The sequence below is a fragment of the Phocoena sinus genome, chromosome 5, assembly GCF_008692025.1.
Source record: "Phocoena sinus isolate mPhoSin1 chromosome 5, mPhoSin1.pri, whole genome shotgun sequence".
NCBI lineage: Eukaryota > Metazoa > Chordata > Mammalia > Artiodactyla > Phocoenidae > Phocoena > Phocoena sinus.
Window position 1 is genome coordinate 92833883 of NC_045767.1, and position 249242 is coordinate 93083124.

General features: G+C 40.8%; 6 protein-coding genes and 1 pseudogene across 11 annotated transcripts; all 7 read right to left on the reverse strand.

Moving 5' to 3' along the window:
* Positions 1–618: 618 nt before the first annotated feature.
* Positions 619–65048, reverse strand: PPEF2 (protein phosphatase with EF-hand domain 2). Of its 2 annotated transcripts, XM_032632618.1 has the most exons (22): positions 64949–65048; positions 64611–64825; positions 64222–64276; positions 58708–58905; positions 37752–37756; positions 31648–31785; positions 26972–27099; positions 26763–26820; positions 25499–25674; positions 24614–24742; positions 23855–23969; positions 22759–22805; positions 21918–22084; positions 21415–21451; positions 21172–21321; positions 11275–11661; positions 10100–10285; positions 8839–8981; positions 5648–5754; positions 4543–4706; positions 3491–3578; positions 619–1122 (listed from the first exon to the last, which is right to left on the reverse strand). In XM_032632618.1, the coding sequence occupies exons 6-22, from the start codon at positions 31700–31702 to the stop codon at positions 920–922; spliced, it is 2340 nt and encodes a 779-aa protein (XP_032488509.1). In that variant the 5' UTR covers positions 31703–31785; positions 37752–37756; positions 58708–58905; positions 64222–64276; positions 64611–64825; positions 64949–65048; the 3' UTR covers positions 619–919. The 2 variants fall into 2 exon arrangements, with proteins under 2 accessions (XP_032488509.1, XP_032488510.1); XM_032632619.1 differs by lacking the exons at positions 37752–37756; positions 58708–58905; positions 64222–64276; positions 64611–64825; positions 64949–65048 and adding an exon at positions 48139–48391.
* Positions 65049–65155: 107 nt separating this feature from the next.
* NAAA (N-acylethanolamine acid amidase) lies at positions 65156–94981 on the reverse strand. 4 transcript variants are annotated; one of them, XM_032632621.1, is made up of 11 exons: positions 94490–94981; positions 93680–93844; positions 90839–90965; positions 87607–87697; positions 83133–83209; positions 80752–80924; positions 80531–80593; positions 79714–79780; positions 78354–78382; positions 74533–74641; positions 65156–65365 (listed from the first exon to the last, which is right to left on the reverse strand). In XM_032632621.1, exons 1-10 carry the CDS (start codon positions 94681–94683, stop codon positions 74566–74568), a joined length of 1062 nt encoding a protein of 353 aa, XP_032488512.1. In that variant the 5' UTR covers positions 94684–94981; the 3' UTR covers positions 65156–65365; positions 74533–74565. The 4 variants fall into 4 exon arrangements, with proteins under 4 accessions (XP_032488512.1, XP_032488511.1, XP_032488513.1 ...); XM_032632620.1 differs by having other exon boundaries at positions 65156–65362; positions 94490–94882; XM_032632622.1 differs by lacking the exon at positions 65156–65365 and adding an exon at positions 73828–73902 and having other exon boundaries at positions 94490–94971.
* Positions 94982–99262: 4281 nt separating this feature from the next.
* LOC116754590 lies at positions 99263–99771 on the reverse strand (annotated as a pseudogene).
* Positions 99772–103531: 3760 nt separating this feature from the next.
* On the reverse strand, positions 103532–128770 carry SDAD1 (SDA1 domain containing 1). Its single transcript, XM_032633365.1, has 22 exons — positions 128522–128770; positions 126158–126262; positions 125595–125693; positions 123501–123611; positions 121459–121530; positions 121273–121373; positions 120200–120257; positions 119593–119667; positions 118326–118427; positions 117028–117097; positions 115917–116020; positions 114002–114059; positions 112818–112876; positions 112126–112202; positions 110780–110877; positions 110597–110673; positions 109664–109793; positions 108084–108178; positions 107802–107992; positions 107610–107694; positions 106246–106407; positions 103532–104426 (listed from the first exon to the last, which is right to left on the reverse strand). The coding sequence occupies exons 1-22, from the start codon at positions 128609–128611 to the stop codon at positions 104379–104381; spliced, it is 2067 nt and encodes a 688-aa protein (XP_032489256.1). The 5' UTR covers positions 128612–128770; the 3' UTR covers positions 103532–104378.
* Positions 128771–143068: 14298 nt separating this feature from the next.
* Positions 143069–147132, reverse strand: CXCL9 (C-X-C motif chemokine ligand 9). The gene is made up of 4 exons (XM_032633189.1): positions 147021–147132; positions 145787–145913; positions 144436–144520; positions 143069–143200 (listed from the first exon to the last, which is right to left on the reverse strand). The coding sequence occupies exons 1-4, from the start codon at positions 147082–147084 to the stop codon at positions 143096–143098; spliced, it is 381 nt and encodes a 126-aa protein (XP_032489080.1). The 5' UTR covers positions 147085–147132; the 3' UTR covers positions 143069–143095.
* A 29061-nt stretch (positions 147133–176193) lies between these two features.
* On the reverse strand, positions 176194–178114 carry CXCL10 (C-X-C motif chemokine ligand 10). The gene is made up of 4 exons (XM_032633087.1): positions 178011–178114; positions 177370–177496; positions 177050–177139; positions 176194–176605 (listed from the first exon to the last, which is right to left on the reverse strand). The coding sequence occupies exons 1-4, from the start codon at positions 178069–178071 to the stop codon at positions 176572–176574; spliced, it is 312 nt and encodes a 103-aa protein (XP_032488978.1). The 5' UTR covers positions 178072–178114; the 3' UTR covers positions 176194–176571.
* An 18172-nt stretch (positions 178115–196286) lies between these two features.
* CXCL11 (C-X-C motif chemokine ligand 11) lies at positions 196287–197532 on the reverse strand. Of its 2 annotated transcripts, none has more exons than XM_032633579.1 (4): positions 197457–197532; positions 196734–196860; positions 196553–196625; positions 196287–196328 (listed from the first exon to the last, which is right to left on the reverse strand). In XM_032633579.1, exons 1-4 carry the CDS (start codon positions 197515–197517, stop codon positions 196287–196289), a joined length of 303 nt encoding a protein of 100 aa, XP_032489470.1. In that variant the 5' UTR covers positions 197518–197532. The 2 variants fall into 2 exon arrangements, with proteins under 2 accessions (XP_032489470.1, XP_032489469.1); XM_032633578.1 differs by having other exon boundaries at positions 196313–196324; positions 197457–197517.
* Between the last annotated feature and the right edge of the window lie 51710 nt (positions 197533–249242).

Here is a 249242-nt window from a genome sequence, read left to right on the forward strand (position 1 = left end):
TGAATTCATTGATCAGTTCCAGTAGGTTTTGTGTGGAGTCTTTAGGGTTTTCTATATATGGTATCATGTCATCTGCATATGATGACAATTTTACCTCTTCCCTTCCAATTTGGATACCTTTTATTTCTTTTCTGATTGCTTTGGCTATGACTTCCAATACTATGTTGAACAGAAGTGTTGAGAGTGGGCATCCTTGTCTCGTTCCAGATATTCACGGTAAGTCTTCCAGCTTTTCACCATTGAGTATTATATTGGCTGTGGGTTTGTCATAAATAGCTTTTATTATGTTGAGATATGTTCCTTCTATATCCATTTTGGTAAGAGTTTTTATCATGAATGAATGTCGAATTTTGTCAGATGCTTCTTCTGTATGTATTGAGATGATTATGTGGTTTTCGTCTTTTCTTTTGTTGATGTGGTGTATCACACTGATTTGCGTATGTTGAACCAAACTTGTGAACTTGGGATGAATCCCACTTGGTCGTGGTGTATGATCTTGTTTACGCGTTGCTGGATTCAGTTTGATAATTTTTTTTGATACTTTTTGCATCTATATTCATCAAAGATATCAGCCTGTAATTTTCTTTTTTGGTGGTATCTTTGTCTGGTTTTGGTATCAGGATGATGGTGGCTTCATAGCATGTTCATAGCTCCTCTTGAATCTTTTGGAAGAGTTTGAGAAAGGTTGGTAAAAGTTCTTCGTATGTTTGGTAGAATTCACCTGAATACACAGGTGATTCTGATGCATACTGGTAGGCAAATTCTCAGCATAAAGTTCCACAAAGCTATGGAGAATAAGGGAGATATTCCCACAATGAGCTCAGCATTGCTTACAAGGCACCTTGGACGATGGGGACCAGACTGGCCTTAGTGTATTATCTGGGCTGCTGCAGTCACTGTTATTAGTGTTTGTGGCTTGTCAGCAATCTGATGCATAACCCTTTGAGCAGGATTGCTCCACAAGGCGGAAGGCCTCCAGGAACTCGTTGATGTCAATGTGGCCATCTTTGTTGAAGTCAATGCTCCGGGCAAGGTCACAGATGCAGTCGTCTGTGACATCAATGTTCATATGAGAGCTGAACAGCTTCCAAGTCTGCCTGAACTCGTCCAGTGAAATGAACCCTTACCAGAGAAAGCAAGTCACTTTAGCGAGTCAGTCTAGTTTTCAGTGCTCATTTCCTCTGACATTCTTGCAAGGATACCTGCTTCCTGCTGTTAAACAAAGGCACCCAAGGCCTAGTATCCACTTAAAACTCCCAAGAGGATAGCACTGAACCACTTAATCAGTGGTTCTGAGAGGGAAGCAATAGTGTTCCTCTCCTTATAGGGACATTTAGAAATGTTTTGAGACATTTTTGATTGTCATGACTGGGGTGGGGGTAGGGTGTTACTGCATCTAGTAGGTAAAGGCCAGGGATGTTACTAAACACCCTAAAATGTACAGGATGTGCACCAAAACAAAGAATTACTCAAGCCAAGATGTAAGTAATGCCACTGCTGAGAAACCCTGCATTAAATCATCCTAAACATATGCTAATTTAATCTGCTTGTAAAAAGGTTTTGGACCTATACATCTAAGGTCAGTTGACTTTTTTTTTTTTCCCTTTTTTTGGGCTGCACCACGTTGCTTGTGGGATCTTAGTTCCCTAGCCAGGGAGCAAACCCATGCCCTCCTCAGTGAAAGCATGGAGTTCTAACCACTGGACAGCCAGGGAATTCCCTCAGTTGACTATTTACAAGGGTTCCAAGACCATTCAACAGGTAAAGGATAATTTTTTCAACAGATGGTAGGGGACAACTGGATATCCACAGTCAAAAAATGAAGCTAGACCCCTACCTTGCACTGCAAACAAAAATTAACTCAAAATGGATCAAAGACCCAACTGTAAGAGCTAAAACTGTAAAACTCTTGGATGAATACATAGGTGTTAAGTCCTTATGATCTTCAGTTACTAGTTTTTCTTAGATATGACACCAAAAACACAATAAAAGAAAAAATAAATTGGACTTTTTTTAAATTACAAACTTTTGTGCATCATAAAACACTACCAAAAAGGTGAAGAGATAACCCATAAAGTCAGAGAAAATATTTGCAAACCATATATCTGATAATGGCCTAATATCCAGAATATATACAAAGAACTCTTACAACTCAACAATAAAAAGAAAACCCAATTAAAAGATGGGCTAAGGATTTGAAGAGACATTTCTTCAAAGGAGATATACAAAGTTCCAATAAGCACATGAAAAGATGCTCAATATTATTAGTTATTAAGGAAATTCAAATCAAAACCATAATGAGATATTTCACACCCAGTAGGATGGCTGTAAAAAAATTTTTTTTAATGGAGGATAACAAGTGTTGGTGAGAATGTGGAGAAATTGGAACCCTCTTACAATGTCAGTAGGAGTGTAAAATGGTATAGCCACTGTGAAAAAACAGTTTGACAGTTCCCCCAAAAGTGAAACATCGTTTTACCATATGGTCCAGCAATTGCACTCCTGGGAATACATCCAAGAGAACTGAAAACATATGTTCACACACAAAGTTGTATATGAATGTTCATAACAGCCAAAAAGTGGAAAAAAATCCAAATGTCTATCAACTGATGAATGGATAAACAAAATGTGATATAGCCATACAATGGAATATTATCCAGCTATAAAAAGAAATAAACTGATACGTGCTACAACGTGGGTGAACCTTGAAAACATGCTAAATGAAAGAAGCCAGACACCAAAGGCCATGTATCATACACATCTATTTATATGAAATGTCCATAACAGGCAAATACATAGAGACAGAAAGCAGATTAATGGTTGCCAGGGACTGGTGGAGAAGGAACAGGGGATGGGGAGTGACTGCTAATCGGTATAGGTTTCTTTTTAGGGTGACGAAAACGTTCCAAAATTAGATAGCGATAATAGTTACACAAGCTTGTGAATACACTGAAAGAGCACGGAACTGCACGTTATAAATGGGTAAATTATATGGTATGTGAATTGTATCTCAAAAAAAGTAATAATATTTGAAAAGGCCTTTGGAACAATGAGGAAACAGGTGAGGGTATACAGGACCTCCCTGGACATTTTTTTGCAACTCCTTGTGAATCTATAATTATTTAAAAATTTAAAATTTTGAAAAATAAGACTTTGGGAGTAAGATTGCAAAAGCCTTTCTGTTCTAGACACTCTTCATTCCTTTGTGGCTACTTTGATAGAAGGGATAAGGGATATCATAACTATTACAATTCTTCCTATAAGAAGTTCTCATTCAGTTTGTCTTCATTCTTCTCTGCCCAACCCCTCTTCTGTAGGGACAGCTCATGTTGCTCAAATACTACCCTAGTTTCTGCCCATTTATAAGCACTGCCACTAATTTTGCTCCAAAAGCGCTTGAGTAGAAAGGTAAATAATCAGGGAGGAGACTGAAAGGTGGGAGGTAAAATACTTGCTGTGTCAGAAATGGCGGGATAACGAGCGCCTTTACCTGAATGATCACTGTCTATGATCCTAAAAATGGTCTCCAGGTTGGATCGGTTCCGATACAGTGCTTCCAGCAAACTTGATTGTATATTCTGCAAGAAAAAACTCATTTTCCTTCTATCTTTTATGTTTAGGCTTCTCCTAATAGATAATTAACACACAAGCAATCCTGACAATAAGACTCTTGAAAGAACCTGAAGATATTTTATGATCCCTCCACTCCAGCCCCCTTCAGCCTACTAAATAATCTGATGCTTTAAGAAGTACCTAGTCCATGATGAAAATGTTCTAAAATTGACCATGGTGATGGTTGCACATATCTGCAAATATATTAAAAACCATTGAACACTTTAAATGGGTGAACTGCATGATATTTGAATTATATTGCAATAAAGCTGTTTGTTTTAAAAAGTACATAGCCCAAGGCCTCACATACATTACACATAAGCATTTACCGAACAAATACCGTTTTTTTGTTTTTGTTTTTGTTTTTTTTTGTACGCGGGCCTCTCACTGCTGTGGCCTCTCCCGCTGCGGAGCACAGGCTCCGGATGCGCAGGCTCAGTGGCCATGGCTCATGGGCCCAGCCGCTCTGCGGCACGTGGGATCTTCCCGGACCGGGGCACGAACCCGTGTCCTCTGCATCGGCAGGCGGACTCTCAACCACTGCGCCACCAGGGAAGCCCACAAATACCTTTTCAAATAGGGGAAGCAGCATCATGACAAGGAAATCAGTCAGACCTGGGTTTGAGTTCTAGTTCTATAACTTAGAAACTCTATTATCCTAGGCAGGTTATCTAACCCTTGTGACCAGTGTTCTCTTGGGTATGTTGGTGCTGATTATACCTACCTCTTGGAGGTGGTTTTGAGGATAAACCGAGGCAATATGTGTAGGTCACTTAACACAAAGTCTGACACATAGAAACTCAACGAATAGTTGTTTCCATTCATCTTCCTTTTGGGGTTCTCAATATTTGGATGTTTATGATTCAAAGTTCTCCATAAGGGGCTTCACGGTCCACAGTATGCCTTCATCCACCATTTTCACACCCTTACCTCATGGCTGAATTGTTCTTTGGCCAAGTTTTTCAGCCAGGACTTGTACTCCAGCTTGTTATCTGTCAAGCTGCTCACCAGCTGTGGCCTCAGCATCCGCCATGGCAGTCCTAGATGCAACACAGACTCCACGGCTGCTGCCCAGTCACTCAGGGTGATTAGACCTATAGGAAAGAGCTAACTTGTTGACTCATCACCTACAAATCTTTTATCCTGACATTCTTCTTACTATCAGTAGATAATAGAAGTAATGAGTACTGTCACTGTTTTTCTTGGTTATGGTAGAGTTGGCTGGAAGGTAGGGTTGCCAGATAAAATACAGGATGCCCAGTAGATCTGATTTTCAGACAGACTATAAGTATGTCCCAAATATTGCATGGGACATACTTATATTTAAAAACTATTTGTTGTCTATAATTCAAACGTAATTAGGCATTCTGTTTTTATTTGCCAAATATATTTGGCAATACTACTGGAAGTCACACAAGACTCTTGTAAATAATATCATAAAACACTATATATATATATATATATATATATATATACACACACACACAATACATATACACAGACACACACACATGTATACATAGCATTGGTTATTTCTATGTGTACGAAAAGATAGTGCTATGATTTTATGACTGTTACTGCTATTTTTTAATAGGGCTACATTGTAGTCAGTGTCCATTAGACATTCCACTGGGTTGAGAAAAGACAAAATTTCCAGCTTGGATAATAGAACGAGGAACAGACAAGCACACACTGAACAGTGAGAAACCGAATCATTGATCTTTTGTTAGTCTTGGACCCACCCTGGTAACCTGTCCCCCTGTTTCTTTTTGCTTAGTGCTGGCCTTGTCACCCTTCCCTGGACTCCATTTCTTTTCACCAACTTTGTTTATATTTAGCTAAGTTCAAGTTCTTCTAAAAGCTTAGAATTTATGAATTTAGGAACGATAACTAGGATGTTAAGTTGAATAAGGGAGGACGTCTTCAAAAAAGTCTTCTGGTCATTTAAACAAATATTTATTTGCTAATTACCTGAAGCAGAGGGTTTTTTGGCCAGCTGCCCTCCTCTATGAATATTTCACTTGAGTAGTCTTACCAGTCTTATCTTTATCACGCTTCTTAAATTCAACAAGAAGATCTGAGGAATGGGCAAATAACTTTTCACGTAGGGCTCTCAGAGCCGACTCCCCAACTCTGCTAATCCTGGGACAGGAGATGAAAAGGAACATTTTAAAAATTAGTATAGAATAAATAGTCTTGGATTTTTACTAAGTTTCTCCTTTCTCTTTCTTAATGTCTCAACCTTCAAAGAGCTCGTCTCTTTTTTCTCCCCAATGCTCTCCTGCTTTGCCCTGCTGTGCACAGATAGGATCTGTCTGGGGAATGCTGCTGTCCTTCCCAGTGTAGGACAGTGGTTAGAGCAGAAGTTCTAGAGAAACACCACCTTTGTGGTAAAGTTATCTAATTATACTGTACCTCTTTTTCTCCATCTGCAAGATAGTGACAAAAATGGTACCTAACTCACAGGATTATTGTGAAGATTAAATAAGTAAATTCATGTAAAGCACTTAGAAGAAAGCCCGGCACATAGAAAGCACTCATCAAATGGTATCTGTTATCATAATCATATGCTTTCCTTGAAATTTATTATTACATTAAACAGTCACAAGGCAGGATTTATGAATAACAAGGTATCACTAAGTTAGTTTTCTTATGCTTACTGGGTCAACAGAGTAATGCTGGGCATGGTACTTGGCCTAAAATGTGTTCAATAAATATCTGTAGTTGAATAAACAAGAATATAAAAAGAGATAAAAGGTAAATATGTACTTTGTCCTATGTCATTGAGGAAGCAGCCATTCTATAAATGATGACCAGATAACCTATCTTTTCAAGTGCTAAAAGTAAAAAAAAAGGCCAAAACACAAACCAAAAAACCCCATTTTAATCATGTTTGATGCAAGTCTTCCTTGAAATTTAAGGTACTTAGCATAATGGTCTCCATAAACCCTCAGAAAAGTATGAGCTGCCTAAAATTCATCTCAGATTTCATGGGTATGTGAGCGTATGTGCTTTTACTGGTGAGTTTGTTGTCTTATCAGAGGCTAAAAGAAGTATGGGACCCCCTAAAAGTTTAAGAACCACTGGTTTGAAAAGCATTTAAACTATTTCTGGTAAACTGTGCTCATGGATGGTTATCATGCAGGGATGGAGTATAGCAATGGCCTTGAGAGCTGCCTGGATGCACAAGGCTCTCTGTCCCTACGTCAAGCAGCGCATATTGAGCTCCGCATGGATCATCTGATTAATCCTCCAACACCCACTGAGGTAGGTACAACTATTATGCCTATCACAGTGTAAGTAACTAGCCCGAGGTCCCATAGCTAGTAAGGGGTAGGGCCAGAAATCAATCTTGACAAGTGGACTCCAGGCTGGCTAAACTATTATCATGAGACATGGGTTTAAACCAAAAATAAATGGATTCTGAATGAGGGTTCCTCTAGGAAAAACACTTGATCTTGAGTTGATGGACACTGAGACATCCATTATGGTTGTCAGAGACATTTTCCTCTTTACTTCTTAGTTCTCTATTGTGGTCCAAACAGTTGAAATTGTTAGACAAGTGACTTCTGCATAAATTCGGGGATGTTGTACTTGCTTTAATGCAATCAGTTAATATTTTTAAAAGGTGAGTGTTCTTTAATTATGGTATTAAAACATGTTATTTATAGGGTTCCCCACAGTGATTCCTTTTGCGGTGGGAACATCTGAATCACATGGAATCATGGTATTCCAGGTTCCTGGGGCTCACCCCTGGAGATTCTAATTTGGGAGGGATGGGATGAGGCTCCAATAAATGATTTTTTATAAAGCTCCAGAGGATTCTGTAGCACAGTAGGTTTCACTATCAGTTGGTGAGCTTAAATTTTCACATAATACTTCTTTTTGAATGATGCTGGCTCCGATTGTGTAAAACTTGAGTGTTCAGTAACTCTTGAGTATTTAATAACTCGAGTGATTTAAAATAATGCACTTTTATGGCACTCATACAAGGCAGATATTAAATATTCCTGTATTCTTTTCCCACTAGATTTATGCTGACTTTAAAAAAAATAACATTATTTCACTTAAAAAAATTTTATTTATTTTTGCCTGTGTTGGGTCTCTGTTGCTGCGCACGGACTTTCTCTAGTTGCAGCGAGTGGGGGCCACTCTTCGTTGCGGTGCGCAGGCTTCTCATTGCGGTGGCTTCTCTTGTTGCGGAGCACGGGCTCTAGGCGCGCAGGCTCCAGCAGTTGTGGTGCGTGGGCTCAGTAGTTGTGGCACACGGGCTTAGTTGCTCTGCGGCATGTGGGATCTTCCCAGACCAGGGATTGAACCCATGTCCCCTGCATTGGCAGGCGGATTCTTAACCGCTGTGCCGCCGGGGAAGTCCCTATGCTGACTTTGTTTTGATTTCTAATTTAGTTTGGCTGATAATTAAAGAAGCTTGTTCAGCAGCACTGCAACTGTATCTTTCAGCAGCGTATATACTCCGGGGCCAGCTTCTCAGTGGGCAACAGCACTGCAGAGTTGTTAAGTATGTGGGTTCTGAAATACGACTGTCTGGGTCAAGGCTTACTTTCACCACTTACTAGCTGTGTGGCCAATGGCCACTGATTTAACCTCTGTTCCTTAATGATCTCATCTATAAAACTGAAATTAGTAATGCTGTGTATTTTATAAGCTCATTGTGAAACAATATATAAATTCTTTACAATAACACTTAGTGTATAGTAAGCTCTCAACTAAGATTAGAACTCAGAATCATCTCAACAGAAACCATTTAAGTAATATTATATGCTCTCTTCCCAGGAAGAAAGGAGCATTGTTAACAAATGTGTGCACTGAAATCTATCTGCTAAATCCCTAGATAGTGAAAGAACCTTTGTCTGTGGTTGACCGCGTAACACAAACGCTTTAAGGATGAACGAAAAAGGAAGAGTGACCCTGGAAAGATTTAGTGGCCTGGTATATGTATTTCACCCAAGACATACCCACGGAGAATAATTTCTGCAGGAAGCAAATTTGTCCCTTCCATTAATGACGGGTAGGTGGAGATTTTAGAGTATATGGAGGAGAAAGAAGAGGCCCTGTTGTAATGTCTATTCGAGGTCCTACTGCTGACACAGCTAAATTTTGAACTCTGACTTAGAATTTGGATAAATGTAATGACATTTGCACTTCAAAGTTTCCACAAACACTATAATTCTGTCTTTCTGAAAATCACTCATTGAAAAGTCTTGCCTTTGCCTCATGGTAAGCGTGTGGGTTGCCTTGTTAGCTTGAAATTGCACAATGTGTGGGCTCAAGGCCGGCCCTAGTTTGACATAGGCTCCTCTGTTACTGCCGACTTCGTAGTAGTTGGAGGCAGAAAAGATGGTTAACACCTAAATGAAAAAACAGGAAAGAGACGAGCATTCAGGTTCACTGAAGAACTCTTCACCCTCAACCCTACAGGGCCCAACCCAATTTCAGGGGTGGCTGTTCCTTCTTGATCTCGTCTATGTTTTTTTTTATTATTTTTTTTATCATCAATGCTAGTAGGGCAGGAGTTATGACTCAAGTAATAAAAACTTGAATTCTGATAGGACATCCACAACATGTTTTCTTCACATTTTTATCCCAATCAAAAATAGCAGGGGTCATAGAAAACACTTCATTTGGTTCGACTCAGAGGCAAGCTAGGTCTGATTAACTGGGATGCCCACGACAACTAGCAGGCAGATCAGTTATTAAAGGTGGTGCGAAGCCTCACAGCAGGGTTTCCTTTGGAGTGTTGGGCCTGCTGAGATGTTCTGTGAAAAAAATTTCCATTGTCAAGACAATGGGAAATGCTAGACACTGTTATCTCTTCTTGGAGATTTACAATGAATAGAGGAAATTAAAGGCTCTCAGAAGTCCTGCGATAAAGAAACTTATACAACTGTTTAACATTCCTGTTAAACATTTCTTACATTAGTTGATGTCAAACTTTTCCTCAGCGTGGAAACCTGTAATTCTCCTGTAGAGTTGGTATTTCTGGGCATTAGGCTAAGCAAACATTGTAGGATTTGGAGATGCCCAAAGGTTTAGACAGGATGTTAATTATGCTCTTAGGAGACAAAACAATCCTGAATGCCTGCCTGGGGCTCAGTGCAGAGATCCTGTTACCCTATAGTGTAGTTTGAGGCCTGGGACAGTAAGCAATGTGACAAAGAATAGAGATGTGGCTGGGAAAACACTGGGCCATATTTCCATCCATGAAATGGGACCATATCTGCCCCTCACTTTCCTCTCAGGGTATTGGTAAGTGGTGGCCTCAATCAAACGTGGGGTTTTAAAGAGGCTACAAAAGTCAAGGATAAATGACTGTAAAGGACCTAGTTACTTTGGGCAAGTGGATAGCAAGTGGACAACGACTGCGAGGCACAGCTGATAGTGAAGAGCTGAGAGCCTTAGCTTATCCATGTCTTGGAAGGGCAAAATGGACCGGACCACTCTTGCGCGATGGCAGAGGCCTGCCCACCTTGCGGCTGTGGCAGAACTCATAGCCCTCGGGCTTGCACTCGTGCGAGCGGATCAGGAATTGCAGATTGTATTTCTGTAGCAACCGTTCTGTCACGTTAGGCCCAAAATAACAGCCACCTCCTCGAATGGTGTTGGCCTTGCAGCCCTCCTGAGCCATGGGGTCACTCCACAGTATATCCACCACCTAGAGAGAAAAGGCATATTTTGCAAAAGGAGAGACTCGCCTTTTAAAGTTTCAGTTCTAAGTCGATGTTGAGGTCCAGATCGATAACTCAGGGAGAATGTAACCCAGACTCACCATCTCTCTCTTGGAGGTTTGTAGCCTCAGAGTCACCTGCGATTCCTCCCCTTTCTCACCACCCTCCATCCAATCCATCAGCAATTCTGAATTCTCTCCTTTTCTTTATTGAATGAGGCATAAGAAGCTGCCATTTTTCGTGGGTCGAAAATGGTTGAACACCAATGAGTTCAGGTAGTCCTATTAGCACTACTACACAAGATCACCAGCAGCAGAACCTCCCACCTGGATTACAGGTCTCCCTGCCAAGGTCTTGGCCTGGGGAAGTAGCCCCCATTCGGCTGCCAGAGTCATCTATTTCGGCAAGCACTGTGCGCGCCTACTCAATGTCCGTTCTCCTCCTTCCTAGCTGATAGAACTCTTCCTGGGGTGTTTGGCATGGCAATGTGCCTGGCTAAATACTTGCTTTCGCACTCTCCCTTGCAGCTAGGGGTGGCCATGGGATGCAGTTCTGAAGATTTTGGAAAAGCCTTTAGTTGCCTGAAAACGGAAGACAGAAGCAGCCGATGTAGCCCTTCCGGCCTTGAGCCACAGCAGCCAACTGATAGATGTCAGATATATATAAAATAGCATCCCATAAATTGTGGCTGACCTTCTCAGCCCAGTGATGCTAGGTCCCTAAACCAAGTTCACTCAGACGATACAGCCCACCTACTACATCTTCCCATCCTTTATAAAACTCCAAAGTATGAGTCATTAGGCAAATACCAATAGCCTTCTGGGGTGTTCTAACCCCAGGGAGGGAGAGAAAGAGGGGCGAAAAAACACCCCACTCTGAATTTACATGCAAGGAGGAGATTCGTTCGGTTTTTCTGAAATCCTTGCTCCTTCCCGAAGGCAGCCAAACTGCAGTGGGCAGCGCCGGCCACACCCACCTGCCTCCACTCCTCCTGAGTGGGCTCCCGCCGCCCCTCAGCTTCCGGGTCCGCTTCGGATGCCAAGGGCAAGGGTTCCTCCTTCTCCTTGATCTCTGGGAAGCCCGCTTGCTGCCGACACTTCTCCAGCTCCAGGTCCACGGAGTGCCGCACCCAATGGGAGAGCTCCTTGGGGTCCAGGGGGACCCTGCAGGGGACGCTGGAGGAGCGCCCGGCTCTGTGGGCCTTCTGGGTGCTGGGGCAGAGGGGCGAGGTGGGGAGAGAGTGGCTTTGGGGGAGGAACCACGGGGAGGGTGTCCCGGCAGAGCTCGTCTGGTTGGCTTTTCCCTTCTCCTCCGCCTGTTTCTTATCCTCCTTTCTCGTTTTGCATCTCATGGTGGAAACAATCTAAAAATGTCCAGAGAAGATAACAGATGCTTCAGTGAAATGGTTGGTGCCTCTCACTGTTGTGGCCTCTCCCGTTGCGGGGCACAGGCTCCGGACGCGCAGGCTCAGCGGCCATGGCTCACGGGCCCAGCCGCTCCGCGGCATGTGGGATCTTCCCGGACCAGGGCACGAACCCGCGTCCCCTGCATCGGCAGGCGGACTCCCAACCACTGCGCCACCAGGGAAGCCCCCGTTCGTCCTTTTTGAGCAGCACTTTGGCATCAAGTCAGTGCTCCCCACATTGGGCTCCACGGATTGTCCCGCAGTGACAAGGTCAACAGAGGACTAGGAGTAAGCCCTTTAGAAGCTTTTATAGCAATTGGATAGGGCTGTCATTCAAGCACGTGATCACTGGGCTTATATTTTTTGTTTGTATTTCAGTTTTCTAGTCATTCACATTTATTGTATTTTACAAAAGTATCGATCTGTGACAAATTAGACATTTATGAAACCTGGTCCTCCACCACAGATCATTGGAAAATGCTAACCTAGGTCATTGTTTCTAGGAACCTAGTGATTTTTAGACAAGGATGGGAAAGGGCACCTCTCAGGAAGGACAGCCCTTATCGACTTTCGTGTTGTTCCACAGACGCAAAAACAAAGGAGAAGGAATGCAGCCTATGGCTGAGAAATGTTGGAATGGGAAAAACTTGATGCTTACTGTGGGAGAGACAGCACTTACTGGGAGTTTACAGGAAGTGCTATCTTGTCTGCTGAGGAAGGACAAGGGAGGGGAAGGAAGGACCTCTTTTCAGCCTGGACCTAATCGGGAAGATACTCTTCTTGCCAAAGGGACTGAGTGTGGTCCCTCTCACTGCCTCAGAGTCATTATGGTACTGGGACCAAGCCAACAATGTAGAGGATACAAGCAGGAAGAATTCTGATCATGAGAAAGAGAGGGCTCAGGCCACAGAGCAGAGCTGGGGCATCCAGCCAAAGGGAGAGAGCAGCCATTCCCGGGATGCCTGAGTGCCACCGTGAAGACTGAGGGCCACAGTGTTCCACAAGGGCATCAAGATAAAGGTCTGGTTCACAAGAGGAATTCTGTGCAAGTGTGTAATCAAGGAGCAAGAACTTTCTGCAAATAGGTCTAAGGGCAGATGTACAAGAAAGCCACGTCCTGGTGTAGACTGACTGTGGGCGGGAACAAAGACGGACACTCAGAGTGGCTCGGCGGTAACTGACTGACGTTTGAAGAGGGATCCAGATGGAAGAGAACAGAACAGAGGTTCTTCTCTAACGTTGGACAAGCGCTAATTACTTCCTAGGCAGTTCCAGCCCTGGGCGTAGAGAGGGAAAGTCCACAAAATGTGAGTGGACTCATAACCACCTCCTTCTCTCCTCAACTGTCTTCTTGCCAACTCACAGCCGAGGGCCAGTCCATCAGTCCCGCCCTTACGATCCTCAGGTAACTTTATAAGGATGTTATCTGCTTCAAGAGGCATCCCTAGGACTTCCCTGGTGGCGCAGTGGTTAAGAATCCACCTGCCAATGCGGGGGACACGGGTTCAATCCCTCGCCCGGGAAGATCCCACATGCCGCGGAGCAACTAAGCCCGTGCGCCACAACTACTGAGCCTGCGCTCTAGAGCCCGCGAGCCACAACTACTGAGCCTGCGCGCCTAGAGCCCGTGCTCTGCAACAAGAGAAGTCACGACAATGAGAAGACCGTGCACCACAATGAAGAGTAGCCCCCGCTCGCCGCAACTAGAGAAAGTTCCCGCACAGCAATGAAGACCCAACGCAGCCAAAAATAAATAAATAAAATAAATTTATTTTAGAAAGAGGCACCCCTAACTTTTATTCTTAAGGGGAGTAATAGTTTTAATATGTATTGAGCCTTTTCCAAATAGGTGCTATCCTTGGCCCTTTATAGGAATTCATTGATTAGGGCTCACACCCCTATGAGATGTCATCTTCATAGTTTTGCATGAAGTCATTGATTAGCCCTCACCTCCCTGTGAGACAGCATCCTTACTTATAGTACAGGTGAGAAAACTGAGGCATAGAGATACTAAGACTGTACCAGGACTGAATCCAGATATCTGACTCCAGAGCCCCTGCTTCTCCAATTTTCTGAAACTGTGGGTGATCATTAGTTAAATCCATTCCACCTATAACCTGCCTTCGCTAATCAAGGTTGTTTTAATTGTTGCTACAGAAGACTTGAGTGTCCTCCAAGCAGTACACAGCCTAAATAAGACGCTTGCCTGTGTTGTTTTCCGGGAACTTGGAATCAGCTGTGTCTAGTTCGGGCTGAGCTGATTAAGACTGGAGGGGACCACTGACCCTTCAACTAGGCATGCACTGGGGTATTATTAGTGCCCTTTTGAAGGTGGAGAGGCCTGTGTAGCCTGGTTACACCTGCCCAGAACCATGATTACTGCACCTTTTTCTAATCACCTTTCCCCACACTCCTCACACCTCAGATGCCCTGCTGCTTTCTCCTATAAATACATTGAGCACCTTGCCTTCAGGGAGGCAGATTTGAGATTTGTTCTCCCTTTCCTCACTTGGCTGCCTTGTCAATAAACCCTCTCTTTGTTGTAAACCTCAGTGTCTCAGCATTTTGGCTGCTATGCTAGGGCAAAAGGAACCTAGTTTGCTAACAAATATGGCAAACCAGCCAGGAGGTAAGTCCAGATGGACCTTTTGGCTGTGGTTGGTTGGCCCCTTGCAGTATTGAGAGCCTGTGGGTGAGTCCAAGCGGCTCCCTTGCCCGTTTTTTCCAGGGACCATCCTCTGGGTTTCCCTGGTGAGGTGCTGCTGACCTTCAGTGCTTAGTTTTGCAGCAAGGAGACAGTTTTGGGGATTTGGGGTTGGAAGACGTCTTTGGGTGAGTAACCTTGTTAAAGAAATGCACCTGTGCCTAGATTGTTTGGCAATTCTGACCACCATACCCGGGTTAAAGGCCCGGGGCTCTGGTTTTTGGTTTTGTTTTGGTCTTGTTTTGTCCATGTCCACCTATGGCTGATTGTCTTAAGTTGCTAAGGATTGGCAATTGGGGATTCAACTTCTTGGTGACTGTATCAAGGACGCTTGGAAAAATTTCACTGCTGCGACCACCTGGAAGCAAAGCCTCTTCAAAAGGGGAAATATTAATTCAGTTCCCCCTTGCAGCCCTCTAGGCAACATTCTCCAAAATTGGGAGACTTTCAGTTATAAATTCATGGAAAAGGTTTTTCGTTTTTATGGGGGTTTTTTTGGTAACACTGCATGGCCACAATATCCTTAAGATCCTGGAGCAAAACGGTCTGAGTGGATCCTTGAATTACAATTTTGCAACTAGATTTTGTAAATGGGAAGAAAAATAAGGTGAAATAATTTATGTATGGTCTTCTATGTTATTGTATCAGAATATTGATATGTTATTGTAAGATTATGGTCCAACAGGAAGGGAAGACAAAGAAACCTGTTTTGCTTGATTCTAATGAAAAGGAAGATGACTTGCTATTAATTCAGTCGAACGCCGCTTCGACTGCTCCTCCCCCACCCTTATATGATGGTGCTGCTGTTCTTTCATTGCCAGCGCCTGAGTCACAGACTCAGGTTCATCCCCACCCCTACCTCCCCACCCCCATTAGATCCAGAAATAGGAACGGTCTTCCCCTCTCATACTGCGTACTGATCAGGGTACTGTTTGGCCAGGGAGCTACCCAAGCTCAGGTGGGGCAATATCTGTTAAGGTAAGTCCCGGTTGTGGGTGTGAATGCTGAGACCGGGCAGCCAATGGGACTGATCTGGGTCCACTCCCCCTTTTCAGCTTTAGATGTATTTAATCAGAAGAGTTTGCCAACTTTAGAGAGATGACCCAAAGGGAATGGAAAATCTTTTTTCATCGATTTTTGCAACTCACGGCCCAACCTGGGCAGACGTTCAAAATGTGTTAAATACCTTCCTCATTTCAGAAGAACTGGACAACTAGAATGGTGCTGGATAAAGCTAGGGAGGAGGCATATTGGCTTCATACTGAAACCCCTGGCAACCGGGTACGGGCTGCAGCAAGGGTAGCTGTACCAACAGTGGATCCTAATTGGGATGTGAATGCTGGGGATAGGCCAAAACTTGAACGTTACTGAGATTCCATTCTTCATTGCGAAGAGGGGTACCAAAACAACTTTTATTGGCCAGAGCACCCCCAATATACAGAAGAAACTGCAAAAGGTGGAAGGGGCTTTAGGGATGCCTAAGTCTCAGCTTGTTGAAATTGCCTTTTTTTAATGGCAGAGACCAGGTTCGGGAGAAAAGGGAACAACAGAGACGGAAACGACAGTCCATTCTGCTGGCGGCTGCCTTAACACAGGCAAGAGCTGGATCAATTCAAGGACCCACACAAGGGACTCAGCGCAAGTTAGGCGGCCCCAAGCTTCCACTCGAATGGAGCACCCCATAGTGGGACCCCTCCAGTGACACTGGAAAAGAGTGTCCCATCCTAAATAAGACTCTTGGAGAAGGTAAACAACAAGTGGCACACCAGATGCCCGAACTGAGAATGAGTGACCAAGAATGATGGGACCCAGGGTTTCCTTTAAATCCTGTCAAAATCCATCAATATCTCTCCTACAGCGTCCCCAGTGATGATGAGGGTGGGAAATCAACTTTCAGGTTTTCTGACCAATTTGGGGCCACTCACTTGGCTTTTAAATACCCAGCTTTCTAAACTTGCTTCTGAGACTGTGTTTTAGTAACTGGGGTGTCTGGAGAAATCTTGAAAAAGTCTTTTCTCTTGCTGCTAGACTGCCAGATGGGGAAAACCCATCTGAAGTATAGCTTTCTATACATGCCTGAATACCCCGTTCTCCTGGGATGAGATTTACCAACTAAATTTACTGCCAAGGTTACCTTTGCACCTGGACGAATGGGTATTAAAGTATCACCAGAACAGGCTTGCGCACTGCAGGCTTTATTGCTCTGACCTTAAAGAGGACAGCTCAGCTAGCAACGATTCTGGATGAGATACTGCAGGAAGTGTGTCTGGAGGTATGGGCAGATGGGAGGCCAGGGAGAGCAACGATGGCTAAGCCTAGACAGGTTAGACTTCACTCTGGGGCAAAAGTTCCAAACTTAAAGCAGTAATTGTTAAAGGAGCAGGCAACGTGTGGAATGCAACCCCTGTTACTGGCCCTCCTTGAACATGATTTAATACGCCCATGCCGTCACCTAATAATACTCCAATTTTATTGGTCCAGAAACCAGGCACAGATGAATATCGGTTTGTGCACAGCTTAAAAGCAATTAATCAAATCGTAGAAGATATTCATCCAGTAGTCCCTAACCCATGTATTCTGCTCACTACTTTGTCCGGAGATTTTTGTTGGTTTACTGCATTAGAGTTGAAGGAGTCCCTTTTTTTCTGTATACCCATGAGTTTTGAATCCCAAGAGTCGTTAGCTTTTGAATAGTAAGATCTAGATACAAAAGTTAACAGTACCATTGGATAGTACTTCTTCAGGGATTTAAAAATTCCCCCAGAAGGGACTTCCCTGGCGGTCCAGTGGTTAAGACTCCATGCTTCCACTGCAGGGGGCGCGGGTTTGATCCCTGGTCGGGGAACTAAGATCCAAAAAAAAAAAAAAAAAATTCCCCCACAATATTTGGAGAAATCCTGGCAAAAGATCTGAGGGACCCTCAGCTAACTGAGGGAGCCTTGATGCAGTATGGGGATAATATTCTGATTGCTAGTAAGACAAAGGACACCTCAGACCAGGATACGGTTTTGACTTTGAATTTTTGGTTGAACGAGGCTATAATGTGTCCAAGAAAAAGGCACACATTTTCTGCCCTCTGTCAAGTATTTGGGTTTTGAACTCTCACAAGTGCAGAGAGACTTGCCCCCTGACAGAGGAAGCTCTAGTCAGGGTTGCCGTTCCCACTGCCGAGAGACAACTGCAGGGATTCCTAGGAATGGCTGGGTTCTGCCTCATTTGGACCCCCAACTTTGGACTCATTGCAAAACCCCTTTAGGAAGCTCTTAAAGGAGGAGACAGTGGATCTCAAGACTGGACTAGGGAAATGCCATAAGGCATTCCAGTTTATCAAAGAAAAACTGCTAACGGCCCTGGCTTTAGGTCTTCCAGATAACATCAGAAAGCCCTCTGACTTATTTGTTCATGAGAGACAAGGAATCAGCCTTGGAATCCTGACTGACTCGGAAACTGGGCAGCATAAGGAGGCCTGTTGCATATTTCTCAAAGCAGTTAGATGCAGTTACTAAGGGATAGCCAGTTTGTCTTTGGGCTATAGCAGCTACCTGTGATCTTTTATGAGAAGCAGAGAAATTTACACTAAAACAACCTACCACTGTGCATACCCTTCACTGTGCACTTCTCCTCCTAGAACAGAAGGGAGGATATTGGTTAACTTCAGGAAGATGAGGAAAATATCAGGCTATATTATTGGGTAATCCTAATGTTACTCTGAAAGCAGTCTCCACCTTGAATCCTGCCACTTTGTTCCCAACTAATATTGAAGAGCCTATTCAGATAATTGCACAGGGCTATTCCAGCCATCTAGACCTGATGGACCAACCACTGGAGGACCCACTCCTTGAGATGTTCACGGATGGAAGCAGCTTTATGGACCAGGAACAATGCAAAGCTGGGTGTGCAGTGGTAACTCATCCCAAAGACACTGGAAGCAGAAGCCCTTCCCCCACGTACCTCCTCACAAAAGGTGGAACTTATAGCCCTGATGAGAGCCCCCCCATACAGGTAAAGGTAAGAGAGTAACTATTTTCACTGATTCTAAAATATACTTTCTTGGTGGTCCATGCTGGGGCCATTTGGAGAGAGAGAGGATGTGAACTGCAGGGAAGAAGGAAATTGGTATAAATAGACTTTTATACCAAATAAATTTTAACCTTATTAGAAGCTGTCATGGAGCCAAAAGAATGAATGTCCACTGTCGAGGACATCAGAAATCAGATTGTCTGACTGCTCAAGGGAATAATCTAGCAGATCAAGCAGCAAAGCTAGCAGCCAGGACTAAAACAGCCTAGATCCCCAATGTTGGCCCTGATCCCCTGATGTGGATCTGACAAGATGCTATCCAAAGTATTTTCCTGAAGACTTAAGGCCAATGAATGGGGATCTGATTGGAGTCCTGGCCATTCTCAGGATCCTGACTCTAGGAAGGGTGGGTTTATAACAGACATAGCGAGATCCTTGTACCTGAATGCCTTATGGAAGATGTAATACGTTATACACACCAGAGTACCCACTGTGGGAGAGATGCCACCCTCTAGTGGATTTAGAAATTCCTTACAGGACCAAACATGCAAAGGACAATTCAAAAGGTGATACAGAAATGCATGGCATGTGCTAAAAATAATCCTAAAACTGGGCCACTGCCATTAATCAAAGGAGTTCGGACTCCAGGTACTGGACTGGGAGAAGATCTTCACTGTGATGCCAAGAGCCACTGGAAACCTTAGGTGCTTATTAGTATTTGTGGACACTTTCACTGGTTGGGTAGAAGCATTTCCTTGCTGGTCTGAAAAAGCCTGAGGTTGTTAAAGCTCTCCTAAAAGAAATAATTCCTAGGTTTGGGTTACCTGTGTTCATTCAGAGTGACAATGGAGGGGCCTTTATAGCAAGAATAACTCAAAAAGTATCTAGAGTCTTCTTAAACCTTTGTTGGAAAGTACATGCTTCTTGGTGACCCCAATCTACTTGCAAACCGGAAAAGCGGAATCATACTCTTTTGTGATGAGGAATGATGAGGAAAAGAGGAATCATGTAACTAAACTTGGTCAGATGAATTTAACCTGGGATAAAGCCTCACCAGTTGCCCTGCTTTGAGTGAAGGTAGACCCTACAAGCAGGCTCCAGTTCAGCCAACTATGAAATGTCGTATGAGAGACCCTGCCATTGTTCCAGAAATGGTTTGAGATCCAGAAGGAGTTCAAATTAAGGAACGTAGATAATGTAAGGTGTGTAGAATCACTGGCAGCTACTCTAACTGCTCTATATAAGTTTGCTTCTAGCAGGTTAATGTTTCCTGCAGATGTTCACCTGTGCCACTTTTGTCCTAGAGACTGGGTCCTGCTGAAATCTTGGAAGAATAAACATCCAGGAGGCCATCTCCATCCTTGCTGGACTGGACCTTATGAGGTGCTATTCATGACCCACTCCCTGGTGAAGTTGAAGGGATTAAGCCAGGGATCCCATCACACTCAAGTTAAGCTGGTCCCACAGAGATCAATGGAGCCCACCACATCCTGCCTACAGGAATGTATTGACACTACATTCTGACCAATGGGATGAGAGCAGAAGAGATGTATGCAACGTCTTCATTATGTCTTTAAAGGGTAGGATATTCTTCTTCCCTTCATTCTTCTATTGTATTGCCTGGAACACAGACGTGGTGGCAAGCTGTGCAGGTGAGTGCACGGGGATGACACGCTAAGGATGGCAGGGAACAAGACCTAAGAATCCTTGGTCCCTGGACAATCTAGTAAACAAAGGTGCCATACCAGCCAAGAAGTGCATGTTCCCAGATTCAAACCCAGGTTTCATAAATGAAACGCTCTTTCATTTAGGTCTCATAAAATACTTTTATACCGATTAGAGTTGCCCAAAGTAGACTGGCTTGTGTGTAATGACTTCTCTGTCTTTGGAACTGCTCAGGCTACTGTTGTCAAGGATGTCATAGCTGGGATTCCTGTGTGGATGGGCAGTGGAGGAGAGAGGCTACAGGAAGATACCATTCAAGTGTAAGAGTCTATGATTAAAAGGAAACAGAACCTTTGCTTTTTTTTGGCCACACCGTGCAGCTTGTGGGATCTCAGTTCCCAGACCAGGGATTGAACCCGGGCCATAGCAGTGAAGGCACCGAATCCTAACCACTAGACCACTAGGGAACTCCCTAGAATCTTTGCTTTCTAGTTTTCCACTTCCAAAATGAAACAGAAAATCGAGACCTATTCATATTGCAGTATAATGTACTCTGTCTTTCATTCTCACCCTCCCCCTGCTGGTTATTGTAAGTTCCTTTAAGGCAAGTACCATCTCTGGTTATTTTTGTATTTCTGCTAGCACTTCCCTTGCATAGAGTAAGCAATTAAAACATGGTTGTTGAGTTTAACTGCAATTGATCTTCATCTTTGTATCTGCCAATAGCATCCCTGCATGTAGTAGGCCCTCAATATACCTTTGAGTTTAACTGAAGATGATCTGAAGTATTTAGGAAATGGAGGCACATCAGGTGGAGTGATCGAGGGGTAGTGATTAGAATTACCTAGATCAGGAATGGCAAACATGGCACTAGCTGCCTCGCCCTACTGTCATGTCCACGGCAAACATTAATTGATCACAGCACGCCTGCACCAGCTGTGGGTTCCCAATCCTCCGTTCAAAGATTTAATGGCTTTATTAGTCAACTGGAGTCAGCATGGAGTCAAGATGACGTTTATGTTGGCAGTGACACCTGGCATTATAGTGAAATCTGCATTATTTTAGCACTCAGTGAGTACCTTGTGCCTGTCTAGTTTAGCCAAGAACTCCAAGTCAGTCATGTCTGACACTCCACCATGAAGAATCAGGACTTTCTCATCAACCAGCGTGGCCAGCGGAAGCCAGCAGAACACATCTTGCAGTAGTTTTAGTATTTTCTTGCCATGTGTCTAAAAAAATGACATTAATATGATATTAAGTTTCAGATAATTTACTCAACTTATCTGAACTACGAGAAGCTTTTGCTTTTAAAGGCAGCGTACCTTATATTTATGCATCACTTCCTTTGTGAAACCATATCTAGAGTTAGAAGCAGAAACAGATTTTAGATTTAGTGATATTAGTTATAGCATGCTTGCATTTTTAATAAAAATGCATACGCTAGAGGCATCTACTTAAATATATGGAAAAGACACTGAGAAGTAATTGCCCAAATGTTTAAAATCATACCATTATCTGTGGGTAGAGATGTGGGATATTTTCATTTTCTTATCTATATTTTCTACTTTTTCTACAGTGAACCCTTATTGTTTATATGATAAAGTGTATGGCTATGTGAAAACAAATGTAATGGTTTTATCAGAACAGTAGGATATTGTATAAATTTTTAAAAAATCTTTTAAAATGTTATATATTGTGTATTCCACTTTATAAGATTGGAAAACTACTTGAAAAAGGCATCTAACAAATAAGAAAAGCTCTGGCAAAATAACTTTACAATCACAACAAGTAAGGATCAAATCCCCAGTCACGTTTTTCTTTGTACCGTAAGTTCACCATATGGTCCTCATGGTTTCCTCGGTTGAGATGGAACTCTTTTGGGTAAACCAACATGAAGGCAAAAAGAACCATCAGGATCTCTACTGAATCCTTCCCTCGATCCACAAAGTCGCCGTTGAACACATAGGCCCGCTCTGGTGACGGGAGGCCGTTCTTCCCAGTAAGGGGAGAAGTCCGAGAAGAGGCAGTGGAAGGAAGGGAATAGGAAATTGGGTCAAGCCAGTGTGCATTTGACAGTCATATCAGGCCTGAAAGCCAATTCTGTGCTGTCTGGCTCTCTTCCAAACATGAAATGTCAGTAAAAGATGGGAATATTGGAAACATTTTGTATTGGTCTCATATTTCCTTTCTAGCCAGGCTGAGGTTATGACATGCTCATCGAAATAAATGCGTTATCCAAAGCATTTCTCAGGATTTAACGAGACAATACATCAGAAACTGCTTTGTGTTAATTACATTAATAGGATATTTATATAGCTTGTTATATGCTCTGTATTTGATAACTAAAAATAGATATGAAAATAGCTTTTGGTTGCTTTGATAATAAACAATTTCTCTATTTAGAAATTGACTTTCTTTTTTCCCAATAATGATTCCTTCTCTTTATTAACCTTAGATTTTATATTTTTTAAACAGTTTACAAAAATACACTAGAATATAATGCAGTGATGACTTTTACATTACACATTTGCTACATAGTAGCAAATATTTTTCTAAAATATTTTAAAATCCAAGTAATAACTTAAGCATTTCTTTAATGGAGACCGTATTTGAACTTCTAAATTAAACCTCAGAGCAAGACAGGAACATAATTTGAGCGTTCATACCTTATAAAATATAAAGATTAAGTCATCCAACTGGCCGTGTAAATCTCCTAACAAAGACAGAAAAACGTCAGTTTTGATTGGTCTTCACCATTGTTTCTAATTTTTTATTATAAAAAGGAAAACACCCAGTGTATACCTACAACTAATACAGTATTATGTCAGTTATATCTCAATTTAAATAAAAGGAAAATACCCAGGAACGCCTGAAAAACTTATGCTTACTCATTTTTCCATATATAAGATAGGGATAAATATTAACTTCCCTAGTTGCAGGGATAGTTAATATTGAAAGCAGAAAGCACGATATTTCTCCTGTGCGATTACCATGAACAGTGAATGACTTACATTTTCACTGAAGCAAAAATGGGGCAGAATACTGCAGGGTTGAAAACCTGGATGAGAACTAGAGAGATTTTTGCCCCACCTAAAGCAAGAAGCTGCTACTCACGGGTGTTACAAGATTTTAAGAAGTTGGAAATCTGGATTTTAATATGAAATCCTCCAATTTTCAAATGTTGGAAGCTAATGTTAGAAATTTAAGAACATTCTGAGGCAGACAAGACATACTGCAGGCTGCCCGTTTACAATCCCTGGTGTATCACCGTCTCCCCTAAGTTCAAGTGCGGGGCATCAGTCTACAATGGTTATTAAAACATCACTGAAAACATAAGGAGATGGAGAAGATTGTCAGCAATAGGATTTCTCTCTGGAAGCTGAATAAATGTGGATGGAAGGAATAATTTGCTAGGCATTTAGGCCTTTTCGAGTCCAGTAAGTAAGTAAACCGTCTTCTAACAAGGGAAGGTCTGGGTATTTGCTAGGATTTTGTTCTGAATGGAGAGGAGGAATTTGGGGCCAAATCTGAATCTCTGGGAAAAAACAAAGCAGAGGCTGGGCCCTCTCACCCCACAGTTCTCCTTCATGGCACCACCCCTACCTTAAATAACTGTGGAGTAAATATGTAAATGTAATCAGTGTGAAGGCGTGAACCCGGCCTGCCCGAGTGGCCATCGGGTCCCCTCCAGCCCTCCTGCCCCTCCTTGATCACAGGCAGAGTTTTCTGGTTCGTGAAAAGCCGTTTCTGACTGGCTCTTACCACATACTGTGATTTCCTCGCTGTAACAAGTGGAGACCCGGTTGATGTTTGGTAGTTGTACCAGATGTTTCCTGGCTTCATACAAAAGATTCAAGACATAGCGAGCATGGAGCCTCTACTAGGAGGAAGAGGAGGGATGGGACAAAACAACACATACTTGTGAGGGAAGATGGGCCTCACCTTTACTGCTTAATGACCCCAAGACCACAAAAGTGACCCCAGTAAACTGCTCCTGGGACCCTCCCTATGCACAGATGCTTTCCTTCTCACCCATCTGTGCCCTTGTTTGTGCTTTGCATCATCCCCCAAATACTGAACTGATGTCCTCTTTCCTACCTACTCTATGTAACCCCTGCTTGCCTTGAGCTTGGGAGAAACACAGGATTGTCTCAGCAAAGTATGAATAAGTGCATGTATATCGATGGTATCGGTGATCCTGACATTACTGGGAAAATCGTCCCAGCTCTTCCTGCAATGAATAATCTTCATATGAAAAAGGGGAAGGATTGGAATCTGTCATCAGAGCCAGAATCTGACCACTTCTCACCAGTTCCACCTCTACCACCCGGGTTTCAAGCCACTGTCATCTTTCGCCTAGACTATTGCAGTAGCCTCTTGCCTGGCCTCCCTGCTTCAGCCCTTGCTCCCAGTACTCTATTCGGCAAACAGAATGATTATATTAAAGGGAAAGCTGGATTATATCATTCCTGCGCTCATTGTCTCCCCCTCTCTTTCAGAATGTAAGTCCACCCTACTCACCTCTCTGTCTCCATCTTCTAATAGCTGTTCCCTGGTTCCCTCCTCTCCAGCCACAATGGCCTTCCTTGATGTCCCCCGAGCAGTCCAGGCAAGGTCCTGCCTCAGGGCCTTTCCATTTGTTCCCTCTGCCTAGAACGCATTCCCCAGACGTCCACATAGCACCCTCTCTCCCCACCTTTGACCTTTGCTCAGAAATCACCTTTTCAGTGACACCTTCCCAGACCACCCTGTAAAATTGCTATCTCTGCCACCTAGAACTTAGTTTATGCTTTGACATAGCTCCGTCACCTACTATATTAATATATCACTATTACTCATTTTTTTTTTTTTTTTGCGTTACGCGGGCCTCTCACTGTCGTGGCCTCTCCCGTTGCGGAGCACAGGCTCCGGACGCGCAGGCTCAGCGGCCATGGCTCACGGGCCCAGCCCCTCCGCGGCATGTGGGATCTTCCCGGACCGGGGCACGAACCCGTGTCCCCTGCATCGGCAGGCGGACTCTCAACCACTGCGCCACCAGGGAAGCCCTCATTTGTTTTTTATTATCTGTCTCCCCACTAAAAATCTCAGCCCCATGAGGGCAGAGATTTGCGTCTGTCTTGCTCACTGTTCAGTGCCTAGAAGGGTAGCTGCACATAGCAGCACTCAGCAATCACCTGTGGGATGAATGAACAGAGAGATTACCTGATGGGGAGGAGGGGTTTTCAATCCATAACAACTGGCTGATCAATCACAGGTCCTGGCTAAGAAAAGGGCAAGCGGATCTCTCTGACGGATCCCTGACACAAACACCCTAAATCCAGGGCCATTCCTTCTGCACTGCGTCTGCTCTACTTCTACACATCCCGTGGAATTGGTGGTGACCCAGGTCCCCCGGGGGGAGCTTACTTGTTTCACTCTGAAAGCTTCCACCAGAGCAGTTGCATGGTCGGGAAGGAGCGGGAAGGAGAGGCGTGGCCCTGTGTAACTGTCTGGTACCTCGATGGATTCATAGTCCCTGCAATTCTCCATCTCGGAGTCCTGGGGGGATCTCTCTTCAGTGAACATGCGGTTCAGGAAGTCCCCTAGTCAGGACAGAAAGGGTGGGCCGGCTTATGATCAGACCTGCAGGCACGGGCAATATAGAATTCATTCCCTGGACCATACTTGAAGTGGGTCCTGGCCAGTCTGGCTTCGGCTCCAACACAGGAGAGGAGAAAGTAAAGGGCAAAGTGATGACAAATTAGAATGGGCGGGACATGACGTTGTTATGTCAATTCCATTCTACTTTTTTTTTTTTTTTTTTTTTTTTTTTTGCGGTACGCGGGCCTCTCACTGTTGCGGCCTCTCCCGTTGCAGAGCACAGGCTCCGGACGCGCAGGCTCAGCGGCCATGGCTCACGGGCCCAGCCGCTCCGCGGCATGTGGGACCTTCCCGGACCGGGGCACAAACCCACGTCCCCTGCATCGGCAGGCGGACTCTCAACCACTGCGCCACCAGGGAAGCCCTCCATTCTACTTTTATTTTAAAAGATTGCCTTAGAAAGTACAGACATTTACAGGCCTAGGTTGGTAAACAGGAGGAAAGTGAAAACTGCGGTGGAAAAAAAGTTCACGGGCATTTCTGGTGTACTTAGGGAGTGTGGCAGATGCCTCAGACTTTCAGGCAATTCATTTCCAAATGCTGCCCCTGCATCTCTGCCTGAGGGCTTTGTCCCTGGATCTGCAGAGAGCCCTGCATGGCAGGCCAGACCTGCGTGAACAACCCTTCCCGTCCGCCCCTCCCAGCAACCTTCTACCAATGACTCTCGGGCATTGAGACTCCAGTTCCCTCTGCCTTCAGACGGCATACTTCCCAGGCTGCGTTTTGCACTATTTCCCAGGTACACTGCAGGTTTAGTAACCCACCCTTTTTTGCCTGCCTCCCCTTTCCTGAATCCCTTCCCCACTCCCTCCCCACCTCCCAGTGTTTCCTGTATTTACCAAATAAACTCCTTGCACCCAAACTTTTGTCTCCAGGTGTGCCTCTAGGAGAACCATTTATTTGTCAGCCTCCTCGCTCATTCCCTGGCTGTCACCAGATTCACATTTCCCCTCCCTGTGCATCCCACACCTCACCCCGATGTCTTTGACCCTGAGACAGGAGGACCGGCCATGTGGCCGTTCATACTCACTCTCGTTGTGATTGTTGGGGGTGAAGTGATCCACAAGGTAGCTGAAGAAATTGTGGAGCTGCAGAAAAACCCAAGAAGATGTGGCTTTAGAGATAGGAAGAAAACCCAGGAGTGGTCCAGATCAGCTGCACCTTCTAGGCACCTGGGCCTTGCTGTGTGGGGCCTGGAAGGCAGACCTGGAGGTGGCCCCATCCCCCATCCCATCGCACCTTGACCTGGTCTTGCTGCCCAGCATACTCTATAGACTGGAAGATGCTCCAGGTGCAGTGCCGCCTCATCTCCAGGCGGGCCATGTAGCGCCGGTACCATCTCTGGATCAGGACCGCTGCCTTGAAGGCTGTGACACAGACGGAGAAGCAAGCCTGTGAGGTGGGACTCCCTGGGCCTGCAGGGGGACTTGGGGGGGTGCCTCTCCCACTGTCACATGGGGACAAGATGGTAGGGAAAGCACTATATTTTGCCACCAGTAGGAAGGATTTGCCTCACTGCTGGCCGGGGTGCTTTTTCCCCATTCCCGCCCCCATCCCTCCTCCATTCTTACCTATTACTTATACTAAAATCACTGGAGGACTATTGGAATTCCCACTTTTTGATGAAAACATTTATATGTGTAGAGATGCAAAGGTTGGATTCTGAGAAAGAGATGTAAACTGGGGAGGTTGCAAGGTTGCAGCATCCTTGAAGAGTAGGATGATGGAGATACTACTCAGCCATAAAAAAAGAATGAAATTTTGCCACGCGCAGGAACATGGATGGACTTGGAGGGCATTATGCTCAGTGAAGTGAGTCAGAGAAAGGCAGATACTGTATGATATCACTTATATGTGGAACCTAAAAAATATCAATACAACAAACTAGTGAATATAACAAAAAAGAAGCAGACTCACAGATAGAGCAAACTAGTGGTTACCAAGTGGGAAAAGGGAAGGGGGGAGGGGCAATATAGAGGAAGGGGAGTAAGAGGTACAAACTATTATGTATAAAGTAAGCTACAGGGATATAGTGTACAACATGGGAAATATAGGCAATAGTTTATAATAACTGTAAATGGAAAGTAATCTTCAAAAATTGTGTTAAAAAACATTCAAATGCAAAAAAAAAAAAAAATAAAGGATGGGATGATGCAGGGGTCAGCGGGTGGGGAGGACATTTTGATACTGCAACAATAGACAGGATGTCAGGAGTCTGGTTCTGGGCCTGGAACTGCCCTGACCAGCGATGTGGCCTCAGGCAAGTCAACTTTCTGGGCCTCAGTGTCCTCATCTGGAGAAAGAGATGAACTAGATGATAACTGGGGAGAAGAAACACACACACAAATTACTACATACTATCATGTCAGGTGGTGGTCAGTGCTTGATATCCCCAAATTCCTTCTATCCCTGTGGCTTTGTGTCCCCATCACAATACACCCAAGACTGTGCTGACTATCCAATCCGAAGGGCAGCCTTTGCTTCTCCTTTTGCCAGGACCTGTGCTGGGTGATCGTGTACTGCAGGATGGCATGAGTAGGTTGAATTCTTCCTATGAGCTCTAGAACCTGCAGTCATGTACTGCTGCCAGAGAAGAGGACAGCTGTCCACGTGAGTAACTAGATTCTCCTTAAGCTCCTGGGCCTGAATGTGCCACCAGGGATGAATGGAGCCTTTGTGGATAAAGCTGGATTGCAAAGGAAACCCAGCAGGTTCGCTCAGGTCAACCTTGTGAACAGTAGACAGATTGATTTAATACATCTAGCTTGCATTAGAGAGCTAATGGAATTCCTACTGATGTCCCTAAGAGGAGATGAGATACAATAGTGAATGGGAAAAGAGAACTTGAGAGAAATTTAAGCAAAGCTGAATTTGGTTTTCTGTGAGGAAAAAATGTCATACACTAAGGATGTCCCAAAGGCACCCACGAAATAAGAAGTGATGAGGATTGAATTCTGTAAATCTCCATTCAGAGTAGTGAATGAAACGCCCAGAGTGAGCGGTACTCAGCTAAAGTAACAAGTCATGGGAAACACAGACATCTGCACCTCACCCTAGACCGACAGCATCAGAGTCTCTACAGGGAACCCAGGAATCTGTAGGTTTAACAAGCTCCATGAATGATCCTGACTTGTGCTAAAGGGCAGGCATCATTGAGGAATATGATGACCATCAAGTTTCTGTGAAAATGTTGTTTGCTAACACCTTGCCTCAAGCATTTTAAGGTAAATGCTGCCAACTAGACATACTATCCTCAGTACCTCTTCGGCTGCTCAGGGTAGGCAGACCAGGCAGGCAGTGCCTCTGTTTCTCCCTTTTATTCTCCCTCCCAATCCTCTGTCTAGGGCCTGTGTTCCATTGACAAGGGTGCTGTGAGGTTGTAGCATAGTTTAAGGACCTCTACCCAATCCTCCCTTCCCATCAGTGCAATACTACATGCTTGGGCTCCTCTTCCTCAGCCTTGAGCAGACTAAATCCTATGGCAAAAGTTACAAATACACCTGGCTGTTAAAATTCCACACTAAGGACAAGGCAACCATGTGGGGAGACAGAGGCCAAGGTGAAGAGCCGTCCTGGAAGCAGAACCTCCAGCCCCAGCTGCCCTGAGGATCATAGACAAGCCATCTAGCTGGGCCCTTTGCACATTCCTGACCCACAAAATCATAAGCAGAATAAAATGATTGTCTTAAGCCACTCAGTTTTGGGGTCGCTTGTTACACAGCACCAGATAATTGGAATGGGAATTGTATAAATGTTTTATAAAATTATAAAGCAAATTTAAATCAAAATTAAAAAAAAATATCAATCTCTAAAAAGCAAAAGTCAAACAAGTGAATCTAATCTTGTACAAGTTAGTGGCATAACCACACAGAAAGGAGTTCTTTCAAATGATTTGAAAATTCAGTAAGTTGTATATGCCTAGTGGATGTACTCAAAGGACAAAAAGAACTACAAAGAAATCTTAAAGAGTTTTCAGTAATCATATCATTATAATAGTATTGTTATTATTTTTCAGAAACTTTTTTATATACTATAGGACAAAGTAAATAATACCACATCAGTATCATTAGGGAAAAAAGGTTTTTTTAAAAGAGAAAGGAGATATAGATATAATATCATATCAAAGTTAAGTAAAAATATTGTGATCCTAAATATAAACTGGTCATTAAAATAATACATATTTTCTGGATCTGGTCACTGAAAAGGTGTAGAAAATAATGACCAACCTGGTAGCGAACACCCCAAGCTCTGGAGAAATAGCTATTTCTGGTCTGGAGCCAAAAATATGCAAGATGAGCCTGGGACCTATTGCCAAACTAGAAAGGAAGCCATGAGCTTATAAAGTTGCTTAGGCTTATATAAACAAGGTGCTGTCACTATTTCCCTTGCTTCTTCCTTCATCTCTGGTTGCCTCTCCTCGGCCTCTTTCGTTGGCTCATCCTCTTCGACCGATGCTTAATAAGTACTGGAGTCCCTCATGGCTCTGTCCTAGGCCCTGGTCTCCGACCTGACTTTACTGTCACTCTAGGCTACTTCAGTGACTCCCATGGCTTCAACAATCACCCGTACTCTGATGCCTTCCAAATGCATGTATCTCCACCAACGTCTCCAAAATCCAGATCTGAATATGCAACTACCTACTCAGCACATCCACCTGCATGTTGCATGGGCATCTCAAACCTAGCGTGTATGAACTACTCAGCACCTTCCTTCTACTCGAGCTTGGTTCTTCTCCATTATCTTTATGTCAGAAATTGGCATTATCGTCTGCCCATGTTTGCTAGCTAGAAACCTGGAGGTCATTCTTGATCCATCCTTTTCCCCAACCCCACACATGTAATCAGGTGGATCCTATCAATTCCACCTCCTGAATATTGTTGGAATTCACCCTCTTCTCTCCATCTCTACTGCCACCAACTCTGGACCAAGGCATTATCATCTCCTGCTTAGATGACTTTAGTAGCTTCTAAATTGTTCTTCCGGGCTTCCCTGGTGGCCCAGTAGTTAAGAATCCACCTGCCAACGTAGGGGACACGGTTCGAGCCCTAGTCCGAGAAGATCCCACATGCCATGGAGCAGCTAAGACTGTGCGCCACAACTCTGAGCCCATGTGCTGCAACTACTGAGCCCGTGCGCCTAGAGCCCATGCTCCGCAACAAGAGAAGCCACCACGATGAGAAGCCCGCACACCACAACGAAGAGTAGCCCCCGCTCGCCACAACTAGAGAAAGCCCGCGTGCAGCAACAAAGATCCAACGCAGCCAAAATAAATTAATTTATTTTTTAAAAATAATAAATAAATAAATAAATTTTCTTCCTTCTACTCTTACCACCACCATCCAGCCTGTCTCAATCCCTTCTTCATGGAAGCCAGAAGGGTATTTTATGTATGTAAATCTTATTCTAGAACTCCCTGTTTTGAATTCTTCAGTGGTTCTTCTTGTCTTTAGGATAAAGTTTAAAATCCTACAAGCTCCTGAGTGACGTGGGCTCTGCACACCTCAGCAGCCTCATGCCATGTCACCCTCCATCTTGTTCACTTCAGACCACTCAGTTCCTTGAATATGTCTCTCTCCTTGCTACTTCACGACCTTTGTACCCTCTACCTAGAACGCTCTTTCATCCCCTTTTCGCCCAATCTTATTTCATTCAGTTGTAAAGGTGTAGCTTGGGATAAACCCCAATGGACAACACTGACTCCTTGAGTAAATTTTAATTCTATTAAATATAGTTCATCAAGTCCTAAGACATTCAGCTGAGTATCCTAGTGGTCATGTTATAAGGAGGAGAAGCCTATTTTCAAGAGTTAGCATGAGGAGAAATGTAACGATTTCCTGCCCACCCTGAGAAGCCCCTCCCTATGCAACGTAGGCTTCGGGGTACCCACAGTTAGTCTGAAGGTGGGAAGCACATACCTTTCTCTGCATTCTGGAAAGCAAAATGATGTTGGGTTGAGGTGCCGCTTCCCATAGCGTAAGTGTAATATTTCTGCAGGACGCAGATAGCAGGTCCAAGGGAGAGTGAATTGTTTGTTGACAAAAGGAAGAAGGAACCTGCAATAGGGAGATTTGGGCAGAATATTAGTTCAGGTAGACCAAATTATCTATGAACCTTGTCTCCCACATCATAAAAAAAAATGTGAGGCTATCATGTGATAGCACCCTCCCCCCACCTCCCCGGCCTCAGTGCATGAGATATTCCTCCCCTATGTTTCCTCCATGTGTCATCTCGTCTCTCCCCTATGTTTTCAACCTTCCTACTAGATTTTCTTCAGACTAAAAACATACCGAAGTCTCTTCTCAGAGCATTTCATCATCATCATCGTCCTTTGACCTCCTATATCCCTCAAGCTATAACCCAACTTCTCTTTTCTCCTCGTCCAGATTTCTCTGGAGCAGATCACTTATATTCTCCTTAATTCCTCTTAACACCATGTTTTTCATCCTCACTATTGACCAAACCTTTTCATGGTGATGTCTCCAATGCGTTCATCTTTTCAGCCCGGACCTTGTCAGAACAGCAAGGCCATCATGTCATAAGCCATGCCTTGGTTTAAATTCTACCCCTTGGCTTTCCACGATGCCACACTCCTATCTCTTGTTGACACAACATTAATCAGTCAATCTAAGAAAGAGTTGGAAAATTTTACTTGAGCCAAATTTGAGGATTTATAACCCAGGAAGAGCGTCTCAGAAAGCTCTGAGCGTCTCAGAAAGCTCTGAGAACTGTTCTGCTGGTTAGAAATCAAGGCATGGTTATATAAGTTTCTTCTGAGAGAGCTATACAGCAAATGATGTATTACCGTTTACACAATCCAGATATGCAAGTACAAAGTGGCGGGTCATGTGACCCCTTACAAGATCAAGAAGGAATGTCATCTTCAAGCAATTGTCTTGTTGGTGCTGGGAGAATGTTGTCTTTATGGCTGAGCAGGTATTCCTGCCAATGGGGGAGGTCTGGTCGGATACACAGTGCACAGTAGAGGGGAGAGAGGAGGCCAAAGGGCAGAGAAATTTTTTTATGTTTAAATTCTTCTTGTTTTGCCATAAAATATGAATTTTATTTCATACTGTTTCTTTATTCTCTCTCCTTCCTGAGCTCATTTTTCTCTATCCACCCCTTAAATGTCGATTTGATTTGCATTCTAGTCTCAAATGTCTGCTCTCCTCACTCTGTATATGCTTCTTTTTTTTTTCTTTTTTTTGCGGTACACGGGGCCTCTCACTGTTGTGGCCTCTCCCGTTGCGGAGCACAGGCTCCGGACGTGCAGGCTCAGTGGCCACGGCTCACGGGCCCAGCCGCTCCGCGGCATGTGGGATCCTCCCGGACCGGGGCACGAACCCGCGTCCCCTGCATCGGCAGGCGGACTCTCAACCACTGTGCCACCAGGGAAGCCCTCTGTATATGCTTCTTAAATAACTGAGTCAACTCACACTTTCAGCTATCACTTCCTCCCTCTTAAATCTCCATCTCCATTTCAGACTGACTAAACTTCAGCCTCACACACCCAGCTTCCTGCTGAACTTTGGGGTGCCTCAGACTCCATGTAACGCAAATAGAACTCATCTTCCCAAAAGCCTCCTCCTCCAGCCTCATCTCTCTTTTCTCCTTTCTTCGACTCTACTTCTTGACCACCATGACTTCTGGGCTTTTGCTCTTACCTGGAATGTCCTAGCCCACGCTTGACTAACTTTACTCATTCCTTAAGGCTCACTTCAGGCCTCGCCTTCCTTAAAGAAGCCAGTTCAACATGCCCCTCCTCTGAGCTCCTGAATATCCCAGTCACATCTCTGATGAAATAAAATTTACATTTCAAGGCAGGACAAGAAAAATGAAACACAAAATTCTCTCTGTGTTTGTTTGGGCCTCTTCCTTCCCTCCCTAATGTGTAGTATGCATCTGTATTACACATTAACCAGACCTCCTCAAAGATGGGGGTGCCTGCTGAAGCATAAAGATGCGTTTTTTTTTCTTTCTTCTTATGCTAGCAATGTGATTTCTTAGAAGAACAGTGCTCTTTCCCAGCTCTGTAGGGGGTCATGGCGACTTGCTGCTCACTTTGCTCATGCTTACCTGGACTATGTATCCTCGATGAACTTTATGTCAAATACCAGTGTGTCATTTTGATGTACAATTCTTTGTCTCCAAAATGTATATGACTGTGCCATTGACGCCTAACAAGTGGAACAGTTCTTAGAGCTTTCTGAGAAGCTGCTTCCTAGGTTACAATCCTGTTTGGCTCAAATAAAGTTCCCTTTATTTTTCTTCTTAACTTGATAGTTAACTGAATTTTCCTCGTCATTTTCTTGGGGTAGCCAACAGGATATCAGAGACACCCCCCAGAGGACACCTGGAGTCTACCCCAAACCAGTGCTTGGTACCAGCATGGGCCGTTTGAGCCCCATCAACTTCTTAGTATGCCTCAGGTGCCTGATATCCAGACACCATTGCTTTAAATGACGTCCTGAATTTTATTCAAGCCGTTTCTCTTGGGACTTGGAGTCCTAAGGGGATACTGGTATATTTCCTATTTCCTAGGCAGGGGCCTAAGGGGAAATTCCTAGGCAGACACCTAGGAGGAACTTTGAAGTGAACTGGATTGCCCATCTTTTTCTAAAATTTGGCTTATATTGGAAAGATTAGGTATATATGGTCTGAACAAACTGTTGCTGGTGAAATGAGAGACTGAGACTGCTGAGCTCTGAAGAAAAGGGACTTCGCTCCTTCCGGCCATAATGTGTCCTCAGGTGACTGAGAACCTAGCGGAAGTGTCTGAGAATCAATCCTCATGCCATGCAGTGGTCCTACAGGGGATCCCAGTACAATCATTAAGTAAATTCTGCTCCCCAGGGGACACTATAAGGCTGATCACCTAGTGCTCTGGGCACCCATGGCAGTTTTAGACTGCTGGAGGGAGAGACTCAGACATGTAAGAGAGTCGAACAGACCCAAGGGTAACTCCTTGGGAAGCTAGACTCAGAAGCAGCACACATTCGATCCATCACACTGACCTCAGAAAGTTGTTCGGATCATATCTGAGTTAGGGTACCAAATGAATAATGGAAAACGGTGCCTCAAAGGCTGAACAGCTCCCGTATGTGCACCCACTCCTGGAACCCCGGCTGGCTTCATGTACAATGGAAACAAAGCCAATGCTTGCAAGCACTTTAATCTTAACTCTTAAATGGCCAGGATAGAACTCTTTTGACGTTCCAAAACTGTAGAGAAAGCCAGTTTGATAAAACATCTTCGCAAAATTCTGACCCTGAGAGAACAGAAGTATTCCTAGGAGAAAGTTATAACTCTTATCATGTCTTGAAATGTAAACATAGCCCATATCGCCTGAGACTACAGCCTTGGCTCAATTAATAGAACTTAAAACTGAAAGGGGGAAAAAAAGGAGAGGGGAGCTTTCTAAAACTCAAGCAAGAAAACTATGAGATCTCTGTCTGTGTCTATCTGGATGTATGTATGTCTGGGTGTATGTTATAAAAACAATATAACCCTACCTCTGGATGGTGTTATCAAAATTAATTTGTAAAAGAGCTCCATTTAACTGACTTAAAAGCAAGTGCTTACAAATCAAATATTTCTAAATGTAACTTAAACTAACACAAATTTTTACAGAATCACGTGATCTAGGATTAATCTTTACTGAAATAAAAAGAAAGCTTAAACTGATGGTTTAATTAATATAGACATGTCTTTAGAGTCATCAACATTAAGTAGAATACTGTTATTGTACCTAGGTTTACTGAAATTCAGTAAGTTCATTTATCTAGGTTATAAAATTTGTTAACAAGAAAATTAATGATCTGATGATATTTTCATAGGTAATGAAATAAATGGGATAAAAGGTTTTGGTTAAACTATTTAAGAACAATTATGTTTTATGGTATGCCTACCTAAAAACAGTTTCTCCAGATTTCTGGCAACTTGAAACCTTAGAGCTTTGATAAGTTAAATGATGGAAATTCGTTGAATGTCTAGATCATTTTTTTTCCTCTAGACCATTTTTAATAAGATAAAATGCTGAAACATTAATTGCTAAAGGAGTCTATGTTTACCTACTTTTGACTTCTTACTACAGTGAAACTAAATATGTATGAGAAATTAATAAATATTTTGTGCTTTATTGAAAGATTATACTTTGAAATGGCATATATTTCTAGAAATTTATTCTAAAATGGGAACCTTGAGAAAAGAGTTTTATGCATGGTCAAGAGTATCTTAGAAGATAAACCCACGCACATATGGACACCTTATCTTTGATAAAGGAGGCAGGAATGTACAGTGGAGAAAGGACAGCCTCTTCAATAAATGGTGCTGGGAAAACTGGACAGGTACATGTAAAAGTATGAGATTAGATCACTCCCTAACACCATACACAAAAATAAGCTCAAAATGGATTAAAGACCTAAATGTAAGGCCAGAAACTATCAAACTCTTAGAAGAAAACATAGGAAGAACACTCTATGACATAAATCACAGCAAGATCCTTTCTGACCCACCTCCTAGAGTAATGGAAATAAAAACAAAAATAAACAAATGGGACCTAATGAAACTTCAAAGCTTTTGCACAGCAAAGGAAACCATAACCAAGACCAAAAGACAACCCTCAGAATGGGAGAAAACATTTGCAAATGAAGCAACTGACAAAGGATTAATCTCCAAAATTTACAAGCAGCTCATGCAGCTCAATAACAAAAATACAAACAACCCCATCCAAAAATGGGCAGAAGACCTAAATAGACATTTCTCCAAAGAAGATATACAGAATGCCAACAAACACATGAAAGAATGCTCAACATCATTAATCATTAGAGAAATGCAAATCAAAACTACAATGAGATATCATCTCACACCAGTCAGAATGGCCATCATCAAAAAATCAAGAAACAATAAATGCTGGAGAGGGTGTGGAGAAAAGGGGACACTCTTGCACTGCTGGTGGGAATGTGAATTGGTTCAGCCACTGTGGAGAACAGTATGGAGGTTCCTTAAAAAACTACAAATAGAATTACCATATGACCCAGCAATCCCACTACTTGGCATATACCCTGAGAAAACCAAAATTCAAAGAGAGTCATGTACCAAAATGTTCATTGCAGCTCTATTTACAATAGCCAGGACATGGAAACAACCTAAGCGCCCATCATCGGATGAATGGATAAAGAAGATGTGGCACATATACACAATGGAATATTACTCAGCCTTAAAAAGAAATGAAATTGAGCTATTTGTAATGAGATGGATAGACCTAGAATCTGTCATACAGAGTGAAGTAAGTCAGAAAGAAAAAGACAAATACCGTATGCTAACACATATATATGGAATTTAAGGGAAAAAAATGTCATGAAGAACCTAGGGGTAAGATAGGAATAAAGACGCAGACCTACTGGAGAACGGACTTAAGGATATGGGGAGGGGGAAGGGTGAGTTTTGACAGGGCGAGAGAGAGTCATGGACATATACACACTAACAAACGTAGTAAGGTAGATAGCTGGGGGGAAGCAGCCGCAAGGCACAGGGATATTAGCTCGGTGCTTTGTGACAGCCTGGAAGGGTGGGATGGGGAGAGTGGGAGGGAGGGAGACGCAAGAGGGAAGACATATGGGAACATATGTATATGTATAGCTGATTCACTTTGTTGTAAATCAGAAACTAACACACCATTGTAAAGCAATTATACCCCAATAAAGATTTTAAAAAAAAAAAAAAAAAAAAAAAAAGAGTATCTTAGAGAAACTTCCCTGGTGGAGCAGTGGTTAAGAATCCGCCTGCCAATGCAGGGGACATGGGTTCGATCCTTGGTCCGGGAAGATCCCACATGCCGCAGAGCAACTAAGCCCATGTGCTACAACTACTGAGCCTGCACTCTAGAGCCTGCAAGCCACAACTACTGAGCCCGCATGCCACAACTTCTGAAGCCCGCATGCCTAGAGCCCGTGCTCTGCAACAAGAGAAGCCACCGCAATGAGAAGCCCGTACACCGCAACGAAGAGGAAGCCCCACTCACCTCAACTAGAGAAAGCCAGCACGCAGCAACGAAGAATCAATGCAGCCAAAAAAAAGAAGAAAAAGACTGTCTTAGATTAGATTGAATTTGATTAAATAAGTGAATTTTAATATTAAGTGTGAAAATGTGTAAAACTAGAATTTGATTTTTTTCTCTAAGTTTTCTTTGAAATGTTAATTTGCTTTTAATAACAGATTGTGAAGTTTCTTTACCAGTAACTTTCTGCACTTGCCTTTATAATCGTTTACTGTCACTTTGGTTAAGTGAATAAATACTGTTTCACAGTGACTTATGATCCTACTTGGCCAAACATTTAAAACCTTTTGATACCTTTGACAAACTTTCTCATATCAAATTCTAAATGAAGTTCTTTTGACCTCTAGCTAACTTTGGGGTACTACAGAGGGCCCCTGAACATCTCAAAGAGAGATATTAAAATAATCAGGCTTATTTGGTCTGTTAAATTACATGGGAAACATTATCAAATGAGTAATGATAAACCTTCTTAAGTTATAGTCTATGGGTAAACGTTATTAATATAAATGTTCTAGAAATGATATGAAGTTTCTAAAATTTGAAATGTCCATAATTCTAGTCATTATCTTAAAATTTCATACCTCACAGAAATAGCCCAATTTCCTTGACAACTGCATTGTAATCAGGTCTTTAACCATGCTTTTAAGTCTTCTGTCACTTATAGATAGCTACTGTCTTACTCTGACCCTTTTACAAAAATACTTGTAAATGACTTGCTTTTATGCTCCAAAACTAAATTAGACTCGGTAGCAAAAGGACTTCTACATTGTATGTGGGCCCTTTCAGCAAGGGCTCTCTTATGTAAGGCTACTGAAGAAATAGTATTGGGGTCTCCTTTTACTATTTATGTCCCACACTCAGTTGAGGCTCTTCTAAACTCTCACTACATTTAGCACTATTCTGTATGCCAACTAACTTCTTAAGAGGCACTGTTGCTTTCTGCACCTAATACTATCTTGGTTCTATGTAATAACCTTAACCCTGCAACTCTGCTTCCAGCACTACAGGAAGAAAACAACCAAACTGCACACTGTGAAGAGATTATCTTTTTGCTCCCAGGAATGACTTACAGGAAACTCCTATTGATAAGGCTAGTCTATTTGATTTACAGATGGGTCCTCCTTAAGGGATGAATATTACCGAGCTGGATATGCAATAACATCCACAGTGGACACAACTGAAAGTTCTTATTTACCAGAAACAACGTCAGCAAAATAAGCTGACCTAACTGCCTTAACCCAAGCTTGCCAACTAGCCAAAGACCAGATAACAAAATTTTACACCGACAGTTGCTTTGCTTTCGGAGTGGCACACAATTTTGGAATGCTATGGAAACGATGAGGTTTTTAACCTCTTCGAGACAACCTATTTAAAAAATGGGGGAATTCCCTGGCGGGCCAGTGGTTAGAACTTAGTGCTTTCACTGCCAGGGGCTGGGGTTCAATCCCTGGTCGGGGAACTAAGATCCTGCAAGCTGCGAGGTGCAGCCAAAAAAAAAAAAAAAAAAAAAAAAAAAAAGGAAAACAGGTTGCAGAGTTGTTCATTGTTATGCAATTGCCTAAACAGTTAGCAATTATTAAAACACCAGGACATTCCAAATCTGACACTGTGGAAGCGAAAGGAAATCAGCCTGTTGATGCTGCAGCCAAAGAGGCAGCTTGAAACACTAATCTTGCCCAGCCTTGAGAATGTCCACTGCTCTCCATTAACCCTGCTGAAATAAAAGATTTCTTTCTACAGGCTCAGGAAACCACAGCTAAAGAAAAGAAGCAGACACTGGAACAAAAAAGGGGAATTTTGACCCCACAACACAAATATGGTATAGACCTGATTAAAAAGCAAACCAGAAAAACCTTATAGTGTCTATTGACGCACAACTGCCATTACTCCCGCATGTACGTTAGTTACCTCTTGGGCATCTGAGAAAATGGTTTTATAGAGAAAACAATATTTTTGGAAACTTTCACCCATGGTGGTTCAAAAGAAATATATTACATTATTGACAGGGTCTTATTGAGACATTTTAAAACACTGGTAACTAGCTCCTTTTACAGCAAGCTTCTAGGAGATGAAAACCTTAAGGATCGTGGAATACTACCTAAAGGTTTTGTTTATTGGAAAGGACATCAAATAAAAGATTCTTTGCAGCCATGATGGCAAGAACCTTGTCAAGTATTATTAACTGATCCATGTACAGCCAAACCGAAAGACATTAATTCATGGATTCACATCTTTATTTTATTTATTTATTTTGGGACTTGCCATGTGGCTTGTGGGACCTTAGTTCTCCGACCAGGGATCAAACCTGGGCCGCAGCAGTGAAAGTGCCGACTGCTAACCACTGGACCGCCAGGGAAGTGCCCCACATCTCTCATTTTTAAAGAGGCCCCTCCAAACTTGCACAAGCCTCTTAGATAGCCTCATCCACCAGAAGGCAGACAGGAGAAGCAAGAAGAACTACAATCCTGCAGCCTGTGGAACAAAAACCACATTCAAAGAAAGATAGACAAGATGAAAAGGCAGAGGGCTACGTACCAGATGAAGGAACAATATAAAACCCCACAAAAACAACTAAATGAAATGGAGACAGGCAACCTTCCAGAAAAAGAATTCATAATAATGATAGTGAAGATGATCCAGGACCTCGGAAAAAGAATGGAGGCAAAGATTGAGAAGATGCAATAAATGTTTAACAAAGACCTAGAAGAATTAAAGAACAAACAGACATGAACAATACAATCACTGAAATGAAAAACACACTAGAAGGAATCAATAGCAGAATAACTGAGGCAGAAGAACGGATAAGTGACCTGGAAGACAGAATGGTGGAATTCACTGCTGCGGAACAGAATAAAGAAAAAAGAATGAAAAGAAATGAAGACAGCATAAGAGACCTCTGGGACAACATTAAACACGACAACATTCGCATTATAGGGGTCCCAGAAGGAGAAGAGACAGAGAAAGGACCAGAGAAAACATTTGAAGATATTATGGTCAAAAACTTCCCTAACATGGGAAAGGAAATAGCCACACAAGTCCAGGAAGCACAGAGAGTCCCATACAGGATAAACGCAAGGAGAAACACGCCGAGACACATAATAATCAAACTGGCAAAAATTAAAGACAAAGAAAAATTATTGAAAGCAGCAAGGGAAAAACAACAAATAACATACAAGGGAACTCCCATAAGGTTAACAGCTGATATCTCAGCAGAAACTCTACAAGCCAGAAGTGAGTGGCATGACATATTTAAAGTGATGAAAGGGAAGAACCTACAACCAAGATTACTCTACCCAGCAAGGATCTCATTCAGATTCGATGGAGAAATTAAGTTTTACAGACAAGCAAAAACTAAGAGAATTCAGCACCACCAAAGCAGCTCTACAACAAATGCTAAAGGAACTTCTCTAAGTAGGAAACACAAGAGAAGAAGAGGACCTACAAAAACAAACCCCAAACAATTAAGAAAATGGTCATAGGAACATACATATCGATAATTACCTTAAATGTTAATGGATTAAATGCTCCAACCAAAAGACACAGGCTTGCTGAATGGAAACAAAAACAAGACCCATACATATATATGCTGTCTACAAGAGACCCACTTCAGACCTAGGGACACATACAGACTGAAAGTGACGGAATGGAAAAAGATATCCCATGCAAATGGAAATCAAAAGAAAGCTGGAGGAGCAATACTCATATCAGATAAATTAGATTTTAAAATAAAGAATGTTACAAGAGACAAGGAAGGACACTACATAATGATCAAGGAATCAATCCAAGAAGATGATATAACAATTATAAATATATATGCACCCAACACAGAAGCACCTCAATACATAAGGCAACTGCTAACAGTTATAAAAGAAGAAATTGACAGTAACACAATAATAGTGGGGGACTTTAAAACCTCACTTACACCAATGGACAGATCATCCAAACAGAAAATTAATAAGGAAACAGAAGCATCAAATGACACAATAGACCAGATAGATTTAATTGATATTTATAGGACATTCCATCACAAAACAGAAGATTACACTTTCTTCTCAAGGGCGCATGGAATATTCTCCAGGATAGATCATATCTTGGGTCACAAATCAAGCCTCAGTAAATTTAAGAAAATTGAAATCATATCAAGCATCTTTTCTGACCACAACGCTATGAGATTAGAAATGAATTACAGGGAAAAAACGTAAAAAACACAAACACATGGAGGCTAAACAACACATTACTTAATAACCAAGAGATCACTGAAGAAATCACAGAGGAAATCAAAAAATACCTAAAGACAAATGACAATGAAAACACGATGATCCAAAACCTACGGGATGCAGCAAAAGCAGTTCTAAGAGGGAAGTTTATAGCTATACAAGCCTACCTCAAGAAACAAGAAAAATCTCAAATAAACAATCTAACCTTACATCTAAAGCAACTAGAGAAAGAAGAACAAGCAAAACCCAAAGTTAGCAGAAGGAAAGAAATCATAAAGATCAGAGCAGAAATAAATGAAATAGAAACAAAGAAAACAATAGCAAAGATCAATAAAACTAAAGGCTGGCTCTTTGAGAAGATAAACAAAATTGATAAACCATGAGCCAGACTCATGAAGAAAAAGAGGGACAGGACTCAAGTCAATATAATTAAAAATGGAAAAGGGGAAGTTACAAAAGACACCACAGAAATACAAAGCATCCTAAGAGACTAGTACAAGCAACTCTATGCCAATAAAATGGACAACCTGGAAGAAATGGGCAAATTCTCAGAAAGGTATAACCTTCCAACCTGAACAAGGAAGAAATAGAAAATATGAATAGACCAATCACAAGTAATGAAATTGAAACTGTGATTAAAAATCTTCCAACAAACAGAAGTCCAGGACCAGATGGCTTCACAGGGGAATTCTATCAAATATCTAGAGAAGAGATAACACCCATCCTTCTCAAACTCTTTCAAAAAATTGCAGAGGAAGGAACACTCCCAAACTCACTCTATAAGGCCACCATCACCCTGATACCAAAACCAGACAAAGATACTACAAAAAAAGAAAATTACAGACCAATATCACTGATGAATATAGATGCAAAAATCCTCAACAAAATACTAGCAAACAGAATCCAACAACACATTAAAAGGATCACACACCACATGATCGAGTGGGATTTATCCCAGGAGTGCAAGGATTTTTCAATATACACAAATCAATCAATGTGGTACACCATATTAACAAATTGAAGAAGGAAAACCATATGATCATCTCAATAGATGCAGAAAAAGCTTCTGACAAAATTCAACACCCATTTATGATAAAAACTCTCCAGAAAGTGGGCATAGAGGGACCCTAGCTCAACATAATAAAGGCCATATATGACAAACCCACAGCAAACATCATTCTCAATGGTGAAAAACTGAAAGCATTTCCTCAAAGATCAGGAACAAGACAAGGATGTCCACTCTCACCACTGTTATTCAACATAGTTTTGGAAGTCCTAGCCATGGTAATCAGAGAAGAAAAAGAAATAAAAGGAATACAAATTGGAAAAGAAGAAGGAAAACTGTCACTGTTTGCAGATGACATGATACTATACATAGAGAATCCTAAAGATGCCACCAGAAAGCTACTAGAGCTACTCAATGAATGTGGTAAAGTTGCAGGATACAAAATTAATGCACAGAAATCTCTTGCATCCCTACACAGTAATGATGAAATATCTGAAAGAGAAATTAAGGAAACTCTCCCATTTACCACTGCAACAAAAAGAACAAAATACCTAGGAATAAACCTACCTAGGGAGACAAAAGACCTGTATGCAGAAAACTATAAGACACTGATGAAAGAAATTAAAGATGATACCAACAGATGGAGAGATACACCATGTTCTTGGATTGGAAGAATCAATATTGTGAAAATGGCTATTCTACCCAAAGCAATCTACAGATTCAATGCAATCCCTATCAAATTACCAATGGCCTTTTTTATAGAACTAGAACAAAAAATCTTAATATTTCTATGGAGACACAAAAGACTCTGAATAGCCAAAGCAGTCTTGAGGGAAAAAAGCAGAGCTGGAGGAATCAGACTCCCTGATTTCAGACTATATTACAAAGCTACAGTAATCAAGACAATATGGTACTGGCACAAAAACAGAAACATAGATCAATGGAACAAGATAGAAAGCCCAGAGATAAACCCAGGCACCTATGGTCAGCTAATCTATGACAAAGGAGGCAAGGATATACAATGGGGAAAAGACAGTCTCTTCAATAAGTGGTGCTGGGAAAACTGGACAGCTACATGTAAAAGAATGGAATTAGAACACTCCCTAACACCATGCAGAAAAATAAACTCAAAATGGATTAGAGGCCTAAATGTAAGACCAGACACTATCAAACTCTTAGAGGAAAACATAGGAAGGACACTCTTTGACATAAATCACAGTAAGATCTTCTTTGATCCACCTCCTAGAGCAATGGAGATAAAAACAAAAATAAACAAATGGGACCTAATAAAGCTTCAAAGCTTTTGCACAGCAAAGGAAACCATAAGCAAGATGAAAGACAACCCTCAGAATGGAGAAAGTATTTGCAAACGAATCAACGGACAAAGGATTAATCTCCAATATATATAAACAGCTCATGCAGCTCAATATTGAAAAAACAAACAGCCAAATCCAAAAATAGGTAGAAGACCTAAATAGACATTTCTCCAAAGAATATATACAGGTGGCCAAGAAGCACATGAAAAGCTGCTCAACATGACTAATTATTAGAGAAATGCAAATCAAAACTACAATGAGGTATCACCTCACAGCAGTTAGAATGGGCATCATCAGAAAATCTACAAACAACAAATGCTGGAGAGGGTGTGGAGAAAAGGGAACCCTCTTGCACTGTTGGTGGGAATGTAAATTGATAAAGCCACTATGAAGAAGAGTATGGCGATTCCTTAAAACACTAAAAATAGTATTACCATATGACCCAGCAATCCCGCTACCGGTCATATACCCTGAGAAACCATAATTCAAAAAGACACATGTACCCCAGTGTTCATTGCAGCACTATTTACAATAGCTAGGTCATGGAAGCAACATAAATGCCCATCGACAGACGGACATATACAATACATGACATATACGACAGATGGGTATATACAATGGACTATTACTCAGCCATAAAAAGGAACTAAATTGGGTCATTTTTTGAGACATGCATGGATCTAGAGACTGTCATACAGGTGAAGTAAGTCAGAAAGAGAAAAACAAATATTGTATATTAACGCATATATGTGGAGCCTAAAAAAATGGTACAGATGAACCGGTTTGCAGGGCAGAAACTGAGACACAGATGTAGAGAACAAATGTATGGACACCAAGGGGGGAAAGCCGCCGGGTGGTGGTGGTGTAAAAAAAAAAATTAAAAAGTAAATAAATAAATAAAATAAAAAGGCCCCTCCACCTAAATGGACTTTGGGCCCTGTTTCTCGCACCTGACTTCAACTAACTGATTCAAGCATCACCAAGTTAGGACAGAAGAATAAGAAAACAGTAGCAGACAGCTAACCCAAGAGTCTGGACCAGACCTGTTAGACCCATCCTACTAGTTCAACTGTAGTATTTACAAAATATCTATCTCTCTATCAAAATTTAAAGTTATTCGTTTTACTTCTAGCTATCCTTTGCCCCAGTGTTGAAGACCGAAGGAAAATTCTGTAGTAAGTTGTCACAAAGTATAGTGACTGGAGGCAATTTAACCGATTGTTGGATCTGTCATCAAATTCCTTGGTCAATAAAAGGCATCAGCCATAATTCTTGACACTGAATTTTCAGATGTTCCTCTAAAGTTTCCTGTCAGCATATACCTCCATGTTTGTTTACTACATTTGATAAATGTACTCAATTCTGAAGTTTCTGTAATGGGAAAGTGATGTTGGAAAAACAAATGGCTCGATTTTTAAAACTGCTTTGCAAGGGGAAACTGGTTCTATAATCCAGACTGAACGTTGGGCTTTCATACCAGATTAGCCCGCTAATATATCTATCTAATGAGTCACATATAAAATCAGATTTCTGCATTGAACAATCCCCTTTCTAGTCTAAATGAAACTCTGGGTAAATGGTTAAGCCCTGGGGATTCATGGCTTAAATCTTTGCTTCTGACTTTGCTACTGTTGTTGGCTATATTGACTGTGCTCTGTGTGATTAAGAGTAACAATCTCTTGTGCCTCTCAATGTATATTTAAAACTCCAACTAGAATAATGATGTCTAAATGACTTGAAACTATTGATGATATCTATAATTCAATATAAAACAATGGGTATGCATAATGCATAAACAGGGTAAATTGACATAAGTACTACTGGACAATCTAGAATTGACTATCAGTCCTTGCCAAGCATTCTATTAGTCATTTTGATGTACGATCCTTTGTCTCCATAATGTATATGACTGTACCTTCCACTTTTAAGAGGCGGAACAGTTCTCAGAGTTTTCTGAGAGTCTGCTTCCTGGGTTATAATCCTCAGTTTGGCTCAAATAAAATTCCCTTTTTTTCCTCTTGATAGTTCATTGAATTTTTGTCAACATTTTCATCACTGAAATACCATATTCTAGTTTTCAATTTTGTATCTCTCTACTATTAGACTGTGAGTTCCTTGAGAGCAAAGACTGTGTGTGAGCAAATTCATCATTTTATCTCCAGGACTTAGCACAGTACCTGACACGGAGTGGAGATTCATTAAATAGTAATTGAATAAACTTTATGCTGGATTTATTTTTACACAACATAGACGAATCTTTCTCTAGCTCTTCTTCAGGAAGCACTGTGAGATGTACTAACTAAACATCAAGAGTGGATTCCACATCTATATTTTTTCCCCTCCTTTACCCCATTCTCCTTCCTCTTTTTTTTTTTTTTTTTTTTGCGGTACATGGGCCTCTCACTGTTGTGGCCTCTCCCATTGCAGAGCACAGGCTCTGGACGCACAGGCTCAGCGGCCATGGCTCACGGGCGCAGCCGCTCCGCGGCATGTGGGATCCTCCCGGACCGGGGCACAAACCCGCGTCCCCTGCATCGGCAGGTGGACTCTCAACCACTGCGCCACCAGGGAAGCCCCTCCTTCCTCTATTTTTGAAGGTTATTGTATTGGGGATTGTCAAAGAGTTGTTATCTTTTCCCTTGCAAATCAAAATGAAAGGCTCACCTTGCTTATCTTGGTTTAACATAATAAAGAAATAATCGAAGAAAAAAGCACCATTATCTTTTTTTTTTTTTTTTTCTTTCTTTTTTTTTTTTTTTTAATCCACAAAATGGTTCCCAGATATAAGGGATGTTGTGGAAGCAGAATCTGAGTATGGGGTAAAGTGAGAAGCCATCATGACCAAACCAAGCAAACTTCCCCTAGATACCTGCAGTTTTAGAGACGGAAGGGAATTCAGCAATGACTGAGTCCACCAATGACTCACAACCTGCTTTGATCATTGGTAACTTGCCTATAGAGCCGTGCTATATATTAAAGTGTTTGGGTTTTGGAAGTGCACAGAATAGAAAGAAGTAAAATAATTCTCAGGGCAAAACCTGAAAAAGTAAAAACTGCATAAGATCAAAAATGAAAAATGGGGGCTTCCCTGGTGGCGCAGTGGTTGAGAATCTGCCTGCCGATGCAGAGGACACGGGTTCGAGCCCTGGTCTGGGAGGATCCCACATGCCGCGGAGCAACTAGGCCCGTGAGCCACAACTACTGAGCCTGCGCACCTGGAGCCTGTGCTCCGCAACAAGAGAGGCTGCGTGCACCGCGATGAAGAGTGGCCCCCGCTCGCTGCAACTAGAGAAAGCCCTCGCACAGAAATGAAGACCCAACACAGCCAAGAATAAATAAATTTTTAAAAAAAGACTATCTCCTATTAAAAAAAAATGAAACATGAGTTTGATATGTCCTCAGCGCCTTTTGGTAATGACTAACTGCTTCTCTAGCTGGTGATTCCCCAGCTGAGCCATCTTCTCTGGTAACTGGCACATTTACACTGCATGGGTGAGAGTCCTTGTCCTTCTAGGATTTGACTTAGTATCATCCATATATGACATTATCTTTTTTTTTTTTTTAATGTAGGTAATTGTTTATCTGCCCAGTAAGTGAACCCAAGAAATGCAAGATTCATCATCCAGGACTCGAAGACCTCGAAACACACACAGCAAAGAGCCTCCCTTGGTAAATGGATGAGATAACAAAGGGGCCCGTCTCTTACTCTGTCCCCAGGCCAAACCTATATCTATTTCCTGGGTGAAACATAAGTTTGTTGCCCTCATGGTCTCAGCTATTTCTGTACTTCAGGCTAGAAAGAAAGCTCTTACCTTCTTTGTTATGTGTTTACTACGAGCCACAACGAGGCAGAAACCTCTTTAACACACAGGTGTGATCCCCATCTTGTCTTCAGAGTTGGCCGAGGGATGCCGGGCTGATCTGATTTCTTCCAGAACTAGAGGCCGATAAATTAGGTGCCGGCCTAGTCCGGCATACCTTCCCCGAGAAAGCCAGTGAGGATATCCACAGCCCTGGCCAAGCATTCAGGGCTCCTTGCTTTCAGGCAGCAGGCAGCTCTGACCTCAGTCAGATCAGGCCTGTGAGGAGGATTTGAAGAGGGAGGTTGCTCACTTGGGGTGTGTCCCTCACACCCAGGCCCAACCCCTGAAGACTGTTTCTCTGCTGCTCACTCCTGCCCCCTCCCCACTTCTAAGTCTTCTTACTCTCCTGGATTAGAAGGCTATGTTTCTCAAGCCACATCTGAGAAGGCTGAGCTCCTTAACCTAGAAACAGAAGAGTGCTGACAAGACAGATGGGCCTGGGGGCTCCAGAGATGGCTCCAGAGCCCAAGGGGTCCCAGCTGGAGCCACGCAGGAGGCCAAGGCATTCTTCCTTGTGGCTGTCTTTTCTCTGTTTGCAAAACTTGATTGAAACATTTTGCCTTTTCTTGCTTTTTCCTACTATGGGCACTTTTTCCTTAGGTTACAACCTAAACAATTACTATATGAAAATAGTAATCACTATTCCCAGAAAATTTACTTTTTCAATAAATCTAAGATGCTTATGTGTGTGCTGGGAGGTACTAAATATTCCATGGGAATTTGCAAAAAAAGTTATACTGTTTACTTATGTGTATTTAGTAGGTCAAGCTTGTTAATTATGTTGTTCAAATCCTCTTTATCCTTATTTATCCTTCCTGATCTGCTCATCTTTGAAAGAAATGTTTTAAAGATTTCTATGATAAGTACAGGTTTAGCAATTTGTATTTCTGAATCTTTGCATTATACATTTTGATGCTATACAATTAAATATTAGATTGAACCATTTGACACTGACATTGGAAATTATATAATACATTAAGGTTTATGGCTATTTTCGTGGTAGAAGGTGACCTATCAAAATAAAATATCACTCTGCTCTTTTAAATCCTTTTTGCCTTGAATTCTCTTATGTCTGGTATTTTCACATAGGCTCACTTTTTGTTAGTGGTTAACAGCTAAGATACTGATATCTTCCCCAAATTGACTAAAAGTTAAAAGACTGATAAAATCCTGTATTATTGAGAGTATGAGAAAAACAGCCCGTTCCATTACACTACTGGTGGAATGTAAATTGTTTTACTTTTTTGGAATTAAACTAGATTAAACTTTAACTGAGATTTATTATATTATGTATTTAATTTATTAAATTACAAATCTGTAACATGTAAACCCTTTGGTCCAGAAATCCCACTTTTAAGTATTTTATAAAACTATACAACCATACAAAAAGCAGTAAGGGGCTTCCCTGGTGGCGCAGTGGTTGAGAGTCCGCCTGCCGACGCAGGGGACACGGGTTCGTGCCCCGGTCCGGGAAGATCCCACATGCCGTGGAGCAACTAAGCCCATGAGCCACAACTACTGAGCCTGCCCTCTAGAGCCTGCAAGCCACAACTACTGAAGCCCACACGCCTACAGCCCATGCTCTGCAACAAGAGAAGCCACGACGATGAGAAGTCCGCACACTGAAACGAAGAGTAGCTCCCGCTCGCCGCAACTAGAGAAAGCCCGTGCGCAGCAACGAAGACACAACACAGCCAAATGTAATAAATTAAAAAAATAAATAAATGAAATAAAATAAAATGGAGTCGGGAAATCATGAAGGAAGAGCTCTCACCCCTCCTATCAACTTACACAGCCAGCAGAAAGATTTCCACATTCCTCAGTAACAGCAAACTGCCAACCACTTGAAACCAATGTCAAACCACCACAAGCCCAAACTCTCATTCTCCTCCAATGGACTTCTGTTCAAAACAACACTCCCCAATTTCCTCCCAGATTCTAATAAAAGCTAACCTCCACTTTGTCTCCTTGGACTTGCTTATGGTTCACCATACTTTGCTGGTGCCAAATTGCAATTCTTCTGCTATTCCCAAATAAACTCATCTTTGCTTAATAAGAACCGCTGTTTCAGGTTGACATTATATGGTGTCAAAGCAACTGTAACTCCTGAGGAACTAACAATCCTTGGAACTGTGTGTAGTACCCACTCGAGCCCCTGTAATCTCTGCTTCTGTTAGGGAACCACTGACTGAAACCACCCGCCCTGGCCAGGCACCATAGTAACCACTTGCATGAGTTATTTTAAACAGGAGGTCCTGGTAAGGAATGCAAAACCAACAAGCTACCACCAACTGGAAGAATCCAGAAAAGGCCAAAAGGAGAGAGGAGAATCCAGTCCATATGTTCTATCAACCTCCCAGAATCCTTCTCACTGTAATCCATCTTTGCTGAGTGATGCGCATCCCACCAAGAAGGACCCTGAGTCAGAGTGATTGGCCAGAGACAACCCAGAAACTAACCCCATTCCCATAAAACCCAAGACTGTGAGCCACGTGGCAGAGTTCTCCTGGGTTCCCTTACCCTGCTGCTCACCACCCAGGCACCCCTTCCCCATAGTCTCTTGCTTTGTCAGCATGTGTGTCTCCTCAAACAATTCATTTCTGAGTGTTAGACAAGGACCTGCTCTCGTGCCCTGGAAGGGGTTCCCCTTCCCGCAACACTTCCATGAGTCATCTTCTTCCTTTCAGCTAAGTAAGTCTGCTCTTGGATTTGAGCTCCCTCCTTTTGGTCCAGCCCTCCAACTTTATTTAGGGTGCTTTCATAAAGGCATCATCCTCTTTGATGAATACTCAATTTTCTTCTACAATGTCTCTGTTTTGAGCTATGGGATCCCAGTCCTCTAAAGACTCTTAGGATGGTTCTCTTTCTGGGATCCTGGCCAGTTTTATGTTTAAAAACTACAGTCCCTGCTCCTGCTCATTTTTCTTTAACATCTTTATTGGAGTATAATTGCTTTACAGTGTTGTTAGTTTCTGCTGTATAACAAAGTGAATCAGCTATACATATACATATATCCCCAAATCCTCTCCCTCTTGCATCTCCCTCCCACACTCCCTCTCCTAACCCTCTAGGTGGTCACAAAGCACCGAGCTGATCTCCCTGTGCCATGCAGCTACTTCCCACTATCTATCTATTTTACATTTGGTAGTGTATATACGTCAGTGATACTCTCTCACTTCGTCCGAGCTTACCCTTCCCCCCTCCCCGTGTCCTCAAGTCGATTCTCTACAACTGTGTCTTTATTCCTCGCCTGCTCCTAGGTTCATTAGAACCTTTTTTTTTTTTTTTTTAGATTCCATATGTATGGGTTAGCATACGGTATTTGTTTTTCTCTGACTTACTTCACTCTGTATGACAGATTCTACAAATAATTGTGTTTCTTTTCATGGCTAATATTCCATTGTATATATGTGCCACATCTTCTTTATCCATTCATGTGTCAATGGACACTTAGGTGGCTTCCATGTCCTGGCTATTGTAAATAGAGCTGCAATGAACACTGTAGTACATGACTCTTTCTAAATATGGTTTTCTCAGGGTATATGCCCAGTAGTGAGATTGCTGGCTCATATGGTAGTTCTATTTTTAATTTTTTAAGGAACCTCCATACTGTTCTCCATAGTGACTGTACCAATTTACACTCCCTCCAACACTGCAAGAGGGTTCCCTTTTCTCCACACCCTCTCCAGCATTTATTTTTTGTAGATTTTTTGATGATGGCCATTCTGACTGGTGTGAGGTGATACCTCATTGTAGTTTTGATTTGCATTTCTCTAATGATTGGTGATGTTGAGCATCTTTTCATGTGTTTGTTGGCCATCTGTATATCTTCTTTGGAGAAATATCTGTTTAGGTCTTCTGTCCATTTTTGGATTGAGTTGTATGTTTTTTTGATATTGAGCTGCATGAGCTGCTTGTATATTTTGGAGATTAATCCTTTGTCAGTTGCTTCCTTTGCAAATATTTTCTCCCATTCTGAGGGTTGTCTTTTCGTCTTTATGGTTTCCTTTGCTGTGCAAAAGCTTTTAAGTTTCATTAGGTCCCATTTGTTTATTTTTGTTTTTATTTCTATTTCTCTGGGAGGTGGGTCAAAAAGGATCTCGCTGTGATTTATGTCATAGAGTATTCGGCCTATGTTTTCCTCTAAGAGTTTTATAGTGTCTGGCCTTACATTTAAGTCTTTAATCCATTTTGAGTTTATTTTTGTTTATGGTGTCAGGGAGTGTTCTACTTTCATTCTTTTATATGTAGCTGTCCAGTTTTCCCAGAACCACTTATTGAACAGGCTATCTTTTCTCCATTGTATATTTTTGCCTCCTTTATCAAAGATAAGGTGACCAGGGCTTCCCTGGTGGCGCAGTGGTTGAGAGTCCGCCTGCCGAAGCAGGGGACGCGGGTTCATGCCCCGGTCCGGGAGGATCCCACATGCCACGGAGCGGCTGGGCCCGTGAGCCATGGCCGCTGGGCCTGCGCGTCCGGAGCCTGTGCTCCGCAGCGGGAGAGGCCACAGCAGTGAGAGGCCCGCGTACCGCAAAAAAAAAAAAAAAAAAAGATAAGGTGACCATATGTGCATGGGTTTATCTCTGGGCTTTCTATCCTGTTCCATTGATCTATCTTTCTGTTTTTGTGCCAGTACCATATTGTCTTGATTACTGTAGCTCTGTAGTATAGTCTGAGGTCTGGGAGTCTGATTCCTCCAGCTCCATTTTTCTTTCTCAAGATTGTTTGGCTATTCGGGGTCTTTTCTGTTTCCATACAGATTGTGAATTTTTTTGTTCTAGTTCTGGGAAAAACGCCTTTGGTAGTTTCATAGGGATTGCATTGAATCTGTAGATGGCTTTGGATAGTATAGTCATTTTCACAATGTTGATTCTTCCAATCCAAGAACATGGTATATCTTTCCATCTGTTTGTAACATCTTTGATTTCTTTCATCAGTGTCTTATAGTTTTCTGCATACAGGTTTTTTGTCTCCTTAGGTAGGTTTATTCCTAGGTATGTTAATTTTTTGTTGCAATGGTAAATGGGAGTGTTTCCTTAATTTCACTTTCAGATTTTTCATCATTAGTGTATAGGAATGCAAGAGATTTCTGTACATTAATTTTGTATCCTGCTACTTTACCAAATTCATTGATTAGCTCTAGTAATTTTCTGGTAGCATCTTTAGGATTCTGTATGTATAGTATCATGTCATCTGCAAACAGTGACAGTTTTCCTTCTTTTCTGATTTGGATTCCTTTTTATTTCTTTTTCTTCTCTGATTGCTGTGGCTAAAACTTCCAAAACTATGTTGAATAATAGTGGTGAGACTGGGCACGCTTGTCTTGTTCCTGATCTTAGAGGAAGTGGTTTCAGTTTTTCACTACTGAGGACGATGTTGGCTGTGGGTTTGTCATATATGTCCTTTATTATGTTGAGGTAGGTTCCCCCTATGCCTACTTTCTGGAGAGTTTTATCATAAATGGGTGTTGAATTTTGTTGAAAGCTTTTTCTGCATCTATTGAGATGATCATATGGTTTTTCTCCATGTTTTTCTCAATTTGTTAATATGGTTTATCGCATTGATTGATTTGCATATATTGAAGAATCCTTGCATCCCTGGGATAAACCCCACTTGATCATGGTGTATGACCCTTTAATGTGCTGTTGGATTCTGTTTGCTACTATTTTGTTGAGGATTTTTGCATCTATCTTCATCAGTGATATTGGTCTGCAGTTTTCCTTCTTTGTGACATCTTTGTCTTTGGTATCAGGCTGATGGTGGCCTCATAGAATGAGTTTGGGAGTCTTCCCCCCTCTGCTCTATTTTGGAAGAGTTTGAGAAGGATAAGTGTTAGATCTTCTCTAAATGTTTGATAGAATTCGCCTGTGAAGCCATCTGGTCCTGTAATTTTGTTTGTTGGAAGATCTTAATCAGAGTTTCAATTTCAGTGCTTGTGATTGGTCTGTTTATATCTTCTATTTCTTCCTGGTTCAGTCTTGGAAGGTTGTGCTTTCCTAAGAATTTGTCCATTTCTTCCAGGTTGTCTATTTTATTGGCATATAGTTGCTTGCAGTAATCTCTCATGATCCTTTGTATTTCTGCAGTGTCAGTTGTTACTTCTCCTTTTTCATTTCTAATTTTGTTGATTTGAGCCTCTTCCCTTTTTTTCTTGGTGAGTTTGGCTAATGGTTTATCAATTTTGCGTATCTTCTCAAAGAACCAGCTTTTAGTTTTATTGATCTTTGCTATTGTTTCCTTCATTTCTTTTTCATTTATTTCTGATCTGATCTTTATGATTTCTTTCCCTCTGCTAACTTTGGGGTTTTTTTGTTCTTCTTTCTCTAACTGCTGTATGTGTAAGTTTAGGTTGTTTATTTGAGATGTTTCTTGTTTCTTGAGGTAGGACTGTATTGCTATAAACTTCTTAGAACTGCTTGTGCTGCATCCCATAGGTTTTGGGTCATCGTGTTTTCACGATGCCATTTGTTTCTAGGCATTTTTTAATTTCCTCTTTCATTTTTTCAGTGACCTCTTGGTTATTTAGTAGTGTATTGTATAGCCTCCATGTGTTTGTATTTTTTACAGATTTTTTCCTGTAATTGATATCTATTCTCATAGCATTGTGGCTGGAAAAGATACTTTTTCAATTTTCTTAAATTTACCAAGGCTTGATTTGTGACCCAAGATATGATCTATCCTGGAGAATGTTCCATGAGCACTTGAGAAGACAGTGTATTCTGTTGTTTTTGGATGGAATGTCCTAAAAATATCAATTAAGTCCATCTTGTTTAATGTGTCATTTAAAACTTGTGTTTCCTTATTTATATTCATTTTGGATGATCTGTCCATTGGTGCAAGTGGGGTGTTAAAGTCCCCTACTATTATTGTGTTACTGTCAATTTCCCCTTTTATGGCTGTTAGCATTTGCCTTATGTATTGAGGTGCTCCTATGCTGGGTGCATAAATATTTCAAATTATTATATCTTCTTCTTGGAATGCTCCCTTGATCATTATGTAGTGTCCTTCTTTGTCTCTTGTGATCATCTTTATTTTAAAGTCTATTTTGTCTGATATGAGAATGGCTACTCCAGCTTTCTTTTGATTTCCATTTGCATGGAATCTTTTTCCATCCCCTCACTTTCAGTCTGTATGTGTCCCTAGGTATGAAGTGGGTCTCTTGTGACAGCATATGTACAGGTCTTGTTTTTGTATCCATTCCGTCAGTTAGGTCTTTTTTTTTTTTTTTTCCTCCGAGTTATGTCTTTTGGTTGGAGCATTTAATCCATTTACATTTAAGATAATTATCAATATGTATGTTCTTATTACTATTTTCTTAATTGTGTTGGGTTTGTTTTTGTAGCTCTTTTCCTTCTCTTGTGTTTCCTGCCTAGAGAAGTTCCTTTAGCATTTGTTGTAAAGCCGTTTTGGTGGTGCTGAATTCTCTTAACTTTTGCTTATCTGTAAAGGTTTTAATTTCTCCATTGAATCTGAACGAGATCCTTGCTGGATAATCTTGGTATTAGGTTTTTGCCTTTGATCACTTTAAATATGTCCTGCCACTCCCTTCTGGCTTGCAGAGTTTCTGCTGAAAACTCAGCTGTTAACCTTATGGGGATTCCCTTGTATGTTATTTGTTGCTTTTCCCTTGCTGCTTTTAATATTTTTTCTTTGTATTTAATTTTTGATAGTTTGATTAATATGTGTCTCAGCATGTTTCTCTTTGGGTTTAACCTGTGTAGTACTCTCTGTGCTTCTTGGACTTGATTGACTATTTCCTTTCCCATGTTAGGTAAGTTTTCAACTATAATCTCTTCAAATATTTTCTCAGGCCCTTTCTTTTTCTCTTCTTCTTCTGGGACCCCTATAATTCTAATGTTGGTGTGTTTAATGTTGTCCCAGAGGTCTCTGAGACTGTCTTCAATTCTTTTCATTCTTTTTTCTTTATTATGCTCCCTGGCCATTATTTCCACCATTTTATCTTCCAGCTCACTTATCCATTCTTCTGCCTCAGTTATTCTGTTATTGATTCCTTCTAGAGTATTTTTAATTTCAGTAATTGTGTGGTTCATCACTGTTTGTTTGCTCTTTAGTTCTTCTAGATCCTTGTTAAATGTTTCTTGTATTTTCTCCATTCTGTTTCCGAAATTTTGGATCGTCTATACTATCCTTACTCTGAATTCTTTTTCAGGTAGATTGCCTATTTCTTTTTCATTTATTTGGTCTTGTAGGTTTTTATCTTGCTCCTTCATCTGTAACATACTTTTTTTGTCGTTTTTTTTTTTTTTTTTGATGGGTGGTGCTGTATTCCTGTCTTACTGGTTGTTTGGCCTGAGACGTCCAGCACTGGAGTCTGCAGGCAGTTGGATACAACTGTGTCTTGGTGCTGAGATGAGCATCTCTGGGAGGCCTCACTCTGATTGATATTCCCTGGGATTTGAGGTTCTCTGTTAGTCCAGCCTTTTGGACTTGGAGCTCCCACCACAGGAGCTCAGTCCCAACATCTGGCCTGGCAACCAAGATGCCGCAAGCTCCGTGAAGTTGTTAAAAAAAAAAAAAAAGGGAAGAAAGCAAGAAAAACAGGGTGGCTTCCCTGGTGGCGCAGTGGTTAAGAATCCGCCGGCCATGCAGAGGACACGGGTTCGAGCCCTGGTCCGGGAAGATCCCACATGCCATGGAGCAACTAAGCCCGTGCACCACAACTACTGAGCCTGCGCTCTAGAGCCTGTGAGCCACAACTACTGAGCCCAAGTGCCACAACTACTGAGCCCAAGTGCCACAACTACTGAGCCTGTGTGCTGCAACTACTGAAGCCTGCATGCCTAGAGCCCGTGCTCCGCAACAGGAGAAGCCACCGCAATGAGAAGCCCGCACACAACAAAGAGTAGCTCCCCCCCACCGCAAGTAGAGAAAGCCCGCGCACAGCAACGAAGACCCAATGCAGCCAAAAATAAATAAATAAAATTTTTTTAAAAAGAGAAAAAAAGGAGCAGTACAAAGAATAAAGAACAAAATAAAATTAGAAAGATAAAAAATATACTAGGAAAAATGGAACAGTAAATGAAACAACTGCAACAAGGTAAAATAAAACCGCATCAGAGAAAAGAAAAAAAAGGGGGGGAGGCGGGGGCAACAAGCCAAAAGGAGAGATCCCTAACAAAATATAAAGAATAAAATAAAATTAGAAAAATACAAGATTTATTAGGAAAAATAAAAATATAAAAGAATCAACAACAATGAATCAACAAGGTAAAACAGAACCCCAATTTAAAAGAGGAAAAAAGAAAAGAAAAAAAAAAGAGCCTTGGCTATGGGGGTGGAACTTAGGTAGGGCTGGGGTTTAGGGTGGGGCGGGACATAGGCGGGTGGGGGGGTGACCTTCAAGCATGGGGGGGCAGGGGGCCTCTGCTTAGGATCTGTGTGGAAGGGGAGAGGCAGCATGGGGAAAGGAGGGCCTCTGGAGTGTGGAGTTCCAGAGTTTGGAGGTAGGGCCCTGGGTGAGGGTGTGTGGGTGGGGTTTAGGCCCAGCTGGTTGGAGGGGGTCTCAGAGGGGTCTCCAAGTATACAGGTAGGGCCCTGGGTGGGGGTGTAGGGGCAGAGCTTGGGCTCTGCACAGCAGGAGGGAGGCTCCGAGGGCAGAGGGTTCGGCCCCGGAGCCCAACAGGCTCCCCGGTGCCTAAGTAGACAGGGAACGCACTAGCCCTGTTCCCTTCCATTCCTTTGCACTCCTCCCCCACCGTCTCCCCCAGGGTCTCCTCCGTCTCCGCTGGACCCCTAACCGTGGGTGGGTCCCACTGGGTATAGGAACTCCTCCCCTCCCCCAGCCACCCCTCAGGGGTGCCGGTCCTGGAGGTCCAGCCTTTACTTTTGCTCCCCCTTCCCCCCCTCCCACTCCCTCAGGACCCGTGCTGCTGGAGGGGGCCTAGGTGGGCAGAGGATCAGGCCTGGGACTCAACAGGTTCCTGAGGGTCCAAGTGGGCAGGGGAAACCTGGCCACACTCCCCCTTTGACCCTCTGCCCTCCCAATGGTTCCCCAATTTCCCCCTTCGGGTGTGGGACCTCTTCCCCTCCCCCAGCCACCCCTCAGGGGCACCAGTCCTGTCCCACCTCCACTTCTCCTCCCCTCTCACTCCCCCCATACCCCACGTCCTACTCAGTCCCTGGGGGTTCCTCCCGTCACCTTAGGTGTCCGTGGTCCCCCACCAGTGCCTCGTAGGTGCCCTAGTTGTGAGGAGACGCGAATTCCGCATCCTCCTAGTACGCCATCTTGACCCTCATGCTCATTTTTAACTAAATGGAAGAGCCTAACCAAAGATCGTTTAGAACTTCAGTGGCCATCGTGGGGAACTTCTGACCTCCCCAAACCTGTTTTTCTTGGAACTAAAACAGAAGACCATGGTTCTAAAGCACAACAAAGTGAATGGGATGCCTATTCTGCAGAAGTTTTTAGTGTCGGTTTGCTATTACATGATGAACAGTAACACAAATTTTAATATCTGTCCTGATTTAAAGGTTTAAGTTAGAATTGTATTTGCATACCTTCAAGGGGGTCCACTGCCGATTTCCACAGTGGGTCGTGATCTCTGCAGTGTTCTTTCTGCCATCGCATCAGAAGCTTGGCCCCAGGGCTTTTACACAGAAGAGCAGCTATGAGAGGTTCAGCTGGTATGATGGAGTAGGCCTTTCTGCAGATGGTCTGGAAATCTCCAGCTGGTGGCCCTCTATTTTGAGTTTTGGCTAACAACCATAGGAGTTTTGTTTTTTATAAATTTATTTATTAAAAAAAAAAAGAACAACAAAACAAGGTACCTCAAGGCTTCCAAGTGCAATCAAGACTCTAAGGCTGCCTCTTTACAGAATACTACTTATGATTGAGGCAAATAAAAAATTAAAAGAATGTAAAAAAGCATCAGAGGCCTCTTCTCCCTTTTCACTTCCTGTGCTAACTTCTCCTTTTCCTACTGTGCCTGTTCTTTCCTCTTTGTACCCTCCTCTTTTTCATTTCAACCCTATCATTGAACTTCCCTTGTTCTCTGAACCTCTCCCTACTTCCTCCTCATCTCAACCCATTAAAACCTGCTCCTTTAAAAATCAAACCCTCCTAGGATCCTAATGCTAAGCTCCTAATTTTCTATGTTCCCTGAACTAAGACTGAACTACAAACCACAGTCAAAGGTTTTCCTAAAGTTACTGAAGCTCCTCATAAATTCACTGAGGAATTTAATGTAATTGTCCAGACTTTTCAACCTGGTTTCTCAGACTTAATATCAACTAGTCCACATGCTTTTCGGCAAAGGTGGAACCCAACAATGGATGAAGACTGCTAATTGGTCACGTCTTGAAAAATCTCTAGAATAACAAATGGGAGATTAACCTCCTGCTTTATTTTGTGACCAGGCTCAGGCAATTGCTAAGGGACTCCACTTAGCAATCCTTAGAGCTTTCCTGAAAGCTGCTGATTGGAACAAAATTCAGGCCTGCATTTAAAAACCCAATGAGGTCCCATTTGTTTGTTTTTATTTTCATTACCCTAGGAGGTGGGTCAAAAAAGATCTTGCTGCAATTTATGTCAAAGAGTGTTCTGCCTATGTTTTCCTCTAAGAGTTTTATAATGTCTGGCCTTATATTCAGATCTTTAATCCATTTTGAGCTTATTTTTGTGTATGATATTATGGAGAGTTCTAGTGTCATTCTTTTACATGAAGCTGTCCAGTTTTCCCAGCACCATTTATTGAAGAGGCTGTCTTTTCTCCACTGTATATTCTTCCCTCCTTTGTCATAGATTAGGTGACCATAGGTGCGTGGGTTTATCTCTAAATGTCCATCAACAGAGGAATGGAGGGACTTCCCTGATGGCACAGTGGTTAAGGATCCACTTGCCAAGGCAGGGAACACAGGTTCAATCCCTGGTCCAGGAAGATCCCACATGCCGCGGAGCAGCTAAGCCCATGTGCCACAACTACTAAGCATGCATAGAGCCCAAAAGCCACAAGTACTGAGCCTGAGCACTACAACTACTGAAGCCTGTGCACCTAGAGCCTGTGCTCCACAACAAGAGAAGCCACCACAATGAGAAGCCCGCGCACCACGACGAAGAGTAGTCCCCACTCACCACAACTAGAGAAAGTCCACGTGCAGCAATGAAGACCCAACACAGCTAAAAATATAAATTAAAAAAACAACAACAGAGGAAAGGATAAAGGAGATGTGGTACATATATACAATGGAATATTACTCAGCCATAAAAAGGAACAAATTGGGTCATTTGTAGAGATGTGGATGGATTTAGAGATTGTTATACAGAGTGAAGTCAGAAAGTGAAAAACAAATATTGTATATTAATGCGTATGTGTGGAATCTAGAAAAGTGGTATAGATGATCCTACTTGCAAAGCAGAAATAGAGACACAGACGTAGAGAACAAATGTTTGGATACCAAGGGGAAAAAGAGGGGGGTGGGAGGAACTGGGAGATTGGGTTGACACATACACACAATTGATACTATGCATAAAATAGATAACTAATGAGAACATACTGTATAGCACAGGGAATCTACTTAATGCACTGTGCTGACCTGAATGGGAAGGAAGTCCAAAAGGGAGGGGATATATGTATATGTATGGCTGATTCATTTTGCTGTACGGTAGAAACTAACACAACATTGTAAAGAAACTATACTCCAATAAAAATTTAAAACAAAAATGAACCCATGCATGATTATTATAGTCTACTCCAGATTATTTTTAAGGAAAATTCTGGTCTCCCCATGGATGTTGAATCCACATGGGTGGCCTTTAACTCTATGTTCACTAATGAGCTAAACTGAGACCTCTCTCTTTTGGCAAAGAGAATTAGAATAAGATGGGAAATTATGTGCTTAATAGACGTGGTTAATTTAGCAAACTGGCTAACCCACACCCACAAAAAGTACTAGGTATAAAATAAGCTACAAGGATATATTGTACAACATGGGGAATATAGCCAGTATTTTATAATAACTATAAATGGCCTATAACCTTTAAAAATTGTGAATCACTATGTTATACACCTAAAACATATACAACGTGTAAATCAACTATAACTTAATTAAAAAATAAAGTGGTGGCCAAAAAAAAAAACACCCAAATTGTTCCCTCAAAGCCTTTCCCCAGAATTAATCAATACCCTACAAATAAAGAGTGCTTACAGGGAATCAGACCAATCACAGAGGATTATAAAGCCCAGGGGGTTATAATCCCTTGTATCAGTCCCTGCAATATCCTTATTTCACCTACCAGGAAACCCAATGGCTGCAGACAGATTTGTCCAAGACCTCCATACTGTAAACAATATTGTTATCCGTCTTCACCTTGCTGTTCCCAACCCTCATACCTTATCAGCTCCCATCCCTACTGAAAGTAAGCTTCTCACCGTGATTGCTTTGTGTAGTGCCTTCTTTAGCATCCCTGTGGATAAGGTCCATCAATATCTCTTTGCCTTTACTTGGGAAGGACAACAATACATCTGAACAGTAATGCCCCAGGGTTTAAGTAAAAGTCCTTCTTGTTTCTCACAAACCCTAAAAGCTTATTTAGACGATGTAAAATCTCCTAGAGGTTCTAAACTATTACAACATGTAGATGATTTGCTTCTCTGCTCCCCTTCCCAGGCCTCCTCATGGGAAGACAGCATCCATCTGCTAAAGCTTTTAGCCTCAAAGAGACATAGGGTCTCTAAGGAGAAGCTACAGTTTGTTCAAACTCAAGTTTTCTTTTTAGGACATCTGATTTCAGAACAAGGACTACACATAGATCCAGAAAGGCTCCATGGCATCCTGAATTTCCTAAAGCCCCAAACTAAATGCCAATTACGAGGCTTTCTTGGGTTAGCTGGCTATTATCATAACAGGGTTTCATATTTTTCTCTCATGGTTCAGCCCCTATATATATCCTGTTGAAAAACACTAAGCCTGATCCTATTATTTGGGAAGATCAGGATGATCTAGGTTTTAAAATCCTGAAGGAAAGCTTAATGAATCTCTCTGCCCTTGGACACTAATTATCAACTCCCCCTTTTCCTCTAGGTCTATGAAAAGGAAGAAAATGCCCTCAGGGTGCTTATTTAGAAACACAGAGATCACCATCACCAATAGGGTACCACAGTCAGCAGCTGGACCCTGTGGCCCAAGGATACCCCCTTGCCTCTGAACCATTCCTGCCACTGCCCTTTTAGTAAAGGCCAACCAAGAAATACTCATGGGTTCCTCTCTGACCATCTTTGTTCCTCATGCTACTGAAAGCCCTTCTGAATTCCAACCATATCCAACATCTTTCAGCAAGACATCTTACTCCCTATGAAATGCTCCTGTTGACTGCACCCCATATCACCCTTGCTCACTGTAATATCCCTAACCTTGCCACCCTTCTTCCCTCCTCTATGGACGAAACTCCTCATGACTAACTCTGACAGACCATCTCTTGACTCCCTATTACAGCCTGCAAGAAACCCCTTTAACAAATGTTGATTCTTCATGGTTTACTGATGGTTCTTGTTTAAAAGATGAAAATGGTGAATATTGTGCTGGATATGCAACTGCAACTTCTTTGGAAGTTATCAAGGCAGCACCTTTGCCTTTGGCTACCTCAGCACAACAGGCTGAATGATACGCTCTTACTCAAGCCTATAGTTCAGCCATGGGCAAAACTGCAAATATTCATATAGACAGTAGAAACACTTTTGGAGTAGCTCATAACTTTGGAATGTTATGGAAGCAGAGAGATTTCCTTACGTCCTCCTTATGCCTAATGGGGATAAAACTTAAAATGGCCCATATATTCAAGATTTATTAGATGCCATACCAGCCACTCTGGCTATTATTAAAGTTCTGGGCATTCTAAACTTGACTCCCTGGAAGCTAAAGAGAACCACCTCACTGATATCTCCACTAAAAATGCTACTCTGGGCTTCCCTGGTGGCGCAGTGGTTGAGAATCCGCCTGCCAATGCAGGGGACACGGGTTTGAGCCCTGGTCTGGGAAGATCCCACATGCCGCGGAGCAACTAAGCCCGTGCACCACAACTACTGAGCCTGCGTTCTAGAGCCCGCGAGCCACAACTACTGAGCCCAAGTGCCACAACTACTGAAGCCCGCGTGCCTGGAGCCTGTGCTCCGAAACAGGAGAAGCCACCGCGGTAAGAAGCCCACACACCGCAATGAAGAGCAGCCCCCGCTCGCTGAAACCAGAGAATAGCCTGCGCACAGCAACAGAGACTCAACGGAGCCAAAAATAAAATTCTTTTTAAAAAGCCATTAAAAAAAAATTATCCCTACCCAGTGAACCCCAGCTCTAACTTCATGGTGACTGGGGAATTCACTTCACCAGCCAGGTGCTTGGACAAGTCTGTGCTGTCTGGCCAGTTCTACAACACTTTCCCTGTGCTTACCAGCCAAAATCCCCAGGGCCAGTTGAACACACGAATGGCACCGTTAACAGTGTATTGGCAAAATTTGTAGAGACTCTTCAAACACCCTAGCCAAAGTCACTGCCACTGGTCCTTCTAAATCTTAGGTTTATCTACCCTTTTTGCAACCCATAAACTCTCACACTTTGAGATAATCAGAGGATTCTCAATGCTGCTAGCTCCTGCTTCTTTTGATCTACAGCTAATAAGAGTATATACTTGAATATTTTAAAGACTTAATTGTTTCTGTTGAAAATAACCATGACTTAGTAGAACAATCTTTTCACAGAATGCTCCTGGGAGACAAAGGTCTTCAGCATCATCACTTACAACCTACAGATTTCGTCTCCTGGAATAGACATCTTCAAAGACATCCCTCTAACCTTGCTGGAAGGGCCCTTACCAACTGTCCGCGTACTGCCAAGATCCAGGAAACAGACTCTCAGATCATGTATCACATCTAAAGAAAGCACCAAACCCTGACTGGACCTGTGTACCAACTGATGACCTAAAAGTAAAGGTTTCCAGGAATTGAAACAGATGACAGATAAAGGAGACAGCTTTCCCAAGATGACCAGACCAGGCCTGTATACCTTTTCCCCATTGTTTCTTACCTTATTCCCCCCTTTCTTTCTTGGAAAGACAATGATCTTCCCTGCACTTCTGAATCTGTTTGCAACAGAGGGAAACATCTGATGGTTGGGTTTGCCACCAGAAACTCAAATCTGTACACAACAGCAGTAACTCTCTAGTCCATCCTGTGACCAATTTTTCATTTGTCCCTAACGCCACTGCTAGTTTCATTCCATTTCCCCTCAATGTTAACTCCAGAGTGAAACTTCTGTCAACATCCCTCCCGACACCGTTTCATCCTGAACACCCCCACTGACTGTAGCAATGATGGTACCACTCCCGATACACTTAAAATTACGCTACTACAATCACCCCACTCACGCCCTTACTTTCATAGTCTTTGTCCGCAAAACACCTTAAACCCAATTACCCTGTGCCATCACGTTAGAGAATGGACTTCTCGGCTTGGAGGAATCCTCTGCGAAGGCTCTCAAAACATCACTGACTCCCGGTTGACAAATGCCAATAGCTCCATTCCCACAAATTCACCAATAAACAACGCCACTTCAGCTGGAGTCCTCTGTGCTCATCCGGTTTCATCTTCGTTTGTGAACGAGGGCATCATCCCTGGGGGCTTATAAATGTCTGGATAGTTGGCGAATGGGAGGACAATTCTCATTAGGATATCTAGTTGTTCCACTATCCATTCATAACCGATCTGAAACCAATCTCTGGGCCAACCCCTTAAACCCACTTCAAAGAACCTACTGTTAACTGCCCAACAGGGTCCATGACTCTGGGTCTGTCTCCTTGGCAGATCTTTCCTCCTTTCCTGGTTTGGAGTACACATCAATGAGCACATGATTAGAAATCTATCCATTACCCTAGGTTACACAGCTGATTCCACCCCTAAAGTCACAGCTACCCAATAACAGGCTTAGATTCCGTCAACTTTAGTAATAGAAGAGCCAGTTATTTCGCCAGCAAAAGCAAGTTTATTTGGAAAAAGCCACAGGAAGGAGGAGTTTGCTTTCATAGGGAAAAGAGGGAGTTGGGATGGACTGTAATAATGAAAGAGTTCACTGGAGGAGGCTAGGGGTCCAAAGTATGGAGGCTTCTCATTGGTTGGGCAGCTACAGTCTGATTGGCTGGGCTGTCATCAGACGGCGAGTTTTCTTCTTCCTGCTGGATAGTAGAGTAGGCAACACCTTCCTGTCTGAGATACAGGGCATATCTCTTCCCGTTTGGAGTAATCGATGATGACCTCCCCCTACAGGTCTTCCTCCGCTCCAATTTTAGCTGAGGTTTCTTTAATTAATTCCACAATTCCTTAGCTAAGGTGGTATTAGACAAATTGCCCTTAGCTAACTCCTAGCAGAACAAGGTAGTATATGCTGGCAGCAAGAACAACTTGTTGCACATGGATAATTTTCTTTGGGGAAGGAGAAACTCAATTACATAAAATCAGGGAACAAGTACACTGATTACAAGTTTCAACTGATTCCCCCATGGTCCTTCAATCTTTAGGACAATTATACAAACTGGATTTGTCATATTACTTTTAATTTTGACTTGTATAATCATTTTAAAACTTTGTACCGGAGGAGAGGGGATTAAGAGTGCTGCTTAAAGGAGCTCCAGAGACGGTTGCGAGCCGCGGCTATCAGCACGGACCCCAGAGACAGGCATGAGATGCCAGGGCTGCTGCTGCCACCACCAAGAAGACTGCGTGTGAGCACGGGTCACTATTCACACCTCCCCTCCCGGGAGCCTGTGCAGCCCGCCGCTGCCAGGGTCCCGGGATCCAGGGACAACTTCCCTGGGAGAACGCATGGTGCGCCTCCGGGTGGTGCAACGTCCTGCCTTTCTCTGCCACCGCAGGCTTGCCCCGCATCTGTACCCCTCCCTCCCCCCAGCCTGAGTGAGCCAGAGCCCCCGAAGCAGCTGCTCCTTTAACCCAGTCCTGTCTGAGCGAAGAAGAGACGCCCTCAGGCGACCTACACGCAGAGGCGGGGCCAAATCCAAAGTTGAGCCCCGGGAGCTGTGCGAACAAAGAAGAGAAAGGGAAATCTCTCCCAGCCTCAGGAGCAGCGGATTAAAGCTCCACAATCAACTTGCTGTACCCTGCATCGGTGGAATACCTGAATAGACAACCAATCATCCCAAATTGAGGAGGTGGGCTTTGAGAGCAAGATTTATGATTTTTTCCCCTTTTTCTCTTTTTGTGAGTGTGTGTGTGTATGTGTATGCTTCTGTGTGAGATTTTGTCTGCATAGCTTTGCTTTCACCATTTGTCCTAGGGTTCTGTCCATCCTTTTTTTTTTTTACTTTTTAAAAAAATTTTTTTCTTAATAATTATTTTTTATTCTTTATTTTAATAACTTTATTTTATTTTACCTTACTTTATTTTTTTATCCTTCCTTTCTTTCTTTTTCTTTCCCTCCCTTCCTTCCTTCCTTCCTCCCTCCCTCCCCTCCTTTCTTTCTTTCTACTTTTTCTCCCTTTTATTCTGAGCCATGTGGATGAAAGGCTCTTGATGCCGCAGCCAGGAGTCAGGGCTCTGCCTCTGAGGTGGGAGAGCCAACTTCAGGACACTGGTCCACAAGAGACCTCCCAGCTCCATGTAATATGAAATGGCAAAAATTTCCCAGAGATCTCCATCTTAACACCAACACCCAGCTTCACTCAATGACCAGCAAGCTACAGTGCTAGACACCCTATGCCAAACAACTAGCAAGACAGAAACACAACCCCACCCATTAGCAGAGAGGCTGCCAAAAATCATCATAAGGCCACAGACACCCCAAAACACATCACTAGACATGGACCTGCCCACCAGAAAGACAAGATCCAGCCTCATCCACCAGAACACGGGCACTACTACCCTCCACCACGAAGCCTACACAACTGAATGAACCAACTTTAGCCACTGGGGACAGACACCAAGAACAACGGGAACTACGAACCTGCAGTCTGCAAAAAGGAGACCCCAAACACAGTAAGATAAGCAAAATGAGAAGACAGAAAAACACACAGCAGATGAAGGAGCAAGATAAAAACCCACCAGACCTAACAAATGAAGAGGAAATAGGCACTCTACCTGAAAAGGAATTCAGAATAACGACATTAAAGATAATCCAAAATCTTGGAAATAGAATAGAGAAAATGCAAGAAACATTCAACAAGGACCTAGAAGAACTAAAGATGAAACAAATAATGATGAACAACACAATAAATCAAATTAAAAATACTCTAGAAGGGAGCAATAGCAGAATAACTGAGGCAGAAGAATGGATAAGTGACCTGGAAGATAAAATAGTGGAAACAACTACTGCAGAGCAGAATAAAGAAAAAAGAATGAAAACAATTGAGGACAGTCTCAGAGACCTCTGGGACAATATTAAATGCACCAACATTCGAATTATAGGGGTCCCAGAAGAAGAAGAGAAAAAGAAAGGGACTGAGAAAATATCTGAAGAGATTATAGTGGAAAACTTCCCTAAGATGGGAAAGGAAAGAGTTAATCAAGTTCAGGAAGCACAGAGAGTCCCATACAGGATAAATCCAAGGAGAAACATGCCAAGACAAATATTAAACTGTCAAAAATTAAATACAAATAAAACATATTAAAAGCAGCAAGGGAAAAATAACAAATAACACACAAGGGAATCCCCATAAGGTTAACAGCTAATCTTTGAGCAGAAACTCTGCAAGCCAGAAGGGAGTGGCAGGACATATATAAAGTGATGAAGGAGAAATACCTACAACCAAGATTACTCTACCCAGCAAGGATCTCATTCAGATTTGGTGGAGAAATTAAAACCTTTACAGACAAGCAAAAGCTGAGCGAGTTCAGCACCACCAAACCAGCTTTACAACAAATGCTAAAGGAACTTCTCTAGGCAAGAAACACAGGAGAAGGAAAAGACCTACAATAACAAGCCCAGAACAATGAAGAAAATGGGAATAGGAACATACATATCAATAATTACCTTAAATGTAAATGGATTAAATGCTCCCACCAAAAGACACAGACTGGCTGAATGGATACAAAAACAAGACCAATATATATGCTGTCTACAAGAAACCCACTTCAGATCTAGGGACGTATACAGACTGAAAGTGAGGAAATGGAAAAAGATATCCCATGCAAATGGAAATCAAAAGAAAGCTGGAGTAGCAATTCTCACATCAGACAAAATAGACTTTAAAATAAAGACTATTACAAGAGACAAAGAAGGACACTACATACTGATCAAGGGATCGATCCAAGAAGAAGATATAACAATTGTAAACATTTATGCACCCAACATAGGAGCACCTCAATACATAAGACAAATACTAACAGCCATAAAAGGGGAAACTGACAGTAACACATTCATAGTAGGGGACTCTAACACCCCACTTTCACCAATGGACAGATCATCCAAAATGAATATAATAAGGAAACACAAGCTTTAAATGATACATTAAACAAGATGGACTTAATTGATATTTATAGGACATTCCATCCAAAAACAACAGAATACACATTTTTCTCAAGTGCTCATGGAACATTCTCCAGGATAGATCATATCTTGGGTCACAAATCAAGCCTTGGTAAATTTAAGAAAACTGAACTTGTATCAAGTATCTTTTCTGACCACAACGCTATGAGACTAGATATCAATTACAGGAAAAGATCTGTAAGAAATACAAACACATGGGGGCTAAACAATATACTACTTAATAACGAAGTGATCACTGAAGAAATCAGAGAGGAAATCAAAAAATACCTAGAAACAAATGACAATGGAGACACGACGACCCAAAACCTATGGGATGCAGCAAAAGCAGTTCTAAGAGGGAAATTTGTAGCAATACAATCCTACCTTAAGAAACAGGAAACATCTCAAATAAACAACCTAACCTTGCACCTAAAGCAATTAGAGAAAGAAGAACAAAAAAACCCCCAAAGTTAGCAGAAGGAAAGAAATCATAAAGATCAGATCAGAAATCAATGAAAAAGAAATGAAGGAAATGATAGCAAAGATCAATACAACTAAAAGCTGGTTCTTTGAGAAGATAAGCAAAATTGATAAACCATTAGCCAGACTCATCAGGAACAAAAGGGAGAAGACTCAAATCAATAGAATTAGAAATGAAAAAGGAGAAGTAACAACTGACACTGCAGAAATACAAAAGATCATGAGAGATTACTACAAGCAACTCTATGCCAATAAAATGGACAATCTGGAAGAAATGGACAAATTCTTAGAAATGCACAGCCAAGACTGAATCAGGAAGAACCAGAAAATATGAACAGACCAATCACAAGCACTGAAATTGAAACCGTGATTAAAAATCTTCCAACAGGGCTTCCCTGGTGGCGCAGTGGTTGGGAGTCTGCCTGCCAATGCAGGGGACACGGGTTCACGCCCCAGCCTGGGAAGATCCCACATGCCGCGGAGCAGCTGGGCCCGTGAGCCATGGCTTCTGAGCCTGCGCGTCCGTGTGCTCCGCAACGGGAGAGGCCACAGCAGTGAGAGGCCCGCATACCAAAAAAAAAAAAAAAACTTCCAACCAACAAAAGCCCAGAACCAGATGGCTTCACAGGTGAAATCTAACAAACTTTTAGAGAAGAGCTAACACCTAACCTTCTCAAACTCTTCCAAAATATAGCACAGGGAGGAACACTCTCAAACTCATTCTACGAGGCCACCATCACCCTGATACCAAAACCAGACAAAGATGTCACAAAGAAAGAAAACTACAGGCCAATATCACTGATGAACATAGATGCAAAAATCCTCAACAAAATACTAGCAAACAGAATCCAACAGCACATTAAAAGGATCACACACCATGATCAATCAAGTGGGATTTATCCCAGGGATGCAAGGATTCTTCAATATACGCAAATCAATCAACGTGATACACCATATTAACAAACTGAAGGAGAAAAGCCATATGATCATCTCAATAGATGCAGAGATAGCTTTCGACAAAATTCAACACCCATTTATGATAAAAACCCTGCAGAAAGTAGGTACAGAGGGAACTTTCCTCAACATAATAAAGGCCATATATGACAAACCCACAGCCAACATCGTCCTCAATGGTGAAAAACTGAAACCACTTCCACTAAGATCAGGAACAAGACAAGGTTGTCCACTCTCACCACTCTTATTCAACATAGTTTTGGAAGTTTTAGCCACAGCAATCAGAGAACAAATGGAAATAAAAGGAATCCAAATCGGAAAAGAAGAAGTAAAGCTGTCACTGTTTGCAGATGACATGACACTATACATAGAGAATCCTAAAGATACAAAATTAATGCACAGAAATCTCTGGCATTCATATACACTAATGATGAAAAATTTGAAAGTGAAATTAAGAAAACAGTCCCATTTACCATTGCAACAAAAAGAATAAAATATCTAGGAATAAACCTACCTAAGGAGACAAAAGATCTGTATGCGAAAAATTATAAGACACTGATGAAAGAAATTAAAGATGATACAAATAGATAGAGAGATATACCATGTTCTTGGATTGGAAGAATCAACATTGTGAAAATGACTCTACTACCCAAAGCAATCTACAGATTCAATGCAATCCCTATCAAACTACCACTGGCATTTTTCACAGAACTAGAACAAAAAATTTCACAATTTTTATGGAAACACAAAAGACCCCGAATAGCCAAAGCAATCTTGAGAACGAAAAATGGAGCTGGAGGAATCAGGCTCCCTGACTTCAGACTATACTACAGAACTACAGTAATCAAGACAGTACGGTACTGGCACAAAAACAGAAATATAGATCAATGGAACAGGACAGAAAGGCCAGAGATAAACCCACGCACATATGGTCACCTTATCTTTGATAAAGCAGGCAGGAATGTACATTGGAGAAAGGACAGCCTCTTCAATAAGTGGTGCTTGGAAAACTGGACAGGTACATATAAAAGTATGAGATTAGAACACTCCCTAACACCATACACAAAAATAAGCTCAAAATGGATTAAAGACCTAAATGTAAGGCCAGAAACTATCAAACTCTTAGAGGAAAACATAGGCAGAACACTCTGACATAAATCACAGCAAGATCCTTTTTGACCCACCTCCTAGAGAAATGGAAATAAAAACAAACAAATGGGACCTAATGAAACTTCAAAACTTTTGCACAGCAAAGGAAACCATAAACAAGACAAAAAGACAACCCTCAGAATGGGAGAAAATATTTGCAAATGAAGCAACAGACAAAGGATTAATCTCCAAAATTTACAAGCAGCTCATGCAGCTCAATATCAAAAAAAAAAAAAAAAACCCAATCCAAAAATGGGCAGAAGACCTAAATAGACACTTCTCCAACGAAGATATACAGACTGCCAACAAACACGTGAAAGAATGCTCAACATCACTAATCATTAGAGAAATGCAAATCAGAACTACAATGAGATATCATCTCACACCAGTCAGAATGGCCATCATCAAAAAATCTAGAAACAATAAATGCTGGAGAGGGTGTGGAGAAAAGGGAACACTCTTGCGCTGCTGGTGGGAATGTGAATTGGTACAGCCACTATGGAGAACAGTATGGAGGTTCCTTAAAAAACTACAAATAGAACTACCATATGACCCAGCAATCCCACTACTGGGCATATACCCTGAGAAAACCATAATTCAAAAAGAGTCATGTACCAAAATGTTCATTGCAGCTCTATTTACAATAGCCAGGACATGGAAGCAACCTAAGTGTCCATCATCGGATGAATGGATAAAGAAGATATGGCACATATATACAATGGAATATTACTCAGCCATAAAAAGAAACGAAATTGAGTTATTTGTAGTGAGGTGGATGGACCTAGAGTCTGTCATACAGAGTGAAGTAAGTCAGAAAGAGAAAGACAAATACCGTATGCTAAAACATATATACGGAATCTAAGAAAAAAAATGTCATGAAGAACCTAGGGGTAAGAGGGGAATAAAGACACAGACCTACTAGAGAATGGACTTGAAGATATGGGGAGGGGGAAGGGTAAGCTGTGACAAAGTGAGAGAGTGGCATGGACATATATACACTACCAAACGCAAAACAGATAGCTAGCGGGAAGCAGCCGCGTAGCACAGGGAGATCAGCTCGGTGCTTTGTGACCACCTAGAGGGGTGGGATAGGAAGGGTGGGAGGGAGGGAGATTCAAGAGGGAAGAGATATGGGAACATATGTATAACTGATTCACTTTGTTGTAAAGCGGAAACACACCATTGTAAAGCAATTATACTCCAATAAAGATGTAAAAAGAAAAAAAAAAAGAAAAAAAACCTTTGTACCTGTTGCCTGTCAAACATCTGCAGAAATGATGCACCGAACAGTATTATGTCAGCTCAGTGCTTTGAGATGATCTCCAAGGCTTAGAACCTCGATAAGACATAATTTAAGAATGGGAGATGCCTGAGAGCTCCTCCTTGTACCTTCCGTGTTGCTCAAATGTGGCCCTGCGGTTTCCAAATGCTACTTGCTCTTTCTCCCCAACATAACTCCCAGGAAAGGTCCTTCCCAGCAATGAGGGCCACAAAAATATTTCAACCAAAAGGAAAAAAAAACCAACCTGATGCTGCATCAGTTATGCTTTCAGAGAAAGATCTTGATCAAAAAGGAGAAATGTGAAAATGGATAAAGCATACTTGATTTTAAATGGAGTGGGAAAGCCACGAAAGGAGAGTTCTTCCCCTTGGATTCAACTTACACAGCCAGCAGGAAGAAAGAGTTTTGTTTGTTTGTTACTAGAGCAATGCTGTTTATTTACTTTAAATTTTTTTAAAATTTATTTTGTATTTTTTTTACATCTTTATTGGAGTATAACTGCTTTACAATGGTGTGTTAGTTTCTGCTTTATAATAAAGTGAATCAGTTATACATATACATATGTTCCCATATCTCTTCCCTCTTGCATCTCCCTCCCTCCCACCCTCCCTAACCCACCCCTCTAGGTGGTCACAAAGCACTGAGTTGATCTCCCTGTGCTATGCGGCTTCTTCCCACTAGTTATCTGTTTTACGTTTGCATTTCTCAGTAACAGCAAACGGACCATCACTTGCAACCAATGTGAAACTGCAACAACCCTGAACTCTTGTTCTCCTCTAATGAACTTTTGTTCAAAACAACACTCCCCGGTTTCCTCCCAGATTCCAATAAAAGCTAACCTTCCCTTTATTCCTCAGATTTGCCTATGGTTCGCCACGGTTTGCTTGTCCCGAATTGTAATTCGTCTGCTATTCCCGCTGCTAAACTCATCTTTGCTTAATAATAACTGTTGTTAATTTTATTTAAGTTTGGCAGACTCTTCCAGAAGCACTTCATAGTGAACAAAGAGGTCTTGCCCGCTCATTTCTTTATAAACTCAGGTATGACAAAATAGCTGTTAAGTAATGGTGAGAAGCTGGGAATAAAGCCCGAGGATATGGCTCGCCCTCTGAGACCGATTGATTATATTTGAGTTGTTAAAGCCAGAACAGAAGCAGCTGAGAGACGGCCAAGGCAAGCCCTGAAGGAAGGTGAATGAGGACAGCTACCACCCCACTTTACCACAACACGCTCCAAACTCATCCTCCTGCCCCCACTTCACAATGTTGAAAAGTTTAATGAGGAGAGAGCCTGTATCGGTCATAAAATATAATCTTTTCACTTTATTTTTTAAAGTGCAGCTCTTCAAAAATTTCATTCAAAAAGATCATCTGTAAGGGGAAAAAAAGCGCTTAATTTAACACTGATTTTAAACATCCCCGTAAGTGAATGAACAAAACCTCAGGCTAGGTTTATAAACTCCAGGAGATCCCTGCAATAGGAAAAGGTGGCCTGTCAATAGGTGGCTGCCAAGATGATTTGATTTCAGGGACAGCAGAAGGGACTCCTGCTTTTTTCCTCATGTCTTTCCTCTCACCTGTGGCCTCACTGATGCCTGAAATAAATTTTGAGTGTCCTGGGTCCTTCAGTGTCTGTCTGATCCTGCAAAGGAGCTGGGCCTGCCTCACTGTGACTTTGGAGATACATAAGTCTTACCAGATATTTGCCCCTCTGCGTAAGTGAAGAGGTAACGCTTTGCCCTGAAAGCTGGTTTTAATCAGGGGCAAAGCGCACTGAGCACCAGAAGACTAGCTTTCATACGAACAATTCAAAATAAATACTTAAGAGTGACATTAACATGACACAAATAACCACCATACACTCAATGCCTGTCAGAAAATATTATGTATGTATAAATGTTAAGGATGCTACTATCTTCTAGGAGAAATACCAGCCTATATGTCCTCCTTCCCCCATCCCTAACCGCTGCCCTCCCCCACAAAAAAAAAACTTTAGCAAACCTTCATAGCATAGGTGAATTCGCTCTTCTGCTTTTAACTCGGGTTTCTGATCCTAGTCATGTACTTGTCTGGGCTGGCAGCACTCATTACCGTAGTATAAACTGTGTAGCTGAAAATGAGAGGAATTTAAACATATACATCACTTTCTCTAATATTCCAAAGAGGGGAAGAAAAATCCCTAGCTCTTTTCCTAACACTTGGGACCCAGGACAAGAATACAGATAGAGACCCACATATGTCAGGCTATTTAAAAGTTATAATTCAAGCAACCACACTAAGTGTTCTTTCCTATTTTGACAACACTGTGGAAGGCCAAGTTCAAAATTCTCAGACTCCCCAGAGTTCCACACTGTGGCAATGAGGGAGAGCTGGCCTTGGCCTGCGGCCCTGCTCTGTCTACCCCACAAATGGCACATGTGTGGACGCTCATCTAGGCTTCATGCACCACCCCCAGCAAACAGCCATCCCTTGGCCACCACCAGGCACAGGACGTCCATGAAGGCTGCACACCGCCACCAGGAGAACACCACCCAGGGAAGTGGACCACGCAGGCCCTGGAAATGGCTTGGGCGCTGTTCAGGACGAGAATTCCAGGGTTCTGGGTACTTGGGCCAGACTCTGAGTGGATTCCTTATATCATGGGAGAGTCAGAGGAAGGCCAGAGTGGGGCCCCGAAAGCTCAGGGATCAAGACAGGGGGTCCACTGGCCCAGATCTAAGGATGAAAAGTACAATGTCACTTACTCAACATCCTGCAAAGCAAGAGACCCAAATAACTTGTGTGCATGCACATACACACTGAGGCTCCTACCCTTCACTCCCTTCGACTACCGTTTGCCCCAGACACCAGCTGGGATGCCTGCTCAAAGCACTGGGAGCGGGGCAGTTTAGGAATAGGCACTGGCACCCCACAGCTGAATCAAACACTGGGCTGAAGACAGCACTATGAGAACATGCAAAGCTTGTCAAGGGGAACGAAGGTTCCCTGAACAGGACCTCGGCTGCTTATTTACTTTAGTCATCATTCTTTTTTAAATTTTTAAAAAAATTTTATTATTTTTGGCTGCGTTGGGTCTTCGTTGCCGCGGGTGGGCTTTCTGTAGTTGCGGCGAGCGTGGGCTACTCTTCGTTGCCAGCTTCTCATTGCGGTGGCTTCTCTTGTTGTGAAGCATGGGCTCTAGGTGTGCGGGCTTCAGTAGTTGTGGCTCGCAGGCTCTAGAGTGCAGGCTCAGTATTTGTGGTGCAGGGGTTTAGTTGCTCCGTGGCATGTGGGATCTTCCTGGACCAGGGCTCAAACCCGTGTCCCTTGCATTGGCAGGCGGATTCTTAACCACTGCACCACCAGGGAAGCCCTTTAGTCATAATTCTGTTCTCCATCACTGTTTTAATACTGTCTCTGCTTATAGCCACAGCAGAGGATGGAGCTCCGCTGCAGGGAACTGTAATTTTGTAGCACAGCACAAGGGGGCAGCATACAGACGCTTGCTTCTGTTCAGACATTCCTAAATATTAGCCTCACACACTGAACAGACGTAGCTGATGGTAATCTTTACATGTAAAAGGCCTGAGAGTCAGGGATCTCTGTTATTTCTGGTTCACTGGTGCTAATCATTTAAATGTAGATCCTGTTGGGTTTTCAATTACACAATAATGAAAAATGCTTCTTGGTAAACTGTTTATAACTTCTGACAATTCTATTTCGACAAAACATTTGCAATTTAAACATTCATAGCCTTTAACTCAGTAATCCTACTTCTGTGAATTCAGCCAAGGAAAATAATAAAAAAAAACAGGGGGGAAATGTACAAATATATTTATTTCAGAGTTTTAATAGAGGAAAAACGAACAACTGGAGAATGTTTAATCCAATTATACTACATTCGATTGGTTATGATGCAGCTATTTAAAATGATAAGGGCTGTTCACAGCATGGAAAATGCTTTATTAAAACAAATATTAAAAAACTATTTGCTTATACTATTAATCTTTAAATGAAATATTTATCATTTATATAACTATTTAAAAAACTATAAGAACACAAAAATAGGTTAACTTTTTTTTTTTTTTTTTTTTTTTTGCGGTATGCGGGCCTCTCACTGTTATGGCCTCTCCCGTTGCGGAACACAGGCTCCGGACGCGCAGGCTCAGCGGCCATGGCTCACGGGCCCAGCCGCTCCGCAGCATGTGGGATCTTCCCGTACCGGGGCACGAACCCGCGTCCCCTGCATCGGCAGGCGGACTCTCAACCACCGTGCCACCAGGGAAGCCCTAATTATTTTTTAAATGATTATTAAAAAGGCAAAATTGTGCCCATCTGGAAAGGGTAATGGTGAGTTGGAGCTAACTCCTAAGGCTGTTGAGAGTCAATGGTTAAATATGCAGGAAGTTTATGAGCCAACTGTAAGCTTGAAATAGGCCAGGGTGAGTATTTACACCAAGGAAATCAATAAATGCTACAAATCAGGAGAGTCTTTTGTTTTTGCTCTCTCTGCCCTCAAAGAACTAGTTCACTAGCATAGTGCTAGGTATCATTTGTGACCCAACTAGCTCATTTGTTAGAGTGGGAAAATACTGATTTGCTTTTCTGTAGAAGATTGTTTTAGCTGTTAGAATATCGTTTATGGAATTAATTTTTTAGCGATAATCTTTTTATCTGGACATACTTAAAAAAAATTCAAAGAGATATATTCCTATTACAGTGCAAAGTGAACAGAGTAACACCAGTTTTGAAAATGTCATTGTACGTAAGGAATCTTAGAGCACCCAAATATACAAAAGGTAATCTAGAGGCCGTCAGGAAAACTACTGTTTTATATTTGTGTGAAAGAGGATCATTTCAAAGAAAAAAAATCAATTGGGTATTTGAAACTAAAAATCCCTTTACAAGTTTTATCCATATTAGGCTATCTCTTGAAGAATACCATTTTTGATATTCTTGCCTTGAAGAAAGAAGTAAGGATGATGAGAAAGTAGGAAATGCTGGGTTTTGGAATTTATGGAGGTAAGAGAAGGAGATAAGACTCTGTGATGACTTGCTACCTCTTCTATTTTAGGCCCTACCTCACTGAGCTGGTCGTGGGCACACAGAAGGCAATCAGGCAACACCTTGAGGGGTATGAGGCCACGAAGTGCGGGCTCTTGGCCTATTCAGCCGTGCTGTGATGGTGACGGCGGACCTTCAGAGCTTCCTGTACAAGTTTGGTGGGGTCTGCGTCTCAAGTTTAACTAACCGCTTCCTATGGCAGTGGCAGTGGCAGCCCGGCCCAGCGGTTCATCTCAAAAAAAAGGAGGTGGGTAAAATCCCAGGCTGTAGACCCAAGAAGCCATTGCTCACAGAATGCTACTATCAAGGACACAGGCTAAAAGAGAAACATTAACTTAGGCATTGAGTCAGCTGTGAAACGAGCACAGGGGTAGCAGAAACTCCCCGGGAAGATAAAGGAAAGCCAAAGGTATCTAAAGCTTAGTACTAACAGTGAAATTAGGGAGCTCCCAAGCAGCGAAGGTGGTCCCCAGCTAGCAGACGGATTTAGGATGAGCATGTCATGCCCTCCTCCTTCCAGATCACTCTATCCTCCTTACCTTTGTTTTTCTCCATGGACTCCTCACCTGACTTTTGCTACATTTGTTTATCTGTCCCTCCCTGCCAGTAGAATGCTCGTCCCAGGAGAGCAAAGAGTCTGTTTTGTCACGGCTGGCGCCACAGCACCTAGAAAACCTGCTCTGTGGGAGCCCTCAGATCCCTGCTGAGCCAAAGAGTGCAGGGGAGAGTCTACTGTGCCAGAGTGATGTATGAACAGACGTGCTTAACATGTCACTTACTTGTTATAAACCGGAAACACTGACAAAACCTGCAGAGGAGAAATCATATTAAAAATGATTAGAAATTTGAAAAGGTTCATGCACCCCTATGTTCATAGCAACACTATTCACAATAGCCAAGATACGGAAGCAACCTAAGTGTCCATCAACAGATGAATGGATAAAGAAGATGAGAAGATGTGGTGTACGTATACAAGGGAATATTACTCAGCCACAAAAAAAGAATGAAATTTTGCCATTTACACAACATGGATGGACTTGGAGGGCAATACGCTTAGTGAAGTAAGTCAGACAGAAAGACAAATGCTGTATGCTATCACTTATATGTGGAATCTAAAAAACAATACAAATGAATGTGTATAGCAAACAGAAACAGACTCACAGATACAGAGAACAAACTAGTGGGAGAGAAAGAGGAGGGGAGGGGCAAATTAGGGGTATGGAATTAAGAGATACAAACTACTATGTATAGGGACTTCCCCGGTGGTGTAGTGGTTAAGAATCTGCCTGCCACTGCAGGGGACACGGGTTCAAACCCCGGTCCGGGAAGATCCCACATGCCACAGAGCAACTAAACCCATGCACCACAACTACTAAGCCTGCGCTCTAGAGCCTGTGAGCCACAACTACTGAGCCTGAGTGCCACAACTACTGAAGCCCATGTGCCCTAGAGCCTGTGCTCTGCAACAACAGAAGCCACTGCGATGAGAAGCCCGCGCACCACAACGAAGAGTAGCCCCCACTCGCCGCAACTAGAGAAAGCCCGTGCACAGCAACAAAGACCCAATGCAGCTGAAAAAAAACCCAAACCAAAACTACTATGTATAAAATTAGCTACAAATATATTATATGGTACAACACAGGAAATACAGCCAATATCTTATAATAATTATAAATGGAATATAACCTTTAAAAATTGTAAATCACTATGTTGTACACCTGAAATTTATGTAATGTTGTATGCCAACTATACCTCAATAAAATAATAATAATAAATAAAAGACTATTAAAAGGTAAGAGAAATACATGCAGAATATCAATAGGAATAAACCACTGAACTCTTTGGTGTATCTTGGGGTGACAGAGTTAGACTTTTGAAACCTTTTTTTTCTTTTAAACAAATGAACACATTACAACTATGCTTTTTTTTTTTAACATGCAGAAAAACTCAGGTGAAGATGACACTTTAACCTAAATGGTTACAAGTTCAGAAAATGTTTTCCTTTTAAATGTTTTCAACCAGGTAAAACTTCTACTTTAATATTGCTTGATTTCAGAAGAATTTTTTTTTTTTTTAAATCACTATTGAGAAAGACACCAAACATCCTGGGTAAAAGCTGGACATCGTGACACAAGTTACCTGAAAAAGCGTCTCCAGGCTGAGGTTTGCCTGGCCCGTGGCATTAAGAGCTTTGATGGCAGGTGTTCTGTAAGGACAATGGTCAAAGGTCACTTGGTACTTCAGGAAACTCCGTATCCCACAAGCTCTCATTTTGGGAGGCTCAATGCAAGGCCTAGCCTCATTATCTCCCTTTCCCCCAAACAGATTCTGGCCCCCATGCATGTTTGCTACCTTGTCTCAAACCCCCATGGTGGAATTAATTCAACCCCGTCTGCTCAAGGAAGCCAGGATGATGAAAATGTCTTCTGTGAATTGAATAGTTGCCACCGAACACACGGGTCAGTAAAGCCAAGGAAAAATACATAACTACTTGCCTTCTGGGGACGCACTGACTTATAATTATAGAATTTTCAAAATTAGAAGAGAAATTAAAGCCCCCTCAAAGTTTATTTATTTAAGTGCAGGGAAATGTTTTCCTTCCCAAAAAGTCTTACATAGGAAACCATGAACCTTGTTCCACCCTTTCCTTTTACAGATGGGTGAACAGAGGCCCAAGAGGCCACCCAGTGAGTCATCAGCAGAGCTAGTGGTGGAATCTAGAACTCCTGACCCTGAGGCCAGAACCAACCTTGTCTTCCCAACACCCAGCCACCTGCCAAGAAGCTCCTTGCCATGCTCTCCACCACATACCACACTCTCCCAACCTGGCCAAGGGCTAAGGTACATTTTCTGGGAGGGGACAGCACCTATAGTCCTCTCCAGTTCCCGTAGCAAGAGGGGCACATTCTCCTGACAGCAAGAAAACACTGCAAACCAGAAAGTGTTTAGAGACTACCTTCGGTCATCTCTCTTAGGCACTGGCTTCCAATGGTCATAATTTGTCTCAACCCGGAACCACCTGCAACACAGCACATCATCTTGTCTTAGCCAAGGTCATTTGGGACATAGCTAAAGAAAAAGTATAGAAAAATAAAAAAATACCTCTAGTTTCACCAATTAAAGGAAAAAAAAAAAGATTACTGATACAAAATGACCAGAGCCTTTAATTCTACTCACGCTCCATTTAAAGGATCTAGAGGCCATATGTCTGCTGGGCCATCTCTGTTCCTTGTGATGACCACTCCCTCCTGGGGGAATGTACCACCAACGATGTAATAAACATCAGCCATAAGGGGAGTCTTGGCCAATTCGTAAACAGCTGCTTCAAAGTTTTCTGATTCACTCAGGGTCTGAACAAAAAAAAAACCAAACAAACCTGCATGAGGATCATCATATGTGGCAGTTATCCACACCAACTGATGGACAGCTGGTCCAAAGCACATTCTCCTGCCCTATTAAGCCATGGCTATAATCTTGAACTGCTCTGACTGCATTCTCTTGTCATCAGGGCTCCTGAGAGGGAAGAAGCCTCGATGGAAAGCCAACAGCAGCAGGGTTTTTCTCACAAAAGAAGAGAACTTTGACAAGTTCTCTTTGGTGAGAGACCCGGCTTACCAAACACAGCCTGCATGATTTTGAGGCAGATCACCCTTGCAAAGATCTCCCCATGTTTCTTCATTCATTTGTTCTTTTAGCAGATATTTCCTGAATGCCTGTTATGTGCCAGGCACTGTGCTGCTGTGGGAACAGAGCCGTGAATTTGATGGACCCAGTCCTTGCTCTCCCCAAAGATGAAAGTCAAGCCAACAGGCAATAGTGACACAATGTGATAAGTGTCAACACAGGAGAAGGAGATGCTGTGGAAGTCACAGCAGGGGACCCATCCTTACCCAGGCCATTGAGAAGGTCCCTCAGGGAGGTATCGCGTGAGCTGAGGTCGGAGAGTCAAACAGAAGTCAGACCAGAGAAAACGGCGGTTGTGGGGTTGGGAGTGGGCGTGGGGAAGAGAGTTGTAGCTCAATGGGATAGACTGGCAAAGGGCTGGACATGAAAGACGGCGTGCTGCATTAGAACATCGTGCTGAACTGGGCTTCATCAACACTTCCATAGGTCTGCAGCATGGATGATTAAGGGGATCACTTTCCAAATATTCAGCTTCAAAAAAAAAAAAAAAGACTGAGGGCTTTCCTGGTGGCGCAGTGGTTGAGAATCTGCCTGCGAATGCAGGGGACAAGGGTTCGAGCCCTGGTCTGGGAAGATCCCACATGCCGCGGAGCAACTAAGCCCGTGAGCCACAATTACTGAGCCTGCACTCTAGAGTCCACGAGCCACAACTATTGAGCCCTGTGCTGCAACTACTGAAGCCCATGCGCCTAGAGCCCGTGCTCCGCAACAAGACAAGCCACCACGATGAGAAGTCCGTGCACCGCAACGAAGAGTAGCCCCCCGCTCGTCGCAACTAGAGAGAGCCCGTACGCAGCAACGAAGACCCAACACAGCCAAAAGTAAATAAATAAAAAAATTTATATAAGAAAAAAGTTTAGGAGAATTTCAAGTCCACAGGGGCTTGATCATTTACAGCAGGACAAGGAAGGGCCAAAAAGGCTAAACCCGGGCAGGGCCAGATCCTTTCACCAGAGATGTGCTCCTGAAAATGTGCTTTCTGTGGTCAGATTACAAGTTATATGTGGCCTGGAACCCTGCTAATAGCAAACCTAAAGCTGATGTTCCTTTTGTTGTGTGTAGAGCTACCTTCTAACGCATTTGTTTTGCTAATTCAGATACTTGCAAATGGAGATTAAGATATCTGCAACTGGAGATTCTAAAAGGAGGGCACATCTCTATCTGCAGAAAAACATATGTCTTTTATCTCAATTAGCTATTGTGGAAAACTCTAGCCTATGACAAAGATTCTGTTCTTGACCGAACTCTATCCAGGCTCCTGGAGCCCTCTTCTCAACTATGCCTTAACCTCAGCCTATAAAGGCTTGGACAAACACTATCACAGCTTCTGACAGCTCAAGGCCACGTTCTTACGATGACTGTAGCCCCCTTATAGTGCCTGCCTGAAAAAACTCAAGGCTTCCCAAAGACTTTACAGCTAATACCTGAAGATAGGGCCCCTATGTCGCAGTCTCTGCGGGAGGGTAGGAGGCTGACTTACTTCACATGGACAACTCCCTCCTTTCTACTTTTGCTAATTTTTCACTTCTGTGACTCTACTGTGCTCCCCTCACCCCCTCCCCATTCCCTCATTCTCCCTTTAAAATACTCAGTCAAGTAGAAGTTAAGTTCCATTCACGCTGGACACTTTTCCCTATTGCAATATTGTACTACTGATAAAAATCTGTCCTTAACACTTTAGCTAGTGTCCCACTTTATCTTTGGTACTTATTATCAAAAAAGGTGACAGGCATTTTGTAAACCTTTAAATGCTTATTCTTGTCAGGAGCTTCTTACATTAGAAACAACATTGTTAAATGACACAGCATCACAACATGAACGCAGTTTAGAACATGACGTTAGGGTGAGGTGGGCTCGACAAGAAAAATACTCACAGTGCGGATAAGCCAGCTGACCGGTGAGTGTCTCTGAAAAAGGGCAGCAATCATATTCTCCCACCACGAGCCTTTATCTGCCAAGGATGGAACAATAAGTATATGCTCGAGTTGCTGCCCCAGAGCCACGTTTTAAAATTCCTAAATCTTGTTTCTTTCCCATAGTACAAGTTGATGTGGGAGAAATGGTGGTGGATGAAGAGTGATTTTATTAGCAACCAATTTTCAAAGATGAAGCCCAAATTGTATGGCAACATATAAACATGTATATGTATATGTGTGAGTGTGTATGTGTGTATATATGTATTTCATATGTGTGTATGTGTGGGTGTGTATATATAGTCTTTTACCTGGAAACAATAATTATGTTAAAGGAAATCATTCTATTATATTACTTCATGCAAAATGAAATTATGTAGCTAATAAGAAAAGTGACTCAACGGTATTTGGAAGGGCTTCCCTGGTGGTGCAGTGGTTAAGAATCCGCCTGCCCATGCAGGGGACACAGGTTTGAGTCCTGGTCCGGGAAGATCCCACCTGCAGTGGAGCAACTAAGCCTGTGCGCCACAACTACTGGGCCTGCGCTAGAGCCCGTGAGCCACAACTGCTGAACCCTGTGCGCCTAGAGCCTGTGCACTGCAACGAAGAGTAGCCTCCGCTCGCCACAACTAGAGAAAGCCCGGGCACAGCAACAAAGACCCAAATCAGCCAAAAATAAAAAAAAAAAATTTATTAAAAAACACAGTATTTGGGGGCTTCCCTGGTGGCGCAGTGGTTGAGAGTCCGTCTGCCGATGCAGGGGACACAGGTTCGTGCCCCGGGCCGGGAAGATCCCACATGCCACGGAGCGACTGGGCCCGTGAGCCATGGCTGCTGAGCCTGTGCGTCCAGAGCCTGTGCTCCGCAACGGGAGAGGCCACAACAGTGAGAGGCCCACTTACCGAAAAAAAAAAAAAAAAAAAAAAAAAAAAAAACACAGTATTTGGAAGACTGTAGAGCACATATATATTTCAGAACTTTAAGTAAGATTTGGGCTCATTTATTTATTTATTTTTTGCGGTACACGGGCCTCTCACTGTTGTGGCCTCTCCCGTTGAGGGGCACAGGCTACGGACGTCCACGCCCAGCGGCCATGGCTCACGGGCCCAGCCGCTCCGCGGCATGTGGGATCTTCCCGGACCGGGGCATGAACCCGTGTCCCCTGCATCGGCAGGCGGACTCTCAACCACTGCGCCACCAGGGAAGCCCCTATTTTTTTAATGCTTTTTAACATCTTTAAAATTATCTGTAGGGGATTTATTTCCAAAGAAAATTTTTCATTCAAGGAATAAGCATTTCATTCAAGAAATAAGCATCTACTAGCCGCCATATCCAGACTTGGTCCAGACCCTTGGAATTTAACAGTAACCAGAAGAAACTAGTGTACCATTAAATAACAAGGTTTTGATAACCATAATAAAGTAAAACAAGAATGTAATCATGAGTGACAAGAGAGGACTCCTCTGAGAGGAGAGTAAGGATAGCCCCTCTGAGTTGTGGACATCTAGCTAAGGCGGGCAGAGCATTCCAGACAGAAGGCATAAGTGTCAAGCCTAAGGCAGGGACAAGCTTGGCAGCTGTCAAGAAACGAAAGAACGCCAGTGAGGTCCAGGTGGAGTGAGGGAGAAGGAGAAGCATAAAATGAGGTGCTGGAGGTGATCACGTAGAGTTTTGAGGTCAGAGTCAGGGCTCTGGATTTGTCACGTGAAATAAAAAGTCAGGGACTTCCCTGATGGTCCAGTGGTTGAGAATCCGCCTTGCAATGCGGGAGACACCAGTTTGATCCCTGGTCGGGGACCTAAGATCCCACATGCTGTGGGGGAACTAAGCCCGTGCGCTGCAACTACTGAGCCCATGCATCACAATTAGAGAGGAGCCCACGCACTGCAACAAAAGATCCCGTGTGCCTCAACTACGCAGCCAATAAATAAATATATATTTTTTTTAAAAAAGAAGAAGAAATGGCAAGTCATGGTAGGTTTTAAGCAAGGGAACAACCTGATCATGCAGCTGCAGGGTGGAGAAAGTACAGGAGGGTGAGAACAGTAGTGGGGAGATCAGATGGACAGCTAGGCAGCAACACAGGTGTGATAGCCTAGCAGGGAAGGTGGAGAGAACGGACAGGCAGAGTCTCTTTTTGGTGGTAGAGCTGACAAAACTTAGGGACCGAGGGGTCAAAGAATTCTCCTGGTAGCAACTGGTTGAGGAGAAGTGCCATTCCCTGAGACATGGAAAATTAGGAGAGGTGGAGGAGGTTACTAAGGGCAGGAAAAGGGGAAAAGAAAAGAGCAAGAGATGTGCTTGAACATGTTAAGTTTGGGATGCCTAGGAGACATCAACGTGGAGATGCTGAGCAGGTAGTTGGACACTTCAATCTGGGGCTCAGAAGAGGACCAGCCCAGCGATGTGACAACGATGACAAATACGTCTATGGCCCTTGCTCTGTGCCAGGCATTGCTCTAGATACCTTACACACATGAACTCATTTCATCCCACAGTGGTTATTATCGTCTCTGTTTTTCAGATGAAGAAACTGAAGCACAGAAAGGTTAAGCACCTTGGTCATGATCGCCAGCTAGCAAGTGAGAGCACCAAGGTATAAACCCAGGCAGCCTGGTTCTGGGGTCTGAGATCTTATCTGCAGGTGGTTAGGTCTCCCACACTCTATGCCACTTGTTAGTCCTCCTCCTTTTCTTATCCTTATTCATATACTAAAGGCACTGTTGGCCCTCTCCATAATATCCAGAAACTTAATTGAGGATCTTAATTATTGCTATTAAAGAAGAGATGTTATCTTATTGTTCAGACATTTTAACTCAGTCTTCGCAGACTAAAGATATAACTAGTTTTCATTAGCTTAAGGTTTAAAGAATTTTTTTTAAGAAATTTGACAGTATTGGGCTTCCCTGGTGGCGCAGTGGTTGAGAGTCCGCCTGCCGGTGCAGGGGACACGGGTTCGTGCCCCCGTCCGGGAAGATCCCACGTGCCGCGGAGCGGCTGCGCCCGTGAGCCATGGCCGCTGAGCCCGCGCATCCGGAGCCTGTGCTCCGCAACGGGAGAGGCCACAACAGTGAGAGGCCCGAGTAACTCAAAAAAAAAAAAAAAAAAAGAAATTTGACAGTATTTAATTAAATGTGTATGTAAAAGAATAACTCAGTGACTTTTAAACTGCTCATACCATAGCTATCAGTTAAATAATTCTGTTTACACATGTTTACAGTCATTCTCTGTAAAACTTCAGGAACGGTCATGCTGTGGTCTGGGTACCATGGTTGAGAATTAGTCTCACTCATAGCTGACATTTGAGAAAATGATGAAGAAATAACATGAGGATAAAGAACTGAGTCCCTTGGACAATGATATATCCTTAACCAGCATCTTCCTGGTCCAGCCTATGTAAAAAGATAAGAATACATCAAAGGAAACAACAAGTTGATCAGGGGTTCATCAGATGACCGACACTATAAGAGACTCCATGTACCTGTCTTTCTCCTTTATTCAGTTGCAATTCCTGAAGACAGAGACCAGAGCTGGCTTATCTCAGGGTTTCCCACATATTGGGAAACTGAGTGGTGTCCCCTGAGATTTAGGGGATGGCAGTGGGGTTATTTAATAGAGCAACCAGGCAAGGACCCAGGAGATCAATTTGAGAACCATCTCTCCCATCAACCAGCTGTCCTTTTATCTTGCAGCCTTAGTTTCCTCCTTTGCATAATGATGTAGTTAATAATATCAACCCAGCCTATCCAATAGGACTGTTGGAGGGTCTAATGAGAAAACTTAGGAGTAAGTGCACAGAAAACCTTAAAGTGTTTTACTTGTGTAATGCCACCATATATCCTCTGATTACTGCAATAGCTTCCAGTCTTCTGCTTCCATCTTAACCCAACATGATCTAGTCTCTACAAAGCAGCCAATGATAGTTAAGAATATAAAGGTAAAACAGATCTGTTCACTCCCTGGCCTAAACTCTTCCGAGGGCTTCCATTTGGCTTAAAACCCAAACTCCCCCTCATGACCCTGCACCACGGCCTCAGCCTTCCTCTCTGTCTCTACTGTCACTCCCCACCTACTCCATCCTGTAACCACATTACACAGTCTTTTGTTTCTGGAATGCACCAGGGATGGTCCTCCCCTAGCTTCTGCACACCTGGATCATGTGGGTCAGGCCTTCCCTGACCTTATACCTGCAGTACCTGCTGCACGCCCTCCTTCATTCTCTATCACATCTTCCTGTTTTACTTTCTTGGTAGCATTTATCACTAGCTGAAATAATCTTCATTGCTTACTTGCACGCTGCCCACCTTCCCCCACTAGAATGGAAGCATGTAGCGTGGAAGGTGTTCCATATGTTCTGTTGGGTGAGTGAATGAAGTACTTGGATAAAACTGAACAGGGATAGGGCTAAAAGTGCTTGGGAGTTTGTTTTGATTACCTCGTTCGTCGCCAGAAACAGTAAACTTGTGTGGACTCTGACCGGTCCATAATCCTACATAGCCAATAAAGGTGGTTCCTGTGAATGCAATCTGAAATCAAGAGATAAGGCATCATCTCAACACTCCAACCAAATGTACATTGAAATCACCTGTTTTGTCCCACCATTTCATGAATTTTTTTTTTCTTACAAGTTCCAACATAATAGAAAGAAACTCTGAAATAGCCTTCTAGAAGATTTAACTTTGGGGGTCCATGGATAGAAGTCAGTGGATCTGTGACCTCAGATGGAAAAAAAAAAAAAGGTACATCTTTATTTTCACTAGCCTCTAACTGAAATTTTACTCCCTCTGTAAGTGCCTGTGACTCAAGTATTTTCACATACATAATGGCATCATACCTATGTTGATATGGTATACATACATATCTTGAAATATCATTCATACTTACCACTACTCTGAATTTATGGTAGTTTCTAGACCCACTGCTAAGTTTTACCAGTTAATGTGTTAAGAAAAAGTATAATATTGAAATGGCTGTATTTCAACATAACTGGTTTCTTTGCAATCTCATAACTTTATTTTATGTATTTATGAAACATTATTTTGAGAAGGGATCAATAAGCTTCATCAAAGGGCTCCTCGCAGAAAAAAGAAGCTCCATCCTAGAAGTAGCAAATGGGCTTCCATTTAAAAACTTATGTTGACTCATTATAAGAGATTAATATCATGCATCTTACAAGCTCTGTGAAGTAAGGGGAAACAAGTGAGACTGTCTGTCAGTAATAATCAAATTTAAATTTTAAATATTAAAAAATTCTTTTACATACATCTTTCATTTAATCCTCATAATTATTCCATGAGTTGTAGGGATCACACCCACTTTTTTTTTTCTTTCTTTCTTTTTTTTTGCTTTGCTCCCACTTTAAATGAAGGAAATGAACTCTAATGATTACAAGACACCACTATATCCCTGAGGAGAAAAACAAACTCTATCAGTTATTTCAGATACCAGACACCCAGCTCACATGGTTCAGTAAAGATGAACTAATACTTTTGTATTTTGAGAAATGAACGGGCCTAGCTTACCTTTTTCCTAGAAAGCTGAATTTTAAGTCAGTAACTTTTCATTTAATTGTTTATTTCTACCTCGTCTGGTTGTAAAATAAAGCGGCTAAATTACAAGGGGAAAATGCAATGGTCTTAATTTTATAAATGACCTCTTCCCCGAGACTCAGTGAGGGTCTTCCATGAATTCTTGCCATTTCCATTCATGGCAGTAAAACAGAAATAAGTCTACCCCACTACTAAAGCCCTTATAAAACATAACTATAGGGGAAAAAGTAATCACACAGTCACTTCATTCACATGGCACACCAACCCTCACATCAGCGTTACTCTTGAAGAGCCAGCAAATTAAAGTTACAAAAATCAAAATCCCTGGTAGCTTCCAAGATATTTTATAACACGTAACTACAAATAATTATATTATTTGACTTAAATATATAATTATTTTGACTTAAATATATAATATTTAATATAAATTATAAATATATTTATAATATAAATATATATTTGTATATATAAATATATAAATTATAAATATTATATTTATAATATAAATATATAATAATTTGACTTAAGCCTGCCTCGCAGAGCTATCGTGAAGATCAAAGGAGGTCCTGTATCTGAAAATACTTTTAAAACTATGAACACCAGATAAGAATAAGGGCTTCATTATTGGATGAATAACCTGTTCTTTTTTTTTTTTTTTGAATAACCTGTTCTTAATTTAGCAAAGCAATTATTAGCCAGGAGCCCTCAGCAGAAAGACAATACCCACGTGTAAACTGTTAAATTCGGTAATAATAGCCTAAGCACTGAGATAAGCCACACCAATAGACCATTTCCCACGAGAGCTCCAGGAGCAACAGAAACAAATGAAGCAACACCTGTTAGTTAGGGTGAGTCTAGAGGGAACAGGTGAAATTATTTTTATTGCATTTAACCTTTTGTCGATTTTTAAGAATTTTTGCTCATTGTAGAATAATGGAGAAAAGCATAAAGTAGTAAAAATAATTATTGTCCCCTATTATTATTCAGTAATAATTACGAACATTTTAGCAGATGTCCTTTCAGAACTTATTTTCATGGATATTCTGTCATTGCTACCACTTAAAACCATTTTTGAAGTAAATCTTCAACTACAAATTAAATTGGTAATAATGGTGAAGTAAAGGAATGAAATTGAGAAAGTAGAAACTTTCACCTTAAATATTTCTGTACCGTTTTATGAGAAAGTTTTTGTTTGTAAAAGCAGACGACCATCTGAGTATTTCGTAAATGAGTTTCTAGTATTTGTGACTCAACCCCTAAATGCAAAGAACAAACTAAATAAAGTCCTTAAACAGTGTCCCCCCAAAGCCAAGATCTGACTTTTGCATTCTCTGTTCTGTTTCATGCAATGACATGCTTTGTGTACACAATGAACATTGATTACTGCTATCTCTCTAGATATTTACACAGAAATGTAACAGTACATACTAGGTTGTACGTTTAAAGGAACTATGATGAAAATAAAACGATGTATATGTATAATTTCTTAAAGATCAAAAATAAGAGTAAAAAAAATAAGAGTAGTGTGGGTCAATTATACTTTTAGAGTGAAGGACTATTTATTATTTGGCCACTATTTATCAAGCATCTACCATATGCTTTGCATAGATAACTTCATTTAACCTTTATAACTATCTCCATAAAGTAGTTATTAACCTCTCTGGGCTGTAATCTGCAAAATGGGTTTAAGTAATTTCCCAAGTTCACAAAGGAAGTGACAGAAGCAAACTTCAAAGCCAGGACTGTCAGATCCCCAAATTAGGTGTTCCTAGACATTTACACTACCCAGCCCCTCTATTCTAGAAGCAGCCTGAACGTGGGAAAGCAAAGGAAAGAGCTGATTTAGCATCATAAATGGAGACCGATCATACGCCCATAGAAATTTCCCTAGGGAAAAGTGATTGACCTCTGTAAGTAGATTCTCAACAATAATAAATGACCCCTGCTTCTACAAGCATAATTGATGTAAATCTCTCTTGTGGTTTTGTTTTTCCAGGAGGGTGACGTTTTTTGTATCTTAAATTGAAAACACAGTTAAGCTGCAGACCATCCAAGTGACGGCTAACTTGGGTTAGCAAGTCTCTCTGATTTCTGAATCTTACACTGTACAGATTATACCTGCCCATTCTTTATGAACTGCACATCCACTGTCAACTTGCGTAAGAAATTTCCAAAAGAGTAATCCAGATTCCGGCCATGATAAATGTTGCCTTTGGAGTCCTGAGCCACAATACTAGTGCAGAATCTGGGAAAAGGGAAAAATTCAACATAAGTGAACAAGAAAAAGGAAATGAGTTTTTCATTTTAAAAATAAGTCCTCGGGCTTCCCTGGTGGCGTAGTGGTTGAGAGTCCGCATGCCAATGCAGGGGACATGGGTTCATGCCCTGGTCCGGGAAGATCCCACATGCCGCGGAACGGCTGGGCCCGTGAGCCATGGCCGCTGAGACTGCGCGTCCAGAGCCTGTGCTCCGCAACGGGAGAGGACACAACAGTGAGAGGCCCGCGTACCGCAAAAAAAATAAATAAATAAAAATAAGTCCTCAAAGTAAAAGTTTTCTTCCTTATAACAGACACATATGCTATATAATCCCTGTGGATCATAATTCAAGATGAAAAAGACAACTGGACACAACAGCGTTCGTTCAGTGTTACTAGACCTCTGCCCTCAGCACACAGGACATTGAAAACATACTGAATGCGAATTTCATCCTAAATCTAAATCTGAAACGGACTCATTCTGGGCTCAGAGAGTTCATTGAACTTTGCTTAGTCCTCTGCTTGGCAGTATGTAGTCTATTTAATACACCATTCAAGGCTGGCTCAAGCTCAACTCTCTCTTCTCTGGATTTCTCAGAGCAAACACCATGGCCGCTAACTATTTTGCTCCACAAATTGTTTCACTTTGTCTCCTTGGAAAAAGGGTGAACTATTTAGGAGCTTGCCACTTTTCCTGTCCCCCTTAAAGCTCCCTGGAGAGAGCTAATAAGAGAAAAGGATCTTTTAAGAACTCCCAGCCAGAGAGATATATTTTGAGGAAAAGACGAAGAGGTTTGTTAAGAGGTCTAAAGGTCCATATTCTGTGAATATGTAATGTTATGTAAAAAGTACTTGAATATACCATGTCCAATTCTGGGACAGGGGAAAGATATGTATACACACACACACACACACACACACACACACACACACACACACACGAAATATCCTGAAGGATGGATAGTCATTTCTGAGTAACAGGATTGTGGTTAATTTTCTTTATACTTTTCTGTATTTACTAATTTTCTATGATTACATATTGTCTTTATAATTAAGAGAAAACAAATGTTACCTCCTTTTCTGTTCGTTTAAAAAAGGAAGCTTGGTCACGTTTTAATTTTTTCCAAGGTCTCTGATTTTCAAAGAGTTTACGTCAAGAAGCAAACTGATCAAACGCTGGAAGTAGCTAAAGCAAAGTCTGTAGACTCTCAAAGGTGATTTTTCAAAATTGGAGAGACAACAATTCTTTCATGTCATGCCCAAATGTTTTGGTGTGAGGTGGCCCACAGCACAGGGAACAACTAGGGAGCCAGGCTCTGCTTTGGGAGATGCACTGCACAGTGCTGGGGACATGTGCTTTTAGCAGCAACTCTGACCACTCACCATGCATCTGACTTTCAGCAAATTGTCCCCTCCGAGGCTTGGTTTCCACATCACAAAAGGCAATACAATCTCCAGTGCCTCATACCCGGTAGGCTCAATAAAGCGTCGCTAGTCTTACTTAATCTGATTCAAAAAGCCTTATACCAGAAATGAGGACAAAACATTTCCTTTGTTAATGCTAGTGGAGTCTGATGGTGCTTTTTCTTGCCAGGCGATTCAGTATATACCTTAATACCAAATCCAAAAGTTAGAATGTTTTTTTACTAGAATTTTTGCTGCAGTTGATTTGAATACAGTGACTCCAACAAAGGAAGAGGAAAATGAAAATAAATTGATTTTTTCACTGAGAAAACCACACGTCAGAATAGGAAAAAGATGGGGGTAGGAGACGAAGAATGGCAAAATTAACTTAGGTCAATTGAAGGGCCCTTTAATACATCTGTGTCTTAAAACATTTCCCTGAAGAGGAAGGCAGTCACAGTGCTTCTTAACCTACTCTACCTAGATGTTCTGGGAAGATGGCAGCAGGCAGTAAAGTTTCATTATCCACAGGAAAAAAAATTTTTTTAAACATCTTTCAGCAGGGAGAAGCTATTAAGCATCTACAAGATGTTACTAATGAGTCTGGTCTGGTGGCAAAACAGTAAGTCCTGAAGACAGAAACCAAGTCAAATCTCTCTTAATTCCAGGACCTGTTACTGAGCCAACAGAGGCTCTCCCCGCACTTTGCCTGGGATCAACCACACACTCCGTATTGCTTTCCCCTGTGTGTGCCACAGCTGATCATGTCCACTCCGGGTACCATATACTGGCTTGCCCCTACTAGCCAGAACAGTGTAGCCTGTGACCCCAGCACTGGAGGCAACAGGCTGAGAAAGAGGAATCATGATCACTAGCCATGATGAACAGGGAAAGTTAAATGCAGTGTGACAAATGAATGCTGGGACAGCCCCCTGCATTATAAGGCTGGGCAGTCATTGGATTAACTTGAGTGGGATTATTCCAAGACTTTCCTGGGAAAGTCCATGTCGAGCAGAGTTTCAAAAGTGGGATGCTACCTGGATTGGTGAAGGGAGAAAAGGGGACTTCAGGTAGAGGAACAGTTCAGTGTTGAGGTCAGAGAAGCTGCTTTCCTTCTCGAAGCTTATAATCTGCTGCTCAGTTTTACCCAGAGAAGCAAAGAGGAAGCACTGAAGGTTTCTGGGCAGCCCGGTCACCACCCTGCTTTTATTACACTGAAGACATGTCTCCTCCCACTCAGATGTGGCAGGAATCCGAGTCAAGTCTCAAATTAATCCGCGCTAGTGCGGGGCACTCACGCTGTGGACTCGTAGGCCAGGTTAAGGAGGATGCAGTCGGCCAGGGTGAAGTTCAGAGCGTCGCACTGGCCGCGGATCTCGTCGGTGAAGGGCTGGGGCAGGAAGAGCTCCAGCTCCCAGACCGCCTTTCGGATCAATGCGAGGACCCACTTGGGGACAGTATCCCTAGAAATGAAGAACCACGACAGTGTCTGATCTGCTCAGAGGTTCGGAGGGGTGCGTGTGTGTGTACTGGGGGAGAGGGTACCTAAAGCTCATCCTTAGGGGTGAGTTCTAGGTGCCTCGCTTACCCAGAGAGCTCACAGTCCAGGTCCAGCCGGCATCACCCAAAACGCAGCGTCCCGAAGAGAAAAGAACACTCCGAGAGAGGGAAGTAGGGCGACGGAGAGTGGTCCCCAAAGGGGTGGGCCTGGGAGCCCATGAGGCCTGCTAGGGGTGCGGGGCTGCGTCCCCTACTCGGTAGCTGAGCAGCCAGCCGGGGCGACAGCCCGGGCGACAACCCGCGCGCCACCCTTATCCAGAATGGTTGGTGGACTGGCGTGCCACTGGAGACACCGAACTTGAAAGTCAAACCAGCTGCGCGGGATCATCCCCAGCCCCGGCGCTGCCTGGGGCACTAGCAAATGCCAGCTCTGGTCCCCGCCAGCCCCGCACACGCCAGACGCCCGGGGTGAGCGGCATGGGGTGGAGGGCAAGGCTGTCCGAGAGGGAGGGGAGGATCACAGATCTCAGTTTGACTTACGTTGGGCAGCAAGCGTCCGGGCTTTGCCGCTCTCCGATCCCCGCTCGCTCCCCCTGTCCTGCACTCACCCGATGATACGCGCCATAGAGGCGCGCAAGAAGTCGCGGTCGAAGTGCTGCAACACTGGCAGCCAGCGCAGCTCGGGGGCCGCGTCCAGGCTCACGTTGAAGAGTGGCGGGGCGGAGGACGAGGCGGCGGCCGACGCCCCGGCCAACAGCAGCAGAGCCAGCGACATGAGCGCACTCGGACCGGCGGCTCTCATAACTCGGTCGGCCTCAATTGGACCGCTGCCCGCACCCTGGTGAAGCTCTGGAGGACGAGGAGGAGGAGGCGGAGCCTCGGCGGAGCCGGGAGGGCTGGAGGCGGAGCCCGCCTGCCGCTTGGCCCGGCTAGTCACGCGGGACCCGGAATGGTGAGGGGAGCCGCCTCCCCAAGTCCAGTATCTGCGCTTCTCGCCCCAGTGCCTCCGTGCCGCGCCCCCGCCCCCGGCCAAGGGTGCCGCCCTGCTCCAGGTCCCCCGAGGGCGCTAAATGCGGCCGCTAGCTTCTAGCCTCCCAGTCTCCGCCCCATCCCACCCACGTGGTCGGAGAGAGCGTAATCTGCGGCCTGGAGGGCATTTACGGAAATGGTTTTCAGCGGCCAAGAGGGAGCCAGCAGAGTCCTATTGCGGTAGGAAGGGCCTTCCCACCCCCCGCCTCATTTGCTCTTAATTTAAGTTCTTCAAAGGTTTAAGTGGATTTTATAAGGAGGAGAGCTTTTTTAGTTCAGCAGTCCCACTTCTTTTCAGTTACTTTAAAAAAGCTAAAAAGGTAGCTAACATTTATGTGCAAAGTGTTTTGCCCACTGTCTCATTTGACCATCAAAACAAGCCAGAAGATAGGTTCTCCTGACTCATCCCTGTTTTCCTGATGAGGAGTGTTATGTAATTTGCCCGAGGTCACATCGCTGGTGAGCTAGCCTCAAAGCCAGACTGTCAGAATCCAAATTCCACCTTCACAATCATTAACCTCAAGCAGCCTCACCTTTTCGCGTTCCCAGTTTGGGAGACAAAAGGTGTTAGGCTCAGGAAAATCACCAGACTTAATAAGGGTGGAACATTCTTTAATGGTTAGCACGGTCGTCCGTAGGTAGAGTAAGTGTGTAGGGGAAACTTGGAAAGTTCGCTTTTTTCAGCCCCCTCCCCCAGTTAGAATACACCATCACTACCTCGGGTTTTTTCCCATTTTTTAAATTGAAGTATAGTTGATTTATAATGTGTTAATTTATGCTGTACAGCAAAGTGATTCAGTTATACACGTATACATATCCTTTTTTATATTCCTTTCCATTATGGTTTATCACAGGATATTGAATATAGTTCCCTGTGCTATATGGTAGGACCTTGTTTTTTATCCATCCTGTATATAATAGTTTGCATCTGCTGATCCCAAACTCCCAATCCATCCTTCCTGCACCCTCCTCCTCCTGGCAACCACAAATCTGTTCTCTAGTTCTGTTTCGTAGATAGGTTCATTTGTGTTATATTTTAGATTCCACTGACTTTTCCCATTTTTGTGGCTTACATGTCACTGGGCTAAAGTTTCAAGCCCCCGTTCCCATTTCTTCCTGGTCTTTCTGTAAAATTTAAGACCCAGGTGTTAATTTGCTCATTTGCAAAGCCTGAGTAACAGCAGTTGCAAGACCACCAAATAAGGAATACCCTGCGCCCTCCCAGATTCACCACACCCCTTTCCCTTCTTCCCCTATAAAATCTTGCCCAACCCTCGCCCAGGTAAGACTTCTCTGGCCCCTTTCTCTCGGACCAGTGAACCTCGCCCGGGAGCCCTCCCTAATAAAGCTCACTTGAAGCTTTCCTCTGTTTCGCGGTGCCGTTTGTTAAGATCCGACCTTACAAATATAATTTCATATAATCTATTCCTATATTATTAAAAAGTTATACATATGTTATAGGACAGTTTAAAACAAAGATTAAAGGGAGATCTGGAATTACAAAACTATGAGCCCTCTCCCTTCTGCTGCTTCTATGCTGTGGAGATTTCAGAGATACTATACACTGATTTCATGGTTTATTTATGGAACTGAATCTACAGTTTAAAAAATACTTCTGTGGAGCGTGCAAGAAGGTAGATGATATATCAGAAACATGGGATATAATGTTTTTATAGCTGGCATCTCACTTTGTTCAGTTTGAAAGTAGTGTGAGGACTTCCCTGGTCGTCCAGTGGTTGAGTCTCCGCGCTCCCAATACAGAGGGCCCAGGTTCAATCCCTGATCAGGAAACTAGATCCTGCATGCCACAACTAAGGCCCGGCACAGCCAAATAAATAAATAAAATTAAAAAAAAAAAAGTAGTATGGTAGTTTAAAAATAGATCTACATATTCTTCAATACGCTTCCCTTCCAGTGGTGGAGCCTAATTCCACTCCTCTTGACTGTGGGTTACATTTAGTGACTTGCTTCTAACATGTAGAATATAGCCAAAGAAGTAATGGTGTCTGACTTCCAAGATTAGGTCACAAAAGACATTTTGGACTCCTTGCATTCTCTCTTGGATTGCTCACCCTGAAGGAAGCCAGCTGTCATGTTCTGAGGACACTAAAGAAGTCTTATGAAAAGGTCCCTAACTTGAGGAACTGAGACCTTCTACCAAGAACTGGAGAGGAACTGAGACTTCTTACTAACAGTCGTATGAATAAGCCGTTTGGGGAGTGGATACTCTAGCCCCAGCTAAGCCACCTGAAATTCCTGACCCACAGAAACTGTGAAATGATGTTCATTGCTTTAAGCCACTAAATTTTGTGGTGTTTTGTTATGCAGCAATAGATAACTAATACAGATCTGGGTAATGCAAGTGGAGTGATACCAAATACCTAGAACCGTGGGTGTGGCTTTGGAACTGGGAAGCTAGAGGGAAGATAGTTTGGTGATTTCTTACAAAACTTAACATACTTTTACCATATGATTTAGCAATCATTCTCTTTGGTATTTACCCAAAAGAGTTGAAAACTCAGGCCCACACAAAAACTTGCACATGGATATTTATAGCAGGATTTTTAAATGGCAAAAAAAGTGAAAAAACCTAACTGCTCTTCGGTAGGGTAATGATAAATTGTGGATTTATGGATAAATAATGGAAAACTATTACAACAGTTAAATGATAGAATCTTCATTTATCCAGAATCTAATGTTGAGTTATAGTCAGCAAAAGGATATATACAATGATACTATATATGTAAAATTTTAAGATAATGATACTTTTATTACACACACACACATACATATACATGCACAAATATAGTAAAAAAAAAAAAAAACTAAAGGAATAATAGGCATCAACTGCAAAATAGTAGATATCCCTGAGAAAGGGAGACAATGGCTGAGTGGGGCTTCAGTTATACTCTTAACATTCTATTTCTTTAAAACAAACCAAAAAAGGTAAAAATTAATATTGAATAAATCTAGGAAATGGATATGTTTCGTTATTTTCTATATGTTTAAAAATATCACAATTAAAATGGTAAAAGAGGAAGATTCAAGTATCCTTAAAGTAAGTTGTGAAGTATCATAATTTGTTCTTAGTTTTCACGTCCTCCTTTTATACTTCCTCTCCTGTAACACTTTGCACAATTAGGTTCCCACGTCATCTTAATTTTCCTTTACCCCTTAGCCAAATTCCCTCTTAAAGCACTCCTGGATCTGATCTTACTATCTAAATAATAGGAATACTAGGTATACCAAAATTGGATCTTGCTGTAAGAATGGAACTAGAGGTGTTTTATATTTAAAAAAAAAAAAAAAAAAAGGGGCCATTGGCACTCCTGATTCTCAGGCCTTCAGATTTGGACTGAATTACACCACTGGCTTCCCCAGTTCTCCACCTTGCAGACAGCTGATTGCAGGATTTCTCGGCCTCTATAATCTCCTGAACCAATTCCTATGATAAAATCTCCTCATATGCATAGGATATATGAGATATATATCTCTCCTATTGGTTCTGTTTCTCTGGAGAACCCTAATACATGCTTAATACATAGAGAAAAGAAAACCCAGTCAGCTATATTCACACCACACTATTTTCATATTGCATATTATATTACAAAATTGTAAGTTGTAAGAAGCACCATTATTTTATGTATCTTAAAGAGAAACTTGCTGACATTTAAACTACAACACAATGCTTTCTTATTAGAATTTTAAAATGTGTATGTATTGAAAGAATTCTAAGTCTTTTGTCACAGACATTTAAAAATAAAATACCTGCTCTTGTACATGTTTGAGGAAGCAAAACAAATTGGTTAACATATTGCACAAGCTTCTTTGCATTCAAAATCAGACTCTTGTGAGTCTGACTTGGCTGGCATCCTAGAAAAATTTTAAGACACATCCCAATTTCATGAATTAAAAATGTGAAAAATGTTTGTCTTAAAATCACGTTACACTGATACTTTGCTTTTGAAAATAATGGCATAGTATTTTTCACATTGCTGTAGTGTTCATACCTTATTATTTTTTTTTTTTGGCATTTCAAAACTGGCTTTATTTATTTATTTATTTATTATTTTTTTAAAACTGGCTTTAAATACTCATCAGGGTGCCATGCAAAGGGTCTGGGGTGAGAGCTTGTTACATATGAATGGGGGCTGGGGTGCCTAAGAGAGAAGGGACCCATCCATCAGGGCAGCTAGGGTGCTCCACCCCAAACCTGGGATAAGGCAACAGAGTAGAGGCCCTCTCCGGAGGGTCCCAGGACCAACTGGGAGCCAGCCCTCCCTTTGAGGTAGATCATCAGGGAGGGAACCGAGGAGGAGCTCCCACGGTGGTGGTGACAGGAGGTCACTTCCTCAGTGGTATTGCTCATAGCTGGGGTAGCCTGGGGCCGGGGTACCCTCCTTAGGGGGCAGCTGGCTGGGGTCCTCCAGGAATGGGGGTGCAGTGCGGAACTGCTGCAAGTGAGGACGATGCCAACATCCTCGATGAGGGCCAACAGAATGCCTCCCATTATTGCCGAGCCCACCGTGGCCAATGGGCCACTGCAGGCAGCCAGCACAGCCCCGGTCAATGCTCCACTGGTGATGGAGTTCCAGGGATCTTCCTTGCCCCGCAGCCGCACCAGACCGCAGTCGATGGTGGAGAACAGGCTCCCCCGCACCGCGAAGCTACCTCCAATCTGAGGGGCTCGGATCCTCACAGCATTGACACTGCCTCTCATTCAGTGCCGAATTCCGACAGGGGCATTGCGGAAGCCCTTAATGGCCTGGAAGACTCCACCGCCGATTACACCCATAGTGAAGGCTCCACCGCAGTCATCCACAACTCACCATGGGCAAGGCTCCCAAGCGTACTCCTCCATGGCGCCCTATATCTTATTTTTAAAATAACTCTATCAAAGTGCTTAATGGCTGGATATTCCATCCGAAGTTTCTTAACTAGTCCCATATTTTGATATATTTTCTTGCACCCATTTTTGCTGCTATAAATTATGTTGCAATGGATATTTCCCCACAATTAGCTTGTGGTAGACATTGCTGGTTGCCTACCCCAAATCTACTGAATACCTCCCTCTCTTCATTGTGAACAGAAGCCCAGTTCTGTTGGGGTTGTTACAGTCCATTTAAGCTGAGGGGGTGAACAATCCTGTTTCCTGCTTTCACGGCTTCCACTGTTGGTAGCGTAGCCATATAACCCAATTCTGGCTAATGAGACTTAAGGGAAGGCTGTTGCAGGGATCCTGGAAAAGCTTTTTGCTTTCCTAGTAAAAGGGATACATGTGACAATGCCCCTTCTTGTTGCCTTAAACTTAGAAGAAATGTCTATGAAGGTAAGGTAGTATCAGCTCCATTGTACAGACAAGGAGACCTGGGCACAGAAATGTTGAGTAACTTGCCTGTGGTCATACAGCTGTCAGTCGGCATTCAAATCTTAGTGTGTGGCTCCAACACACTAAGAATGACAAAGCAGAAAAGGAGCCCAAGATCTCGAAGGCATCACTGAGCAGCTGAACCCAGGCCAGCAACTGTTTACCTCCAGACTTATGTGAGACTCCAATGTGGTTAGACTATTTTTATTTATTGGCTGCATCAGGGCTTAGTTGCAGCACCTGGGATCTTCGAGTCATGTGGGATCTTTCATTGCAGCGAGTGGGCTCTTTGTTGTGGCGCGCGGGCTTCTTTCTAGTTGTGGCCTGCAGGTTTTTCTCTCTCTAGTTGTGGCGTGCGGGTTCCAGGGCATGTGGACTCTGTAGTTTGCGGCACGAGGGCTCTCTAGTCGAGGTGCGCGAGCTCAGTTGTGGCGCAAGGGCTTAGCTGCCCTGCGGCACGTGGGAACCTAGTTCCCCGACCAGGGATCGAACCTCTGCATTGGAAGGTGGATTCTTTACCACTGGACTGCCAGGGAAGCCCCAGACTATTTTTAGATATACTCTGTTACTTGCAGCAGAAACAGACCCAAACACATCTTTTGAGCTGCCATATTTTGGACCATTTTCTTTGATTAGACTCTCAAAGTGGGTTTGAGTCAAATATTATGACTATTTTTAAAGGCTCTTGGTACACAGCACTAATTATTTTCCCTAAGAATTGTACTAACTCAGCACTCTCTAAGCACTGGGTATTGCTGACTAGAGTCAGAGGGTGTCCGACTAAGGATGACTAGCACCATCAATAAACCAGTGGAAGAAGGTGAGACTATAACTCCTCTGGAGTATTTTCAAATCAATCCTTGCCTTGCTTTTAAGGTGCATTCCTCTTGTGGTTTAAAAAAAAAAAATTCATGAGTCTTAAGATACATTATTCCCCAGCCTCAAATAAGTTATTTTGTTTCTTACACAATAACACAAATCAAAACACAGGTACTGTAAAAGACTGAGAAAACAAACTAGAAAGAAAAAAAACCCTCACATGTGATCTCAATACCAAAGAAAATCACTTTACTATTTGGTGGCTTTCTTCTTGGGCTTTTATTACTCCCCATTTTCTTACAAGTGTAATTGGATTACACTATAAGTATTTTTATATTTTGTTCTTTTATAATAAGCATTTCCTATTGTAAATATTTTAATGGTTGCATAATATTCCATCATATGGATAAATCATAGTTTATTCAACCATTTCTGGATTAACAAAACAACAAAAACAGAATCTGCAGAAGGAAGTAAAGTTACCACCTCAGGTATGTGCTATATACAAATATATGGTATTTAAATAGTACAGAATTAGCTATGCTCTCAGTTTTTGTTTTTTTCTTTTGCGGTGCGCGGGCCTCTCACTGCTGTGGCCTCTCCCGTTGCAAAGCACAGGCTCCGGACGCGCAGGCTCAGCGGCCATGGCTCACGGGCCTAGCTGCTCTGCGGCATGTGGGATCCTCCCGGACCGGGGCACGAACCCGTGTCCCCCGCCTCGGCAGGCGGACTTTCAACCACTGTGCCACCAGGGAAGCCCTAGATATCTAATCTTTGATGAGAAATTTACTGAATGCTTTCTTTGTGGAAAATACCATGCTAAGAGCTTATAAACGTTAGTTGTCAAAATTCTCAAAACAATCAATGAGGTAGGTGGTATTTTATTTATTTATTTTTATTTTTGGCTGCGTTGGGTCTTCGTTGCTGTGCGCAGGCTTTCTCTAGTTGTGGCGAGCAGGGGCTAGTCTTCGTTGTGGTGCACGGGCTTACTCATTGTGGTGGCTTCTCTTGTTGCAGAGCATGGGCTTTAGGTGCGGGCTTCAGTAGTTTCGGCACATGGGCTCAGTTGTTGTGGCTTGCGGGCTCCAGAGCTCAGGCTCAGTAGTTGTGGTGCACGGGCTTAGTTGCTCCGTGGCATGTGGGATCTTCCCGGACCAGGGCTCGAACCTGTGTCTCCTGCATTGGCAGGCGGATTCTTAACCACTGCGCCACCAGGGAAGCCCTAGGTGGTATTTTATTTACAGAGAGAAGACAGACAGGAGTTATATCAGGTATTCAAATATTTGTTGAGCACCTACATACTGGGCACTGAACTAGCATCAAACAGCATAGAAGTCTGCCTTCTGTGGAGCTTATTTTCTAGAAGAACTTGGTAAGATCACATATATATCAGTATTCTAGATTTACACATTACTTTATATATATTATGAGTTTGGACAATGTGAATTCATCCCTGAAATGGACCCATTCTCAGTGTTGACAAAAATTTGAGACTAAAAAACTGAAGTTCAAACCCTGGTGACTTCTTCAATGTAAAAGTCACCCTGAAGGTTACTCTGCCTTTGCTGGCAGCATCCTTGTGAGGATCTGACCTCCAAATTTAGAGTAAACAGAAAGTAATCTCAAGAGAAGACTTATAAAATAATAAAAGGAACCTACCACAGGATTAAGGAAGTAGAAGTTAAGGCTATAGCTTTTAAAGCCAGATACCTAGCTTCCATGTAAACCTCAGTTAAGAGTAGTAGAAGAACAGAAGTCAGAACACAGAATGGACTGGGCTCTTGGCAGCTAAGTGGGGTGGGAAAGTCTAGGGGAAGGATGGAAGTTCCAGGCATCATCACAATCCACACAGCTGGATATTTTGAATTTTTTAGCTGGCCATTTTGAATTTTATTTACTTCTCTCTGGAGCTAGACACATAAGGAGACGCCCAGTTCAAAAATTCAAAGAGAGAAGAGAGGAGTTTCAGGTCTGAAACGTTCACACGTGCATCGGACACTTCCTGTGAATCGCTGAAGCTGCTGGGGGTTGACTGAGGGCTCCTCTCACTAGGCCAGTGCAATTTAATCAGTAAACCGCAAGGTCTTCATAACTAATCCCCAGTGGTATGGAGCGTCTTAGGAAAAGTCACAAAGTTTCATTCAAATAAAACTGAAGTTGAACTGAGAAAGTGAACAGAAGACGCTGGAAAAGGAGTAAGAAAAGTGGTTTTAGAAGCTGCTGAGCGGGCAGAAAATTGCCTTTTCCTCTAGCTTGAAGCAATTTCCCCAACTACCACACTACCTAAGAAATCTGAGACAAAGGGCACCAAACTATTTCCAAACGCAACAACTTGCAAACAGCTGACCACGGCTCTCGTGCGGCGACCCCTGAAATCTACTCAAGCACACCTAGTGAAGGGAGACAACACACACCACTCAGCACACAAAGTACCTATTTGACATTAGAAACCTTTTATTGAGTGAGACATGGCAAACGGTGGGATGAACATATTACAGGGTGAAGGAAGGCTGAGGAAACTCTAATTTCTTTTTCCTCTATGGAAGAATGAGCAGCCCAGATGATGAACTGAGGCCACTCCAAGATTACTATTTATACGTAAGGCAATGTAAAAAGCAAGGTTTTAACCAAAAAGCCAGTATCTGGCATTAAAAAAAAAATTACATCTTTTGGATGGATGGACTAAAAAAGCTATATTGTCTACCCAAAATCTGTACAGCAGGGACCTGTTTTCGGCAGGTAAGCCTATTTACAAGTAAGATCCTCTTACTCTTGTAACATTGTCCTGTTTTAAGAGAATATATAACTCCCATCCCCTGCAGAGTTAGTCCATAAGGCTCTGTGACCCCATAGAAGCATGAACCTATCTCTACTAGAGAACTATTTATACAACACTGTAAATACACAGATACATACTTGCCCCTCGCCCCATCCTACAAATAGGCTATAAATACCTTGAGTGAGGAGTTGTGGCTCATTCAATTTTATATCTTCAGTGACAATTAATAGGCACTCTCTCTCTCTCTCTCTATATATATATATATATTTTTTTTCATGAACACTAGATGAAAATGATTTTACAACACCATTACTGTTTACATTTTAAACATTCCCACCCCTACCCATCTCTAAAATAAGAACACCAGAAGCTACCAAGTTTACTGTGGGTTTCACAATATAGTGCTTTTGGACTTTTTAATGTAAACATTCTAAATGTACTAGTTTTCAGAGTAATGACACGAATTTAGCATTCGCCCTGGAATGGAAAACTTGCTTGGAAGTTACTTCATTCTTTTTCTCTTTTTCAAGAGAGCATCTCGTAACGCCAGCTGGAAGATTAAAAAAAAAAAAAATGTAAATATGGTCTACAGAAAAAGACCACAGGACCAATGTTCACAGCAAACCTATGAACGTCCTTATAAAGTCTTACAGTTCCCAAAAGAAAACAACAGAATATTAAATGAAAGATTAAGAATAAACCCAAATTATAAAAAGAAGATAACCAAGGTCAATGTATACATCTTAAGTGTGCGATGGATATGATTCCATTAATTCCCACGCAACCACCACTCTCTGAGTCCTAGAAACTTTAAAGCATTTTTGGGGGTGGAAGTTGCCTGGCTCTAATCAAGCTTTTTGAATTTTATGACTTTAAGTTACTGACTCCTTGCCTTTAGCTCAGATCTGGGTCTTGGTATGTCTTTGTAGATATGCAGAGTAACTGGGACGCTTATGGTAGAAAAAAAAAAAAAATCAACCAGTGCATTTTAACCTAATTTGCGTGGCTAAGAAGGTATTTCTCAGATTCAGCTATCTACGTCTTATTTTCTCATTTGTAAAGTCGGTTTAATCACAGTACCTGTTCATATTGTTCACATGAACTATAGCACATATCCAGTGAACCAACTTCCTCTTACAAAATTCTTCAATCTTTGAGAGAAGTATTTTATCTTGAAAGAGGTACTGACAGGAACAAAGCAAGGCTTCTCTATCATGCCAAAAAAAAGCATGCTAAAGAGTAGAGGAAGTAGGGGCTGGGGGAACACCCCTAGATAACATGTAGCAAGGTCACAAAAACCTCAAAACGAAGCAAGGCCTGCCAACTGGATGGTCATTACTTCCTCGACCCAAAAATCTTATAAAGGGCAGGGGAAGGATAAACTAATGAATTCAATCAATTCAACCGTGCATTTAAATTGGCAAAATTCAGACTATTTAATGGCACCTTTCCTTTCACCTAAACTTTCAACAAATTCTAATCAAAATTACTGCCACTTTACTACTTACATAACATTGTTGAAGAGCTTAGAACTAGAATGATTAAATAAACAGTTAGTCATACTGACTTGGTTCCCACACCTATGGAGCCCTGCCCTGGAGAGCTGGCTGTCACATTCAGGCCTGGCAGGCTCATCCTTGGCTTGCAATTTAGGAACGCTGGTTCAGAATGTGGCACTATTTTTCCCTTGACCTGACTTCCTAGAGATTCTTCCTAGTACATTTAGATATACACTCTGGTACATTGGCAGTAGAGGAGGATATAAAAACGTAAATTTGTTTTACTACAATGAATTATGAAATAAGCAAGCCAACAGAGCAGCACAGGACTACCCATCAAAGACGGAAAATGGATAAAACACAATTCCAAAGGTCTGTAAACATAATGGCTTTGCAGAAGGGTACACAGAGAAAGGATCATGCCAACAACAGAACTGTTAAGTTTGTACTGCTTTCCTGAAACTGTTACTGAGATATTACCACATATAATTTTTGCTTTTTGGAAAAAAGTACCATATAATAAACACTCAAAAATTATTATTCAGTTAATTTCGATATATTTCACAGATGCAATATCAAGAGAATTTTAGCATAGGAATGGACCTCAGAGCTCATCTAATTTAAACTCCTTTATTTATAGAGGAGGAAAATCGCCTCCCCTTTGGTCACACAGCTGAATCTCAACAAAGTCAGGTCTAGGATTTACAAGCCCTGACCACTTTCCACCTCTCCATGCTCTCCAATAATGCACCCCATTAATCCTAAGACACACATAATACAAGGTTTTAGAAGGCACAACTCCACTCAAATGTAGAGAAGTCTTAGAACAACAATATCACTCTACCCAGTCAAGCTTCAAGTTGAGCTCACCTGCTTTTCTCGGAAGGAACGCTTATTTTTTGACCGGACGTTATGACTATACCGCATCATCATGAAGTTCTTCTGTTTTTTCTTCTCCTTATTCGTGGAACTGGAAAATGGATTCATCTTGGTTTTTCTCCTCACAAATTCTTTTCGGTCTGTTTTTCCAGCCTATCAGCACACACACACACAAATACCACTGCAGGAGTTATCTCATCAACATACACATCTCCTCTGTGCCAGCTCCACTGGATGCCAAGGACACTAAGGTGGAGGGAACACACAGTCACTGCTCCCCAGAGACTCAGTTCAGTCCAGGGGAAGAAATGACCATGATGTGTTGTAACTGGGCAAGGGGAGCTCAGTGGAAGAAAAGGTTTCTTAGAGGCCAGAGGAGCCTATGAGAGAGGGAGACCCTGTGAGCTGTTTTTTGCAGGATGAAGGCCTTCCTGGTGAGGAAAGGAGGGAAGGAGGGAAGAGTAGAGCATTTCAGGTAGGAATAGTATATGCAAAGTTGCGGTGGAGAAAGAACATGGGTTTTCAAACTTATCTAAACAAGTGTCAGTACAAATGGAATAGAGGGTAATGTGGAGGCCATTTGGAATGGCGTCTGAAACAAGTCAAGGTAGAGAAAATGAAGCTGGAAAGGTAGGCAGGTTGCAGTCGCAAACAGCCACAGGACTTGCCTGAGGCAGCTCTAACTGTCTCTGGCTTTTCTTTAATGACTAAACATTCCCCTGCTTTTCTCATAGCTCTGGTAAATGTACTGAGCCTCCCTGAGACCGTGAACATATAACTGTGCCTTTCTGTGCTCTACAGCTTGTCTTAGACGGTGGTTACATATGTGGCTATCAGGTTGTTAAAACTCATCTAACCGAACACCTCTTATCTGTGCCTTTTATTCTATGTTAATTATACTTTTATTTAAAACATTAAAATAAAATACTGCAGGGACTTCCCTGGTGGCGCAGTGGTTAAGAATCCGCCTGCCAACGCAGGGGACACGGGCTCAATCCCTGGTCCGGGAAGATCCCACATGCCGCGGAGCAACTAAGCTGCTGCGCCACACAACTGCTGAGCCTGCGCTCTAGAGCCCGGGAGCTACAACTACTGAGCCCACGCACCGCAACTGCTAAAGCCCGCGCGCCTAGAGCCCGTGCTCCACAACAAGAGAAGCCACCGCCATGGGAAGCCCACGCATCTCAACGCAGAGTAGCCCCTGCTCGCCGCAACTAGAGAAAGCCTGCGTGCAGCAACGAAGACCCAATGCAGCCAAAAAAACCCTGCAGTTCTGTGCCTATACAAGTTCTGAGTCATATTTCACTTTATCTGCTTTCTGTTTAAACAACTAGGCAATGACATGCCCCACTCACCATTGCAGTTGCTAGTCTTGTCTCCTTGTCAGACTTTGGCTTTTTATGAAGGCGTTCAATGTCCCGAAGAGAAAGTAACTCACCCCTGGGGTGAAGGAAAAAATGTAATATGTAACAAGGATGGAATTCCTTTTCCTAATACTTTCATAATCGCGTGAGCTGACTGAAGACCTGGTGTACACACTGTCTTACCTGGGCTCCTCATCACTGTCTGTTTCGATGTATTTCCTCTTTTGGGCTTTCCCAGGGGCAGCGTCGAGTTCTTTCCTCATTTGGGCCATTCTGATTTTCTGGAAGTCTTCCTGACTTAACACTCGGCTAGTGCTGACGGCCGCGGCTTTGGCTTTCCGCTCCTCCAAGGGCATGCTGTTCAGCTTCTCAGACTTGAAAGGACACAACACAGGCTTAAACGGCTATTAGCTCCAGTGAGGGCGTAGCCCCTCAACACTGAGAAAAGGACATTTTAGGACTCACGATTTCTTTCTGTTCTTCATCGGAAGAATGGTGCACGTCAACCCATTCGCCATCAGAAACTGCCTCGTCACTGAGACTCGTGTTTTCCCACTCATCTGTGTGAAAAGGAGCACCCCATTAGCACCCACTTTATGTTGAGTGTTCATGGTACACTGAGATAAATCAAGCAAAAGAAAACTTAGGTAATGAACCTCAAATAGATGCTCACCAAGAACTGAGCAATATTACTGTTAAATAAACCACATCAATTTAATTAAGTCAAGGAACGGAGAACAACCACTGATCTATTATCCACCATGAGCCAAAACTTTACAATCTTTCTCTAACCCTCGTGACTCAACAAAAGAGGAATAGAGTCCAGAGTTAAGTAACCTGCCCCAGGCCACACTGCTAGAAATGCAGCCTACACTGAAATTAGGAAAATCATATATGACTCTAGAGCCTACATTCTTTCCACCCAACTAGCCATGTCCACCAGAACTGTACGTGTACATTTACAGTGGCCACATACAAGTTATTTAACTTGTCTAAGCACATTTATACGTTTGAGAAATTAGTTAGAAACAAGTCATTCAGAGAACCAAGGCAGAAACTTTTGGTTGTATAAGAACCTTGTAGACACCTCAGTAAAGAGGTATCAGAGTTCCTAACGGAGCCACCACAGTAAGCTTTCAAAATGAAGGATACCTGCAGTCTCTCAGCAGATGCCCATGTTCTGTAAGACAGTGTCCCAGCTCTTAGGCATGGCCTACACAGCCACTCACGTGAGGCCCCACCTCTATCTCTAGTCTCATCGCCTTCTGTGCATCACCTTGTATCCTACATTCTAATAGTCTCCTAAACCCTTCAGTACTTTGCTCACAGTTTGCCTAGCAAGTCTCCACTATACTACCATTGCTCACTAATCATTCCAAATACGGCTCATGGGTCACCATTTCCTTGAAGCCTTTGTTGAACCTCTGAGGTGGACCTGACCTCTCTTCAACCCTTCTACCCCACTCCAATCATAAATCCTGTTGATGATTTATTAGCTGTTTATGAAAGACCCTCAAGGACAAGAACCATATCACTCATCTTGGCTTTGACAGTGGCTGGCTCATAGCTAGTGCTTACGAAAGTTTTGTTGAAATAATGAAGGGATGAACAGGAAGAAGAAAGGACCCTAGCAACCAATGCAGTAAATGCTAACCCTGGAAATGAGAATGGAGTTCCTCAAGCATTCTTTGACCAGTTCAACAAGCATCCTCCTTCAACAGGAGGATTGCTATAGACTAATCTTCATTATTTTTTTCTAGGCAACAAAAGAAACCCATTATCTTTCCCAAGTGCCAAACAGCATGCCCTTGATAAGGGGCAGCCAATCTGAAGGACATGAAAAGGCATTTCCTACACCAGAATGTAAATTGTCTCAGAGCAGGACCATGCCCATTTGACCTTCAGTGCCCGTAACAGGGTGTGGCACACAGTCATTACCAGGAAGCATCTGCTGAATGAATGTCCAAACAATATAAAGATTTCAAGATCAATACAGATATAGCAGGAGTGATTTTGTCCTGAATAATGGTGAAACAAAAATGAACCTCCATCATCTTCAGCATTTTTTTCTTCTTTTTCAACTTCCAGAACTTCTGCTCCTGGAATGTAACCTTTGGCATCTAGTTCTCCATATTCTTGCACTCTTGCTTCTATGGAGGCCTCTGTAGGCTTACCCTAAAGGAAAGGAAGTAGTTTTTAATGAGGTGCTTAAACTGCAAAACATTATTCATGAAAAGGATTCTCCAGGATTATGAATTGAGAGGGAGAATCACAAAAAATGGAAGCAATCGAATGACAAAAACAGTCCACCAATGTCTTGGGTCAAAGTAAATCCCCCAGCCAGAACTTTGCCCACTGTTTTCTTGCTTTCTTCTTCTTCTTCTTCTTTTTTTTTTTTTGCGATACGCAGGCCTCTCACTGTTGTGGCCTCTCCCGTTGCAGAGCACAGGCTCCGGACGCGCAGGCTCAGCGGCCATGGCTCACGGGCCCAGCCGCTCCGCGGCATGTGGGACCTTCCTGGACCGGGGCACGAACCCGTGTCCCCTGCATCGGCAGGCGGACTCTCAACCACTGTGCCATCAGGGAAGCCCCTTCTTGCTTTCTTCTGATCCACCTCAGGAAACGTCAATTAAGTCTTGAGATCTCTCCTTCTGTTACATACATGCATCTTTCTTTGTCCCAACTTGAAGGAGGTAGTATCTGGTTAGGGAACAGCCTGTTCAATGCTGCCATCAGTTGCTGACTTCAAACAGTCTAACAGGTCTGTAAGAGTCATTCATCCTCAAACAGCATATACCAACTATAAAACAGTTAAGCAAAAGTATTCAACCAATTTTATTCTGAGCTTAAAGAATAAAACTACATGTATCACCAATACTCCTAATGGAAGCATCAGAAATACTCAAACTCAAATTGTAGGAAATTACCCTCACTTTCTGAGACCAAATCCTTGATCAACATATGTATGCTTCACCTACCCGGAATTTCTTTTGTAACATCTGAGGATTCAGTGTTCGGAAGAGCTGAATCAAAGTTCTAGCAGACATCATCACATCTGGAAAATAATACCTTTAATTAGAAACTTCAGAGCAAAGAGTCTATTGAGGTAAAAACGAACTACTCTGTACTCTTTGATCTACTGAGAATAACACACCACTTACTCTTATCTTTGTGTGTTTTATACTGAGCCAGGTCTTGGAGAAGTTCTTCAGTCATGGCTAGAGGACATCGAGCTGTTATCTCTTTTATAGCATTGATTCTAAAAGAAGGAAAAAAATAAATTAAAACAAACAAACAAACAAAAACCCCCCAGCAGTTTCATGTGGTTCAACCTAAGAATATTTTCTAAAAAGACTAAATCAAAAGGAACGTAAGTTGGGTTTTATAGGTCTTAGGTCTTTAAAACTGCAGCATGGTAGAGTGTGAGGGTGGGGAGCCTCAGAGGGCTTTGATTCCAGACAGTTTACTGCCATTTCCTCTATTAGAAGAATAAGAAACAGTGTCATCTCTGTAAAATACAGGCATACCTCAGAGATATTGCAGGTTTGGTTCCAGACCACTGCAATAAAGTGAGTCACACATATCTTTTGGTTTCCTAGTACATACGAAAGTTATGTTTAACTATACTGTAGTCTATTAAGTGTACAATAGCATTATGTCTCAAAAAGTACGTAACTTAATTAAAAATCCTTTATTGCTAAAAATGTAACCTTCATCTGAGCCTTCAGTGAGGCATAATCCTTTTGCTGGTGGAGAGTTTGAAATATTGTGAGAATTACCAAAATGTTACAGAAGCATGAAGTGAGCCAATGCTGCTGCAAAAATGTCACCGATAGACTTGCTCCACACAAAGTTGCCACAAACCTTCAATTTGTAAAAAAAACGCAGTAACTGTGAAGAGCAATATAGCAAAGGGCAATAAAAGGAAGTGTGCCTGTATATGACAGCAGCATTTATTTGCCAATTCTAGGGGAGATAGTACTAGGTCAAATGAGGAAAAGTTAAAGGTCTTTAGGGCTGTTATCCCAGCAATATTTTCCAAGGGAGATACAAAGCAGCTGTTCAGCATACTGCTTAGTTATTAGGACAGATGAGTCGTCCTTAAATTAGTGCTCACACTCATTAAGTGCTTTTGAATTAATAAAAAGGGCCATTGAACTGCCTTGGGATTAAAAAATGATTCCATAACGAATCATTTGTTCCAGCGAAGATAGGAATTCAGGGTAGAAGACAGAAGAAAAACATTTAGATTACCACACAAGCATTCATTTGAAAGAGGGAAAGCTAGTTAAAAAACAAAATGTTGATTAGAAGGGCAAATATCTTTTCTCTGGCTCAAAATTCTGACCAATAAATTAAAAATAGCAAGCCTGCTGAGAAGACTGAAGTGTACTTTAAACTGTTTTTGCAGAGAGCACATTATAGATGAAATTTTACATCCTGGTAATGGAAAGCAAACCCAGTGCGTTACGACCGTACCCACTGCCTACAGCCACATTCTACATACCCTACTGTCATGACCTCTCCAGAGTTCTTGTCGGTTACAAAATTGTTGGCCACAGTCATGAGTAATGACTGCATGATCTGAACGGGAGGGAGAGAAAGGATATGAGTGCTGGTAAAACGTCTACACCTACTCAAACGCTTGACGATGAAGGGACCATAAACTATTACAGTGGAAAAAGAGCCCTCCACCTTCGGTTTGGGAGTTGGAAGGATCAAGACTGACTGAGGAAGACTGAGAAAAACATTCCACTCTGGGTTTCAGCCTTCTTCTTAGCTATCCTCAGATTAAATTTGGCTCGCCTTTAATATTAGTTCTCAACATGGATTAAAAATTGCTTTGACCCACGATCCTCCAACACTATTTGAATCAAAGAAAGAAATGATCAGTTTTGAATAATAATCACTATAAATTCACTGATATTCTTGCCCTCCCCAGCATAAAATTTGGCAATTAAACAAAACCAGAATTCTCAACAACTTGTCCAAAATAAACTTTACTTTCTACAGTAAAATGTTTTTACTTCTATGAGTAAACTGCTATGGATATCTCCTTAAGAGCTAGTGTCTCTTCTACTCAGTTTCAATAAGGCAGGGAGGACGGTAATCCCTGTGGGAAAAGCCACCATGATACACTTAGTGGCAGGGCTACGTATGCACTAGATCCTGACAGAAGGAAAGTTTAAGAGTTCTCACCTCTGGGGGTACTAAGTGATGAGATGCCTGTGCAGCAAACAGAAGGATCTTCGTTACTTCTAAAAAGGTCAGAGATGGGAAAGGCCACAGTCAGTTTATTGCCCTGCCCTCAGGAGCACGGCAAACATGGCCAGCACGCGCTGGCCGTAATGCTACTGCTGCTTCCTCTGCCCCAGCACCCAACCCCAACATCTGCACAGCTCACTGCCCCGCTTCCTCCTGGCCCTGCTTAACTGCTGCCTTATCAAAGTGATTTCCTGACCACATAATCTAGACAGAACCCACCCCAGCACTCCCTACTGTCCTCACCTGCTTCCTTTTTCCTCAAAATACTTCCCGTCACCTGGACATATTACACACAGCACTCTGTGGATCTTCCTCTAGAATGTAAGCTCTATGAAGGTGAGGATGTTACTTTGTGTTCACTGGTGTCTAATGCAGTGCTCAGACTAGAAGTCGCTCAATCAATGAGTAAGTACAAACACATATATACGCACACATATATACGCACACTCTCCCTTTAAAGGGGCAGTATGGATAAAGAACAAGGCCTCTGGCAAAACAAAGGAGTGGGGTGAAGCCTAACCAGCCACTGTTTGCTGAGTGATCTTGGTCTTTTTTTCTTTTTTCTTTCTACACCTCTCAGGATTGAAGTGAGGACTGAAAGAGACGACTGTATGTAAAGTACTTAGCACAGTGCTTGGCTCACGTTGAATGTTCAATAAATGTTCATTTCTTTCCTACCCTGGTTCAAGTTCAAAGGCAAGAACAACCATCTCTTCCTTCCTGCTTTCACGTTGCTTTTAATTAAGAATATAAACGAGGGCAATGAAAGCAGTAAGTTAAACCCTGGTATCTATAATGAAGTTACAATAAATAGTCAGAATTCTTTTTTAGAATTTTTCACATGAGTATTTATAGTATTACAAAAAGACATGCTTTGAGAAACCAACATTTTGTTTTGGTGTTTTCCCCCCCCTCAAATAATTATTTCTTAAAGTTGATGAGCAGAACGATTACCTCTTGGCAGAATCTGGAAAGAAAACATACAGGTTTCTCTCCTTGTCTCTGAAGCAGAACACCCTTCACTCCTAACTCTTGTCTTTAGTATTAATTCCAGAACAAAAGACTCTGGACGGTTAACCCCAAGGCCACTAAAGGAACACGGCAAGTGGAAGCCTTACCTCTTTGGTGGGGCTGCAGAAACCTCTGCACAAAGGGGTAGAAGTTGAAGAGAAAAAGCTGTGGGAAGAAGAATGCACTGACTTTAATATATCTCTGGCTGAGCTGTGGAGTTTCATCTCTCCATGATGCAATTATATCACCAAGCTCAGCTAACTGGGAATCATTTTTTTACTTTCTTTTTTTCTCAATGGCATTCATGCTACAGGATGATTCAATGTGCTGTATTAACCAAAGAAAGGAAGGCCTTGTTGCTATCCTATTATGTCAAGGAAGAAGGAAGTGTACACAGAATAAACCAGGGGGTGAAAAGGCAGTCAAAAAGCAACTTTCTTCTACTTTTTTTTTTTTTTTTTTTTTTTGTGGTACACGGGCCTCTCACTGTTGTGGCCTCTCCCATTGCGGGGCACAGGCTCCGGACGCACAGGCTCAGCGGCCATGGCTCACGGGCCCAGCCGCTCCGCGGCATGTGGGATCCTCCCGGACCGGGGCACGAACCCGTGTCCCCTGCATCGGCAGGCGGACTCTCAACCACTGCGCCACCAGGGAAGCTCCTCTTCTACTTTTAAATTGGTGTGGCTGCAGAATCAATTTTTTAGTCTTCAAAGATAATAGTAACTCAAATCTGAATAGTGCCTAGTGTAATCTGATCACCAAAAAACCCACAGTCTAGTTTTGTTATGGGATGCCAGTCCAGCCACACTGGAGGAATTACTCTGAGCTCCATATTTTAGACAGAAACCACTAACACTCTGGAGTCTACCTAGATAAAGGAGACAAGGATCCAGTTATTAAAGCAATTGTAATCTTTAACTTCAAGGAGAGAAACTCTGGAGATGGCCTAGTCTTTTTCAAAGATCATCACGTGAGAATAAATTTTTTTCTATTTTAGCCACAGAGCAAAACCAGGACCAGAGAAGTAAAAGGGAAGACTTGGGTTCAATACAGAGATGGGTGTTCAACTGTAGCCAGATGTGAAACTCCAGTATCATTTCCATCAAACCATGCTTGAATTAAGAATCACTTCTGCTTTTCCACTGAGCTCAGATTCAGGTGTGACTTGAAATTATTGCACAAATGTAACAAGAATTGACCTGGTAATCCTGCTTTAGAACTGCAGCCCATGTAGAAAAAGCAATTTATTCACCAAAATATTAAGTTTTCCTTAGAGAAATGGAACAAGTGCATTTGTTCATTTTTAACTGGATATAGGTCTATACTGTTTGATTTTCCATGAAGGAGCCTGTTTTACTTCTTGTTTTTTTCTTGAAGAAAGCAACACATTCAGTGATGATCAGAACAGCACTAGTTATAAGAGCAAAACTATAGAGAACAACCTCAATGGTCATTTCTTCATGGGCTGAATTTCTGGGAATCCTTCCTTTTCTACAATGGCAGTTAGTCTGAGTATGTGTGAGGTTTCCATATGTATACACAGTCTATACACATTATACCACCAAGGAGCTCTTGCAGTCTAATTTAATATAAAGTGAATGACCAGAGAATTCAGCTTTGCAAACATGATCCTCCTGCTAGAGTGGGCTGGAAGTCAGGAAAGCTATGAAGGGGTAAACTGTGAAATGTAATAACAGTTGATAGAAATATGCGGGCTCTGTTGGCTCAGGAAAATGTATAAGTGAAACATAGATACAATAAAATAAAAAGTAGAAAGACAGAACAAAAATAGTCTGTCCATAAACTGAATACATGTACAATTCAACATCCATACGAAGTGATAAGAAAACCAAGTGACAAAAACAGCTATTTTCAGAGTGAAAGATTTTATCCCTTTGTAAACTGTATGGGTTTAAATGGTTTGGGAGGGTAAACTTAAGCCACTGCTCTACCTTAGTGCCCTTTTACCAAGGAAAATTCTACTTCTAATGTCCATCAAGAGAAACATAATGTAATTCAAACCTCATGGATTCCCACCAATCTGGAGATGAGGTTCATGAGCATCATCTTCACTTCAAACCTCTCCTTAGAGCTCTCTAGCTGCTTCAGTAGTTTTTCCGCAAAATCTAGAGAGGAGAACATCAGAGAAGTATACTGTGGGCCCATCGTCTATACGACATAATCTGGCAGGCGTAGAGAAAAGCAGTCGTGTGATCACTGACTCTGGCATGGCTGTGCCTGAAATCACCCTGCAGAACCAGGACGGTAAACACAGCGGCATGACCGACGGTGAAAAGACTCACACACGGGCAAATGTACCTTCAGTGGTGCCCAAAGTTAAGTCTTAAGGATTTCCAAGATTTTTAGCATCAACATGTTGAGTTACTGTTGACAGATGCTCCACTTATAGTTCTCTGGGGCCCTGCTTCTCAAAGTGTGGTCTGCAGACCACCAGCAGCTGTCCACCTAATATAGCTTGTTAGAAATGCTGAACTGCAGGCCCCACCCCCGGACCTACTGAATCAGACAGAATCTGTACTTTAACAGGATCCCAAGGTGATCAGTACGTGCCTTAAAGTCTGAGAAACACGGACCTAGAGGAAGCGTCAGCAAACTAAAACTAAAATACAGAGAGCATTTAAAAGCCCCACTGCCCAGCCATACCCCATATCACCTAATCGGTCTCTGGGAATAACAGGACCCGAGTACCAGTATAGTTTTATAAATTCCCCAAGTGATTCCAATGTGCACTCTAGTTTGAGAACTAGTGTTCTAGAACAGGGTTTCCCAAACTTTTGGTTTCCACATACCAGTTAAAAAAAAAAAGGGACTAATAAAAGATTGTCAATTTTTCATTTGGTCAAGCACAATGTCTTATAGTACAAGTACTGTGTTATTAAAGACATGAATTGCAAAGAGAGCTATTCCTCTATATTTTTCTTATTTTGCTGTGGACTGGGAATCACTGCTTTGGAATAGAATTCTCTAGGCTACAAGCAATAGGTAACAACTAAGCATTTACTGATTGTCTCTTAAGTGCCAAGGATTTTATATTCCCTGGTAACCTTGAAGGTAGGAATCTAAATAGGCAGATAACGCCAACAAGGAACTTGGGAGGTCATAATTATAGTACCTTGGGGATCATGAATCAAGTGAATAGCTGAAAAGTTAAACACCTCCGGTTTTTTCTTCTTCTTTTGTTTCTGAAAGAAAGGGAGAGGAAAACATTTACATTCTGAATTACAGTGGAAAGGCCCTTGGGATTAAATGTGCTAATGTGCTAAAGGCTGTTATCAAGTCCATTACACCATTTATATTTATTTATTTTCCTTATTTTTTTTTTGGCTGCATCGGGTCTTAGTTGCAGTACACTGGATCTTTTGTTTAGGCATGCGGGATCTTTTCGTTATGGCATGCAGTCTTCTCGGGTTTCTCTCTAGTTGTGGCACGTGGGTTTTCTCTCTCTAGTTGTGGTGCATGGGCTCCAGAGTATGTGGGCTCTGTAGTTTGCAGCACACGGGCTCTCTCATTGAGGCATGCGAGCTCAATCGTTGTGGCATGCAGACTTAGTTGCCTCGTGGCATGTGGGATCTTAGTTCCCCAACCAGCAACTGAACCCATGTCTCCTGCATTGGAAGGTGGATTCTTTACCACTGGACCACCAGGGAAGTCCCCATCACACTAATTAAAAAGAAAAAAAAAAAATCTTTGTTCCAAAAACCTTTCTTGCAACTAGAAGAACTAAAGGTGGTTTTTAAGATTAAATCTTGGGGACTTCCCTGGTGGCGCAGTGGTTAAGAATCTGCCTGCCAATGCAGGGGACACGGGTTCGATCCCTGGTCTGGGAAGATCCCACATGCCTCAGAGCAACTAAGCCCGTGTGCCACAACTACTGAGCCCGCACACCACAACTACTGAAGCCTGTGTGCCCAGAGCCCGTGCTCCACAACAAGAGAAGCCACTGCAACGAGAAGCCTGCGCACTGCAACGAAGAGTAGCGCCCGCTCGCCGCAATGAGAGAAAGCCTGGGCACAGCAATTAAGACCCAATGCAGCCAAAAAGTCCTAGCTATTAGCACCTGTGAGACTTAAAGAGATTTGGAAATATGAACATTAAAAAACACACAAGGACCAAATTAATGACTTTCAAATAATTATTACAAAACAAAATGTACTTCATTTGCATACTCTTCTGAGAAGACATCGTGATCAAAACAAATGAATTTAATCAAATTAATTTATTCAAGCCACAGATCTTGCTAGAGCTGAAAACATTTATTCATCTAAAAAATCAGTGCTTAAAAAGTCATCACACATTTCTAAGTCTTTCAAAATGCTATTTTCTCTATTCCAAATGCTTAAAAGCTTTTCTAAAGAACACATATTCTGCATTCTAATGATTCTTATCTCATTTCCCAGGTACAAGTCTCACCTTGAGGACTTTCATAGCTTTTTCCAACTTTTTCTTGTTTTTGGAGCTTTTCTTCCCTGTGGCATACTGCACTAGCAGGTCTCTTGCTGTTGGTCCTTCATCCTGAAGAATAAACTACTTTGTAAAACTATAAACAAGGAAAATCTGCATAGAAGCAAGGAATAACCCTTTTAATCACTTCTTTGTACTTATACTCTTTGCATGCAGCTATGAAAAATAAACACAACTTTAAAAATTCAATAAAAAACAAATTTGCCCATCTGCAGGAACAGGCTCATACAAAGATTTTCACTGCAACACTGACTTTTGTTTTTATTTTGCTTTTAGTTTTTATTGAAGTGTTAATATACAGAGAGAATGCAACTTTGTTTTTATTTGAAAAAGGAAACTGGAAACAAATATTTATCAATAGGGAAATACTTAAACTATAGTACATCCATATTCTGAAATATTATGTGGAGGTTAAAAGAATGAGGTAGATCTATATGTACTCGTAGAAGAATATCTAAATGCACTGGTACATCTATATATGTCATCACAAAGGAAGCAGGTTGCAAAATAATACATATATTATTTATATGTTTTAAAAACAGACCACACACATAAGACAATACGTATACACATCCACACAGAAATGCATGGGAAATGAAATGGTTACCTATGAAGAAGGAACTGGGAAGTGGAAATAAGAAAGGATCAAGATAACTTTTATCTATAGTATTTGAAATTTTATACAGTAAGAATGTATTGTTCATACATTATTTACTAAAGTAATAACAAAAGGTGTTATCCCATATTCCAGTACTCTTGTTACCAAAATGCTAAAATGGGAAGGGAATTTCTTTTTAAAATTAATAAAAAATATTTTTTAATAAAGAAAATTTCATGACATCATAAATCCTGATTCTTCCTTTTAAAGGTGCTGTACTACCCTTCTCCCTTTCTCCACTCTAAACTTCCATGATGTCAACACTCAACCTCAAAAATATATTGGCAGTAATTTTTATTCTAAGTTCATATGATGAGATATAGATATAGCTTTAGCCCCAGGAACAAGGTTGAATGAATCTAAGTTTTATTAGTTACTTAACCAATCTTTCTGAATGTAAGTGACAAGTTCTAAATAGAATAAAATCTCAGCATGGCAGAACTCAATAAAGGATAAAGGTAGCGTCTAAGTTTCTTTCCAACTTTTACAATCTGTACTGAAAACAATAATAAAATCTGCTAAACTGTAAAGTTCAGAAGTATCTATGGTTAAACTAACCTCAGATTCTGAGTCACTATCCTGTTTCTCCTCTTCATCTTTTCCAAGGAAGAATGTCAAAGCAGCAACTAATATCTAAAGACCAATTCAAAGTCAATTACTCATCCCAGCTTACAACAAAGAATAAATACTTTTGTCTATATTTTACACATGCATATGAACTAGGATCTGAAGAAAAAAAAACAAAGAATGGTAGGATTTGGGCTCATCTGTCTCAGCCCGGCTCTACACAGTTGTTATCCTTCAAGTAGAAAGTCAGGAACTTCTACATCCCCCCACAAGAAAAGTGATATAGCCCCTCTAACAGAAAGTCAAACATGTCCTTAAATTTCTTTCAGCTGTGCCTGAGTCCAATAAAAGAGCAGGCAGTCAAGAATTACAGAGGAAAACAAGATAAACGCTAAGGCTATCGTTTAATACCAAGCATTTTTAAAACTCATAATTTTGCGTGACTCCTCTAAAGCGCAGATAAACCAGGGAAGCAGCCTAAGCACGAGCAGCACGTCCGCACACCACCTCTTCCTCGCACACCCATCTCCTTCACCCTCTAGCTGGAGAAGCGGGCTACTCACAGACAGTGCCTTCACGCAGCCATACACGTGCTCACCTTGGTGACCTTAGAGAAACATGCCGTGGTGATCACATTGACAGTTTTGGCATCATTCCTGGGGGAAGACAGTTCTCTCAGAGTCTCTCTAAATGCACTCTCTCAGAGTGCATTTAGATACAGAGAGAATACAGTCGAATTTTCATTCGACTGTATTTGACAGCACAGACAATGGCACAAAATAAATAAATATTTCTGACATGTTAAAATTCATAGTTTGTAATATTTCAAAAAGTCACGGGTTGCTAAATAGTCAACTACAGGCAAACATTTAATTCAATTTTAGCCCAGTCTTGTGTCAGAAAATTATGCAGCCATTCAGACGTATTTTTTGAAGAATTTTTCATGACATAAAACCTACTCAAGATAACTGCGGGCGGAATAAAAAACCAATAAGAAACTACAATACAGCAAAATTCCAACCATACTTTAAAATTCACATTAAAGAAAAGACAGGAGGAAATAGTATAAAATATTAACTGATTATCTCTAGGGGGTGGGACTATCAATAATTAAAAAAAAAAACTTTCTAGCTTCTCCAAATCTTCTGCTGCAACGAATATTACTTTTATATTAAAAAAAAATTAGTGAATAAGAAAAGCAAAAGACATGAGTTGGGACACTGTACCAACAAGCCAAAGTTTAGGAAACATGATAATTTAAGTATATAAGGTAAATGGATTTGAAAATCTTCAGAGAGGCAGAGTAGAAAGAGCCCGAATTTCAGTCAGACAGATCGGGTTTGAATTTCAGTTCTGCCTTTTACTAGCTACTAAACTTAAACTTATGAACCTATGGGTTTCATTACCTATAAGGTGGGAATAATCCCAAATAAGCTACATTACACTGTTCTGAAGGTTGAATGAGGTAAGGCATAGTGCAAGTGCTCAAGAAATGGTAGTCAATATTTTTATTAGTCATTTGGATTGCCTCCATAGTTTTACTTCCAACCTAATCTATGGCAGAGATATATTAAAGGGCTCAAAATCAAGAAAAATATTTGTGTATGTGTTCTGTGGTAATTACAAATGAATAAAAGACGATTTCGAAAGAGACAGGTACATAGATGTTACCAGATGTTTCTTCTGTAGAGTTCAATCATCACATCCAAAGATATCTTGGCTGCAGTTGCATTGCTATCTCTTAACATGGTATACATGAAATTCTGCAATACCTGAAGGAAAAGAGGAGAAAGAAGACTTAAGCTGCACGATACTGTAGTACAATGCCGCAAACATGGAAAACAAAAGGGTACTTACTACATTCACTTTATTGTTCTTGTGTTTCGCATTTATATTCTTGATATCAGTCACAATATGAGTATATAAAGTCTGAGGAAAAGAAACAAAAACATATACACATTAACCAACATTTCTAACCTTGCCTAATTTGGAGAGAAATATAAATGTACTGGAGGATTTAATTTTGCCCACTTTTCATTCTATCACAAAAGAGACCAAAAACAAATAAAACAAACAAAAAAAAGCAGGTAAAGCAAAATGAAAGTTACCCTCAAAAGGTTAAATATGAAGTTATATGACCCAACATTTCCACTCCTAGCTATATATCCAAAAGAAATGAAAATAAATTTCCAACTAATGTTCAAATATTCATAGCTGCATTATTCATAACAGCCAGAAAGTGAAAACAACCCAAATGTCCATTAATTGATGAGTGGATAAACAAAATATGGTATAACCAGACAATGAAATGTTATTTGGCAACAAAAAGTAATGAATACTTACATATGCTACAACATGAATGAACTTTGAAAACATTAAGTGTTTTCACTTAATTTTCACTTTCACTAAGTGAAAGAAGCCAGTCACAAAACAATTACATATTATATGATTCCATTTACACGAACTATCCCGAGTAGGCAAATCTATAGAGACCAGAAGTACATTGGTGCTTGCCTAGGGCTGGGACAGATGGGAAAATGGAAAGTAACTGCTGATGGGAATGGGGTTTCTTTTGGGGGTGCTATAAGTGTTCTAAAACTGACTGTGGTGATGGTTGCAAAACTCTGTGACTACACTAAAAACCCCTGAATTGTGCATTTAAATGGATGCACTGTATGTGAATTACATCTCAATACATTTGCTTTTTTTGTTTTGTTTTGTTTTGTTTTTACAAAGGAAAGTCGGGGCTTCCCTGGTGGCGCAGTGGTTAAGAATCCGCCTGCCAATGCAGGGGACACGGGTTCGAGCCCTGGTCTGCGAAAATCACACATGCCACGGAGCAACTAAGCCCATGTGCCACAACTACTGAGCCTGCGTTCTAGAGCCCCCGAGCCACAACTACTGAGCCTGTGTGCCACAACTACTGAAGCCCGTGTGCCCTAGAGCCCATGCTCCCCAACAAGAGAAGCCACTGCAATGAGAAGCCCAAGCACCACAACAAAGAGTAGCCCCCGCTCGCCACAACTAGAGAAAGCCCACACGCAGCAATGAAGACCCAACGCAGCCAAAAATAAATTTTAAAAAATAAAAAAAAAATAAAAAATAAATTAAAAAAATAAAAAGGAAAGTCCAAGCCCCTAACTGCATGTAAGACAATACTGGGATTTTTACAAATATCAATGGTACCCAAAATATGCTCCCCTGGATCACTTTTATTCACAAGTTAGTCCAAGAAGTATAACGGCTAAAATCAAATGGTTGCAGTCTCTTAATGTTTTGAAAAAAAAAAAAAAAAAAAAATTTTTTTTTAAGTTAATGTATGTACACTTTAGTTTCTGTTTCTTAAAATTCTTTCATAAATCTTCAACTTCTGGTCTTACTTATACAAGCAAACACAAAGTCACACAGAAATATTAATAACAAAAATAGTCAGTTTTGGGGGGAAGAGGCTGGGAGTGGTTACAGCCACGAGTGTCCAGTCCATGCTCTGATTTAGCTGGTCAGTACAGCAGAGCGGAAAAGGGCTTGGGTTCTGGAGCCAGGTTCCCTGGGTTTATGTTCCTGCCTCACCACTCAGAAGCTGTGTGACCCTGGGAACATCACTCTCTCTCTCTGTGCCTCGGCCTTTTCATCTATAAAATAACAACAATAACCCCTATCTCATGGCACTTTGTGAGTAAACGAATACGTAAAATGCTCTGAAAATGGTAACCTAGCAAAAAGTAAACAATAAATGTTAGCTATCACCATTATATTGCATGCACACAACGGTCAATTTTTTTCCTATCAAAATTATTCTTAGCTGTATCCAATAGTATGAAGCATCAAGAGACTCCAAATGCTATACGTTTCATGTCACTGCAAGGAAGAATGAGATATGGAGTGATTTTGCTCTTTACCTTTCGAAGAAGCTTATCGTGGCAACGCAGAAGTTCAAAGAAGAGTTCTAGCAAACTGGATGGATTGATGAGATTCTTATTTCTCAGCAAAATCAAAGCTTTGCAAAATGTCTCAGGAAGGAAAAAGAAACATACTATAAGATAATGATAAAGCTAGGATGAGAAAATGGAGCAAGTATATCCCAAAAGCACTTAACGTCTTCTACTAACTAGGCATTATTCTAGGCATGGGAACAGAACAGTCAGTCTCTGCCCTCATGAAGCTTACACTGGGGGTGGAGCAGAAGAGGGGACAGGCAAGCAAGTAAGCATATCAACAGGTATAACTCATATAGGAAGGAAATAAAACAGGGTAATATCATTGATACATAGTGACTGCAGGAAGGCTCCTTTACACAGGAGGTCAAGGAAGTGTCAACATAGAAAAACGCAGTGATCAGTAAATCCACAGAGATAAGAAAGGTGGGTTACAATAACATAACACACTAAATTGGGATAATCAAACTGAATTTGTGACCTTACAAGGCATTCTTTTGAAATACAGTTTGTAGTAAGAACGGCCCAACGGTAGTTGTAGCACCCTTGCTTACCACCAACTTTCACAAGTACACTCTAAAGAGGAATGCTAATTATACAGACTCAATCCCTTGCTTCCTAGCAACGTCCTAATTATTTTTAAAAACCCACTAATCATCATAAAACACTATAAAGAAATATACAGACATTTACTTATTTAATAATGCCTGCAGACCAATCTGGTTGGGTACTGTTAGCACACAAAACTTAAAGAAGACCTAATTACTTGGAAAGACACTAAGTCTCCACACTCAAAATCTCCAATCTGTACGGCCCACAAGGACTTGACCTAAGTCTTGACCTACAGGTAAGTCTTCTGTAATGGTTCAAGTTTGAAGCCTATTAGGCTGTGCTGCCAGGTCCCATGTCCCAACTGAGAGTTAATCAGAGACTCCAACCTTGGCTTGTCTGAGATGGTATTCTTTTTTTTTTGGCCAGAACAAATTAAGATAATCCTAGAAATGTATAAAAATTGAAGTATTACAGAAAGCCTGGGAAAATGCAAGAATAAGAAACAAAGTTGAATCTACAGACTTAGCATTTTTATAAGTTTTGGTAAAGGATATTAGTATATTTTGATCATAATATTTGTGTAAGTTCTACCAGCTGTAAAGGTGTTTGAAAAGCTGATATATAAGATTTGAAAATGCCTCTGGTTGGGTTCCCTAGAAGCAGAACCCAATTTATTACAGAGGTCTGCCCAGGGTGTGCTCTCTTCTAGAAGGGAAGTAAAAGAAGCAGGATAGGGCAGAGAAAAGCTGGGCAAGGATGTGTCCTTGGCTGGAGACTAGCTTTAGTCTGATTACAGAGAAGCCCTGGAGCACAAACTGCAACACAAAGTTGGACCTTGGGAAGGGCTGGGCTTTTGAACCTCTGGGTTAGTCAGATACCACCTGTGGGCTGGGAAGGCCACTTCCCAGGTGCTAGGGCTCCCATTTAGCTGAAGACAGTGCTCCAGAGAAAGGGCAGCTGGGGGCCATTAGCAGCCAACATTCCCCACGGGTGGGGGAAATGGGAGCACTAGCCTGGTAAAGGGGATCCCAGACAGGACCCAATGTCAATCACTAAGGTAACAATGTTTAAATGCTCAAACTGGCCAATTAATAGACAAATGTCTAAACTAAGCTTTATAAAAACTATAGTTTATAATTAGGATTCTTCATGCATTTGAGATTTGAATGACTAGAAGGAATCACCTAATCAAAAAAGGGGAAAGAGCATCTTGGCAGGGTTAGCATACTGGGAGAACTGAGAGGTCAGAGACAGGAGTGCAGCAGAAAAGTAAATGAGGTCAAAAACACAGGAAGGAAGCAAATCATGTAGGGACTTACAGGCTAAGTTAATAAGTTTGAGTTTTATTCTGTGTAAATGAGAAGCCACAGAAGGATTTTAAGGTATGGGTGACACACTGATTTACATTTTAGAAAGATGTTTAGATGACAGGCTGTTCTCCTTTAAACATATATTATACGAACACGGGAACACAGCACAATTTATCAATCCAACTACTGGTCCTACCATTCGGAGATCTGGATCCAAGACAGTGTGGTTGTAGGACAGAAGATCTTTCAGCTCTTGAGGAAAGTTACTTAAATGTTCTGGATAACAGTGACCAATCTGTAACAAAGCAAAGGCTCTTCTGAAGTTTTTCTTTCTCTCCTATAATTCATATGCACATATTAAGGATGTTCTGCAAAAGGAGAATAAAAGGCTGTTTCACAGAAGTAGATGGCTCCAAACCATCTATTTTTCTTCTACATGCTGATCTCTCTGACCCCTTTCATATTTCCTCTAGTCTTAGTAAAGTATGTGACATGATTCAGAATCTGCTTTTATGATGAATTTGAAGAAAACAAATAGTTTGAAAGCTTTTTTGCTCCGGTTGGTTCTGTGAAAAGCTCTAGTGAAATCCTCTAACTGAACATAAGGAGGAAATAAAATCTGCAAAAAGGGAAAATTAATTTTCTTTTTTAAATTAAGTTTCCACTCCCAAATGGAATGAGGTTGGGCATAAGTGAAAAATATTCTGCAAGCTGTGTGCAACAACTGGTCTTCGTTTTACTCAAAAATTATCTTCTTACCTGTGCCATAAACATCACCAGCTCTGCCAGTTCTTTGCTGGGTTTATTTGGTTGTAATTTGAAAATCTCCACATTGGATTTGTAGTGATTATACTGCTGTAGAAACTGTAGAAAAATAAAATTTAAATTGGTCACCTTCTATTATAAGACTTTCTCAGTAGAGAATTAAAAATTACTTAGAAATCTTTGATAATGGCATTGAGACAAAGATGCAGCAGAGGTATGTAGAAACACTATGTTTTCCTTATCAGAATTCTTCAAAATGAGTTTTGAAAAATCTGCGCACATCTTGGGTAATCTAAAGACCCTTTCCCTTATCATTAGAAATTTACGTAGTAAGGTATAAAGAACAGTGAAACAAGAGTCAAAAATTCAGATCCGGCTCTCTACTGCCATTTACTATCTAAATGGCCCCCTACTATATTGTCCATGTATATAGAGTACTAATATCTGCAGAAATGTGTGAGTCAGAAAATGTAAATTATAATTCAAGTACACAAAGCTCTCCAGTCAAAATTCCCCTTCTTTTAAATAATAATTATGATTTTATCCTGGAGTTCTAGGTAAGATGTGTTAACAGGCGAAAGCAACAGACACACAGAAATAATAATAGCTTCCATTTATTCAGCACTTGCTACGTGCCAAACTCATCATGTACATTATTTCATTTAATTATGTTTAATCCTAACAACAATCCAACAGTCTAATGTTGGAACTCACAAGGCCTCAGTTCCACACCCTACAGCTACTCTCATGCCTAGGCCACGGTTTTAAACTATGTGTATATGTGTTAGAGTGATAGGGAGAAAGGAGGAGAGGGGGGAGGGGAGGGGAGGGGGAGAGAGATACTCAGAAGGAGAAAGAGTATTTCTTTCTTTTTTTTAAAATTTGGCTGCTCCAGGTCTTAGTTGCAGCACGTGGGAGCTTCGTTGTGGCCTGCGGGATCTAGTTCCCTGACCAGGGATTGAACCCAGGCCCCCAGCATTGGGAGCGTGGAGTCTTAACCACTGGACCACCACGGAAGTCCCAAGAATGAGTATTTCTTTATATTACCAGCCCTAACTGGTTCAGTGAGCTCCAAATTGAGGTACAATATGTGTAAATTTGCATAAATATTTGTTAAGTGAATGAAACAGTAATCCTCTGTAGGTATTATCTCCTTCTCACATATTAAAATACACGTAGGCTCAAGTGGTTAACCCTCTCTGGTTACACAATTGGTCAACAGTTGGGCCGGGATACAGAGTTAGTTTTGAAACCATTGCTTTTAAATACAGCGCTGTACAGACTCTCAGCTATTACTTTGGCTAATGGTTTACAGTGCTTTACACATCTCAAAGCCTCACCTATATTACTTAACTTCTTGTATTTGTTCCTTAGTCTTTGTTTCCACTCGCTTGAATCTTTGGAAAGTCTCTCTCTACTGGTGACCTAAACGACTGAGACCGCTATTTGTTAAAATGTATTCACATAAATATTTCTATGTGAAAATCTGGGGGAGGAGGGAAATGAGAAGGGCAATCAAAAGATGAATAATTGTGTTAGCCATCTGCACGTACAAGTAACTGAAGCAAATACCTGTTTAATGCCGGTCAGAAAAATGGGTGTCTGAAGAAAGCACTTGCCAAAATAATGTAGCAAAATCATCACTTTCATTTTGTCACTTCTCAGCTCAAACACCTTTAATGTTCACAATCTGTATGAGGTCAGTATACAAAGCCCCTCACGGTCTGGACCTAATCTAATTTTCAACTTCATCTTTTCCTGAGGTAAATTCTCACATCCAGGTCATGCCAGCTTCCGATGAGACTGAATCCTGTTTTTTAACTAGATAATACTAAGCTCTTATGTCTGTCCCTTATAATTGAGAATACTCCCTCCTTCCCAACACAGTCCATGGCACCGAGCACGGGCTCCCGGAAACAGACGTCGGTGGAAAACAATCTAAACAAAAGTTTCATCCACTGTTACAGACTAATTCCATTTAGGGGTTTCAGAAAAGAAAAGGCCTGAGAAACCTGTCTGGAAGTCAGAGGTTGGGGGTGGACCATTTGTCTCTCGACCCCTCAGTGAGGTCGGGAGATAACCCCTAAAGCAAAAATGAGATCTTTTAAATGGTGTTTCTGTGGCAGCAGGGTCTATGGAGCAGGCAGAAAACCCAGACGGGCAGCAGATTTCAAAAGGTGGGGAACGAACCCTGTGGCATGTCTCTCCCTTAACCCCTTTTCTCCTCTCGAGGAACCCCTGAACTTAAGAGCAGAACACGAGGCGAGCCAGGATCCCTGCTCCACTCCACGCCTCCCTCCAGCCACTGTCTCAACCAGCCACGTCTCGGCTTCTAGCCTCACCGCGCCGCATTCCTACCTCCTCCACGTAAGCCGGCGGGTCTCGCTTGATCAGATTCTGTAACTGCGGCAGGTTGCTGGGCAGCTTGTTATTGTTTCTGCTAGACATGTTAGCTGCTTACTGGCTCCGAGACGAGCAGTTTTAAGAAAACCCACACCGCTCGCAGTTGCCGATAGTCCCAGCTACGACTGGGAGTCGTGCTTCCGAGTACGACCGGAAACAGCACATGGGTAATTCGGCCGGCGGCGCCATCTTCTCTTAAAGCGAGCTTGACTACGGGAGCCTCAGAGTGTCAAACTTACTCTCACGGCGAAATGCTCTATAGTGGTTTTTACGAGGTTTTTGCTTTTTTCCTCGATCAACCGCTGCTACTGTCTAGCGTTCCTGAAATAGTCTGAAATGCAAAGACTTTCTTCACACACCTTAGTTTATTTCATCATCCTGACACTCTTATGAAACAGACAGATGAGAATTAATAGTTTTTATTAAAAAACTCACAGCCTAGGGCTTCCCTGGTGGCGCAGGGGTTGAGAGTCCGCCTGCCGATTCAGGGTAGGTGGGTTCGTGCCCCGGTCCGGGAGGATCCCACGTGCCGCGGAGCTGTTGGGCCCGTGAGCCGTGGCCGCTGGGCCTGTGCGTCCAGAGCCTGTGCTCCGCAACGGGAGAGGCCACAACAGTGAGAGGCCTGCGTACCGCAAAAAAACTCACAGCCTAAAGTTAGAAGCTAAAAATATCCCTGGGGAGTTGATAGCACTATCTAATTTTGGAGAGGGGGGAAAAAGGTCAATGGGGGGTGTAAATTAGTTTTCTTGTATATTTTATTTTATTTTTTTAGTACGTGGGCCTTTCACTGTTGTGGCCTCTCCTGTTGCGGAGCACAAGCTCCGGATGTGGGCTCAGTGGCCATGGCTCACGGGCCTGGCCGCTGTGCGGCTTAGTGAGATCTTCCCGGACCGGGGAATGAACCCGTGTTTTTTGCATCAGCAGGTGGACTCTCAACCACTGCGCCACCAGGGAAGCCCTTCTATATTTTAAATAGCTGTTCTTGTGTTGTTTTTAATTGTTTCAACCCAATGTAACCAATGGAAAAGGGTGTGAACTGAATAAAATGTAGTCATGTTGGTTGTTTTAAAATGCAAATGAATTTGTATTTAAAAGCGAACTATTGTTATAACCTTTGTAAGTACTGTTCAGCCAGAGTTTTAAATTCAGATCCTGGTCATTTGAAGAGAATACATTTCCACAGTTTCATGGTGTGCAAAAATAAATATGTGGAGAACAAATTAATGAGAGTGTTGTTAATATAAAGAGACACTTGATCAGTCACTGTTTCAAGCCTTTCACTTGTATTTAATCCTGAGAAGAGCCCTCTAAAATAGGTACTATAATTATCCGCACTTTGCAGATGAGGAAACAGGTTCAGACAAGTTGACTGCTTAAGTTCATAGCAGGTGAGGAAGCTGGGATTTCAATCCAGGCAGTCTTGATTGTAAACACATGAGAAAGAAAAATGTAGCCTAACAGTTGTCAGCTGGTAAGCTGGTCTGGCATCTGTAGATGAACCATGGTATTCCCCTGCTTAAGAGCAATTTAACACAACACCAACTCCAGTCCAGGTCATCTGTGGCCAGGTCGGAATGAGCCAAAAACAAGGCAACTCTGTAACCACATCTAGGCACAAGCAAATTCAAGCACACTGTGCAAACCACTATTAGTTTTTCTGCCACATTTGGAGAATGACTATTTTATTTATTAATCATTGAATCAGGTACTCATGAAATTATTAAGAAATAAATATAAGCAATAAATCTTTTTTTAAAAAACCCTTTCACAGATTTAAATTAAAAATATTGTTTTTGGTTGGTTGGATTAGTAAGAAAAAAGCATCCTCAAAACAAAACATACTGAAATTATTTAATATAATTCCTGTCAAAATCGTAAGCTTATGTACTATGAATATTTAAGTCACTAAAATGTGACTTATTGAGTAAAACACTCAGGCCATGTCACAAGCTTTTACAGTATTCACAATCTGTCCTGTCAGGCACTAGGGTAAGTGTTTTTGTTTTTTTTTTTAGCGGTACGCGGGCCTCTCACTGCTGCGGCCTCTCCCGCTGCGGAGCAAAGGCTCCGGACGCGCAGGCTCAGCGGCCATGGCTCACGGGCCCAGCCGCTCCGCGGCATGTGGGATCTTCCCGGACCAGGGCACAAACCCGCGTCCCCTGCATCGGCAGGCGAACTCCCAACCACTGCGCCACCAGGGAAGCCCCAGTAAGTGTTTTTTTGTTTGCGTGTTTTCGGGGTTTTTTTGGCCGTGCCACGCGGCTTGCGGGATCTTGGTTCCCAGACAAAGGATCAAACCCAGCTGGCAGTGAAAGCGCAGAGTCCTAACCACTGGACCAACTAAGTGTTTTGAGTACAAAAATAAATAAGGCGTGGGCATTTGCCCTTAGGAAACTCACAGACTAATAAGAGAGAGAAATAGAAAATACTTTTTTTTTAAATAAATTGTTTTACTTATTTATTTTTGGCTGCATCGCATCTTCGTTGCTGCTCTCAGGCTTTCTCTAGTTGTGGCGAGCGGGGCCTACACTTAGTTGCGGTGCACGGGCTTCTCACTGCAGTGGCTTCTCTTGATGCAGAACACAGGCTCTAGGTGTGCCGGATTCAGTGGTTGTGGCACGTGGGCTCAGTAGATGTGGCTCGTGGGCTCTAGAGCGCAGGCTCAGTAGTCATGGCACACGGGCTTATTTGCTCCATGACTGTGGGAACTTCTCGGACCAGGGCTCAAACCCGTGTCCTCTGCATTGGCAGGAGGATTCTTAACCACTGCGCCACCAGGGAAGCCCAGAAAATACTCTTAAAATGAATACATAGGTTCTTACGATAGAGGAGTGGAAACAATAGGAAAACATAGCCAGAGGAATCAGAATGTTTCACAGTTATGGTACCATTTGATTGAAATTCTGGAAGATGAGTTTTTTTGGAGAAGGGAAAGAAAGGCTTTCTACATAAAGAAAGCAACCAATGTAAAGGTGCAAAGACTTGAAAAAGTCTGGTGGAATTAAAGGATGACCAGAAGTCTGGGTGTGACTAATGGTTGGGAGGGGTGTGTGCAGCAAGGAGGGAGCTGAGGAAAATGAGTCGAGTGAGGTTATGCAGTCCTGATCTAAGGAGGGCATATGGGTCTGCTCATTTTACCCCCCAAACACCCTGAAGCAGGATTTATTTTTTTTGATAGATGAGAAAACCAAGGCTGAGAGTGGCTAACTAAATATGTATTTTTTAGATGTTAAATAATGGCTATATTATATGCAACGCAATGTACATATGTTTAATGTATGTTAGATCAACACCAAGAAAACTCCATATTCATTTCTGTATTTAGTCTTGAATTGGCAAAGGAACTTTCCATCTTTTTCTGACCCCCAAATGATTTTTAACCTAAAGTGAATTATTCTAGAAAAGAAACTATCCTTTATAACTTTGCAAAAGAGAACCTATTATTATAAAATGGATCATAATATCTGGATTCAGATGAGTTAAAAATTTCTTATTTGAAAGAGCCTAGTCTAGAGGACTATTTTAAACTGTTTGCATAAGAAGCACACTTTTTTGACTTATATCTCTACTTGGGGTGCCTTTTTGGTAATAGTCTAGACAGCAGCTTGAGCACCAGTCTTGAGCCATTAAATCTTATTCCAAGTACATTAGTAGGAAGGAGGAAGGTGGGGAAGGGCAAAATGGTACACCTCCCAGCTGAACTAGCCCTACAAAATTTCCGAACAATATAGTACTTCTTTTTTTTTTTGTGGCTGAGTCACTCACACACCTTGCAGTATCTCAGTTCCCCAACCAGGGACTGAAACCGGGCCACGGCAGTGAAAGACTGGAATCCTAACCACTAGGCCACCAGGGAACTCCCCCCAAACAATAATGTATGATACTTCTGCATCGATCTCCTTGGTCAGAACTTAGTGAGATGGATAGTACTACAAGCAAGTCTTTGCTGGGTACAATAAGGCTGTGACTAAAGGAAGGAGAGGTCATGTTTGTTTTGAGGAATAAGGAAAGGCTTCATGAGGATGGATGATGTATTTGAGATGTCTTGAAGGATGTGTACAGTTTTGATGAGAGGATACACAGGGAATAAATAAACAAGAACTCAATTAGGACAGGTAGTAATCTCCATAAGAGTTTATTAGTATCATTTATTTAAGAGAACTTTGTGGCATTCCTTAGGAAATCCTTCCTTCTTTATAAAGTGAGAGTGTTGAACAAAGCCAATTCTCATGCCAACCTCATAACATTATTATACTGCCACGTGGATGTACGATTCACATGATGATCCACCGAATCTTTCTTCAAATTGATGCTTAAGTATACATTATTCATTTAACCTTATCCAAAGCAATAATATCTGGGAATGATGGGTTTGATGTGCTGGTTATATTTTCTAAATACACATCAAAATAGGATGGAAAATTCTTGAGCCTAGCTAAGACCAAGACCTCTGCTTCCACATGAGGTCCCACCCTTTATTTTTTATGCTAATGTCTTTATTTATTTTATAGCTTTGTTAAGGTATTAATTTATAAGAAACTGGCCACAAAGTGTACGATTTGATGAGTTTTGATACATGTATGCAACCATGAAATCATCATCACAATCAGGGTAATGGATATATCCATTATCCCCAAGTTTCCTTGTGCTGCACCATTCCTAGACAAACACACATCTGCTTTCTGTCACCACAGATAAGTTTGCACTTGCAGAAATTTTATACAAATGGAATCATACAGTATCTATTCTTTTGTGTCAGACTTCTTTCACTTATAATTATTTAAAAATTCATCCATGTTGTGAGTATCAGTAGTTTGCCCCTTTTATTTTTGAGTAGTATTCCATCATATGGATATATTGCAATTTGTTTATCTGTTCACCTGTTGTTGAATATTTGGGTTGTGTCCAGTTTGGGGCTATCAATACTTGCGTTCAAGTCTTTCTATGGATATATGTTTCCTTTTCTCTTGGTAAATGCCTAGGGATGGAACGGCTAGATCACATGATAGGTCTATATTTAACTTTTTAAGAAATGCCAGTTAGTCTTTTGCTTCCATCATTCCACCGAAACTGTTTTTATCAAGATCACCAATCACCTTGATGTTGCTAAGTCCAGTGGTCAGTTTTCATTTTTTGACTTACCTGCAACATTGGATACAGTTGGTCTCTCCCTCCTTCTAGAAACATATTTGGTAGTTGGCCTTTAAATGGTCTCTCTGCTCCTTCCCTTGCCCCTGTTGTGTATTTTCTTGTAGTGGTGGCCAGAGGGATCCTTAAATAGATCCAGTTACTCCTCCAGCTTCTCTTCTCTCTCAGATTTAAAGCTAAAGTCCTTCGGGAACACAGAAGACCATTTACAAACGGACCCCACGTTAACTCTCTGGGCTCCCCTCCCTTTGTCCACTCTGCCCAGGAAAACGGCCTCTTAGCTTCCCTCAACATGTCAAGCCTCAGGGCCTTCACACTTTCTGTCTCCTCTGTCCTAAGCACCACACATCTTGCTCACTCACTTTCCTGCTGTCTGCTCAAGTGACATCTTATTAGGGAGGCTTTGCCTGACCTCCCATCCTGCCTCCCACCCCATACTTCCTGCTTTATTTCTTCCATTACCCTTGTAAGCCTCTGGCATAATATGTATTCACTAGCTTAATTGTTTGTTGTCTGTCTTTCTGTGCTAGAATATGAGTTTAATAAGTCCCTTTTCTTGTTCACTGCTCTATACTCAACACTTGGAGCAATGCATGGCACATAGTAGGTAATCAGTTAATATTTGTTGAAGGAATGAATAAACAATTTCTAGTCTTCCAATTCTTCAATTGTGTGATTTATTAAAGAACTTAAAATATCTTAGCTATCCACAGACAAAATTTGTCTCAAAATCAGTGAGTGACTAACACGTGAATTCTAGTTATTGTCTTTCTCATTAGAAACCAATGATGGTGACTGTGTTCAGAAAAGAAAGGCATGTGTCTGTTCTTTTCTAATTAAAAATTTTTTTAATTGTTAGATTAGCCACTGGAGGGAGCTCATGCTTTTCTTTTTAACAGGAAAATTACACCATTTGACAAAATGACTACATACAAACTCAGCAGGAAACTGGTATTGGAAGAAATTTTAGTTTTCATATTTTCATTGGTTCTTTTAATTTTTTTATTGTTCTTTCTTTTCCCTCCTCTTTTTCCAGCTTTATTGTGAGTTTATCCATAATTCCATCTACCCTTTCCTCCTTGTGGAGAGTGAGGACTATTGGGTCAGCCTTTGGACAAATCTATCAACCCCAGATTCAATAGGGACTACTTCCATCAACTTTCTTGGATTTTTTCTCTTAAACCACCGTAGCCAAGTTCTTAAAGTCAAAATGTTTCTCAAGAACCAGCTAATGGTTTATATCTTCTGTGCGGTTACACTTAAAACCTGAAAGCATGATTTCAGTTGGCTTTGAGCAAATGATTTTGTGAACAGAGAGGAGATAACCAGCTCCTTTGTAGGGAGACCCCTGCACATTGTAGCACCATTTAATCTCATAATGGGTAACAGAAACAAAAACTTGCTTTTATCCTTTCGCCAGGTTTCTTGGGTGTGCCAGCTGCACCTGATGGTGTTCACTGCCTTATTCTGTAAAAATCTACTGTTACTGCTGGATTAATTTAGACTGTGTAAGACTATTAACGTGATTGACTTTGGGTGTTCCTGATTTTCACTGATTAAGAAATTTTCCCTCTTGCGGCCCCAAATCTCCTGATACCAGTACATAATTTTTCTATTTCATGGGAAATAGGGTAGGTTGTGGATGGTATTTTTAAAGTTTTTAAGCAAGATATAAGATTTTGGGGTCCTTTTTCAAAAGACAAGTTACAATAAGGGGAGAGAACATGTAATGTGTGTAAATTCCCTGTTTCTTTCTTTGCTTATAAATCATGCTTGCTTGCTTCTTAAAACTTTTCTATAAATTTTTAGGAAGAAAGCTGTTCCTCTGTAACCCAAATGACCTGAAAGTTGTGGAGGGATGTCCTCGAGGATCTACAACCTCAAGGATCTTACTTATTTCAGAAAATAAATAAAAGTGGTAAAACCACCTCTCTCTCCTCCCCTGAAACGTTCTCCTGGTTATATCCTCAGAGACTCAGTTACAAAAGGAATAACATCCCTGCTTTTGGCTGTCCCCAACCTGAGGGACCCACAGGGGTAACTGGACAATTGGAAAATCCCACCTGCAGGCAGAAAGATAGAGCAATGTGAGAACTGCCTGGACATTACTTGGCATTGCTCTTGATAGGGAATAAAGAAAGAACGAAACCTTTTTGGAGTCTTCTAATTTCCATCTCATGTTATCAAAATAATCTAAGACTGGAGAATTGGGCTTTTCACATTTCGGCAGTCCTAAACTAGTTCCCCATGGCAGTTTATCTTAAAATACAAGTGTATTTAAAGGAGTACAGGGAACATCATTGTAAAAGGTGGTCAAGTTAAGGTAACCAATTAGCAAAAACTGTGGTGTACTGGGCAGAAAGCTGAAAAGATATAATGTTTGGGGAGCCCTTAGAGAAACCTTAGAGATCATAGTCTCTCATGCTTCAGTTTGCAGATGAAGAAGAGGCCATGAGACTTAAGGCTACACAGCCCATTGGAAATTCCCTGGTGGTCCAGTGGTTAGGACTCCCCGATCCCACTGCATGGGGCATGGGTTCGATCCCTGGTCGGGGAACTAAGATCCTGCATACTACGAGGAGCCGCCAAAAAAAAGGAAAAAAAATTTTTTTAAAAAGGCTACATGGCTCATGAGTGGCAGGATCAGAAATATCTTCCAGTCTCTTGGTTTTGAGGCTCTTGGCTGTCCTTCCATCTGGAAGGTTTCTCCCAGTTGTTAAAAGTATGTGTTTGGGGTTATAGGAGATAATCATAAAGATAATAGCAGCTAATACTTATTGATTAAAATAAAAAGTATATTATATGTAACCTGTGTCATTTGGGCTCTCTGGGAAGCAGGCACTGAGACAGAATCAGATGTGCAAGAGGTTTATTGGTGGGACCCTTTATAAAAATAAAAGTGGGAGGGAGCAGAATTGAGCAGAGACTGCCTCAGACTTGGATACAGATCTGTCAAAGTTTTAGTCAATCCAGTGGGGAGCTCCTGATGAAAGACTGCCCATCTGGGCGGAAATGACCAGGCCCTAGTATTTCTTCTATACTCAGTCATTGGCTGGAGGCTGCCCAGTAAGAGCGTGGTCTCAAAATCTGGGGTGAGTCCAAGGTGCTGCTGTTGGATGTGGTCAGCTAACCACCCTTATTGCAGCTGAACAGTAAGTTATTTGTTGAAGAGTGATCCAAGCAGCACACCTCCATGGCTGCCACATAACCCAAGCAGCCCAAAGTTCTGTTTGTCTGGAGTTACCTTCAATATCCAAATAAAGTGACTTAATTCCCCCAATTATTAGAAATCTAAAATCTTTCCCAATATTTTCAGAGTCCCAGCCAGGCTGGCATTTAAAACTGAATGTGTAAGGCAGGGAGGGATAAACTGGGAGATTGGGATTGACATGTACACACTACTATATATAAAATAGATAACCAGTAAAAACCTGCTATACAGCACAGGGAACTCTACTCAATACTGTGTAATGGCCTATACAGTATGGGAAAAGAATCTTAAAAAAAAAAAAAGAGTGGATATATGTATATATATCTATAACTCATTCACTTTGCTGTATACCTGAAACTAACACAACATTGTAAATCAACTATACTCCAATAAAATTTTTAAAAAAACAAACTGTGTTACACAGCAGTGTTTTAAAGCTGGTCATCCCTTAGATGTTCATCTTTTTGGTTAATTCTAAATAGTTTTACCAAAACGGAATAGCAATTTTTGTCGGCACTAACAGTGCATGAGAGTTCCTGTTGCTATGTACTGTCATAGACAAGCCATATCGTTTGTTTTATCAGTTTTAGCCATTTTGGTGGGTATGTAGTCATATACTGCTCCAACTTCCATTTTTATTTAATTAACTATAAATAAAGTAAGTATAGTAAGTAAATCAACTATACTCCAATAAAAATTATATTTAAAAAAAAAAAGAAAAGCAAGCCAGCTGGTCATCCCACCACAGGAAATTTCTCACTGGTTTCTATACCTTAACTCCAGCCTGCTGTCATTTTTACAGTGGCATTTTACTCCCATCTCCTTCTTCTGCCTCTCTTTTTGCTGTTTCAGAATTCCCAACACCCTCCCTAGCTGCCAGAGGTCATTTCTATTCCCTTACTATTCAGGGAAATTTAGCTTGCATTTGCTTTAACTTCTATTCCATAAAAAACCCCCAGCCAGTCTGGCCCTAATCAAAGTCTCCAAACAAGAGACATCTGCCTTGAGGTATGTTCTGCTGCTTTTAATACTGTAGAAGTGATTGCTGGCATTACTCTTTCTAAGTAACAACACTTTTTCCCTCTCTGTTAATAATTTACTTTGTCATTTCTCCTCTCACACTTATAGTTTAGATGTTAGTTCCTCCTTCTATTGGAAGCTCAGGTTGTCTACTCAGATGGTTAAGGAAAGCTGATGGTAGGTGACTGGGCCCTCTTGGTCCTACACTCTACACAGAAGACAGAGGCCATGGCCTCATTCCCTGAAGATAGAGGTCCCAGCAACTTTTTTCTTTTTTTTAAGCAAAAAAATTCCTTATGAAAATAGTCAACTTGAAAGAGTAAAGTGAAATAGTATATTTAAAGGATGAGATTTAAAATTTTGTATATCAAACTTTTCTTTTTTAAATAAATAAATTTATTTATTTATGGCTGTGTCAGGTCTTCGTTGCTGCACGTGGGCTTTCTCTAGTTGCAGCGAGCGGGGGCTACTCTTCATTGCGGTGCGCGGGCTTCTCATTGCAGTGGCTTCTCTTGTTGCAGAGCGTGGGCTCTAGGTGTGCAGGCCACAGTAGTTGTGGCACGTGGGCTCAGTAGTTGTGGCTCGCGGGCTCTAGAGCGAAGGTTCAGTAGTGGTGGCGCACGGGCTTAGTTGCTCTGTGGCATGTGGGATCTTCCCAGAACAGGGCTCGAACCCGTGTCCCCTGCATTGGCAGGTGGATTGTAAAGCACTGTGACACCAGGGAAGTCCATTATATAGCAAACTTTTAAAGAAAGCAAATAGTTATGTATTATAGAACTTGACACCTTTCCCTGTAATCTTTTACCAATTTGCCCCAGTCCACACTCTCATTCACACACTTAGGTTTGATTACTCATTTGTGATTTACTTACTTCCTTAAAATGTAGGATCGGGCTTCCCTTTTGATGCAGTGGTTGAGAGTCCGCCTGCCGGTGCAGGGGACACGGGTTCGTGCCCCGGTCCGGGAAGATCCCACATGCCGCGGAGTGGCTGGGCCCGTGAGCCATGGCCGCTGAGCCTGCGCGTCTGGAGCCTGTGCTCCACAACGGGAGAGGCCGCAACAGTGAAAGGCCCGCGTACCACACACACACAAAAAAAGTAGGATCAAAAACTCTCCTGGGAACTTTAAATTAACTTGCCTCAAAATGCCTCAGGTGACTGCCTAGAAGCTAATTAACTCATTATATGTAAGAAAGGTTGCTTGTTTTCCCTTCTCACCTAATTTCATCCTCTCTATACCAGCCAAAAAATAGTGACCGTATTTCTCTATACCAGCCAAAAAACAGTGACCGTATTATAAAGCACCTATGATTGCAGTTTCTCTCCTTATCTTCCTTTCTAATAAGAAAGCAACTTTGCATCTTCCTAGGAGGGGTAAAGAAACCTCAGATAGCTTTCTCCTAATTAACTGACCAAGAGATCACTGGCATTTCAATTTAAATGTATAGCTTACAGATTTAATATTTTCACTGATTACCCATTGCTCTAATATATAAAATTTGTTCCAATACAAACTGCTTTCTGGTATAGCAAAATAATTTAAATTTTAAATCAGAGAACAATTCCTAAGAGTTAAGGTCACTTTACAACAGGGCAGTCACAGGGAGAGGAATTCAGTGTGACTGGGAGCATTCTGGGATGGAAAAGCAAGACTTGAATCATATATAGGTGGGAATCAGTTAGATGGGGGTGGGAGGTGAGTGGAGCAGGTGAATAAAAGAGCGTGAGCAAAGCTGAAGGCGGAAGTGAGCATGGTAAGTTTAGATGTCATGACAAGAGTAGTTCAGATTGATTTGGAAAAGACATGAAAGAAAATTTAGGGTAAAGCATATGTCAATCAACTGAAAAAATACCTATTAAGTGCTTCCTAAGTACCAGGCACTGCTCTAGACACTATAGATGCAGTGGTGAAGAGAATAAACTTTTCTGTAGTCAAGAAAATTATTGTTTGTGGTGGGGTGGGGGACAGGAAATAGCTATATAAATATTTTTAAAAGATAATTTCAGATTGTGATGAAGTTAGATTGATTTATCTGATAAAGGAGAATGAAACAGACCACAGCTACCAGATTTTTAAAAATCGTGTGCCTTCTAGGTAAAATTGGAACAGGCATCCCCTGTATGGATGTTTTATTCTTTTGTTAGTTTGTTTGCGTTATTATTATCTTCCACATGAATTCCTTAGTAGGAATCTTTTTTTAAAATATTTATTTATTTATTTGGCTGCGTCAGGTCTTAGTTGCGGCATGCGTGTGGGATCTAGTTCCCTGACCAGGGATTGACCCCGGGCCCCCAGCATTGGGAGCATGGAGTCTTAACCACTGGACCACCAGGGAAGTCCCCTTAGGAATCTTTTAAAGCCAATTGCCCATTTTGTCAAGATTGGCTTAGTTAGCAGTCTGTCTTATTATCCCCATGATCCTGGTTCTAGTTTAGAGTTAGCCATAGAGGACTTTGCCCACATAAGTGGCAACCCATTGTTGCAAAGTGAAGGAAGTGACTGAATGAGGGTGCGTGTCAATCCCTCCCAGGTAAGGAAGTCTCACTTTTTCCACAGGAAATCTGTATGTGACACAGGCTCACCTGACAAATGCATTGAGTGAAGCTGCCAGTATCAATTGCTGACTTCAGATTTATAGTTAATCTTCACTTCTTTCTTATTTTTCAGACAAAATATGTTATAAATACTCTAATTTTATCTACCCCATAGGGTGTACACATCCCACTTTGGAAAGCACTACAACAGACAGGGTCTGGGGAGAGGATGGTTATTTCACTAAGGGTGATAAGGGAAGGAGACTGTGAAGTGACATTGAAGCTGAAATTCAAATGAAGAGGCAAGAACAGCTGTGCAAAGAAGAGCGCTTCGAGCACAGGTGTATCAGTTAGGGAAGCAGAGTCGCTCTGAATATTAAGGGATTAGAGGATTTACTATAGGAATCAGATGTTACACAGATGAGGGAGGATCTTGGGAAATGAAAGTCTGGGAGGATAAGTCAAGGGACTGGAGAAAGATTCACTAACCAAACCTTCAGAAGCACTGGTACAATTATACACATAAGAGTTTGTGAGAAAAATCCAAGAAGCTAAGACTGTCCGGCTGCCAAACTGGGACTGCTAGGGACCTATGGGAAGCTATTGCTTCTATGTAACTACTGCCTCTCTAGGTCCACTTCCAAGCATCTGGTGGAGGACCTGGGACCATTGTTGGTCACAAGGCCACAGTCATGAAGACAAAGTGAACTCAGAGGAGAGCAAGTGCAAGCTGGGATCCACAGGATCCACCGTGTCTGTCACTAGATCTAATCAAGAGTAATGGCGGGGCTTCCCTGGTGGTGCAGTGGTTGAGAGTCTGCCTGCCGATGCAGGGGACACGGGTTCGTGCCCCGGTCCGGGAAGATCCCACGTGAGATCTGGGCCCGTGAGCCATGGCCGCTGAGCCTGCGCGTCCGGAGCCTGTGCTCCGCAACGGGAGAAGCCACAACAGTGAGAGGCCCGCGTACCGCCAAAAAAAAAAAAAAAGAGACAATGATGGTCTGGACTATGGGTATAAAAATATAGATACAGAGAACTGGTCAGGCAGGCTTTTGATCTCATTTCTCCAACCTATTTTTTCAGTCCTGGAAACATTTCTCTGTGTGTATGAGATGTGAAACACCCTCTGTTGCGAAGAAAGTGCAGCAGAGGTAAATGGTCGGGGGAGGCTGGGACTGACCCTGAGGACTTGCTATGCACCAAGATCTATGCTGGGTCTGTTCCTCACAACAATCCTGGAGGAGGAACTTGGTGTACAGGGAGGTTAAAAAGTGTGCTTGAGCCAAGGTCACACAGCTAATAAGTGGTGGGATTGATCTTAACTCAGATATCTCAGAAGCCAGAATCTTAGCTCTCTCCACAGCATACTGCTGTGTCTCAGGTTAAGGTCCTTGTGGGCTTTGTCATGTTCACCATCAGCAGCTGCTACCTGCTCAAATATCACACATATCTGGCCTCTCAAGTGTATCTCAAACGTACAAGGCTGGTATTCTCTATCCACTCCCAACCTTCTTAGAGACTCCATACTGCATAATACCTCCAGCCCAAGTTTTCTGGACTCTGGAATAACTTATCCTATGTTTGGGTCTCCATAACTACTTGAGGCTTTATAATATTTAAACATATATATTTTTAGGTTATGGAAAAGAGTCAGGACATTTTTGGTCTCCTGGGTATATTCTTATTGGAATAGCATTGCCCTTGAGGATTAGGAAATAAATTGCATACCGCATAAACTCTTGTAAGTCAATGTTGTTATAAGATATTGTCAGATTTTATGCTGAAGTTTTTTTATGTCTCCAAAGAGCACTTTAAAGAGCTTCCATGCCTTTATCTCGATTACACTTTATCTGAGATGAAACCAAATGAATAAGGACGCATGAGAATTTTGTTACACGTGCAATCGTTGAGGTACATGTCTGAGACATTAAAAAATCAAGACTTGTTTTCTGATCAGTGGTGCATTTATTGATAGCATGGTCTTTTAACAAAGAAAATATTTCAGACTACAGGGTATATATGTCAATACTGCTTTGCACTTGATTATTTGCTTAGAGAGTAGAGTGTACATGTATATATAAATGGTACAGTTATACACAGCATGAATATCTCAGATGTATTGTATGAGAGGCCCACAGGCAGATTCAAATACAGATGCTGATGGCTATGGCAGCTTGGTGAGGTCCAGCTCGATTCCAAACTGCTCCGCTTACCAGCATGCTCCCAGGCTGGGCCCTGCTGATGTGTGCCTCAGGATTTTCTCTGGAGTCCTGGGAAGCCTACAGCTGTTCTCGCAGGCAGCTGTTGTGTGTGGGATGCGGTTGTGAGGACATTTGTCCAGATGTGGGCGTTACTGAGATTGTGGGCTTAAGCATGATGAAATTCAGCTGGTCAGAGGTGGAAGAACGAAGACAAGCTCTAGCCTCTAACAATTCTTCACATCTGGATTTTAAAAGCAACTTTCTACCTTTAATTACAATTTCAAAATAATGCTTTAAATGTTCTAGTTCAAATCAACAAGCTTATGTATTAAGATGCCATCCTTTTTTGGAATTATTTCAGTATAGTTAGAAAGAAACTTTTTAACACAAAATACTTGCTGGTAAAATGGTAGCTCATGTAGTCTTCTTTTGAGGAGGATGTAGAGATTTTTTAACTTTTGGAACTTTCTTGGTTTTTTTATATTTTCTCCCTTTTTTTTGCTTTTTTTTTTGGTTGACCTGTGAGGAGACAGAAAAAAAAGGGTAATGTTTCTCTATCTTACCATTTTTCCTTCCTTATATTATATTTGGACTCTCCAGACTGTGGTCTTTCTTTATCCTCAGAACCAGTTTAAAGTTGCTTCAGTCTCAGAGGGGCTCTTTTTGATTCTATTTCACTCACTTTGATGAGGAGGCAGTAGCCTTCTGACTGGTTGGTTCTCTTCTGTCCATTTTCTGGGCTCATTACTACCCCCACTGCAATCTTGCTTATGACCCACCTGTCCCAGCTATAGTTTTCTGAGGTTGGTACTATTATCATCCAATGTTTACAGATGAGGAGACTGAGGCTCGGAGCGGGTGACTTGCCCAAAGTCGCACAGCTAGTATGTGGCAGAACTGCTAGTCTGTCAGAGTCCAGAACCAAGTGCCCAACTACATATTCTGTGGCCCTCTTCAAACTTAACCCTTTAGCACATCATGCAGGATTCTTCCCCCTTTCCTGGTCTACCTTTCTGTCTCAATCCCTTCACTCCCTCTGCACAAACTCCAGCCACATTACCCGAGGTTCCTGGAGCACAGTGAGCTCTCTCATGATTCTAGTTGTTTTTTTTATGCTGCCCTTACCCTCCTGGTGAACTACTTATCCTTCAAGACCCAAATCAAATGTCACCTGATATAAAAAGTCTTCCTTAACCCTTTCTTCCTGTCCCCTCACCTCTGGCAAAGTTAATTACTCCTTCTATTATCTTCAAGATTCTTGTACATATATTAATTTTATATTTTTCACATTGTACTATAATTAATTGTTAGCAAATTTGCTACAGCAGGAAGGAACTTTATCTTATTACCTTTTTTTTTTTTTTTGGTTGTGCCATGTGGTAGTTCTCCAACCAGGGATTAAACCCGGGCCCTGGCAGTGAAAGTGCCAAGTCCTAACCACTGGACCACCATGGAATTCCCTACCTTATATCCTTTCTATCCTCACTGTCTACCATTCAATATACATGTATTGTATTGGATAAGAAAGACAAGCTGCCTACCCTCATGGAACACACATTCTAGTGGGAGAGATAGACAAGTGATACTGTAAGCAGGACTACCATTACACCTCAAGGTGACGACATCATTCTACGAAAAAAATAGGAGCACAATAACGTGAATGAAGAACGTATCCTTAAAGGAACTACATGATTCTTTGTCTTTCAAAGTTAATTTCTAAAAGAAAGAACATTTTGTTCCTTTTTTTCACCAACCTGTTTCTCCCACTCTTTAATCAATTCTTTCACATCTGTTGAATCTGGGTTTAGACAGGTTTGATCCCCATTCTTCATTGTAGCACTACCAAAGAAATAGCAACAAGATTTTTTTTTTACTTTTAATAATTTAAATGCTTCATCTTATCCACAGAATTCAATTCCCCAATAAAAAATGTATTTGTGTCATCACTATAAGCATCTGAGACTTCCAGTCTTTTTCCTGCCTTTTCATTTTTTAAGTGACTGAGGGGACTTAGATACATTTCTAGGATAGCACATAACTCTAAGTTAAAAAAAATCCAACAGGTATATGCAATAGGAGAAAGTTAAATCTAAAGATAATATTGGTTCTGTTATGATGGAAAAAGCTATTTATGTTTAAGTGAAAATATAAAATAGACAAGTTGCCAGTATATCTACTTTCTTTTCCCCCAAAACAATGAAGATGAGCATGAATTTTGCTAAATTTTCTAGTGAAACAACTTAAAACATAAATAAAATGTTTTCCTAAGACAAGATGAACAGACTGGTTGAATTTTTAAAATTACATCAGACTCTCCAGGAACAATTTAAAGACTTTTTTCTTTAATTTCTGTCTAATCTAAGAATAAGAGTAGTCATTGTATACATCATCCTTGATTTAGTTTTCAAAAAACTTACAATAGGCATATCCTTTAATCTAGCAATTCTAATCTCTAGAAAGGTATTACTAATAGGAAAGAATTAAAGACACAATATTGCTACAATAGCAGTTTGTTTTCAATAGCAAAAAAATTGGAAATAACCTACATTTAGGTGTTGGTCATATAGATTATGGTACATCCACATGATAGAATAAAATTTGGCCATTAAAATTGACATTATTAGGAAAAAATGATGTTATTACAGAAGATTTACTGACAGGAAGTGTTCATTATATAGTGTTAATGTAAAAGCAGATTACAAAACAGTATGTAGTGTATGATTTTATTTTTGTGCACATATATTGTGTGTATAAATATATATATAGCGTCTATATATGTACACACAAAGCCAATGAGGGAGATTTGGAAGACTATATGTAGAGAGATTAACACTACCTATCACTAAATGGTAGGATTATAGACGATTTTTAATTTCTTCTTTTGGGTCATTTACATTAAACATTTTCTACAATGAACATGTCATCTTTGGTTCCTAACCTCTACCAGAAATTGCTTGTTTTTTTAGAAGAAAAGGAAGAAGTAGACTGGATTTATGGAGGGGCAACTATCTGCGTTTTAAGTGTCTGAATGGGCAAGTATTCTGAGGGTAATACTCACACTAAACTTATTGCTGGAGCATATGTGTTGGATGAGTTTTTACTTACATGATTTCAGCTTTCTCACAAGAAGGGCTTGGGGCAAATTGTTTAAGGTCCTTTAAGGATTTTGAATGGATCGTCCCTGGGCTGGTGTCGATGCAGGAACAGCGTCCATTCCTCATTGTTGGAGTTCCTAAGGGAAAAAGAGAGGTAGAAAACATCGATTTAGAGCAATGTCTCAGTTTAGGCGATCCACCCAAATGATACATTTGACTTAGTCGTGATTATTACTATCACTTACTGAGTGTCTGTTAATCATTACCACGAGATTTTGAGTAGGTGTTATCTCCGTTTTGTAGATAAAGAATCCAAGGTTCAGAGAAGTTAAGTAAAAAACAAAGCCTTTCAGCTTTTAGGGGACAAGTGCAGGGTCTCAGCACAGGTTTCTTTGGGTCCAAAGGCATTACTCTTAACTACCGTATTTTACAACCTTAGGAAAAGGGATTTTTATAATATTCAATAAATGTCTATCACAGGTCAGATACACAGATACCTAATTCATGTGTGCTATGCAGACCATAGTATCTCAAGCAACTCCCAAAGCCATTTTTTATCTGACCTTAGTGAAATGGAGTTGGTACTCATTTCAACAAAAAGCTCCACTTACAATAACTAATTACCACCACCATCCTGATCTTTCCCACTGCCTTGGTTTTCAGTAGTACTTTAAACTTTTGAAAATTCTTTAAAATACACTATCTTCATTCCTTAATTTTTTCATTTATTCAACATACATTTACTCAGTACTTCCTATATGCCATACGTTGTATAGTAGGTAGAAAAAGCATAACTATAAAATTTCCATTTTACAGCTGAGGAAACTGAAGTCTAGAAAAGTTCATTAATTTGCCCCAAATAACAAAGGAAGTTAGTAAACAGATTAGGGACAACCTCTCTGATTATTGGATACTCAATTTGTTAACCACAGACATACTTATCAAGAAACACTGTCAGGGTGACAAAAATAATTTAGGAGACAAAGTCTTCCATCTCATTATCACCCAGCTCAACAAACATTTATTGAACACTTACTCTGTGCCAGGAATTCACACACGTGGACTGAGAAGACTTGTATTTGACTTGGCAGGCCCAAGATACGAACTTTGGATAACTGACAACAACTGACTCACCTCACTTTCTGATGCACACAAAGCAGTTACCCTTACTGGCAAATCAAGAGACTTTTCTAGCAGTTCACATCTCTGACTTTACTAACCCAATATAACTCAGAATCCCTTACCTTGAACTCCAATCCGAGTCAGGAAGATGATACCCAAAAGGAGAGAAACACCACTTTTCTTCATAGTGGTAGAATGGAGTTGCTCCTGTATTTGTTCTACTGAGTCACTCCTGTATTTGATTTTAAGCCTGAGAAATTCTTTAGAGAACATGCTCTTGGAAATCATATTTATTTAGGAAATCCGTTTCCCTCCTAAAATCTGATTGGCTGGTTGTCTTAGCTGATCCAGCTAAACTGGCCACAAACTTAATTGTGCTGGGGGAAACCCTACTCTCTGATCCAAGGGAATTTCTGCATGCTTTGTATCTTTCCATTTCACATAAATGGGTAGTTTATCATAAGAGATGTGAAACCATCATCACTGGCAGCCTTTAGCACACTCACAGCTGCTCACCTGGATGAAGAATAAGTTATATAATGAATATAATAACATCATACAAGAAGGGCTGGAGATGTGGTTACCAGATGGGAAATATTAAAGTCCAGATAAGTAAAACACTCTTCAAATTTTCTTACTATTTGTAGAATATCTTTATGTATAATATATGGCCACATTTATTTTTTCTTATATTGCTTACCCAACAATCTTAAACAATCAAAATACATTAAAAGGCATCTTAATTAATTCAGGGACTAGGTCATTTCCTACTGTGGTAGGCTCTTTTTGTTTTTTATGTCATTGCTGCTACAGATTATTGTTTTTTTAAATAGATAGAATAATGGATCAGTTGAAAATAGACAATGGGTACTACATCAAACTTTAAAACTTCTGTTTATCAAAGAAAACAATCAACAGTGAAAAAAGCAACCTATGGAATGGGAGCAAAACATATATCTGATAAGGAGTTAATGTTATATGGAACTTCTACAACAACAAAATCCAAATAACCTGATTAAAAAATGGGCAGACTCGAATACACATTCCTCTAAAGAAGATATACAAATGGGCAATAAGCACATGAAAAAAGTTCAACGTCACTAATTGTTAGGGAAATGCAAATCAAAACCACAATGAGTTATTGCCGAAGACCAGCCGAACTAAGAAGACCAAACCAATCAGAGCCAGAAGGGAAGGGGTAAGGACCTGAAATAGCATCGACAAATGGGGTCAGAAGGACCAAGACTACTGCTGGTTGCAAGGCAAATTTTATTGCGCTACAGTTGCAGATTATATAGACTAGAAAAGGGAAGGTTGCCAGACGGTGGTTTACATTATCTGAAGACTGTCTCGGCTCAAGGTTAACTTCCCTGGGAGAAAACCCATAAACCCAGAATCATCAAAAATAACCTGCAAGTGCAGGGGGGAGACAGCTTTGCTTGTCTCATTTTACATTCTTTCTGATCTCTGGACCCTGGTAATTTATCTCCCATGGAATGGAACAAGGAGGGGAACAAGTAGGGACAGTCCCTTCGAGCAGCGGCAGCATGCCTGGCACGTCCGCAGCCTGCTCTCATGGCTGACTGCTTCCCACAAGTTGTCACCTCATAGACACCACGATGCCACTATCAAAAAACAGAAAATAGGGACTTCCCTGGTGGCGCAGTGGTTGAGAGTCCGCCTGCCGATGCAGGGGACACGGGTTCGTGCCCCGGTCTGGGAGGATCCCACATGCCACGGAGCGGCTGGGCCCGTGAGCCACGGCCGCTGAGCCTGCGCGTCCAGAGCCTGTGCTCCGTAACGGGAGAGGCCACAACAATGAGAGGCCCACGTACTGCAAAAAAAAAAACAACCCAGAAAATAACAAGTGTTGGCGAGGATGTGGAAAAGTTGGAACCCTTGTGCACTGTCGGTGGGAATGTAAAATGATGCAGCCATTATGGAAAACAATATAGAGGTTCCTTAAAAAATTAGAGGGTTCTCAAAAATTAAAAATAGAATTACCATATGATCCAACAATCCCACTTCTGGGAATATGTTCAAAAGAATTCAAAGCAGGATCTCAAAGAGATATTTGCACACACATGTTCATGGCAGCATTATTCACAATAGCTAAGAAATGAAGCAACCCAAATATCCATTGACAGATGAATGGATAAAGAAAATGTTGTATATACATGCAATGTAATATTATGCAGCCTTAAAAAAGAAGGAAATCTCGTCACATGCTACAACATGGATGAAGCTTGAGAATATTATGCTCAGCAAAATAAACCAGTCACAAAAGAACAAATAGTCACAGGAAGTATCTAAAGTCAAATCTTAGAAACAGAAAGTAGAAAGGTGGGTGTCAAGGGCTGGGGGAAAGGGTGAGATGAAATTAATCTTTAGTGGGTTTAGGGTTTCAGTGTTGCAAGATGAAAAAGTTCTAGAGATGTGTTATACAATAATGTGAATATACTTAACACTACTGAACTGCATATTTAGAAATGGTTCAGAGGGTCAATTTGATGCTACATGTTTTTTACCACAATAAAATATAATGAGTAAGGGATCAGTTGCACGTAATGAAAATCCAAATTAATAGTGGCTAACTAGATAAAGGTGTGTTTCCCCGAACAGAGGCAGGTGACTAGGGCTTATACGGTGGTTCTGAGAGCTCCATGAGGTCTCCCAGGCTCCTTCTATCTTGTTGCTTTATCACCATCTCTACATTGCTGCCCTCATGCATGTGGCCAACGGGGGCTTGCCACCATGTCCACTTTCAAAGTACAGCTTGGTGGGAAGGCAGAAAAAGGGCATGCCTCTCATTTCTTCACTTATCACTTGTCCATACCCTGGACAAGAATTTATTCACATGGCCACAGCTAGCTGCAGGGAAAGTTAAGAAATGTGATCTTTATTCTGGTTGATCCACTAAAATTTGAGGGCTCCAATACTGTAGAACAGTGTTTCTCAAACTTTTTTTTCATAATTGCTTCTCCTGAGATAAATTAGATAAAATTTAAATTAACATAAATCTAAATTTAATTTACTTTCTTAAAGAGAAAAATTAATTAAGAAATAAAATTTTGTTGGGTAGGGTTGAACTTTGGTGGACCATAAGTCATTGTAATATCTAAGATTTTTTAGCCCCCGAAGGAACCAATTTTCTGTCCCCTTGAGGGCAATCCTTCCTCCCCCACATTGAGAATGCACGCTGTAGAGTAGGAGGGGAACAGATACTAGCATTTTCTGTTACACAATGCACATTTTTGGACTGGTTTCTAGATGGATTATTATGCTTAAATACAATATTAAGAATTATTTTTGAAGAAAACTTGTGATCTTTGACACAGCTTATTCATTTGTTTATGCTTAATTTTTGGTAATGACTGTGACCATGGGTAGGGTGGAGCTGGGTTCACGTCCCAGCCTTACTACTTAACATCTGTGTGCCAAATACTTAACTTCTATGAGCCTCAGTTCCCTCAGCTGAGAAAACTATTACTAACCGCACAGGTTGGTGAAATTAATGGCAACAAGGAATTTCAACTGCAAAACACCATAGAGCTAGTGACCATTTCTTCTAGCAAAGAGAGTTAGATGGAACCTTCTTAGGATAAAGAACAAGGCCTAGGGCTTCCCTGGTGGCGCAGTGGTTGAGAGTCCGCCTGCCGATGCAGGGGACACGGGTTCGTGCCCCGGTCCGGGAAGATCCCTACATGCCGCGGAGCGGCCGGGCCCGTGAGCCATGGCCGCTGAGCCTGCGCGTCAGGAGCCTGTGCTCCGCAATGGGAGAGACCACAACAGAGAGGCCCGCGTACCGCAAAAAGAAAAAAATAAATAAAAAGAACAAGGCCTAGAATGGTCTGCCCTTGCCCACCTTTCAAGTCTCTTCTTGCATAACTCTGCTCCACGAACTCTGCTTTTCCTCCTTCAGTTCCTCAGAGGGGCAATGCTTCTTCCCATCACACTCCTTTTGCTCGTGCTATTCCCTGCCTGGAATGCTGTGCCTAATCTGCCTCCCTATCCTACTGCTTAGTAATTTACCCACCTTAGACTTCCAGGTTAGCATGTCCCCTGGGGAGACTTCCCTGATCCCCAGACTTGGTCAGGTCCCCCACCATGTGATTTCATGGCACTATGCGCCTCTCCTCATTCAAAGGACATGCAAGGCAATGTTACGTTATCTGCTATCTTACGGTGAACATCGCCTTCCACCACTAGAACAGGGAAGGCTTGTGAGGGTCCATGCCGGCGCGCAGTGCCGAGCGCAGTGCCTGGCACTCAGTAGGCGCACAGTTAACACGTGTGCATCAGTAGGCCTACCGTTAACACGTGCGCAGGGAACCAGTGAGGGAACCGAGGCCCCCGGCTTGGCTCCGCCCTGCGCGCTTCTGGGCTCATCAGGTGTAAGCACACGGCGCATGCCCAGCCAGTCAGTTTACAGAACCTTCGGTGGGGAAGCTGCCGTCGCAGCCGGAGCATCTTGCTCTGCTGGTGGCCCTGCTGGTGTTTCCGCTACCTGCGCCGCTCCCACCGTGAAGCACGTCGAGAAGAAAGGTAGTGTCTGTGCGCCTCGGGATCTCTCCCCTCTGCCTCCTGCGTGTCCCCTCGACCCTCACCTCCCAACCCGAGGGGGTGGCGCTTCCCCGAAGGACGCCGGGAGCGGGGTCTGCTTTGCAGCTTCCACGCGAGGCTTGGGCTGAGGCCGGCGGGACTGATGGCCTCGGAGGGGCCGGGTCATTGGGGCGGAGGCCGCCGGGCCAGGTCTAGGAGGGTCGTTCGGCCTTGGGTCGCGGTGACTGGGACAGAAGTCTACCGAACGAGAGGAGGAGGTGCTGGGGTCATTTAGGAGTCACTCGAGGTCCAGTCTTATTTTTTTTATCTGGAGGTGGCGAGCTTCCTCCGGTTGCCGGCAGGACAGAGGCCGGCCGAGTGGTCGGGCTGCGCCTCATGCGGCGGCGCGGAGCAGGTTTGGCCCTTGGGCCTGAAGGCTGGGGCCAACGCCCTCAGGTGAGGCGCGTTCCTCGCTTGTTTCCCAGGCCTCCTATTGGAAATTGTCCAGACAAGGCTGAGAGAAAACACGTTTACGACCGAAGGGGCGTTTATGACTAGATGGGGCATTTAGGGGAAACAGAAACCTGGGGAGAGGACACTGCGGGCAGTTCTCACAGCCCTGGGAAGGAAGCCAGGGATTAGAAGCCCCAGGGAAACTAACAGATAATTGCGTTTCCCTTTGGATGGAGTCTTAACCTCATTTGCCTCCTGTCCCCCGAGGCACTGAATGCTGATGTCACCCTCCCTGGCAGAGCAGGGTTCTGTTTTCACATGCGCTCGCCTGCCTCCCTCTTTCGTCTGTTTGGTTATGGGGCCAGTGCTGTCTGTTTGATTATATACACAGCATGACCCTGCCCGGTGAAAATCTGAGTCTTCCCTTTTACTTTGAAAGGGGAAGTAAGTTTCTCTCATAGCGAAATCCCCAGGCCTGTTTGAATTTCTTGCCTTGTGGACTTCCCCTCCTCTCAGCAGCTATTCCTAGTATTAAAGGATGCTGACTTGAAAAGACTTTATTTCTTGAAAGCCTCAGAATCCCCTACTTAGCATTCTGATTTTTCTTCTTTGCTCTTTTCTCCCCATGCAGGGGAGTCATTCCTTCCTTCCAAAGTATTACAGTACGGGAAGTTGCCTAGAAGCACATCATAGCTGGAGGGGTGTGAGGGGTGGAGTGGGGTTCATGTCCTGTCTGTGTCTCAGGTAACGAAGAGAAAGGAGCAAGTTCTTCCTTTACTGATCTTAATATCTGGCCTCCTGGTTTATGATTTTTTTATCTGAAGTTTATGGAGGGGATTAAATATGTGAAGAAACTGTCCTGAGAGGGAATGTCAGTACATCATTTAAAGGACAGCTGCAGCTGAATGCTGGCAGTGACACATTTTTGCTCTATGACTTTTGGCAAGTCAGCTTATAGTCTGATAAAATGTAACCGTGGTTATTAAGAAGCTGCTGCCTAACTTGAAAAGAAAGAAAATATTTTTGTTTAACATATCCACGTTAAAGCGATTTACATGCAGATTGCTTATCTAAGTAACTTTAAGGAACTTTACAAGAAATAAAAATCCATGTTCTTGAAACCCTCCATTTACCGTTTATCATTATTTCATTCATCAAGCTTTTATTATGATCGTGCTAGGACACAAATATGAACATCAGTCTCTGCCCTCAAAGAGCTCACAGTTGAGTGAAAGAGAGCAGCATGTAAATTAGCAATTACTGTGGAAGAAGTGGTATGATAAAGGATTGTACACAATGACTGGAGGTGCAGGGAAGGTCACAACTTTGGCTCATGGCCTCAAACACAGTTTGAGTTAGGTCTGGAAGGAGATTTGGTTGGAATTAGTTACTAGGGGAAGGTGGGCGGCAGGAGGCATGAAAAAGTGTGCTAAATTTTAGAAACTGCAAGAACTTTGGTAAGGGCGAAGGGTAGAGTGATAATGGGGGAGTGGTGAGAAATGAGGCTAGAAATGTAGCAGGATCCAGAGGATGAAGGGCCTTGTAAATCCCTGTGTGGTGAGGATACATTGAAGGATTTTACCCAAGGGAGTGACATGAGAACGTTCACAAACACATACACACGCATATACACGCATATATCTAATCTGACTCTTGTCAATAAACAATATCATTTATCTTATTTTAACATTTCCTGGTATCTATGTAGTTTATACATTTTAAAAATGGTTCTTGGTATTTGTAGTCTGTTTTTTCTCAGTGCTGGGCATTGTAGTTGTTTCCCTTGGTTCAGTAATACAACAAGTACTCTTATTTTTTCAGAGATTTTACTTTCTTGGGATATTTTCCTTCTTTGGAAGTTTAGAGACAGAGGTTAAAAACATTTTTATCTCTTTTGTAACATTTTAACAGTTCGCTTGTCAGAAAGATTGGACTAATTTTGTAATGCCTTCATCAGTATATAGATGTACCCAATTCTCTTGTCATTTGTATTTACTTTCATTCATCTAACATGTGAAACTGGACGCCTGAGATCAGTGCTTATTTCAGTTTTTTTTTACTTATTGACAGTTTGTGTTGGCTTAATATCTCCATCTTCAACCTTTTCAGGATGATTTGTCAAGTGGAGTCAGGGTGTCGACTTTATAAATACGTGTCATTTCTTTACAGATTTTGAATAGGAAGATTTAATCCATTTTCAGTTAAAATACCTGCTTTTTCTATTTTGTTGCCTTCATTTCTTGCATGTTTCTTACACAATTTTTTGAAGTATAACACGTTATATGTGCTGAATAGTGTCGCCCCAAATTCATATGTTGAAGTTCTGCCAGTACCTCAGAATGTGACTTTACTTAGAGATAGGATTTTTAAAGAGGTAGTTAAGTTAAAATGAGGTCATTAGAATGGTCCCTAATCCATTGTGACTGGTGTCCTTATAAGAAGAGATTAGGACACAGAGATGTACAGAGAAGACCATATGAAGACACAGGGAGGAGATGGCCATCAGCAAGCAAAAGAGAGAGGTTTCAGAAGAAACCAACCCTGCTGACTCCTTGATCTTGGGCTTCCAGTCTCCAGAATTATGAGAAAGTAAATTTCTGTTGCTTGAGCCACTCAGTCTGTGGTATTTGGTACACAGCTCTAGCTAAATAATACAACCTGTATACAGGGAAAAAAATGTATATGTATAGAAGAGTGCACCAGTGTGGCTCAGTGAATTTTAACCAAGTGTCAGTGGCATGACAGTACCCTTCACTTCTTCCCCAAAGGTAACTTGTATCCTTGGTGAGTTTTGTCATTTTGAACTATATAAATGGCATTACACAGTATGTTCTATTTAGTGTCTCATTCCTTTCTCTAAATACTATATTTGTGAGATTCATCCATGTCATGTGTGCAGGAGTGGTTTGTTCAATTGCTTTTATAGTATTCTGTTGTATGACTCACCGTAAGGTATATATCCAGCTGATGGACGTTTTGATTGTATCACTAGGAACCAGTAGAATTGCTGGTTCATAGAGTGTGTATGTATTCAGTTTGAGAAGTTGTACCATTTATCCTTCTACCAGCAGTGAGTGAGAGTTTCATTGACCCTACATTCTCACATGTATTTCATATCAGGCTCATTGTTTTCTTTTTATCTTAGTTTTTTGCTTTTAATGGTTTAGAAGTTTTCCATTTTTATAAAATACTGACGTCTGTTTATTTCTATAAAATATAGATATTCCGTAGTTGATTGTTTCAAACTATGAATTATTGCCTGATATAAAGTGTGGACTTAAGTTACTTGATCTGCAAATTAATATCTAACTCTCCCACTGAAGTTTGTTAAATAGTGATTTTTCTCTGTTACAATAAGATAGTGACTGGAGCTAGAGTCATCTGAAGGCTTTACTGGACTGGATGCCCAAAATGGCATCACAAGCCTTCTCCACATAACCTCTTTCTTCAGCAGTATAGCCCAGGCTATTAAACGCCCCTGAAGACGCCTCCATGTGGCTTGCCTCTCCAGCAATATAGCTTAGGTGGTGGCAGCTTCACCTCTTTCTCCCTCCATCCTTTCTTCCTCCTCTTTCTTCTTCACTATGTAGTTACCTTTACCAGTGTTCTCTACTTTTTCATACTGTTTCAATTTATTGTCTAGTGTCCTTTCATTTTAGTCTGAAGGACTCCCTTTAGCATTTCTTGTAGGTCAAGTCTAATGGTAATGAAATCCCTTAGCTGCTTTTATCTGGAAATGTCTTTATTTCTCCTTCATTCCTTTTCTTTTTTAATTTTTAAAATTTATGTATTTTTGGCTGCATTGGGTCTTCGTTGCTGCGCACGGGCTTTCTCTAGCTGCAGCAAGAGGGGGCTATTCTTCATTGTGGTGTGCAGGCTTCTCATTGCGGTGGCTTCTCTTGTTGCGGAGCATAGTCTCTAGGCACGTGGGCTTCAGTAGTTGTGGCATGCAGGCTCAGTAGTTGCAGTGAGTGGGCTCAGTAGTTGTGGCTTGCAGGCTCTAGAGTGTAGGCTCAGTAGTTGTGGTGCACCGGCTTAGCTGCTCTGTGGCATGTGGGATCGTCCCAGACCAGGGATCGAACCCGTGTCCTGTGCATTGGCAGAAGGATTCTTAACCACTGCATCACCAGGGAAGTCCCTCTCCTTCATTCTTGTTGGATAGTTTCTCCAGATGTAGAATTCTTGGTTGACAATGTTTTTTTTCTTTCAGCATTTAAAATATGTCATCTCACTGCCTTCTGGTCTCTATGGTTTCTGATGAGAAATGGACTGTTATTCTTATTAAGAGCCTTTGTATATGATGAGTCACTTCTCTCTCAGTGCTTTCAAGGTTCTCTCTTTGTCTCTGAATCTTGACTATTTGATTATTATCTATCTCTTTGAGTTTATCCTGCTTGAAGTTCACCGACCTTCTTGGATGTGTAGATCCATGTGCTCCATCAGATCTGGGAAGTTTTTGGTGATTATTTCTGTAAATATTCTTTCTATCCCTTTCTCTCTTTCTTTTCTCCTTCTGGGACTTGCATTATGAGCATATTACTTTATCTGGTGGTATCGCATAGGTCCCTTAGGCTCTGTGCTTTTTTTTTTTTTTTGCGGTACGCGGGCCTCTCACAGTTGTGGCCTCTCCCGTTGTGGAGCACAGGCTCCGGACGTGCAGGCTCAGCGGCCATGGCTCACGGGCCCAGCCACTCGGTGGCATGTGGGATCTTCCCAGACCAGGGCATGAACCCATGTCCCCTGCATCGGCAGGCAGACTCTCAACCACTGTGCCACCAGGGAAGCCCTGTGCTTTTTTCTTAATTTTTTTTTTCTGCTCCTCAGACTCCATAATTTCAATTGCCCTATTTTCAGATTTGTTGATTCTTTCTTCTGCTGGCTCAAAACTTTTAATAAATCCCTCTAGTGAATTTTCCGGTTCAGTTTTTTACTTTTCAGCTCCAGAATTTATATTGGTCCCTTTTTGTAATTTCTATCTCTTTATTGATAGTCTCATTTTCTTCACACATCATTTTTCCCAGTTTCCTTTTATCCTTTGTGCATGGTTTCCTTTAGCTCTTTGAGCATATTTAAGATGGTTGATTTAACATCTTCATCTAGTAAGTCCAGTGAATATCTGGGTTTCCTCAGGAATGGTTTACTGTCAGTTTATTCTTTCTTTTTGAATGGACTGTATTTTCCCATTTCTTTGTATGCTTTATGATTTGCTTGTTGTTGAAAACTAGACATTCTGAATATTATAACATAGGGACTCCAGAAATCTAATTCTCCCACTCCTCAGGAATTGTTGATTTTGCTTGTTGATGGCTGGAACCATCCGTTTGTTACCTTCTGAATATTTTTGCAAAGTGGGTATTCCTCGTTATGTGTGGTCACTGAAATTTCTTTCATTATCTCATAGTCAGCCAGTGACCTGACATATCTCTATAAATATAGGTCAAGAGAAGTAGAATGACACACAGAGCCTGCTCATTTTATTCAAAGTAAACTTTATTCAAAGTAAATTTCAGGGAGTTATCTTTGAGACCTGAATCGAAGTTGAATTCCAGATATTACTTTTGGATTTCTTTTCTCAGAATAAGGTTAGATTTCATCCTTTGCAATATATACTTAATTTATACTGGAAATAAGTAAATATTTGTTCATTTCTTTTACATGTCAGTGTCCACAACCTAATAACTATCCCCTTCTGATCCCACCAGTTGTTGGTACCTGAAGTCAGAATCTAAATGGTGTAATTTTGAAAACATTCTTGGTTTACACCTTGCAGAGTCAAGAGGATCTGCAAGTCTTGAAATAGAGGAAATAGCAGATGCAACAGAAGTTAGCTTTTGGGAACTAAGAGCCCCTTTTGTATTGTACTATAGTACCACAAAAATCAAACTTGATTTTAAAATAAAACATATATACTTCCCTTGAAACAAAAAATGCCTATTATGTTCATAGCAAGCAAATGTTAACATATAGCGTTTATACTAAGGCTTACTCTGAAAACTTTTTTATTCTGTCTTCTGAGAATTCCTATCAGCTAAGAGGATTGTATAAAGTTTATTTTTTTGTACTTTTTATTACAAAAATAATAATTGTTACTGTTTTGGTTTTCAAATTACAAAGTTGGGGGCTTCCTTGGTGGCGCAGTGGTTAAGAATCCACCTGCCAATGCAGGGCACGCAGGTTCAAGCCCTCATCTGGGAATATCTCACATGCCGTGGAGCAACTAAGCCTGTGCACCACAACTACTGAGCCTGTGCTCTAGAGCCCATGAGCCACACTACTGAAGCTTGTGTGCCACAACTGCTGAAGCCTGCATGCCTAGAGCCCATGCTCTGCAACAACAGAAGCCACAGCTATGAGAAGCCCGTGCACCACAATGAAGAGTAGCCGCCGCTCGCCGCAACTAGAGAAAGCCTGCACACAGCAATAAAGACCCAATGCAGCCAAAAATCAATAAATAAAATAAACGAATTTTTTAAAATTACAAAGTTGGATATTTCAAACTATATTTGCTGCTCACTGCAAGATTCAAATGTACTTCTCCTGGTAGGAATGACGGTAGTGCTCCCAGTTGAAAATTGTGCTCTAACATTTCAACTCATATTATAGTGTCTGCCATTGTGAATATATTCTGTCTTACTTTTCTTCTTCGGTATTTGTGGTATTTGTTAGTTAGGCTTTCCGGTTACTCGTGTAATTTGTGAAAATTCATTTGTTACTTTATGAATTTTTATTTTGAGTGATTAGCTAGATGTATACATGTTAGTACTCATACTTCTGTTTCCCCCAATTTAATTGGGTTTTGTTTTTATATTCCAAAACACATATGAGATACTTCAGTATCTAATGATCTGTGACTTGTGATTTTAATGTTACTAGTATTTTCTATCTCAATCCATTCTTTCCCTCCAAGCTAAATAATTGTTTTACTTAGTCCCAGAGGTATGTTGAGTTATTTACAGAGATCTTTGTGTGTATATGGATGGTGTCTTGTCTACAGTGCTAATTCTATGATTCTTGCTTCCTGGCCAAGGTGGACTTCTACACGCTCCCCAATAACAATCTCACTTATAGTTCAATTACTTTACTAGACAACTACTTCAGAATCTGTTTTCTTCGTCACATCTCCCCTGAACACACTACAGTCCTAGGTCATCTCTCCTTTTCCTGAGTAACTCTTACACGTATTTTAGATTTTATAATGTTGACTCTTTTATCCTACTTCTGTTAGTATTCCTTCTGAGTAATGATGAGCATCAATAAGGATGAGACAGCGTGGATCCACATGCATTTCACTTATTTATGCTGACTAGTCATCAGGAGATATAATTCCTCTGCAAACCTAAATTCATTGGCATATATGCTTAATAAAATTTCTTATACCTATAATCAAATTTAAAAAAATGAATTGTTAAAGTAATTGAACAAGGAGGCCATTAGATTGAGATGGCTCTAATGCCTTGGTAGCCTACACAAGCAAACCAAAACCACAGTCAATGCACTTGAATCTGAGAAAATGAAACTTAAGGACAGCTGATCACAATCAACCAACTAGGCTTTCCCAAGTAAGACAACTGTTTAAGTTATAGCCAATCAAATAATTTCCTTGCTTTGTTTCTGCATCTTCTCTATAAAAACCTTTCCCCTAGTTCCTGTCAATGGAGTGTTTCTAACCACCTTTGGTTTGGCACTGTCTGATTTGAATTAATGTTTGCTCAAGTAAACTTCTGAAAAATATCAATGTGTGTGCCTCAGTTTACCTTTTAACAGGACTATCCTTGTTCATTGTACAGAAGCTTCTCAAACGCCTCCCAAGTACCACTATTAAGGTGGAGCTAGGTAGACCATACATTGTTCTGCCTCTGCTTATGGTCGACTTCATTACTATGTGGGCTTTTCTTTTTTTTTTTTTAAACATTTTATTGGGGTATAATTGCTTTACAGTGGTGTGTTAGTTTCTGCTTTATAACAAAGTGAATCAGTTATACATATGTTCCCATATGTCTTCCCTCTTGCGTCTCCCTCCCTCCCACTCTCCCTATCCCACCCCTCCAGGCTGTCACAAAGCACCGAGCTAATATCCCTGAGCCTTGCGGCTGCTTCCCCCTAGCTATCTACCTTACTACGTTTGTTAGTGTGTATATGTCCATGACTCTCTCTCACCCTGTCAAAGCTCACCCTTCCCCCTCCGCATATCCTCAAGTCTGTTCTCCAGTAGGTCTGCGTCTTTATTCCTGTCTTACCCCTAGGTTCTTCATGACATTTTTTTCCCCTTAAATTCTGTATATATGTGTTAGCATACGGTATTTGTCTTTTTCTTTCTGACTTACTTTGCTCTGAATGACAGACTCTAGGTCTATCCATCTCATTACAAATAGATCAATTTCATTTCTTTTTAAGGCTGAGTAATATTCCATTGTATATATGTGCCACATCTTCTCTATCCATTCATCCGATGATGGGCGCTTAGGTTGTTTCCATCTCCAGGCTATTGTAAATAGAGCTGCAATGAACATTTTGGTACATGACTCTTTTTGAATTTTGGTTTTCTCAGGGTATATGCCCAGTAGTGGGATTGCTGGGTCATATGGTAATTCTATTTGTAGTTTTTTAAGGAACCTCCATACTGTTCTCCATAGTGGCTGAACCAATTCAGATTCCCACCAGCAGTGCAAGAGTGTTCCCTTTTCTCCACACCCTCTCCAGCATTTATTGTTTCTAGATTTTTTGATGATGGCCATTCTGACTGGTGTGAGATGATATCTCATTGTAGTTTTGATTTGCATTTCTCTAATGATTAGTGATGTTGAGCATTCTTTCATGTGTTTGTTGGCATTCTGTATATCTTCTTTGGAGAAATGTCTATTTAGGTCTTCTGCCCATTTTTGGATTGGGTTGTTTGTTTTTTTGTTATTGAGCTGCATGAGCTGCTTGTAAATTTTGGAGATTAATCCTTTGTCAGTTGCTTCATCTGCAAATATTTTCTCCCATTCTGAGGGTTGTCTTTTGGTCTTGATTATGGTTTCCTTTGCTGTGCAAAAGCTTTGAAGTTTCATTAGGTCCCATTTGTTTATTTTTGTTTTTATTTCCATTACTCTAGGAGGTGGGTCAGAAAGGATCTTGCTGTGATTTATGTCATAGAGTGTTCTGCCTATGTTTTCCTCTAAGAGTTTGATAGTTTCTGGCCTTACATTTAGGTCTTTAATCCATTTTGAGCTTATTTTTGTGTATGGTGTTAGGGAGTGGGCTTTTCTTAATAAAACACCATTAATAAGACGAGAAGTCCTATTACCTACACAATTTAGAGTGACACATTCATGATTTAGTCTTAATTTTATCCCTATTCCATTTAGTCAAAATGTGACTTTGATCTCTGTTCATCTCACATGATTGCAAGAATATAAGCATTCTTTAATTTTATCTTGAAAAAAGTTAATTTGTATCTCTGTAGGGTTTTAGTGATATTTATATATTCCTTTGAATTTAATACATTGTATTTCTACTAACTATATCTAAGATGTTTATCACTTCCAACATAATAGATTTCTTTATTGATCAGCATTACTTAAAATACCAGTTATCTAAATATTAGTGCTTCCTACCTTTGGTTGCTGGTGACATTTTCTTTATATATGTGCTTTGTTTCCACTAGATTATAATAATTTTAAGGTGAGGTACTGTGTTGTCTTTGTTTGCCTCATTGGATCTTGAAGGTAGTAGGTGCACAGTAAGTATTTACTAAGTTGAATTTGATTGAATTGAGGATACTCCAAGAATCTTTCCCTTTCATCTCATATAATAATTTGAAGGAGGTCTTTAATTTCTTTTTTTAAATAATTTATTCCAGACTTAGATTCCTCTTTTTCTTTTTAATAAATTTATTTATTTATTTTTATTTATTTTGGCTGCATTGGGTCTTTGTTGCTGCACACAGGCTTTCTCTAGTTGCAGTGAGCGGGGGTTATTCTTTGTTGTGGTGCGTGGGCTCATTGTGGTGGCTTCTCCTGTTGCACAGCATGGACTCTAGGTGCATGGGCTTCAGTAGTTGTGGCATGTGGGCTCAGTAGTTGTGGCTTGTGAGCTCTAGAGCACAGGCTCAGTAGTTGCGGCGCACAGGCTTAGTTGCTCCACGGCTGTGGGGTATTCCCAGACCAGGACTCGAACCTGTGTTGCCTGCATTGGCAGGCAGATTCTTAACCACTGTGCCACCAGGGAAGTCCCAGGTCTTTAATTTCTAACAACAGAGCAAGTTTGTGCCCTCAGTGGTTCTAGAAGTAAAAAAAAAAGGAAAAAAAAGGGTGGTATTATGGTTAATAAAATAGTTCAGATAGTCTTGAAATTCTAGGAATACCTTGGAAATAATGACTATTAATATCTCCTTTAGGGCCCAGCTCTTGAAGTCAGCTCAGGTTTCTTAAATAAATCCCCAAGCTAGCCCAAGATTTCCAGTGTCATTTGCATGTAAGTTTACCCAGACATGATATGCGTGTATCGATGTCCCTATGGCCTGAAGTGAATGCTCTGCAAACTGATATGGTCTGTTCAAGGTCTGTGATGAATTAGGACAGACTCACGGTTTTTAGCCATTTGGAGGTTACAGAGCTCTATGAGAATCTGGTAAAGGCTACAGATATGTGCACATTTGTACAGTTTGCTTATAATTTTAGGGAATTGTTGAGCCCTGAAAATCACACAGACCAAGGTAAAAGTGTTCTGTTCTGGGAATGATGGCACTGCAAAGACTTTTTAACTCTCCTTAAGGTCAGATTGATGTTAAACTTTTTTCAGTTTTTCCTTCTTTTTTTCTCCTCTTTTCCCATTCTAAAGTTAACTGAGGGAATTTCTCTCTTGCATCTGAGCCCAGGAAATGAGATGGCCCTGTTATTCTGGCTCCAGTTAGATTTGAGTGTCCTGGGAAAATGTTGCATAATATGTAAACAACACGCTTGTCTGTATCACAAGGAAAATAAGACAAGCTATTTTTTATTTTGAAAGAAGTATCTCTCAGAATGAAACCCTGAGGGGCATGGAGTTCCCCTCCTCTTAATAGCTACTGCTGCTATTAAAGCATTAGACTTAGTTTTAAAGCACTTTTATTTTTGAAAGTTATGTAAACTCCTGCTTAAAACCTTAATTCCATTCCCAATAGGGACCTCTCATCATCTAGTAAACAGTTTGCCAGTACACATATTGTATATTTTAATGGGAGAAGGTCATCATTCCTTCTGTGCCTATCTGATGATTCAACAAAACTAGTAAGCTTCTCTTTATTTCCAAGTTTACTTTCTCCTAAGGTTTAAGAACTATCTAATGTCTTTGGAAGTTTGTCCTGTCCTTGGAGGGAACACTGATTTCCACAGGATTCTAGCTATGGCAAATGTCAGTAACTCATTTATTCATTTGGCTAACAAGTATTTATTGAGCATGACTGTGTGTCCAGTACTCTTGCAGATACCAAGGGTACAGTGGTAAGTTAGACAGGTATAGTCCCTGCTCTTATACAACTTTGTGGGGATAGAGAATAAACAGATAATTAAATGTATACAGTTGACCCTTGAACAACATAGGTTTGAACTGCATGAGCCCACTCATAAGCAGATTTTTTTTCAGTAAATACTACAGTACTACGCTGATCCGTGGCTGGTTGAAACCAGAGATGTGGAACTGCGGGTACAGAGGAACCTCGGAACTGGAGGGCCAACTAGAAAATTATACTTGGATTTTTGTCTGCCTGGGGGGAGGTCGGCATGCCTAACTCCTACAATGTTCAAGGGTCAGCTGTATTTACATGTAGTGATAAAGGCTATAAAGGAGGCTAACGAGATAGAGAGTGATAGAAATGGTGCTATTTTCAATAGATTGGTGAGGAAAGCCTCTGAGAAGGTGATATTTGAGCAGAGATAAGGAATAAAAAACGAGCTTTGGAAGTGATGGGGATATGTTTGCTGTACCTGAGAAGCAGTTAGGAGGCCAGTATGGAGGGAGTAGAAAGGCGGGGGTGGAGAGTGGTAGGAATGAGGTGGGAGATTTATGTGGAGCCTTACAGACTATGATGGATTTTGGATTTCATGTGAAGTGTGGTGGAATTCTATTGGAAGGATAAAACCAGGGGAGAAACATAATCTTATTTATGTTTTATAAATATTGCAATTACTGTTGTATAGTGAATAAACTGTAGCGGGCAAGAGGGTAAGTAGGGAGACTGACGACATACACATTATTATCTGGTGACCAGAAATACATTCACTAATAGTTCAGTGATTTTCAACACAAGGTATTAAGTTTTAGCCAACATGGAGAAGTTCTGGTATCTATATGACTGTTTTCAATTCAGATCTTTCTTCAGAGATGATTCGTTTTATGAAGGTCACTGAGAACATAAATCCTAGCCCTTTAAGATTGACACTTAAAATTCAGTGTCTTTGAAAATTGCTTAAATTTTTTTCTTCTAATTAAAAACAGTAAAAGTATTCTGTATAGAAAACTTAGAAAATAGAATCAAAAAGAAATAAAATCATACATAATCCTATCCCATAGAAATAGTATTTAAATTAACTTTTGACAGTTATTTCTCTTAGCAACATTTCTGGAAGATTTCTATTTCTACTTCTCTTTTATTTTGAGAAAACAGAGGCCCACACAAGCCTTAATGACTTATTAAGTATTATATTCTTACTGCTCTATTGAGGTTCTCAGCCAGTCTCTGAATGGAGGAAGAACAGTGTTAGTTATCAACGTCTAGATATGGGACAGCAAATTAACTATGTATGGTCTGACAAAGAAAATTGAGAGAGAAAATTACAATCCTTTTTCTCTTTCCCATTTCCCCTTCTTTGTAAGAGGCCAATGTTCCTAAATCAGGTTGTAACATGTTGATCACCGTGGGCCATTTATTTGCCCAGAAAAAGAGGTTCTCCCCCCTGAGATTTACAACAGGACCGTAATACTGTAGATATGTCCATTTTGTTCACTGTTACATCAAATTTTATTTGTGTACATCAAACATGGAGAGCTTTTTGCTCAGAAAAGACATTCTTCTTCACCTCTTATCTAACTTCCTTAGGAATAGAGACTTTTATTTTTTTAAATATCTGCCTAGACTTCTCTTTCTGAACTAGATTTCTGCATGAGCCTTGTTTTTTGGCTTATATTATAATTTTAAAAAATCTCATTAAAATTTTTTTTTTCTATTTGTGGAAGAGACAAGTACGCTTTCCCTTCCAAGTTTATATCCCTCGTGGCAATTAAGAATGGCAATACCTTGTTCTGGACAAGTCAGTGTAGACTATAGTATTTAAGAGCCAGTATGCCACTTCCATCCTTCTCTTCCTGACATGGCAACCCTTGATTGAGACAGAGGGAGACTATATTCCTGAGTTAGCATAGAGGCCCTGCCAACCTGCATGGAACTTTGAGTGAGCAAGAAATAAAGTTTCATTGTGTTAGGTCTTTAATATTTTGAGAACTTTGTTACTACAGCTTAGTCTAGCAATATTGTACATTTTGAGGGGTATGTTTTATAATATGTGTATAGCTTATAAATAGTAATGATGGTGATGGCATACTAAGAATAGAAAGGCTCTCATGATCTAATTCCTGTCTGTCTCTCCAACATCATTTCCCACAATATCCATACCTCTAACTTTAAGCTTACATTCTTCCAGATTGAATATGCTGTTTCACACCTGTGTCTTTGTACATGCTCTTTGCTCTACTAGAATTCACTTTTATCCTTCTACCTATCAGATATATATGCGTCTTTCAAATTCCAGATTGCCATCGCTTTCCCAGGAAAGGCTTCCCTGATTTTCTCTGCTTTCTTTGTACAGTTGGAAGTTTTTCAGTCCATGGAATTTTTTCAGTTCAAATTTATTTACCTTTGTCTTTGTCATTAATAGTAAATTATAAACTCACAGTGTAGTAATTTCTTTTAACCTGGTATATAATGGGGATAAATAAATGTTTGTTAAATGAATGCCCTGCTTTTGAACAGAGAGCAATTTAAATCTCTATTGGTTAATGCCTCCTGAAAATTAGTTCACGGTCAGTTGAGAATAAGAGAGGGACCTTTTGTATAGATTCATGGGGTCAGAAAGAAAAAGAAAATGAGAGGGCAGGAAGGAGAAGTTCTGCCACTTCAGTTTTGCTGTAATCCAGTTAAAGTTTTCATAGTAATGGTCATATACTATATTCCTTTGTTATATGCCAGAATGTGTTAGTATTCTCGCTTTCTCTCTTTTTTGACATTGCATTAGATTTTTATTTATTTATGTTTTCAGTTTCCCCTATTGAGGTATAATTGACATATAATATTAGCTTCAGATTTAGAACCTAATGATTCAGTATTTGTGTATATTGTGAAATGATCACCACAGTAAGTCTAGTTAACATCTGTCACATAGTTACAGTTTTTTTCCTTGTGATGAGAACTTTTAAGATTTACTCTCTGAGCAACTTTCCAATGTGCAGTACAGCATTATTAACTATAGTCACCATGCTGCACATCACATCCCCAGTGATAGCTCTCTTATTCTTTCATTTTTGCTGGGTGAAGTTGTTTGACATACATGAAGACATCTCACAGTTGGTAACATTCTGGAGTTTTTTGTTTCTTTGCTAGTTTGTTTTGCCTTTTTAATGTAAAATAGAGCATGTGTTTAAAAATTTAAAGTGTGTAGGTATAGATTAAAGAACAAATTCTTATGTACCCACTATCTAGGTAAAAAATAGAACTTTACCTTAGTCCAGAAGCCCTTTATGTGCTCTTCCCTGATTACATTTCCTTCTCACCTCCTGAAATAATCACCATCCTGAACTTTATCATTCCTTTGTTTTTTGTTTTTATCAGATATGTCTTTACTGCTAAATAACATTTGACCCTTGAACAAAGTAGGGATTGGGGTACTGACCTCTCCCCCTAAGTCAAAAATCCATGTATAACTTTACAGTCAGCTCTCCATATCTGTGGTTCTACATCTATGGATTCAGCCAACAGCAGATCGTATTGAAAAAAATCCCCATGTAAGTGGACCCACATAATTCAAACTTGTGTGTTCAAGGGTCTTTGTACAATGTTAACTTTGCCTATTTTAAAACTTTATGGTAAATGGAATCATGCTGCATGCACTTTTCTGTGACATGCTTCTTTTGTGAAAAATTATTAAAAAAAATTTTTTTTAATTATTATTTTTTATACATTTATTTATTTATTTTTAGCTGTGTTGGGTCTTCGTTTCTGTGCGATGGCTTTCTCCAGTTGCGGCGAGCGGGGGCCACTCTTCATCGCGGTGCGCAGGCCTCTCACTATCGCGGTCTCTCTTGTTGTTGAGCACAGGCTCCAGGTGCGCAGGCTCAGTAGTTGTGGCTCATGGGTCCATTTGCTCTGAGGCATGTGGGATCTTCCCAGACCAGGGCTCGAACCCGTGTCGCCTGCACTGGCAGGCAGATTCTCAACCACTGCACCACCAGGGAAGCCCCGCAAAATTATTTTTGAAATTCATCCGTGTTGATGTATATAGTTGTACTTCATTTTTTTCCATGCTGTATAATATTCCATTGAATTAAAATACCCTAATTTACTTACCATTCTATTTATGAACATTTGGATTTATATCCAGAGTTTTACTACTATAAACAATGTTGCTATAACATTCTCTCATAAATATCCTATACAAGAATTTATCTGCAGTGTCTACATAGTAGTATAATTGCTAGGGCATAGAGTGTGCACATGTTAAATTGTATAAGATAATACCAGATGGGTTTTCAAGATCGTTATAGCTATTTTCTCTTTCATCAGAAGTAGAGGTATCTCATTTTCTAGATACCTTCCTGACACTTGCTATTACCCAACTTAAAAAATTTTTCTAGTCTGGTGGTATGAAATGGTATATCATAATGATTCCAAAGTACATGTTCCTCTGCGGGTGGCCGGGGGGAAGCTTTGGAGCCACGGAGGAGAGCACAGCAACAGGGGTGTGGAGGGCAAAGCGGGGAGATTCCCGCACAGAGGATCGGTGCCGACCAGCACTCACCAGCCCGAGAGGCTCGTCTGCTCACCCGCCAGGGTGGGCGGGGGCTGGGAGCTGAGGCTCGGGCTTCGGTCGGAGCACAGAGACAGAACTGGGGTTGGCGGCGGGAACACAGCCTGCAGGGTGCTAGTGCACCACGGCTAGCCGGGAGGGAGTCCAGGAAAAAGTCTGGAGCTGCGGAAGAGGCAAGAGACTTTTTCTTCCCTCTTTGTTTCCGGGTGCGGGAGGAGAGGGGATTAAGAGCGCTGCTTAAAGGAGCTCCAGAGACGGGCGCGAGCCGCGGCTAAAAGCGCGGACCCCAGAGACGGGCATGAGACAGTAAGGCTGCTGCAGCCACCAAGAAGCCTGTGTGCAAGCGCAGGTCACTATCCACACCTCCCCTCCCGGGAGCCTGTGCAGCCCGCCACTGCCAGGGTCCTGTGATCCAGGGACAACTTCCCCGGGAGGATGCACGGTGCACCTCAGGCTGGTGCACCATCATGCCGGCCTCTGCCGCTGCAGGCTCGCCCTGAACTCCGTACCCCTCCCTCCCCGCAGCATGAGTGAGCCAGAGCCCCCAGATCAGCTGCTCCTTTAACCCTGTCCTGTCTGAGGGAAGAACAGACGCCCTCAGGTGACCTACATGCAGAGGCGGGTCCAAATCGAAAGCTGAACCCCAGGAGCTGTGCGAACAAAGAAGAGAAAGGGAAATGTCTCCCAGCAGCCTCAGGAGCAGCAGATTAAATCTCCACAATCAATTTGATGTACCCTGCATCTGTGGAATACCTGAATAGACAACGAATCATCCCAAATTGAGGAGGTGGACTTAGGGAGCAACGATATATATATTTTTTCCCCCCCTTTTTCTCTTTTTGTGAGTGTGTATGTGTATGCTTCTGTGTGTGATTTTGTCTGCATAGTTTTGTTTTTACCATTTGTCCTAGGGTTCTGTCTGTCCGTATTTTTGTTTTGTTTTGGTTTTTTGTTTTAGTATAGTTTTCAGTGCTTGTTATCATTGGTGGATTTGTGTTTTGGTTTGGTTCTTTCTTTTTAATTACTTAAAAATTTTTAAAAATAATTATATTTTGTTTTTTACTTTAATACCTTTTTATTTTATATTATTTTCTCTTTTTCTTTCTTTCTTTCTTTCTTTTTTCCTCCCTTTTATTCTGTGCCGTGTGGATGACAAGCTGTTGTTGCTCCAGCCAGGTGTCAGGCCTGTGCCTTTGAGGTGGGAGACCCATGTTCAGGGCATTGGTCCATGAGAGACTTCCCAGTTCCACGTAATATCAAACAGCGAAAATCTCCCAGAGATCTCCATGTCAAGGCCAAGACCCAGCTCCACTCTATGACCAGCAAGCTACAGTGCTGGACACCCTATGCCAAACAACTAGCAAGACAGGAACACAACCCCACCCATTAGCAGAGAGGCTGCCTAAAATCATAATAAAGTCACAGACACCCCAAAAACCACCACCAGACCTGGACCTTCCCACCAGAAAGACAAGATCCAGCCTCATCCACCAGAACACAGACACTAGTCACCTCCACCAGGAAGCCTACAGAACCCACTGAACCAACCTTAGCCACTGGGGGCAGACACCAAAAACAACGGGAACTACAAACCTGCAGCCTGCGAAAAGAAGACCCCAAACACAGTAAGTTAAGCAAAATGAGAAGACAGAGAAACAGCAGATGAAGGAGCAAGGTGAAAACCCACCAGACCTAATGAATGAAGAGGAAATAGGCAGTCTACCTGAAAAAGAATTCAGAATAATGATAGTAAAGATGATCCAAAATCTTGGAAATAGAATGGAGAAAATACAAGAAACGTTTAACAAGGACCTAGAAGAACTAAAGAGCAAACAAACAATGAAGAATAACACAATAAATGAAATTAAAAATTCTCTAGAAGGGATCAATAGCAGAATAACTGAGGCAGAAGAACGGATAAATGACCTGGAAGATAAAATAGTGGAAATAACTACTGCACTGCAGAATAAAGAAAAAAGAATGAAAAGAACTGAGGACAGTCCCAGAGACCTCTGGGACAACATTAAACGCACCAACATTCGAATTATAGGGGTCCCAGAAGAAGAGAAAAAGAAACGGACTGAGAAAATATTTGAAATGATTATAGTTGAAAACTTCCCTAATATGGGAAAGGAAAAAGTTAATCAAGTCCAGGAAGCACAGAGAGTCCCATACAGGATAAATACAAGGAGAAACACACCAAGACACATATTAATCAAGCTATCAAAAATTAAATGCAAAGAAAAAATATTAAAAGTAGCAAGGGAAAAACAACAAATAACACATAAGGGAATCCCCATAAGGTTAACAGCTGATCTTTCAGCAGAAACTCTGCAAGCCAGAAGGGAGTGGCAGGACATATTTAAAGTGATCAAAGGGAAAAACTTAAAACCAAGGTTACTCTATCCAGCAAGGATCTCATTCATATTTGACGGAGAAATTAAAATCTTTACAGACAAGCAAAAGCTAAGAGAATTCAGCACAACCAAACCAGTTTTACAACAAATGCTAAAGGAACTTTTCTAGGCAGGAGACAGAAGAGAAGGAAAAGGCCTACAATAACAAACTCAAAACAATTAAGAAAATGGTAATAGGAACATACATATTGATAGTTACCTTAAATGTGAGTGGATTAAATGCTCCAACAAAAAGACATAGACTGGCTGAATGGATACAAAACAAGACCCATCTATATGCTGTCTACAATAGATCCACTTCAGACCTAGGGACACATACAGACTGAAAGTGAGGGGATGGTAAAAGATATTCCATGCAAATAGAAATCAAAAGAAAGCTGGAGTAGCAATACTCATATCAGATAAAATAGACTTTAAAATAAGAAATGTTACAAGAGACAAGGAAGGACACTACATAATGATCAAGGAATCAATCCAAGGAGAAGATATAACAATTATAAATATATATGCACACAGCATAGGAGCACCTCAATACATGAGGCAAATGCTAACAGCTATAAAAGAGGAAATTGACGGTAACACAATAATAATGGGGGACTTTAACACCTCACTTACACCAATGGACAGATCATCCAAAATGAAAATAAATAAGGAAACAGAAGCTTTAAATGACACAATAGATCAGATAGATTTAATTGACATTTATAGGACATTCCATCACAAAACAGAAGATTACACTTTCTTCCCAAGTGTGCATAGAACATTCTCCAAGATAGATCACATCTTGGGTCACAAATCAAGCCTCAGTAAATTTAAGAAAATTGAAATTATATCAAGCATCTTTTCTGACCACAACACTATGAGATTAGAAATGACTTACAGGGAAAAAAACGTAAAAAACAAACAGGTGGAGGCTAAACAATACGTTACTAAATAACCAAGAGATCACTGAAGAAATCAAAGAGGAAACCAAAAAATACCTAGAGACAAATGACAATGAAAACACGAGGATCCAAAACCTATGGGATGCAGCAAAAGCAGTTCTAAGAGGGAAGCTTCTAGCTATACAAGCCTACCTCAAGAAACAAGAAAAATCTCAAATAAACAATCTAACCTTACAGCTATAGGAACTAGAGAAAGAAGAAAAAAAAAAAAACCGCAAAGTTAGTAGAAGGAAAGAAATCATTAAGATCAGAGCAGAAATAAATGAAATAGAAACAATAAAACAATAGCAAAGATCAATAAAATTCAAGCTGGTTCTTTGAGGAGATAAACAAAATTGATAAACCATTAGCCAGACTCATCGAGAAAAATACGGAGAGGACTCAAATCAATAAAATTAGAAATGAAAAAGGAGAAGTTATAACAGACACCGCAGAAATACAAAGCATCCTAAGAGACTACTACAAGCAACCCTATGCCAATAAACTGGACAACCTGGAAGAAATGGACAAATTCTTAGAAAGGCATAACCTTCCATGACTGAACCAGGAAGAAATAGAAAATATGAACAGACCAATAACAAGCACTGAAATTGAAAGTGTTATTAAAAATCTTCCAACAAACAAAAGTCCAGTACCAGGGGGCTTCACAAGGGAATTCTGTCAAACATTTAGAGAAGAGCTAACACCCATCCTTCTCAAACTCTTCCAAAAAATTGCAGAGGAAGGAACACTCCCAAACTCGTTGTATGAGACCACCATCACCCAGATACCAAAACCAGACAAAAATACTACAAAAATAGAAAATTACAGAGCAGTGTCACTGATGAATATAGATGCAAAAATCCTCAACAAAATACTAGCCAACAGAATCCAACAACACATTAAAAGGATCATACACCATGATCAAGTGGGATATATCCCAGGGATGCAAGGATTCTTCAATATACGCAAATCAATCTATGTGATACACCATATTAACAAATTGAAGAATAAAAACCATATGATCATCTCAATAGATGCAGAAAAACTTTTGACAAAATTCAACACCCATTTATGATAAAAACTCTCCAGAAAGTGGGCATAGAGTGAACCTACCTCAACATAATAAAGGCCATATGCAACAAACCCACAGCAAACATCATTCTCAATGGTGAAAAACTGAAAGCATTTCCTCTAAGATCAGGAACAAGACAAGGTTGCCCACTCTCACCACTATTATTCAACACAGTTTTGGAAGTCTTAGCCACAGCAATCAGAGAAGAAAAAGAAATAAAAGGAATACAAATGGGAAAAGAAGAAGTAAAGCTATCACTGTTTGCAGATGACATGATACTATACATTGAGAATCCTAAAGATGCTACCAGAAAACTACTAGAGCTAATCAATGAATTTGGTAAAGTTGCAGGATACAAAATTAATGCACAGAAATCTCTTGCATCCCTATACACTAATGATGAAAAATCTGAAAGTGAAATTAAGAAAACACTCCTATTTATCATTGCAAGAAAAAGAATAAAATACCTAGGAATAAACCTACCTAAGGAGATAAAAGACCTGTATGCAGAAAATTATAAGACATTGATGAAAGAAATTAAAGATGATATGAACAGATGGATATATATACCATGTTGTTGGATTCGAAGAATCAACATTGTGAAAGTGACTCTACTACCCAAAGCAATCTACAGATTCAATGCAATCCCTATCAAGCTACCACTGGCATTTTTCAGAGAACTAGAACAAAAAATTTCACAATTTGCATGGAAACACAAAAGACCCTGAATAGCCAAAGCAATCTTGAGAGAGAAAAACAGAGCTGGAGGAATCAGGCTCCCTGACTTCAGACTATACTACAAAGCAACAGTAATCAAGACAGTATGGTACTGGCACAGAAACAGAAATATAGATCAATAGAACAGGATAGAAAGCCCAGAGATAAACCCGTGCACATATGGTCACCTTGTCTTTGATAAAGGAGGCAAGAATATACAATGGAGAAAAGACAGTCTCTTCAATAAGTGGTGCTGGGAAAACTGGACAGCTACATGTAAAAGAATGAAATTAGAACACTCCCTAACACCATACACAAAAATAAACTCAAAGTGGATTAAAGACCTAAATGTAAGGCTAGACACTATCAGACTCTTAGAGGAAAACATAGGCAGAACATTCTATGACATAAGTCATAGCAAGATCCTTTTTGACCCAGCTCCTAGAGAAATGCAAATAAAAACATAAATAAACAAATGGGACCTAATGAAACTTCAAAGCTTTTGCACAGCAAAGGAAACCATAAACAAGAGGAAAAGACAACCCTCAGGATGGGAGAAAATATTTGCAAATGAAGCAACTGACAAAGGATTAATCTCAAAATTTACAAGCAGCTCATGCAGCTCAATATCAAAAAACCAAACAACCCAATCCAAAAATGGGCAGGAGACCTAAATAGACATTTCTCCAAAGAAGATATACAGGTGGCCAACAAACACATGAAAGGGGGCTCGACATCACTAATCATTAGAGAAATGCAAATCGAAACTATAATGTGATATCATCTCACACCGGTCAAAATGGCCATCATCAAAAATTCTACAAACAATAAATGCTGGAGAGGGTGTGGAGAAAAGGAAACACTCTTGCACTGTTGGTGGGAATGTAAATTGATACAGCCACTGTGGAGAACAGTATGGAGGTTCCTTAAAAGACTAAAAATAGAACTACCATACGACCTAGCAACCCCACTACTGGGCATATACCCTGAGAAAACCATAATTCAAAAAGCGGCATGTACTGCAATGTTCATTGCAGCTCTATTTACAATAGCCAGGACATGGAAGCAACCTAAGTGTGCATCGACACATGATTGGATAAAGAAGATGTGGCACATATATACAATGGAATATTACACAGCAATTAAAATAAATGAAATTGAGTTATTTGTAGTGAGGTGGATGGACCTAGAATCTGTCATGCAGAGTGAAGTAAGTCAGAAAGAGAAAAACAAATACCGTATACTAACACATATATATGGAATCTAAAAAAAAAAAATAGTCATGAAGAACCTGGGAGCAAGACGGGAATAAAGACACAGAGCTACTAGAGAATGGAGTTGAGGACATGGGGAGGGGGAAGGGTAAGCTGGGACAAAGTGAGAGAGTGATAGTGTATATATGGACATATATACACTGCCGTGAAATAGATAACTAGTGGGAAGCAGTCACATAGCGCAGGGAGATCAGCTCCGTGCTTTGTGACCAGCTAGAAGGGTGGGATAGGGAGGGTGGGAGGGAGGGAGATGCAAGAGGGAAGAGATATGGGGATATATGTGTACGTATAACTGATTCACTTTGTTATAAAGCAGAAACTAACACACCATTGTAAAGCAATTATACTCCAATAAAAACGTTAAACAAAAATAAAAAGAGAAAGTACATGTCCCTGATTACTAATGAAATTGAGCATCTTTTCATATGTTAAGGGCTTGTGTTTTCTTTTGTGAAATTCCTATTCATTTGTTTCCTGTTTTTCAGCTAGCTATCTTTTCCTTTTTTATTCATAGGAGTTCTCTATATGTTTTATTTTTTTAAAAATATTTTTTTAATTTATTTATTTTGGCTGCGCTGGGTCTTAATTGCTTCATGCGGAATCTTTTAGTTGTGGCGTGTTGGATCTACTTCCCTGACCAGGGATTGAACCTGGGCCCCTTGCATTGGAAGCATGTCATCTTAAGCGCTGGACCACCAGGGAAGTCCCCTCTATATGTTTTAGATACTAATAATTTGCTAACTAAATGCATTGCAAATACCTTCTTGATGACAAATTGGATATGGGAGGCAAGGGAGAAGAAGGAGTGTAGAATTACTCCTAGAATTCTTGTTTGGGGAACTGAATGGATGATGGTGCTATTAAACTAGTATATAGAATAGAGCAGGAGAAATAGATCTGCGGGAGGGAGGAATTAATTTAAGACATTTTGGAGTTTGATGTTTCCATGGGATGTCGAGTTGCAAATGTCTCATAGAAAGTTGGCTCTAAGGATCTGAAGCTCAGGCCAAGCTTTGTTATGCCACATAAGTCCTGGAGGACTCCTATATGATGGGCCTTCCAGGAGACTATAGTTAGAAGGAATATGGTAATTCTAAAACTCATTTGTCCTCTACCCATCCTTACTTCTTCTATAGGCTATGGATTCTCCAGTCTAAGCTTTTTGTGAAATAAATGTCCCAAATGACCCACCAAACACTTCATCTTAGTTATAATTACTTTATTATGTTTTGGTCTCTAAACAGTTAAGTAGTCTTTCTTAATCTTTCTAGGAGAGAACATTACTTTTATTTTGAAAAGCATTCAGCATATTTGTCTTACATAACATGCAGAACATGTATTTAAATTTAAAAATTTCTCCCATAACAGTACTTAATTACACAAGTTATTCCATAAACACTGAAAACAATATAAGAAACATATACATCAAAGAATTCTACTTTGTGTAGTCTTTGACTAAATAATACTATTTTCACATACAGTTCCAGATATTTCTAGCTGCTTCTGTGTATTTGGAATTATGTATATAACACCCGGAAGAATATGGGCCCCTTGGAGGGATGGCAGTAGAAGCCCATGGAGTAAAGATCTTTCTTTTTTTTTTTTTTTTTTTTTTTTTTTTTTTTGCTGTACGAGGGCCTCTCACTGCTGTGGCCTCTCCTGTTGCGGAGCACAGGCTCCGGATACGCAGGCTCGGCGGCCATGGCTCACGGGCCTAGCCGCTCCGCAGCATGTGAGATCTTCCCAGACCGGGGCACGAACCCGCGTCCCCCGCATCGGCGGGCGGACTCCCAACCGCTGCGCCACCAGGGAAGCCCTAAAGATCTTTCTTTAAAAGGCAGATTGTATTATTGCTTTGAATACCTTTTAGTTATTTGAGATTCTAAGATCCCTGAGAAGCCCAGAGGGGTAGGCCCCTTCATAACCCCCTTTAGAAGATAGAAAAGGTGAGGAAGCTGTCAGTAGCAGGGTTAGGGCTTGGCACACTCATGAAGAATGTAGCACCTCAGCATAGCTTATGGTATAGTGCCAGGGCAGAGTTACTACCAAACGTCTCAGGATGATGAGCCATCTACCGCCCTGCAGGAGAAGTAGCAACTAATTTGGTGACTGTGGTTGGTCACCTTTTAGGAGAACTGCAATCCACGGACAATTAGGGCTTGACATATACTGTGTGTAGGGAAATGACGGCAGAAATAGCTTCTCTGTGGTCCATCCTTATTGGTAGTGCGGTGATTATGCCTCTTTCTGTGTTTGAGATCTTTTAGACCTGTAAGAAGAGAAGGAGAGTGTAAATGACTCTGACCTCAGTCTGAATTCTGCTTGGAACATGCTGAATTCATAGATAATCCTAAGTCTTCAGGTGAAGTGGGTGGTTAGCTTTCCTGCTGCTACGCAATGATTGTGGGTTACACGGGATGCTTTTTTAAGGCCAGGAAAAGCTTGGGGGAAATTTGGCATCTTTGCTTGGATAGTTATAGCTCTGCTTTAAGGTTAAAGTGACCTATTGACACTTCTAGACAGTAATCAGGGTAACTTTTGATACCACACAAGATGACACCTCAGTATATAAATAGATGGAGGTAGTGGAAGCATGGTGGTAACACCGTTTTAAGCCAAGAACTCCACAGGAAAGCCCTATGCAGATATTTCTAACTTCACAAGATCAACATTTCTTAAAGAGCAGTTCTTCTGCAAGCAATAGCAAACCTACCTTTCCTTGCTAATTGCTTTCAGTAAATTCTTGATGGTCTTAGACTCTGGATTAAGACATCTTTTCTCCCCGTTCTTTTTCATTGTGGCACTACAGAAGTAAATAGGAGTGAAAATATTTAAAACAATATTGGGCCAATAAAACAGACGGAATATACAGTTTTAAAGTCAGACATTTAGGTTTCACTTTAGATGTTTCCCTTTGCTGTACAGAAGTCTTAGAATCATCACAAACCCTTTACTGATTTTTGTAATCATCATCATGTATTTAATTGTATGATTACAACCAGGGAGGTGATCATTAGGTAGGATTTTACTCACATGATCTCAACACGTGGGCAAGATTGACTTGCAGGAATCACTTCAAGTTTTTCTAAGGACCTTGGATTAACAGGTCGATCACTGATCTTGATACACGTACAGCGTGTAGTCCTAGAGAGAGGTATTTCTGCAGGAAAAGAAACAGGTACAGGCGACGACGTTAGCGCAGTTTTCATTTTAGGCATTTAATGTAGGTTGGGTAGTACTTAGCTGAACCTGTACCTCTGTGTAATCACATACTCAATCTGTGATCATACAGCTCTATATGATTAATTAGTTGATTCTCTGAAAGAATAGAATTGCAACTTGTTGATTGTAAGATCATAACCTTGAGCCCAGGTCATATAGTTACTTAAGTTAACTAAGGAGATAGCTGTCTCATCTTCTTTCTCCTCCTTCCCTCACATTTTCTCTGTCTGTCCCTCTTCCTCTTCCACTCCCACCTTCCTCCTTCTCTCTTTCTTTTATTCCACTTGCTTCTCTGACTGTAAACTCTGACCAGAAGGAATCTCTGCTCATTTACCCTTCATTTAAAAGGCAGGTTGTAAAACTTTTGCAAATACAATATTTCTGCACTTAAAGAGTTAATACCCAGTCCTATTTCTGATCTTACAAATTAAATATCCCTTGAAGTTCCTTACCTTGAGTTCCTCTCAGAGTCAGAAGGATAAGGCAGAAAATAAGAACAGCACTTTGGTTCATGGTGCTGCAACTGAAGGTTGTTCTGTAGTAGGCTCAGACTGCCTGAACAGTTGAGGAGTGTCTCTGAAAACATCGGGCTAGGTTGCAGTATTTATTTGCAAAGGCACTTTCCCTCTCTAACTCTGATTGGATAACACTACAGTTGACTTGGGAAAACCTATGTCTGTTCCTTGGGGAAGTCCCGTGTTGCAGAATCGAAGATATTATTTGTATTTATTGTGGCTTCTGAGTTATGGAATTTCCCTCCACTTCCTTTGTTTCAATAAGAGTGAGCTACGTTTCACTTTCTAAATCATGACCTGCTTCTTGAAAAACATAACTTTACTGCAAATATAAATAGTTTTTTAAAAAAATGGAGCTTGGATTCTCATCTCGCACCTCCTGAAAAATGCAAATGTCAACTTTAACTCAAGTTAAAGTCTTAAACACAGTTTTAAAACAAGTAAGCCTTAATATTTTGTTTTGAATCCATTTAAATTTGCAGCAGTAAGGCACAAATAGGAATATCTTACATTTATTCACTTTTTATGGGTTTCAGAGATGTTGTGTACTTTCTCGTTTTATTTCTACAGTAATTCTGTAAGAAGGTAGGAAATCATTTTATATGTGGAAGAATAATCTTCGAGGTTAGACAACTATGTTAGGTCATACAAAGGTTCCCATCCATTTATTCTAACTATGATGCTTTTCTTCCAACATTTATTTTAAGTTTTTGTAATACTTTCAGAGGCTAGATAATTTTTTTTTTTTTTTTTTTTTTTTTTTTTTCGGTACGAGGGCCTCTCACTGTTGTGGCCTCTCCCGTTGCGGAGCACAGGCTCCGGACGCGCAGGCTCGGCGGCCATGGCTCACGGGCCCAGCCGCTCCGCGGCATGTGGGATCTTCCCGGACCGGGGCACGAACCTGCGTCCCCTGCATCGGCAGGCGGACTCCTAATCACTGCGCCACCAGGGAAGCCCGAGGCTAGATAATTTTTAAAAATTCCACAGTAATAGCAATTTTTCAACCTCTGGAGGTAAATCTAATTTTTGGAAACAGTAGTTTAGCCAAGCACTGCAGTGTTTGATCAGTATTACAGAGTAATAGGTTTGGTCTTCTTGGACAAGGTCAAAGATATAGAACTGGCAAGGTTCAAGGAATTCCAGAAGTGCTCTGATTTTTCATAACATCATTAGAAAAAGTGAATAGCTTCCAACATAATTATTTCTAGGGAAAACACTACTCATTTGGTTATCTGATTTCTGGTATGTTATTAAACAAGTTTCATGTATTATAGTCAGTCCCTGAATGAAAACATCATAAAACAATATCCAGAATGGAGTAAAGAAAGGATTTTTAGCTATAGTAGAGTTATTGCCAAAAACAAAAGATGCTTTTTGAGGAAATAAACTTAAAAGAGGGGCATAAATAGAGACGGGAGAACAGAATGGAAGTAGAGAGGTTGATTTAAGATGGGTACAGCTCTAAGAGAATGTCACATGGAAAGCAAAGGCAAAGAAGTGTTAACCTTTGAGCTGGTAACATTGACAACTGAAATAAGCACAGTTTCAGCTGGGCAAATAGGGCCAAATAGGGTCCAAACTTGGCCTCTTATCTTAGCATTCAGTAGTACTTGGCTGACACCATCAGTAAGAAGTAGGTGATACTCATGTAGTATAACATGTGTTGGAAGTTCACCAATATCCAAGGGTTATATAGTCTGGTTGTGTTCTTTGCAAGTGATTGGCAACAGGGGATACAAAATGAAAAACTATTCTAAATGCAGGCATCAGATGCAGGTGATACTTGGAACCTAGGAAAGTATTTGGGAGGTCTTTTCATAGTCAGCTAGGCTGCAGCAATGTAGGGATAGTCCAGGGAAAGGTAGGTCTGCCATCCTAGGGTTAGACTAGTGTACCTGGCAGATACTGGCCTGCAGCTTGGCACAGAGGCCAAGATAAAAACCTGTATCTGAAAACTGGACACACATAAGACTTGGAACCTCAGGTACAGGAGATCCGTCATCAGAGCAGTGAGGTGTTGCTTGGGGAGGCGGAGATTGCTGGATCCCAGGTTGGTCTGTTCCAGGGACGGGGTAGAGCTAAGCTTCCCAGTGGGTAAGTCAGTGAGTGGACTTAACTGTGGGGAAACTGGAAGCTCAGAAGGAGGGGAAGTGAGGCAGAGACTGATAGAGCCGAGAAGACTTTCACTCAGTAAAAAGGCCTTCTTCTGATGAGGGAAAGGTTTGTGCAAGACAGTGCCGTGGAGGGGCCCTCCCACGGCTGTTTGTGCAGAATAAAAATTGGACTGTGAGTAAAAATGCCAAACATTTTTTGGGGAAATGTCTGACATCATGGATGGAAGAGGCACTGAACAGTTCAACATTAAACAATAAAAAGGTACATGGTGATAATTTTACTTTTGTTAGTATCTCACTTCTCATCTAAGATGCTGTCTATATAGCAAAGTAACAGGAGAGTTGAGGTAGATGCCTGCTAGTGGATTGTTGTTAATGAGAAAATATTTCTTATCTGTTTAATTGATTTTTAATTAAGTATTACATAGCATTAAGTGTATGCCAGGCGTTGTTTGAAGTGCTTTATGAATATTGATTTACTTACTCCTTAAATAGTGACTCATGTTACCCAGTAACTAGCTCTAGAGTCCATTTTCTCAACAACTTTGTTATGCTGCCTCTCAGAGAGAACATTGTTCTTCATTTGGATTTCTGATTTCCATTCTATCTTGATTGGCTGAAGTCATCTTTTTTTTTTTTTTTTTTTTTTTTTTTTGTGGTACGCGGACCTCTCACTGTTGTGGCCTCTCGCGTTGCGGAGCACAGGCTCCAGACGCGCAGGCTCAGCGGCTGTGGCTCACGGGCCCAGCTGCTCCGCGGCATGTGGGATCTTCCCGGACCGGGGCACGAACCCGTGTCTCCTGAATCGGCAGGCAGACTCTCGACCACTGTGCCACCAGGGAAGCCCTGAAGCCATCTTTGATGTTATTTTGATGCCTCAGTAATTAAACACCTAGAAAAGGTTTAAGATGTATCTATCTTACACTGAATTCATACTGAAATGACAAATGCTGTAGTATATATATGTTAAACACATATATACAGATATACACATGTTAGTAAACAATCACGTAGATACACATTTATTTACTTATAGTATTTTTAAAAGTAGTTTCCTTGCCTAAAACAGACCATGTTCAGTTGGATTCGTTTAATTAATTAATTAATTATTTTAATTAATTAATTTTTGGCTGCATGGGTCTGCATTGCTGCTCATGGGCTTTCTCTAGTTGCGGCGAGCGGGGGCTACTCTTTGTTGTGGTTTGTGGGCTTCTCACTGTGGTGGCTTCTCTTGTTGCAGAGCACGAGCTCTAGGCACGCGGGCTTCAGTAGTTGTGGCGCACGGGCTCTAGAGCGTAGGCTCAGTAGTTGTGGCGCAGGGGCTTAGTTGCTCTGCGGCATGTGGGATCTTCCCGGACCAGGGCTTGAACCCGTGTCCCATGCGTTGGCAGGTGGATTCTTAACCACTGCGCCACCAGGGAAGTCCCAGTTTAGATTATATTGAACATTGGGATCCTGAGACTTTTGTGACTGGGGAAAAAAGGCATTTATTTCTTCCTAGTTCTGATATTTGTATTCTAATTGTGTTAAAATATGTAAATTTTGTTTCTTTAAGAGTTGGGTTTGATTGCAGTTTTTAAAACACTGCAAATAGATTTAATCATTCAGCACCTTGTTATTTCTGCAATTAGACAATTCCTCGGTTATATTCATCAGCCCACTCAACTTCTCTTTCATCAGAAATATAGATGTCTCCCACATTTTTAAAATATTCTTATTTTTAACTGTTGTGACTTGCTGAATCATTATAAATTATCTTTCTTTGTCTCTACTGACAATTTTTTGTCTGGTATGTTAAATATAGCTAGTTCAGCTCTCTTCTGGTTACTGTCAGCATGATATATCTTTTTCTGTTATTTAACTTTTAACCTGTTTATGTCAGTGAATATAAATTATGCCTCTTGTAAAAACTGTACAGTTGGATCATACTTCGTAAAAATCCATTTTCCAGAGAGCAGCCAATATGGCAGAGTAGAAAGACCTTGAGCTCACCTCCTTTCATGAGTACACTAAAATCACAACTATCTGGAAAACAGCCATCAATGAAAAAGACTGGAACCTACCAGAAAAGATCTTATACAACAAAAATATAAAGAAGGAATCACAATGAGATGAGTAGGAGGGGTGGACTTGCGATTAAATCAAATCCCATACCCCTTGGAGTGCAACCCACAAACTGGAGAATAATTATATTGCAGAAGTTCTCCCATACAAGTGAGAGTTCTGAGCTCCACGTCAGGCTCCCCAGCCTGGGGGTCTTGCACCAGGAAGATGAACTGCTAGAGCATTTGGCATTGAAGGCCAGTGGGTCTTAATTTCAGGAGCCCCACAGGACTGGGGAAAATAGAGAGTTTACTCTTAAAGGGTGCACACAAAATCTCATGTGCACTGGGACCCAGGGAAAAAGCAGTAATTTTATAGGAGCCTGGGCCAGACCTACCCTCTGGTCTTGGAGGGTCCTAACCATCAGCAGACAGGCTGCCTAAGGACTTTCTGAGTCCACAGCCACCTTTAGACATGCCTCTAGACATGGCCCTGCCCACCAGAGGGCCAAAACCCAGCTTTACCCAGCAGTGGGCAGGCACTGGCCCTTCCCTCCAGTAAACCTGCACTAACTTCTAGACAAGGCTCACCAACCAAGGAACAGACACCAGACACAAGAAAACTACAATCCCACAGCCTATAGACCTAGCCTGTCCACAGCAGGCCAGATCCTACCCTGACAGCTGGGTCCTGGCTCTGTCCACTAGCAGGCCAACACAAGCTTCAGGATACCCTCGACCCCCAACTGTGTCAGAAACTGGGTCCCCAACCAATTATCTGAAATGAGCTCTGGGATCCCTGGGCCCTGCAGCCAGACTCCAGGAACCAGCTCTGCCTGTCAGTAGTCAGGCACTAACCCCAGGGCCTGGCTTCATTTGCCAGTGACTGGGCAACAGTCAGTCTTTGGGATCTGACTCTGCCTACCAGTGAGCCACTGCTAGTGCTGGGACCCTCTAGGGTTCTTCAGCCAGCTGCCTTGTGACCAGGCCCTGCTAAACAGCAGCCAGCAGCTTCTGCGTATGATAGGGCCTGGCCAGTCAGACAAGAAAAAAAAAAAAAGGAATCCAAACTGGAAAAGAAGAAGTAAAACTGTCACTGTTTGCAGCTGACATGTTACTATACATAGAAAATCCTAAGGATGCTACCAGAAAACTACTAGAGCTCAGCAATGAAGTTAGTAAAGTTGCAGGATACAAAATTAATGCATAGAAATCTACGGCATTTCTATACACTAACGAGGAAAGATCAGAAAGAGAAATTAAAGAAAGAATCCCATTTACCATCGCATCAAAAAGAATAAGATACCTAGGAATAAACCTACCTAAGGAGATAAACGACCTATACTCTGTAAACTATAAAACATTGATGAAAGAAATTGAAGATGACACAAACAGATGGAAAGATATACCATGTTCTCGGATTGGAAGAATCAATATTGTCAAAATGACTGTACCACCCAAGGCAATCTACAGATTCAGTGCAATCCCTATCAAATTACCAGTGGCATTTTTCATAGAACTAGAGCAAAAAAATCTTAGAATTTGTATGGAGACACAAAAGATCCCGAATAGCAAAGCAAACTTGAGAAAGAAAAATGGAGCTGGAGGAATCAGGCTTCCTGACTTCAGACTATACTACAAAGCTATAGCAATCAAGACAGTATGATACTGGCACAAAAACAGACATATAGATCAATGGTATAGGATAGAAAGCACAGAGGTAAACCCTTGCACCTATGGTCATTTAATCTATGACAAAGGGGGCAAGAATATACAATGGAGAAAAGACAGTCTCTTCAATAAGTGGTGCTGGGAAAACTGGACAGCTACATCTAAAAGAATGAAATTAGAACACTCTGTAACAACATACACAAAAATAAACTCAAAATGCATTAAAGACCTGAATGTAAATCCAGACACTATAAAACTCTTAGAGGAAAACATAGGAAAAATACTCTTTGACATAAATTGCAGCAAGATCTTTTTTGACCCACCTCCTAGAGTAATGAAAATAAAAACAAAAATAAACAGATGGGACCAATTAAACTTACAAGCTTTTGCACAGCAAAGGAAACCATAAACAAGACCAAAAGACAACCCTCAGAATGGGAGAAAATATTTGCAAATGAAGCAACTGACAAGGGATTAATCTCCCAAATATGCAAACAGCTCATGCAGCTCAATATCAAAAAAACAAACAACCCAATCAGAAAAATGGGCAGAAGACCTAAACAGACATTTCTCCAAAGAAGGCATACAGATGGCCAACAAACACATGAGAAGATGCTCAACATCACTAATTATTAGAGAAATGCAGATCAAAACAATAATGAGGTAATACCTCACACCAATCAGAATGGCCATCATCAAAAAATCTGCAAACAATAAATGCTGGAGAGGGTGTGGAGAAAAGGGAACCCTCTTGCACTGTTGGTGGGAATGTAAATTGATACAGCCACTATGGAGAACAGTATGGAGGTTCCTTAAAAGACTAAAAATAGAACTACCATGTGATCCAGCAATCCCACTCCTGGGCATATATCCTGCGAAAACTGTAATTCAAAAAGATACAGGCACCCCAGTGTTCACTGCAACACTGTTTACGACAGCCAGGACATGGAAGCAACCTAAATGCCCATCAACAGAGGAATGGATAAAGAAGATGTAGTGCATATGTACAGTGGAATATTACTCAGCCATAAAAAGGAACGAAATTGTGCCATCTACAGAGATGTGGATAGACCTAGAGACTGCCATACAGAGTGAAGTAAGTCAGAAAAACAAATATTGCATATTAACGCATATATGTGGAATCTGGAAAAATGGCATAGATGAAATTATTTGCAAAGCAGAAATAGAGACAAAAACATAGAGAACAAATGTGTGGATAACAAGGGGAGGGAAGGAGGAGGTGGAATGGATTGGGAGATTGGGATTGACATATATATACTACTATGTATAAAATAGCTAACTAATGAGAACCGATTGTATAGCACAGGGGATTGACATATATATATACTACTATGTATAAAATAGCTAACTAATGAGAACTGATTGTATAGCACAGGGAACTCTACTCAGTGCTCTGTGGTGACGTAAAGGGGAAGGAAATCCAAAAAAGAGGGGATATATGTATATGTAAAGCTGATTCACTTTGCTGTGTAGCAGAAACTAACACAACATTGTAAAGCAACTATGCTCCAATAAAATTAAAAAGTAGGGCTTCCCTGGTGGCGCAGTGGTTGAGAGTCCGCCTGCCGATGCAGGGGACACGGGTTCGTGCCCCGGTCTGGGAAGATCCCACATGCCGCGGAGCGGCTGGGCCCGTGAGCCATGGCCGCTGAGCCTGCGCGTCCGGAGCCTGTGCTCCGCAACGGGAGAGGCCACAACAGTGAGAGGCCCGCGTACCGCAAAATAACTAACTAACTAACTAACTAAACAAACAAACAAATAAATAAATAGATGTGGTGCATATATACAATGGAATATTGCTCAGCCATATAAAAGAATGAAATAATGCTATTTGCAGCAGCATGGATGGACCTGGAGGTAATCGTATTAAGTGATGTACATCAGACAGAGAATGACAAATATTGTATGCTATCGCTTATATGGGGAATCTAAAAAAAAAAATAAGATATGTACGAATTTATTTACCAAACAGAAACAGACTTAGAGAACGAACTTATGGTTACCAGGGGGGAAGGGTTGTGGGGGAAGGGGTAGATTCGGAGTTCAGGATTGACATGTACACACTGCCATATATATATATGTATATGTGTGTGTGTGTGTAAATAAATACACATTTATTTGTTTTTGGCCGCGCCCACGCGGCACACAGAATCTTAGTTCCCTGACCAGGGATCAAACCTGTGTCCTCTGCAGTGGAAGTGTGGGAGTCTTAACCACTGGACTGCCAGGGACGTCTCCACACTGCCGTGTTTAAAATAGATTACCAACAAGGACCTACTGTATAGCACAGGGAACGGGGCTCAATGTTCTGTAATAACATAAATGGGAAAAGAATTTGAAAAAGGGTAGATACATGTATATGTATAACTGAATCACTTTGCTGTACACCTGAAACTAACCAACATTGTTAATCAACTATGCTCCAGTATAAAATTAAAAAACCCATAGTCATCATGTCACTCCTCTGCTTAAGACCCTCCAATAACTTACAGTTATATTTAGAATTAAATCCAATTTTGTACGCTGTTTTACTAGGTCCTCTATGACCTAGCTGCTACTGATTTCTCCAGCTTCATCTCACACTGTTTCCTCTCAACCACTGTACTCCAGTCACAGAGGCCTTTATACTAGCGATTTTCTGTATCTGGAATGCTTTTCCCCCTGTTCTTGGTGGTTCCTTCTGGATGTTTGGATTTTAGCTAAATATTATAGTACTTTCTCTTACCAAACAATCTAGAGCAGCCATGACCTTATTTTAATTCGCTGGCATTTCTCACTCTCTGATATTTGCTTAGTTTACTTTTTATTTTTTTAATGTCTGTTTCTTCACATTCAAATATAAGCCCCCAAAGAGCAGGGACCTTATCAGTCTTATTCAGAGCTTATCCCCAGCAACTAGAGCATCACCAGGCATATGGAAGGTATTCAGTAAGTATTGGATGGATGGATAGATGTATAAATTTTTCCAGACTTTAAGCAACGGCACAAATAAGAGTTATACATCTTCAAAAAGAATTTCCATTGACTCATCACATTTTTACATTAGGACATGGGTATTACTATTTCCTCTAGCTTTAGGAACCAAGTTTAACCTAAGAAAACTACAGTTTCCCCAGAAGTTAGCATAGATTCAGATAGGTAGAATCAATATAGGTATTCTCAGCTAGCCATAGGTCAAAATCTTTATTCCTAGGACTATGGGGTAAATATATAAAGGGTGGTACACCTAAACACTTTTAAATTATTCATTGGAGGTTCTCTGCAATTATGCATTGAATGAATGAAGGAATGCAAGTCTCTTCAGTGCATATTGCATACATGTTTGTGGGTGGTTTTGGAAGCAGAAGAATGAGGAGGGTTGTACTTGTTCTCATTATTATGTCTGTACTTCGTGTAGGGAACCAGGCTAATCTCAGGGGATACTGGGAGGGATAAGATCCATTGTCTGTCCTTGATGGGACTTGCATTCTAATCGGAAAGACCAACAAATATGAAACAATAAATATCAACAAAAGAAACTGTATGATCAGTGACAAATGAGTGGTATAGACAATAAATACTATGGGGATTCATAGGCGATTACATTCATTAAGACCAGGAGTGCTCAGATGAACCTTAAAGTATGGATTGTACTTGAGACAAGTGGCCAGGAAGGGAAAGCATATGCAATTAGAGAAGTGTCACCAAAAATGGTATCGAGCAATGCCAGCCAACCAGTCAGGCAGGTTGGCACAGTCTCCTAGGGATAGTAATACCTTGTTAGGATTCTGTAGTATCTGGTCCTCAGCTTTACAGGTCCAGAAACTGCTGAAATGGAAAACCTGCAACCCAGGATACTGTACTGAGCAAGAGTACCGTTTAGGATAGAAGGAGAAATAAAAAAAACTTCTCAGACAAGCAGAAACTGAAAGAATTCATCAATACTAAACATACCCTACAAGAAATGTTGAAGGGTCTTCTCTAAGTGGAAAAGAAGTAGAATCTAAGGGAAAGAGAGAATGCCAATAAGAAAGGCAAATATAGGGCTTCCCTGGTAGCTCAGTGGTTAAGAATCCGCCTGCCAATGCAGGGGTCACAGGTTCAAGCCCTGGCCTGAGAAGATCCCACATGCCGCGGAGCAACTAAGCCCGTGCGCCACAACTACTGGGCCTGCACTCTAGAGCCCGCAGGCCACAACTACTGAGCCCGTGTGCCTGGAGCCCGTGCTCCGCCTCAGGGGGGGCCACCACAGTGAGAGGCCTGTGGGCCGCAATGGGGAGTGGCTTCTGCTCGCCGCAGCTGGAGAGGGCCTGTGCACAGCAGTGAAGACCCAGTGCAGCCAAAAATACATAAATAAAATAAATTTTAAAAAAATGTTAAAAAAAAGGCAAATATATAAGAAGGATTTAAGATTACTTAAATAAGCCAGTATGTAGATAAAAAGACAAAAAAATTGTAAAAGCAGCTATAACTACACTAAACAGTTAAGGGATGAGCATAAAGATGTAAAATACAACATTCTAATCATCCCGGGTGAACATGTCCTCAAAGAGTTAATTCTGCTAACCAAATCTACAAGAATCTAAGATGCAAATTAAAAAGACAGCTTATTCATTCTTTTTTTTTAATGTGGACCATTTTAAAGTCTTTATTGAATTTGTTACAATATTGCTTCTGTTTTATGTTTTGGTTTTTTGGCCATGAGGTATGTGGCATCTTAGTTCCCCGACCAGGGGTTGAACCCGCATCCCCTGCATCAGAAGGCATAGTCTTAACCACTGGACTGCCAGGGAAGTCCCAGTTTATTCATTTATAATGAGGACCTTCCAGTATCTGGAATGATTGGGTCTGATAACCAAGTCACACTTTTCCAGTGACAGAGTACCTGAGAAGTTGAATTAGTTATCAGATTATTTTCTGGTGAAAACAGAATCAAAACAAAGGACCATTCTCCTCTTATTTTGAATAGGGATCTGCTCAGGAGAGAAACCTTATAAGTATGATCAATGTGGAGAAGAATTCAGAAAAAAATCAAACTTTAGAGACAGCAGGAAGCCAATTATTACTTGCTGTATCCACAGCCAACCTTACCTGAATCACTTGAATAAAAATTAAATTATAACTCTTTTAAAATTTATATTTTAATTTTTGCCAGGCTTTTGATATATTCACTTTTTAAAAAATAAATTTATTTATTTATTTTTGGCTGCGCTGGGTCTTCGTTGCTGCACGCGGGCTTTCTCTAGTTGCGGTGAGCGGGGGCTCCTCTTCGTTGCAGTGCACCGGCTTCTCATCGTGGTGACTTCTTGTTGCAGAGCATGGGCTCTAGGCGCACAGGCTTCAGTAGTTGTGGCTCGCAGGCTCTAGAGTGCAGACTCAGCAGTTGTGGCGCATGGGCTTAGTTGCTCTAAGGCATGTGGGATCTTCCTGGGCCAGGGCTGGAACCCCTGTCCCCTGCATTGGCAGGCGGATTCTTAACCACTGCGCAACCAGGGAAGCCCGTATTCACTTTTTAGCGTTCACTGATCTGAGTCTAGTTTTGAAAGGAAACAGGAATCAAGGAAATAGTCCATCTTTAGTTTCGGTTTCATTTGCTGTTGGTTTAAGACTCTAACTATGGCATCAGGCCAGAAGAAACAGTCTGCCCTAGCAGACTTGTTACAGACCCAGAAGAAAAGCTTTTCCGAGAAACTAATGTGCTTAGAGGAAACTTCCTAAAAAGCGAGCTGGAGGAGTTCAGTGATTTCTGTAGACTGGGAATCCCCTCAGCTGATTTACATTACACCTTGGAAAGTCTGGGAGAGGAGGGCAAAGCTTTGCTTTTCATAGTTTTGACTGAGTTGCAAAAAGATTCTCTTAGCTAACAGTGTGGTAATACTGGCTACATGCTTGTGAGCTACCGATGTGTCTCATCATTCACAACCAGGGCAAAGTTGGTGATGTATACTTAAAATCATCATGCTTGGCAAAGCCTGAGAATAGCTTCTGTTTGTATGCATATTCAGACCCTGCAGCGTTTTGCTTTTCTCACACTTGATGGCATGATGAGATGGGCTGGGAATCCACAGATAACAGTATGTAGTTTTGTGTCTCACTTGCTCTATGGTCTTGGACAAACTGTTAGGTCTATCTATACTTCAGTTTTCCTATTTTCAGATATTCACTGTGGTATCTAACCTACATTAGATACTCTAATTCTAAAGTATAACAGAATTCTAAAGATGACAGATTATTAAAAAATAATTGTTATTAAAAAGTCTAAATGAAGTTTTCACTGGCCAGCATTTCAAAAATATAGCCAGCTCTCTGGCCAAGAAGCAGCTTATCTCCTGGTGCAACAGATAGTATTTTCTCTCTGGATGATGTAGTTATTCATGTGATCAGATGTGTCTGCTCGTCTTCAGCATTGACCAGCCATAGCATGCCTCTCCTGGTGGAACTGAGGGCTGCAATCATGCACCATTTCCCTCTTAGGAAAGGGCTTATTTAGGTAACCTGTTCTATCTTTGATGGATAAGAGTACACTGTGAATTTACAAAACAAGACACAGATGCCCATTTTTCACTTCTCTTCTTTATGCTATATAGGTCCTAGCCTGAAAAAAAAAAAACAAAGGAAGAAAAACAGAAAGAAAGAAATTCAAGCCATAAGAATTGGAAGGGAAGAAATAAAATTTTGCATAGAAGATTTTCTGCATAGAAACCCCCCACCCCCAATTTACTAAGTTTTAGAAATAATAGAATTTATCAAAGTGGATACCTAGAAATTCAATGTACTATGCTTTCTACATCAGTAACAAAATAATTTTAATGTTATTTTATAAAAAATTTACAGAAGCAACAATAAGTACTTGAAAACATAAAATACTTAGGAAGGAATGAAACTAACAAAAGGCAAGACTTATTTGCAGAGTTTGCAGATGACTTTTTCTAAAAGAATGTCACGTAAAATAATGTTGAGATTCAATACAGAAAGATTACCCTTTTGATAAAGTTAAGCAAAACTAAAGTTAAATAATGCTTTGTTGAACTGTGTGTATATAAATAAAACTAATTTTAAAAAGCAAGGGAGTGAAGGGCGCACAACAATGTGAATGTACTCAATGCCACTGAACTGACACTTAAAAATGTTTAAGACAGGGACTTCCCTGGTGGCGCAGTGGTTAAGAATCCGCCTGCCAATTCAGGGGACACGGGTTCGAGCCCTGGTCCGGGAAGGTCCCACATGCCGCGGAGCATCTAAGCCCCTGAGCCACAACTACTGAGCCTGCGCTCTGGTGCCCGTGAGCCGCAACTACTGACCCGCACGCCTAGAGCCTGTGCTCTGCAACAAGAGAAGCCACAGTAATGAGAAGCCCGTTCACTACAACAAAGAGTAGTCCCAGCTCGCCACAACTAGAGAAAGCCCTCGTGCAGCAGCAAAGACCCAACGCAGCCAGAAATGAAGGAAGGAAGGGAGGGAGGGAGGAAGGAAGGAAGGAAGGAAAAAATGTTTAAGATAGTAAAATGTTATGTGTATTTTACCCAAATATTTTTTAACATCTTTGTTGAAATATAATTGCTTTACAGTGTTGTGTTAGGTTCTGCTGTATAACAAAGTGAATCATCTATATGGATACTTATATCCCCATATCCCCTCCCTCTTACGTATCCCTCCCACCCTCCTTATCCCACCCCTCTAGGCGGTCGCAAAGTACCGAGCTGATCTCCCTGTGCGATGCAGCTGCTTCCCACTAGCTATCTATTTTAAATTTGGTAGTGTATACATGTCAATGCTACTCTCTTACTTCGTCCCAGCTCACCCTTCCCCCTCCCTGTGTCCTTAAGTCCATTCTCTACATCTGTGTCTTTATTCCTGTCCTGCTCCTAGGTTCATCAGAACCATTTTTTTTTTTAGATTCCATATATATGTGTCAGCACATGGTATTTATTTTTCTCTTTCTGACTTACTTCACTCTGTATGGCAGACTCTAGGTCCATACACCTCACTACAAATAACTCAATTTCGTTCCCTTTTATGGCTGAGTAATATTCCATTGTATATATGTGCCACATCTTCTTTATCCATTCATCTGTCGATGGACACTTAGGTTGCTTCCATGTCCTGGCTACTGTAAATAGTGCTGCAATGAACATTGTGGTACGTGACTCTTTTTGAATTATGGTTTTCTCAGGGTATGTGCCCAGTAGTGGGATTGCTGGGTCGTATGATGGTTCTATTTTTAGTCTTTTAAGGAAGCTCCATACTGTTCTCTATAGTGGCTGTACCAATTTACATTTCCACCAACAGTGCAAGAGTGTTCCCTTTTCTCCACACCCTTTCAGCATTTATTGTTTGTAGATTTTTTTGATGATGGCCCTTCTGACTGGTGTGAGGTGATACCTCATTGTACTTTTGATTTGCATTTCTCTAATGATTGGTCATGTTGACCATCTTTTCATGTGTTTGTTGGCCACCTGTATATCTTCTTTGGAGAAATGTCTATTTAGGTCTTAATGTGCATTTTTGGATTGGGTTGTTGGTTTTTTTGATATTGAGCTGCATGAGCTGCTTGTAAATTTTGGAGATTAATCCTTTGTCAGTTGCTTCACTTGCAAATATTTTCTCCCATTCTGAGGGTTGTCTTTTTGTCTTGTTTTTGGTTTCCTTTGCTGTGCAAAAGCTTTTAAGTTTCATTAGGTCCCATTTGTTTATTTTTATTTCCATTTTTCTAGGTGGTGGGTCAAAAAGGATCTTGCTGTGATTTATGTCATAGAGTGTTCTGCCTATGTTTTCCTCTAAAGGTTTTATAGTGTCTGGCCTTACATTTAGGTCTTTAATCCATTTTGAGTTTATTTTTGTGTAAGGTGTTAGGAAGTGTTCTAATTTCATTCTTTTTTTTTTTTTTTTTTTTTTTTGCGGTACGCGGGCCTCTAACTATTGTGGCCTCTCGCGTTGCGGAGCACAGGCTCCGGACGCGCAGGCTCAGCGGCCATGGCTCACGGGCCCAGCCGCTCCGTGGCATGTGGGATCTTCCTGGACCGGGGCACGAACTTGCATCGGCAGGTTCCCTGCATTGGCAGGTGGACTCTCAACCACTGCACCACCAGGGAAGCCCCAGAATCCCCATTTTATGCAAAGTAAAATTCAAGGTTGTTTAGCTAGACATTTGATGTCCTTCATACTCACTTCAACCAAAATAATTTAATTATTATTCCCAAAGCTCACCTTATACTTTCCTACCATTGTGCGTTCCTTCATGACATTCCTCTGCTGTAAGTTCCTTTCCCCCTAGTTTCTATTGCCCTTCAGTCATTGTATTCTTAAATATTTGTCAAGGGGTCTGATATCTGCTAGGCACTGTACTGTGGGCTAGGACTAGAGTAGCTTTCTTATTGAGCTTACACTTGTGAGAGAGGAGATATTAAGTACAGTAATACTTCTTTACTTGCAACAGATAGTGTCATGAAAAAGTAGAGTGTTCTGAAAACAAATAGGACACCTAATCTAGTTGAGATTGAAGGGGTTGTTTCAAAGATGACCACTTGGAGAAAATGTCACTTAAGCTGAGATCTTATTGATGAATAGGCATTAGCTTAATGAAGGAATGGGCTAAGGGAATAGTCTGTGCAAATGTACTGAGGTGGGAAGGATCTTGGCTCAGGTATGTTAATTCATTCATATGTTTATTTTGCTGTGAAGAAATTTAAGTTTTTTGTTGTTTCTCAATAATAATGTATTGGTCTATGCTACTTTACTTTAAAAAATAAATATCTCAATCATATGTTTATTCTATGATATATAATATAGATATATAGTTCAAAAAATACCAAATTTATCATGTAGCTCTTACTCAGTGAATTTTTTTACTTTTAAAGATACTCTTAAAAAATATCACTGTAAATAGTCAAACAATAGATCCAGGTTTTAAAACTATCCAGGGAATTCATCTAGAAGTCCTATTTCTGTGTAGAAATTTATATAGATTTGTGATATATGCATATGTAATATTTATACTACATATCTATATTATATATCATAGAATAAACATATGATTGAGATATTTATTTATTTATATACAAATACCCTAGATAACATTTTGGTTTCTCATTATTTCTTGTAGGCACCAGTCAAAAAGTTAGTCAGTAGGAGGGCCTATTAGGTTCTAGGCAGCCTACTCTGCTATTTACTTTTCTGTCCATTCCCTGATCTGGTTTATGGTTGGCTCTTTGATATCGATGAAAAGGATACACCAAAGATGCATTTAAATTGTTCTTTTGTTTTCAAATAAACAGAAATACCTGATTTTTGGTAATTCTATAAATATTTTCATTTTTCAAATATATAGTTGTCTATATAAAGAGTGATGTAACAGCTAAGGTTTTTGTTTAAACATCTTTATTGGAGTATAATTGCTTTACAGTGGTGTGTTACTTTCTGCTTTATAACAAAGTGAATCAGTTATACATATACATATGTTCCCATATCTCTTCCCTCTTGCATCTCCCTCTCTCCCACCCTCCCTATCCCACCCCTCTAGGTGGTCACAAAGCACCGAGCCGATCTCCCAGTGCCATGCGGCTGCTTCCCACTAGCTATTTTATGTTTGGTAGTGTATATATGTCCATGCCACTCTCTCACTTTGTCACAACAGCTAAGGTTTTTGGATACACGCAGAGAAACCAATTCTGGCTAGCTTCAGCAGGAAAGGAATTTAATTGGTAGTTGAAGAAGACACAGGAAGACTGAAGAATCAGACTTGGAAAATATACAAAACCTAAGGGTGCTAGGTGGCAGGAAGGACTATAGCCAAAGTCATGTTACGGGAACGTGTTAGGAAGCCTCTACTATCAGACTTACACTGTTACTACTGCCACTTTAAATATTTCTTACTGATAGCATCTTTGTGGTGCTAGCTGGACTTCAAAGTCTAGGGTAGGAGTGGTCTGGCTGAGATCTTGTTCTGGCTGCCAGGGAGGAACTTCTTCCTTTGGCTTCTACCTTTTGGCTTCCCACCAAATCTCACATAATAAGAAATTTTCCCTGAGTAAGAAAGGAGTTTGAGCCTAGGAAGACCCTTTAAAAAGAGATAGCTGTCCTTCACAACTACTCATTAAAATATATTTCAAAACAATTCTGTGTGATGACAGGTAGCTGTATGCCTCTTGAAATACAAGGTAAAATTGTTCAAGGCATCTCACATTTCTTGAAAACATATAATTATTTCTGTTTTAAGAAGGGTTGTGGTAGTTTATTAGAGAAAAATTATTTTCTTTTCAAAGTGAAGCTATTATAGATATCTCTAAATTTTATAGTACAGGCATGACTAAAATAGATTAGATATGTATTTTTCTAAGAAAAAGAATCACAGAAAGTAAAGGTGATTGCCAGATATGCACATATATTTATTTCAACATTTTTCTTTGGTAGAAAAAAGCATTTCATATATAAAATGTGTTCAAAACATTAGTATAATTTATAACAGTAGATAAAACCAAACTTCACGGTAAACACATACATCCTAATTGCTTCAAAATATCTCAGTGAAAGAAAAGGGTGTTAAAAAAAATCAAGGGCTTCGCTGGTGGAGCAGTGGTTAAGGATCCGCCTGCCAATTCAGGGGACACGGGTTCGAGCCCTGGTCCGGGAAGATCCCACATGCCGCGGAGCAACTGAGCCCGTGCGCCACAACTACTGAGCCTGTGCTCTAGAGCCTACGAGCCACAACTACTGAAGCCCGCGTGCCTCAACTGCTGAAGCCCATGCGCCTAGAGCCCATGCTCCGCAACAAGAGAAGTCACCACAATGAGAAGCCCGCGCACCACAACGAAGAGTAGCCCCTGCTCACCGCAACTAGAGAAAGCCCGCGCGCAGCAACGAAGACCCAATGCAGCCAAAAATAAATAAATGAATAAAAAAAAATCAAATCAAGACCAGAGCTACTAATTCTGTTATGAAATATTTGCACTCTTACCAGTTACCCTTAGCTTATAATTGTCTTCATAGTACTTTTCATGAATTATAGCCTTTTTTATAAAACAAGATGGCGTTTAAGGACTTTTTCCAATTTTTAGGAAAAGGAATGTGGATTTGCATAAAAAAATACTTAGGGAATGTTCATGGATGCTTTTGACTTATGAGTCATGATCTTGATTTCAGCAATAATACATATTGTAATATAAAATATAGGTCAAATACAGACAGATAACTTTTAGAGACAGAAATGTTTTCATAGCCACAGCAGAATAGTTACAAGCATCAAATCTCCTAGAAAGTTTCCTAACCTAGAAATGCATGAATGTTCATTACAACAGGCAGGAGAAAGTCAGTTTCCTATTGCAGAATTCTTATCATGTCAGTAGTCAGTTACACTTGTTCTAGGTTTTCAAATCCTCCTTTCCAGGACTTCATACTTTTTGATATTTTAAAGAATTCATTCTTTCAGCTTTCTGTAATGAGAAGATGAGAGTTTTACCACCTTGGGCTGTTCTTGTTTCCCAGTGATTTAGGAGTTGACATGCAAAAACATACAGCTAATTATAACCAGAGACCCCTTATCAAAACATTTACACAGGATCATAGCAGAACAATTCTGCAGTTGTCAATTTTATTTTTTCAAAAGATTAGTCTTGGATAAAACAGATTATAAAATGGAAGTAATCTGGCAACCTACCTTGAGTATAACTTTTGCTTGCTTTGACTTGGTATTTAGGCATCTTTGTCCTCTATGTGTTTTCAGGGTGATACTGTTAAGGGAAGATCCAAAACAGTCTTAAATTTTGGATGGAAAAACATAAGAAAAACAAAGCAAAAAAGCCACCACCATTGTTATCTTCAGTGAGACCATTACTTACATCACTTCTGTTTTGTCACAGCTATTACTTGGGTAAATTATGGAGACTTTCTCAATATCTGCCACTTTCACTGCTTTTACTCCAGGGTGTGTGCAAAGACACCGTCCCCCTTTGAACATGGGGAAGCCTAGAACAGATCATAGCATCAGTTACTAATACATCTGATTGCAATCATATAGCTATGATTTATGTATAACCTTGATTGAAGAATGTGGACCAGGTTTTCATTAAGGCTAAAGATAGTAATTTGTCAAATAGCACTCAACACTGCTGTTACTGGGAAAGGAGCTTCAGTAAGAAGTTGATGATCTTCTCTTTAAATTTGTAAGCAAACCATTAAAGAATAAGGGGAAGAATGAAAGACGTTTATTGGAGATCAAGCTTATTTGCCTCTTGCTTTTATGCTCAAGAATTTTTCCAGAAAGCTAATAACATTATCTCATATAAAATCTTCTTAGCAGACATTTAAAACTGTTGCTAAAGGCTCTTGCCAGATTTTGCAGCCAAATAAGAAATTCTATTAAAAATGTATCATCTCTAGTTTAAATAATCATCTCTAGTATTTTAAACATTTCCAATATTCTCTGCCAAACCTATAGTAACTTCTAATGTGTGAGGTTAAATAAAAATTTACTGTATCTTTTAGGATAAAAGTGGAAGAAAAGACATTTGAAGCATTAGAAAGGAAATTTATAGGTTGAGAAGTTAAAAAGTACCGTATACCTTGAACAATTGTAGCGCAGAATATCACAGCCAGGACTGTAGCCATGCCCTTCGTATTCATGTTTGTCTGTTGCTGCTGCTTTGGCTTTGATACTCTTCTTGGAGGGAGTAGAAATGCTGATCATGGAAGAGAAGTCTTAATTGGCATATATAATGCATTTTATACACCAGCAATCCTCTTACAGCAATAGGAATTTCCCTCCTTGAGTCATGTTCCTTTTTCCCAATAGTTTCTATTTTGTTCTCATCTAAATATTACTGTCCCTTCCTTTTGTTACAGGGTTGAAAGTAATACGAATGTGAAAGCACTTTGTAGATAGTAGATAGTAAAATGCTGTGTAAATATAGAATAGAGTACACCCACATGGGAACCAGCCTTAAGGTAGCATTTCCTAGAAATGTATTTAATTATTGGACTACCCTGGGCAGTGAAATTCTGATTGCCATTCATTCTTCCATTCAGGAATATTGTCTTCCTATATTCAGTCCTTTCACTCTCCATCCTTCACATAACTATATAAAAGAACATTCTTTTAAAAAATTATAAATTTTTGGACCTCCCTGGTGGCACAGTGGTTAAGAATCTGCCTGCCAATGCAGGGGACATGGGTTCGATTCCTGGTCCAGGAAGACCCCACATGCTGCGGAGCAGCTAAGCCCATACTTGACAACTACTGAGTCCATGCTCTAGAGCCCACGAACCACAACTACTGAGCCTGTGCGCCACAACTACTGAAGGCTGCATGCCCTAGAGCCCATGCTCCGCAACAAGAGAAGCCACGCAATGAGAAGCCCGTGCACCGCAACGAAGAGTAACCCCCGCTCACTGCAACTAGAGAAAACCTGAGTGATGCAATGAAGACCCAACACAGCCAAAAAAATAAATAAATAACTAAATAAAGTAAAAATATATATATACTTTTTCTTTTGCTTTTAAGTCCAAACTCTTATATGTAAGGCCTATTTTATTTGACATCAAACGACCTTTTATTTCACCTTATTTATATTTTGCTGACTATAATTGCATGTCTGAAGAAGTCTCCTAAACAGCTGTACTTCTGAATTTATATACATTTCTTTTTGCATGTTTAGCAATTTTTACATATATATATATATATATACGTCTCAAGCACTGTTATTTAGTACATAAAGCTGTATGAGTTGTGGATTTTTAAAAAATGATTGTCTTTTCTAATGTGATGTTTTTATTTCTTGGATTCTACTTCCACGTAACCCATTTTCTTTTTCTTTTTACCTTTCCCTCTTAAGCTTTCTAAATCTGTTTATTTTAAATATGTCACTTGCAAATACTTAAAAAATCATATCAAAGGGAACTCTTTTTTTTTGCGGTACGCGGGCCTCTCACTGCTGTGGCCTCTCCCGTTGCGGAGCACAGGCTCCGGACGCGCAGGCCCAGCGGCCATGGCTCACGGGCCCAGCCACTCCGCGGCATGTGGGATCTTCCCGGACCGTGGCATGAACCCGTGTCCCCTGCATCGGCAGGCGGACTCTCAACCACTGCGCCACCAGGGAAGCCCTGGCACTCTTTTGAGATTTGAAAATAGAGCAGTGAGAAAATCAACCAAGTTCATTTTTGTGTCTTTCAAGTTTTACAGTGTTCTATTGTAGAAGGCAGTCTGCCTAATTTCTACTGGTTCTGTAGATGTGTGTCTTTAAGAATATGACTTCTTCTGACCTAAATACTTTCTATTATCACATGAGGAGGATTAATTTCTATTCATATGTTATGGTTCCTTTAGCACTTTCCTCAGCTTTCCTGTATCCTTTCCTTCTTTTAAGTTTTGATATCTTCATAAAGTTTTCTTCAATACATAGTGATTTCTTCTCCTGGTTTTAGAGCACTTACTGTCTTGTCTAGCTTTATCCAGAAGAAATATAATGGCCACCTACTAAATTTTAAATATTCTAGTATACACATTTTTTTTTTTTTTTTGCCGTACGCGGGTCTCTCACTGTTGTGGCCTCTTCCATTGCGGAGCACAGGCTCCGGACGCGCAGGCCCAGCGGCCATGGCTCACGGGCCCAGCCGCTCCGCGGCATGTGGGATCTTGCCGGACCGGGGCATGAACCCGTGTCCCCTGCATCGGCAGGCGGACTCTCAACCACTGTGCCACCAGGGAAGCCCTAGTAGCCACATTTTCAAACGTTTTTTATTTTTATTTTTTTGACCATGCTGCGCAGCTTGTGGGATCCTTGTTCTCCAACCAGGTATCAAACCCTTGCTCCCTGCAGTGGAAGTGTGGAGTCCTAACCACTGGACCACCAGGAAATTACCTCCAGTAGCCACATTTAAAAAGTAAAAAGAAACAGGTAAAATTAATTTTAATAATATATTTTATGAAACATGAAAAAGTTATTTCAAAGTGTAATCATTATAAAAACATTAAGAGATTTTAATTTTTTTAGTACTACATCTTCAAATTAGACTAGCCGATAGACCTAGAGTCTGTCATACAGAGTGAAGTAAGTCAGAAAGAGAAAGACAAATACCATATGCTAACACATTTATATGGAATTTAAGGGGAAAAAAATGTCATGAAGAACCTAGGGGTAAGACAGGAATAAAGACACAGACCTACTGGGGAACGGACTTGAGGATATGGGGAGGGGGAAGGGTGAGCTGTGACAGGACGAGAGAGAGGCATGGACATATATACACTACCAAACGTAAGGTAGATAGCTAGTGGGAAGCAGCCGCATGGCACAGGGATATCGGCTCGGTGCTTTGTGACCGCCTGGAGGGGTGGGATAGGGAGGGTGGGAGGGAGGGAGGGAGACGCAAGAGGGAAGAGATATGGGAACATATGTATATGTATAACTGATTCACTTTGTTATAAAGCAGAAACTAACACACCATTGTAAAGCAAATATACCCCAATAAAGATGTTAAAAAAAAATTAGACAAGCCACATTTCAGATGCTTAGTAGCCACATGTGTTTAGAGATGACCATATTGGACAGTACATGTCTAGTGATTCATTTAGCATATTCTACTACCTTGATACTAAATTTTAAATAAAGATGGGTATGGAAAGAAGGAGAGATACTGTGCTTTTTTTTTTTTTTTTGGTTTGTTTTAGAAACTTTTCTAAATCTTCCTAGTCCTTTTGTTCTTTCTTCACTAAGTCATTATCTCATTGCTCTTTCTTTTTGATTAAGCGGGACAAAGATTAAACTGTATTCGCTCTCTTTTTAGTAGTGTTTGCCATCTTTTGGTTGTTCCTGGAATTGGACTATTCTGAGTTCATCCACTCAAACAAGTTTCCCCTTGAATTTAAAGGAGAATCCCAGGAAACGAATGTAGTTTTTATAAGTAATCACCAAAACCCTTTCCAGCTTAACATTTCTATAATCTGTGATTTCATATGAAGTTTTAGTTATGATCTCCCATTATGCAATTAATGTAGAATTTTAAAATGTTTTCAAGCGGGAAGAGATTAGTGCAAAGCATTTAAAGATAATTCCCGACCCACCATTCACTAAGTTTTTGAATAATATATTGCTTGCAGAGAAAAGTAGTTGAGACTATTTTGCCAGTTAAATTAGTGAAAAATGGGTTAGGAATGGAACAGTTCCCATTTATTATAAATCAGTATAATATAACAGAATCCTGTTGTTCTGAGCTTATCACTCCTAGGGAAGAGGTTGCCACACATGTGATAGACACCTAAAATAATGAATAGATGGAACAGATTGACATAGAGTTCTTAACTCTTAAAAGTATAGTAGTACAAAACCTGAATGTTCTTTTATAAAGGGATTAAGGCATATAAGGAGCTGCTAGTGGATTTTTTCAGAAACCCTTAGTGGAATACTACTTCTGTGATTTTCTTATAACATTATTAAAATACTTTTCCCAGAAATCAGATAGATCCTACAGACTGTATTCAAGGCAGTTATTAGGCACTGGGCAAGGCTGTATTTTTTCCAAAAAAATTTTGGGAAAAAATTGTATAAACAATAAAAAAAATCATTAAGGCACTATGGAATAGTGCATATTTTATTGCTGTTTGAAATCATTCCACAGAGACAGTGAATTTTGAATAAGGATGTTTCTGAGCCTGTACTTAATTTCTTTCTGGGACTTTGACATAAGAAGACGTTTTCAAAAGCTGTACCCCGATAATGTAATCTGGTATTTGAGAATGAGATGTACAGAAGCTCACATTTCATAAGGGCGACTTCATCCGTGATATGTGCTACCGCAAACATTGTAGTCTCAAATGCACGCACAAAAGAAGAACCAATTTTCAGGGGCCTCCATCACCATACTGACCAACTGCTAGCCATCTACCTTTCCTCTCCTTTTCAGAATGACAGAAGGAATGGAATCAGGACCGGATACACCTTGCATCAAAGATTACTGAATTCTACCAAATTTCTGATGTTAAAGGAGAGACAGTTATCTGTACTCTGAAGGATGAACACAACAAGAAAAATGACCTTTTAGCTTTCAGTGATTGAAAATTTGAAAGTTACTGACAATTCAATTTACTTTGCTTGTTAACTATGCCTTTTCATGCTGGTCAGACACAGGCTATCTGTATCTTGTTCCTGCAGTTGAATGGCTTTCTAGTATCTTAGTTAAATTTATTGCAAAGGAGAGGGTTTCCTGGAACAGCTAAGCTACAGATGATTTATTGAACTATAACTCATTTTCTGGGAAATAAGTTGATTACAATTTCAATCTACCATTCTTCTTCTGGAAAGAAACTTAATGTTTTACCTTTTTGGAAGGAGAGTTACCAAATAATCATTATTTGCTTTTTTTTTTCTAACCTCATTATTGGAGTATAATTGCTTTACAATGTTGTGTTAGTTTCTGCTGTATAACAAAGTGAATCAGCTATATGTATACATATATCCCCATATCCCCTCCCTTTTGCGTCTCCCTCCCACCCTCCCTATCCCACCCCTCTAGATGGTCACAAAGCAGGAGCTGATCTACCTGTGCAATGCAACTGCTTCCCACTAGCCATCTATTTTACATTTGGTAGTATATATATGGCAATGCTACTCTCTCACTTTGTCCCAGCTTACCCTTCCCCCTCCCCGTGTCCTCAAGTCTCTTCTCTATGTCTGCGTTTTTATTCCTGTCCTGCCCCTAGGTTCATCAGAACCATTTTTTTTTTTTTTTTAGATTCCATGTATATGTGTTAGCATACGGTATTTGTTTTTGTCTTTCTGACTTACTTCATTCTGTATGACAGATCCTAGGTCCATCCATCTCACTACAAATAACTGAATTACGTTTCTTTTTATGGCTGAGTAATATTCTATTGTATATATGTGCCACATCTTTTTTTTTTAACATCTTTATTGGTGTATGATTGCTTTACAATGTTGTGTTAGTTTCTGCTTTATAACAAAGTGAATCAGCTATACATATACATATATCCCCATATCCCCTCCCTCTTGCGTCTCCCTCCCACTTTCCCTATCCCACCCCTCTAGGTGGTCACAAAGCACGGAGCTGATCTCCCATGTGCCACACCTTCTTTATCCATTCATCTGTTGATGGACACTTAGGTTGCTTCCATGTCCCGGCTATTGTATATTTGCTTTTTTTTTTTTTTTTTTGCTTTTTTTAACCTGTTTGTTTTATGTAGAACCAAACTTACTTGCCTTGGAATATTACTTTTTACCAAGTTGATTTTATTTGAGTATAATTAACAAGTGTCAAAGAGAAGCTACTTGATTCGTTTTCACAGTAATTCAGAAGGAAAACAAAAAACACATGGGTTTGAAAATGAATTACTTTCCTCTAGAACTTTAGGTAAAATTTTAAGACCTCATGTGTTAAAATTAGTCAAGTTCTGTTATCTCACTGAATAGATTAACCCTCTTTTCCATGTCCTCTATACTCCTCACAGAATGTTTGCTGCTCTTTGCATGTATTTGAGCCAGTAGCAGTGGGTTGTATAAAGCAGCTTCAACATCACCATAAACTTCAAAGAAATCATTTTTCTCACAACAAAGGCAGCTCTGTGCATGGCCTTAAATTGCCTGCCTGGAAAATGACTGCAATCTACAACTGCCAGGTCAATGTAGATGTTCATGTTAATTTTCCAAGTTGGGAAACAACATGCTTATTGTTAGGTGATAGAAACATGTGAGAGATTAGCAATGAGCAAGCAACTTTACAAACAACTAATTGAAAGAAGCTTAATTCAATAAGAGGAAGGAAAATTTTGCAGTAGCCTCCCTTATCATTACTCTGTTTTTTCTACTACTCAGAGAAGCTGAAGGAGAGGGAAAAATAGATCTGGCAGAAATTATTTCAGGGCTAGTTGCAAAGAGGGTAATGCACAAAAGGATCTTGCCTGGAGAGATGAGTACTGCATGTGAATGTTAGAGGCACTATGTATGTAAGGTATGAAGTTGCATTGGATTTATTTGTATTTTTAAAAAATAGGATAAATGGTGATTTATAACGAGCATTTCAGTACACATGGTTTGACAATATGAACTTTAACTAAATGTAATGTTTTAAATAGGAGATACGGTCAGGAATGTGAAAAAAAGAACTGCAAGGACTCTTTTGGTCCAAAATTTTATTTCTTATATTATCTTGATACTTAGAATAAATGAATGTCTTTTGGCAAAACAAGAACAACTCTTTAAAATATTTAGATAGGCTGTGTATCATTTTTATTTTATAGATTATGCTGAATGCTATTTCCCTTTTTAATAAAAAGCCAACAAAAATGTTCTTGTCTTTTTCCTATTTCTAAGACTTTCCTGGTTATTGGTTTCACCTTAGGAGCATACATAATCTAGCTTACTTTACATGTTTCTTGCTTCTCTAGTCTTTAACTTAATTTACTTATTTTTTAACATCTTTATTGGAGTATAATTGCTTTACAATGTTGTGTTAGTTTCTGCTGTATAACAAAGTGAGTCAGCTATATGTATACATATATCCCCATATCCCCTACCTCTTGCACCTCCCTCCCACTCTCCCTATCCCACCCCTCTAGGTGGTCATGAAGCACAGACCTAATCTCCCTGTGCTATGCAGCTGCTTCCCACTAGCTTTCTATATTACATTTGGTAGTGTATACATATCAGTGCTACTCTCTCACTTTGTCCCAGCTTAACTTTCCCCCTCCCCATGTCCTAAAGTCCATTCTCTATGTGTGCGTCTTTATTCCTGTCCTGCCCCTACGTTCATCAGAACCATTTTTTTTTAGATTCCATATATATGTGTTAGCATACGGTATTTGTTTTTCTCTTTCCGACTTACTCTGTATGACAGACTCTAGGTCCATCCACCTCACTACAAATAACTCAATTGCATTTCTTTTTTATAGCTGAGTAATATTCCATTGTATATATGTGCAACATCTTCTTTATCCATTCATCAGTCTGTAGACACTTAGGTTGCTTCCATGACCTGGGTATTGTAAATAGTTCTGCAATGAACATTATGGTACATGTCTCTTTTTGAATTATGGTTTTCTCAGGGTATATGCCCAGTAGTGGGATTGCTAGGTCATATGGTAGTTCTATTTTTAGTTTTTTAAGGACCGTCCATACTGTTTTCCATAGTGGCTGTATAAATTCACATTCCCACCAACAGTGCAAGAGGGTTCTCTTTTCTCCACCCCCTCTCCAGCATTTATTGTTTGTAGATTTTTTGATGAAGGCCATTCTGACCATCGTGAGGTGACACCTCATTGTAGTTTTAATTTGCATTTCTCTAATGATTAGTGATGTTGAGAATCCTTTCATGTGTTTGTTGGCCATCTGTATACCTTCTTTGGAGAAATGTCTATTTAGGTCTTATGTGCATTTTTGGATTGGGTTGTTTTTTTGATATTGAGCGGCATGAGCTGCTTGTATATTTTGGAGATTAATCCTTTGTCAGTTGCTTCATTTGCAAATATTTTCTCCCATTCTGAGGGTTGTCTTTTTGTCTTGTTTGTGGTCTCCTTTGCTGTGCAAAAGCTTTTAAGTTTCATTAGGTCCCATTTGTTTATTTATGTTTTTATTTCCATTTCTCTAGGAGGTGGGTCAAAAAGGATCTTGCTGTGATTTATGTCATACAGTGTTCTGCTTATGTTTCCTCTAAGAGTTTTATAGTGTCTGGCCTTACATTTAGGTCTTTAATCCATTTTCAGTTTATTTTTGTATATGGTGTTAGGAAGTGCTCTAATTTCATTCTTTTACATTTAACTGTCCAGTTTTCCCAGCACCACTTATTGAAGAGGCTGTCTTTTCTCCATTGTATATTCTTGCCTCCTTTATCAAAGATAAGGTGACCATGTGTGCGTGGGTTTATCTCTGGGCTTTCTATCCTGTTCCATTGATCTATATTTCTGTTTTTGTGCCAGGACCATACTGTCTTAATTACTGTAGCTTTGTAGTATAGTCTGAGCTCTCGGAGCCTGATTCCTCCAGCTCTGTTTTTTTTCCTCAAGTTTGCTTTGGCTATTCGGGTTCTTTTGTGTTTCCATACAAATTGTGAAATTTTTTGTTCTACTTCTTTGAAGAATGCCATTGGTATTTTGATAGGGATTATATTGAATCTGTAGATTACTTTGGGTACTTTAGTCATTGTCACAATATTGATTCTTCCAATCCAAGAACATGGTACATCTCTCCATCTGTTTGTATCATCTTTAATTTCTTTCATCAGTGTCTTATAGTTTTCTGCATACAGGTCTTTTGTCTCCTTAGGTAGGTTTATTCCTAGATATTTTATTCTTTTTGTTGCAGTGGTAAGTGGGAGTGTTTCCTTCATTTCTCTTCCAGATTTTTCATCATTAGTGTACAGGAATGCAAGAGATTTCTGTGCATTAATTTTGTATCCTGCTACTTTATCATATTCATTGATTAGCTGTAGTAGTTTTCTGGTAGCGTCTTTAGGATTCTCTATGTATAGTATCATGTCATCTGCAAGCAGTGACAGTTTTCCTTCTTCTTTTCCAATTTGGATTCCTTTTATTTCTTTTTCTTCTCTAATTGCCATGGCTAAAGCTTCCAAAACTATGTTGAATAATAGTGGTGAGAGTGGGCAACCTTGTCTTGTTCCTGATCTTAGAGGAAATGGTTTCAGTTTTTCACCATTGAGAACAATGTTGGCTGTGGGTTTGTCATATATGGCCTTTATTATGTTGAGGTAGTTTCCTTCTATGCCTACTTTCTGAAGAGTTTTCATCATAAATGGGTTTTGAATTTTGTCAAAAGCTTTCTCTGCATCTATTGAGTAGATCATATGGTCTTTATCTTTCAATTTGTTAATATGGTGTATCACATTGATTTGTATATACTGAGGAATCCTTGCATTCCTGGGATAAACCCCACTTGATCATGGTGTATGATCCTTTTAATGTGCTGTTGGATTCTGTTTGCTAGTATCTCATTGAGGATTTTTGCATCTATGTTCATCAGTGATATTGGCCTGTAGTTTTCTATTTTTGTGACATCTTTGTCTGGTTTTGGTATCAGGGTGATGGTGGCCTTGTCGAATCAGTTTGGGAGTATTCCTCCCTCTGCTCTATTTTGGAAGAGTTTGAGAAGGATAGGTGTTAGCACTTCTCTAAATGGAATTCACCTGTGAAGCCATCTGGTCCTGGGCGTTTGTTTGTTGGAAGATTTTTAATCACACTTTCAGTATCAGTGCTTGTGATTGGTCTGTTCATATTTTCTATTTCTTCCTGGTTCAGTCTCGGAATGTTGTGCTTTTCTAAGAATTCATCCATTTCTTCCAGGTTGTCCATTTTATTGGCATATAGTTGCTTATAGTAGTCTCTCATGATCCTTTGTATTTCTGCAGTGTCAGTTGTTACTTCTCCTTTTTCATTTCTAATTCTGTTGATTTGGATTTTCTCCTTTTTTTTCTTGATGAGTCTGGCTAATGGATTATCAATTTTGTTTATCTTCTCAAAGAACCAGCTTTTAGTTTTATTGGTTTTTGCTATTGTTTCCTTCATTTCTTTTTCATTTATTTCTGATCTGATCTTTATGATTTCTTTCCTTCTGCTAACTTGGGGGTTTTTTGTTCTTCTTTCTCTATTTGCTTTATGTGTAAGGTTAGGTTGTTTATTTGAGATGTTTCTTGTTTCTTGAGGTAGAATTGTATTGCTATAAACATCCCTCTTACTGCTTTTGTTGCATCCCATAGGATTTGGGTTGTGTTTTCATTGTCATTTGTTTCTCGGTATTTTTTGATTTCCTCTTTGATTTCTTCAGTAATCTCTTGGTTATTTAATAGTGTATCGTTTAGTCACCATGTGTTTGTATTTTTTACAGTTTTTTTCCTGTAATTGATATCTAGTCTCATAGCATTGTGGTCGGAAAAAATTCTTGATACGATTTCAATTTTCTTAAATTTACCAAGGCTTGATTTACGACCCAAGATATGATCTATCCTGGAGAATGTTCCATGAGCACTTGAGAAGAAAGTGTATTCTGTTGTTTTTGGATGGAATGTCCTATAAATATCAGTTAAGTCCATTTTGTCTAATGTGTCATTTAAAGCTTGTGTTTCCTTACTTATTTTCATTTTGGATGATCTGTCCATTGGTGAAAGTGGGGAGTTAAAGTCCCCTACTATGATTGTGTTACTGTTGGTTTCCCCTTTTAGTATATGTGCTGCCGAAGCGAGCACTGGTTTCCCCTTTTATGGCTGTTAGTATTTGCCTTATGTATTAAGGTGCTCCTATGTTAGGTGCATAAATATTTACAATTGTTATATTTTCTTCTTGGATTGGTCCTTTGATCCTTATGTAGTGTCCTTCTTTGTCTCTTGTAATAGTGTTTATTTTAAAGTCAATTATGTCTGATATGAGAATGGCTACTCCAGCTCTCTTCTGATATCCATTTGCATGGAATATCTTTTTCCATCCCCTCACCCTCAGTCTGTATGTGTCCCTAGGTCTAAAGTGGGTCTCTTGTAGACAGCATATATATGGGTCTTGTTTTTGTATCCATTCAGCCAGTCTATGTCTTTTGGTTGGAGCATTTAATCCATTTACATTTAAGGTAATTATTGATATGTATGTTCCTATTTCCATTTTCTTAATTGTTTTTGGTTTGCTTTTGTAAGTCTCTTCCTTCTCTTGTGTTTCCTGCCTAGAGAAGTTCCTTTAACATTTGTTGTAAAGCTGGTTTGGTGGTGATGAATTCTCTTAACTTTTGCTTGCCTGTACAGGTTTTAATTTCTCTGTCGAATCTGAGTGAGATCCTTGCTGAGTAGAGTAATCTTGGTTGTCCGTTTTTCCCTTTCATCACTTTAAATATGTCCTGCCATTCCCTTCTGGCTTACAGAGTTTCTGCTGAAAGATCAGCTGTTAACCTTATGGGGATTCCCTTGTATGTTATTTGTTGTTTTTCCCTTGCTGCTTTTAATATCTTTTCTTTGTATTTAATTCTTGATAGTTTGAGTAGTATGTGTCTTGGCATGTTTCTCCTTGAATTTATCCTGTATGGGATTCTCTGTGCCTCCTGAACTTGATTATTTCCTTTCCCATGTTAGGGAAGTTTTCAACTATAATCTCTTCAAATATTTTCTCAGATCCTTACTTTCCTCTTCTTCTTCTGGGACCCCTATAATTTGAATGTTGGTGTGTTTAATGTTGTCCCAGAGGTCTCTGAGACTGTCCTCAATTCTTTTTATTCTTTATTCTGCTCTGCAGCAGTTATTTCCACTGTTGTGTCTTCCAGGTCACTTATCCATTCTTCTGCCTCAGTTATTCTGCTATTAATTCCTTCTAGAGAGTTTTTAATTTCATTTATTGTGTTGTTCATCATTGTTTTCTGTTTAGTTCTTCTGAGTCCTTGTTAAATGTTTCTTGTATTTTCTCCATTCTATTTCCAAGATTTTGGATCATCTTTACTATCATTATTCTTAATTCTTATTCAGGTAGACTGCCTATTTCCTCTTTATCTGTTTGGTCTGGTAGATTTTTACCTTGTTCCTTCATCTGCTGCATATTTCTCTGTCTTCTCATTTTGTTTAACTTACTGTGTTTGGGGTCTCCTTTTCACAGGCTACAGATTCGTAGTTCCTGTTGTTTTTGGTGTCTGCCCCCACTGGTGAGGTGGTTCAGTGGGTTGTGTAGGCTTCCTGGTGAATGGGACTGGTGCCTGTGTTCTGGTGGGTGGGACTGGATCTTGTCTTTCTTGTGGGTAGGGCTGCGTCCGTTTGGGGTGTCTGTGAACTTTGTACGATTTTAGGCAAACTCTCTGCTAATGAGTGGCATTGTATCCCTGTCTTGCCACTTGTTTGGCATGGGGCATCCAGCACTGGAGCTGGCTGGCCGTTGGGTGGAGCTGGGTCTTAGTGTTGAGACGGAGATCTCTGGGAGAACCCTTGCCAATTGATATTACGTGGAGCTGGGAGGTCTCTGGTGGTCCAATGTCCTGGACTTGTTTCTCCTACCACGGAGGCTCAGGCCTGACACCCGGCCAGAGCACCAAGACCCTGTCAGCCACATGGCTCAGAAGAAAAGGGAGAGAAAAAAAAAAAGAAAGCAAATAAAACAAAGTAAAAGAATTCAAAAATGATAAAATAAAAAATAATAAAAATAAATAAATAAAAGAGAGCAACCAAACCAATAAACAAATCCACCAATGATCACAAGCACTAAAAACTAAGCTAAACATAAAAATCAGAAACAAATCAATTGCAGACATCAAACCCCAAGTCTACAGTTGCTCCCAAAGTCCACCACCTCAATTTTGAGAACATTTGTTGTCTGTTCAGGTATTCCACAGATGCAGGGTTCATCAGGTTGCTTGTGGGGATTTAATCTACTGCTGCTGAGGCTGCTGGGAGAGATTTCCCTTTCTCTTCTTTGTTCACACAGCTCCCGGGGTTCAGCTTTGGATTTGGCCCCGCGTCTGCATGTAGGTTGCCTGAGGGCGTCTGTTCCCCACCCAGACAGGAGGGGGTTAAAACAGAGGCTGATTAAGCCTCTCTTGCTTTCTCAGGCTGGGGAGAGGGAGGGGTATGGTAGTCATAATTGGAATGTGGGGCGAGCCTGTGGTGGCAGATGCTGGCGTGACGTTGCACCAGCCTGAGGCATGTCGTGTGTTCTCCCAGGGAAGTTGTCCCTGGATCTTGGGACCCTGGCAGTGGTGTGGCTGCACAGGCTCTGGGGTGGGGTGTGGGTAGTGAGCTGTGCTTGCACACAGGCTTCTTGGTGGCAGCAGCAGCAACGTTAACGTTTCATGCCTGTCTCTGGGGATCGAGTAGATAGCTGCGGCTTGTACCCGTCTCTGGAGCTGGCTTAGGTGGTGTTCTGCCTTCTACGGGCACACTGGGAAGGAATCCCCTCTCCTCCTGCACCCCGAAACAGTGGTCTCTTGCCTTTTCAGCAGTTCCAGACTTTTTCCCGGACTCCCTCCTGGCTAGCTGTGGTGCAGTAGCCCCCTTCAGGCTGACTTCATGCAGCCAACCCCAGTCCTCTCCCTGGGGTCTGATCTCCAAAGCCTGAGCCTCAGCTCCCAGCCCCGCCCCCGCTCCGGCGGGTGAGCAGACGAGCCTCTCGGGCTGGTGAGTGCCGGTCGGCACCGATCCTCTGTGCGGGAATCTCTCCGCTTTGCCCTCCGCACCCCTGTTGCTGCGCTCTCCTCCATGGCTCCGAAGCTCCCCACTCCGGCACCCGCAGTCTCCGCCCGCGAAGGTGCTTCCTAGTGTGTGGAAACTTTTCCTGCTTCACAGCTCCCTCCCACTGGTGCAGGTCCCGTCCCTGTTCTTTTGTCTCTGTTTTTTCTTTTGCCCTACCCAGGTATGTGGGGAGTTTCTTGCCTTTGGGGATGTCTGAGGTCTTCTGCCAGCGTTCAGTAGGTGTTCTGTAAGAGTTGTTCTACACGTAGATGTATTTTTGATGTATTTGTGGGGAGGAAGGTGATCTCCACATCTTACTCCTCCGCCATCTTGAAGACACCCCTTAGTGTTTTAATTTTAATGTGTGGGTAGCTGATCAGTAGGAGGTGGGGTCAGGGAAACATGGCTTGCTCCTCAGCTCTGGTCTCCTACTTCTCACCTTGCATCTGTGCCAGTTGGTGGTAGCAGGATGGGTGATGGAGACCATAATATTTGCGATCATTTGTTGGATACCTGCCATGTGCCAGGTATTGTACGTAGTGTCTCACTAGTCTTTACAATAATTCTGTAGGAAAGAGCACTGGTATCCTCTTTTTAAAGATGAAGAAAATGAGGCTTCACAAGATTATGTAACTCTTCCCCAAGTCAAATGACTTTTAATACATTTAATAAGTACTAGAGTCAGAGGACAAGAGCAATGAAAAAGCCTACCTGAGTTCCCTTCTTCTGTGATGAAACAGGGGAGTGAAAGGGAACCTCGGGGGTTTGTATAATTCCAGACCCAAACCTCCCCGGAAAATAGAAAGCTCAGAATATTGAAGTAGAGGACCAAGTACGGAACAATTTGGGATAAACAGAATCTGAGGTTTTCGGTGAGAGAAATCAATCAGAAAAGCTTGAGAAAGTGTAGAGCCCCATTTAATTTATATTTCATTGAATACCAGGAGAATGGTTATTGTGACTTAAAACTTGCCCTTTGTTAGTCACGTTTATACTCTATTTCCCCGTCATGACTAGAAGTCATAACCGTTAGAAAACTTTGCTTATTCCAGGGAGAGAGAAAAAGGGAAGAAGACTGTATTCTTTTCTACAATTAGCTGAGATGGACAGACAGTCTGGTCAGAGGCAGTAGTTGATTTCAGTGCACTAGGCAGCCAGCAGTCCCTGTCCCTGGGAATTTATACCAGATGAAGGCCTTAGATTCTTCCAGGGAAAACAGGGAAGGGCAGAGTAGGAGGCAAGGAAGCTACGTTAGGACATTAGCGCTAATTATTGCAGTGCCGCTCCCTTATTCTCATTCCTTCATTCCACTAACATTTTTTCTCTAGCCTATATTCTAAATCCTTTCTAGAGTACTAGTTGCTACCTCTCCTCATCCCAGGTCCCTTCTGGAACCCTCTAAGTTTGAATTTACATATTTGGAAGGATGCCAAGGATCAGCCCAGCTAGTAGATGGAGTTCTGTAAGAGTTAAACTAGTGGAGGGAGACTTTTACTTACACCTGTGGAGTCTTCTCAAAATCTGAAGAATGTGCAGAGTCCAGAGATGAGTCTGGGAAGCCTGAGAAAAGAGGCCTATGAACATATTGCCAAAACTGAAGGCTCCAGAAATAGGTCTCAAATTACCAGGAATCCAAGAGTTTGGGAAAGGGAAAAGAGAAGTAGTTCTAGAGTAAAAGGGGAGCCGTCCTGGGACTTACCAAGAACCAGCATTATTGTTTAACAGCAGCAGAGTAATGGGGTGTTGCATGTGTTTAGATAGACCAGGAAAGAGGCAGAGTTCCTGTTGCTCATCAGGTTGGGGACAGAGTAAATAAGAGAAAGATGGATTCCTGACATCTCTAGTTGAGACCCATAATACCTTTCTCTCTAGAAAAATAATATATGTTAGGTTAGTTAGATTTCTAGGCTAGCCTGCTAAGATAGAGTTACCTCATAATGAACTTGAAATATAGGCTCTGTCATGAAAAAAATCACCTTGGTGGAAAATAATGGTTCTTCAAATGAACTTTTTTTTTTTTTTTTTTTTGGTGGTACGCGGGCCTCTCACTGTTGTGGCCTCTCCCGTTGCGGAGCACAGGCTCCGGACGCGCAGGCTCAGCGGCCATGGCTCACGGGCCTAGCTGCTCCGCGGCATGTGGGATCTTCCCGGACCGGGGCACGAACCCGCGTCCCCTGCATCGGCAGGCGGACTCTCAACCACTGCGCCACCAGGGAAGCCCCAAATGAACTTTTGAATTAGGTTCCATTGATAAGTGGGGAACTACCTGTAAATTAGAATTAAAGTTAGCCAAATTTTGAGATGTTATCATGGTTTACAGATATTCATTAAAAATATAATTTATTCTTAATTTTTAAAATGTTAAAAAATGACAGTGATACTTTTGAAGAGTACTGATCAGTTATTTTGTAGAATGTGCCTCAATTTTGGCTTAACTTACGTTTTCTCATAATTGAAATGAGGTTATGCATTTTCGGCACGAAAACAACCAAATGCTGTTATGTCCTTTTTAGTGTATCATATCAAGGAACTTATATTGTTGATATGTCTTATGACTAGTGATATTTACTTTGATCATTTGGTTAAGTTTGTGTCTGCAAGGAAAAACTCTCACATTTGGAGACTAAGTAGGAATACAATATGGGTCCTGGATAGGATCTTAGAAAAACAATGTTAGTGGAAAAAAATCGATGAAATATAAATAAAGTCTATAAAGTCTGTCATTTGGTTAACAATATTGTACCAATGTTCATTTCCTGTTCTTGATAATTGTGCTATGGTAATATAAGATGTTAACATTAAGGGAAGGGAAGTGATGGAGATAAGGATACCTGTACTATTTTTGCAACTTTCTGTAAGTCTAAAATTAACTCAGAAAGTTAAAAATTAACATAATGATATCTAATATTTACATAGTGCCTACTGTGCGCCAGACTCTATATCTATTAACTCTTTGATTCTTCTCAACCCAGTGAGGGGAACTATTATTATCACCATTGACAGATGAGGAAACTGGATACAGAGAAGTAAGAAACACGTCCATTGTCACATAGTTATTAAGTGATCACATAGCTAGAAAGTGGCTGAGTTGGGATTTGAACTGAGGCATTCTGGATCCAGAAATCCATTATGTTAATACTGGCTTTCATTGTGATATGTGTGTGTGTATGTGTGTGTGTATGCATACACACACACACAGTTTAAAAATAATTCAGACATACAAAAAACAGGTCTACCTTACCCTGAGGCAATCTCTGTTACTAAGGTTTTCATTGTTGTTTGTTTGTTTGTTTTAAACCTTCAGAGAAGAATTTACTCTTGAACTTTGATAACAGCCCACTTTGGTTTTTATCCATAATATTCAGAGTTGCGCTGTCTCAGTGTTTTGTTCTCTCTTCAGAAGCTTCTCATGGTGTGCTGACTATTAGAGATAGCAGAACTTCTGGGCTAAATTCTGAACTAAGTTTGGTTCTACTTAATTTTATCATACAGAATGCACCTTGTAGTTATGAGTAATTAGCACCTTATTCATAAAGGTTTCCTGTCCAACCATCTCAGAAGGGATTCCCTAAGTTTCCAATACAGTTGCTGTCGCTCTCATGAATGCTTTAATTAGTATAAATGTCTTTTTTATCTTAGTATTGAGATTATTTATATTTAAAAAACCCCAACTTGGTAGCCATTGTAACAATAGCTTTGTTTGTATTCTTTGAAAATAAAGAAAGATTATTATATATGGAATACTGTAGATAGGCCCTTTGGGAGTCTGCATGAATTACTTGAGTCTGGTTGCCAGATAAGGTAGAGACTGAACCTGAGCTTCCGGTAATGGCTAGAGGTACAGGGTTCCACAAAGAACAAATTACTCTGAAGAAAGATTTTATCTTTGAGTGAAAGAGAAAGTTAATAAAATACATATATTAACAGTTACTGACTCACTGAGCTTTATAATTCTAGGAATTAATCATTGCTGATGCATATGTCTAAAGAAATTCATTTCTATCTTTCACCTTGGCCAAAAAGAAAAGAAACTAGTTATTTAAAAGGTGATAAAAAGAGTAGGAATTTCCTGCCTATTTATGTACATATAGTCTTTGTTGCAGAAGCAACTAGTGTTTGTCTTTCTTTCCATGGTTAGGGCATTTTTTCCTGTGTTTTGAATTAAATTTGTAAGCAGCAACAATAGTGACTTCTTTCCTGTTAGCTCATGGTGCAGGGGAAGAATCTCATAGCAGATATTTGCTTTGGAAAGTCCAAAGGTCAAAGTTCTCTTAATTTTCTTAGTGTCTTTCCGTCCCTTTCTCTTGCTTTTATTTCAAAATTTATTCGTATCTCTATCTCTCTTAATCCTTACTTTTTAATTGATTGTAATATGGAATTAATTTTTTAAAAATATCTGTAAAATTTATTTTTAAAAAGTTATTTCTTGAAAAAAAGTTATTTCTGTGTTTTAAATTTCAAAGATTGTGAGTTGATCCTTTCTTATTTCTCTAAAAACTTGAATTAAGTGGCTTTTTACTTATATTCTCAATTGTTCTCGATTGATTTTTCCCCTTTTAGGGAAAAAGAAATGTCTTTTACTTGCCTCTCAGTACTCTCATTACATATTCAGGCCATTCCAAATTGTGTGAATAACTAAATTAAACTACTAAGTGACTTCGACAATTTAGAGAAATGAATGTGTGTGAAGTGCAGCAGCATTAAGGGCAAGGGAATTAAGAGAATAGACTATAGACATATGAGCTGGAGAGCTACTATGTTTGTGCATGTATGACAAAGAGAGATGAAGGACACCATTCATCTCTCACCAAAATAAACCATTAGCTAAATATGAGTTAAATGTGCATCACTAACATTTATAAAATTAGGAAAAGGGTTGTTGATGGGCTGATATTCAAGATATCTGTGAGATATTGGTTAGGAAATCAGAACCTACTTTCCTATAGATGTTAAAATGATGGTGGTGATTGTTAAACTTGAGAGGTCCTTCCAGGGCAGGAACCTTGTCTGATTTATTTTTTGTCTTCTATTTATTTGCCTTGCATAAAGTAAAGTGTGTGTGTGTGTATAAATAATTGAGATTTCAGGTGTAAAACATAATGATTTGATATTTGTATGTACTGCAAAATGATCACCACAATAAGTCTAGTGAACATCTGTCACCATACGTAGTTACAGAGTTTTTTTCTTGTGATGAAAAATTTTAAGATCTACTCTCTCTGGAACTTTCAAATATGCCATACAGTATTATTATTAGCTATAGTCACCATGCTGTGAATTAGATCCCTGGGACTTATTTATTTTATAACTGGAAGTTTGTATATGTTGACTCTCTTCACCCATTTTACCCATTCTTCCCCCCCGCCCCGCCCCGGGCAGCCAGTCTGTTCTCTGTATCTATGAGCTTGGTTTTTTTAGATTCCACATATAACTGAGATCAAGTAAAGTCTTAATAAATATATTTATGTAATCCTTGGCCTCCAAAATGTAGTTAACTTTTTTTTTTTTTTTTTTTTTTTTTTTTTTTTTTTTTGCGGTACGCGGGCCTCTCACCGCTGTGGCCTCTCCCATTGCGGAGCACAGGCTCCGGACGCGCAGGCCCAGCGGCCGTGGCTCATGGACCCAGCTGCTCCGCGGCATGTGGGATCTTCCCGGACTGGGGCACGAACCCACGTCCCCTGCAGCGGCAGGCCGACTCCCAACCACTGCGCCACCAGGGAAGCCCTAGTTAACTTTTAAAGTACTTTTAAATTCAAGCCCAAAAGTACTATAGAACTTAGCCATTATATAATAATGTCTTTGGAAGTTGTTGTAAGGTGTTGCCACAACTTCCCTCTCTCCTTACGTCCTTTTTCTGGCCACTAGCCACTGCATACCTGTACCCGCACCTAGCCTAGGGCAAGAAAGAGTAAATTGGGACAGCTTTGATCTCAGGAAAACCTATTATATGCAATGGATAGAGAAGGGGAGGTGTGAAGAAGCGGGAAACCTCAGAATCCTGTGCTGTGTTTCTGGGTTGGAAAACAGAACCTTTCTGGTTTGTCAGCCAGTCTACTGATGCTGAGGTGGTATGTAAAGGATGTACCATAATAATCAGTTACACTAATTAGATGCATTAGGATTAACCCACGTGGGAATCCTGCGTTACAGAATCAAATATCTATTTCCAAAACTTATTAGCATTGTCATATATTCTAAGGCTTTCATGGATACACAAAAGGTCTTCATTCATTCTAATCCTATATACGTTTAGGAAGGAAGCCTCTTAAATTAAAAAAAATGATTAACCATCTACTTCAGAGACTGGTATTGACAGTGTGAAACAACTAGGGCGTCTATAAATGTAAACAGAAACCAAAAAACCCAGCCGCTGCGTTGAGACAATGCATCAGTTTGAAAGGTGATGCTCTTCTTTAATAGCATGGAGTGAGGAGCAGGGTTTGGGACAGACACTACAACAGTCTTTCCAGCCCATCTTGAGATATGTTTTGACAGGATTGTTCTTTATTTTAAAGTATTACGGGTTCCTGGTTATCAGTCATAAACCAAATTCAGACGTTAAGATACTTTGAAAATGAAATATATTCCAAAAACAAATGAGTTTTGAATTATCCACTGTCGGATTGATTGTCTATGGAATGTGTTTCCCTTCATTCAAAAAATAATTTAAAATTGGCTATATGGTACTCATAATAATTGCCTCAATTATCTCTGTCATGTAAAATCACTGAATAAAAGGGGAGGAAAGAGACTGTGTCCTTCCACAGTCTTCCACCTCTCCTTCCTTTATTTCTCCTCCTGCAGTCCTTCCACCTCTCCTTCCTTTATTTCTCCCTCCCTTTTTCTCTGTGGGGCTGAACTTTTAATTTTACCTGGGCAAGAGAGGATGACTGAGTACGTCAACTTGACAAAGAGTTAGGTTCCAGGTCTTTCTTCCAGTTGTTTCCCAGTTAAGCCGTCTTTCCTTTGAATACAAAGTGTAGGATGCTGTGCTGAGATACTGATGCATAACGGCTTTAGTAGGGGCGGCGGGGGGCGGGGGGAGGGGGCAGAGTGGCTGCGGGTGGCAGCTTATTTTCTGGTTGCAAGAGCCAGAACAATCAACAGTCTAATTTAGGGTTTAGTGAAGGCTTCTCTTAGAATGGGTTATGATTTAAGGACTTGGAGAACCTTCAGAAGTATGGCATTAAAATAGCCAGAAGTTTGGTGAAAGACTAAAGTCGTAGAGGTGATTTAATTAAAAAGGAAAAGCAGAGTCAAGTAATTGTCATCAAGCACATGAGTGTATGAAAAGAGTATTGGCCTATGTATTGGGAATTATGGGCTTAATCTAGATTCTACTAGTTAACTAGTATATTACCTGAATCCTAATTCCATAATTTGGGAAATAATGGGGCACTGGATGATGTCTCAGTTCCCTTGAAACTCTGATAGTCTGTGAATTGGTGTCTATCAGTAGCATTTTATACTTTTGAACTCCTCCTCCTTGAAATTCTCTTCCTTTGGTGTCTGTGATACTGTACTCATGGTTTTCCTCCTGCCTCTCTTGCTCTTCCTTCTTTGCAGGCTCATCTTCCTCTCCCTGATAATTAACTGTTGTGTATATCTTCAAGATTTAGGCCTAGGCAGTCTTTTATCACTTTCTATCCTATATCTTCCATCCTATAACACTAGCTGTATCTTAGGCAGAGCAGTCAATGATCGTACTTCAGTAATTATGTATATATGTCAATGGTTCCCAAATTATATTTCCAATCTAGACCTCTTCTCTGAGTTCTAGACCTGTGTATAAACTGCTTACTCAGCATCCCCATTTGAGTAGTTGAGACAGCTCAGACTCAACATATCCAAAACCAAACTCATAAAATCTTTCCCTGTACAGTGTACCTAATCTGAGTGTATGGCACCATCACCCATCAGTTACAACCAGTTGTGCAAGCCAGAAACATGGGAGTCTGCAGTAGTCTCTTAATAGATCAACCGCATCCGTTCTGTTTTCCCCCTAGTCTAGTCTCTACAGTGGAGCCAGAGGGATTTTTTTAAAGGCAGATCTAATCTTGTGTCTCTGTGATACTCTTAAAATATTCCAACAGCCTTTAAGATTAAGACCCAATTCATTATCATGGCCCTGCCTGCCTCCCCAGCTTCATCTTCCACCATTCTGCGATTTGTTATTTCAACACCAACCACACTAACCTTCTTTCATTTCCTCAGGTATGCCATAGCCCTCCCACACATCCCACAGGGTATTTGCCTTGCTCTTCCTTGTGCCCAGAATATTACCCATCCCCTTCCCCATTGCACATATTACTTGTTCTTCTGTTTTGAGCTCAGTAGTAACTTTCTTTTAGAGTAGTCTTCCCTGACCCCCTCCAATCTAGATCAGGTTCCTTTATTAAATATTCTCTTAGAAGTATGTTCTTTTCTTTCATAGCACTTACCTCAGTTTATTATTATATAATCCTTCCTGATTATTTAATTAGTCCTGCCTCCCCCACTAGACCGTAAGTACTATAAGGGCAAGGACAGTTTCTGGTTTTTGCTCACTGTTACAAGATTCTTATATAGTGCCTGTCACATGATAAGTAGTTAAGAATTATTTGTAGAGGGAATGACTTAAATAGCTGTGCGTTGTAACTTTTATTTTTCAGTTTTCATCAAGATCAGGGCAGAAACCAAAAGTGGAACAGTAGAATCAATCTTCAACCTCTCCCTTTCTCTGAGCTTTTTCCTATTTAGCGTATTATCTTGTTCAAGCCATTCTTAGCTTTGGACTAGTAAAAACAAGACAAAAGCAAACGGAAGAACAAAAAACCTTCCTCATCTTCATATTCTCACCTGGCTGCTGTCTTATTTGTTTCCGTTCCATTACAGCTATTTAAAAAGTAGAGATAGCATTGTGTTTGAAAACATGGGCTTAAGCTAAAAGACCAGGATTCAAGTTTCAGCTCTGCCACTTGTAGATGTATGATTTTGCTTCAGCTTTTCAAATGATAAAATGAGAGAAATAATGGTTCTTTATAGGTTTGCTTTGAGGATCAAATGACAATACATGTGAAATGTTTAGCACTATGCCTGGCATACAGTAAGCACTCCATAAATGTTAGCAGCGATCATTATTGTCATCATCGTAGTTTTAAGCTGAGTTGTGTCCTCTCATAATTTATAGCTTGAAGCCCTAAAACCCATTGTGACTGTATTTGGAGATCGGGCCTTTAAGGAGATAATTGAGGTTAAATGAGGTTATAAGACTGGAGGCCCTAATCCAGTAGGAACAGTGTCCTTGCAAGAAAAGGAAGAGGCACCAGGGGCATGTGCACAAAAAAAAAGGCCCTGTGAGGACATAGAGAAAATGTGGCCATCTGCAAGCCAAGGAGAGAGGCCTCAGGAGAAACAAAACCTGTTGGCACCTTGATCTTGGACTTCCAGCCTCCAGGACTGTGAGAAAATAAATTTCTGTTGTTTAGGCCACCCAGTGTGTACTATTTGTTATGGCAGCACGAGTGGACTAACACCACCACCGCCACCACCACCATCATCATCATCATCCCATTCTTTCAGTAAGGATCCCATCCTTTCTCCCATTTTCTCCTTAATCTACTGATGTCAGAATTCCTTCTGTTGTGGAACTGTCATAAGTTACTGGTTATTCTTATATAATCAAGTTCAAAAGACTCTTGTTGTGTCTTATATAGCTTGACTTTGTGGTCCTTGAAAGTCAACGTTTCCTCCCTCATAACATCTCTCTTCTTTTTTTATTGAAGTATAGTTGTTTTACAATATTTTGTTAGTTTCAGGTGTACAGCAAAGTGATTCAGTTATGTATATATATTTTCAGATTATTTTCCATTATAGGTTGTTATAAGGTATTGAATATTGTTCCCTGTGTTACATAGTAAATCCTTATTGCCTATGTATTTTATATATAGTAGTAGTGTATCTGTTAATCCCTTGTTCCTAATTTGTCCCTCCCCCTCCTACCTTTTCCCTTTGGTAACCATAAGTTTGTTTTCTATGTCTGTGAGTCTGTTTCTATTTGGTAAATAGATTCATTTGTATTATTTTGTACTTTTTAATTTTTATTTTATTTTTTTGGCCATGCAGCATGCGGGATCTTAATTCCCTGACTAGGGATCAAACCTGTGCCCCTCTCAGTGCAAGCGCAGAGTCTCAACCGCTGGACCACCAGGGAATTCCCTGTATTATTTTTTAGATTCCACATGTAAGTGATATCATATAATATTTGTCTTTGTCTGACTGACTTCACTTAGTATGATATTCTCTAGGTCATCCATGTTGCTGCAAATGGCAATCTTTCATTTTTTTCTGGCAATATTTCATTCTTTTTATGTACATCTTCTTTATCCATTCATCTGTTGATGGACACTTATGTTCCTTCCATGTCATGGCTATTGTAAATAGTGCTGCTGTGGACATTGGGGTGCATGTATCTTTTTGAATTAGAGTTTTCACCTTTTCCGGATATGTGCCCAGGAGTGGGATTGCTGGATCATATGGTAGCTCTAAAAAATCTCTCTTCCTGAAACTTCTGCTTAGCCTCCTTCTTAATTTCCATCTTGAACCTTGTCTCCAGCTGCACCTAAGTACCAGTGTTTTCTAGGGCGCTATCCGCTGCATTCAAGTCTACCACACCATTTGGTTGATATGATAGGCAGAATAATGCCTGCCCCCTGGATGTCCATGCTCTACTCTTTTGAAGCTGTGAATATGGCAAAAGGAACCTTGCAGTTGGAGTTAAGGTTATGTACCTTAAAATATATACATACATATATTAAGTGGAACCTATATAATCACATGGGTGCTTAAGAATAGAAGAGAAGACAGAATAGTTAGAGAGATACAGCAAAAGAAGAGGAAGGGGGGACTCGAGTGTGAGAGGGACTCCACCTGCTGTTGTTGGCTTTGAAGAGGGAGGAAAGGGGCCAGAAACCAAGGAATGTGGTGTTCTATAGAAACTGGGAATAGCTCTCAGCCAACAGCCAGCAAATAGGGATTTCAGTCCTACATCTATCTACAAGGAACAGAAATCTGCCAACAACCTGATGAGAAAAGAAATGGATTCTCCCCTACAGCCTCTAGAAAGGATGTCAAGTCACATATAAGAAAGCTACCAGACCTGTTCATGTAATCATTAACTTCTCTCATCCCCTTAAGGGACCACCCCTTTTAGTTTTGCTTCCCTTTTTTTAAAAGCTAAGATTTTCTGTTCCAGAAGAGAGTAAGCTTAAATTGAAAAGCATTAGGTTATCTTCAGTTTTCTTTTAAGTCTGAATGATGGTCCAACAGTAGTTGCTTCATGGCGGTTTCCAGCTTTGACAAAAAAGTTAATAACTAAACTCTTGATTACAACATTAGCCATGCCTAGGGACAACAGAATTTTTCTCTATTCTTCATGTTATATAAAATGCTCACCTTTTTAATAATGTTCCTATGCATTTAAAAAAAATGTACAGGCTTGAAAGTTAACATTATTCTTCCTATTTTGCCCTTCTTATTTAGGAATGCGTAACTTCCACAGGATTTTCCAATCAGTAAATCAGATCCTGTTTACCCTTATTTTGTGTCCTCAGTCCACAAGATCCCACACAATTTTGGACATCTTATAGCTGATAAGTGAATGAAAATAGCTTATTTTCCATCTGATTTAAAAAGCTTTTTTTCTTTCTAAATCTATGTTAATTAATCAATTTTGTATTGTATGGAGAAAAAATGCAGATGAAGATATGGCTATTGCTTCAGCTGCACTTGAAATTTTTTTAATTAAAAAAGTCTTAATAAGTGCCCCCCCCCCCCCCAGTCTCCCACCCTGAGGAGAAGGACTGAACAAAATGGGAGGTTCCCATTTCTTCAGGGAGAGAGAGGGTGAGTGCTGCCCTGGATCAGGGATCCTTCCCCTAGGTTTAAAAGGTATATGAGCACCTACATGACATGGACCCTTTACCTCTCTGACCTCATCATCTGCTGTACTTTTCACTCACTCACCATCAGCCAGCCACAATTACCTTTCCTCAGACATAGGAGGAAGGCTCCCTGTTCTATCTCAGTGTTGTCCAAAAGAAATATAAAGCAAACCACATGAGCAAGTTAACATTTTCTAGCAGCAAGGGTGACTTCCCTGGCAGTCCAGTGGTTAAGACTCCGCGTTTCCGGTGCATGGGGCATGGGTTCATTCCCTGGTTGGGGAACTAAGATCCCTCATGCCGCACGGTGTGGCCAAAAAAAAAAAAAAAAAAAAAAGGAAGTAAGTAAATAGATAAATAAATTAAAATTTCTAGCAGCACCGTTAAAAAAGATTAAAAGAAGCAAGTGAAATTAGTTTTATTAATGAATTATTTAACCCAATATATCTAAATAAGAAGTTTTCCTATTTTTTCTCCTACTTTGTGTTTGAAATCTGTATTTTACGCTGACAGCACATTTCACTTGGACACTGAATTTTCATCAGTTACTTGATCTGTATTTAGATTTTATAAAGTTTACAGTTGAAGCATAGAATCACATATCCTAGTTATTCTAAACATAACTTAAATTTTTTCAAATAAATCCAGTATCAGCTTTTAAGTTTAAATTAAATAAGGTGAAACACAGTAAAAACAATTCAGTTCTTTAGCCACCAGGTCACATTTCAAGTGTTCAGTAGGCATAGTTGTTACTGGACAGTGCAGTTCTAACTGTTCTCTCTCTGTAAAGAATGCTTTCCTACAGATAACGGCTTGGTTAACTCCCTTCCCTCCTGAAGTATTTTTCTCAAATCTCACCTTCTCAGTGAGGCCTGCCAACCATTCTACTTAATACTACAATCTGCCCATAACTCACCATACTCCATACTTCTAATCTGCCGTACTCCACCCTACTTCATCTCTCTTCACTGTATAATTGCTAATTTATTATTTTCATTGTCAGTTGCTTCCCTCCCTTTCTCCTGCTACTTGCTAGATGGAAGCTTCCTGAAGGCAGAGATCTTTGTTTTGTTCACTGATATATCCCAATACCTAGAATAGTGCTTGGCCTATAACAGGTACTCAGTAAACAGTTAGATCAAATTTATTAAATGAATGAATCATTATAAAAACTTGTTGAAATTATTAATAAATACATATTAGGTTCTAGATATAATTCAGACAGAGTTAAAAAGCATTATTGACCAAATTCTGCTTAAATATATCTTGAATGCATTTTTTGTACCTTATATTGTTTTAATCTGGGAGTCATGGGAAGAGAAATGAGGAGTACAAAAGAAGTTTATAATCTAGTTAGGAAAGTTGATTCACAGAAAAGAGAAAATATGAAAAATGATGCATTCTGCTGCAAACATTAGAGAATTGACTTGAAATATGGTACCTCTAGCTGTGCTGCATATATTCCTTTGAGAATTTCTCAACATATACTTAAGTATTTATGTGTTTATCATTTGACAAGACTTGAACACAACAAATAGAAAAACTAAAAGTATTATAAAACCTACACTTGAAAACGAGATAGAACAATGACAAAGAGAATAATTTCAGTTCTAAAAATTGAATTTAGCAAAAATAATCTTTTAAAGAAATGTTGCTGGAACAACTAGACATAGACATGCAAAAGAATGAATCTAGTCTCAGCCCTTACACCATTCACAAAAATTAATTCAAAACATATCACAAACCTAAATATGAAATGTAAAACTATAAAACTAGAAGATAACATAAGGAAAAACCTAGATAGCCTTGGGTATGGTGATGAGTTTTTGGCTATAACACTAAAGGGCACAATCCATGAAAGAAATAATTGTTAAGTTGGACTTAGTTAAAATTTAAAAGTTCTGCTCTGTGAAGGATAATGTTAAGAGAATAAGAAGACAAGCCACAGACTGGGAGAAAATATTTGCAAAGACACATCTGATAAAGGACTGTTACCCAAAATAGACAAAGAAATCTTAAAACTCAACAATAAGAAAACAAAAAACCTGGTTAAAAATGGGCCAAAGACCTTAATAGACATCTCACTAAAGAAGATATACAAATGGCAAATAAAGCGCATGAAAAGATGCTCCACGTCATCTGTCATCAGATGCAAATTAACACAACTATGAAATATCATTAGACACCTATTAGAACGGCCAAATCTGGAAGACTGATAACAACAAATGCTGGTGCAAAAATGTGGAGCAACAGAAACGCTCATTAATTGCTGATGGAAATGCAAAATTATGCAACCACTTTGGAAGACAGTTTGGGGGGTTCTTACAAAACTAAATATACAACATGGTCCATCAGTCACACTCCTTGGTATTTACCCAAATGAATTGAAAACTCAGGTCCACACAGAAACCTGCACATGGATATTTATTGCAGCTTTAACCATAACTACCAGAACTGGGAAGCAACCAAGATGTCCTTCAGTAGGTGAATGGGTAAATAAACTGGGGTACATCCAGACAATGGAATATTCCTCCCTAAAAAGAAATGAGTTATCATGCTTTGAAAAGACATGGGGGAAGACTAAAATTAGACTTCAAGAACAAGCACAGAATAGATTTCAATCAATAAAATTGGAAACAGAAATACATTAGAGATATGATGGAGGCATTATTTCTCCTAAGAGCAACATCAAAGTCCCTGGGAAACTCAAGGAAAAATAAAAAAATAGTAATGATCCAAATATGAAACAGACCAAAATGGGGTATGATTTCAAGTGATTATTGGAGTATATTCCACTAGAAAGGATTTTTTCATTTGATCTTAACACTGAAATGCTTTACTTTGTGTGTGATAGTGATCTTGACATTGGAACAGAACAGCAGAGATGGAAGTACAATCCTAGGTGTTTCTTGGCTTTATCCTAAAGAATATTTATGTGGTTGCAATGTTATAAACAATATTTTGGGTTTTGTTGTTTTTATTGAAGTACAGTTGATTTACAGTATTAGTTTCAGGTGTATGACATAGTGATTCAACATTTTTATAGATTATACTCCATTTAAAGTTACTAGAAAATAATGCTTACTTCCACCGTGCTATACAATATATCCTTGTTGCTTATCTATTTTATACATAGTAGTTTGTATCTCTTAATCTCATACCCCTATCATGCCTCTACCCCTGGTAACCACTAGTTTGTCCTCTATGTCTGTGAATCTGTTTCTGTTATATACATTTGTTTATTTTTTAGATTCCACATATAAGTGATAACATAGAGTATTTGTCTTTATCTGGCTTATTTCACTAAGGATAATAATCTGTGGGTCCATCCACATTGTTGCAAATGGCAGAATATCATTCTTTTTTATGACTGAGTAATATTCCATTGTCTATGTATACCATATCTTCTTTACCCATTCATCTGTTCATGGACACTTAGGTTTGCTTTCATATCTTGGCTGTTGTAAATAATGCTGCTCTGAACATTGGGGTGCATTTATCTTTTCAAATTAGTGTTTTTGTTTTCTTTGGATGTAGACCCAGGAGTGGAATTGCTGAATCATATGGTAGTTCTATTTTTAGTGTTTTGAAGACCTGCTGTACTTTTTTTCCACAGCGGCTGCACCAACTTGCATTCCCATCAAGAGTTACAAGGATTCTTTTTTATGTACATCCTCATCAGCATTTGTTATTTGTAGACTTCTTGATGTAGCCATTCTGATAGGTGTGAAGAGATATCTCATCATGGTTTTGATTTGCATTTCTCTGATGATTAGTGATGTGGAGCATCTTCTCATGTGCCTCTTGGCCACCTGTATGTCTTTTTTTTTTTTTTTTTTTCAGTACGCAGGCCTCTCACTGTTGTGGCCTCTCCCGTTGCGGAGCACAGGCTCCAGACGCGCAGGCTCAGCGGCCATGGCTCACGGGCCCAGCCGCTCCGCGGCATGTGGGATCTTCCTGGACCGGGGCATGAACCGGTGTCCCCTGCATCGGCAGGCAGACTCTCAACCACTGTGCCACCAGGGAAGCCCTGTGTGTCTTCTTTGGAGAAATGTCTATTCAGGTCTTCTGCCCATTTGGTTATAGGTTTCTTTTGATATTGAGTTGTATGAGCTCTTTATATATTTTGGATATAAACCCTTATTGGTGATATCATTTGCAAATATTTTCTCTCATTTGGTAGGATGTTTTTTCTTTTGTTGATGATTTTCTTTGCTATGCAAAAGTTTTATGTTTAATTAGGTCCTGTTTGTCTACTTTTGCTTTTATTTCTTTTGCCTTAGGAGACAGATCCAAAAAAATATTGCTAAAATTTATGTCAGAGACTGTTCTGCCTATGTTTTCTTCCTAGCTTTATGGTTTCCAGTCTTACATTGATACCTGTAATCCATTTTGAGTTTGGTTTTGTGTATGGTGTGCGGAAATGTTCTAATCTAACTCTTTTACATGTATCTGCCACTTTTCCCAGCACCACTTATTGACGAGTCTTTTCTCCATTGTATATTCTTGACTCCTTTTTGTAGATTAATTGACTATAAGTGCATGGGTTTATTTCTGGGCTCTCTATTCTGTTCCATTGATCTATGTGTCTGTTTTTTGCCAGTACCATGCTGTCTTCATTACTGTAGTTTTGTAGTGTAGTCTGAAGTCAGGGAGGGTGATACCACCAGCTTTGTTCTTTTTTCTGAAGATTGCTTTGGCAATTAGGGGTCTTTTGGGGTTCCATATAAATTTTAGGATTATTTGTTGTAGTTTTATGAAAAATGTCATGGGTATTTTGATGAGGATTGTGTTAAATCTGTAGATTGCCTTGGTTAGTATGGACATTTTAGTAATATTAATCCTTCCAATCCAAGAACATAGAATATCTTTCTATTTCTTTGTATCATTTTCACATTCCTTCATCAGTGTTTTATAGTTTTCAGAGTATAGGTCTTTCACCTCTTTGTTTAAGTTTATTCCTAGGTATGTTATTCTCTTTGATGCAATTGTAAATGGGATTGTTTTCTTGAGTTCTCTGTTGATTCATTGTTAGTGTATAGAAAAGCAATGGATTTCTGTGCATTAATCTTATATCCTGCAACTTACTGAATTCATTTATTCCAATAGTTTTTTGGTGGAGACTTTGGGTTTTCTCTATGTAGTATCATGTCATCTGCAGATCTGAAGATTACTTCTTCCCTTCCAGTTTGGATGCCTTTTATTTATTTTTTTGTTTGTTTGCTGTGGCTAGGACTTCCAATACTGTGTTAAATGGAAGTGGCAAGAGTGGGTACCTTGTCTTGTTCCTGATTTTAGAGGAAAGGTTTTCAGCTTTTTATCATTGAGTATTATGTTAGCTGTTAGTTTGTCATAAATGGTGTTTATTATGTTGAAGTATGTTCCCTCTATACTAATTTTGATGAGAGTTTTTATCATAAATGGGTGTTGAATTTTGTCAAATGCTTTTTTCTGTGTCTCTTGAGATGATCATGTGATTTTTATCCTTCCTTTGGTTATTGTGGTGTATCACATTGATTGATTTGCAAATATTGAACTATCTTTGCATCCCCTGAAATAAATCGCTCTTGAGAATGGTGTATGTTCCTTTTCATATACTGTTGAATTTAATTTGCTAATATTTTGTTGAGGAGTTTTACATCTACATTCATCAGAGATATTGGCCTGTAATTTTCTTTTTTTGTAGTGTCTTTGTCTAGTTTTGGTATCAGGGTAAAGGTAGCTTCATAGAATGAATTTGGGAGTATTCCTTTCTCTTTAATTTTTTGGAATAAGTTTGAGAAGGATAGGTATTAGCTCTTGTTTATATGTTCAGTAGAATTCCCCAGTGAAGTCATCCAGTCCTGGATTTTTGTTTGCTGGGAATTTTTAAATTATAAATTCAGTTTCACTACTAGTGAATAGTCTGTTCAGCTTGTCTATTTCTTTTTATTCAGTCTTGGCAGATTGTATGTTTCTAGGAATTTGTCAGTTTTTTCTAGGTGGTCATTTTGTTGGCATATAACTGTTTGTAGTGTTCTCTATGAGTTTTGTGTATTTCTGTTGTGTTAGGTGTGATTTCTCTTCTTTCATTTCTTACTTCATTTATTTGGGTCCTCTCTCTTTTTTTCTTAATGAGTGAGGCTAAAACTTTATCAATTTTGTTTATCTTTCCCAAAAACCAGCTCTTGGTTTCACTGATCTTCTCTTTTCTTTCTTTCTATTTTTTTGTCTCTATTTATTTCCTGTTTGATCATTATTATTTCTTCCTTCTGCTGAATTTGGATTTTGTTTTTTTTCAAATTCCTTTAGATGGTAGGTTAGGTTTTTAATTTGAGATTTTTCTTGTTTTTTGAGATAAACCTGTATTGCTGTAAACTTCCCTCTTAGAACTGCTTTTGCTGCATCCCATAGATTTTGAAAGTTGTGTTTTCATTTTCATTTGTCTCAAGGTATTTTCTGGTTTCCTCTTTGATTTCTTTATTGACACATTGGTTTTTTAGTAGCATGTTATTTAGTCTCCATGTGTTTGTGCTTTTCCATTTTTCTTCTTGTAATTGATTTCTAGTTATATTGTTGTTGTCAGAGCAAATGCTTGATACAATTTCTATCCTTTTAAATTTGTTGAGACTTATTTTGTGGCCTAGCATGAGATCTATCCTGGAGAATGTTCCATGTGCACTTGAAAAGAATATGTATTCTGGTGTTTTTGGATGGCATATCCTGTAGATATCTATTAAATCCAACTGCTCTATTGTGTCATTTAAGAATACTGTTGCCTTATTGATTTCGTGTCTGAATGATCTCCCCATTGATATAAGTGGGCTGTTAAAGTCCCTTATTGTTATTATATTATTGTCAGTTTCTCCGTTTATGTCTGTTAATGTTTGCTTTATATGTTTAGCTGTTCCTGTATTGGGTTAATAATATATTGGGTTGGCCAAAAAGTGCCTTCATTTTTTAAGTAAAAATAAAAGACACATTTTTCATTTTCACCAAGAACTTTATTGAACAACGTATTCACTCTTTTGTTCCACTACCTTCTGCCATTTTTCAGGCAACTTCATAATTCCACCTTCCCAAAACTTTTAATCTTTTTGAGCAAAGAACTTTTCTGGGTGCCTTTTACAGTCTTCCAGGGAACTGAAATTTTTTCCACTAAGAGAATTTTGTAAAGACTGAAATAAATGGAAATCTGAAGGTGCAATGTCTGGTGAATACAGTGGTTGAATCAGAACTTCCCAGCCAAGCTGTAACACTTTTTGTCTGGTCATCAAAGAAACATGCTCTCTTGTGTCATTCTGATGGAAGATTACTCGTTTTCTGTTGACTAATTCTGGACACTTTTCATCAAGTGCTACTTTCAGTTGGTCTAACTGGGAGCAGTACTTGTTGGAATTAATCGTTTGGTTTTCCGGAAGGAGCTCATAATAGAGGACTCCCTTCCAATCCCACCATATACACAACATCACTGTCTTTGGATGAAGACTGGCCTTTGGTGTGGTTGGTGGTGGTTCATTTTGCTTGTCCCACAATCTCTTCCATTGCACATTATTGTACAATATCCACTTTTCATCGCCCGTCACGATTTGTTTACAAAAACAGAACGTTTTCATTACATTTAAGTAGAGAATCACATGCAGAAATACAGTCAAGAGGTTTTTTTCCCTTGTGTGGAACCCAAATGTCAAAGAGAGTCACATAACCAAGCTGGTGCAAATGATTTTCAGCGCTTGATTTGGATATCTTGAGTATGTCAGCTATCTCCTGCATGGTATAATGTCGATTGTTCTCAATTAATGTCTTGATTTGATCGCTATCAACTTCAACTGGTCTACCCAACTGTGGCGCATCATCCAGCAAGAAAACTCCAGCACAAAACTTCACAAACTGCTTTTGACATGTTCCATCAGTCACAGCACTTTCTCCATACACTGCACAAATCTTCTTTTGTGTTTCAGTTGCGTTTTTATCTTCCTTGAAATAATAAAGCATAATATGCTGAAAATGTTGCTTTTTTCTTCCATCTTCCATATTAAAATGGACACACAAAAATTAACCAATTTTGATGTCTCTTTTTAAATGCATGCTGATATGACAGTTGTCACATACAGTCTAACAAAATTGTTTCAAATGAAGTTAAAGACAACTAAGTGCTACTAGAGCCATCTTACAGAAAAAACTGAATGAACCTTTTGGCCAACCTAATATAATGAGTGTAATATCCTCTTCTTGTATTGACCCCTTTGTCATTATGTAATGCCCTTCCTTTGTCTTTTGTTATAGAGTTTGTTAAGAGTCTATTTTGTCTGATCTGAGTATTGCTACCCCACTTTCTTGTCATTTCCATTTGAATGAAATATCTTTTCCCATCCACTCATTTCAGTCTCTGTGTCTTTAGCTCTGAAGTGAGTCTCTTGCAAGCACGTAGATGGATTTTTAAAAAAATTTTAGAATAGACCTATAATCAAAATATGGAAGATTTTATTATGGCTGTAGAATAGAAAGGAAATATTATTAAATTTTAACAATGTAAAGATAAAAGAATTACTGACAGGAATTGGAAGGTAGAAGGCAGTAAAGAGATGAAGGGAAGAATAGGAGTGCTAATGTCCTCCTATTATAAAATGAGTTCCAGAAAGAGAATGTTGAAAGCTGATTCTTTTAAATATACTAAAACTACTTTTAAAATTATCAGTATTGGGAGGAAGAAGGGAGATGGAATAGTGTAAAATTTTTCTCTATAATAGTAAGAAGTCAGTAGATTTATTTTCAAGTTGATATACTAGTAGTATAAACAGAAGAACTTGAAATAGAAGTGATTATTTCTGGGAACAAATGGAGCACTGGCTCTTGTTTATCATTTATACAGCCTCTGAAATATTTGATGTTTAAGCTATATGTATTACTTGTATAAAATTTAACTTAAAAAGTTAACTTTATGAGGCCTTGGATAATAGACACTTTGAAATTGATGTATTCAGAAGAGAGGATCATTATAAGGCAGTATCCTTTGGAGAAAAACCAAATTATATATCTGTAAGAAAGAGAAATTCTTCTTATCAAGAGTTCTCTGTTCCTTCCTAGTGATATTATGATCCTAAACTTCTTCATCTTAAATCTGGTACCGTCACCAGATGGTATCTTGAGGCCAAGGACTCTCTTAAAATTTTTAGTATCCTTCACCTCACTTAACACATAGTACTCAATAAATATTTAAGTTGCTTGTTTGTATAAACCTTGTATGCACTTAAGGTTCAGATTACCCTATTCAGAGGCAGAGTGAGGTATAGAGGTGTCACATCCACTTGGCCTTAGTTTCCATCCAGCACCTAGGAGAATACTCAACAGATAACTCAGTGCTTCCCATTGACAAGTGTTTCTATCACAGTGGTGAAGAAAATTAAGTTAATTTACAAATATTAGAACATTGACATTGAACGCTATAGTCTGGCATATAGTAGACACCTCAAGTGTTTTTGTTGTTTTTTTTTTTGAGTAAGTATTTGAGTGAATGAACAAATGAATAAATGAACGACTACCTTCGCTGAATCATATGGATACAGAGAATCCCACAAAAATATAATCTCTGGAGTTACCTGTGTAATCAGTCAGTCACTCAGGAATGGGCCCTTGCCTGGAGAAGAATTCTGATGTAGTTGACTCCTGTGTACTGTGTTCTTGTATCTCCCTTTTCTAGAGAGTATCTTTTAAGTGTCGTCTCCCAGATTATTGATACCTTTTCTCATTCTTTTAAAGTACTTCATGAGCTCAAAGGAATCTCTAATTTTACTAATGTCATATTTCATTTTTTGCTTTTCTACTTTAGTATCAATACTGTTCTTAGTCAGAAGTTCCATTTACAGTCCATTGTCCCAGAATCTTGGTTTGCAAGTTTTAGAAGTCTTCTGAAAGGATGGAATGCAAGGGGAAATTGTCATACGCCCTTATTTCTTTTCCTCGGAGGTGCTTTACTATCCAAGTCAGTGATTAGTATATGAGAAACCAAATCCTCAGCATTTACCATGGGTTCATTCATACCTGGTTGAGTGACGTCTGCCTACGACATTTTGGGTGCTCAGTAAAACGATTCTCTAAACAGTTTTTTTTTTTTAATTATGCCACAGTAGTCTCAGTTACTCTTTTTCCATGGTGATTGTTTGTGGGTTGGACTCTGGAGTTTTACTCTGCAAGAAAGACAATTGCTAATAACTTCATGATCTTGGTCTAGATTTCTTGACAACCAGCCAAATTATCTGATTTAAATAATCAAATAAAGGCTGCCTGTAGATTTCAGTGTACTAAAAAAAATTCCTGGGGTGATTCCTAGTACTGCAAAAGAGATTTGTAAGACCATAACAGGTTAGCTAGGTACAGTCACAGTTCACTTGGCTTTAGCCTCCTTCCAGCATGTAGGAAAATACTCACCAGATAGCTTAGTGCTTCGCACTTGCAAGTGCTCCTATCACAGTGGTGAAGAAAATAAAGTTAATTTGCAAATATTAGAGCACTGACATTGAACTCTATGGCCTGGAACATAGTTTTATATGTGAACTTGCGACTGAGTGTGTCTGTGTGTAATAGGTATAAATAAATAGTACAAGGGCTTCCCTGGTGGGGCAGTGGTTGGGAGTCCGCCTGCCGAAGCGGGGGACACAGGTTCGTGCCCCGGTCCGGGAGGATCCCACATGCTGAGGAGCGGCTGGGCCCGTGAGCCATGGCCGCTGAGCCTGCGCGTCTGGAGCCTGTGCTCCGCAACGGGAGAGGCCACAACAGTGAGAGGCCCGCATACCGCAAAAAAAAAAAAAAAAATCGTACAAGTCTGCTGAAATATATGGTTTCAAGTCATAGTTCATCTAAGTGTTCATTGAAGCCTAAATTGTAACCAAACAAATATTGTAACCAAAACCGGGACAAATTAATACTTTTACTGGGAAGTCCCTATGAATAAAGCTTCTTCCCCAAAGTAGGCACATTAGATCTAGTTACAAAAGCTAACTAGTTTCCCTTAGTGTCTAAAGATGTTGACACGGTTACTGCTAATGTTCGTCCTGGAAATCTCATTACGTTTAGTAAGGCTTTCTTTCCTCTCGCTCTCCTTCCCTCTCTTTCCTTGTTTCATAAACATTTTTGAAGCTCTCACAGTGTAAAAGACATATACTAAGGAGAATTCTAGGAGATTCGAAGATAAGTTAACGTATGTCATGAAGGACATGTGAAAAATATCGGAAGGCATTGAAAAACAATACTGTGTCTCTCACACTGTAATATAACCCACTCCATTCATACACATAAACACTTTTATTTTTAACATCTTTATTGGAGTATAATTGCTTTACAACCGTGTGTTAGTTTCTGCTTTACAACAAAATGAATCAGTTATATATTCAGTTATATATATACATATGTTCCCATATCTCTTCCCTCTTGCGTCTCCCTCCCTCCCACCCTCCCTATCCCACCCCTCCAGGGGATCACAAAGCACCGAGCTGATCTCCCTGTGCTATGCGGCTGCTTCCCACTAGCTATCTACCTTACGTTTGGTAGTGTATATATGTCCATGCCACTCTCTCGCTTTGTCACAGCTTACCCTTCCCCCTCCCCATATCCTCAAGTCCATTCTCTAGTAGGTCTGTGTCTTTATTCCTGTCTTACGCCTAGGTTCTTCATGATATTTTTTTTCTTAAATTCCATATATATGTGTTAGCACACGGTATTTATCTCTCTCTTTCTGACTCATACACATAAACACTTTTAAATCATTGCCATAGAGATCCATTGTCCTCGATAAGAATGTGTTTCTAGTTGTCGTAGAAAAAAAAGTTGAGAATTAAAGCCTAGGGGCTTAAAATTTACCAACAGAAACATGTCTACAAATATAATAATATATTTTAATCATTGTATATTGAATGTTATAGGGGTAATATTCTGGATTATTTTGAAAATACTAAGTAAATATGCTTTCATTCCCTCTGTAGATTCTGTTCTGTCTGTTCACTGAACACCTTTAAGATTAAGTCATTAGGGCTTCCCTGGTGGCGCAGTGGTTGAGAGTCCGCCTGCTGATGCAGGGGACACGGGTTCGTGCCCCAGTCTGGGAAGATCCCACATGCCGCGGAGGGGCTGGGCCCGTGAGCCACGGCCGCTGAGCCTGCGCGTCCGGAGCCTGTGCTCTGCAACGGGAGAGGCCACAGCAGTGAGAGGCCCGCGTACCGCAAAAAAAAAAAAAAAAAAAAAAAGATTAAGTCATTATAGTAGTCCAAGGGGAGGAAAAGGTAGAAAATGCAGAACAAGGAGGTTCATAGGCTAGAGGAGGAGGAAATAGCATGTAGGAAGTACGCTACAGGAACTGGGAGTAGAAGAGTGAAACAGAAAGAAAAGGAAAAGGGGAAGATTACACTCCTGTGTCCTGGCTCCTCTGACCGAAACTCTGGAAAAGGCTGGTGTAGGAGTTTAGAAACAACCTGTTTCAGGGACTCCTGGCACAGTAGCGATTGTTTTCTTTTGCCTCTCCTTGGGCAAACTGGGCCATTTTCAAGGTCTCTTAGAAAACCATCCTGTATGACATGAGACCACCCAAGCAGTAAGTTGGAAATAGCAAGGTAACAGAATGAGTTGGGAGCAGACAAAGTTTCCTTCTCTCCAGTTTTCTACAAAATCAAGGTTGTTATGGTGGAAGTCCTAGGTTTCCCTTTGGGCCTATGAAGGTAACTGGGGCACAAACCAGCTATAATCTTCTGTAAGAAGATGCCCAGCAAGGCCAAGGAAGCTCATCTAGAGTTGGTGGGAGGACCACCCAATACAGGTGAGAGGACATAGAAATTGTTCTTTAGAATCCCCAGTGCCAGGAGGCTGTAATGGGGGGATTTACTGGTGGGGGGATTGACCGACAGGGCACCCAACAATCTGTAGGAAATACTAAGTCATTAAACCAGCAATTAAATGTCACCATTGTTGGAGACCATACCAACAGCTAGAGCCAGCAGAGAACAGAGTACACTTTTCCCCAACAGCAGAGTGCCACAATGTAGATGGGGAACCATGTGCAAAAAGGAAACCGTATTTGTCTATATTGGAAATAAACATAATTCACAAACTCTCATGTCCACTAATGGTAGAACATTAATCTTGCCAATTAAAATTTAGTTACTTCTGAGTTGAAGCAGTCTTCTTTAGGTAAAAATTTAGTTAAATTCGGAATTATTCTCTCCCCTTCTCCTTTGTCCTTCCCAAGAGCAAGCTAAGTCCTGCCATTGTGGTGAGAGGTAACTTGTTCTGGTGCTGACCTCTAGTGGTCTCTGGCCTTCACTGAAGTGTCTGATCCTGCTGGTCTTTGGATGATGGTAATTTGTAATTTACTTTCTCTGCTTAATATCCTGCCTTGGGCTCCAGTCTCTAAGATAACATGTCCTTTGCATTATCTGATCACAACCCTGAGCTGCTTTGGATTTCCCAGCTCTCTTTCAAGCCCCTTCCTTTGGCCATTGCAACATTACAGATGCTTTCCAATAGTAGTCTTCAAATTGGGATACATATAAGTCTGGAGGTCATGAAAACATTCCAGGGAGTATGTGGGCAAGGTTGTTGTTGTTATTTTTAAAAATTAACTGTATTTATGTATGATTTATATAAATAAAATTCATCAATTTTAAGTGTACAATTCTATGACCCTTAACAAATGTGTATCATCATGTAACTACCAATACAATCATAATATAAAACATTTCGTCACCCCACAAGGTTTGTAGTCAGTCTCCTCCCTCCATCCAAGGCCTTGGCAGTCACTGACCTGCTTTCTGTCACTACATTTTTGTCTTTTCTGGAATGACAAAGTTCTAGAATGGCAAAGTTTCTGTACGGTGTTACGGAAAAACCCAAACGAACTTTTTGGCCAACCCAATATTATCATACTTAGTGTAATGCTTTTCAGATTCATCCGTGTTATTTGTATCAGCAGTTCATTCCTCTTTTTAAAAACAGCTTTACTGCGATTTAATTCAGATACCATGTAATTCACATATTGAAAGTATATGATTCAGGGAATTCGCTGGCGGTCCGGTGGTTAGGACTCTGCCCTCTCACTGCCGAGGGCCTGGGTTCAATCCCTGGTCGGGGGACTAACATCCTGCAAACTGTGCAGCGCAGCCACAAAAATAAATAAATAAATAAATAAATAAAGTATACAATTCATTGGTCTTTGGCACATTCACAGAATTGTGAAACCATCACTGTAGTTAGTTTTAGAACTATTGATGCGTGCAACAACAGGGGTGGATTTCAAAGCGTTATGCTAAGAACCCAGTCACAACCTCACCGCCTTTATTGCTGCCATCTTGGTTCAAGCCACCATAATCTCTGCTTGCATTGTCGTAATAACCTGTAAACTGGTTGACTTTCACTCTATAGACTATTCTCAGCATAACAGCCAGGGTCATCATCTTAAAAAATAAAAGTCAAATCTTTTCATGATTCCATTCAAACCTTGTGATTTGCTCCCTTTCTCTTAGAGTAAAATCCAAGATTCTTAAAATAGCCTACAAAGACTTATCTTCCCACTACCACCCTTACCTTGCTGACCTTATCTCCTACAACTCTTCCCTTACTTAATGACTCTTCTGTTCCAGCCATATCAGCCTCCTCTATTCCTTCTGCCTGACCACTCTTCCACCACATGGCTTATCTCCCTCATCTCCTTCAAGTCTTTGCTTATATATCCCATTTTCAGGGATCCCCCCCAACCATCCAATTTAAATGACAAACTCTCCATGTACTCCCAGTCTCTCTTGTATTACTTTTTAAAAAACGTAACCTTACTATATTCTAACATTCTTATATAATTTACGTATTTATTTTAGTTGTTATTTGACTGCCCCCCTCCCACAAAATGCATTTGACAAGGGCAAGATGTTTATTTTGTTCACTGATATACCTCCAGTATCTAAAACAGTTCCTGGAACATTGTGAGGACTCAAATATTTGTTGAATGAATGGATGGATGAATGAAATCAAGAGTTAAAAACTGGAGGTTCCAGTTCAAGATAGTGACATAAGAAGATCCTGAACTCACCTCCTCCCATGCATACCAAATCTACAGCCATGTATGGAACAGTTTCCTCTGGGTAAAAGCTAAAAACAGGTGGAGCAATCCTTCACTTTAGACAAATGGGAAGGAAACCACATTTAAGTGGGTAGGAAAGGCTGAGGCACAATCTTGCCATAAATTCCACCTCTGATGCTGCAACCCACAATTGGAAGGTAGCTCAGAACTTGGAGCTTTGCTTTGAGGAGTAAAGGGTTCTTACTGCACACTGGGCACCCCAACTTTAAAGACAGTCACCTGAGAGACAAGCCCTCAAAACACCTGGGTCTAAAGACCAACAGGGCTCACATACACGAGACCTGTGGAGCTAAGGCAAACCGAGGTGCAGTTCTTAAAGGGACCGTGTGCAGACTCACCTGCTCTAGGGTGCAGCGCAGAAGCAGCCCTTGAAAATCGCCCAGACTTATCTGTAGAAGACTCATTTGCTAATTTTAAAGCAATTGGTCCGAGGAGCAGGGTCCTGCTGGAATATTCTCCTGGGACGGAGGCTAGTGGGCGCCGTCATCATGCCCTCCCTCTCCTTTGCTAAAGCCCACGGGTGCCATCTTTTCTTCTTCTTTCTTTTTTTCCCCTTCCCATGGGTGTCATCTTTATGCTCCAGTCGGTGGGCGCCATTTTTCACAATTCCTTTCTGTCTTGCTGAAACCAGCGGGAGCCATCTCCCCCGACTTTTAAAAAATTTGTTTCTTTATTTTTCCTTTTTTTGGCAGGTGCCATTTTGGCACACCCTCCCCCCACCCACCTCCCTCTAGCCAGTGGGTGCCATTTTGTGCTCTCCCTCTGCTGCACTCCAGAGCACCCGTATTTCTCCGAGAGGAGCTTCTGTATACATCTGGTGCCCTGGTTTTCATATTTGGTGACCCAGTTTTTGCAGCTACCACCTGGGGAATCACCTGGCTTTGGAGGCCAAGAGGACTTGTGCTCTTGGGTTTCATGGGACTGTAACAATCGGAGATTCAGTTCTTGGCCGACTACCACTCCTAGGGCACTGCACGGAGAGCAGACTAAAACACACTTCTGGTCTTTCTGAGGAAGAGACCTATTTGCTTGTCCAGGAGCTTTGGCCTGAGGGACAGACTTCTGGTTTGGCATACTTATAGGGGCTTATAGAGCTGCTCTCAGGGATGGAGGCAGGTAGACTCCGTCTTTGTGCTCTCCCTCTGCTTTATTCCAGCTCGCTGCTATCTTCCAGAAAGGAGCTTATACCCTTCTCTGGTGCCCTGATTTTTGCAGATGCTACCAGGGGACACCTCTACATCACTTGGCTCTGGTGGCCAGCCAGGCTTAGCTTGTGGGCCCCACGAGACTATAACCAATGAGGAAGAGTTCTTAAACAGCTACTACTCCCAGGGCACAGCAGGAGGTAACAGACTCAGGAGCTCAATGTTTTTGTGAAGAATGCCCATTAGCTTATCATTATTGCTGCAACATGAGGAACAGGCTTCTAATTAAACACACAGCTAAGGGCTGACTGTAAACCTTTCCTGAGAATTCGGAGGGCTGGCATTATCTTCCCCTTCTCCTGCTGTACCCCAGAGTGTCAGCATCTCTCGAAAGGGAGCTCTTACAAGTGTCTGGGGTCCCAGTTTTTGCATCTGGTGCCCTGGTTTTTGCAGCTGATGCCCAGGGAATATCCCTTGATTGCCTGACTCTGGTGGGTGCGGGGGATGACGTTCCTAGGTCTCACAGGATTGTAACAATTAGAGAGGGAGTTCTTGGAAGGCTGCCATCCCCAGGGCACTGCACAGACAGTGGACTAAAACACTCCCCTAGTCTTTCTGTGAAAGAGGCCTACTTGCTAGTCCTGGAACTTTGGCCACAGGGACAGGCCTCAGGTATGAAACATGTTCAGAGACTACAGAGGTGCTCTCAGGGAATGTAGGCTGGGGAATACCATCTTTTTGCCCTCCCTCTGCCTTGCAATATGTTACTGGTATCTCCCAGAAAGGAGCTTACACAGTAATCTGGAGCCCTGATTTTTATGATTGCTGCCCAGGGGATACCTCCAGATCACTTGGCTCTGGGGGCCAGCAGGGCTTGCACTTGTGGTCTGACAAAACTGTTCATTTTGTATTTTTAAAAGCTGCTGCCTGAGGGTCTGGCTTGTAATCAGCCTGAACTAGATGCTGAGTGAGATCCTTTCCTTTGGGACACTAACTAGTCTTAGCGCACCCTCAGCTACGGGGAGCTATTAAATATAAAATAGGCTGCTTGGATAATCACAAACATGTTGAGAAACAACCAAGAGTGCTAGGGCAGGGTTGAATGATAAGGTTTGTGTCCTACACAGGGCCAACCCTTCAGAACTGGGAGAAGCAGCTCTTTCATCTAATGCATAGAAACTAACATAGAGAGTCAAGCAAAGTGAAAAAACAGAGGAGTGTGTTCCAAATGAAAGAACAAGATAAAACCTCTGGAAAAAATCTTAATAAAATAGAGATAAGTAACTAACCCGATAAAGGGTTCAAAGGTAGTGGTCATAAAAATGCTCACTGCGCAAGAGGGAGGAGATATGGGGATATATGTATATGTATAGCTGATTCACTTTGTTGTAAAGCAGAAACTAACACACCACTGTAAAGAAATGACACTCCATTAAAGGTGCTAAAAGCATAAAAAAATAATAATTTGAAAAAAAAATTGCTCACTGAACTGAGAAGAGGAATGGATGAACACAGTGAGAACTTCAGCAAAGACATAGAAAATATTTAAAAGTTGTGAACAGAAGTCACAGAGCAAAGAATATGGTAACTGAACTGAAAAATACACTAGTGGGATTCAATAGCAGAATAGATGAAACAGAAGAAAGGGTCAGTGGACTCAAAGACAGGGTAGAAGAACTCACCAAATCAGAGTAGCAAAAAAGGAAAAAAGAGTGCAAAAAAGTGAAGATAGCATAAGGAACTTAAGGGGCAACATCAAGTGGACTAATATTTGTATTATAGGAGTCCCAGAAGGACAGGAGAAAGAGAAAGGGGAGAAAATTTATTGGAATAAATGATGGTTGAAACTTCCCTAACCTGGGGAAGGAAACAGACATCCAGATCCAGGAAACCCAGAGGGTTCCAAATAAGATGAACCTAAAGAGACCCATGATAACACTCATTATAATTAAAATGTCAAAAGTTAAAGACAAGGAGGGACTCTTAAAACAGAGAAAAACAACTTGTTATGTATAGGGGAACCCCCATAAGACCAGCAGCAGATTTTTCAGCAGAAACTTTGCAGACCAGAAGGGAGTAGCAAGGGAAGGAAAAAACTTACCACCGAGAATACTCTACCTGCAAAGTTATCATTCAGAACTGAAGGAGAGATGAGAGTTTCCAGACAAGCAAAAGCTAAAGGAGTGCATCACCACTAAACTGTCGTTACAAGAAATGTTAAAGGGAAATATTTAAGCTGAAAAGAAAGGACACTAATTAGTAACAACAAACCATATGAAAGTATAAAACTCACTGCTAAAGATAAATATATGAGCATACTTCAGAGATATGGTGGCTTGGTTCCAGACCACCACAAAAAAGTGAATATCACAATAAAGCAAGTCACATGAATTTTTTGGTTTCCCAATGCATATAAAAGTTATGTTTATTCTGTACTATAGACTATTAAGTATGCAGTAGCATATAGCTAAAAAACCAGTTTGCATACCTTAATTTAAAAATACTTTATTGCTAAAAACTGCTAACCATTATCTGAGCCTTCAGCAAGCTGTATAGTAGTACCATCAAAGACCACAGATCACCATGACATAATCATTTAAAAGTTTGAAATTTTTCAAGAATTACCAAAATATGACAGAGAGACACGAAGTGAGCAAATGCTGTTGGAAAAATAGCACCTACAGAATTGGTCAGGGCAAGGTTGCCACAAACCTTTGATTTGTAAAAAAAAAAAAAATGTAATATCTATGAAGCACAATAAAGTGCAATACAATAAGGTATTCCTGTTGGTAAAGGTAGTAGATTAGTCACTTTTAAAGCTAGTATGAAGGTTAAAAGAGTAGTGAAAGTAACCATAACTACCATAATTAGTTAAGGAATACACACTATTAAAAGATGTAAAATGTGACATCAAAAACATGATACGGGGGATGGGAGAATAAAAATGTAGAACTTTAGAATACATTCAAAGTTAAGTTGTTATCAACTTAAAATAGACTACTACAAGCTGTTATATGTAAGCTTCATGATAACCACAAAGCAAAAACCTATATTAGATACACAAAAGGAAATGAGAAAGGAATATGAGATAGCACTAAAGAAAATCATCAACCACAAAGGAAGAGATCAAGAGAAGAAGAAAGGAACAGAGGAACTACAAAGCAGCCAGAAAACAATTAACAAAATGGCAATAAGAACATACCTTTCAATAATCACTTTAAATGTAAAATGAACTAAATTTTCCAATCAAAAGATATAGAGCGATTGAGTGACAAAAACAAGACCCATCTATATGCTGCCTACAGAAGACTCACTTCAGACTTAAGGACACACACAGATTAAAAGTGAAGGGATGGGGACTTCCCTGGCAGTCCAGTGGTTAAGACTCTGCCTTCCAGTGCAGTGGGTACGGGTTCCATTCCTGGTTGGGGAGCTAAGATCCCACATGCCTCGTGGCCAAAAACCAAAACATAAAACAGAAGAAATATTGTAACAAATCAATAAAGACTTTAAAAATGGTCCACATCAAAAAAAAAAAAACTTAAAAAAAAAAAAGAAAGTGAAGGGATGGAAAAATATATTCCATGCAAATAGAAACCAAAAGAAAGCTGGGGTAGCTATACTTATGTTACAAACGCAAGTCCATTTTCCTGATACACAGTGAGGCCAAATAATACCAAAACGTCAGAGTCTGGTTTATTGCAGGGCCATGCAAGGGGATGGGTGGCTCATGCCTTAAAAAAACCCAAACTCCCCCAAAACTTTCAGCAAAGCCCTTTTATAGGAAAGGTAAGGGAGGGGCATGGTTAGTTGTTGTAGACTTCTTGGTGTCAGATCCTTTGTTCTTGAGGTCAGGTCATGGTCAGGTCACAATGTTCCTATAAACCACCAAAACAAATGTTATTCTCTGTTCTAACAAGAAAGGGCAAGGTGTCAAGTCTCAACTTTCACCCACCAAGTTCCAGGTCCTGGCTAAGAGAAGGGGATCCCTACACAGGTGGGTTACCCTGCCCGGGAGCATTCACCTAGCACCCAGCCTGGGTCCTCCCACCAGTGCCCAGGCCCAGCTGAAGAGGCAGATCTCAGCTGGCGGCACCCTCAGGGCCAGGTTCCCAAACCCTGCCCAGCCATCATCACTAAGGGAGCAAGGCACCCGGGATCCAGCCAGCTCTCAGGCTTTTCATTTAAACTGGAGAGGCTCTGAGGCCTCCATGGCCTGTGACCCATGGAGACTGCTGTTACCTTAATGGCAGTGTCCGTATACTTCAGTTGCTGAGGGCTACCTGGGCTGCAACCCATGGAGACTGCTGCCACCATTAGGTTGCAGAGGTGCGGATGGAGGAGAGGTTCACTGCTGCTTCAAGGCCTGGGGCCAGCCAGTGGGCGGCTGTAGCGAGGGCTCTGGAGGTCTGCAGGACACAGCCCTCAGCCTGAGGCCAGCAGACCTGGAGGGCCTGGAGAAGGCTGCTATCTGCCTCTCACCACACTCTCTGCCCTAGGACCACTCTTTGGCTGACTGTTGGCGGAGCTGGACTCTAACTGCCATGTGCTAATGGTCACGAGCTAACGGCTGTGTGCCTGCCCTGCCCCTGTTACAGCGGCAGGTACATCTGCAGGTCAGGTTCTCATGGCCAAGTGGACACAGGCGTGTGCCACCTCCTTGCCCTCTTCCTGGCTGCCTGCTTCACCTTCCTGTCATAGTCGTCCCAGCAGGGAGTCCAGCAGGAGTCAGGGACAGCCAGGCCAGGCCAGGCTGGGGACAGTGCAGTGGCATGAGGCGGGGCAGCACTGGGCAAGCTGGCTCCAGCGGATGTGGTGTGCGAAGCCACAGCTCATATCCAGCCACCTGTCAGCCTTGCAGCAGGGCCCTGGCCTGGGACCTGGCACCACTTCCATCTGGAGCCCCCATGTATCTGACGTTCTGGTATTGTTTGGCCTCACTGTGCATCAAGCATACAGAGTTGTGTTTGGTAACACTTATATCAGACAAAATATACTTTAAAACAAAGACTGTGATAAGGGACAAAGAAGGGGATTATATAGTGATAAAGGGGTCAGTCCAACAAGAGGATGTAACATTTGTAAATGTTTATGCACCCAATATAGGAGCACATAAATATATAAAGCAAATATTAACAGACCTAAAGGGAGAAATAGACAACAGTACAACAATAGTAGGGGACTTATCCACTTACATCAGTGGATAGATCATCCAGATAATAAATAAGGAAACATTGGCCTTAAATGACACATTAGACCAGATGGACTTAACAGAAATACACAGGACATTCCATCCAAAATCAATAGAATACACGTTCTTCTCAAGTACACATGGAACATTCTCTATGATAGATCATACGTTAGGCCACAAAACAGGTCTTAACAAATTTAATAAAATTGAAATCATATCAAGCACCTTTTCCAGTCACAGTGGCATAAAGCTAGAAATCAATTATAAGAAGAAAACTGGAAAATTCATAAATATGTGAAGATTAAACAGCATGTTCCTGTACAGCCAATATGTCAGAGAAAAAATTGAAAGCAAAATCAAAAAATACCTTGAGACAAACAAAAATGGAAATATAAAATACCAAAATTAATGGGCTTCAGTAAAAGCAGTTCTAAGAGGAAAGTTCATAGCAATAAATGCCTACTGCAAGAAACAAAGAAAAATCTCAAATAAACAACCTAACTTTATACCTCAAAGAACTAGAAAGAGAAGAATAAATAAAGCCTGAAGTTAATAGAAGGAGAGAAATAACCAAGATCATAGTAGAAATAAAAGAAACAAAGACAATAGAGAAGATCAGTGAAACCAAGAGCTGTTATTTTAAAATAAACAATATCAACAAACCTTTAGCTAGACCCACTAAGAAAAGAAGAGAGGACTCAAATAAATAAAATCAGAAATGAAAGAGAAGACATTACAGATGATACCACAGAAACATAAAGGATCATAAGAGACTACTACAAATAAAGTATATACCAACAAATTGGGCAACCTAGAAGAAATGGATAAATTCCTAGAAACAAACAACCTTCCAGGAGTGAATCAGGAAGAAACAGAAAATCTGAACAGACTGATTATTAGTAAGTAGATTGAATCAGTAATTAAAAACTTCCCCCAAATAAAAGTCCAGATGGCGTCACTGGCAAATTCTACTAAACATTTGAAAAGAATTAACACCAATCCTTCTCAGACTCTTCCAAGAAATAGAAGAGGAGGGAACACTTCCGAGCTCACAACTCAGTTTATGGTCAGCATTATCCTGATACCAAAACCAGACAAATACACTACAAAAAATGAGAATTACAGGCCAGTATCCCTGAGGAACATAGATGCAAAAATCCTTAAAATATTAGCAAACTGACTTCAACAATACATTGAAAGGATTATACACCATGATCAATTGGGATTTATTCCAGGGATGCAAAGATGGTTCGATATTCACAAATCAATCAGTGAGATACTCCAGATTAACAAAATGAAGGATAAAAATCATGTGATCATCACAAAAGATGCAGAAAAACCACTTGACAAAATTTAAGACATTTTTGATAAAAAATTCTCAACAAAGTCAGTATAGAGGGAATGTGCCTCGACATAGTAAAGGCTGTCTATGAGAGCCCACAGCTAATATGCTCAGTGGTGAAAAGCTGAAAGCTTTTCCTCTAAAATCATGTTCAAACAAGGATGGCTACTCTTATCACTTCTGTTCAGCATAGTATTAGAAGTCCTAGCCAGAGCAATCCAGCAAGGAAAAGAAATTAAGTCATCTGAATTGGAAAGGAAGAAGTAAAAGTGTCATTTGCAGATGACATGATATTATATACAGAAAGCCCTGAAGACTCCTCCCAAAACCAGAACTAGTAAATTCAGTGAAGCTGCAGGCTGCAAAATCAATACACAGAAATCTGTTGTGTTTCTATACACCGATAATGAATTATCAGAAAGAGAAATAAAGAAAATAACCCCATTTATAATTGCACCAAAAATAATAAAATACTTGTGAATAAATTTAACCAAGGAGGTGAAAAACCTGTATGCTGAAAACTGTAGACATTGATGAAAAATGGTGAAGAAGACTCAGATGAAAAGAAGGATAGTCCATGCTCATGGACTGGAAGAATCCATATTGTTAAAATGTCCATACTACCCAAAGCAATCTACATAGTTAGTGCAATCCCTTTCAAAATTCCAATAGCATTTTTCACAGAAATAGGACCAAAAAAATCCTAAAACTTGTATGGAACCACGAAAACCCCCAAGCAATCTTGAGAAAGAAGAACAAAGCTGAAGGCATTGTGCTCCATGATTTCAAACTATATTATAAAGCTATAGTAATCAAAACAGTATGGTATTGGCATAAAAACAGACACATAGATCAGTGAAATAGAATGGCAAGCCTAGAAATAAACTCATGTGTATATGGTCAATTAACTTATGACAAAGGGGCCAGTGTACAGTGGTGAAAGGACAGTCTCTTTAGTATATGGTGTTTGGAAAACTGAACAGCCACAGGCAAAAGAATGAGAGTGGACCACTATCTTACATCATACCTAAGAATTAACTCAAAATGTATTAAAGACTTGAATGTATTGGCTTGGCCAAAAAGTTTGTTTGGGTTTTTCCAAAACATCTTATGGGAAAACCTGAGCGAACTTTTTGGCCAGCCCATAAGGCCTGAACCATAAAACTCCTAGAGGAAACATAAGTGGTAAGCACCTTGACATTGGTCTTGGCAGTGGTTTTTTGGATATGACACCAAAAGCAAAAGCAACAAAAGCAAAAATCAACAAGTGGGACTATACCAAATTAAGAAGTTTCTGTACAGCAAAGGAAACCATCTAAAAATGAAAATACAGGGGACTTTCCTGGTGGCACAATGGTTAGGAGTCCACCTACCAATGGACTCGAGCCCTGGTTTGGGAAGATCCCACATGCCATGGAGCAACTAAGCCCGTGCGCCACAGCTACTGAGCCTGCATTCTAGAGCCTGTGAGCCACAACTGCTGAAGCCTCCATGCCTAGAGCCCCTGCTCCGCAACAGGAGAAGCCACCACAATGAGAAGCCCGCGCACCGCAATGAAGAGTAACCCCCACTCGCCGCAACTAGAGAAAAGCCCGCATGCAGCAATGAAGACCCACTGCAGCCAAAAATAAATAATATAAATAAATTAATTAATTTTAAAAAAAGGCCCCCAGGGACTTACGTGGTTAAAAGAAAAAAAAAATGAAAATACAGCCTGATTGGGAGATAATATGCAAATCATACATATGATAAAGGGTTAATATCCAAAATATATAAAGAACTCATACAACTCAATAGGAAAAAAACAATCTATATAAAAAATGGGCAAACACCTGAATAGGTATTTTTTCAAATAAGATATACAGATGACCAGCAGACACATGGAAATATCAACATCACTAATCATCAAGGAAATGCAAATCAAAACCATAATGAGAAGGACTTCCCTGGCCGTCCAGTGGTTAGGACTCTGTGCTTCCACTGCAGGGGGCATGGGTTCAATCCCTGGTCAGGGAACTGAGATCCCACATGCTGTGCAGTGCGGCCAAGAAAAAAAAAAAAAAACCACAGTGAGATATCACCTTACACCTGTTAGAATGGCTATTATCAAAAAGACAAGAAATAACCAATGTTAGGATATGAAGAAGGAAACATTTGTACACTACTGGTGAGAATGTAAATTGGTGCAGTCACTATGAAAAACAGTATAAGGGTTCCACAAAAAATTAAAAATAGAACTTCTGTATGATCCAACAATTTCACTTCCGGGTATCTACCCAAAGAAAATGAAAACAGTTGGAAAGATTTCTGCACCTCCATGTTCTTTGTGGCATTATTTACAGTAGCCAAGGTATGGAAGCCACCTAAGTGTCCATCGACAGATGAATGGATAAAGAAGATGTGGCACCTATATACAATGGAATATTACTCAGCCATAAAAAGAATGAAATAATGTCATTTGCAACAACATGGATGGATCTTGAGGGCATCTTGCCAAGTGAAATAAGTCAGATGGAGAAAAACAAATAACGTATGATCTCACTTATATGTGGAATCTAAAAACAAAAGCAACCACCAAGCTTATAGATACAGAGAACAGATTGGTGGCTGCCAGAGATGGGGGGTAGGGGTTGAGCAGAATCGGTGAAGAGAGTCAAAATGCACAAACTCCCAGTTACAAAGTCAGTCAGTCATGGGGATCTAATTGGCAACTAGAGTTCATAATACTATATTGTACATTTGCGAGTTGCCAAGAGACTAAATCCTAAAAGTTCTCATCACACAAAAAAGTATTTTGTAACTGTGTATGGTAATGGATGTTAATTAGACTTAATTGTGGTGATCATGTCACAGTATATACAAATATCAAGTCACTATGTTTTCTTGAAAGAAAACAAGAATGGAGCAAAAGCATACTGGGAATAAATAAGGTCAAACTTGCTTTGAGCTTCATGCCGTGTTTGTTATGCTCTTTTTGGTAGACTCAGTCTTTTGTGTGATTCATTGATGAATCTGATAGGCTTTAGGGGGCCAAATACAGGAAAATCCCACTACTTCATTCCCTGTAGGCCCACATGCCTGGGCCTAAAATGCCGGTCATTGTGAGCCTAAGGACTGAAAACATGTGCAAACTTTTTCCTTTCTAACTAAACTCTATTTTTAAAAATGATACAATTACTGAGAGCCTATTCAGTGTATTTAATCTTAAATTGCTTAGCCAGTGAGGTGGGTAGAGGCTAGACGTCTGGAAGAGTCTGAGGAGGAGAGATGGGTTTTGTAAAAGTAGGTTCACTTCATGACAGTTTAAAATGTTTCATTGAGTAAATATGTATGTACACACACAGAGAGAAAACTACATTTACGTATGTAATAGCTTGGTGAATTTTCATAAACAATATATCAGTGTAATCGAGACCCAGAACAAAAAACAGAACCTAACTAGCATCCCAGATGCTCCCCTTGTGCCTCTTCCAGTTACTACCTCCCAGTCAGGGTACTGTTCTGACGTCTG

What these genes read in the sequence shown, in the direction of transcription:
- NAAA (XM_032632621.1), bottom strand. Translation starts at nt 94,683, where the DNA reads ATGAGAGCCGCCGGTCCGAGTGCGCTCATGTCGCTGGCTCTGCTGCTG. An exon ending in CTAGATCCTTTAAATGGAGC is followed by an intron (nt 80,594 to 80,751) that starts GTGAGTAGAATT and finishes GCTGTGTTGCAG; the next exon opens with GTGGTTCCGGGTTGAGACAA. An exon ending in GTGTTTCCGGTTTATAACAA is followed by an intron (nt 74,642 to 78,353) that starts GTAAGTGACATG and finishes TCTCATTTTCAG; the next exon opens with CTACACAGTTTATACTACGG.
- CXCL9 (XM_032633189.1), bottom strand. Translation starts at nt 147,084, where the DNA reads ATGAAGAAAAGTGGTGTTTCTCTCCTTTTGGGTATCATCTTCCTGACT. An exon ending in GACTCGGATTGGAGTTCAAG is followed by an intron (nt 145,914 to 147,020) that starts GTAAGGGATTCT and finishes TTTTTCCCTTAG; the next exon opens with GAACTCCAACAATGAGGAAT. An exon ending in TGTGAGAAAGCTGAAATCAT is followed by an intron (nt 144,521 to 145,786) that starts GTAAGTAAAAAC and finishes TTTCTTTGGTAG; the next exon opens with TGCTACAATGAAGAATGGGG.
- CXCL10 (XM_032633087.1), bottom strand. Translation starts at nt 178,071, where the DNA reads ATGAACCAAAGTGCTGTTCTTATTTTCTGCCTTATCCTTCTGACTCTG. An exon ending in TGCCCACGTGTTGAGATCAT is followed by an intron (nt 177,140 to 177,369) that starts GTGAGTAAAATC and finishes TTACTTCTGTAG; the next exon opens with TGCCACAATGAAAAAGAACG. An exon ending in AAAGCAATTAGCAAGGAAAG is followed by an intron (nt 176,606 to 177,049) that starts GTAGGTTTGCTA and finishes CTCTTCTTACAG; the next exon opens with GTCTAAAAGATCTCAAACAC.
- SDAD1 (XM_032633365.1), bottom strand. Translation starts at nt 128,611, where the DNA reads ATGTCTAGCAGAAACAATAACAAGCTGCCCAGCAACCTGCCGCAGTTA. An exon ending in TCTGCAGCCCCACCAAAGAG is followed by an intron (nt 112,877 to 114,001) that starts GTAAGGCTTCCA and finishes TGACCTTTTTAG; the next exon opens with AAGTAACGAAGATCCTTCTG. An exon ending in ATCACTTAGTACCCCCAGAG is followed by an intron (nt 112,203 to 112,817) that starts GTGAGAACTCTT and finishes CCTCCCGTTCAG; the next exon opens with ATCATGCAGTCATTACTCAT.
- CXCL11 (XM_032633579.1), bottom strand. Translation starts at nt 197,517, where the DNA reads ATGAATACGAAGGGCATGGCTACAGTCCTGGCTGTGATATTCTGCGCT. An exon ending in TGTGACAAAACAGAAGTGAT is followed by an intron (nt 196,626 to 196,733) that starts GTAAGTAATGGT and finishes TTCCCTTAACAG; the next exon opens with TATCACCCTGAAAACACATA. An exon ending in AAGCAAAAGTTATACTCAAG is followed by an intron (nt 196,329 to 196,552) that starts GTAGGTTGCCAG and finishes TTCTCATTACAG; the next exon opens with AAAGCTGAAAGAATGAATTC.
- PPEF2 (XM_032632618.1), bottom strand. Translation starts at nt 31,702, where the DNA reads ATGGGAAGCGGCACCTCAACCCAACATCATTTTGCTTTCCAGAATGCA. An exon ending in TTTCCAGAATGCAGAGAAAG is followed by an intron (nt 27,100 to 31,647) that starts GTATGTGCTTCC and finishes TCTGTGTCACAG; the next exon opens with CCTTCAAGGCAGCGGTCCTG. An exon ending in ACGCTTACCATGAGGCAAAG is followed by an intron (nt 5,755 to 8,838) that starts GCAAGACTTTTC and finishes CTCCTGTCCCAG; the next exon opens with GATTAGCAGAGTTGGGGAGT.